Genomic DNA, 217721 nt, shown 5'->3' with positions numbered 1-217721 from the left:
GTCCACCTGTGACTGCAGATCCTATAAAGATGAGGTCCGCGTCCTCCTTCAGGCTAGACTCTACCCTGAGCAACCAGATTTTGGGCTCTGAGTAAAGGATACTCGACATCTTTTAAAGTAAAACAGGCAAATAAGTGCTGTTGTTAAAAAAAATAAATATTCTGCTTTACGGTAAGCTCCTGTACACTATTCTGCCCCCACGTCCCCTGCAAACAGAATAAAACAAGAACCACCTGTGTCCACACTCATGGTTTTCCTGTTCCTATCAGTCTTCTAAAGTTGAAGACAGAGGCGCCTGTACCCCAAATGGTTTTGCCTCCAGGTCCTGAGTTGCACGTTCCCTTTGGCAGCTGTGCTGGTCAGAGGCTGTGCAGCTGCTGCTGCAGCCAAGGAGCTGCGCTCCAGAGACAAAAGGGAGCAGCTGCCGTCATCAGCACCGCGCCCTGCAGGCCACGTGGGCCACCCTGCGTTCCGGGAGGCCTCCTCCAGCCCACCCGGAGCAGCAGGGCGGCCCGTGGCTCACTGTTCACCCTGCCAGGCCTTTGCTGTCCCAGCAGGGCTGTATGAGTGCAGCTTGGAGGCCACAAGGAACCAAAATGACTCTTCCCAGCGGCCAGCGAGCCAGGGCTCAGCCCTCTGAAAAGCATCGGTTTGGAAAGGATCTTGGAGGGAAAGTGGAGATAACGGACTTTCTATTAAACCCGTCTATGGTGCTGTGTGCTCCTTTGAGTGGAGAAGTACAACCAGCCCAGAGAGGGGCTTCCTGTCGGCTGTAATTCTGAACAATTAACATGATTCGTTTAAAATATTAGCAGTAGCTAGTTACCCTTTCCTTGAGAAATCCTTCCTTTTAGCGGTTTCTTGGTTTATGTTTTTTTTTAAGAGAAGTCACCCCTTGCACTTCACCTTGGCGGTGGTGGAGTAATCGAGGCACAGAGGATGGCTGAGACGGCTTCTCAGAGGAATGGGGCTGGCGAGAACAGCGACTGTCTCCTTGGCTGCATTCTGCTTGTAAAGGCAAAGCGTGCCAGCCTGACCAAGCCTTCGTTCCAGAAGAGGGCCCAGCAGAGACACTTATTTGTGTTACTCCACACAACTGGAAGACAGAGTATTCCCGTTCCTTCCAGTTCCACTGAAATGGGTGAACGAGCCAAGGTGAGCACTGAGGTGCTGCTCCCGGGCTGGCGGAGGAAAGCTGCTGCTGGTGCGCGGCAGACTGTCAGCGGCCCGCGAACAAACCAACCAGTTACAGAGCTCGGAATTCACAGTAGGGCTGTGGTAGGACCGGCAGGGAAGTATTGCAAAATAGATCCACTGCGCCTGGCCTGCCGAGCAATCTCCATTTCTTTGGGAAGGGAGAACAACGGATCGTACCTGCAGGGTGGGGGGCAGGGGTGGCAGTGGAACTGAAGGTACCCACAAACAGGAGGGCTTAAAGGGCAAGCTGACACTAAAATACTTAAATAACTTAGAGTTGTTTCAAGCGGTTTTATATTAAAAGCCACCTCTTCCATCCTGACGTTCTGGGGAAATACAGGCTAGATAAAGCAGGAGACATAACTGGAAAAAATTTTAAAGCCAAGTAAACTTAAGTTTAAAACCCAACACACACATACACACAGAAGCAGCTTGGAAAGAAAAGCTACTTAGGATCTTTTATGAAACAACTCAGAGTAAAAATAGAGCCCGTTGGGAGGCCAAGGAAATCCCGTTGCCTGGTGGAGGGCAGGGGATTTGCAGGTGCTTCAGCCTGGCCTGGAAACCATCACTACTGAGCAGAGAGAACAGAGAGGCCTCACGTGTGCTGTCTGCTTGCAGCTCTGAAAACAAAACCATACCCTGAGCCCTTTAGAGACAACAGGCTTCTTCCTACTTAGAGGGGAGGCAGAAGACTCAGATGGATGTACTAGAAAATGAAAACAGTTACCATTTACTATCAGAGTCCCTCCCAGGGAGTAGACTGCACGCCCAGACAGAGGTCGTCTGGTCTGGCCAGCCACCTTGAAGGAAAATGCCTCGGGAAAAGCCTAAAGAGCTCTCTGCTAAACACTATTGTCAGCTAAAAGGAAAAGAAATCCCTTTTAAGGATATTTAACTTCAATAGCTGCTTTTCTGCCAGGATTTCCAGTTCCTCTGAACATAAGGAGAACCACAGCCTGCTGCACGTATGTCTGGGTCATGGCTCCCCCCGCGGAGCTTCAGCACCAGTTGTTGGCCAAAAATAAACACCATTCCTCAACCATATATGTCCACCAGCCCCGCGCCGGGGAGGAGGAGCGGGAGGTAGGTCAGGTCCTGGGCTGCAGGCCGCTCAGTGTGGCCGCCCTCACCATGCACATCACCCAGCTCAACCGGGAGTGCCTGCTGCACCTCTTCTCCTTCCTGGACAAGGACAGCAGGAGGAACCTGGCCAGGACATGCCCCCAGCTCCAGGACGTGTTCGAGGACCCAGCACTCTGGCCCCTGTTGCACTTTCACTCCCTCACAGAACTCAAGAAGGACAATTTCCTCCTGAGCCCGGCGCTCAGGAGCCTCTCCATCTGCTGGCACTCCAGCCGCGTGCAGGTGTGCAGCATTGAGGACTGGCTCAAGAGCGCCTTCCAGAGGAGCATCTGCAGCCGGCACGAGAGCCTGGTCAATGACTTCCTCCTCCAGGTGTGCGACAGGTAGGCCACCGCCTCAGCAGGGCTGGCTTTGCTGGCTCTGTGAGGCTTCTGGGGGGCAGGGAAGAGCAAATTACAAGACCAAGATGGCTCCGCCTCCGGGAGCCGCAGACCAGGCCCAAGGCGGACCCTCCAGGCCTGGCCACAGCACAGTCCCCAGAAGATGGATAAAATCATGGGGAAACAATTGCCAATCCTCCTCTTAGCCTCATAGGTCCTGGAGCTGCTGCTGCTGCAGAGGAAGAACAGGGCTGCAGCTGTCACTGTCCTTTGGGCGGCTGTCCTCCCTGGCAGCCACTAAGTGCTGAATGGGTCCAGCTGGGCCTGGATGGTCAGTCAGGCCCTGGGAAAGGGTTCCTAGGTTCAGTAATCAGCTCAACCATCTCTTCTTTCCCAGCAAGCAAACTGCAAGGCTTGTGAGATGTGCTGCGGAAGGAGAGCTAGGGTGCTCCGGGTTAGCAGGACCAAGCCAGATGCCGGGCTAGGAGTGGTGATAAACAGCAATGGCTTCCTCATTAGAAACTTACTGATCTTCACAGGTCCCTAAGGGGAGGGCGTTTTCGCCTAATTTTTCAAGTGAGCAAACCAAAGCTCTGAGAGGTCATGTGATTTGCCCAGAGTCTAGGATTGCCAGATTTTAGCAAATAAGAATTCAAGACACCTAGTTAAATTTGAATTTCAGATAAATGAAATAATTTTTTGGTATAAGTATGTCCCAAACATATCCTGTATTTGATCTGTCAACCCTGCTGTGGGCACAAAGGATGAACCACAAGCCAGGCTTCCTCCATGGTCACAGCCTCCTGCCTAGAGCAGCTCATGCAAGAACACAGACTTCCTGGGCCAGGCTCCCCCGGGCCTTTACCAGCCCTGTCCTGCCTTTGAGGAAAGGCCCCCCTGGTTACTAAGTAGCCTCAGCCAGTTTGTTGCCACCCAGGTTTAATAGCTGCGGTTTGCTGGCAGCAGGACAGGAATGGAAGGAAATAGTGTAGTGACCCCGACTTTGCTTTCTTTTTTTAAGGCAGTAAGAAGAAAAGAGAAGATGGACTTGGGGCTAGGCCCCAATGGGACCAGGCCATTTTGAGGGGTTTAGCAAGACCCAGAAATCAGGCTGGAGGGAGATACGTATTGGGGGAAGCTTGCCCTAAAGTTGTTCCATTCTTGCTGAAAGAACCAGGTTTAAACTCCTAAACCAGCAAAGTGTGGAGCGACTTCCCAGGCTACTGTCTGGGGTGCAGCAAGAGGCCCCAGCGTCACAAAAAGAGCAAAGGCTTGATGGTCAGGGTTCTGTGCTGAGTCCCTCAGTTCTGCTACTGAACTACCACGTGACCCGAGCCCAAATTTTACACTCTTTCAACCTCATTTCTTCATCGGGAAAATGGGATAAATAGCCTTATCTCACAGGCTCAAAGAATTAAATGACAGGTAGCACCAGCACATAGTAGGGATTGCTAAGTATCCACCGAATCTGGTTCTCCCGGCAATCAGCTGGGTGGGAAGGGAAGAAGAGCTGAGGATGGCTGGGCAGGGCACGAGTCAGCTCTTTCTTCTCTGGTTTCTTCCGGCATCAAGATTATTCTAAAGGTTCTTAGAGGAAGGGATCACTCAACACCCTTGGTGCTTAAACACCTAATCCTCATAACCACCTTCAAGGTAACAAACTCTCCCATTTGACAGATGAGGTGGCCCAACAAAAAATAGGTCACAGGGCAGTCACTTGAGCTCTCTGAGCCAACTTCCTCGTTCCCAAAACGGGGTGCAGAGGGCTGCTGTGAAGACTACGGCAGACATACGAACCTGGGAAGAGGGAATGGATGCAGTGTGTGAAATGAGGCTGTGCCCAGTCTACTTGAGTTCCTTAGCCCCTTCCCCAGGCACAAGGGAACTGATGTGGCCCAGGCAGGTGCAGTCAAGGGCCGAAGGGGAGGCTGATGGGAAAAGAGAATTTCTGGCGTCAGGCAGCCAAGGCCCTCGTGCATGAGACAGGTCCTTCTTGACCTGAAGCAGTCTGGTCCTGTCTGCTCCCAGAAAAGGGGGTTACAATTGCCTATAGAAGGCCCTGTGCAGGCTCTTTACATGGCAAATCTCAACCCTCATAACGAGCCCACTGCTAGGCATTCCCCCCTGGCCCCAGCCTCCCACCCGCCACTTCCCCCACCCCGCGAAACTAAGGTCCAGTGAGTGACTCAGCCAAGGTCACACGGCAAATAAGCCAAGTCAAACTTCGCTCAAGATCTTTTTCTCCAGCCTGCGCCAGTAAGGCTGGAGCAGAGAGGCCTCCAGGCTTTCCAGACAAGTGACCTCTGTGTCCCTGACTGTACCACCCTTGGGCCTGGTTCTAGCTACCTCTGGTTCCTGACCTTTTCCAGGCTGGCGTCCCAGTGGGGATGCTACAACTGCCCCAGTCAGGGGAGCTGAAACCAGGGCCCTAGAACCCAGAGCCAATCCTCGGAGGCCTGCCTCCAGGCCTCAAGAGCTGCACTGGGCCCATCACTAAGCCACCCCACAGGAAACCCGCCCCCGCTTCCTCCCCAGTCCTGCCAGGAGCATCAGGGCCTCAGCTTGAAGCTAGACTGGAGTGGTCACCATGCACCGCTTCCCTTGCCCCGTAGGGTACGAAGACAATTCCTCTACCCTCTGGGTCCTTCTGGCTGGGCTATAAGTTAAACTGACATGAGACAGAATAACAGGAGAAAATCAAACAAAGCTTTATAACATGTATACGTGGGAGAGACTTAGGAAAACTGGGCAACTCACCAGAAGGGCAGAGGTTGTCATCTTAAATACCATCTTCAGCTAAAGACAAAGGCCCATGCTGGGAGTACTGGTTTGGGGCCTCAAAAGGGAGGAAGGTAATTTACATGGAGATGAAAATGCAAATATTTGTTAAACAAGTGTTTGCTGGGCCGGCTACAGACAAGGTTATCTTGAGGTATTAGCTCCTTCCTGGAACAGGCCCTTCTATCCTAAATTCTTTTAGGCAGTGAGGGGGAAGGTCAAGTTTCTTTCAAAGTCTTTCGTTCTTAAAGATAAGCCAAAGAGACACATTTTGAGGTGGCCAACTCTGACCCCCCCCCCCCCCCAAAGCAACAAGTCTGGAAAGAACCAAAGCAACGACAGTTGTCCCTCCGGGAACCAGCATCCCCTCCCTTCACAGCAGGCCCTGGGTCTCTGGCCGACAGGGCTTGGCTTCTCCACCGGGAAGGGCCCACGCAGGGCACGGTGGCGGGGTGCTTGCAGCAGGAGCAGGGAGACGGGACAGGAGCCCAGGGTCCGATCCCGGCGCGTCACCGCAGGCAGGCTCCGCACACTCTCCGGGCCCTTTCCCCCTCTGCCCCCCTCCCAGGGCTGTGGGCCGGACCGGCGGGCCAGGGGCGGGCGGGCGGTCACCGCCTTCTCTCCGCAGGTGCCCCAACCTGGCGTCCGTCACGCTGTCCGGCTGCGGCCACGTCACCGACGACTGCCTGGCGCGCCTGCTGCGCTGCTGTCCGCGCCTGCGCGAGCTGCGCCTGGAGAACTGCGCGCGCGTCACCAACCGCACGCTGGTGGCCGCGGCGGCGCACGGGCGCGCGCTGCAGACGCTGCACGTGGACTTCTGCCGCAACGTGAGCGCGGCCGGCCTGCGCCGCCTGCGCGCCGCGTGCCCGCGCCTGGCCCTGCGCGCCGAGCACAGCGCGGCCATGATCCCCGACCAGCCCCCGCGCGGCGTCCCTGCGCCGGGCTCGGCCCTCCGCAAGCTGCTGCCGCGCTAGGCCGGCCGGGGGCCCTCAGGCGGAAGGAGCGACCTGGCTTCGAACTAGCTCCTCCACCTCCCGCACTGTCGCCACATCTGAGCCTCAGTTTCCCCGTCTGCAAAGCGGGGATACGATGTCTACCTCACATGACGATTTTATACACATGCTGAGCGCGAGATTAAACGACCAGAGGCTCGGCGAGCACTCGGGCGGGGGGCGTCGCTAACCCCCCGCGCCTCTCCCCGGCCGCCTCGCCGTCCTCCGGGCCCTCCGCGGCCGCCCAGAGCTGTCAGGACCTGCCGGGAGGCGCGGGCACGAGCTTCCCCAGAGAGCGGCCTCGGGCCGAGAGGCCCCCGCCGGCCTTCTCGGGGCCCCGCCGGGGGCGCGCCCTTCCCGGGCGGGTGCGTTCCTAGGAGGGGCCGCACGCGCAACTCTAGAAACCCCGCTCGTTGATGTGGTTCTTACATAAACTGCATGGTTATCCTTAATTTCTACCGTTCTCGTAGGAAAAAGAAATCATTTGAAAAACCCAAAGTAAAGATTTCAACGTGAAAGCAGCAGCCCTGACTAAACCCTTTGACGAGGAAACCAGCTAAGCTGATGCAAAGTTCGATTTTACCTGCTGCTGAACGTGGGCACACGCCTGGACGTCAATTTCAGGGCTTTAGTCACTGATGTCCCCCTTTAGCCGCCAAAGTAAAGGCTCTCGGCCACCCAGCGGCCTCCTGGTTCCGGGAACGTGGGGCAAACTCCGGTAAGAGGGGAGGCAGGGAGCCCGTGGAGTGGTGGGCGATGCTCCCGCTCCGGCTCCGCCCACCACCAGCTGTGACCAAGGCCCTTTTCCCACCTGGGGCCAGGTGTTTCTCCTTTGTGAAGGCGGATCTTGATCCCTACTCCCCTCAGGTTCCTTAATTCGTTGCCCAAATATTGGGGCAACAGCAAGGAAAAAGGGACCTTCTATGCTCCTGGAGCTTTCCTTCTTGTAGGGGAAGAGACAGTAAGTAGTGGTTTCTAAGAACGTAAGTACTAGAGGGAAAAGCACAGGGCAAGGGGCTATCTGGGAATTGCTGGCCAGGGTTGGGGGAGGGGAGCAACTTAAAAGGGGTTGACCAATGTAGCCTCATGGAGAAGGTGGCATTTGAGACATGAAGTGAGGGAGGGAGCCGAGCAGCACCTGGGAGGAAAATGTTCCGGGCGGAGGGAACAGCCAATGCAAAGGCCCCAGACTAGGTGCATGGCTGGTGTGTTCCGGGAATAGCAAGGAGGTCAGTATGGCTGGAGCAGAGTGAGCGGGGAGGAAAGGTGAGGAGAGGAGAGAAATAAGGGATGGGGGCGGGCGTTGAGGTCTCCCAGGTAAGTGTGACATGAAATGAGAGCTGGAGATCCCCTCACCCAGCCTACCCGCAGCAGGAGCCAGGGCCCCAAGCAGAGCCGATCTGCAGGGGAAGGCCCAGAGGCGCTGCAATTTCTCCACGCAGAACCCGTGGGCGGGCAAGCAGCAGCGCACCACCCAACGCCTCCCGGTCAGCTGAAGGCCTTAGCGGCTGCCCCTGGGCCCGACTGGGCCAGCGCTTAGTGCAGAAAAGGGGTAACGGCAGTGAGCTCCGGCCGGCATGATTTCTCCTCCTCCCTGTGTGGGGAGAGCCAGCCCCCTCAGGCCACCAGCCGCAGTGGAACGGGGGCCACCACTAGCCTGTGAGACCCACGCCTCCTCTGAGCGATTTTCCAGTTTACCCACCACTGCCCTGGACTCTGGACAGAGGCCTTGCAGGGGTTTTATTTTCTTACTACTGCAAACAATGTTGAAAGCAAGCTCAGGCTTCCAGGGGGTTAAATGTTTGTTTAACACAGAGCCACTTCAACCCCAGGGCTCTGCTTTCGTCATCTCCCACAAGCCCCAACTGCCAGCAGGTCCTGTTTGCCGTGAGCTGATGGTTTACTCTGGGGAACAACAGGATGGTGGTTTCTGGCCTCCTCTGACCGAGGGCAGGTCAGCCCTCTCCAAACCTCAGCTTTCTTACCCGTGTCTTGGGATAGCTAGAGAATCTCGCGCACAGGGTTCTTGTAAGGATTATGAGATTGTGTTTGTAAAGCAGAGGTCACTGCAGGCTCAGCTCGAATGGAGTAACCTGCATCCCGAGGCCCCTTTTCCCAGGCAAGCTCTTTTATAAATGAGCTTTAAGTTCCCTGACTAGCCCTTCCACGCCTAGTGTCACAACTGGAGTGATCAGAGAACTAATGCTGTGCTGACAGCTCTCCGATATTGTTTCTAGGGCTCTAACGCAGTCCTGCCCCCTCCAGAGGAGCTCTGGGTCCCTGAGCCAAGGGCCATCTGAGGTGCTCCCAAAAGATAGGCACTGACAGAGACCCATGGCCCTCCACTCTGCCTTCTGACAGTCATTGTTCACCATCACCAGGCACTAAGCAAAGCGTGTGGCAGAACACAGCAGCCTGCTTAATCTAAAAACAGCTTTCAAGGTCTTCTCTCAGATTTGCATAGAACAAGGGGTACCGCATGCTTAATTAATCCACTGGCCCATTCATCTTGCAAATGTTTACAGGGTATTGGCCAGGGGCTGGGCCAGGCCCTACTTCCAGAGACTCACTCGAGTCAGAAGACACGCAGCTGGGGTTGAGAGGAGTTCCTGGGTGCTCTCCCAGCTCTGCTGTCCATAACTTCTGACAAGTTAAGATCTCTCTGAGCCTCAGTTTGTTCATCTGTAAAATAGGACCAGTACCCTTTCTGTGACACTGCAATGAGACTGTCTAGATGTGCAGTGCCTGGCAGAACCCACGAGGCCCGGGTCCTGGGAGGAAGCAAGCTGGGTCTATAGCGGGGTGATCCAGGAACACCTGATTGAGGGCCGAGCCTAGAAGGAGCCTAGAACGAGCCTAGAAGACTGCCTCCAGCTCCCCCAGGTTCCAGCTGTGGGAGGGTGTTCCAACAGCAGGCACAGCTCAGCAAAGGCAGGGTCAGGAAGCCCAAGGCATGTCCAGAGAAGGACAAGCCAAAGACGATGGGAGCCAGACCTTGTTCCAGAGCCACCTGGAAACGGCTTGGGGGTTATCTGTGCCCTCACAGCCTGTATTAGAAGAGACCACAGACTTCCCCCAGCTTCTGAATGCTAACTCATTCTGCTCTCAGTTTTGGCTAAAGCAGCCAATGGCCACATAGAGGGACAGCTAGGGGGAGGGTGCAGAACCTCAGTACTGGGGCAGGACAGTGCGCCCTGGTGTGAGGCTGACCCGTCACCACATCCTGCTGGCCACTCTGCACAGGAACCTCAGTGCCAGCAGAGACTGAGGCCACATGGCTCTTAGGTCAGGGGCTCCAGGCTGCTCCCTGGGAGGCGGAGCCTGCTGGGGGGAGGCGGTGCTCTGAGGCTTGTCTTACAGGGATACATGGCCCGTTTCTGCACAGGCTGAATGTCTGGAGGGGACTGACAGCCCCCTGGGCTCCACCATCAGCATGCTGACAGGAAGCCAGGGCTTCCAGCTCTAGCCTATATGCAACTGCTATCCGAGCTTTCCCTCTCCTGATCTCAGATTCTTGCTGTGTAAAGGGAGAGATCATCTGAGCCCTTAGCTCGAGGACTCCTCCAGTTCTAGGATTTAATCCCAAAAACTTGCTTTTTGCTAAAAGTTGAGTTCACCAGATGTAGGTTTCATCTAGCTGGCAGTGCTGGGCAAAGACCACAAAGCTGGGAGGCCCAGAACAAAGATGCACCCTGAAGGGCCTCTGGGGAAATCTTAAATTTTAAAGGTTGGGGGTCAAAGTTCTCTCGAGACTGTTTAAGGGTCATAAAAACTGTGGTATTTGTTAGCTGAATGGGTCCAGCAAACAAAAATACTGCCCAACCTCTATAGGGGCTTGAAAGGGAAGTAAAGGAAAATACACCTGTCCTGGGCCCATTTCAGCTCCTCAGATCAGGTACTCACGCCTCCCCCTCTCTCCCAGAGCTTCCACAAGTCAAGAGCATGAAGGAAAGTGAGAGATTTCCAGCAAAGAAACAGCATTTGTTATAAAACAGAGGCATCTCTGCAGATTTTCCTTGCAAAGTCGAACCTCCTGAGAAGCTATCCTTTAGGCCTGAGGGTGGGACCTGAAACCATGAGCGTCAGCCTGCGGGGGGTGCCTCTGCCCCTCAGTCCAGAGCCAACTGTGCAGCAGAGGCCAGAGCCTCACAAAGGTCGAGCCATTATTTTGATTTCAAATAATGTCTGAGACCGCAGATATCCTTCAGCTCAGCACACCCTCAGCCGAGCCCAGCAAGAGGGAAGAGCCACGTGTCAAGAGGAACCAACCCAAAAGGCCCCATGAGACCCCTCTCTTGGCATGGTTCAGGATCTCAGCAGCACACAGCAGCCTAAGAGAAGTTCCCTCCTGGCCCAGAGGCCCAGGCAGTGCCTTCCCACCGCCACAGCGACTGCTTCAAGCCCAGAGCCCCCTACCACTGCTACTGACTGAGCTCTCAGATCAAGTATTAAAGGCTCCTCTTTGCCTGGTATCCCCTGGAGTTCCTCAGAAGCTGCGGTCTCCCTCTGAGACTCAATGCCAACTGAAACCTCTTTCCAATAAAACTAAGATGTCATTCTAAATATTATTAGGCATTCATCACTGGGAAAGATCCATGGCATTAACTTAGCCAACAAAACTCTATTTTTCTTCCAATTTCTCTTTGAAAACACACCTGCCACCTTCCTTGTAGAAAACAACTTGCCTGCAAGGCACTCTGTCTGACACTTCATTGAGCAGGCTGTCAGTCGTGATCTCGCCTGAAGTACACTGGAAGCAGCCTGTGGCAGGAACTTGCTGAAGATGAAGGAGACAAGCCTCCCAAGGGCCTTGCCCTCTTCCTGTTCCCACTCCTGGCAGCTAGAGCCTTCACAGTTGCTCTCAAGATGGCCTTTTCTCTCAGAACCACATGCTCATTCTGACATGCCTGAACAAACCAGCGTGTCGCCCAGGGCCCTCAACGGCTGGGTTTAAGCACCAAGAGTGTAACCCCTTCCTCAGCGCCCTGCACAAGTCCCCACCATCCATCATTCAAGGATATAAAGTAACCCATTAGTTCTCACGTTAATTCGCAAATCCACTCACTTATTCATAGGGTCACTCATTCACATATGCTAAGTGCCTGCGAGCAATTGCTGTCCCTTCTGAACACCTGCCACTCGGCTGCTCTCCCTGCAGAGACAACATGTTACTGTAAACTGCCCTGCTCTTTAATTCCATCACTTGTTCTTCAAGGCTGGGTCAGAACCGTATGACTTTGGTTAGCTTCCTCCGTGCCTAGTAGAGCTGCACCCCATACTAGTATCCTGGGGCTTTTGAAGAAAGGCTCTTATTAACATGTTACACTGTAAGCCAGCTATGGAAAAGGAGGAAGGGTGGTTCTGAGAAGATGGCTGACTTCTGAGAGTGGCTCATGCAAGGGCCCTGGAGAGAGAGAATAAAGCGAGAGACCCAGGATGACAGAACAAATGAAAATAGGGGCTTCATGCCCCCAGGGGCTGCTATACCCACACAGCCCTCTGCTGTGTCATTTCCAAGCAAAGCCTACTCTCAGCGTCAAGGAATATTTCTGATGGGTCAAAAGGTTGTCAGAGTGAGACTAGCCTGAAAGCTCGTTTTTTCTGGCAGAAGCTCCACTGGAGGTCACAAAAGCAGCCCATGCTCTGGTTCCTGAATCGGCTTTATTTCTCTGCATAAGGAACCCTGAACAGGCAATTCAAATTAAAACAAAATAAATATATGAATATTCATGTAAAACTGTCCTTTCTAATGAACAATTATACACAATGTACAATTTCATGTTCACTGGGTGGGTTTACAAAAATGTACCATTCCCAACTAAAAATGCACCAAAATAGTTCCATGCAAACTTATCAAAAGTGACCAAAAATATGGAGGGAAAACCTGACTGAGAGCACTTTGTCTTTTTTTTGTACAATCACAGAAAAATAAAAACATCTAATTTCTTTGTTACATTTAGAGTAACTAAATGTGGCCACTGTTTATAATGTTGGTTTATGTTCCTAAAACATCTATGTAGTTACCATAAAAGTATTATCAACATTAAATTGGAAGTGAGCATTATTGAGAAAAAAGAGGGGGTGTGGCACCCACAGGGGTCAGTAGTCGGTGTCGGAGCCCTCAGCGTTGTCCACGTTTCGTGAGAGCATGTAATTGTCCATGTCGATCGAACGGCAGTTGTTGATGGCATAGCGCAGGCGCTCGGCCATGACCATCTGGCTTGAGTAGGGGGGCAGCCTCAGCTGGAAGAAGCAGGTCTGTGAGGTAGGCAGACTGTCATAAGGCTGTGGAGAGAAGGGCACAGAGCTGTGACTGCAGCAGCAGGGTGTCATGTGGGGACTGGGGCCAGCCATTCCCACCACCCCTAAGTCAGGAAAGCACTTCTCCCTGCATTCAAGATGGACTCCACGGACATGACAGCATGACCGATTCGAGAGGAAGCAGAGACTGGGCCATGGAAGAAAGAGCACAGGCTCTGGTGTCCCACGGCCATCAAGGCTTTTTGTGAAGATGCTTCCTTCTTCTCCTCACTCCTCCAAAAGCTCTCAAGTGCAAAGTGGGTACAAGCCCTGACTGGCAGGATTACTTGAGAGAACACGCTTTGCACGGTGCCTGCACCAGAGTAAGCGTGCAAGAGAGTTCGTTCCCTTTCACCAAGAGTGCAAACTTGAAGCTGCTGCAGGGATCCCGCAACAGAGCTGGGGAAATGGAAGGAAGACCTGTGAGGAAGCCATCGCACTCCTCCTCCCGTCACTGTCCTCTTACAGTGCATTCTGCATCCTTCACCCGCCATGGCCGCCAGCGCACAGCTCAGATGAGGAAGGAGCAGTCAATTAAATCCCAGCCCATCCATTAAACTGATGGTGATGCAGTCACTTGAAATGACGATTATGAGGACTAGCCGCAAAAGAGAAAAGTGCTCGGGAGAGACTGTTAAGTGGAAAAAGCAGACTATACAATTCTAAATACATCACGCAAAAATGTGTATGCTTAAGGCAAAGACTGGGAGGAATTACACAAAGGTGAAGGTGAAAATGGCTACTACCACAGAGATAGATTACATACGTTCTTTGTCACTCCCTGCAAACACAACTATTTTCCAAACTATCTGTAATGATAATAATATTACAATGTTTCTATAAATGTTTTTAAAATTAGCTTTTAAAAAAGAACGTGCTCTCTTTCTTGCTCAGTTCCCTCTTGAAGCTGGCCCCCCTCCCCCTCGGAGCCCCACACCAGGTGAATGCGTTTCAAAGCGCTGGGAGGTGGAGGGCCTAGAAGCCTAACTGTGCCAGAGCGAGTGATGACGCAGACAGCTCAAATGCAAAAAACCAAACCAGCAAAGATCCTAAGGGGAATGTCAACAGGTGGTTCTAATTTGGAAACTGGAGAAATGGTCTAAAAGTCACAAAGAAGAGACACACAGTGGTCAGTTTTCTGAGGCTAAACCCCCCAGGCAGTGGATTAGTGGTAGATTAATTCCTGGAATGGCAGGGGTAGCCCAGGACAGATATAAGGCAAGGGTTTTTTCCAGAACTGAATAGAAGTAAACCATTTCGTCCTCCCCACCTCTCTCTGAAGGAACAAAACAGATTTACAACTTATAGTTTCTGGCAAGTCATGTAGAAAATTTATGGAAAGGCTCTTTTCATAGCCCTTCCTGTGCGTGGCCTCTCCAGCAAGCCGACCCCAGGAGCAGAGCCCAGGCGAGCAGCCTCAGGAGGCAGCGGGGGAGGGATGGCTTTGGCTACAGCAACCTCCAGGAGTTACTGGAAAAACACCAGAAAAGCAGACACTGAAACCTGCTGAAACTGGCAGGAAGGGCCTTTATGTGGAGAAACCCTACTTTACTTACTGTTTCTGGAATAAACACCATGGGCCCTTCTCGGAGGACTGCCGAGCTCATTGTATGTCGGGGGGAGAGGGTATATCGGGGGAACACAGACACTTCTAACTTAATGCTGGGTTCAAGGGGTGTATCTAGTGACCAGGAGGTGGACAGAAGGAAGTCTAAGTCTGCCTTCAGGAATGGTTAAAACACACGAAAACATCCACAGGGCTTCCTAGTGGAGAAGATATTGGTATTGGGCTTAAAGGATGAAAAGGTGCTTGCCAGGCATAGATGGAAAGGAGTGTGAAGGAGAGCTTACTAAAGCAGAGGGAAGAGCTTACACAAAGGCAGGGAAGTTTAAAAACAGCATGGTCTGTTGGGGAGAAAGGCAAGCAGCCCATTATGACCAGTACATAATAAGTGTCAAGAGGTGATATCAGAAAGCGGGGCAGAGGCCAGACTGTGGAGGTGTTTACGGCCACAAAGGGGGTTGGCATTTATTCTGGAGTCAACATGGGGCCCATGAACAGTCTGAAAGGAGACTGACATGGTCAGGTGGGTGCTTGAGAATGATGACTGGCAGCAGAGTGCGTTTAAGCCTCTAAGCCCTTTTATTCCAAAGCCATCTGTCAAAATGGCAGCTGGGCTGGGGCTCTGCAGCTGGGGCCTTTCATCAGGCTGCAGAGAAGCTCCATCGCCTGCTCCTTGAAACAAACACACCACACAACTAGCTGCAGAGCCTGTCACTGCTGTTCCCCACGTCTCGAAGTTCCTTCTGGAGCACGTGCACCAGTTAATGGGTGGTATCTTCGTGAAAACAAACAAACAAGACCACATCCCAGTGCAGGAGTCACACAGTGACAAGGCGCAGGAAACTGGAGGCAGAGGCCACATGACGACTCCCCTGCCGAGCTTAGCTTTCACTCAGGAAGATGCGGGGAGAGTTAGCGAAGGTTAGGGGTCGTAGCATGCTTTTACATCCATGTAGGAGTTTTTTCACTGAAGTTATGTGATGTTTCTGAACAAGTTTTTCTGCTTGATTTTTTTTTAAATCTGGAAATTTCAAGCATTAAGCCCGAACTGGCAGGCCTACTTGAGGGTCGCAGTTTGGTTTTCCCAACATGCAAGCAACACGGAAGCAATAAGGGCAGACATTACTAAGGAAGAACAAATAGCTTACTTACCCTATCAACCTTCATGATTTGAAATCTCTGAGAAATGTCAGCAGTGTTGGCTGGTAGTCGAGATCTTCCCGACACAAACCTCATGAAAAGCACGCGCTCCTCATTGGAGAACTCCTCCAGCGTGCGCCAGAACCACTGCACGAGCTGATGCTGCTCATCCACCTCGCGGTACCGCACCACTTTCTTCAAGACTTCTACAGAGATCTCAGGCATCCCACACACCATCTGCTCCAGTTGCTTGGCTGTGAGAAGGGACAGCAGCGGCACAGGGACAATCCAGGACATCCCTTCTCGGACTGCAGCCACCTGCTCTCAGGAGAGGTTGTTCATTCAACGTGTGTGCATAGACTGGGCACCCACTGTGGACCCACTTGGGCTGGGCACCTCCTGCCTGCTTGTCTGTTCCCCAGACCCTCTACTTGTCCCTCAGAACTCAGCCATAAGTGCCCGTGCACACAGCCCACCTTCCTTGCCTCTGACCCTTTGTTAGAGCTTCTCCCTGCTTGTGGGACTTGTACACTCCTGGTCCCAGTTCAAGTTGATTTAGGAGCTCATCTTCCCTCCCCTACAAAATCCCAGCCTGCTGGCAGGGGCCCTGCCCAACACCAACCCCACTCCCTGAAATTCCTAATTGCACGTGGCCACGCTGGGGAACGGGGCTACCGGGGATGCTCCATCTCCTCATCAAGGTAAGGAGCTCCTGGAGGACATGTCTAGCTTCTATTGTTTTGTAATTTATATTTTTCTTTTGCAAATAGTTATGTCCTTTTTGTAAAAATTACTTGTGCTCATTGTAAAGAAAAGTTAGAAATGTACAGAAGTAAAACTGGGAAGTCCTTTTGTAGGAAGGTAGTAGAAAGGACAGAGAATTTAATCATAGGACTTGGGTTCTGAATCCCAGCTCCACCACTTCTTTTACTTTAATTTTCTCATCTGAAAAATGCGGTAAATAATTCCTGCTCAGGTGACTGCGATGAGGTTAAGTGAGTAAGAACATGACAGTCTGTGATGGGGTAGTTATCCTGCTTCTGTTCTCTTCACCCAGCACTGTGGGGAATGCCAAGGGGTAACTGCCAGGGGCTGCCCACAGGCTTTTTACAAAGACTCCTCCACGGTGCACAGTGGTGCACACCCTACATACAGACTCATCACTGTTCAAGGGGTGTTTCCTAGATATCTCTTCACTCTTGGCCAACTCAAACCATCTATGATAAAAAACAAACAAAACCTGAGACCCTGAACAGGAGCCACACCTTCAGCAAGGCTCTGGGGGGTTATGATTGGTACAAGGCTGTCACATTCAAGGCTAAGGAACAGGACTGCAGTGAGGGCAGTCTCCACCACTATTAAAGGGAACACCCCTGCCAAAGGATGCCACGAAACAAGACGTCATGCCTGGTAGAATGCAAACCAAAAGCTGTCCGGAAAAAAAAAGAGGCTATGGTATGGGGCTGGCTGCTTGGGTGGGGGACAACAGGGGACAGCTATGGGAACATCACTGGATTCTAAGAGGTGAGGAGGAAGTGAAAGAGGAAAGTCTCATTACTGAGAAAGAAACAAAGCCAGGGCAGAGCAGAGCACAGCTGATGGAGAGCGGAGGGTCAATCTGACCGTCCGAGGAAAGGCCAGCAAAAGAGCCTAGATCCCACAGTTAAACCTGGCTTGGGATCCTGGCTCTGCCTCAGGTATATCGCTTCATTTCTCTGGACTCAGTGCTTTCATCTGTGAAATGGTGATAGTAATCCTTACCTCACAGAGTAACTATAGGAAAACTGGACAAGAGAGTGCCTGGCAGCACGCCTGGCATGTAGGAGGTGATCAATAAATTTTTAGTCAGTTATTCACTCTCTGAGAATTAAAAATATTCAAGAACTGGAGACAAATCCTAAGCGCTGGCTGTGTAAACAGCATCGCTGACAGTACCCGCTCTCACTAAGTTAAGGGATCTAGTTTTCTGTGACTGTGATCTAGTGACTTGGCCCAAAGCCAGAGTCAAAGAAAGAACCAGGAGTGAAGGGTGTAGAATATATGCATTCCAAATTACTACCCAGCCTCAGAGTCTGTGTCCCGCTCTTGAGAAGACCCCAACATATTCTGCAAATAAAGCATTATTGAAGTGGCTGTGTAAGATTGCATACCCCCAAAAAATCATTTTTGGACACAATATGCATTTCTATGGTCACTCATCATACTCCCTTCATTTTTAAATGCTTACTACATGTCAGCAAAGAGCAACATACACATACACACACACACATGAAATGCATTCTTCATTTGATGTCTTACAAGCTAAAAGAAGAAAGAAGACCCAAACTCTGTGGCCTGATTCTTAGATGGCAGCATAGAAGTATGTGATATCCTGAGGAATTTCTAAGTAACAAAAAAGGTCTCTGCAGTTTATGGACTTGGAGGAAAGCTGGTCTGTGGAAGAGATGTGCTCTCAGCTGGAGCTTGCAGGACTGCAGGAGGAGGGGGAATCAAGCACTCATGTGGGACTGTAAGACCAGTGTTTAGGGGTTCATTCACATGGGCTCTGACTGACCCATCTGGAGTGGGGACACTAGGTTGGGGAGCAGTAAGAGATAAAGACAAACGGGACTGAGGAGGAGGGAGAAGGCAGGTCTGACAGCCTGGGTGAGAGCTTGGCCTCAATCCAGCCAGTGACCAATTCAGAGCTGACCTAATGCCTTGAGTAAGCAGATAGGAAACCCAGAAACAGGACCTGAAAAGTCTCTGAAATACAGATACAAATTAATCAACACAGTAAATTCATACACCAAAATTCGGTAGTAACTAGTCCCCTCTTGTTTGGAGACAAATGCAAACAATCCCATGAACCTCTCAAAATGTTTCACCTCACCTGTCGGTCCATTTCATGAAGTCGATACTCAATGGCCCTCTCCACATACTCCTTCCTATTGGAAAATGTGAGTGGGATACTATTTCCACCAGGGATTATGGGAACCATTTTGCCATCAGCACTCTGGCCAACAAAAGAATCAAGAGGAATCATCTAAGAATAGAAGAAAAAAGAATTTTCAATATATGGTAGCAACGACAACAAAAAAAGTATGTTACACACAAATATGGCAAAACAGTAACAACATAAAGATTTTTAAAAATAAAAACAAGGGAATTAAGAGAGCTGATCAGGCTACTTGATCAGCAGGGAATGTGCTGACTCATTTGACTATAGTTAAAAATAAGGCTGAATCTCTCTACCCCAAAACCAGATGTGATGAACTCTGGTCCCCACCCCCGGCCTCACTCTCCATCTTTGAGTCCTTCAGTCCTCCATTCTAACAAGCAGAGAATGGATTACAGGGGAAGAAACGAAGCTGGATGTGGGAGCCAGCTCTCTCCTTTAGCAGCTATTTAAACTGCTGGGGTTGAGCTGCTAAGGGCAGCAATGGGACACGGCGTGAGTCAGCCAGACAGCAAGTGGAAGACCCCATCTGAATTTTACAGAGAAAAATTCTAGTTGACACCAGCAGAAACGTGGACTGGCCAGGATTTACCTCATGGAAACTCTCCTCGGTAATCCCACTGTCTTCAATGTGAAGAATGCTGTTGAGGGTCTGCACGTAGAGCAGATCCACCTCCTCCAGGTCTTCCAGGGTGAGCGGGACACAGCACAGCTGCTTCCACACCAGAGGGGCCAAGTGGAGGTCCAAAGGCTTCTTTGTGCGAATGGCAACCCCCATTAAAATTCCCAAGAACTTAAACTGCATTAAATGTTCATCGAGGCAGGCAGAGGGGTTAAAAAGGAACCTGCAGAATTAAAGGAAATATTTCAAACAAAATTGTCCTCATTTCTATTAGAAATAAGTTATCCAATAGCTACAGCATTAGTCTAGACCTGTGCTGTCCAATATAGTAGTAATTAGCCACATGTGGTTATTTAAATTAATTAAATAAAATGTAAAATTCAGTTCTTCAGCTACTCTAGCCACATTTTGAGTGCTCAACAGCCACATGAGGCCTGTGGCTACTGTTCTGAACAGTACAGGGACCATATTTTGAATTATTTTTAGAAGAACCATAAAAGGGCAAGTGAATGGTCTAGTAATCCTTAAGTTACCTGCTCCAGGATGCCCTATTTCCTAAAATCATTTATTATTTACAAGTCCATGAAGCAAGATCCAAAATTCAGTTTGGCAAATGTAGGGATGTTATATAATTGCAAATACTAAGTGCTGTAACTTGATAGCATATCAAAGCTTTTTAATGAATTTTGATGCAGAAAATTCCTTGAAGGGAGGCCATGTGGGCCTTCAGAAACACAAAAGAAGTCAGGTTTCCTTATCAAGTTTGAGTTACCTCTACCTCTCTATATTATCTTTGATGATAATAATAATAATAGTAAGCCCCATAATGAATACCAAGTCATGATGGAAATGCCTCCGTTTCCTTATCTGTGAAGAGGGAATAACAGTAGTTCCTAGCCCGTGGGTCACTGTGAGAATTCAATGGATGATACAGGTAAAGCACTTAGAACAGTGCCTGGCACATAGTGTTTATTCAATAAATGTAAGCTCCCATTATGATGATGATGATGATTGCAGACAATCACTAAATACTTGCTGACTGCCTTACCTGTCCCTATTGTAGCCCACTTCTGCAGTAGCATTAGGAGAGGGTATAAGAAGGTCAACAATACCAGTTTCAAGTTCCTGTAGAAGAAAGAACAACAATTTTTGAGAAATGACAATCAAATGCATCAAGAGAACGAACCAATTACATTAAAGATCACACTGAAAAAAAATATTTTGTGAAATTTATAATACTACGTGACAACCACCAGCCATCTCTAAAATTACTTTTGTGGTTTTAATTTAAAACGAAATTAGGAACTCCCCCATGTAGAAAATATTCTGCAGTACGCAGAACTAAGATGAAAAAGTCAATCCAGGGCAGGAGCTGGGGTACCTGTGAGAAGGGTATGGTGATATTCAAATAGACTCAATTAAATAGCCAAGTGTTATTTTAGTCACAGGATTTATCAGAAAATCCTGATCCTAGGCAAAGCTGAAGGGTCAGAGCTGACCTGGAAGCAAAGCTGCCACTGTAGATCTTAAAATAAGAACTGGTCCAAACTCTTAAGACTTGTTTTCCTAATTCCCCTGGAGTCTGGCAGTTCCGTGTTTTCTAAAAGCACCAGAATAATCAGAGCACATGAGTGGTCCTGGATTTGTCTGTTACATAAATGTAAATATGTATCATTGTTGTTTCCTCTGCTAGTATTATAGCACAACAGATGGTGAGTCACTGGTAGACAGCTAAGCATTGACATTTTATTCAGTAAAGGTATCTTCACAAAGCATTTCACAAACTCTTGCTATAATTCACCCATACATCATTAACAGCATGATTTTATATAAGGCTCACCAATGCACCCTTGCTACATTTATGAAAACATGCCTGACAGAGTAATCACTGGCAACAGTAAAATCGCCACCACCTGAGAGGATGACTCAGCAGGGGACACTGCATGTATATACCTGGCACATCTCTGTGATGGTGTCATCAAACACTCCTCCAGCGTCATCAGCCCCTTCTCCGACCAGCTTAACCTTCCATGCTCGGGAGGGCAGACGGAGGTCTGAAGCATTCAGTTTAACTACTTGTCTCGCTATTTGGACAAAGATGGGCTTACACTTTCGTCCTCTTTAAAAGAAAGGAAAAACAGAATGAAATACAACTCTCACCAACTTCCCCAAATCGCCACAAAGGTCACTTGAAGGTATCTTCCCATCAATGAATGAACAGACCAGTTTAACAACAACTAAACACTGTGCTAGGCCCACTGTAACCACACTGGGTAGTAACGGAAGTACTATTACTACCCTACTTTACAACCGAAGAAGCTAAGGCTCACGGAGATTCGTTAGTAATAACGTTCACCTAAAACAATGCTAGCTAGTTAGTAAAACATACACACATATGCCAACCTGGTTGATATCCTCTTTACTGTAATTTGAGGTCCATAGTTTTTGCCTTGAACCATGGTTTTTCCTATGGAGCGCACCATCGGGAGGGTGTAGACTCTTGGGGCCAACAAAGGCCGAAGCTGTCCCTGTACAATGCCCCATGTTCCAGCATTATAATGAGATGTACTGTTCTGTAACAGAAAGTAAGCTTATCAGAAATGGCACAATTCAAGGCTTAAAAGAAATGACACTTCCCACTTTTAGAATATGATTCTTTTTGAAATGCACTTTAAAAGCATAAACCTGGGTATCAGTAACTATTAATAGCTTTTTAAAAATATTTTTTCTGACAAAACACATAATTATTATTTTTTAAAAACTTGGAAAATATAGAAAAGGGCACACACATGCACACAAATGAAATCACTCAATCCTACCATATGGAGATGGTCCCATCAACACTTTGATCTATTTCCTTCCAGTTTCCTTCCATGTGTGTAGACATACATTTTTCACATTGTTGAGATCATACTGTTTATATAATTTTCTGCTGCTTTTCTCACTTAACTTTGTATCATAAACATTTCTCCCACTAATTACAAATTTTGCTAACTCTGTTTAGTGCCACATAGCACTCTGTTGCCTGGCTGGTTAACTATTTCTAAGAATGATTTGTCAAATCTCTCACATGCCCCTTGACAGGTGACCCAAAGGATTTTTGACCAAAGTTTTACAAACCAATACACATTCTGGCAGGCATGCCTACATATTACAAGTATACATTGCCAGCTTGCTTTCTTCCTAAATTACTGGACTGTTCCATAAAGACAGTCATATTAGCCACATTTACTTTTCTCCCACACCTACCCCTCTATACAACCTGGAACGCTCTTTTGTAAGAAGAGCAAGTTTCCTAAATGTCTCGGACTCATTTATATAACAACCCTGACTGTGGTACTAACAGCTGTGTGTGCTTAAGTTTTAAAATCATATATTGGACTTTGTAGAAAATATATGCTTAGCCATTCATACTTCCTCAGATTCGGACAAACCAAAATACAGGAAGACTGAGTCTAGCAGCACGATTACCAATATCAACTTTCCCTAAACCAGCAATAAAAATGCGAATAGAATTCTTGCCTTTTCTACATCTCTTGGGTGTGGAGAGTAAAAAGTATTAGCCATAGGAGAATTTTCCGAAGGTGAAGAGAAGGGCCCTGGGCCCTGGTGAGCATGTCACAGGCACTGCCTCCCAAGCCAGCACGTTACCTGGTTGTTGGGGCTGAGGTTCAGCAGCCTCCAGGAGGAGTACATGAGGTCCGAGAAGTGGTAAAGCAGCCGCAGCCTGGCCCTCGCAGTGTGAATGCTCACCTCCCTCAGTGCCCCATACTGGGGGGGCACTGCATCAGGCAGGCCCAACTGTAGAGGCACTGATACACCTGCCCAGAAAGCAAATGGACACTAGTAAAGGAAAACACATTGCTTTCATTTTCAGTATTTTGATAAATGTCAAACAGAGAAGCTAAGTGTACAATGAACACCCATTCCCAACACCTAAATTCTGTAATTAATATTTTGCTATATTGCTTTATCACATATTTATCAATTCCTCTGTCCATCAATCCACCTTAATTTTTGATGCACTTATGTTGGTTTTTAAACCATATTTTTTATTTATCATATGGAAACTTAGTTTTTTCTCCTTTAATTTAGTTTCCTATTTAATTATGGGACTTAAAGAGTTCCTTCACAAAACAAAAACAAAAACAAAAAACTCCAAATTCTTCCTTTCGTAGTAAATAATTGTCATCTTCATAATAAAACAAGGTGTGAGCCAGGACCAGGCAAGCAGTTCTGGAAAAGTGGAAATGGGCCACTTAGCAAAGCCCCCTCCCACACTCACTAGGGATCTGACAGAAAGTGACCACAATGGAATAAAACATATAAGTGCAGGACTTATGAAGGTTTTTTACTACAAGAAGAGCCCTGTAGAAGCAAAGACTACAAGGACTATATCCATGGTTATCCTCTTGTAAAAATGCACAAAGGAGTAAAAACAAGATATTCAACTTTCTGAGTTTCCTTTAAATAAAGATTTGTACAGCTCAATTCCCAGAGGTATTTTACTACTAATAATAAAAGCTAACATTTATTGAGTACTTTCAGGTGTGTGGCACTATTCTAAGAGCTTCGCACGAATTGGTTCATTTACTCCCATAGCTCTGTACAATAAGTGCTGTTATTATCTTCATTTTATAGACAAGGAAACTGAGTCCCAAGGTCACTCAGTTCCTAAATGGAGAAGCCAGGATTCAACTCAGGCAATGTGGTTCCAGAGTCTGAACCTTGAACCACCACACTGTATACCTTCTGTGCTGAAGTGGAAGTGAAATCCCTCTGGAAGCTGAAGAGGCCCCTCAGCACCTGGAATGGTCAGTGCATTAGCAGCACTGCTTTTTCTTAACTAGAAACCACCTTCTGCTTATTTAGAATCTACTTGGCAGTCTTGCCCTTCTCTCTTAGCATATCTAAGAGAAAAATCTCTGTGGGGAGTCTTTCCCAAGGACCTGTGGCTAAGAAATAGAAAGGCCAGAAAAGAGAATGCTGAGCTCTCAGGCACAAGGTCTCTTCAGGGAAATTCTAGTGCTTTTGCCAACAGACGATGGGAGAAAGAAAGGGCTCGAAGGCCTGGGAAAGAAACAGCCCAAATATGAAGAAATGCCTAAGAATGAAGAATGCCAACTTAAGGCAAGGGTTACATTTGTGGAGAATGGAAGATGGATCTAACCAGGGGAGTACGCAGTTGGGTGTTATGTACACAAATATGATTTTATTTTCCCTTATATCTTTTTTTAGATCTGTAAGGATCTCATAATAAATTAAAAGCAAAACAAACAACAACAAAGTAGAAAGAGCCCAGCAGTTCTGCTGTGTGCACTGGAGTAAAACAGCAACAATTTTTTTTTGCTGTGCCACTGCATAGATAACATCATGTTTCAAATGGTTAACTGGGTAAAGAATTTGACAAATGGTCTCAGGGCTTTTAATCTTTATTCCTAACAGCAGGCCTTAGAAAGCTACAATTCATCACTTCTTTCATATGTAAAAACATATTTAATGGCTGCCATAAAATTATAAATTTTTGCTTGCCTAAGTGGTACGTTTTCTTTTTTGGGGGTACAGAGAAGGACTGCTTCGTAATGAAATCTTCAGGAGAGTCGCCTGTGGTGAAAGTATTTACTGTGCCGGCAGCACAAAGAGTGCTTTGGTTGTGTAGGGGAAGGTGTGATGGTCTCAGAATGACGCCTGGATACAGTTTGAAACTGGCAAGCAGACAGTGCAGCTGGGTCCTGCTGAAAGAGAAGCTGCGGGAGCAGGGATATTTCCTCCCTCACCTGGTGCTCTTGGAGGGACGGGTGGTGCTGTCCACGCAGCACTGTGGCAACGGCCAGCTGAGATCTGCCGAATGTTTTTCCCTTGCAGAACTGTTACCAGGGTCGGTTCTCGAACATGGTTGGTGTGGCCTAGGCCAAGCTGGGGATAAATTACAAATACACAGAGATTCAATTAGAAAGAGGAAGAGAGGAAGCCTAGATGATGAAATCTTTCTTAGATGGTAGCAAATATAAATAAATTAATATCCGTACCAAGCAAGAGCACCAAAATAATGAAATTAATTGATTTTCTCTATCAGCATGGTCCTCACACCCCGACTGTCGCCTAAACACTAAGGTATAACAAGCCCATTCCAAACCTAGCAGATGAGGTTTTTTTGTGTGTGTGTGTGTGTGGGGGGGGCATTCTTTTCCATTCACTTTTATTTATTTATTTTTATTTATTCATTTTTTTTATTGCAGTAACATTGATTTATAAGGTTATATAAATTTCAGGTATACATCAATATTTTGATTTCTGTATAGATTACATCATGTTCACCACCCAAAGACTAATTACAATTCATCACCATACACATGTGCCTAATCACCCCTTTCACCCTATTCCCTCCCCCATTCCCCTCTGGTAACCACCAATCCAATCTCTGTCTCTATGTGTGTGTTTGTTGTTATTTTTATCTTCTATGTATGAGTGAGATCACACAGTATTTGACTTTCTCCCTCTTATTTCGCTTAGTATAATACCCTCAAGGTCCATCCATGTTGTCAGGAATGGCCAGATTTAATCCTTTTTTATGGCTGAGTAGTATTCCATTGTGTATATATACCACATCCTCTTTATCCACTTGTCCCTTGATGGGCACCTAGGTTGCTTCCAAGTCTTGGCTATTGTGAATAATGCTGCAATGAACATAAGGGTGCATATATCTTTATGCATTGTGTTTTCATGTTCTTTGGATAAAGACCCAACAGTGAGATAGCCGGGTTGTATGGCAGTTCTAGTCTTAAATTTTTGAGGAATCTCCATACTGTTTTCCATAGTGGCTGCATGAGTTTGCACTCCCACCAGCAGTGTATGAGAGTTGCCTTTTCTCCACATCCTCTCCAACACTGTTATTTTCTGTCTTGTTAATTATAGCCATTCTGACAGGTGTAAGGTGATATCTCATGGTAGTTTTGATTTGCATTTCCCTGAAAATTAGTGATGTTGAATATCTTTTCATGTGCCTGTTGGTCATCTGTATATCTTCTTTGGAGAAATTGTCTGTTCAGATCTTTTGCCCATTTTTTTAGTTGGGTTGCTAGTGTTTTTGCTGTTGAGATGTATCAGTTCTTTGTATACTTTGGATATTTACCCCTTATCAGATATATGGTTTGCAAATATCTTCTCCCAATTGTTAGGGTGTTTTTTCATTTTGTTCATGGTTTCCTTTGCTGCGCAGAAGCTTTTTACTTTGATGTAGTTCCATTTGTTTATTTATTTTATTGTTTCCTTTGCCTGGTCAGACATGGTACCTGAAAATATGCCGCTAAGACCAATGTCTTCTAGAAGTTTCACGGTTTCAAGTCTTACATTCAAGTCTTTATTTTGAGTTAATTTTTGTGTATGCTGTAAGATAAGGGTCTACTTTCATTCTTTTGTCTGTGGCTGTCCAGTTTTCCCAACATCATTTATTGAAGAGACTTTCCTTTCTCCATTGTATGCTCTTAGCTCCTCTGTCAAAGATTAACTGTCCATAGATGTGTGGTTTTATTTCTGGGTTCTTAATTCTGTTCCATTGATGTGTGTGTCTGTTTTTGTGCCAGTACCATGCTGTTTTGATTACTGTAGCTTTGTAGTATATTTTGAAATCAGGGAGTGTGGTACCTCCGGCTTTGATCCTTTTTCTCAGGATTCCTTTGGCTGTTTGGGTCTTCTGTGGTTCCATATAAATTTTAGGATTCTTTGTTCTATTTCAGTGAAAAATGTTGTTGGAACTTTGATAGGAATTACATTGAATCTGCAGATTGCTTTAGGAAGTATGGACATTTTAACTATGTTAATTCTTCAAATCCACGAGCATGGAATATCTTTCCATTCTTTGTGTCTTCTACTTCTTTCAACAATGTTTTATAGTTTTCAGTGTACAGGTCTTTCACCTCTTTGGTTAAGTTTATTCCTAGGTATTTTATTCTTTTTATTGCAACTATAAATGGGATAGTATTCTTAATTTCTCTTTCTGCTACTTCATTGTTAGTATATAGAAACACAACTGATTTTTGTATGTTGATTTTGTATCCTGCAACTTTAACCATATTCATTTATTATTTCTAAAAGATTTTTGGTGGATTCTTTAGGGTTTTATATATATATAATCATGTCATCTACAAATAGTGACAGTTTCACTTCTTCCTTTCCAATTTGTATCCCTTTTATTTCTTTTTCTTGCCTGATGGCTCTGTCTAGGACTTCCAATACTATGTTGAATAAAAGTAGTGACAGTGGGCATCCTTGTCTGGTTCCTTTTCTTAGAGGGATAGCTTTCAGTTTTTCTCCATTGACAATGATATTAGCTTTTTATATGGCCTTTATATGTTAAGGTACTTTCCTTCTATACCCATTTGATTCAGAGTTTTTATTATAAATGGATGCTGCATCTTGTCAAATGCTTTCTCTGCATCTATTGAGACAATCATGTGATTTTTATTCTTCATTTTGTTAATGCAGATGAGTCTTAATGAACACATCCTTGATGAACACATCCTTCCACTTCTGGAGATGAAATAAATTCTTGGAAAGTTAAAAAAATAACAATGTTCTATAGAGCTTTTACTTAAAACACATTGATTTGTTGATTTTTAACATGGATTGCCTGTATAACAATACATAGTTATAAAAACATACACAGAAGCAGATTCTCATCTCCAGATCTCTGTTCTTAGGGTCTGACAGGGACACTCAGTGTTTTAGCAGCTAAGCACCTCAACATCACTAGGGAAGATCATGTCAAGGTCCTGTCACGGACCTCCGAAAGGTATCTTCAATATTAACTTCCCTCTCATTAAGACAATATTCAACCACGATGAAGAGCAGCTTCTTCACCTATTAATACAGTGATCAGGAGACCAAAGAGGCAAAATGAGGCTACAACGAATAATATTGGACCTTAACTTGAGGGCCTCTCGCTCTAGGGGCAGCCAGACCCATAGAGGACTTACGGAGGAAGGGAATGTGGCTCTGCATGTGGGGCTGAAAGCCACTGTAGTAGCAGGCATCTCCGACATCTCCCACCAAAGTCTCTCCCTCCTCCATATACAGAGTAGGCTGAACACATCACCACTTGAGTCTTTTCTCAATTCTTAAAGGCTTATATATCATATTATTATTATACAGTTTACTCCTCTGTATAATGGGGGTGACAAGACTTCCTACATGAACACAAATATACTTTGTACACTGTCATATTACAGAAAATAAAAGCATTGTTTCATTCTTTCCATTTTCCAGATCACCTGATACCCTGAGGATCTAATCTCATGTATTACTGTAGTAAAAATGATAGTAGCAAATACTTAATAAAGTACTGCTTACTATGTGCCAGACACACACATATACTCAGTTAATCCCCTTAATCACTTTACTGTACTGTTAGATTTTTTTTTTAAACCATGATATAATATTTACTTGGCCATAATCAAGAGAAAGAGATGCACAACTGGACTCATAACATAATCAGTTCTATGGCAAAGTGAGGTGCTTGAGGCATTGTGGTAAATATCATGAGTTTCCTAGCTTATCCCTGTCCCAAATGAGGAACGTTGTCAGATTTCTAGAATATGAGAGCAGCAAGACAGAGATATATATATTTACCTGTCCTTCTGAATTGCTCCCCCAGGCATATACATCTCCATTTGACGCCAAAGCAAGTGTGTGCTCAGCTCCAACTGCCACGTCCTCAATGACCACTCCAGCCAGGACAGGAATTTGCTGTGGTCGATTGTGATTGCGAGCACGCCCCTCTGGCAAGCCTATCAAGCGATCTGAAAGAATAGCAAGAGGAAATTTATGGATGGCATGCCACAGTCCTTTTAAATTTTCTAATGAGTCATTTAAATTTTATGGTGGAATGGCAATGACATATATAACTCATTAGGACAAAGGCTTCTATTCTGGTAAGGTATACTGGATTCTGAGTGAATAATATGTTTGAAGCTGTTTCTTTGCAAAATGTCAGTCTCCTTATTCATAAAAATAAATATAAAATTAGTAGCTTATTTCAAACCAAGAGGCACCTCCAGTATCCTCATATTTGAAGACTGGCATGTAGTTAACAAAGGCCCTAAAGTTCTTGTATTCTAAGAAAAGACATCATTCAATCTGTCTTGTGCTCAAACTTCCAGCCAACCTCCCCTTCCCTTTGCTGCCAAACTTCTAGAAAGTACGGGCCACTCTGTTTCTCCATGTCTTCTAGGCTTGTTTGACTTGGCCACCTTCTATTGCCTAACATCCACTCTCACCACTGCACTGAAACTGTATTCTCGAAAGCTTTGAGAAGCTCCTGTTTACTGCAACAGCCTCTTAGGCCCCATCCTACAGAACTGCACAAAACTTTCTGATAATATGGCCTCAGCTCCTCCTGCTCCTCAGAGACTCTGCACTATCCTGGTTCACTGGCTACCTCTCTCTCCACTCCTTTCAAAGCGACCTTTCCCAAGTCCTCTTCCTGTGCTCATGTGCCCTTTACTCACATTCCCTAGAGTTCTGTCCTCATGTTTTTTATGTCTATACTCTTTCCCTGGGTGTCGTAGAGGGATTAACATGGCTTTAACTACTATCATTATGAGTTATGCAAACCTACATCCCCATAACCAATCTCTCTGGAGTTTCATATCCAAATCCCCAATAACTTGATGGAAATCTCCATACTAGAGTATACGGCCCCAACTCATTATGACTAAAACTAAGCTCCTTACCTCTTTCCCCCAAATCAGTTGCCTATCCTCAGTCAGTGGCATCAATGTTCTTCCAAGACTAGAAACTTCACTCATGATTTACTGCTTCTTCCTCTCACCTGCCTCACAGACCCCTGTCACTATGACTTGCCAAGAGATTCCACTTAAGGAGGTGAATAATTGCCAGGGAATCCCACTGTGGATGCTTGGATCATGAACCTACTCAAGATTTGAACCCTGAACGCCTATGAATTCCTAAGACCTGAACCTCTAGTCCCTGGAAGGGCTGGAAAGCGAGGTAGAATCCGGAGGCGCTCTGGTGGTCAAGGGAGTGTTCGTGACGGCATGGTGGAGGCAGCGGAAAGGAGGAGGGGAAGGGCTTTGTCAGGGACTCTTTTAGCAAGAGTGAAGGCTTTGGCATGAGCAGCCATCAATGGGGTGAAGTGTTGTCCTTATGACAAAGAGCATAAAGAGGAGCAGAAAAGGAGCTAATGAATGAAGGTTATACTGGACATTCATCACCCAGAACAAAAAATGACTCAATTTGGAGCACTTTTTAAAAAACTGGAAGGCAAACGTTTCTATAACACATGTGTAACCAAAACAAACAATATAATGCCAGGAAAATGCCTTACCTTGACCAAAGGTATACACATGACCATCTTTGGTCAACGCAACAGAAAACTGAGTTCCACAAGCAACTTTTTTAATTCCAATTCCACAAAGGACATCTACTTTCTGCAAAATAAAAACATCAGGCACATAGTTTAAAATGGAAAAAAAGAACTCTTGAATTTGCCTACTGGCATGTATAAACTTAAAGATCATCTTCTAATAAAAATACTAATAGTCACCTACCTGTTTCCACCCAAATCCACACTTCTAAACGTTTTCTCATACTGCTCTGCAAACTAGCTGAATTCGGGGGAGGAAGTAAGCAGGGGTATTTGAATAAAATCCCCAGGACCCCATGTGAAGTGGAAACATTTCCCCTGGGCAACAGAAACCAGAAGAAGCCTGTGGCCTTTTAAAGAACACTGCAAGACCCTGTAAAGCCATGGGCTGCTCCCAGTTACTTTTTCTGCTTTCAGAGGTAAAAATAATTGATTTATATGTTCCTCAGAGAGGATTTCCTGGCTTTGTGTACCCCTAGCTGAATATTCACCAGTCTAGCTGTCAAGAGGTCACAGACTATATATGATGATGAATCTAGAGTTGAAAATAAACTGAATATTTGTCAATCATGCTGCTTGTTAAATGTGTTAGGAAAACTCACATAAAAGAATTACATAAGTGGTCTTCTGCAGAGCCAAGAAACCTTCTATAATTTGAATAATAGCTTCTAATTGATTTGTTTATGCACTCTAATTTCCTATTACTTTTCAAAAGGAGGTGCATATTGTATAATTCAGTGGTATTATTATCAGCTTATTAGCTGAAATGGCAGCTGCAAGCAAAAGGTTACAAAAGATTGTCCATGGTTCCCTCCATAAGACATCCTGGAGATGTTTATAAATTTTTCTCCTCTACACAGGAGGTAGTCCTACAGTGGCCAGCCTGTGTACAGAGACAGAGGCTTATCCTTGCAGAGCTTTTACATCCAATTTAGCTATTAATGGCTTATTTAAAAATCAAGATCTAGTATGCTGAACATTTAAGAATAAGCAACAGAAGCTTCTCAACTTCATTAGGAATTACCAAAAATGTTAAAGGTAAATTATTTCCAACTAAAGAAAGGTACTAACATAGATAAAAACTACGTTGTCTGAAATCCTAGATTAAAGACAATACTGACCTGAGGTGAAGATTTTGCAGTGGAATTTCCTAAGCCTAGTTTTCCATAGTCCCCATCTCCAAAAGCCCACACCATGGAGCCATCTGTTGACACTGCCAAAGTGTGGTTTAAGCCACAAGCAACCTGGAGAAATAACAGGGTGTTCAATAAGGCAAATCATAATACCTAAAACACATATTCCTGTTTCTGAATCCTTTTTCTCTACTTCAGTGAAAAACTTGCCTATGTTTTCAAAGATTTTTATTAATTTCAGGGCCTTCTACATATGTTAACTAAAATGTGTCAACAAGAAATAACTCCTAATGTCCACACACACAAAAATGACTTTTTTCCCCAAGTGAAATCCTTCAAATATCTGTGGCTAACTCAGAATCAGAGAGCATAAAAGACAGAGAAAAAGTACATATGACTCAAAACTACTCATTCATCTCAAGGAGTCTAAGGAATGATACAGAAAAACATAAAAATAGTTTATTTCATCTCCTTGTTAAGAGACAGTCGCAAGGTCTATAGGACAAGGACAGTTACTGCTTAAGAGCAGCAGCTATCAATGATGCAGTTCAGCCGTCTACTTACACGCTACCAGACAGGAGTCACAAAAGTCTGTACTGTTTAAAGGGTCTATATCAAGTTGTATCAGTACTTATGGGGGGGTTTTAAAATATTCAGATCCTGAATTAAGGCTTTCATTTGTTTGTCAAGTCTGACAAACAAACAAATTGACTTAAAATGTGAATTTTCACATAGGGAAAAAATCATGAAAAATGATCAAGTAGGCCAAACAAAATGTACATAAGGTTAAGTACAACTGGTGATTCCTTTCTTCCTGACAGGATAGCGTCTAAGTGCACACAGAGGAAACAAGAAACTGATCAGATAGAACGCATTATTGACTTGTTCCATGCCTGTCCAATCTGATATCCCTCCAGTGCAGTCACTCTCTCTGGAAGTTTTTTGTTCGAGGTGTTTCCAAGACCCAGACGACCGTAGTCTCCATTCCCAAAGGTAAACAGTTTGCCATCTGAAGTCACCACTGCTGAGTGCTTGAAGCCACAAGACATCTACAGACAGAACCAAGGAGAAAAAATTCTCTAAGAGGGCATACTAAGAAAGAAATAAATCAGTCCTTTTTGGCTATTATATAGTAAAAAACTTTAAATAAACTTCACTGACAACTCAGGATCTTCAAGACCGGTGTGTCCTATCTGCCCAAGTGGCCCTCCTGTTGCCCCCAGCCTGATCTACCTCATCATCCTCAGGAAGACCAAGCTCAACAGCACACCTGGGAAGAACTGTTGCTACTCTTCAGCTGTGTAGCAATAACCTAGACCACATGAGATAGTGAATGGGGAAATTCTTTGTAAACTCTAAGGTGCTATGCAATTTTATAATATTATTTTAGATGACTAATTGATTTTCCAGAAAATGTATATGAACTCAGCCTTTGCAACAATAATGATAGGTTGAAAGCAAAGCTTTCCACTTATTCGTGTATCAGGAACTAAATCCCATATTGTTTTTTCCAAGGATCCGCAGCATGCTAGCCTGGGCCAAGCAGCTGGCTCAGGAAAAAAGAGTCCATTCTAACACAAAGCCTATTGAAACTTCTGACAAGCTCAAGAATAAATATGAACAACCAAAAACATTAGCTCTCTTATAATGACTGTGTAATATATTTTTACCATTATTTCCCATTACCTAAATTTGACTCAACAACTAGCATGTTTGAATTCAAAGGCAAAATTATTCATGTCCTGTCTGACCTGTACCACCTCTTCGCCTTGTAAGGCCTCAATCTGCCTGGGCCGCCGCTGCCTGTCGCTGTTCCCATGGCCAAGTTTGCCATAATCACCATCTCCCCAGCTAAAGACCTCACCACTTTCAGTCAGGGCCATTGAGTGCCCATCAGAACCACAGGAAGTCACCAGCTGGGTCACCACAAAGCCTGAAACAGAGCAGAAACCCAGTAAGAGTAACTGGATGTTAAGACTCCCCTCTATACTTGCAGCCGCTACAGAATACTCCCAGAATCAAAAAATACCAGAATGGTATTTCGGCAATAAAAACTTCTTAATTTCAAATCAAATTTTCAGCCATAACCTAGTAAATTGGGAGCAGTCACGTGAAATGATGATGAACAAGAGGAGGGTGATAGGAGCAGTTACAGTCATTAAGGACTATGTTCTAGCCACTCCTATAAGTGCTTTACATGGATTACCTCATTTTCAATTTTATATAGAATCTATGAGACAGATATTATAATCACCACTTTTGCAACTGGTAAAACTGAGTCACAAAGAGGTCTAGTAGCTTGTGCAAGGTCCCAGAGGCAGGATGTAGTGAACAGGATAGGAACCTAGCTCTCCCATCCCCATTGCTGTGCTCTTCACACTTAGATCTCAAGGAAGAGAACTCGGAGCTGCTCAGGAATTGATTCTGAACTCATTGCTACTTGTATGCTTTTACTCAAAAACACCCTCTTTCCTCTTTTTGTAGGCTTCAGAGTCAGTAAAAGTTAACTTAAGGAACAAACCACGGGCTCCTGGCAGTGGCTTTCTTCAGAGGTATTCTTTCTTCAAGTCATAGAGAACTCTGACACAGATGCCCTTTGAAGTCCTAGTACATTTCCATATGAACTGATTTTTAATTTTAATGAAACACATGCATGACCACTATTGCTATTAATAGTTGCCTAATTACAGTTTTGCAATTTTAAAGTTTTTGTTTACAATCCCCAGTGGGTCTTAAAATATTTATATCACTGAATTCTAGCACTCCTATGACAAATAACTTGCAAAATAATATTAGCTTAAAATATGGAAATTAAGGCTTTACATATCTAAACAAGAATCCAAGTATAAGTAAAAACCCTATATGACTTTATCTACAAAGTCAGAGATGAGTTCCAACATAAGCAAACATTCCTACAGTTAGGCCATAGTTTCTGACCAGCTTTTAACTGAGGATAATTTTACCTTGTAAGGCTGAAATAACTGTCAGCACATGAAGGTCATCTGAATTTCCTTGTCCTAATCTGCCATAACTTCCTTCCCCACAAGCCAACACTGTGCCATTGGCCTGGATGACAAATGTGCAATTCTGACCACATATGACCTAGTATAAAAACACACAAATGTATTATCTAATATTATTACATAGCTTTATCATACAAACCTTTAAAATGATTCCACATATACCTATGACACCTTTATTAATTCTTTTATCCTTTCACTATACGGGAAGGGTTGATGTAACTGGGTTCCTACAAGCCTTTGATTATTATAAAACTACTTACTTAACCAAGAGATGTGAGGGGTTCACCTAAGATAGTTTAGAACCATGTTATCTATAGGGATTTCAGCCAATTGTACAGAGATTACAAAAATAACAACAACAAAATAGATAAAAGAAGAAAGAGGAAAGGGTGATGGGGAAATATTACAGACTTGGGCTGGAGGTCAGCAAGAAGCAGAAACTGGAAGGGTATACACAAGAAAGAATAGTTCATCCTGTATTCACTGAGGTATAGAACAACAGAGAAAGCAGTGGCCTCAAGAAGGGTTTGGAAATACAGTACAATTATTAGAAGAGGGGAGAGGTGTCAATGAAATCTGACTAAAGATCCCAGTAAGTTTATGGCCCAAAAGAGAGAATCAATAATTAGGAACATCTTAACTTCTATAAATATGCACCGGACAGGCCTAATGCATCATGACATTAATTCATTATGCTTGAAAGCAAGAAAAACTTAAAAACTTATTAACAAAGTCTGATAAAAACCTTAAAAAGCTTTTATTTGGAAGCTATGCATCATGACTTTCTTTAGTGATTCCTTATAACAGACTATGAAATGGACAAAGTTTTTCCCACAGTAAGTTACTGCCAGCAAGGAAATCAGAATCGTCAGTTCCCAAGTTTCTTCTCCATTTCTTTACCCTGTTAGTTACCTGCTGGGCCTGCGAGAATGAGGGAGCTGCTGCAGGTACCATTACATTTCTTCCAGCTTCTGCCAGCTGTCCATGCCTGCCAGCACCCCATAAGTAGACGTCACATTTACCTCCCAGGTGCCAGTCCTAGAAAACCACAATCATCTCAAGATTAGATTCACCTATTCATTCAAACAAGCATGTACTGGGTACCAGGTGTGTGCCAGCCTCTATGAGAGACACCAGGGCACAAACACACAAGCATTTAGAATCAGAAGATTTACTGAGAACCACCATATAGTCATCTTCATCTTTACTGACCTCAGGTCTGGAAGTTGCCCAAGACATAATCTGTTCATCCATGCCATTAATCCATTTACTGTTATCCTGAAAGACAGGACAAACATCAGGGTCAATCGTGCTTACTGAAGATTTATCTGTTCTTAACTAAACTAAGTCTTCCTCTGACAACTAAGTTTTCTTTCCAAAAAAGAACTTGGTAATATTCTGAGAAATTAAGAGTTTTATAATCATGCCAAACTTGATTTTACACATTGTTATTATTTCTCTTTATTATAAACACTTTCACTATCAACTATCATTATAGCACTGGTGATCCAAAGTTAACCATTTATGTTTTCTAAGCACCCACAGGCACAAGGTCATGCACAAGAACCCCTACTCCCATGAACTTTCTGTAGAGCTTTGGGCAGGCCACTCTATCTTTCTGGGTTTCAGTTTGCTCATCTACAAAATGACAGATTTGGGGAAAATGTGATCAGAAGGAAGCTTCGTAACTGAAATATCCTATGTTTAGATAATTTTCCTCAATTCATATGTCCATTTCACATTGTATCTATAGTTATATATTCAAATGTTTGTATAAATAAATCTTAACTAAGTAAAGGGGTTGTTAGATCAAGTGCTGGCTTGCACATCTACAGAGGCATTTTATCTACATCACAGAGTCTATAGCTAGACACACTCAAATACAATCAGAAGAAATGACAACTGGAATCCTCTTCCATATTCTCATTTTATGATGAGTAAAACATGACTGAAGTGCCAAATAATTTAGAATCTAGGTGTGGGATAAATCTCACAAGATGCCCAGGAAAAGACGCTAAACATATACAAATAAGGTACTAACAGGGTACCTACGGACCAAAAAACCCTGGAAAATATGGGACTATGTCATTGAGAGCCAGCAAGTTTACAAGAGCTCCACAGTTCCCATATAATCAATCCCTGTCACCACCAAAGCCTGCCAACAGATTGAAAATGGCTATCTGAAAGCAAAATATTTTAAGTTTATCTAAGGGTATGCCTCTAGCTATTCAAGCTAGCAAATACTTACTGAGGGTCTGCTGCATGCTAAATACTCATAGTACAATCTCAGCTGCAAATAACAGCAGCTCATATTACACTTACCATTAGGAATATAAGTTCATCCTCTGGAACAGGCTCTAGATCGGGAACAGTAAAAGATTCTGGAAACTGTGCTCCATTGGTCAGGGCTTCAGCAGCTTTTATGGTGGTTGAGAAACATTCTAACCAGGCCCACTCATTGGGATTCCAGGATGCAGGGTCAGGGAGGCAGTTCTGGTGGTGTGGTGGCACTGGAGGGTTACACAACAGCTGATCCAGATGAAGTCCCACAGCAAGGGAAGCCAGACATTGCATATAGGGGCTGTGAACAAGCTGGTCGCCACAAACCACATGAGGCTAAGAGAAAATCCAAGGACGATATGTTGAAGAGCCTATGCCAAATATTCTAAATTAACCTACTACATTTTGAAAGCCTGTAACTGTATTTTTTAAGTTTACTGTTTTTAAGCCTTTTACTTTGAAATAATTTTAGATATACAGAGAGTTGCAGAGATAATACAGAGAATCCCTGTAAACTCTTCACCCAACTTCCTCTAATGTTAACATCTTACATAACCATGGTGCATTTATTAAAACTAAGATATTAACATTGTTACAATACTAACTAAACAACACAACTTTATTTGGTTTTCCCACTAATGTTCCTTTTCTGCTCCAGGATCCAATCCAGGATATCACATTACATTTTTTCTTGAAGTAAAAAAAAGAGAGAGACAGATAACAGCTAATCCATGGAGATCTGCTCCCTCTCACAGTTCCTCCTTTACCAAGAGAACTCTGGTAACCACAAAACGAAAATCCTTCTTTCGTGGTGCTCCCTCGTCATAGTAGAGCAACTCTGGGAGAGGCTGATTCAGAAAAGAAAACCTGGGCAAATGCATCAGTGAAATTAACTGGATGTGGGAACAGCTGATTAGATTCATGTAGCTTGGCAAAAAAAAAAGAAGGAGAAAAAACCTCAGAGCTCTGCCTAGAGGCAGCATACTGTGACTACTGAGGTCTGGAAGGCAGGTTACACAGGATCAGATCCTGGGCAACGGCTCCAAATTTCCTAATTCCTCATTCTAGTATTTAATGACCCTACTCAATTCAACCTTAGCTCTTCCAGTAAACTTTCCACAAGGATTCACCTGATAAGTGAACAGGATATTCACTCTGATACCCATATCTACTCCTACCTCCCACCTTTGGGATGGCAAAACCACACAAAAATATATATGGGTCAGAAAAGGTAAGATGATACTCTGAGGCACAGGTATTTTAAGAAGTTTTGGAGTGAATAAATAATCTGAAAAAGAATGATATAAACATTACACAAATTTAAGAGTTATTTTAAAATTTTAATCTCACTAAAGTAATAGTAGGTTTAGGATTACTGAACAACAGTTTTAGACATGATTTATCTTCATTTTATTCTGCCCAAATAGCCCCACATATTTTCCGCAGACCTCATGAGATTAAGGGATCAATTCAAAGCTGTAATTCAAATTCCAAAGCACCAGGCATCTGTAGATCTGTAGGAGTGAGTACAATCAGTTACCTTTTCATAGGCATACTGCTCCTGAAGCATCATGGGTAGCCGCTCCAGAAATGCTCTCATGCAGGGAGCCATGTTTAATCCCAGAACACCCTGTTGTTTCAGTGCTGTCCTACAGGTTGCTAAAACATGATTGGCAGAAGCCCATTCTGCTGTACAATTCACAACCAAAACATCCTGATGGAAAAAAAAAATCATGCCACACCATATATTTGTTTAAATAAAAGACAAAAGAGAGATAATTATATCCCCATTCATATCTGAGAAATTCCTTCCATGAATTGCATTAAACACTTACTTTCTGGACATTATATGCTGTACTTTTAATGCCCATGAACTTCAAAACATCCTACATTTTGTCTACGTGAAAACAAGTGAATAAGAAATAACCACAAAATTTGTGAACTACCTTGGATTAGCTGATTCTCCTTAAAGAGACAACATCAATTATTTGTTATTACATAGGACTTGCAGGACAAGGTATCTAGTATATTTTAAAGGTCCGACAAGACCTCAGGGATGCTAGAGGAGGTGGTACTCTGTCTGCTGAGGGACACATCTGCAAAAGCTGCAGCACTGCTCTACCTGTGGCTCCACATTTTATTCTACACAGACCATCCGCTGCCTAAGGTCTGATTCTACATGATACTTCCAGGAGGACTAGTCAAGCAAGTTTACAGCTCTATTTTAGTGTCATTTAACCACATAAAAAGTAAACCAAAGCAGCACATTGGCTCTATTCCTTAAGGGTATGAAAGGCAATTCTGCAGGATACAACGTTGTATCATAGAATTACTTCACAGCAAGGGGCAAGTATTTTTTACTAAAATATTAAATTTGAAAGCCAAAATATATTGTCCATACTTGAATTAAACATCTTTGGGATAGTCTTTCTTTTCAGGGAAAGTTCTTTTAAGACAGTTTAGTGCTATCTCAAAAATCATGGCAAAAAGTAAAAACTCACTTTGTGACTTCCAATGGAAATGAAGTCATTGGGTAATTAAGCACTTTCACCAAAGTCTAAGGTGTAGCAGAAAGAGTACTAGATTACAAATCAGGAGACCTGGGTTTTAGTTTTCCTTCTGCCACTAAATAGTTGCATTATAAATTATCTTGGGCAAGTAATAATCCCTCTGTCTATCAGTTTTTTCCTCTTTAAAGTGGGATGCTTGCACTATGATTTCTAAGGTACCTTACAGGCTTATACTCTATGATTAGACATAATAGCAATATTACCTTTGATCTATTTGAGCAAGCAGCTACCCCAACATCTGGAATCCATACTGTGGTCTGGATAGCTCCAGAGCCTATTACAACAGTTTGCAAGACAGAGCCATCCTAAAATGAGATGTATTTATCAATACACATTAGTTGACCTTAGTCACTACTCACATTTTAAACTTACACTTCACATTCACAAAAACATATTATAAAATCTACACTATAGCTAAATTTGGCAATGTCCAATTGCATACCTCCTACTCAATTTTCTAAGGCCTAGATGACTTTAAAAATATTTATCTTCAATAAGAAAAACTAAGGGGTGGAGGATTCTGAAAGGAGTTTCTTCAGTATTCAAAATATTACTACACAAAATATTTTTAGGATTGGTTGGGTTAATTTTTACCACATAAGTTAATGTAAAAACATTTAAGATAAAAATAACATTTATACTCTTACCCTTAAAGACCAAATGTTCATGAGCCCACCTAGTCCACCAGACACCAAGGCCAACCCATCAGAACTGAAGGCAACAGTGCGGACAGGGGTGATGTGTCCCCGCAGCTGATAAACACATTTGACACCGGCTGATTTCCTATATCCATCCTGCAATTCATTTTTAATTTTAGTATATATTAAAATGAAAACAATTTATAGATTCACAATTTACAATTATTCTTAGAAATTTTATATTTCAGCATAAAATTAGGGAAGAGGGAAGGACAACTCTCGAATAAGAGTTACCTGAGAAAATAATAAAATATCAACCTGGCTCTCCTTTGCAGAAGCTGAGTTTCATATTTTTTGATATACTTCTAAGCTAATTTCCTACTTTTCAAACTGGCAGAAATGACTACATTTCTAAGTTCCAACTATCCCTCAGAGATAGGAAAATTCTAACTTCTACTCTTTAATGAGTGTTTTAATTTTTAAATTTAGCTTTATGCAATTTTTATTTTTAGCCCCTAACATCTGTGAATTGCACGTGCTAGCTCTATAGAACAGGTTCGTCTTTTTGTTGCTGATGGTTCCGTCACATAATGTCTAATTTCATGTTTGCTCTGCAAGTTTGAGAAGTGAGATAAGAATGGCCTGTCCAAAGGGCTACTCTCTAGCACAAAAAGCAAAAAAAAAAGACTTACCTTAGGGCTTCCACCTCCACCTCTGTGATATTTTCCTCCCAACATTAGAGAGCTATCTACCCCACTTCCTCACCCCTTTCTCCCTGCTCTTAAGCTCCCTCACCCTTCCAGTTATGACAGAGTGTAATACCAGAGGTACTCATTTACCCAAAGATGACACAAAGCACTACGTCTTCCAGAGATATTTGCATCATGAACAAAAGACAGAGCAACACAAGTTGTAAACTGGTAGCTCAGGGATGCGATTGGCCACTCAGTGTTTTATAGAATTTTAAGTCAGATGCCAATGTTTAATACTGAGAGATTTTGCATAAAACACTGGATTTTGGGCTTCTACTAAAAAATTAGACAATCTGGTAACAATAGGTTCTCATTTGTGGAGGGTAACAGTTAGCTCTGTGGCAACTGTGCCCTTTATATGAAGCATGTGCACTTCTGGGGTTTTTTTACCCTCTCCACACCTTCCAACTCCAATTATGTTACTTGCCTACAGGGCCCTGCACGCATCTATCTGAATTTGTAACTTCTGTTTAAGGTAAAGGAATTGTTCTTCATAGGTGGAATTGTGGTATTAGTTAGGAATTAACTTTAAATAGGTGTACTCCCATGGTGTTTCTATTTCACGGTACCAAAAACTTAACTTAGGACTTGTCCACCTGTAGTGCCAATTATATCCATTACCACAAATGATCACCACTCAATATTTATTGAACATTTCACCTTAACAAGCAATTACAGTATCTCTAACTTATTAAAGATTAAGCTCATTCAGAGAGTACACTTCCCTAATGGATTTTGTCTTTTGGCACACAGTAGTAAGTATGTTAGCAATCAAGGAAGGATTACTTTGGTAACATATACTATCTATGGTTTCAAACAAGGGCTTCAAAAACACCAGAATATTTACCTGGCACTTTGATTCCTGGTCCCACCATCCTTCTGAACTAGTCACACTGGTCTGTGTGGTGTCTTGTGGAATACGCCAAACACATACTAAGCCACTCTGACAGCCACTTTAAAAAAATTGATCACATAAAACAAAAACATGTCAATATGCAGAAGTAAAAATATTTTCACACAGCAATCAATTAAGACCTAACAGAACTACTATAATTTATTTGAAAAATTTATTTGTAGTAGGTACACTATGATCTTTTACAAAAAATACAACTAGGATCAATATTCTAACAACATCACACCCAAATAAGGAGTTTACATACCAAATTTCACATTGGAAAATTGCTCTTTATTTCTCCAAAGTGATCTTATGGTATTACACATTATAAGAATAGTAACTGGCAATAAACTATTTAAGACTACCGAGAAGTCACATTTAATGCAAATAACAGTCTATTCTAATATAAAAATTAAGACACACACATAAATTTACAACATACGTAGCCAGCAGTAAATGCAACTTGGATCCTTTCCCGGGGAGGCTGCACCAAGCAATGCCATTTACAATAGACGGATGGCAGAGTGAGTGCAGACAGCGCCAGCATCCTGAAATAGGCCCCCAGAGTTTCACATTTTCTTCTTTGGCACATGTCATCAGAATATGACCTGTTGGGTCCCACTTCATACTAACAAGAGTATCCTAAAAATGGTAGGGGGAGAAAAAAAATCATAGTAATGCTTCCTTCACAAATACTTTAAACTCAATAATTTATGACCTATACTTCTACTACTCAATTATTTTGACATCAAAATTTTATGCAAATCACAAATACTGTCACAGCATTCCCAATCACCAGACCAACTCATCCTTTAATTAGTGTGCATTATACATATTTACTGTAGTCAAAGCACAATAAGTATTAGTTGAATGAATTAATTATGAAATTCTGATTCAAAAGGGATGTTACCTTTCATTGGCATTTTTAAGAGTTATTTTTACTGATTGGTAATCATTAAAAAGTAAAATAAGAAGAAACTTAAAAAAAAAGCACCCCTTACACCAAAATTCCAAATACTTATGAGAATCTGGGACATGTTTTGTGTTTATATGGTTGTCATCACTGTGCTCTTCTGACTTTCTTTTTTACCCTCCTTCACACCTTCTAACTCCTGGCTTCAGGCATTTGTTACTTGCCTAGGTGGCCCTGTAAGCATATGAACTGGCAACCCCTGTTTAAGGCAAGGGAATCAGTCCTCACAGATGGAATTTCTGGCATTAGTGGGAGGTACTTTGACAGGGGTTACTCCAAGGGTGTTCCTATTTCCCTGTTTTGGTTTTACCTCTTTCCCTGTTTGATGGCTTTCTTACAAAGACTTTTCCATGTATACTCATGGTCCAAAGACTTTATGTAAGAACAGAATATTAAGTCATAAGTGATTGATGAAATTTTTAAAGAAACTAGTACCATGCAATACTACAGTAAAAAACAAGAAAAAAACATCTGGTAAAGATGCTTTACCTTATGTGCATCAATGAGAACAATGCCTCCTTTCTCAAGTGGTTCCTTTGTCCCCAGTAACAATTTGCCATCAAAATATCCCACTGCAAACGGTTTGTCTTCACTGAACCAAGCAATGCAAGTTACAGACACTAACATGATAAAAACAAAATTAAAATTAAAAAAAAGAGAGACTTATTTGTCATTGTCTAACTTAAAAAAGAGACTTTGCAACAAATATTTGCTACTGCAACCACAGCAAGTAAGTTTCCAAACATCTCTTTAATGCATTTAGATAAAATGTAGGCTTACCGAAGGGATTCCATTTAACCCACTTTAAAAGTTTCATTTATAAGTGACAAGGACTACCTCATTTTTAATCTTTCATTCTTTTCAGGTGGTTATTAAAAAAGAAGGACAAAAAATGGGAATTTCCTTGCTGATTTTAAGTGATTGTGCCAAGTCCTTTCCTTTTGGGTCGAATCTACCATGAAACCGAGAAGTGAAAAAACCTTAAGTCATAGAAAGAAAATTACCTGTCCCTTCTTTTGCTTGTTGAATATTCCCTACTCAGGTTATTTCCATATTCTATCAAACATGTTCTATTCTAATAACTTATATTCATATTTGCTTCTTTAAGTATATATAACACTGGAAGGCTATAAAAAAAGTAAAAAACAGTGTTTATCTGTGGGAGTAGAATGGGGACATGGGAACTGAGTTGACAGGAGAAAGATTTTTCACTGTATACCTTTTTAAACTTTAAAATTTTTGCATCCTATAAAGGTATTACCTATTTTAAAAAAACCTAAAAAAACAAACTTGTTCTATTCTGTCAATAGAGTACCATGTAAGTGGGAACTGCGACGTTTGAAATACCCCACTCCCCTAAAACAACTAACAAAAACTATCAAGTAAGATGCCTACGCATCCAAAGGGAATACAATGAGACAATAAATGAAAGCAGACTTCCTGCTATCTCATAAGACCAGGAACTTCCCTCTTCCTCCTTCCTCCATTTCCACAATTTCACTAATCTGTTAACAATTTCATCTCTACCAATGATTATTATTTTTTCTTTTGGACATTCTTAACTTTCAAGGGAGACTTGGAGCCTGTTATAAGTGTTCAGATACTTCCATGAAGGATGAATGGCTAATACATTATAATACTATTAGATCTCATTTTGGCAGAGAGATGTGGTAGGGATTGGGAGAGAAATATCTTTCAATTTAGTAACTAATTAAAATGCAATACCAACTAGACAATTTGGAAAACAAAGCCAAAAGTAATATTTACTCAGCATTTTTAAAAGCAAGTCCCAAAAAACTAAGTCTATTTGAGTGTGGGGAACATTTTCTCAGGTAGACACATAACCAGACATTTACCATCCTTTCGATAGCAATGTTCCAATTCTCGACGGTGCATAGTGGACACATCAGCAACTTCAATAAGTCCTAGAGATCCATCCATCCGTCCCACCAACAATAATTCTGGAGACTCTCCTGACCAGGCTGTAGCTGGACCCTCCTCTGGCCAAGCCAGGGCAGATACCCAATGGGGCTGAATATCTACCAGTCCTTTTCCTCCTAAAGAGGAAGAAAATATTAACTAGTTGTTACTTAATTCTTAAAAATAAAAACAAGAACAAAAAGAAATACTACTTAATTCTAATATACACTTAAAGCAGTCCTCAATTTCATAATAGCGTACTAATGAATGACTGCAAGGCAGGATCCTTCATTTACATACTACATAGGATTACCAAATTAATATGCTTTTCTGTAATAAGCTTTTTTGTTTATTAAAGGGACAAAAATGACAGCTTCATGGAAGAAAAAGTAAAGGAAGATACTCAGTGTACAAATGTCAAATACTTAAGTTCTTTCATAGTAATTACTGAAAAGCAAATGAACATAAGAAATTTACCTAGAGTTAAGCCTAGTAATTCCTTCAAATATGTGAAACAGAACAGCCATTCCTCAAATATGCAAAAACAAACAAAAATACTGATAAATCTGAGATTATAATAATGATTTTTACTTCCCAGAGAGGTATTATTAAAAATTGACAAGATGGAGTAACGTCAGCATCATGGCGGAGTGAGTACTTCCCTTAGTCTCTCCCCACTAAGATACAACAAAAAGGACATTCACAAACCAACAGAGGACATTCACACAACACAACAGACCTCTGACATCCACACAGCCATAAGTCTGAAGACAGGGGTGATGGACCCCCCCCCCCCAGTAGGCAGCGGAAGGAGGTAAGTGGATCTCCCGTTCCTCTTAAGCAGCAGCAATCTAGGGCAAAGGACCTCTTGCGCAGCAGCCAGCATGCAACTCTGAGAGAAGGGGAAGAAGGCAGCCCTCCACGGGAATGCTTGTGCTCTCAGAGTTGCCTCCTAGCCTGTGGGAACGCTCCACAATGAGGCAGATAAGCAACAGCGGAGGTATCCATACCAAGCTGACCAGCTCAGGCAGGCAGTGAGTGAAGGGCAGGAGCGTGCAAGACAGCGCATGGAAACAAAGCACCCCTTCCACCCGGCGCACCAGCTCAGCCAGGTGGCCAGAGCAGGGGATCCCTGCCAGAAAACCTGCACATACATGTTTAAAACAATAGCGGCCAGTGGGAAAACACAGACAAGCCCTGTTGGCACAGCTTCCAATGGACGGGCACATCTGCCAGGGGTTGCAGAGGGCTCAGAAAACACAGCTCCACCACCCCCCAGTGGTGGCAGGTGGAATCTGCAACCAGATACTACCACTATGTGACAGCAAAAGTCCAGCCCATCAAATAGCATTGAAGAAGCATATTAACATTCCAGACCAGAAGGAAAATCACAAGTACCCAGAAACCAATCCTAAAGTCAAAGAAATTCACAATCTAAATGACAGAGCATTCAAAAGTTATCATAAAGAAACTCAATGAGTTACAAGAAAACTCAGAAAGACAGTTCAATGATCTCAGGAATAAAATTAATGAACAGAGGGAATTCTTCACAAAACAGATTGAAACTATTAAAAAAACCCCAATTGGAAATGTTGGAGATGAAAAACAAAATGAATGAGATAAAGAAAAATCTGGAGTCCTTAAAAAAACAGAGCTGATATTATGGAGGACAGAATTAGTAACTTAGGGGACAGAAATATAGAAATGCTGCAGATGAAGGAGAGACAACTTGGACTAAAAAGAAATGAAGACATTCTCTGAGAAACAGCTGACTCAATTAGCCAATGCAATATAAGGATTACAGGTATTCCAGAGGGAGAAGAGGGGGAGAAAGGAGCAGAGAGCTTGTTCAAAGAAATAATAGCAGAGAGCTTGTTCAAAGAAATAATAGCTGAGAACTTCCCAAACCTGAGGAAGAAGCTGGAATTACATGTAAATGAAGCTAATAGAACTTCTAATTATATCAATGTAAAAAGACCTTCTCCGAGGCATATATTAGTAAAACTGGAAAAAGTTAATATTTTTAAAACAAAAAATACTAAGAGCATCAAGGCAGAAGAAAATAACCTACAAAGGAAGCCCTGTCATGCTTTCAGCAGAAACCTTACATGCTAGGAGAAGGTAGAATGACATGTTCAAAATTCTGAAAGACAAAAACTTTCAGCCAAGAATACTCTATCCAGTGAAACTATCCTTCAGATACAATGGAGAAATAAAAACCTTCCCAGATAAACAAAAGCTGAGGGAGTTCATTGCCACAAGATCTCCCTACAAGAAATGATCAAGAAGGCCCTTAAACCTGACAAAAACAAAAAAAAGAAAGGGTTTACAAAGCCATGAGCAAGGAGACAGACAAAATCAGAAAATTGTAGCTCTCTATCAGAACAGGTTAGCAAACAATTATTAAAGATAAAGGGAAGGAAAGCATCAAAAATAACTATAATCACTCCATTTTAATCACAAACTCACAACACAAAATGGAACAAGTAGTGACAACAATAAAGGGATGGAACCTGCATAGATTAAGGAAACACGCTATCAGAAAATGGACTATCTTACCTATGAGATCTTTTATACAAACTTCACAGTAACCACTAAAGAAAAAATCAGAACAGAGACGCAAATGATAAAGAGAAAACAGAAACCATCATAGAGAAACACCAAATTGAACTGGCAGTCAGAAACATACAGGATGAGAAAAAAAAAGAAATACAGAACAACTGGAAAACAAATGATAAAATGGCAGTACTAAGCCCTCATATATCAATAATCATTCTAAATGTAAATGGATTGAATTCTCCAATCAAAAGACACAGAGTGGCAGGATGGATTAAAAAACAAGACTCAAGAATACGCTGCCTCCAGGAAGTATATCTCAGCTCTAAAGACAAACACAGGCTCAGAGTGAAGGGATGGAAGATGATACCATAGGCTAATGGCAAACAAAAGAAAGCAAGTGTTGCCATACTTATATCAGACAAAGTAGACTCCAAGATAAAGGCAATGAGAGACAAAGAGGGGCGATATAAAAATGATAAAACGGACACTCCACCAAGAGGACATAACACTCATAAGATATATGGACCTAACACAGGAGCACCAAAGTACATAAAGCAACAGTTAACAGACCTAAAAGGAGAAATTAACAGCAACACAATAGGAGCAGGGGACCTCAACATCCCACTTACATCAATGGATAGATCATCCGGACAGAAAGTCAACAAGGATATAGTGGAATTAAATGAAAAACTAGGCCAGCAGGAGGAAAATAATAAAAATTACAGCAGAAATAAAGGAAATTGAAACAACAACAACAAAAAAACAGTAGAAAGGATCAATGAAACTAAGAGCTGGTTCTTTGAGAAGATAAACAAAATTGACAAACTCTTAGCCAGACTCACTAAGAAAAAAGAGAGAAGACTCCAATAAATAAAATTAGAAGCGAAAGAGGAGAAATTACAATGGATACCAGAGACATGCAAAGGATTATAGCAGAATGTTAGGAAACACTATATGCCAACAAATTGGACAATCTAGAAGAAATGGATAAATTCTTAGACTCATACAACCTCCCAAAACTGAATCAAGAAGAAAGAGACAATCTGAATAGACCAACCACAAGTAAAGCAATTGAAACGGTAATCAAAAACCTCTCAAAAAATAAAAGCCAAGGACCACATGCCTTCTGAGGAGAATTCTACCAAACATTCAAAGAAGATTTAATACCTATCCTTCTCAAACTATTCCAAAAAATTGAAGAATATAGAACATTTCCTACCTCATTCTATGAGGCCAACATCACCTTGATCCCAAAGCCAAAGACAAGGACAACACAAAGAAGGAAAATTATAGGCCAATATCGCTGATGAACATACATGCAACAATCCTCAACTAAATATTGGCAACCCAAATACAGCAATACATTAAAAGGATCATACACCACGATCAAGTGGGATTTATACCAGGGACAGTTCAACATTTACAAATCAATCAATATGATACACCACATTAAAAAAATGAGGAATAAAAACCACATGATCATCTCAATAGATGCAGAGAAAGCATTTGACAAGATCCAACATCCATTTATGATAAAAACTCTCAATAAAATGGGTATAGAAGGACAGTACCTCAACATAATAAACACCATATATGACAAACCCACAGCCAACATCATACTCAACAGGAAAAACTGAAAGCCATCCCTCTGAGAAAAGGAGCAAGACAAGGGTGCCCACTCTCACCACTCCTATTCTACACAGTACTGGAGGTTCTGGGCAGAGCAATTAAGCAAGAAAAAGAAATAAAAGGAATCCAAATTGACAGGGAAGAAGTGAAACTTTCACTGTTTGCAGACGACCTGATTGTATATATAGAAAACTCAAAAGAATCCATAAGAAATTATTAGAAATAGTCAACAACTACAGCAAAGTTGCAAGATACAAAATCAACTTACAAAAATCAGTTGCATTTCTATGCTCTAATAACAAACTAAGAGAGAACTCAAGAATACAATCCCATTTACAATCACAACAAAAAGACTAAAATATCTAGGAACAAATTTAACCAAGGTGGTGAAAGACCTATACAATGAAAACTACATGGCATTATTTAAAGAAATCGATGATGACGTAAAGGAATGGAATGCACATGGATAGAAAGAATAAACATAGTTAAAATGTCCAGATTACCTAAAGCAATCTACAGATTCAATGCAATCCCAATCAGAATCCCAATGACATTCTTCATGGAAATAGAACAAAGAATACTAAAATTCATATGGGGCAACAAAAGACCCCGAATAGCAAAAGCAATCCTGAGAAAAAAAGAACAAAGCTGGAGGCATCACAATCCCTGACTTCAAAATATACTACAAAGCTATAGTAATCAAAACAGCATATACTGGCACAAAAACAGACACAAAGATCAATTAACAGAATTGAAAGTCCAGAAATAAAACCATACATCTACAGACAGCTAATCTTCAATAAAGGAACTAAGCACATATAATGGAGAAAGGAAAATCTCTTCAATAAATGGTGTTGGGAAAACTGGACAGCCACATGCAAAAGAATGAAAGTAGACTATCTTTCATCACACAAAAAAATTAACTCAATATGGATTAAAGACTTGAAGGTAAGACGTGAAACCATAAAACTCCTAGAAGAAAATATAGCCAGTACACTCTTTGACATCAGTCTTAGAAGCATCTTTTCAAATACCATGCCTACTCAGGCAAGGAAAACAAAAGAAAAAATAAACAAATGGAACTTCATCAGACTAAAAAGCTTCTTCAAGGCAAGGGAAACCATGAACAAAACAAAAAGACAACCCACCAACTGGGAGAAAATATTTGCAAATATTATATCTCACAAGGGGTTAATCTCCAAAATATATAAAGAACTCACACAACTCAACAACAAAAAAACAAACAAGCCGATCAAAAAATGGGCAGAGGATATGAACAGACATTTTTTCCAAAGAAGATATACAGATGGCCAATAGGCACATGAAAAGATGTTCAACATCACTAATCATTAGGGAAATGCAAATCAAAACTACACTAAGATATCACTTTACACCTGTCACAATGGCTATAATTACCAAGACAACAAATAACAAATGTTGGAGAGGATGTGGAGGAAAGGTAACCCTCATACAATGCTGGTGGGAATGTAAACTGGTACAGCCACTATGGAAAACAGTATGGAGATTTCTCAAAAAATTAAAAATAGAAATACGATATGACCCAGCTATCCCACTACTGGAGATTTATCCAAAGATCTTGAAATCAACGATTCAGAGATTTATGCAACCCTATGCTCACTGCAGCATTATTCACAATAGTCAAGATGTGGAAGCAACCCGAGTGCCCATCGACTGATGACTGGATAAAGAAGATGTGGCATATATATAGAAGGGAATACTACTCAGCCATAAAAAAGACAAAATTGTCCCAATTGCAACAAAATGGATGGACTTGAGGGTATTACGTTAAGCAAAACAAGCCAGAGAGAGAAAGACAAACATTACATGACTTCACTCATATGTGGAAGACAAACAAATGCATGGACAAAGAGAACAGATGAGTGGTTACCAGAAGGGAAGGGGGTTGGCGAGTGGGGATATGGGGTAAAGGGACACATATACATGGTGACTGACAAATAATAACGTACAACTGAAATTTCACAATGTTATAAACTATTATGACCTTAATAGAAAAAATTTAATGTCAAACTAAAAATAATTGATAAGAGTTTATACCTGTGAAACAGACAAAATTAATACAGTCATGTACCACATAATGTTTTGGTCAACGACAGACCACATATATAAAGCTGGTCCCATAAGATTAGTACTGTATAGCCTAGGTATGTAGTAGGCTATATCATGTAAGTTTGTGTAAGTATACTCTATGATGTTCGCAGAATGATGAAACCGCCTAATGACGCATTTCTCAGAATGCACCCCTGTCATTAAGTGATGCCTGACTGTAAAAATATTTCAAGTGATTCAAAAGAACTCATGGCTGAAAATTCAGAGGCCATTACTTCTCCTCAAATTCTACTCTTAACACTTAGTGATACATAACAAGAATTTTCATTTTACAACTATCAGGTTAGTTAAAATGCCTCAAAAGGAAAGTCAGGAAATAAGCACTTCCTCTTTAATTTAAACCATACTATGCATAGATTTTCAGAGCTGATGAATAGATTGTGAGTTTCAAGGTGAAGGGAAGCCAATGTTTGGACTCAGAAGGCTAAGAGAAAGGCTTAAAAAGGACCTTCAGAGGTTACTAGTATTTACATGACTCTTACCATTAACTTGCCAGATATTCACCATCTTTTCCAAAGCCCCAGCTAGATATTTGCCACTGATACTCCAGGAAACAGGTGAGAAACTTGGATCACTGGGTGACCCCAGGCTTTCCTCAGCATCCCCTTCCCTGGAATATAACAGATATGTATGGAATTCTAATCCTCATCATCCAAAAGTAAACTAAACCCCAAACCTTAAAACAAGGGTTTCATGTAGACTAGAGCACGTAATAGCAGATTCTTACGTTTCAAAAGGCTGGCTAGGAATATTGGACAACCATATATTTGCTAGTATTTGTCATAATGTGAAAAATGTGGAATTATAAAAGAGTGATGCTTAGACTATTCATCATTTAATGTAGTACATAATTAGTCAACCAAGACATTCTGATTCTGTACGGGTTGTACACATGGTCATTATTCAGAACACATTGGTTCTTGTTTGCCTAATCTCTACAGAAGTTCTCAGAAAAGAATTACCTACAGCTAGTCATAAAGCTATAAAAGATGCTACTATTCTGCTACAGAAGAAATATCAGAACTCTAATTCCTAAATAATCCATGAAGAATGATGGAAAATTAGCCGACTGTTTTACAGAATTGAACATTTATTTTCTAGTATAGTACACCTTGATTTAATTCTGAGTAAGTCCAATATTAGTAGTTAAAAGTTTTTATGTTCTGAATCAGTATCATAGAAATTAAAAAATACACATTGGAGATATAGTAAGACTATTCTAAAAGAAAAATTGTAAAAAATTTCAGTGACAATTTGATTACACTAACACAACCACGACGAGGCGTGTTTAGGATTCTCACATTAAATGTTAGACAAGAGAGATAACGTTAATACTCACAATCTGTTGAACACGCAGGTTTGTTGCAGTGAGTATTGCTTCTTGGTAACATTCCATACTCGGATGGTGCCATCATTGCCACTTGTAGCCAAGAGTCCTTTTTTATTACACCAAACACAAGTCATTACCTAAAAAAGTTGACAAAATCCAGCAAGTTTTGATTTAAATGATTCTATCACTTGAAAAAGTTCTATCAAATTAACAAAAAAAATCTACCATGAAATTGTAAAACACAAAAGCATAAATGTTATACCACAATATGCAGGGTCTCATTCTTTTCTAATTGGCTTGTAAATACACACCTATTTGAAGTGTAGTTTTAAAGTACTATGCCCAAACTAGTTTATCTGAGACTTCATAGTATCTTTACTAAACATGTTTATTTAATTCAATAAAGTAAAATACTTCAACATGTTTATATCTTCTATAAAATAAGTAACATAGATTGAGAAGTGATTTTAAAATTGGTTAAATAATAGAGGAACGTCTTCATTTCCTAAACTGCCCTTGTCACTGCTCAGAGGCCCAGTGGGTTATATTAAAATAGCGAGACCAGTTTCTTCTCCTCTTGCATGTATAAGCCTTCACCTTTTGTAAGGCTATTCCTTTGGTTTTCTTCTCATCCCCAATCTGATTTTCCCATCTCTATACTACTATGTCAAACCAAGCCAGCCCTGGTGGTCTAGTAGTTAAGATTCAGTGCCCTCATCCCCTTTACCCAGGTTCGTTTTCTGGTCGGGGAACCACACCACTCGTCTGTTGAGTGTCATACTGTAGTGGGTGTGTGCTACTGTGATGCTGAAAGCTATGCCACCGGTATTTCAAATAATCAACAGGGTCACCCATGGTGGACAGGTTTCAAGGGAGCTTTCAGACTAAGAGAGACTAGGAAGAAGGACCTGGCCACCCACTTCTGAAAAAAACTGGCCATGAAAACCTTGTGAACAGCAGCAGAGCATTGTCTGATACAGTGCCGGAAGATGAGAGGATGGCGCAAAAAGATCAGGCAGGGTTCTGCTCTGCTGTACACAGGGTCCCTAGGAGTCAGAATCAACTCCATGGCACTAACAATAAATGTCAACACAACATACAGAGAAAGAAGAGTTAATAACTACCAGTTGGATATTGATCATTTTGTGTGTGTGTGTGTGTGTGAGAGAGAGCGAGAGAGAGCGAGAGAGTGCGAGAGAGAGAGACCTAAATTTTGAGCTCTTTGAGAAAGGCAGAAACTATTTTGTCTTACATACAGTGATTAACACACTTGGGGCTCAAAATACATACTCTGTTCTGATGAGCCTCCAACTTGATAAAGGAGCATTTTCTGAGATCTCCTCCCATATCAGCGAGTGTTTGTGGAGTAGTTTGGTTGTCGCGGTCATGTGCAGCAAGAGTGCGCACAAGCTGTTGAGCAGCCCATTGCCTATGCTGTGAGGACAGCCTGGAGGAGAGGCAGCAGGCTGCCAGGGCATTAGCCAGCTCCAGAGGGCCTACAGCAGAAGGATCATAGGAAGGATGGGCATACAATTGGGCAGTTAAACCTGCTTAAACAAAACAATGAAATGATGCCCAGGTAAGAGCCGGTAGTGATGAACAAACAAAAATGGGTTAACCCATATGTCTTAAGAATTAGCACTTTTACAAGCAATCAATTCACTAAGATATGCATACAAGGTATAAAGCATTTATCTCACATCAAATACTATAATAAACTTGATTCATTGCAAATGTAGATTTATATTTATCAATCAATAGTCTTTCCTCTAAGGACACAGACTGAGAATGCAGCAGGAATAATTTTAAGGCCAGGGCAGAAGCAGCATGCCCTAAAGAATAAGAGTTTGGCTTTTGCTGCTCAAAAGTGATCTTAACAGCCAGTCAAGGGTCTGGGCTGATAGATCCAAATGCCCATCTCTCTTGGCCAAATGGCCCTGATGAAGAGAAGGGTAGACAGTAGTAATTAAGTAGTCCCTTCAAAGTATCATCATCTTTAGATGAAGAGAAAAATAGCATTACCTCTATCTAAATTTTATTAAGGAACTCTAATAGGATTATTATCTATGGTGACTCAAAGCATAATCTAATAAAATAATATAATCAAATCAAGACTAATTTGGGACATTTTCTAATATTTGTTTCCATGCACAATGAAAAAGTATCCATGCACTTCTTTTATAATTTAAACTTAAGAAGTATACTTGAAGTTGTGTAATTCATCACATACAACAATGCAAAAACATTTTTTAAAACATAAATCAAACTGATTAGAAGACTATATTTAAATGGTATGAAACTTACCTTTCTTTTCAACTTCTGACTTATCATAGTTAGGTCTCAGCTTGGCCCCTTTGTCTGCTAGTAAGGCCACAAGGGCCTGAGTTACAACAAAGTTTGGGGAGGTTACAAGCTTATTCTCTTCAGCAATTCCTCGGAGAAAGCTGGGTAGAAACTTTCGCTGAATTGGATCATCGACCGTGGTTAGATTTACACCTGTTGCAGCAGAAATCAAGTTCTGAAGAGGCAATTGGAACAAACAGGTTTAATTTTTACACATAATTTTGAACACAAAGATTTCACCTCAAAAGGCTCTTTAAGAATCGGTCAGAAATAAGCAATGCAACAAGAAAAGCACTGAAAACTAGCTTACCTGTGTACACAGCTGCACTAGGAGTTTTGCAGCACTAGGAGTATTTGACGCCAGACATCCTACTGCCGTGCTCAGATAAGCCAGGCAAGAGATGGGCTTGTTCGCCTTGCTGTGCCCACCTCGTGGGCGTTCTGAGGTGCTTGCCATGGCAGAAGGGCTGGTGGAGAGGCCAGCTCTCCCTGCTGCAGCCAAGCACATTAATCGAACCAGCGTTCGGATATCTGTAAGGCCCAGAGATTCAAGACCAGCAGCCAAGCTACAACTGGAACCACTGCCAGGAAAGGAAAACAGTTCAGATGGAGAAAGAAAATAGATTTCTTAAGGAACCATTTGGAGCCCCACATATCATCCATAGCACCAAGAGCCAAAACAAAAGGCAAGCTGCACTATCACTAATTATCCATGTCCTAAGAGACATCCAAAAATATTACATTAACTGGAAATTGTTATTGAAACTTTAAAAAATCTTAGTAAATACTGACATATACTTGAAGTATATCTGAATTACCAAGGTATAACATAGAGGAATGTTCACAAATCATGACTTTTTACAAACTGAACAAACGCCTGTAACCACCTCCCAGATCAAGAAACAGAACATTACCAACACCTCAGAAGCCTGCCTGTGCCCTTCTCAGTCACTAGGCCCTCAAAAGGAACCACTATTCTGACTTCTAAAGCCATAAATCAGTTTTGCCTATTTCTGAACTTTACATAAACAAAAAAATTAAGTACGTAAATGTTTGTGTCTAGCTTCTTTGGCTCAACATTATGCTTGTAAGACTCATCCATGTTGTTGCATTATAGCAGTAGCTATTAATTTTCATTGACATATAAATGAAATCTATCACAATTCATTTATCCAGACAGAAGACAATCAGGTCATGGGGCTATTATGAATAGTACTTCTATGAATGTTCTTGCTTATTCTTTGGGTACACATATGTAAGCATTCCGGTTGGATATACACCCAGAGGTGGAGTTTTGGGTCATAGAATATGTTAATATTCACCTTTACTTGGTATTATTGCACAGTTTTCCAAGTTATTTCCTCACCAGCAGTGTAGGAGGCTTCTAGGTGTTCCATATCCTCACACTTACTTTCTCCCCCAGTCTTTTAAATTTTAGCCATTCTAGTGAGTGTATAGTAGTATCTCATTGGGTTTTCATTTTCATTTCTCTGAAGATCAATGAGGTTAAAGGCTTCATTTTTCATGTTTATTGGCCCTTTGGAGATCCTTTTTTGTATTTTGTATTATTTTGTATTTTGCCCATTTTTCTTTTGGGTTGTCTTTTTCCTCATTGATTTATAGGAATTCTTTACATATTCTGTTGGTTATATGCATTGCTAAGATCTTCTCCCATTCAGTGGCTTGTTTTTTTACTTCCTGACTTTTTATTTTCTTAGTGACTTTTGCTGACAAAAGTTCTTTGTGAACATAGTCCAATTTATCAATCTTTTTCCCTATGGTGAATGCCTTTTGTGACTTGCTTAAGAAATCTCTGCCTGTCCCAAGATCAAGAATAAATTCTTCCTGTGTTACCATATAGAAACTTACATTGATATACCTTTCACATTTAGATCTAAGAGTGACTTGGAAATATTTGTTTTCATACAGTGGGAGGAAAGGGGCAAGACTCCTTTTTTTTCCTACGTGAATAAACCATCTGACCTAGCCCAAATTATTGAAAAGATCATCCTTTCCTCACTGCTGTGTAGTGTAAAGTGTCATAAATCAAATGTTTATCTATATGTGTTAGTCAGTTTCTGAACTCTGTTCTCCACTGTCCAAATTGTCTATTCCTGAGCCAATACTACAGTCTCATCTAAATTTATTTTGAGTTTTTCTCTCAGGGTCCTTCTGTCTTCACTGATTTACTGTTAAACAGCCCCACTTAACCATTTCTTTTTTCTTTTTTTGAGGAAGATTAGCCCTGAGCTAACTACTGCCAATCCTCCTCTTTTTGTTGAGGAAGACTGGCCCTGAGCTAACAGCCATGCCCATCTTCCTCTACTTTATACGTGAGATGCCTACCACAGCATGGCTTTTGCCAAGTGGTGCCATGTCCGCAGCCAGGATCTGAACCAGCAAACCCCAAGAAGCGGAATGTGCGAAAACTGCTGCGCCACAGGGCCAGCCCCTAACCATTTCTTAAATGTATGTCTTTTAGGTATTCTTGGCTCTCTTCCCTCTTTTAACATTATACTCCACAGTATGAACATGGCAAAAGTCTCCATGATAGAATTTGTAGTTGACTTAGCTATACAGTTAGTCAATTCTGCAGAAAACCTCATTTGACCTTTTACTTATTTATTTACTTACTTATCTATTTATTTGCTGGGGAAGATTAGCCCTGAGCTAACATCTGTACCAAACTTCCTCTATTTTTCATGTGGGTTGCTACCACAGCATGGCTGATGAGTGGTGTAGGTCCGTGCCTGGGATCTGAACCCATGAACCCAGGCTGCTGAAGAGAGTGCACCAAACTTAACTGTTACACCATGGGGCCAGCCTCTTGACCTTTTATTTAAACCCTGCACCAAATGGATCAACAGCTTTGGTTTCCCATTTCAGATGATAAAATGTTTGCTGTTTACTCAGTTACTATAATCACATTATTTTCTACTAAAAAGAGCCAAGTATTAATGGAAGGTATGACTGAATGAATGCATAACAATGATGACTATGTCTAACTTCTTTCATTCAACAGTAGATATTCAAGTTTCTAAAAGTTCTATCTCATCCTCCCAAACAATACCAGACTCTAATATATAGTAGAAGCTAACTGAGCATCATTCGACATGAAATACCACTTACCTGACTGAGAGAAGAGATAGAGCTCTCATGACCATGGTTCTGGCCAAAAGAACCTGAGCAGCAGCAGTCACTCTCCTTAAAGCCACCACCCGGTCATGAGGGTTTGCTAAGGCAGCTGCCTGCTCACCTAAAGTTATTCTCCCAGAGGAACTTTTTTCTACAGAGCCATGGCAACCTGAAAAAATAAGATTTTGTTAAGTTCTCAATAAGATAAGAAAAAAATATCAGGACTACTGAAAAATTTTCCCATTTTACCTAGGTTCCAGATTGCAAGGAAATACAGCAAACCAATGTGTTTTGCTCATCTGGAACTCTGTTATACAAAAAATTCCTTAGGAGAAATAGATATTGCTTAGTCAACAATTATAGGAGAAAGATGCCTCAAACTTTTTTGGTTTTATTTACTTTGGTCACGTATCACTTCTACTGTTATTAACAAATATAGGAAAGATATAGTTTTAAAAATATGCTTTGAGTACACATAAAAGGCTGAGTCACCAATACTGCCCCAATTATTTATTTTATATTCCTTATATCCTCTCCCAAATAAAAAGACTGCAAAATAGTTTTTAGTCAGTTCCAGGATTCCCTACTCACAAAGTTAAAAAAATTCTACTCATATTTTATAAATTTTCTTTTTATCACTTCAATACTTCTTAAAAACAGAAAAATCAAAACTTAATACTACATTATACCTTAAACATGTTAAAACAACTGGCTAAAGATACTTGATGTGGTGGGATAATGTTGAATGTTATTATTATTTACCTTTACCTTATTATTATTTACTTATATAAGAAACAAATTAATACAGACTCTATAAAATCTATGCCAATCAGCATTTCAGTTTACCTATTTGCATCAGAGTCTCTTCCATACTGTTGGTGGCTGTTACCATTGCTACTGATGCTCCTAATGGATCACTGTCAGGGAACTGAACTGGTTCTGGTACAATGCGTCGGTCATTTAAACCAAGTGGTCCAGCAAGTAATTCAAATTCTTCTTCACCCGTTAGCTTTTCATCTTCATCAACATCCAACATGTCCCAGTCTTCTAGAATTTAAATAATTAAATGTATGATATATGACTATAAACATGACATAACTCTGCTGGCAATGGTTATTGTGAAATTTATCTAACATGCAGGAGGAGTGAAAGCCCAGAGCCCACAAAATGAACTATAGCACCATCTCCTGGTAACCCAACCAAACTGTACTCCTAAGGCACAGTGAGACTAAGCACAAGGGGGTCAGAGCAGTTAAACGCATTTGAAGCAACAGCAAATATTACAGCTGCTAATGGAGGTTTCAACTAATAAAAAATACTGTTATGGGGCCAACAAAGAGTTCTTCACCCTGCCCATAATCATTAGGGAATGAGTTATTTAAAGTTAATGAATGCTCCAGATACAATGATGCTGACTTCAATTTTTTATTTTTCACTTTCCTCAAATAGAACGGAAATTCAAAATATACTACATATTTTCCTTACTTTGAAAAAAAATATATGCCATGCAGAAATTAACATTCTGTGGTAAAGCTAGTACTTGAACCCAGGACCTTTTCCTTTGACTTTTAAAACTAGGGCTGTTGCTATCAAACTATTTTGAGCTTTTCAGGGAAAGTTTAAGTTAACATGTGCATAAATACAAACACACACACACGAAGGTAAATTTTAGTAACAGTTGTTAAGCAGAAGGTGTATATAAAAATACATGTAAAATAAAGAAACTCTCAAAACAACTACCTTCATACACACTGTCTTGCTTGCCAATTAGATCTGGAGCTTGTCCCTTGTACCTGCACCAAACATGAAGAACACTGTGTTTTTATACAAAAGAGTTAGTACCCCAAAATACAAATTAAGTCACTAGAACATTTTAACAGGTCATTAATAAAGCAACACAAAATAAAAAAGTGTGTTTCATGTTATGGGCTAATGTAACAAAAACTTATATGTTTACAAAATCAATGACTACAAATTACTGGGGATGTTTCTGGGTGACCTACAATAACTCTTTTAATCCAAACCTATTCCAGAATGCCTTAAAGATTTTAATGGTTGATAATAAGGCAAAAACTCTACTCACTAGAGATTAATTGCTATTCAAGAATATAAAGAGGTAATTGATTCATGGAAGTTCATTTAATCTAAACAGTCTAATTTTTCATCAAGAAAAAGATCTTAATTAAGATGTCAAAAATATGGTGAAAAATACCAACACAAAAATTTGACCATAAGCCTCCTGAAGTTTAACTCGCCCGCAACTTGCCAACAAGTCAAAGGTTAACACAGTCAAACTCCAGTGAAGGACCTGCTGCCATGCCACTGTTCCTGGACTACAGGCTCCCAGCTCTGGCAGGAACATGAATTCCTCAACAACTTCCATCCTTCCTGCCCCCTAGTTCAGCAATCAAAGGACTTTAGGAAAGGTTAAAAGTAACTCCTCACAGGAAAAAACCTACAATTCCCATGTCTTAATAAGAGATACCTTATACTCTTCATTCAGAGGGTCTGGATATCGACACAATTTTAAGGTACCTTTCAGAACTTGTTGTCTTAGATTTGGTCTTCAGGGCTAAGTACTTTTCCCTGCAGCTGCCACAGAGCAGGTAGTATGGATTTCCACTCCCACATTCACCACCAAACCAGCCATCCACATAGGAGCCGTTGCTGCGATAGCCCTGGCGGTTTGCACTGCGCCCGCAGCCTGGGTGATTTCTCTTCATGTGCTGATTGAAGCTAACGACACTGCATTCACACAGTTCACACACCACCACTTCTTCCCTGTCTTCAGACTCACAAACATGCTGTACAAAATGATTTCATATCAATTATTAGTCAATTTAACATGAACTTAAGAAGAGGTAAATAGATTACGATATTAACTACTTTGTTTACATATGCTGGAATATTTGAAAGATGTTCATTAATGCTAAAAAACAAATTTCTTTCAAATCAGAATTCAGGTCACACAATCTGAAGGTGTTCTTTGCCCTTCCTCATTCTAACAAGTTACAATAAAAGTAACTGACTATCCTACTGAGAAGAGTTAATAAAAATGACAATCTGCCCCATCTCAAATGATTTTTTTTAAATCCCTCTAATAAAAACTACTTTTTCCCTGGTCATAACATGCGTATTTATTTTCTGAATTTCTAAGAAGTCATTAAGATTCATTTCTCTTATTAACTTAATATAGTAAATGCTCTTTCCTGTAGGACTTATACCTCTGAACTTCTCAGTCTCCCTGCCACAAAAGCATAATGCTAAACAACATAAACATACAAACCCACCATGTACCCTGCCCCTGGATGGAGGTATTTACAAGATTTGGGCGTCACTGTTTCCTAGAATGAGGCAGTACAGTGATTAAATGGAACCTATGAAGGAGAAGAGCATGCATTCAGATAGCAAGGTGAGCAGCGCAGCCACGTTATATACCCAGCAGAGTTGAGTGGGACCTGATGCCTGTTTTGTAATCTATCTTTGATGTTAGAATCAAATATTACCACAATATGGCTCTATTCATCTAGTCTGGGGAGAGAAGCAATAAAATCGCACAGAGCAAGCAACAAGAGAGACTTAGTTGTCTTAGTTTGTAGGTAACAAAGTAACCTCAAGCGTTAGAGCCCCAAACTTTAGGATGAGATGTAAGACTTTAAGAGTGTTACAACTCTAGGCAAGGCTGCTGTTAGTAAGCTGTATGAACAGGAGGGCAGGAAAATAAGTCAGAGCAGCCCCCGCTGCAGTCACACACACCCAGGTAGGCCAATCCAGTACCTCTGGGATCCACATTCCCAGAATATCATTGTCACTGGTCAGGTCTTGTCCAAACATAGCTTCCATCGCTTCATCATCAAGATCAATTTCCAATTCCTCATCTAAATTAAAGTCATACAACGGCCCTGGGTCTTGCTGCAAAGATATTCCTTCTCTCCGACTTTGATTCCTGTGGGCCTGCACAGAGCGGTATAACCCCGCTCAGAACAAAACAAAAAAGGCATTTCATTTGTATGTATAAAATAATTTTGATTATTTCACCAGTTCTTAACTGCCATACATGCAGGTGAGTATCTCAGCTGACTTACTGGATTCCAGACCATAAACATAAAATTTTACCTATCACATGTTTCCTCTTCTATAAAATGAGGATAATAGCACTCATACCTTGAGGGGCTGTTGATAGGTTTAAATGACATAATCATGTAAAATACTTCATAATGTTTGTTATATACTCAAAAAACTAGGGCTGTTACTATTCTTTTAGGCTTATTTTTTAAAAAATCAATTCCTTTCATTGTATATTAAGTATACATTCTATATTTTCTAGGACAGTCTCAATTTCTCTCTGTTCCCATAAATTATTGAATCATTATTTATGTTTTAATATTTTAAGGATCAAACTCTGTTTTGAAAAATCATATATTCTGGTTTTTAGTATGGAAAATATGTTCCCTATAACTTATACTTCACATGCCCAGAATATAATCCTAAAAGTATTTACTAATGTAACAAGGGAATTTATTTTTGCTTATCTAGGGCCTTACCTAGCAGTGAAGCCCTAAGGTCCACAGGGTACATCAGAAAAGCCTATGTCTTTGGCACAGCGCTCTTTTCAGCTCCTTCTCACCACTGACATTAAGTTTTAAATATGCACCTTTAACTTCTTAAATTAAAAGTTGCTTGAGGGCAGAGAGAGCATTTACAAAACTTAACAATACCTACAAGTGACTAGTATAACCTTCTGCACCCAGAGGGAACTTAAAAATAAATCTGTGAATGTATGCTGTGATTTCAATTATGTAAATGTGCAGAAAGTAATACGTAAATAGTTGCTCTGTTAATGTGGAGGAACTGAGTACTTAGTATCATTAGTTTACATCTTCTTTAATGTTGCTTTTACATTGACTCTGAAATATAAAAAAAAATTAACTACATGATACTTTCACCAAGAGAAGGATGTGAAACATATAATTACCTGCTCTTGCGAGCAACGTGCGAGCAGCTAAATCAAACTTGTGCCTTCTTGTTACTGCTGAGCGACCCCTAGCTGGTGGTCCACTTCCAGAAGCTGCATTCTCTGTATGATCCAGATTATCAGGGCTACAAATGCAAGTTTGAAAGCAATACAAATTTTTAAAAACCATCACGAATAGAAAGCATAGGTGCCAGCTTGCTTGTGGTGGTTTTTTCCTCCAAATATTACAAGAATAAAATATGTTTACAATAAAACTTTGAAACATATCTTTTGTTCCTGGTAAAGCTCCTAAGTGATAAATATTTCATATTGCCCTGAGCAATAATTTTATCTCATTTTGAATTATGCCACCAATGAAATGATGCTTAATGCATGTCCAAATTCAAATGAGATCAATGGACTTAACTAAATCCTAAATACTTAAATACTGAAAATTTGAAATGATTGTGAATTCTTGCCTAGGGTAAACATATTTCAAAATAAATTATAAAAATAGTCACTGAGCTTGTCAGAAAAAGTCTGTATATTACATAAGATACAAGCCTTGGTAACCATGTGACTTCATGGGCTAAAATGAAAAAATGAAGGTTAAACTCATAAGAAGTGCTGAAGGGGGAAGATTTTAGCAAGAATTGTAGAATATTTTATTTCATCTCATTTTAGGCTAGGTACTATCATAGAATTCTTTTTACAACTTAAAAAAGAGGCAAATTGTACTAGATAGTGAAAACCACAGAAGAGATGAAAATACAAATCTACATTGAGACAAAAGATTTAAAAACCCATTTCTATCAAACGTATTTTTTTTGAAGAAGAAGATTAGCCCTGAGCTAACATCTGCTGCCAATCCTCCTCTTTTTACTGAGGAAGACTGGCCCTGAGCTAACATCCATGCCCATCTTCCTCTACTTTATATGCGGGATGCCTGCCACAGCATGGCTTGCCAAGTGGTACCATGTCCTCACCCGGGATCCGAACCAGCAAACCCCAGGCTGCCAAAGTGGAATGTGCGCACTTAATCGCTGCGCCACCAGGCCGGCCCCTATCAAATGTATTAATTAAACCAATTTCTAATATTAAAATGAGAATTCTATTTATATCACTAAATGAGATAAAATTATTTTATCAGCATGTTTATTTTAGAACAAACTTGTTTTAATTTTGTTTCCTCTTTTCAGCTCAATTTTATCTAAGAATTATTTCCTTCTTTCCGTGAAAACATCCATTCAAGTCAAAACTTGTCATGTCATTTTTACCCTTCATGGAAACATAAACTTGTAACTGAAATGTCCACCTTTTCACATATGTTTAGTTATTAACTTGACACACCATTAGAAGCATCTACGCAGGCAAATAAATGGGGCTCTTGGGGGATACCATTTAAAACATACGGAACAAAAATATGGAAATTGGAGGTCACCTTTCACTAAAGCCTTCCTCCATTTCAGCAGCATCAGCTGATGGTATGTCTCCTGGTGATTGCAAATAACAGGGATCATTTGACTTCCCACCACTGCCTACAGCTGCTCCATGCCTTGAGTCTGCTGTGCTGCCTGACTGGGGCTCCTCCTCATCCTCATGCCCAGGGTGCTCTATCATCCACATGGCAAGGACAGTGATGTTCTGGGCATCAGCCTCTCCTCGAGCACCTGACGAGGGAAAACAAAAAAGTCTGATACTGACTTCAGGCAAAATAATTAGTTATTCATGCTTTCAGTTTTAAAGAGTGTCTCTATGATGTCACTGTAACTAACTCTGGTGTTAAAAATCTTACCAAGCATTTTATGACCTCTTAAAAAATACATTGTCCTTAACAAGACTGGGCCTCTCATATCTGCATATATTGATATATAAAAACTTATCCTACCTGTGGCTTCCATGGCTTTGGCAATCTGTCGGAGAGAGAACCCCATTTCCAGCAAGGGTACTGCAATTGCTGGAGGAGGAGGAGAAGTTGAAAGTCTACTGCTTGGGTCTGACAAGGCTGAGACAAAAGAAAGAGAAATAAAGACCTATATATCACTAGAAACCATGAGCAAAAAGTGTTCTTATAGTGACCCTAAGTCCTCAATTTCCTAATACTGTCGAAATTTAATGAAATTTTACCCTGCTAAGAATTCACTAAATGTATAACTAAATGTGATTAAATTTGTTACAACTTTTAAAGGTTTTTCATAAAACTGCTAACACAAAATAAGCCTGCTGAAAAATTTTAAAACGTTTTCTCATTTTGAAATAGTTTCCTACTTATAAAAAATTTCAAACTGAAAAGAAATTTGCAAGAATAGTACAAAGAATTCTTCTACCCACAAATCACTGGAGAGTAAGTAGCAGACACGATGCTCCATCTCCCCTGAAGACACTAACGTTAACTCCTACAAATAAGGGCATTCTCCTGCTTAACCACAACACAACCATCAAAGTCAGGAAATGAATAATGTCACCATCTAATCCAGATCCCATTTTAGTTTCACCAAAAGTCTTCATAATATTTTTTACAGCAAAGGATCCAATCCAGGATCATCTTTGCATTTAGTTTTCATGTCTCTTCAGCATCCTTCAATCACTTGGGTACTTTGAAGATTACAGGCCAGTTAGATGGTAGAATGTCCCTCAATTTGAGTTTGTCTGATTGTTTCCTCATGATTAGATTCAGGTTGTGCTTTTTGGCACGAGTACCACAAAACTGATGCTGCCTTCTTCTTGCTGCATTCTATTAGATGGTACATGATTTCAATTTGTCTCATTACTAGTGATATTAACTTTGATTATTTGCGTTAAGCTGGTATCTGCAAGGTTTCTCCACTGTAAAGATACTCTTTTTTTACCTGTGTAATTACTAAGTATTTGTGGGGAGGAACTATGAGAATATGTAAATACCCCATTCCTCATCATAGTTTTACTCACTAGCATCCATTTATGTTTATTGAATTAATTATTATTATGATGGTTGACAAAGATGGTTTTCTAAGTCCATCACCACTTTCAGATTCACCAGCTGGTACTCCACTCTAAAGCAAAGCTTCTCCTTTCTCCATTAGTATGGGTTATAGATTCTTATTGTATTCATGGGTTATTATCTGTTAGCATAATTATGATCGTTTATTTTGATGCCTCAAACCTCCCAGATTTGGCCAGTGGAAGCCCCTTCAATCTGGTTTCTATATCTTTGAGGCATGTGCCCATCATTCTCTGAGCACTTTACCACTTTCTGGCACAAGCTGTTCCAGGCTTTTCTCATACTTCACCCTAAAATTAGCCATTTACCAGGAAACTGGAGTTCTTTTTAGTAGAGAATGCTATTTAGAAAACAGGATCTTGGCACTAGGTGTGTTTATTGCTACTGAAGCATCACTGCTCCCAGACCCTCTCAATAGATAGTGCTAGAAGGGGCCTTCCTCACCCTGCATGACTCTGACACCTTGTGCTGGGCCATGTGGACATTTTCTCACCCCACTTGGACTCCAATACTCTATGCCAGTCCACTCCCACACATATAAGGAGCATTCCTCACCCCAATCTGGCTCTGACAGCCCACTCTGGGCCACCATGCCACCCACCTCCCAAACCCTGCTGGCAGGAATGCCACTCTAGCTTGACTCCACTTAATGACTTTTGATTGAATTAGGTAGTGGGGAAAGAGGGAAAGAAGAAGGGAGGGAGGGAGGACTATAACTCTCATTTTTGCTTAAAAGAGGCCACGACTGCTATGGTAGTAATAGTCTTGTTATGTCTGCTGGACTTCTGCTTCTAGCCATGATGGAGTAACTGAGACTGAATTTACCCTCACCTTAAACAACTGAAAAACAGACAAAATATATCAAACAATAGTCTGCAGACACTGGACAAAAGGCAGTGTAGGAGAATGATCCCTGAGAGAAGAGAATTAAATGAGGCGAGGTGTACAACTGCCTCGTGTATTACCTGGAGAGAATTTCCAAGCTGCAGTTAAGGGAGGTAAATTCAAGCTAAACTCTGTGGTCTCTCTGAACTGAGGAGACAGGGTAGAGAATTCAAAGTGGCTAGAATTAAAAGGTAGAATACCAAAAAGGAGAGAGCTATATAAAAAGAAGGAAGTTGCACAGAAAAAAAACAAAAATGTCCTTCTTGTCACCTCAAGTCTTCAGCTGATGCTAATAAAGCAACTATCCAAAGCTAGGGAAAGAATCACCAAGAAGGGGCAGGCAGAACAATTCTTGGAGCTCACACAGGGTTAAGAAGAGTTTGCGTTACCACAGGCCAGAATGAAAAAACTTCGTAATACATAAGGCATTGAACAGAATACTAAGAAAGGTACTGGTTCAGTGGTGGTGAAAAATTAGCCCCAAACTAAAGCTGTCCTGGTCTCACCTAGCAAAGCCTAAAAAGAAGCCTTGAAAGAATCAAACTCTTTCCAAGTAACTTAATGTATCCTAGAACAAAGGTAAAATATATTTAAAGAAATATAAAATACCCAGCACTCAACAAGGTAAAATTCACAATGTCTAGTATCCAATAAAAAATTACCAAACATGCAAAGAAACAAGAAAATACAACTCAACATGAAGAGAAAAATTAGTCAATAGAAACAGACCCAGAAATGAGATAGATGATAAATTAAGTAGAGAAGGATATCAAAATAGGTATTATAAACAGAGTTGATCCTCCTTATTTGTGAATTCCATATTTACAAATTCATCTACTCAGTAAAATTAATTTGTAAGTCCAAAATCAATACCATGGTGTTTTCACAGTCATTCACATGCACAGTGACAAAAAATTTCAGTGTCCTCATCCATTTGTTCCCAGCTGAGGCTGAACAAGGTGATGCCCCACGTTGTTTCAGGTCTCAGACTGTAAACAAGTGTTCTTTTCACAGTCATTTAGTGACATGTTTTTCTGCATTTTTGTGCTTTTTTGTTGGTGATTTCACTGTTTAAAATGGCCCCTAAGTGTAGTGCTAAAATGCTGTCTAGTGTTTCTAAATACAAGAAGGTTGTAATGTCTTACGGAGAAAATATACATGTCAGATAAGCTTCATTCAGGCATGAGTTATGGTGCTCCTGGCCATGAGTTCAATGCTAATGAGTCAACAATATACATTAAATATGGTGTCTTTAAATAGAAAGACAGACAAAACAAGATTACATATTGATCAGTGGACAAAAGGTGACCAAAAGAGCTCACAGAAACGTAGCCCTGTATTTTCCCTAGGAACAATGGTTCAGTTTTCGCTAATTCAGTGTTCACAGTGACTTTACAGAACATAACTATTCTAATAGTGAGAATTGACTGTTATTCTATCTATTTGATAAGGTAGAGGAAAGACTGAACATGTTAAAAGACGTGAAAGATTTTTTTAAAAGAACTACATTGAACTTCTAGAGGTGAAAACTACAATATCTGAAGGAAAAAATACACTGGATGGGATTAAGAGCACATTAAAAACTGCAGGAGAAAATTAATGACCAGAAGACACAACAAATAAAAACTATCCAAAATGAAACACAAATAGAAAAAAGACTCAAAAAAAAAAAAAAAAAGACAGAGAGAGAGAGCATCAGTGATCTGTGGGACAACCTCAAGTGGCCTAATATGCATGTAACTAGAGACACTGAAATGGAGGACTGGCACAGAAAAACATCTGAAAAAATAACAGACGAAAAATATCTGAATTTAATGACAGCTATAAGCCCAGAGATCCAAGAAGCACAAAAAACCCCAAGCACAAAAAACATGAGAAAATTACACTAGGGCAGATCATAATCAAAGTGCTTAAGCCCAGTGATAAACAGGACAATCTTAAAAGCAGTCATAGAAAAAGGCATACTACATCAAGATTAGAATGACAGAAGACATATCATTAGAAACAACACAAGCCAGAAGACAGTAGAGCAACATCTTGAAGTACTGAAAGAAAAAACTGTAATCTAGAATTCTACACTCAGTGAAAATATTTTTCAAAAGTTAAAGTAAAACAGACTCTTTCAGACACACAAGCACCAAAAGAATTCATCACCAGCAGACCACTGCAAGAAATATTACAGGAAGTCTTTCAAGCAGAAGGAAATAACACAAGATGGAAATCTGGAACTACATAAAGGAACAAAGAATCTCAAAACTGGTAAATATATGGGTAAATATAAAATATACACTTTAGTTTTTAAATCTCTTTAAAAGACAACTGGCTGTTTACGGCAAAAATAATAACAGTGTAGTATGGGGCTTTATAACATATGTAGAAGTTAAATGTTAGAAGTATAGTTAAACAGTTAGTAGAAGTTAAACAATAAAAGTACAAAGGCTGAGAAAGGGGAAATGAAAGCATACTGTTGTTAGATTCTTTTACTATACATGAAGCGTTATAACATTACTTGAAGGTAGACCATGATAATTAAAGATGTATACTATAAACCTGAAAGTAATCTCTAAAAATACAATACAAAGTATAGCTACTAAGCAACAAAGGAGATAAAATAGAAACATAAAAAATACTCATTTAATCCAAAAAAGGTAGAAAAAAGGGAACAAAGGAGAGATGAGATGAAAGAAAGATGGTAGATTTAAATCAAGATACCAATAACCACATTAAACGTAAATGGTCTCCACACCCCAATTAAAAGGCAGAGAATATCAGGTTGAGTTAAGAAAGCAAGACCCAACTATAGGCTGCCTTTAAGAAACCCACTTCAAATATAAAGACACAAATAAATTAAAGATAAAATGTTGGGAGAAGATATACCATCCTAACACTAATTTTTTAAAAAATCAGAAGTGGCTACAGTTACACCAGATAAAGCAGATTTAAGGGCAAAGAATATTACCAGGGATAAAAGAAAGTCATTTCATAATGATAAAGAAGTCAATTCATTAAGAAGATATAAGAATCTTAAATGTTTATGGACCTAAGGAGAGAGAGCTTTAAAATATATGAAACAAAAACTGATAAACGAAAGGGGAAATACAGATTTCAATACCACTCTCTCAATAATTGATAGAATAAATAGACCAAAAATCAGTAAAAGAAAATCAGACAAAGAAGACTTGGACAACATTATCAACCAACTTGATCTAACCAACAATTTATAGAACACTCCACTCAACAATAGCACAATACATATTTTTTCCAAGTGCACATGGAATACTTATCAAAATAGACCATATTATGGGCCATAAGACAAGTCTCAATAAATTTAAATGAATTCAAATTATACAAGATATGTTCTCCGGTGACAATAAAATTAATTAGAAATCAATAATAGAAAGACATCTGGAAAATCTCCAAATATTTGGAAACAAAATAACATACTTCTAAACAACCCATGTCAAAGAAGGTATCAATGCTAAATTAGAAAGTACTTTAAAATGAATGAAAATGAAAACACAGCATTTCAAAATGTGTTGGTTGTAGCAAAAGCAATGTTTACAGGGAAAATTCATAGCACTAAAAATGCCTCTATTAGAAAAGTCTAATATGACTGATGTACAGTACATTATTTCTCTCCCAAATAGTCATAATTCAATCCACAGCTTCAAAATAGAGAAGACAGCTCAGTTTGATGGGGCAGATCCCCCTTAATTAAAATCATGGTTTTACCTGCAATGAAGACAAAACATAATGCCCACATAATAAAGTCCCACACATCTGGAATGCCAAGAGGTTTGGGTGTAGCGCATGATAGCACACGCACCTGTACGGTTAGCTGGCCTTGCTGATTGGGAATCAGGAGAAGTTAAGCTTTGCCTCCTCCCTACTTCATCAGAGGGAGAGGTTGGTAACGATGATATTGGAGGAGTCTGTGCACGACGTGTGGGAAGTACAGTAGTAGTTGGGTAACTAGAGAACATTTGCCTTTAAGAAAATAACAGTGGTTAACATAAAAACCCAATTAGAAAATAATATATACATCACAATTTTCTTATAGAAGAATATGCAATCTGGAAAACTATATAAGTTAGCTATAGTTTACTTGGGGGAAGGGGAGAAAGACTCCACAAGTATTAAAAATCATTATCTCATAGGATGCTTTTACTGTAAAAGTAATAATACCTTATCATTTGTTCAGCAAAATACCAGCAACATAGCAGGTGGATGAAATACACCAATTAACAAAAATATTTTTAAAAGCCCTGCCTTCATGAAGCTTTCCTTCTACTATCATACCAAGATGACAGGAGTATTTTGGTAGGCATATAGTAATTAAGACAATAAAGAAGACTTTTACAGATAGGTAATTTACAGTTACTTCAAATATAAATTGACTAGGTAGCCATGAAATTATTCACATGGATTCAGAGTAAGGTCTATAGGTAAGTTATGGAAAGAAAAGATAACTGCCAGTACAACTAAAAAATAGAATATAAATGGTATGCCAGCTGTTTAGAGGGGGAAAGGTACAGGAGAGGTAGTCCCTCTCAGGCTGAGAAGGCAGACATTGACTAAAGAATAAAGTCCAGGAAGATCCTCACTGACCACTCTTTAGATTTGTCGAAGAGAATTAACAACAACTTTTTAAGCATCAAAAAAGCACTGTCTATTCAGTCAAATAACTATGATATGATGGTAATCACACAGGGGGCAGTTGTTCCCTGATTTTCTCATGTTAAGTGATCTTCAGCCAGGCAGAGACAATTGCAGCTCTAATATAGTCCCAGCCAACAGCAGGGAAACAAAGACTGAGAAGAAAGGAGCAGTTGCAAGTTCTGGTGAATGCCTCTGGGAGTAAAAGAGCATTATTTTACCACTGAATCCCACACCTATGCTACAAACCTTGAAAGGCAACAAGGAGTCACAGAGTTATTGATCCTCTGCGGATGCTTTGAATTCTGTAATTCTCAGAGAAATTAAAAACCGTATTAGAATATCCTATTATTCCTCTCTTCCTCCTTTCTTGAACAGAAGCACCTCCTGGAACTGTGTTACTTAAATGAGAGAGGTAAGAGGCAGGGGATGTTTTTTTGTTTTTTTGTTTTTTTTAAATTTTTTTTAAGGAAGATTAGCCCTGAGCTAACATCCACCATCAATCCTCCTCTTTTTGCTGAGGAAGACTGGCCCTGAGCTAATATCTGTGCCCATCTTCCTCTACTTTATATGTGGGATGCCTGCCACAGCATGGCTTGATAAGCGGTGCATAGGTCCAAACCCGGGATCTCAACCAGCGAACCCTGGGCCACCAAAGCAGAAGGTGCAAACTTAATCGCTACGCCACCAGGCCGGCTCCAAAACCTAAAACATTATTTGGAATTTACAAACCTACTAAAATAAGACTTGGTTGAAGAAGCATCACAAAACAAGCTCTTTCATTTGAAAAGTAGACTACTTTGATCTTATAACAAGAATAAAAGTATAATTAAGGGATTATGCTTAAAAGGGAAATAATCTGAAGGAGAAAATTATTTTCATGGAGATAAGCTCTTTCTTGAGGCTCTAATATTCAAAATACAAAATACTTACTTTGTGAGGAAAAAAATATTCAAAAGTATAGCCCCTTTCTCCCCCTCAAAGAAATCATTATAAGGAGAGAAAAGTGCTGGAGTACCTGAGTCAGTGCAGTGGCACAGCTGATTAGATCTGGGACCACCACTAACTGGCTGTGAGACTTTGGGCAAGTTATTAAACCTATAAGGGACATTTCCAACTTCAGTAAAATAGGTTTGACTATATGATCTCTTAGGTTCCTTCTAGCTCTAGAATGTCTTGATTTAGTTGGGCACGTTCTTCATAAGAGAACAATCATGTGTTGAGAACCACAGGCATCAATATAGCAGACGTTAAAGATCCACTTCCCTACCTGAGAAGACTAAGCGGCATCACTCCTGGGGACTCGGATGCAGGCACCGTCTCCGTGTCAGTGACTGGAGTAGTGGCAGTTGTGGTGTCCTCCAGGGAGCTGCTCATGAAGGAAGTTGTGCTCGAGGCTGATGGGCTAGTGGTAACCGGCGTCTGTGCCTGCTGGGCTTGGTCACTTTCTTCAGCTTGTTGATCGATCTCTGTAAACCAAGGTAAAGGTTAAGAAAGCAGTAAGGAGATTGAGATCCAAGATGGCACCGTGAGTAGTCCTCTTTGTCTCTCCCCCTTCAAGTCTACAATTATTTGGACACTTATCACTTAACAAAGGATATCCAGACAGCATCTGAGGACGTCTGAGAGACCCACGCGACTATACATCGGAAGGCGGACGGACTTTCCTCCGGGAGGATGTGGAAATAGGTGAAAACTCTCCGACCCCGACCGAACAGCCTAGTACCCGCAAGCAGCTTTCTTCCAACGGACGCCCCCAGAAGATCAACACACATCTACGGCAGGAGCGAGCACACAACAGAGGAGCGACGGTGGAAACAGGTGACCAGAACCCTACCTAGACCCCCTGCAATTACTCCTAAACGCAGAGGGAAACTCTAGAGTTACACACCTGAGCCCGCGGGGAGAGTCTCTCCCCGCCATTGGCAGGGAGATCCCACCTAGTGTTCACGGCACCCGGAGGGTCCCAGAGAGAATCGCTGAGGGTACGGAGGTCCCCCGGCTGCCACTGCCTGCACAGTGGGGCTAGGGATTGCCGGAGATCTTGGAGCGGACTGGGGCTGGGTGAAGCTCCAGAGGCTGACTCCGCGCCCCGGAGGGGAAGCGCCAGAGTTCCGCCCGGGCAGCAGACAAAACTCTCTGTCTGCCATTAGCGGAGGGGCCACACCCAGCATCCACAACTCCGGAAAAGTCCCGGAGAGAATCCCAGAGGGTGGGGCGACCCCCAGCTGCCGTTGCCCGCCCCGTGGGGCTAGGGATTGCCGGAGATCTCGGAGATCTCGGAGAGGACTGGGGCTGGGTGAAGCTCCAGAGTTCTGCCCTGCCGCAGACAAAACTCTCTGTCTGCCATTAGCAGAGGGGCCACGCCCAGCATTCACAACTCCGGGAAAGTCCCGGAGAGAATCCCAGAGGGCGAGGTGACCTCCAGCTGCCGTTGCCCGCCCTGTGGGGCTAAGGATTGCCGGAGATCTCGGAGCGGACTGGGGCTGGGTGAAGCTCCAGAGACCGGCTCTGCGCCCCGGAGGGGAAGCTCCAGAGTTCCGCCCGGGCAGCAGACAAAACTCTCTGTCTGCCATTAGCGGAGGGGCCACGCCTAGCATTCACAACTCCGGGAAAGTCCCGGAGAGAACCCCAGAGGGCGGGGTGACCCCCAGCTGCCGTTGCCCGCCCCGTGGGACTAGGGATTGCCGGAGATCTCGGAGAGGGCTGGGTCTGGGTGAAGCTCCAGAGTTCTACCCAGGCCGCAGACAAAACTCTCTGTCTGCCATTAGTGGAGGGGCCACGCCCAGCACTGACAACTCCAGGAAAGTCCCGGAGAGAACCCCAGAGGGGGGGGCGACCCCCAGCTGCCACTGCCCGCCCCGTGGGGCTAGGGATTGCCGGAGATCTTGGAGAGGACTGGGGCTGGGTGAAGCTCCAGAGGCCCGCTCCGCGCCCCGGAGGGGAAGCTCCAGAGTTCCGCCCGGGCAGCAGACAAAACTCTTTGTCTGCCATTAGTGGAGGGGCCACGCCCAGCATTCACAACTCCGGGAAAGTCCCAGAGAGAATCCCAGAGGGCGAGGTGACCCCCAGCTGCCATTGCCCGCCCCGTGGGGCTAGGGATTGCTGGAGATCTCGGAGATCTCAGAGAGGACTGGGGCTGGGTGAAGCTCCAGAGGCCAGCTCTGCAGCCCGGAGGGGAAGCTCCAGAGTTCTGCCTGGGCAGCAGACAAAACTCTCTGTCTGCTATTAGCTGAGGGGCCACTCCCAGCATCCACAACACCAGGAGGGTCCCGGAGAGGAGAATATCAGGCAGGGCAGAAGCTGACCAGCTACCACTGAAATCAGGATCTCTGGCTATCCCCCAAGACAGGGCAAAGGGCTCCCCGAGTTCCTGGGGAACAGGACTGGGGCAGGGTGGAGTTCCAGCGACCCAGCTCCGTAGCCTAGGGGGAAACCCTACAGGCTCACAGCAGCCTCAGGGAAAGCCTCTGCACAGCACTAGTAGAAAGCACCCATCCAGCAGCCACAAGGCTGGAAGACCCCGGGACAAAAGTAGCATAGCTAGGTGAACTAACCACAGACTGTAGAAGATGCCAATAGCTCTCCTGCGACCCATAGTGGACAAGTGAGATTTTGTGGGTGCCGACAGTGACGGAGCAACAAATATAAGTGATCCTACCCCTGGCCGCTGGAAAAGCCCATAACACCGTTGCAGACCCCCAGGAAGGAGCACGTCTAGGTGGGCTGCAACAGTAGGCACCAGCAGCCTGAAGCCCCCCTGTGACGGCCCCCACGGCAGAGGAGGGAATCCAAAGGACCACTGTGACTACGAGGAGGGGCCCAGGCCCAGTTAGCAACTGTGGATAGGGTTCCTGGTTGGTGCAATATAAACAGCTGCTCCCCCACCGCAGCAGCAGAAACAAGTGAAAGGAGCAACTAAACTCTATCTCTATGCAGAGGCACAAATCAACAACATCAAGCAATATGAAAAAATACATTAAATCTCCAGAACAGAAGGAAGATAACAAATACACAGAAAACAATCCCAAAGAAAATGAGATATATAACCTAAATGATGATGACTTCAAAACAGCCATCATTAAAATACTCACTGAGTTAAGAGAGAATTCTGACCGACAACTCAACGAGTTCAGGAGCTATGTCACAAAAGAGTTTGATACGATAAAGAAGAACCAAACAGAAATATTGGAAATGAAGAACACAATAGAGGAGATTAAGAAAAATCTAGATGCACTGAACAGTAGGGCCGATAATATGGAGGGAAGAATTAGCAATTTGGAAGATGGCAATATAGAATTGCTGCAGGCAGAGGAGGAGAGAGAAGTAAGACTAAAAAGAAATGAAGAAACTCTCCGAGAATTATCAGACACAATTAGGAGATGCAACGTAAGGATTATAGGTATACCAGAGGGAGAAGAGAAGGAGAAAGGGGCAGAAAGCCTATTCAAAGAAATAATGGCTGAGAACTTCCCAAATCTGGTGAGAGAGATGGATCTTCAGGTGACAGAAGCCAATAGATCTCCAAACTTTATCAACGCAAGAAGACCAACTCCACGGCATATAGTAGTGAAGCTAGCAAAAGTCAACGACGAGGAGAAAATACTAAGGACAGCCAGGCAAAAGAAACTAACCTACAAAGGAACCCCCATCAGGCTATCAGCAGATTTCTCAGCAGAAACTTTACAGGATAGAAGAGAGTGGAATGATATATTCAAAAATCTGAAGGACAAAAATCTACAGCCGAGAATTCTCTACCCAGCGCAAATATCCTTCAAATACGATGGAGAACTAAAAACTTTCCCAGATAAACAAAAATTAAGGGAGTTCATTGCCACAAAACCTCCTCTTCAGGAAATCCTCAGGAAAACCCTCATTCCTGAAAAATCCAAAAAAGGAAAGGGGCTACAAAACCAAGAGCAGAGGAGATAAGTAGAAGGACAACAACAGAGAGTAGCAGCTCTTCATCAGAACAGATTAAACCATGGGACGAGAAACAAAGGAAATTGAAGAAAACTGGAAAACAAGACACAAAATGGTAGTGGTAGGCCCCCACATCTCAATAATCACTCTAAATGTAAATGGATTGAACTCCCCAATCAAAAGACACAGAGTGGCAGGATGGATCAAAGAACAAGACCCAACAATATGCTGCCTCCAGGAAACACACCTCAGCCCCAAAGACAAACACAGACTCAGAGTGAAGGGATGGAGAACAATACTCCAAGCTAATAATGAACAAAAGAAAGCAGGTGCCACTATACTAATATCAGACAAGGTAGATTTCAAAGCAAAACAGATAAAGAAAGACAAAGAGGGACAGTATATAATGATAAAAGGGACTCTCCACCAAGAAGACATAACACTATAAATATATACGCAACCAACACAGGAGCACCAAAATTTGTAAAGCAACTCTTAATAGAACTAAAAGAAGACATCAACAACAATACAATAATAGTAGGGGACCTCAACACACCATTAACACCAATGGACAGAACATCCAGACAGAAAATCAACAAGGAAATAATAGAATTAAATGAAAAATTAGACCAGATGGACTTAATAGATATATATAGAACACTTCATCCAAAAACAGCAGGTTACACATTCTTCTCAAGTGCACATGGAACATTCTCAAGGATTGACCATATTTTGGGAAACAAAGCAAACATCAATAAATACAAGAGAGTTGAAATAATATCAAGCATCTTTTCTGATCATAATGCTATGAAACTAGAAATCAACTACAAGAAAAAAGCAGAGAAAGGTGCAAAAATGTGGAGACTAAACAACACGCTTCTGAACAAACAATGGATCATTGAGGAAATTAAAGAAGAAATCAAATATTATCTGGAGACAAATGAAAATGAGAACATGACATACCAAATCATTTGGGATGCAGCAAAAGCAGTCCTAAGAGGGAAATTCATCGCAATACAGGCTCACCTCACTAAACAAGAAAAACCTCACATAAGCAACCTCAAACGACACCTAACAGAACTAGAAAAAGAAGAACAAACAAAGCCCAGAGTCAGTAGAAGGAGGGAAAAAATAAAAATAAGAGCAGAAATAAACGATATTGAAACAAAAAAGACAATAGAAAGGCTCAATGAAACAAAGAGTTGGTTCTTCGAAAGAATTAACAAAATTGACAAACCTTTAGCCAGACTCACCAAGAAAAGAAGAGAGAAATCGCAAATAAATAAAATTAGGAACGAGAGAGGAGAAATCACAACAGATACCAATGAAATACAAGAGATCATAAGAGAATACTATGAAAAGCTATATGCCAACAAATTGAAGAACCTGGAAGAAATGGACAAATTCCTAGACTCCTACAATCTCCCCAAACTGAATCAGGAAGAAATGGAGAATCTGAATAGGCCAATAACAAGTAAGGAAATAGAAACGGTAATCAAAAACCTCCCCAAAAATAAGAGTCCAGGACCGGACGGCTTCTCTGGAGAATTCTACCAAACATTCAAAGAAGACTTAATACCTATTCTTCTCAGACTGTTCCAGAAAATTGAGAAAGATGGAGTACTCCCTAACACATTCTATGAAGCCAACATCACTCTGATCCCCAAACCTGACAAGGACAACACAAAGAAGGAGAACTACAGGCCAATATCACTGATGAACATAGATGCAAAAATCCTCAACAAAATTTTGGCAAACCGAATACAGCAATACATCAAAAAGATTATACACCATGATCAAGTGGGATTTATACCAGGGACACAGGGATGGTTCAACATCCGCAAGTCAATCAACGTGATACACTACATCAACAAAATGAAAAACAAAAACCACATGATCATCTCAATAGATGCAGAGAAAGCATTCGACAAGATCCAACACCCATTTATGATAAAAACCCTCAATAAAATGGGTATAGAAGGAAAGTACCTCAACATAATAAAGGCCATATATGACAGACCCACAGCCAACATCATACTCAGTGGACAAAAACTGAAAGCCATCCCTCTGAGGACAGGAACAAGACAAGGGTGCCCACTTTCACCACTCCTATTCAACATAGTACTGGAGGTGCTGGCCAGAGCAATTCGGCAGGAAAAAGAAATAAAAGGAATCCAAATAGGTAACAAAGAAGTAAAACTCTTGCTGTTTGCAGATGACATGATCTTATATATAGAAAACCCCAAAGAATCCATAGAAAAACTATTAGAAATAATCAACAACTACAGCAAAGTAGCAGGGTATAAAATTAACGTGCATAAATCAGTAGCATTTCTATACACTAACAATGAACTAACAGAAAAAGAACTCAAGAACTCAATCCCATTCACAATCGCAACGAAAAGAATAAAATACCTTGGGATAAACTTAACCAAGGAAGTGAAGGATCTATACAATGAAAACTACAAGACTTTCTTGAAAGAAATTGACGATGACATAAAGAGATGGAAAGACATTCCTTGCACATGGATTGGAAGAATAAACATAGTTAAAATGTCCATACTACCTAAAGCAATCTACAGATTCAATGCTATCCCAATCAGAATCCCAAGAACATTCTTCACAGAAATTGAACAAACAATCCTAAAATTCATATGGGGCAACAAAAGACCGCGAATTGCTAAAGCAATCCTGAGCAAGAAAAACAAAGCCGGCGGAATCACAATCCCCGATTTCAAAACATACTACAAAGCTACAGTGACCAAAACAGCATGGTACTGGTACAAAAACAGGTCCACAGATCAATGGAACAGAATTGAAAGCCCAGAGATAAAACCACACATCTATGGACAGCTAATCTTCGACAAAGGAGCAGAGGGCCTACAATGGAGAAAAGAAAGTCTCTTCAACAAATGGTGCTGGGAAAACTGGACAGCCACATGCAAAAGATTGAAAATTGACCATTCTTTTTCACCACACACCAAAATAAACTCAAAATGGATCAAAGACCTAAAGATTAGGCCTGAGACAATAAGTCTTTTGGAAGAGAATATAGGCAGTACACTCTTTGACATCAGTTTCAAAAGAATCTTTTCGGACACTGTAACTCCTCAGTTGAGGGAAACAATAGAAAGAATAAACAAATGGGACTTCATCAGACTAAAGAGCTTCTTCAAGGCAAGGGAAAACAGGATTGAAACAAAAAAACAGCTCACTAATTGGGAAAAAATATTCACAAGCCACTTATCCGACAAAGGGTTAATCTCCATAATATACAAAGAACTCACACTGCTTAACAACAAAAAAACAAACAACCCGATCAAAAAATGGGCAGAGGACATGAACAGACATTTCTCAAAAGAAGATATGAATATGGCCAATAGACACATGAAAAGATGTTCATCATCCCTAATCATCAGGGAAATGCAAATCAAAACTACACTAAGATATCACCTTACACCCGTTAAAACATCCAAAACCAAGAGCGACAAATGTTGGAGAGGTTGTGGAGAAAAAGGAACCCTCATACACTGTTGGTGGGAATGCAAACTGGTACAGCCACTATGGAAAACAGTATGGAGATTTCTCAAAAAGTTAAAAATAGAAATACCCTATGACCCAGCCATCCCATTACTGGGTATCTATCCTAAGAACCTGAAATCAGAAATCTCAAGAGTCCGTTGCACCCCTATGTTCATCGCAGCATTATTTACAATAGCCAAGACGTGGAACCAACCTACATGCCCAGAAACTGATGATTGGATAAAGAAGATGTGGTATATATACACAATGGAATACTACTCAGCCATAAAAAAAGACAAAATTGGCCCATTCACAGCAACGTGGATGGACCTCGAGGGTATTATGTTAAGCGAAATAAGCCAGTCAGAGAAAGACGAACTCTATATGACTCCACTCATAGGTGGAAGTTAGTATATTGATAAGGAGATCTGATCGGTGGTTACCAGGGAAAAGGGGGGGGGGTGGAGGGAGGGCACAATGGGGGAAGTGGTGTACCCACAACATGACTAACAAAAATGTACAACTGAAATCTCACAAGGTTGTAATCTATCATAACATTAATTAAAAAAAAAAAAAAGAAAACAGTAAGGATTTGTTTTTTCAAAAGTGACAAAGTGACACTGGACTGGAAAACTTTCAACTTTTAACTTGGAAAGCTTCTAAATATATTTCATAAGTATCAATTTCTAGGAGAGATTTACAGAAAAAAATGTTCTTAGACATACACATCCTTATATTCACTACTGTACTCGTTACTATAGACTCTACAGACAATAATGTAACAAGTCCCCATTTTTTTAGAGAAGAAAGTTTTCTTGAAAACAAAAGTCTCACATTTGTTTTTAAGATTTGACAAGAGGTTCTCTAAAGATACCTGAGCATTAAAACTGTGTTTCCTTGGCACTTTGATTTTAATGCTTATCTTTAATCTTTAAACATAAAGATGAAGACATGCAAATACAAGAATAACAAAAACATAGAAACTACATGCTCTAAAAAGGACAGTGTCTCACAAAATAAACAACTCCTAAGATTCAAAAGAAAAAAAAATTAGTTACAATGTTGAAGAGCTTACAAAGTATTCATAATTTTTTCTTATCTGTAAGAGAGCCTATGAGTAAACATAATCAAGATAGCAGTAGCTACAAAGATAGCCAACTCTATTAGGTTTGCTAAATGGCCTTCATAATCATCATGATCTTAACACTCCTATTTATATGCACCATGTACCTCTCTCTGCCTATTTACTGTCAAAACTAAGAAAGGACGGAGTTGAGTAAGGGAAAAGGAAAGGAAGGAGGAAGCGGAAGGGAAGGAAGTAAAAAAGAATGGAGGCTCCATGAAGGCAAGGGACTTTGCTTTGTTCACTGCTGACTCCCCAGAACCTAGAAGAGTACCTGGCACGTAGTAGGCACTCAGTAAACATTTACTTAATGAATCTCATTTTTATCTGAGAATTCATATTATCCCCAAAGGTGAGGATAAAAGAGAAAACAAAGTTTTTTACAAAGAATATAGAGTCTATGAAAGTAGTACTTTACAATGTCTCTGAAAAGTTATCAGAATAATATGTATTTTCAATCAGATCAATCAATATTTGAGCAATAAAACAAGACAATGAACAGAAAAAAATACTTGAGTACCTTTCATAGCATGAGTCAAATTTCTGGTTTACAAAATGTAGTAATAATTATTAAGTTCTAATGCTTGTATAGGTTTAAAATAGAAAATTACAGGTAGACAGATGATTATTAATATATATATATAAAAAACTGTTTGCCTTGCAAAGGAAAAACAATCTGAAACTTGCTTTGACCAAAAAACATTTTTATAAATCATTTACAGAATACAGTCATGTGTCTCTTAATGATGGAGACATGTTCTGAGAAATGTGTTGTCAGGCGATTCTCTCACTGTGTGAACATGAGAGTGTATTTACGCAAAGCCAGATGGTATAGCCTATTACACACCTAAGCTATGTGGTACCAATCTTATGGGACCACCGTCATACACGCAGTCCGCCATTGACTGAAACACTGTTATGCGGCACATGACTATATAGAATTTCTGACAATTACAAATAATTTCAAATTATAAATAATTTTAAAATTATTATAAATAATAATTATATAAATAATTTCAGCACAAAAGCAAAAAAATCTGAGAACATACCTTGCTTAATTTTGCTCCCAAACTGGTCTTCCAAAAGCCCGTGGACCACTAATTTATAAATCATGGCTTGAGCTCGTTCCAGATCGGCTAATCCCAATGCTCTCTTTATGGGTGACCGCATGACTGCTCGCTTCACCATGTGTCGCATCAAGAACTGTAGGGCTGCACGCATCTCCACATCTTCATGAACAACTGGAGAGCTTGCACAGTCTGAGTTGTGGCCATTTTCAGCCAGAACTTTTGGTATCAGCAAGAGCTCAGCATATTTACTACAGCCAAGAAGAGCACTAAGTGATTTCATAGCACCGAGGTAGAGATAGGACAGTTGGACTGCTCTCATTTCTGACTGGGCTATGTCATGGTTTTTAGACAAGTGTTCATGATTTTTTCTTTTTCCTTCTGTTATTTGATGTAGCGATTCCACACCTGGCAGTGTTGGATCTACAGAAAACGAAGCTATTTCGTTTTCTGACTTGGAGCTTGTGGTACCCTGACTTTTGACATCATCAGATGTTAAGCCTGTTCGCATATCTAAAGCAGATTCACTCTCGGTTTTCTGCTCAACATCCCCTTTCTCTTCAGACTCATGTCGGTGTTTCTTTTCATGTCGCTTGGTGCTCTGTTTACCCATGTCCTCGTGAATGCCAGTCAGATACGTGAGGTCCAGCAACACAGAAGCCGTCAGGCCTCGGAATCGCGCCACATCAAAAGGCAGTGGTTCACAGGGTTCCAGATTATACAACGGAGTATCACTAGGCGACCAAAAAGTTGGGAAGCTTTAATAAAGATCAGAATGACACAGGAAGAACCAAGTGAGGGATAGACAGGAGGAAAGTACAGAAGATAATGTAGACAAAATAAGATGCATCATGTACAGAGTACAGAGAATAATTTACACAAACTAGAGAAGTCATTGCAAACAGAAAAATGAGTCTATTATGAGAAAATGGGGAGATGTGATGTTAAATGCAAAAGCAATGAGATGTGCATACGCTTTCAAATAAGAATATTCATTATTATATAATGTAAGCTAAGAATTAGCAAAAATTCTGTAAAGAGCCGAATACCAAATATTTTATACCTTGCAGGCCACACGGTCTCTGTTGCAACCTTTCAGCCCTGCCACCAGTGTGAAAGCAGCCATTGATATACTTAAATGAATGGGTGTGGCTGTATGACTTTGTCTACTACAATAGCAGGAGGTGGACAAAATGTAGTTTGCCAATCCCTGATATGAGCTATTTGGAAAGTTCGTACAATAAATCTAGTTTATTATGTGAATAATGGTCATTTATAATCCATTCCAGGGAAGAACTGGTTTCATTAGAAAAACTAGTAGTCTCTAATTAATGCTTCTAATTCATAGTTTAATTAAAACTATGATCATATGTTTCCTGATATTTGGCAAGAACTTCCTTATTAAAAATGTTATAATTATACAAAATGCAACAGAAAGCTTTACCAAGTATACAAAGTTTGGTGGCATACATTTGTTTTACTAACCTAAATCTTGGTTCTAGCTTAACCTTCCTAACCTTATTTTTCCCTTTGCCTCATTTTTCTTATTTGCTTTAATTTATAATATATTTATTTTGCCATATTGTATGCATCTCAATAAGGCATCATAAATCCCTCCTGAAACAAGGCAAAGAATAAAAGAAAACATAGGTATTTCATGTAACACTGTAAAATTTGCATTGGTTTCTTCATTTGATGGAGTAGGGGGAGGTAGAGTCCATTAACTCCTGAAATTGTGGGTAATCTTATGTAGGTGTGTTTTTCAGCTGAGAGGATCCATAGCTACAGTTAGATTCTAAAACAGAACTGCCTCCAAAAAATACTTAAGAACCACTGTTTTAGATATTGCCCCATGTCATATTAACACTATAAAGTAATCACTTTAGGCAATATAATAAAGTTAAATAATATCATCAATAAATCCATATTTTCAAATGATACAATTATGAGGAATCATTAGATAAGTGAATCCTCTTATTGAGGGAGATACTTGACATATTTCCTTTTAAAAATATGAAGTTTCTATTTCACACAAATCCTATCTAATTATAAACACAACTAAATGCTTTTAAGTACAGCTTGTGTCAAATAAATGTAAACTTCACGTCTATCCAAAATGTTGCACACTGAGGGGACAGAAATATGTCCTTAAAAAAAAAAAGCAAGAATACTGAAAATCATAGATAATCCAAAACCTAATTTTTGTCACTCAAATGTTTCTGTCCTACATTCAAAGCCCTCCTACAAGAAAGTAACTGACATCTGCTGGTTGGCATTTTTCTATTCCAGTGTGTAATGGAAATGATCAAAAAGCAGGGAGCCAAATGAAAAATACAAAGAAGGAGCCCAATTAAACCTAAACTAGTGAGCTTACCATTTCTTCACAAAACAAACCAAAAAACTGCATGTTTTACAAACCACTAGAATTCCAAGGAACACAGGTTTGAGAAATATTCCTTTATGAAATCACAGTACTCATACCCAGCTGTATGAAAAACATTATTTTAAAAAGTTAACTGGCAGCTCACGCGAAATACATAATTACTCACTGTCCATAGGCAATGGCCCATTTCACCAATACATACTCGTTTGCTAAAAGTGTAACTCAACAGATCATACCTGATGGTAATTTCTGCTTCATCCCATTGGACTTTGGCAGACGTGCTGCCCTCTTTGACCACTCCCAGCAGCGTGGCATGGCGCCCAGTTTGCTTGTGAACACACCGACCTCCAACTCTAAGACCAGCATCAACTCCTCCTATCACTGCCAGCACAGGCCACACCTCTATGCAAAGGGTCCTCAGCTGCGGCTCTGAGAGGTCAGCAAGGCCATGTCTATTATGTTTACCTTTCTCTTCCTCTTTGCTCTCCTTCTCCTCTCTCATTTCATTTTCCTCTCGGCTTTGAACCGAGCGGCTTTTCTTTAGCTTCTGACCTGACTCTTTAATACATATCTTAATTTTGTGCAGCCTTTCCATCATTTTTTTGTTAATGCAGTAAGTCCAACGGTCTGTTCGGTGAAGGATACGGATAAGCTGAATAGTGGCCTCTGCCAGCACTGCTGCTACTGGACTACAAATGGGGTCTCCCGGAAGTAAGTCTCGTGGTGTGCCACGCATCTGCATATCACAAATTTTCACCTATAAAACAAAAGAGGGTAACAAACTATTTTTAATAGTTCTCAAACTATTAGTCACTATATTCTAGCACATGTAATCTCATGTTGAATTAGTGTCTGGTGTCCTAATACATGTGTATTATACCACCGGTCCCCAGTAAGGAGCGAGCAAATACTACAGATCTACTGAAGTTAGTAGCAGTAGGTCCTCTGAAATAAGCTGCCCTGTCATTTAAACTTCTTGTGGCCTGTGAGTATCAGACCTGCTGTGGCCACTCGACAGATGGATATAGACCAAAGTATATGTGACTGACTCAATTTAGTCCAAAAAGAAGCCTTGAGAATCTATTCACTCTCATCCTCAGGACTCCAGAATAATAATGAGCCCTGGGACCATCTTATACTGCTCAAGGGACACAAGCATAAAATCATAAATCTAGATAATTGAGATATTCCCAATCTGGACACACATTTCAAAAAAGACACAGAGATTAAAAGAAGAGTAAGACTTGGGTTCAAATCTTAACTTTGCATAATCTTGGGAAACTATTTAATCTCACTAAACCTCAGTTCATTCATCTGAAAAAATGGCACTAATATAATAGTATCTGTTTCTTACGGTCATTTTAAAGATTAAATGAGACAATGCATATAAAGTGCTTATTAGCACAGCACCAGACACACAGTAAATGTTCAAAAACTGTTAACTATTATTAGTATTGTTTTTATCAGAGATCCTGAAACTTATCAGAAGAGGCTTCTGGGCAGAATAAATTGATTAACACATAGTCTAAGATTGAATGAACTCCTTCAAGGTTCACAGATCTTGGGGAGCAATAGGCCATCATTCTAACCAGAACAAAGCAGAACCTATTTTGGGCTGCAAGAGTGTCATCAGGGAAAGGGATGACAGCAGCTGCTGCCTCTTTACTTCAGCTCCAGTTCAGTTTCGTTGACCACCTGTTCAAGAAGCAGTTCCCCTCTCTCGTGAACAGCTAGCCTGAAATATACTTCCTTGAAAAATTTTAAAATATACTTAAAAACACAGAATAAAAGGTAACTTTCATGGTTAGGATTTACCAAGTTCAGCAATTCCATTATAGAAATATTATATATGAGATAACATGAAAACTTTCTACTAAAAAATAACTAGCAATTCTGGAGACCAGACCTATGCTGCACTACATCCTCAAGTGAAAGGATGGGGTAGAAAACAAATCCACCCATCTGCACAGGGAGACCACGAAGAAGTCTGTCTCTGCCTGGGTTTTAGATGAGGAGAAAAAAAAAATTTAGTGCGAAGGTATCTCTTTAATCCTGTCCTGCTGAAGGTTTAAGGTTCAAATTTACACCGTCTACAAGGTCTAAGAACCCCTTCAGCTGAATGAATGAAAGACAGCTTCCTTATCACACCTGGAACTTCTATTATTCAGCTAATGGTATCTGATTACATTTAAAGTTATTTCTAGTTTTTTCTCTCATATGCATAATGGCCAACAAATCAGATTATCCCTATTTCCTAGAATTCTCATAATTGTACATATGTTTGAAAAGTGACTATATTCAAATTGACAGAATATCAAATAGCTCCTTCATAAAGAGTCAAGACAATTTCTAAAAGTAATCTAACCTCCTTCTAAAAGAGTCAATTACCTGAGCAGGTACTTTTAGTGACAGAAATAGCTTATTACATTTATAAACTTTGTATGATGCTCACAAATATTAATAAAAAATGACAAATATCCTTTATACTTAAGTATAAAAGCTTGAGGTTTTATTACCTTCTCCCCCGGGTTGCTACTATAGAACATTACACACGGGTACAACTCTGCTGCATCCACATCTTCAAAAGCTAATTTAGGTTCCTATAGTATGGCAGAGGTGATGAAAATAAAAGGAAATGAACATATTTTTAAGAACTGATAATATCCAATCACATTAAAATTCAAAACTCATGATACAGAACAAAAGTTACTAGAGCCAAATCTCAATTAACCTTGCTAACCAAGGAAATTCCATAAAGAATAAACGATGCAAATTTGTTCATCTGTTTCAACAATCTTACTATCTTTCTGTTGCTTGTTTGGCACTGATAAATACTGTAAGAACCAAACATATTAGAGAAAAAGCAGAGAAGAGTGGATAATTTATAAACTGAATGACTAGCACTTGAATAACCGAGTTGAGTGTAAATAAAAACAAAAAAACATGCAGTGCTTGTGAATGAGTTTCAGTACCTCTCCATTTTTCCCAAAGGAAATGGTCCTGGCTTCCATGTCTAACACGCAGGTAATGAAGTCTCCTTGAGTAAAGCTGGACAACGTCAGAGTCTGTTCTCCATTGTGATAAAGGTTACCACTGTAGGCCCGATAGAGCCACATATCCGAGGTAGTACGGTGGTTAAAGTCATGTACTGGCCAGCGAGAAACTCCAACACACGTGCCTTCATTACCTCTGTTTTCCTTCACAATGTAAAACTAAAATGAAAGTGGTAATGTTCACTAATAGTCAAAAGACCTGTTTCTATACTATTAACTGCATAAACCAATACCTGAGAATATGTTTATAAATAATATGTATGCATTTGTGGGAACATGATAAGTTTATTTGCAGCCTAGTGAAAATGACATACAAATGAAATAATTTCATTATTTTGTAAAGATTTTACAACAAATTTAATCTTTACCTTGTAGAACATTTAGAATAACCTCTGAGTACTTACTTAAAAAAATCATTTTAGCTTACATCTTAATTAAGAAGCTGAAGAAGTGAGTCTAGTCCAGAAAACTATTAATAGAAAGCTTCCATTCTTTACATACAAATTTTCTAACTATTCTCTTGTGTATACTTTTGTGCAGAAGAGTTAATATAGCAGGCCTGAGACTGCTATCTTTAAAAAGTCATGCTTGTAATGCTGGCCCTTGAGTAGTATCTGGGAATTTGACTGGTGAACAGTTTCTTACACTGATACAAAACTTTCCCTAAGTGACAAAGGTGGTTCACCAAAGCTAGAATGTTTGAACAAACAAGGTGGTTTACGCTGAACATCTGCTTTCCTTCTGGGGAGCCTAGAATTTTGATACATACCAGGCAAAGCGTACCTTCATGACCAGCCCCCCATAAAAATCTTGGGCACTAAGTCTCTAATGGGCTTCCCTAAAACATCACACACATGTTGCTGCATTTTGTTGCTGAGAAAAGAGTGTGCTCCATGTGACCCCTAGTGGGAGGGAGAGGACATAAGGAAGCCTGCACATGGATTCCTTCAGACTCTGCCTGTGTCTTTTTCCCTTACTATCTGGCTGCATATCCTTACTGCATTGTTATAATAAATCTTAGTCATGAATACAACTATATGATGAGGCCTATGAGTCCTTCAAACAAACCTTTGAATATAGGAGTGATTTTAGGGACCCCCAACATAGTGGTGACAATAATGAGGTTCAACAGAACAACTCTGACTCATTAAAATATAGTTGCAGTGTTATTTGGGGAAAGAGAGAAGTGGAGAAAGACAAAACTCTGGTGCCTGGTGGCTATGGAGTTATAGGTGTTATGAAACAGCAGGTGAGTTGCTATCTGTTCTGAGAGGTAAAAGTTACCCATGGAATTCAAAAATAAAGCTCCAACCACAGGAGAGCTGGCTCGCTGGATCCCCTGGCTGCTTCTGGCCTTGGCAGCTAAAGTGAGGAAAAAAGAGTAGCCAGGGTAAAAACTGTCTTCTCTTCGCAAGAAGGAAAGGGCCAAAACATTCCCACAAATGGGTTGTGGATGGGCCAAAGAATATAAATTAGCTTGCAGTTGCTCTCTCCTCCAGGTGGGAAGGGAAAGAGTTCAAAAATTCCTGAAAGAGGGTTTTGGGTAGACCAAAAATATTAGAAGTGTGTTGCTCTGTCCTCCAAGTGAGAGGAAAAATGGTTAATCAGTTCCCAGGGCTGGAACAAAGCTCTAAACAGACTAGAGGAGAGAGAATGAAAGAAAAAACCACTCCAGCTATTTTCTTTAGCCTAGATGCTGCCTCTGCTGCAGCAGTGCCCCGCCTCAACCAATTAACCCTGTAAATGCTAAATTTACTGCTAGGGGTTTGAGTAAACTTGAGATCTGAGGGGGAAAAGTAAGTTATAAAAAACAGCTTTGTTTTGTGGCCATTGCATCTGGATGTACAAAAATTGATGTAAAATGTTATATGCTTATAACTTCATAAATGCTAAGAGATCATCCTGATCAGTAAAAGCTACAAAGGAAACACATCAGTGGGAGACAGCTTCCTTGCTTTTTTGCCACCCATAGGTAGACTGGAATTTAAACCGAGCATTGGAAACAAAACAAGCCTCCATAACTGACAATTTTTTGCTATGATTTTTGCCTACTAGAGTTCTGGAAAAATGGAGACAAAATAAAAAGAGTGGCAATCTCTAAATAGAGATACACAGATATACTTCTAGAGTTTTAAAAAGTGGTTTTTACTTGCTAATGAGTTCCTGTAAAACCAGATGTCTGACCCTTAGAGGCTGATGATTTCCCCACCCGAACCACATATTTTCAAGTGGGTAAATTTGGACTCTAAGATTGACAAGGCAAAAGAGCTTAGGAAAGCCTTACTTGTCACTTGGACTTAAAACACAGCTGTCTGGTCATATAGCATCTAGGCTTTACTGCTGCCAAAAAAGTTGCTAGTTTTTTAGAATCCTGAACTTGCAGATTCTAATTGCCTGGACCTGAGTCTAAGCTAAATCCTGAAACTATCTACCATGGCCTGTTTCAACCCAGCAAGAGCTGTGCTTGACTAAAACGAGGCACAGGCCCAATGAAAAAAACACAAACTCTGGGACTTTGCAGATTTAGGACTCCATCTATGTGGCCATGGACTACAAAAACATCATGGATTTGGGTTGGACTGTCTAGGTCTCTTGCAGATGCCACTGGGAAAGGGCTTGTTCTTAGATAGAACCATCTAAATTTGAGTTGCTGACTGGCTCTCTATTTCTGACACAGAAACTGATTACATTCCTAACTTGTAATTCCTACCAAAAGCTGGAGGAGGGCACACCACAGGGAGTATAACTCCTCTGTCCACTCTTAACAGACTGGACGCTCAGCCTCCTCTTGGGAATGTCCCACTGCTGTTGACTGATTTTGTTCGGCTTTCTGGATTGCAGCTTGCAACAACAGACTGACAAGCTTGCCTCTACACGTCTCATCACTTAGAGTAAGGCGGTTTATTAAATGAAGCTCTCCACAGAGACTGATCTTTTCTAGGCTGCTCACTGGATAGATGATTACGATAAAAGAGAAAGAAGGTTTTGTTAACCTATTTTGAAAAAAAAATTTAATTGAGATTTTGTCCTGACCAATGCCTAACTTTTCTGGTTAAGTTGTACAAAAATGTTTTTGTGTGAAAATCCTTTTGTCCCTCTTGCACCTAACCTTTCTGGACAAAAGGTCTAGATAAAAATTAAAAAAGACTGGAAAAATCTGAAGTTATAATTACTAAATGAGACACACTCATTTTAGAACAAGGGAGAAAAAACAAAAACCCCGGCCATGGGGAAGTGGGGAGGAGTGGGGAGGCATTAACAATCTTTGTTTTTCAGAACTGTTCCTCCTTCTAGGAGAAAAAAAAAATCCATGTTGTCTTGAAGGCTATTATGAGCACTTATTAAATTCAAACTGACTGCTGAGCCTCCGATCACACCTGATAGACAATAAGAAGCAGGTGGCCCCAGGTCCGGCACTTTCCACAGAACACCTCCAGTTGGCATCCACACTCTTGAGGCAGATAAACTGATGTCACAGACAAGCAAAACCATTTCACTTTTAGGCAGTCCCTCTGCAACCAAGGACTCAACTAAATTATTCAGACTGTACAGGGAACTCAGGGTGGGAGGCTCCCTGGTGGGAGGCCACATTGGGGCCCTGTTAACTTGTTCTATCTGACTACTGTACATCCTGATTAGCAGTGTCCTAACAATTATAAACATTTTCTTTCCAAGAATACCACGTATGCCCTCTGGGATTGTATTTCTTGTGTGTGTACCCTCACATGACATTACCTGAGTCCTGAACTGGCCAGAGTTGTGCTGTGCTTCACCGGTGCCTAAGCCAGTTTTAAAAAGTTAATACAAAAACTTAAAGACAAAGCCACACGGCTTTTTCAGATGGACCTTTATGGTTAATGAGATTTGTTTTAACTGGCTAAGTATAGGACGCCTTAAAGGCATAACTGAAGTCAATGCTACAGATTGGTCTCACCCTGCTGTACGAGGTCCTACTGATAATAATTTTACTGTAAAGACTCTGTGGCGAAGAGCAAAGGGGATGGGCTGCGCAAAAAAGGAGTTAAAATAGCAGAGACTGCTACCCTTAGAAAGGCCTGCTTGCAATGTTGGCCCTTGGCTGGCATCTGGGAACTAGACAGGTAAACAGTTCCTTACACTGATAAAAACTTTCCCTAACTGATAAGAGTGGCTCACTGTGCCTAGACTGTACAATAATATGGTTTATGCTAATCACCTGCTTTGCTTCTGGAAATCTAAAATTTTACTGTATGCCAGGCAGAGAGTACCTATGTGACCACCACCCAATAAAAATCTTGGGCACTGAGTCTCTAATGGGCATTCCTAGGCAGAAACATCACACACATTACTGCATTTTCATTGCTGGGAGCACTGTGTGACACCTCATGGGAAGGATGATCTTGATTTTTTAATGCTCATTTAAAAAATTTTTGACATAATTTTAGAATTACAGAAGAATTAACAAAAATAATATGGAGTTCCTGTATTATCTTTCATTTAGTTTCCCTTTATGTTAACATATCGATAGAAATTTACATACAATGATTTTTTTAAAAGTCTATACATTTTTTTATAAGAACTTGGGGAAAAAGGACTAAAAGACACATGCTAAAAACTGCTTGGAATTCTACGCACCTTCCACTGATAGCACCCAGAAGTTACTCCAGTTGATGCCAATCCATATCCTTTTCCTCCACTGCCATGAGTTAAAATCTGTCCATTTTCCACGAGGCAACACTGAGCTTTCTCTGGGTCAAAGGATACTTCTTGTATCGGAAGATTCTCATCTTCTTCCTCCAACTCTCCTTGCTTCTAACAGAAAGGAAGCTGGGTCAGCATTTTGGAGTAACCCAGATCTCAGTTAATATATATTCTAAGATTCCTTAGTTTGATCCCCCAAATATTTACTAAGTATCTACTATGTACCAGTTACTGTGCAGGCAATGGGAACACAATGATAAACACAGTGTCCTCCCTGCCCATAAAGAGCTTATAGTCAAATTAGGGGACAGAGAGACAAATAAATAACACCAATATCATAGTGAGAGAATAAGAGAAATTATACGACAGGTAAAGCAGAAACATAAAAGTGTGAGTGTCTAACCATGTGTGGGAAAGATAAGGTAAGCAATCAGAAAAGGATGACTTCTGAGCTCAGTCCTGAACAATGAGAAGGCATTAAGCAGGTGGTCAAAGAAGAGAAAGGCATTTAGGGCAGTATGTGCCAAGGCATGAAGGTGCAAGAGAGTTCAGTGATTTAAAGTAATTGCAAGTAGTGGGGAATGTCTGGAGGACGAGAGTGGCAGAAAGGAGCCTAGACAGAAAAGAAGGAAGAAACTCACAGATGGCCTTGAGTCCCATTTTATGATTGAATTTTACCCTATACACAATAGGGAGTGCCTACATAGAATGATTTATATAGAGGATCTCTGATCAGATCTGTGTTTTACAAACATTGTGTTACCAAGAGTATATAGGATGAAGGCAAAGAGACCACTCAGGAGATTACTGCAAGAGTTCAGGTAAGAAATACTGAGTACTTGAATTCATTCATTCATTCAATGAATATTTATTAAGCATCTGCTATGTGGCAGGCCCCATACCAAGTCCCATATATTCACCAATATGTTAGATGATAAGGTCTCTGCTCTCATAGAACTTATATTTTGGAAGATAGAGACATAAAATAAATAAACAAGAAAATATCAGATAATAAACGCTATGTTGAAATTAAAAAAGGGGACGTAACAAAAAGTGTATGGCTACTAACTCTACATTGAGGATCAAGAAAGGACTCTCTGAAGAAGCAATAATTCAGTTGAGACCTGAATAAAAATAAGTTGACTTCTGAGAAATACGTCTGAGGGAAGTATTCTAAGTAGAGAGAATAGCCAGTGAAAAGCTCGAAGGAAGGAACAAGATTAGTATATTCTCGAAAAAGGAAGAAGGCAAGCTGTTTAGAGTGTACTGAGCGAAGGGGAGAGAACAAGAGTTCCAGATTTTATCCCAAGAATGATAAGAAACCACTGGAGGGTTTATCAACATATTTAGCTCTGATTTCTAATTTTAAAAGATCGCTCTGGATCTTGTGTAGAGAATGGACTATAGGAAGTTAACAGTGGAAGCAGAAAGACTAGTTAGGAAGCTAATGCAGAGTCCAGGCCAGAGATGACAGTGGCTTGGAAAAGGGTGATGGCAGGGAAATGATAAGGTGGGCAAATTCAACTTATGTTTTACAGAGGAGTCAATCCAACTTGGAGATTGTATGGATGGAGAAAATGGGGGATGGGTTGTGATAGGAAGGGGAATCAAGGATGACTCCCAGGTTTTTTGGTTGAGTCACTAACTAGGAAGATGGGACAGCCTGGGAAAGGAACAGGATGTGACAGAATTTAGAACTTCTACTAAGTATGAGATGCCTATTAGACTATCATTCAAGTGATCAGGCAAGCCAAAGACAAGTATATAAGTCTGGAATTCAGGAAAATGTCAGAATTGGAATTAAAATTTGGGGATCAATGGCATATGGGTCTCAATAAGGTTTTGCTGAGTACAGGAAAGGGAATAGGGGTGATGGTTGAGGAAAAGAAGGGGTCTGTTTGGGACCAAGCCTTGAGATGCTCCAACACTTAAACAGACAAAGAAGAACAATAAAAGGAAATGAGAAGAAAAGGTCATTATACTGAGATAGAAGGAAAACCAGGGAAGTACAGAATCACAAAAACCAAGAGAAAGATTAAGGTAGCTAAATGGATGGATTCAAGAGCCATGTAGGAGGTAAAATCAATGAGGCCTAGTGACTAAACGGATGGGGATATCAGGAGAGCCTAGAATTCCCAGGAATTCAGGTTTGGAAAGCTAGGTTAGTGGTGTTGCCATCTGTAAACAATGGGACAGCAAGAAAAGAGGCAAAGTTTGAGGGGGAGACACCCAGGCTAGCATTTAAGTTTGGAAGGCACTGCATGTAGGTGAAAATAGTCATGAGTGTGACTGAGACTGCTGGAAAATCTAAGGACAGAACTCTGGGGAACACGAGAGTTTGGGATAAAGGCAAGAAGAGAGTGGCAGCAAAGAAGAGATACCTCCAGAGGAAATCAAGAATTGGCAGAGTATATATGGAGACCTAGGAGAAGGTAGTGTTTTGAAAACAATAGAAGTCTAGAGTTTCCAGAGATCAAGTAAGATGTGGACAAAAAATGTACACTGTATTTAGCAATTAACACTTACCTGTGTCATTTAATTTCAGGGCTTTTATGGAAGATAAATGATTGCGCTGAAGAGATAAGAAGTAGTAAGGAAGTAGCTGAAACATGTATAAGATTTACTCTTCCAAGAAGCTTAGCGATGAAGAACGAGTGAGAAGGTAGGGAAGGCTTCACGGATAAAAAAGGGATTCAGGAAGGTGGGAATGAGAGACATTTATAAGCTGAGGGGAAGGAACCAGTGCAGAGGGAGAAAGAATACAGAGAGGAGATGGGAAAACTGATAGGACAAGGTCTTTCGGAGGAGAAGGGATCCAGAGACAGGTGAAAGGATACTCACTGGTGCTGTCTAAAAATACGTTTTTGGAAAAATCAATTACCTGTAATTTTATTTCTTGTTCTTTTTCCTTTATCTGAATAGCATGTTTGGCCTGAGCAATGGGTGTCTCCCACATACAATCCGAGAGAAGGGAAAACAGGCGTTCAACAACCTATTTATTGAGGGAAAAAAGAATGAGGAAATTTGTAATGGGTGATTTTAAATATTTTTAGAAAAGATAAATCATGTAACTGTAATATCAAGTCACATGTGAAATTTTATTATATACCAATGTCCTACAGCTACTTCGGGTGGTTGTAAGTTAAATATCTTCTTTTTAGAAAGACCATTAACGACTGGAAAGTGGGTTCCATCGCCCTTATGTTGCCTCACTATATGGACCTCAAATTAGGCCATGCAACCTCACACCCTTCTTTCTCTAGAGGCCCGAACCTAGTAAGAAATTTCAGAGCTTTTCCTTTCCTTCTGATCTTGCAAGTATTCACTATCCCCATACTCCTTCCTCACACTGCATAACAATTTCCCTTTCGTCTTGCTTGGAGATGAAATAATAAAGAAAGCAATCTCAGAAGTGGAAGTTTTGCCACTGAATAAATGACACATTTACAACCGTAGAAACTCTAAGTTTAAATTTTGGGTGAATCATCTTGCGGCTGTGAAAAACATCTTCTAATAACTTTAAAAATAGAAACCTGGGCCATTTGATCATCTTCTACACCAGATTCACAAGCTGGTAGCACAGCCTCAAGGACATGAAGTGCAAGCAGCCTCGTTCTTAAGTTGCCAACTAGAGGAATACCTGGTGGGGAGAAAGACATTTTCTTATTATCGGTGTGACTTACATTCAAAGCTTAAATGAATTTCTTAAAAATAAGTCCCTGAAAGATAAACAAACACATGAACAAAGAGAAAAGATTAGGGGTTACCAGTGGGAAGGGAGGTGGTGGGGTAGGCACAAAGGGTGAAGGGGCGCACCTATAAGATGACTGACAAATAATAATGTAAACTGAAATTTCACAATGTTGGAAACTATCATAACCTCAATTAAAAAATAAATTCCCTGAGGCTGCTAAGCATTTATGGGTGGAATGGACTTCACTTTACCCTATTATCATAAGAATTCTAGATTCATCCCAAACCCATGAATGTATATGAATATTCATGTTTATGTCTCAGTTTTTATGTATATATAAACAGAATAGCACTATAATAACTACCTGTGCCAGGTACTGTGCTATGCATTTCATACACATTAACTCCATTGATCCTCACAAACCATACATTACAGCCCCATTTTACTGGTGAGAAAACTGAGGCTCAGAGAAGTTAAGTTACTTGACCAAAGCCACACAGCTCAGCAATGGCAGAGTCTAGCAGAATTTAAACAGGTCTGTTAATCTCTAAAGCTCAGGCTTATCATACCCTTTCATTGCCTCTTCTCCGTCCATGCCCTGACTACCTCACAGAGATTGTTAGGGTTAATGGGGAGTAAGCAGTTTGTACTTTTCTAAAGTAAGCAAAGGTAGAGACAGCATATTCATCCTCTTTTCTCTATCCATTACTACAATAAAACCAGTTAAAATAAATGAATATCTGATTTTTCTTTATGCTCTAAGAACTTAATGTTATATAAGCCTCATCTTATTAAAAGAGAAAAAAGGCTGTTTTAAGTTATACTAGTTAAGAAAAACTAGTGAAGTATAATGGGAATGTATATACATAAAATAACATGTACCATGGAAGACTATGTTACATGTTAGGATATTTTTAAAAGATTAGGGATGATGAAAAAGTTATAGAAATGGGGAGCAGTGATAGCTGAACAACACTGAGAATGTAAAGTCACTTAATTGAACATTTAAATGGTTAAAATGGTAAATTTTATTTTATGTGTATTTTACCTCAATTAAAAAAAAAAACAGACCAGGAAAGGACTGACAGTAATCTATACAAGCAGACTAGACTTCTAGGCTTAGAACCAGGAATAACGCTTGTTATATATAACTCTCATAGACAGTACACAATCAGAAGTTACAATCAAGACAATAGAAATTATATCATGATAAGAGAGAGTGGACAAATTCAGATCTGCATTTTCATAATCTAAGAAGTGATGTCAAAATCTGTGCCAAACTATCGTATTAAACAGGATGTTCTCTGCTTACTTTTATTATTATTGTAATCTAAACAAACAGGGGCAAGTTCTCTAGATTAAATCCAGGATCGTCTTCAGTGCTACTTTCTATTCATTCCTACCAATTTTTACTCCTGAAATTAGAGTTTTCCTTTAATCAAATAAGTACTCAGAAAACAAGAAAAGATTTGAAATCAAAGTCGAGTATCCAATATTGCTAAAGTCTGGCATTATCTGAATAAAACACATGTGATGTATAAAAATACTCTAAAACGAGGCAAAGATCAAATACCTGAAGAACACTTCTGAGATGCTATATTTAGAAGCACCTCTGTCCACTTTGGGGAAGCCATTTTTGATTGAATTGCTTTTGAAGATACAACTCTGCGAAGAAAAACCAAAAAATCCCCCAGGTGCAGTTCGGCTGCGTGTTGTTTCCTAAGAGCAGCTGAGGAGCAAAGAGAAAGTGTACATTACAACCAAAACCCAACAGGAAACAGTCTTATATCAAACAACTCCTATTTAGATTACAGTAAGCACAAATCTAATTTAAAATATAGGTTGTCAGTTTGCTGCTTGATTTTTTTTTTAAAGATTGCCACCTGAGCTAACAACTGTTGCCAATCTTTTTTTTTTTTTTTTTCTGCTTTATCTTCCCACACCCCCCCGTACATAGTTGTATATCTTAGTTGCAGGTCCTTCTAGCTGTGGCATGTGGGACGCCGCCTCAACGTGGCCTGACAAGCAGTGCCATGTCCGCGCCCAGGATCCGAACCCTGGGCCACCGCAGTGGAGCGCGCGAACTTAACCACTCGGCCACGGAGCTAGCCCCTGTTGCTGAATTTTTAAAACTTAAAGAACAGAACGGGGAAAGGTCAGAAAATAAAGCCAAACTTAAAACAACCTCTACATCTGTGTACAATAATACTGAGCTTGCTAGAATAAAGTATATGTACTTGGTTTTATGCATTTTTTTACCGCTATTCTAAAAAACAACAGTTCTCTACTCAAGTCTAGAGTTCTACTGGATAGAATTTGAAGGAGATGGCCTGTAAACTCCCTAAAATAGTATGAAAAATTATGTATATGTGCATATTTGACTAGTAAGAGAGTTCAAAACTTTGATCACATTTTCAAAAAGTCCATGATCCCCTCCATGCCAATCAAACTAAGAATCACATCTCTAAAAAAGGACTTCGTGTTTTCAGATTCTACGAAGAAGCAAATTTCTGGCCTGAGTCTGGTTTGTCTGAGCTCAAACTCTTTGTACAAGATCTTTCACATAAACTTGCCCTAACCAATCTTCCCAGTTTTTCCACCAGTGTATCAGCCACTAGCCTCTCTCTTGTCACGCCTCTCATAGTTTCCCTCCATCCTGTGGATTTGAAACCAGAGAACCACCTGCTCTTTCTGTAACACGCCAGGTTCTCTTATCATCCAACACCTTTCATACCTCTTTAGCCATTTAAAGTCGCACTCAGAGCCGGGGGGAAGAAGTGTCCTAGCGGGACAGCTGCCCAGAATGTCAATCCCTAAGGGGCACTAAAATATGGAAAATCATAATCTGAAGACAGGTATATAGCACTCCTTTCAGGATTCAGGGAGATCCTCGCATGTCTAATTAAGGAATAGACAGACAAGTCACTTGTGATAGAAGGGAGACTCCTTTGCCAAGGTGCATGCTTAATGGCCTGTAATCTATCTTCATAGACGTCTAGTTAACTGGAGGACTTTTCTTTTGCTGAGATGCAAGTCTAGGAGAGAACTAAATTGCTAGGGACAACTAGAGAAAAAGCTAAGAACTCCTCTACATTTCCTCCACACAGTACTCTACCTCTCCTTTGCTTGAAGGCTACTAAGCAAATATATTTCATAATATTAGTTTGAAGAATATAAAATTATTAGCCTGCCCTGAGTACCCACATATCTCACTCCAACCTTGTTCCTACAAATTCCTTCAAAATCCAGTTCAAAAGCTACCTCTTCTATGAAGCCTTCTCTCTTGGGAGAGAACCCTGGGAAAATCCCTTTTATGAGGCTTCCATTCTAACCTCCATCCTCATTCCCAGCAAGTATTTCTGTAACAAGACACTAAATTAATTAAATTAATTAAAGCCTGGAGCCCTTAAATACAAAGCTGGCTGATACAACTTGATGATAGAGTTTGTATTTCAGTATCAATACTACATTTGAAATGAAGGGTACACCTTACTTTCAATTAAGCATTTTAGAGGGTTTGTGGGCTTATTAATACCCGTGCAGCCTGCCTCTGAATGCCTGGCCACTGCTGACTAGAATCAGTCTCACTCCCAGCCATCCTCATAAACAGAGAGAGTGCAATGGCCTTCTCCCTAGGACGACCTGAGGGGAACAGATGTGGATTCAACCTACTGTTACACCTGCTGAGATTCACACACAGAAGAACTATTTCTTTCTTTACTGGATATGGAAGGATCCAGTTTTCTCAGGAACCTATAGGCTGTAACTTATCTGTCTCTTTTCTGCTTTCTGCATGTGCAGTACTCAGCACAGAGCGGTGAAAAACTATTAGCTTAACAACCCTGTATCCCCCTAACCAGATCTCAGGAAAACAGATGGTGGCAGTAAAAGCTTGTTTTTAATTTTGTCACACCTCGTGAGTCTGCCCATATTGTATAAGCACCATATTCTTTATGTAAACAGGGAGAAGGAACCACAGGTTCAGCGTCTCAAACTAAAAGCTAGTCCTTAATCAGACCCATACATCCTCCTAGATTCTGACTTAAGAGATTTAGCTATTTCTTCTGAGCTTCTTTTATTACACTGTAATCATCTGTTTACATGTCTGCCTCCCTCATTACCCTAGAAGGTCGTTGAGGGCAGAGACAACGTTTTATCATTTTTGTATCCCCAGGGTATTTCCTCTATCTACTCACCTATCTACACAATGTTAATATTATTTAAATACTGCTACTTAATTTTAATATTTATTCCAATATTAATATTCACCGAGCTCTCACTTTGTGCCAGATACTGCTTTACATGTATTAAATTATTTAATCCTCATAACAATCTTGAGGTTGGTTCTAGTATGCACATTTTATTAAATGAGGGAATTAGGGCACAGAATGATTAAGTACCTTGTTCTCTCCATCTATCTATCGATCTAATTCTCTCTCTCTCTTTCTGTCTCTCTCTAATCCAGAAAGGATTTAAGGGCTCCCAGAGTTTATTATGATAAGACATGGTAGTTTCACAAAATGTTTTGAATAAATGACCAATTTTAGACCTTTATTCCCTTAATTTGTAACAGACATATGTAGTAGTTTTGCTGTTCAGGGTTTAGTAAGTTCTACTGAAATACAATGCTCACTATAGTTGTTAAAGCTATGAGCAAATGATCATATTGCAGCAACCAAAAATTATGACGGCTAAGTATAATGAAGAAATTTTTTAGTGACTAGGGAAGAGAACAGCCTAGCAAAAAGTTCAGCTCCCAGTTCCCAAATAGTAAAACCCTTGGTCCTACGGGAACACTTAAGCCAAGACTGGTTAGAGATGGGTTGTCAGGATCAAATCCTAAGAAAGCATAATCTGGGGGAGTCAGTCACTTGGAACCTCTAGGTTCTAGAGCCAGAACAGCCAAGGCGAGTCTGAACATAGAGAATAAGCAGTATGGTCACTGCATCAGGGTTAACAGGCTCTAAGGAGAGGAGGTTCAGTCAGAAGCTCATCTAAATCATATATATTTGGAGAGAAAAGGGGTTAAATGAACAAACAAAAATCCTTTCATGCCTCACAACAGAAAGAAGTCTACATTCTAATGATATGCACACAATGGGGACTCAGTGCATGCCTGTACATCATGACAGAGAAAAAGGTTCATGATACCTCTGAAATCTCTCTTCTCAGTTTCTCCACTGGAGTCAACTTTTTTTTCTTCTTCTTCACCCTCTTCTCCTTCCCCTTCTCCAAAAGAGGCCATAAGTAGTACACCAGCTTGGGACAACAAATTCTTCAACTGACTACAGAGTAGATCCAACAAGGACTGAACTACCTTAGGGCTCAGTTTATCAGCATAGGTCCTACATAAAAGAACAGGAAAGAAACAAATAGTAACAACACAAAAGGGCAAACGTTGTGCTTAAACAGATAAAGGAGATGAGGGGGAAATGGAAATTACTAAAATGAAAAGACCAGACCCCACACAATTCTACCAAGTCATCTACAATGCTCACCCTGTAGTGATGGCTAGAATCTGGAGCAATCTTGTACTTGCCACTTTTAAAGCTGTGCTAAGCTGGGAAACACCAGTCTTTGGCAACAGCTGCAGGGGCTGTCCTAGCATAGTGTCCGTGCCACATAACTGTGACAATACATTTAGCAGACCAGTGGAAATTGCTAAAGAAACATCCACTGGTTGATAGTGAACACTCAGGGCGAAAACTGTAACCAAAAGAAGACGCTGCTGGGCCTCTGGAAAAAAAAAAAAGAAACAAAGAAACAAAGACAGTTGAGAATCTTCTCTGAAGTAAACAAAGTATTTACTAAAACAAGTAATATTCCAAAATATAAACAGTTACATGGAACACTATTACATTTAGAAACATTTATTCTTTACCTGTAAGTTGATTTACTGATGTAAAACACAAGGTATAGAACATCTAGCATCTATCTAGCATCACCTCAGCCCAAAACGTACCTTGCATCTTCTACCTACCGGGGCAGTTACTCACCGATGTGATGCTTGTTTGCTTGCAGGGCTCTCTCCAGGGTAGCAGACAATTGTTGATAAATCTTATGCACAGCCACTTGGATTTCAATCTGAATACTTCTCTTAGCTGCTCTGATCCCATCCTAAATTACACACAAAGATTTACCTTTTCTATTAGCAATAATAATACCTCCTATCCAAATAAAAGTAATAGTATTTTATTCCTAGACTATGCAGAGCCCTGTGGTGGTTTTTAATTATTTAGTGTATTTCAGTATAAAAGTTTTATAATAAATTTATTTTTAAATACTTGATAATTATTGATTCTATATAACCTTTCTCCTTTCTCACAAAACAATATTTCCTCTCTAAATACAGAAGACATAAAGGCAATACTTAAAAAAAAAATTCAAGCAATCAGAGAAGCTAGGTAAAATGATCTAGTCTAAAATATAAATTCTTGAAATCCATCCTTCCAAACACCAATCCCTATCCCAGCTTAGATCTCTCTCTACTCAATTCAGCTAAGGGTTAACAAAACTGAGCCAGCAAACAATCTAAAAGTACAACAGTACCATGGCTCACCTAATCCCAATAGTATTATTATTACTCAGGAAACTAAACCAATAAGATATCTTTGAGTCATTTCAAAGTTTTATATTTTTAAACCTCAGTCTTAAATACCAAAAAGTTTAGCATTATTAAACTAGTTTTGTAAAAAACAATGGTTAAAACTAAATATACTGCAAGGTGTCATCCTCACGTGACAGGTCCATTACCTACCTGATAGTGATGCAATCGGCCACTCTCTCCTTTAGCTCCTGTGTGTCCAACAGTGCCCAAACCAAAACAACCTGCTAGAAACTGCAGCCTTACAGACGTGAGTAGTGTGGATGACTGGAAGCCTGAGTTCAATCGGCTTCCTGCCAGAGAGATGCTACCTTTTTCCTCCATCCCAGACAACAGAACGAGGATCTGGTGAAGTGCCTCTAAACGAAGCTTGAGAAAAGTAAAATAAACATATTTTAGAGTTCTTCACTGAACTGAGACACAAAGAACCTCTTCATGTCACAGATAATATATTACCTAGCACATGGAAAATTCTGACATTTCTTAGGAATCTATTCTGTTAACATAAACATTTGCTTTATTATTATGACTTTTTAAAATGAAAATCTCTCTAAAAACTCTCTAAGTATACTTCAGTATAAAAGAGGCTACACAGTACAATGGGAAAAGTAGCAGATTTGGAAGCAGGAGACCTGGTTTCAAGCCAGATCCTTCCACTTACTCTGTGGCCTTGAGAAACTCACTGATGTAAAACACAGTCTCAATGAGTCTCAATGAGGCTAATAGTATTTTACCTAACCTATTCACAGAGCTATTGTGATGCTCTTGAGGAGAAACATGTGAAGGTTTCAAAACTGTAAGGTAGTATGGTTATTGCTTCCCTTACTTATAATAAAGAATATAGAACACAGAATGAGTACTCTTTAGTTCAAGAATCAGAAAAAGGATTTCTGAAAGATTTCTCTGTGGTTCTCTTGAACTTCTGGCTCTATCTTTCACAGGAGGATAATACCCACCACTGCAGTCAATTGTCCTATTCCTCCTATTTTTTTTAATAAACTTTTTATTTTGAAATAATTTTACATTTACAGCAGAGTTGTAAAGGTGGTGCAGAGAGGTCCTGGATACCTTCCCCCAGCCTCCCAATGTTAACATCTTACATAACTGCTACATGTATCAAAACTAAGAAATTAACATTGGGACAACACTACTGATTAAATTGCAGGCTTTATTTGGGTTTCACCATTTTTTCCATAATGTCCCTTTTCAGTTCCAGGACCCAATCCAACATAATACATTGCATTCATTTGTCATGTCTCCTTAAGTCTGTGATAGTATCTGTCTTTCCTTGTTTTCCATGACCATGACACCTTGGAATAGCTGTTCATGTATTTTGTAGAATGCCCCTCAGTTTGGGTTTGCCTGATGCTTTCTCATGATTGGACTAGAGTTATGGATTTTGGAGAAAAATAAACTCTCCTTCTCATCACACTATTTTCAGGAGTACATGATATCACCATAACTTATTGCTGGTGATGCTAATCTTGATTACTCGGTTAATGTGATGTCTGCCAGGTTTTTACAAAGTAAATTACTACTTTTTTCTTTTTTCATACTCTATTTATTAGCCTTGAGTCACTAAGTCCAGTTTACTCTCAAGAGGAGGAGAATTAGGTTCCACTTCCTGGAGGGAAGAATATCAAAGAATTTGTGGGCATGTTAAAACCACAATAATTAATAAATATTTTGAGGGAGATACTTAGAGGCTCTGCAGATATCCTGTGTTTCCTTAAAATTTTGCTCACTAATTTTAGTGTTGGTCATTATTACCATGATGTTCTAATCTAGCCCTTGTTAAATGGGCCAAGTTTGTCAAAAATGGAGGCTGTGAGAAGCAGATTCATATGGTCACCAGCCAGTCTCACTCTAGTTTCTAGGAAACAAGGAAAGACTTATGATTAGAGTATCCTGACAAAATTTTGCACTTTTGTCCACTTCAAACAAAATATTATGCTGTTTTAGTTAAGATAGGGACATCAAAAAGCTCAGGTGGAGAAAATGAGGAGGCAAGGAGTAGGAAAAAAGGAAAAGTTTTTCCTACAATTATACATTCAGTGGTTTGGTTTAAGTTTCCATATACCCTCACGAAGAGTAAATATCGAAGACTTACTTCTGCCCTTAACTGCTGCTGTTCCATTGCAATGATGGAGGCCTGGGGACTTGTAGACATACTTTCCTCTGGCTCTTTAAAACCTGGGGCATTCCCCACATCTCCACTCACAAAACTCACAACATTTTCAATCAAGGTATGAACTCCCAAAGACTTGGTGAGATCAAAATCAGACTCAAAAGAGTAAGAGGAGTTGCATAACCAGTCTCTGCTATGTTTCAGGCGAGCCCAAGAGTCACTCAGGGATTCCAACTGACTGTGCATAGGACCTACATACAAACAGAACAAACACGCATCAATGGCAACCAGGTAAAGCATACATTCCGAAACTAGATGAGGGCTGAGTACTGCTCCCATACCAACTGGTGAGAAATGGATACTCGTGTTTGAATACATGCATGCATTAAGTGAATCTGAGCAAAATGCTTTGGTAAAAAAACAACAAACAAACAAAAACTAGAGCAATGTAAGAAAATAAAGGGAAAGCCCTTTTTGATGTACCAGTGTCTCTGTAAGCGCTTTAGCAACACGCTGCCACAAGAAAAAGAAAGGCAGAAGCCGCTCTCAAAATGCTTAGCTTAAAATGCTCTGCAGTATTAAACGAGACTATCATTTATGAACAAAAAGGAACTAGGCACTTAGGACACGGCGGGTAAGACCTACTAGTAATAGGACTTCATCTGATTTAAGATTATCATTGTGAAGAGTAAGTTAAGATTGCGTGAAGTCTACATATCTGCAATGAAACATTACCTTAAAAAGAATATAGAAGGGCAAGTAAACGTAGACAAAAAGGAGACATAAACATCACCCTTTGGGTTTCATTAATACAAAGAACACTTTCCCTGTGTCATGTGTATATTTATTGCAGGTTGTGAAACTCCTATATAGAGGAAGCAAAGTTTCACAGACAAGAATATGTAAGATTTAGTGTAAAATGATATCTATATAAAATTACCAAGTGGTATCATAACAGTCATTAAATATAATAACATTAGTTTTGCCAGTAGGCATTCTCTAGGCTAAAATCTTTACATTAGACAGTAAAAATGCTAATATGCTTGAACACAACTGTCCAAGCCATATGCCAATATTAGCTTTAAATAAATATAGAAATGTCCAATTCTTACAAGCTTTTATTTTTTAATTTAATTGATCTCATGAATTAATGATAAGCCTCGGCTCATGATATACTCTCATCACTGGTCCATGCATAGGCTGCTTTTGTATTTATACTTATTTGTAATAAATGTGAACACAAGAACTAGAAAACTGACAGTAACTTTTATCTACCTGTCTGTTCTTCCTCCAATCCACTTCTCCCTGTCTCTTCCTACCTAAGGCTTTCATTATCCCGAAGCCTTGGTTTATCATTCTTTTGCTTTTACTGTTGTTAGATATCATTTTATCTTATATGTACTCCCAAGACAAATAATGGTTAGTTTTAGTTGTTTTTGACTTTATAAATAAGTATCATTTTTTATTCAATATAATATTGCTAATATTCATTCACATTATTGCATGTAGCCATGGTTCATTTGTTTGAGTGCTATATGATACCCTATCATGTGAATATACCAAATTTCTCTATTAGGAATGCATCTTAAGGTACCCAATAAAATATGCAAAATTGTATGTTACATAATTAGATGGAAAAGATTTGGGAAGAGAACTACTTAAACACTAATGCCCACAAAGAAAACAAACTAACACAATATTGATTGCATAACTTATTTTTTAATTATTACATTGGTGTCAGTAAAACCCCAGGACTTCAAAGTCAGACACAGAAACTCGTAACAGGCAGCTACCTTTTTAAAGTAACTAGGAAATAATTTATATGCATTCTACTAAAATAATTTAGAATGCCAAAGAATACATGGTTTATTTGCTTTCCATGTTTTACCAAGAATTCTTAAGATTAAAAAATGCAGAATTTTCAGTTTTACTGAATATGAAAAATAAACAACCCGAAAATTGCCCCTAATTGTATAGCTGAGTATCTTTTTACGTAAAATAGAAAAGAGTAAAAATCCAAAGAATAATGTCACGGATGCATAATGTAGTAAATTAAAAGTGATGTTTAAAAGAAGAAAGCTGGGGCTAATGTAAATCAAAAAAAAGAAAAGAAATAATCATTTTCCATTTCTTTAAGCACTCCCAAGCCAGAATCTGGATTTAGCCTTAATTTACAAATGATAGTTTTTGGTTCTTTGTATTGAGCTTGTTTGTTCAATAATAAAATCTCAATAAAAAGTTCTTCTGTTTTCCAATACCTATAAATTACCTTACAAAATGTGCAATGAACTAGAGTTAGAACCACAGAAGTAAAAGAGATCTTAAAGATTATCTAGTCCAGTTTCCTCAATAGAGGAAATAGAGGCTCAAAGAAATTGATCTGCTAAATTAATCCTTAATATTATGGGAGGTGATCTTACATATTTCTGTTATTAATCAACTCACACATCACTGATCCATGGAAATTTCAATTGCCTGCCTATACAAAGGTTCAATTGTGAAAAATCTACAGTGAATTGCCTTAATATACTCCAAAATATTCTATGAAATGGGTGGCCAATCCTAAAATTAAGTCCTTCCTTTCTGCAATTTAAAGCAGGGGTCAGAAAAGTTTTTCTGTAAAGAGCCAGATAGTAAATACTTTAGGTTTTGTGGATTATAAAGGTCTTTGTTGGAACTACTCTGTTGTTGTAGTGTGAAAGCAGCCATAGACAATACATAAACAAATAAGTGTGGCTGTGTTCCAAGAAAACCTTCTTTACAAAAAAAAGGTGGCAGGTCTGATTTGGCCCACTAGCCATGGTTTACCGACCCCTAATTTAAAGGATGCAACTTATTAGGTGTATCCCAAACAAAAATTTGTATGAATAAAATATAAGAACAGGAAAGACACTATTTGAAAGTATTAGGATAAATAAATAAAATAACTAAAATATTTAGGTTGACATCAACAATACTTTGAAACACAAAAACTTACAGTATGGAAATGAGAGATGAAAGAACTCTAATTCTTGGGGAAAAAACTGTAACAATCTGATAACTTTAGTTTGTTCTATACTGTTTTATCTAAATATGGGAAATTCTGTGTCTGAAAAGCATATCTATACAGTAATTGTGAGTAAGTTCAATTCTTACTTAATATTAATTCAGAGTTACTTACTATAAAAAGAAAATATAAAGTCCAACACGAAATTTTTGAGATTGTTTACTTGTCCTTACTACTTTGGCTCTTAAATGGAATTATCAAAATGAACATGGCAGAGCTGCAATACATACTTTATAAACCATAAAATATGTAGGCAAGCTAAAAGGGGAAAAAAATTAAACATGCCATCATGTACTTGCTTGAAGCTCTTCTTTTTTCTGGGGCTCAACTGGCCAAAAAGGAGTAAATACACTACCACACAAGAATCAGAAGACAAAAGGAGAAATTTGATACAGGAGACAACATTTACATTTGCTCTTCTTTATATAATCTAATTTGAAATGCATACATAAAACAGCATTTCACCCATACATGCTACACCACGAAACACACATGTTGATAAATGTTCCCAGAATTATTTTAGTAATAAAACTCAAACACTATATTTAAAGACCTAGGAAAAGAAAAATCAAACCATACAATATTTTAACTAATAAAATTCCTGATGTTGTTTCTTAAATTGTTGCTTTTAGTATCCCCACCATTTTTCACTTGTATCATCTTCAGCCTAAATATGAAAGCTAAAGTTAAGTGTTTGCAAAAGGTATCGTCTTTCAGTAAAGGACAAGCTCAGTTCTGTATAACGATAGCAAATCTTTTAATTATTTATCAAAGTACCAAAATATCAACATATTTAACAGGTTCTGTCAAGAATTTTGACAGGCTTTTACAAGAATTAAATGAGTAAATATGCCTGACATGATTAGAACAATGCCTTGCATATAGGAAGCAGTTTATAAGTGTTTAATGAACACAAATTTCATATTACCTGAGGCGCTAAGCAGAAATATGTTTCAGCTATCTCTCTTTAAAGTAATTTATGACACTTTTGATTTTAGACTTTAGCTTTGATGCCTCTAAAGAGCCGAGCAAAGTGGCTGAGTTAAATTTATTTGCTCACTTTGCTCTAATTCTTCCTACCATATTTGCTCACTTGGACCAAGAGCTTGGACCAACTGTGAAACATTAACTGAAGTGAGGAGAGAGGAAACCATCATGGTTCAACAGCATGGATCCTAGTATTCTCAATGCCAAATACTGAACTTATAGGCACCAGGTCCTCTAAGGGAGGAGTCTTTGGAGGCATAATAAAAGCAGTTGAAATGTGTATACAACCATTGTCATTGATTGACACACCCATTTAGTTTCAGTAAACAGGACACAACTAAGCATTGTTCTCTCTCTATATATAATTTCTCTTATTAGGTTTTTAATAACTCAGGACCACTGAGACTAATAAATGCAAAAGCTATATAAGGGGAAAAAAGTTTGCTCTTCCTCTTCAAAATATTCGAAAGGGGTAAACAAGGACATAGAAGAATTCTCACTTGGCCGGACATCTGCTTGTCCTTCACAGCTCAAGTCAGAATCAGAACACCTGAATGGCCCCAAATAGTTTTCAGACTTGGTAGGTTCATCTGCCCAGTTGAAGACAGGCATATGATGGCTTATGGCATCTGGTCCGTATTGACAATAAATAAGGAAAAAATAGGGTGGTTTATTTTACCATCATTTAAAAGCAAAACAAGACAAAAAACTCACTGCCGTCAGAGGGTAGTTACTAAATATACATGATTTTAAAAACTTCTTTCAAAGTATAATCTCCTAAATGTATTTTCAGTGTTAATTTCTTTTGAAGAAGGAAATCCATTATAATAAAATAAATAAAACCACTAAGTGTACATTTTCATTGTTTAATCCACAAGCTCTAGGACTCATGAGATTGAAAACTATTTTTGCCGCCCTTCCTAAAATGATGATTCTTCTACTTTCTAGTCACTTTTTCCTAGGAATAAAGCCACCAGCAAATATTTTCCTTGGGAACATTAAAATGTAATGATTACTAGAATAAATTGCTACCACCTTAAGTGATATGACGAAAATTTACATAACTAGTTTGCTTCCCTATTATAACTTCCTAATTGGGTAATAAAAAAGAAACACTTTTCCCATGAGGTCCTGTATTTGCTTTTCTATTTTCAACAAAATAAAGTTAAATTCCATCAAGTTAATAGGTTTTGATACTACCTTGAAGAAGGTGGTTTATCCATAAAGAAGATTTGGATCAATGGCTTAATTCATTTCTATCTACTTAGACCTAAAACTACAGGAAATCCCCATCTACTTATAGGATAATTGTTTAAAAATTTGAACAAGTAGTAACTCTAGAACAGTAGTTTTAAAGTGTTACATTAATTGCTCCTAAGTAATTTATACTCAAATTCTAGGTTATTCTTAATTCAAAGATAAAGATCACTTTCTGTTTTATTCCAAAGATTACTTTGCCACATATTGACATGCTAACGTAGGCTGAATCTCAAATTTACATTTCCATAAGCATGATAAAGATTTGAGAGAAAAGAATAATTTTAGCCAATGGACTACCAATTATAAATATAATTAGTATAGTAGGAAGCTCTTAAACTACAGCTTGGATCCCTTATGCTACTCAATAAATTTGGAGCCATTTTCTCTCCAGGACCAAATAATATCCATTCATTAATAAAACATAGAAATTTTAACAACAATATTCACCTGAGCTCACCAAAATTAGGAAGGTAAATCTGTTCCAAAATTTTAATCTTATTCCTAAGTCAACTGGTTAAGGAAAAGGATACTCTGGCTAATTACGGCACATGAATTGCCAGTTTTCAAAGAATTATAAAACAAAATAAATATTGCACATTATACTAAACATCATTAATTTCTTTGATATTACACATACCTTATAATTTTTTTAGAAACCCAACAGCTTTGATATATTATAGTCTCAAAGGACTTTTCAATAAAGTACTAGCCCTAGCCATTATTATTCCTAATATTTCAGAAAAATCATTCTCTGTATTCTAATTATAATTAAAGGATAAAACATTGCCATATTTTATTCTACAGAAGTACCAACATTTCTTATTCTAAGTTATAAACATAAAAATGAAAAAACTGTGTGTGCATTTCTTCCCCTCATTCCTCATTTTCCCTCATTTCTCATTTTTTTTTCCTATGGGGGGAATCTAACATTCTGCCAAGGAAGCTATCAAGAGAAGGGTTTCATTTTGAAATATGAAAGATTTAATACGATGGAAAAAAATTTTTCCCGCAGGCTTTTAGACTAACTGACATTAGCGGTAACTACCATTTCACATTTTCACAACCATAGTATAAATGGGTTTAATAAACATGTCAGTTAATAGAAAATAATACTTAGAGCATTTTTAGTAATCCTTGGATTTATATTATCCAAAACTGCTGTTCTTTCTAAAATGCATTTTACATATAACCAAGAGTTAACTATATTAATCATTAAGACACAGTTTCTAACAAATGAACTTAACGCTTGATGACACTCTATAATTCTTCCTCATGGGAAAATTTTCTTTTTAAGAAATCATCAGCTCATCTCTTACATGCTTTATCTTAAGAGGCAAAGAGGAAAAATAAGCTGGAAACTTTCAGTTTGAAAGCGTGTATGTGTATTTAGGAGGTGATGGGATAAAGAGTTCTCCCTATGACATCATTTAAACTATAGTAACTGTATCAGTGAGCTAATACATGGCAAATTATGTACAAAACCCCCTTACTGTAAAGCACTGCTTCCGGAGTTCCATACGATTTTTAGAAAGTCAAAACACTACATGACAAATGAGAAACAGAACTGATTATTACCTCCCAGACATTCCCAGATTTTAAAAGGGTATATATTTTATAGAAAATTATCTTCCTTTTAACTCTTCTGATAAAACGTTTATAAATTTTTTTTGCAATAATGTTTCAATGACAATCAGATCTAAATATATTAGATATAAAAACAGCTACTTAATTTAACTAGATATTTAATATTTCTTAATACTTACCTCTCTTTCTATGAGATGATGCCAAATCCAAATCAACATTTCGTCTTCCACTCTATTAAGTTAAAAATAAATAAGCCATAAAATTTAGTTGTGAAAAGTATTTTAAGATTAAGATTTATTAGAGTATTAGAATAAAAAATAACCTATATAATTATAGCAATATGCTACTTATTCACCAATCAAGCCAGACTAACAACAAAGTCTCTAAAAACCCAGTGAAAACAACTACAAGAAAACACAGGCACATAACTCTGAGATACACAAACACAAAGTCAGGGTGCACATTAATTAACACTGTAAAATAGCAAAAGTCTTCCTCTGTGTTGTCACTTTTTCTTCTGTGGATTCTTTGTCTTTTATTTTCGCAACACAGTATGATCTTATTAATACCCTCTAGATGCCTAAAGTCCCATTTTCCAAAATTACTACTTGCTCTATCCTCACTTTCCATTCTTTTCAAAACTCCCACTAGCCTTGGCTAAGTGTTTAGAGGAAGAAAATCCGACAAATCCACACTAACAGAAAAATAACAGTTCTAAGCCTTCTGGTAGTGTTTTAAAATGTTTTCAAAAACCTATTAAAATAAGGAAATCTCAAATTGGCGAAATTGCAGACAGCTTAGTAAAACAGTGAGGGCCTTCAGGAAGAAGAGAAGTATGTCTCGGTGTATTTCTGTGTGCACATGGTCAGGGTGGGTAAAGACAACCGTGTACCCTGCTTCTATGCACAGCCAACTAGATTCAAAAGACAGAAGACAAATTTATGTGCAGACTTAACAAGATGGTCTTAGCAATTTCAATTGTACTCTATCACACAATAAAAAAATTGGTGGCAAAGAAGAAAGGCTGCAGAAGTGACAAAATTAGGAAATGTCATTGTACAAAATCTCTACCTGGTCACACATGTACCCACACTGTAGATAAAGACATTTTTGTCTTACGTACACACACCAGAAACAAGCCTATTTTCAGGCCTTTGGTGCTGGACAAAACACCAAACAGCTCTTGAAGACATTCCTGTGTCATTCAATGAAATGTTTTTATCACACAGTACCTTTGCCATGAGGGCTCACAGTAGAAGAAATTTATCTCAGGCCTCAGAACTGGAAATATCTGTGTGGCCCTTGGACAACTGGCTTGTTTTTATCCTTCAGATACTGTGAATGATGTAAGTCATTATGCTTTTCCTGTTTGGTGGCCCACCTCTAGCAGAACAACAATATGTGCTGAGGTGTGCAAATCTTATCCAGGCCTTTACTTTTCCTCTCTCAGCTTCTTTTAGTCCTAATTCATTCACTTAATTTATCCTTTCATAAAGTATTTATTTTTGCATGCTAAATCAAATCCTTTGTGAAATAAGGGAGGGTGGGGAAAAGATTAGGAGAATGCAGTAAGAATAGTAAGAAACATTAAAAGTATGACAACTGTCAATCAAACAATTAAACTTAAAACCTGTTTAACTGCTTACTTAGATTTCTGTTTACTAGGAGAGAAGTTAATAATGGATCACAGAATACTCTTTATGAAAGAAGGTTAAAACAAAGATTTAGCATTAAACTGGTTAACTTCAGTTATTGTAAGAAAGCATTTCACTCACAAACAATTCAGGATAAATGAAGTACTTACAAGAGATCAAGGGTACAAATGGTAATCCTAAATAACCTCAGACAGAAGGGTAATATTTCAGCTGGAAAAATCCAACTGAAAAAACTGCCCCACTGCTTGCTCCTCTACATCTACACCAGGCTCTCTGAAGCTGAAGGCTCAGCCCAGGTCTCCTTTCCTCTGCAACAGAACCTGTTCTCTCTAGTTCTTGACTTTTCTACCTTTTATGACACTGTTTTCCTAAATATTCCATAAGGAAAGATGATCAAGAGTTAATCTTTTTCAAAAATGGGTTTATTAATCTTTAAAAATTCTGTAGAAACTAAATGAACTATCTTGGCAATTAAATCTAGTTTCAACCCAACTCCACTGATCTGTCTTTTCATTATGTTTTGAAATCATAAATTTTCAAAATATTTTAAATTGCATTACCAAACCTGTTCTTCACAACAACTCAGTTGAGGCAAGTGTAACAGACAGTATTACTTCCCATTTCAAAGATAAAGACACTAGGGCTCAGGGCCAGCCCAGTGGCGCAGCAGTTAAGTGCACACATTCTCCTTCTCAGCGGCCCAGGGTTCGCCGGTTCAGATCCTGGGTGTGGACGTGGCACCGCTTGGCACGCCATGCTGTGGTAGGCGTCCCACATATAAAGTAGAGGAGGATGGGCACGGATGTCAGCTCAGGGCCAGGCTTCCTCACCACAAAGAGGAGGACTGGCAGTAGTTAGCTCAGGGCTAATCTTCCTCAAAAAAAATAGAAACTAGAGCTCAGAAGGTTAACTATCCTGCCCCAGGTCAAAATCAAGTGAGTCTTAAGCCTACTGTGACTAAGTCAGATATCACTGTTTGTTTCCAAAAAGTATGCCACTTTAACTACATTTACCCTCCTCTTTTATCTTTTCATTTCAGTTGAAATGAATTATCAATTATTTACAAGATGCAAAGCATATTGTAGGAGTTATCAGGGGCATTAAAAAAAACCCCTGACCTTCTGAAGAGGTCTACTGGAAAGAAATGCTAATAATACATAAATAAGCCTGACATGAAACAAACTCTTAGTGATTTATTAGCGGTACCAACAAACTGCCATGGAAATAACAGAGAGAGTCACTGTGTTTAAAGTAATCTTGGGAAAGCTTTCTGGAAGAGCTGATATTTTAGCCAGTCCTTGAGAGAGACGACTTCACCGACAAAACCCAGGAGAAGGACATTTAAGGCAAACAATGCTTAAGCAGAGGCTCAAGAGGTATGTCTGGGGTCTGGCAGATGACTACTATGGCAAAAATGCAGATTACTGTAGGGGAAAACTGGCTCCAAAAGAAGGCAGGCAAGATTTTCCAGAATCTTTGATCTCTGGGTAGGTAATCCAGGCTCAGAGAGTTTTTTGAATAGGAAGGTAGCATGACTAGCAGGTGTTTTATTATGGTTCTTGTTATTGTGTTTTCAAGGGCTCTAATTTTGGGAGCAGGGTCTAAGGAGAGGGACTGGAAAAAGTAGGAAGATCAGTTTGAAAACTACTAGTCCAGGCAAAGGTAACAAGGGCCTGAATTAAAGAGTGGAAAGGATGGAATGGGCACAGAAATTTCACCAAAGTAGATTAGACAATCATTCAGTCATTCAAAAAATATTTAGTGACTGCCTACTGTGAGGCAGGCACTAAAGGTGCTTGGGATCTTGCAGCAAATAAAACAGCAAGAACTCTTGGGGCTGGCCCCATGGCCGAGTGGTTAAGTTCACGCGCTCTGCTGCAGGCAGCCCAGTGTTTCGTTGGTTCAAATCCTGGGCGTGGACATGGCCCTGCTCATCAGACCACGCTGAGGCAGCGTCCCACATGCCACAACTAGGACCCACAACGAAGAATATACAACTATGCACCGCGAGGCTTTGGGGAGAAAAAGGAAAAAAATAAAATCTTTAAAAAAAAAACAAAACAGCAAGAACTCTTGTCCTTAAGGAGCTTATATTCTAGAGTAGGCTAACAGAAACTGATAAATAAATATAATAAATAAGTAAATTATGTTAGGTGCTGTCAGAAAAAAAGAAAAAACAGAGCAAGGCAAGGTAGTCAGGGAGTGAATATGTGAAAGGGAAGGCAAATTGCAATTTTAAATAGAGTGGTCAGGGTAGGCCTCACTGAAAAAGTAACATCAGAATAAAGACTTCAAGTGAGGGAATTAGCCATGCAGACAGCAGCATTCCAGTGAGAAGAAAGCGTCATGTAAAGGCCCCAGGGGGAAGTCGTGTGGTATGTTTATGGGAAAGTCAAGAGGCCAGTGTGGCACAAGAGTCATCGAGAAGAAGAGAAGCAGAACAGAAGATAAAAGAGGTAGCGGGGCCAGGATATGTAGAGTCCTGTAGGCCCCCGTAAGGACAAGGCTTCTTCTACTCTGAGAAAAAGTGGAGTCATTTGAGTAGAGAAATGATATGATCTATGTTATAAAATTACCACTGGGTTGCAAGACTAGATAACGAGACTGATAAGATTAGAAAAATAAATGGACAGAGAGGGATCTCAGGAGACTGCAAGACTGAGAACACGAACTGGGCGCACAGAGATACTAATGGGAATGAAGACTAAAAGGAGGAAGAACAAACAAAAACATCACGATACAATGAAATTGCTTAAAGACAATATTCAACTGTCCTTAGAGGAAAAATCTTTTAAGCTTAGAAGTTTCTTTTAAACAATAGCTTTTTAAGTTTATGTAGCACTTGATAGTTTTCAAAAACATTTCCATATTCATTATCTCAAGTCACACAACAGAGGAATTTCCAAGCTAAAAAGGAAGCTTGTAGATAACTCAATCCAAAATACTCGGAGTTTCTATTTGAACTGTCACGTGACATGACCAAGGTCTCATAGCTCTTCAGCAGCAGAATTAGGGCCAGAAGCCAAGTCTAATACATTGCTATACACAGAACAGGGACTACTATCCTCATGTCACACAATGGGACACTAAGGCCCAGAAGAGTCAAGCAGGACATACAGATTCACAAATAAGGCAGAGAAATAGCTGAAATGAAAAGCCAGCTATCAACTCCAAGTCCACAGCTACTCAAATAGAAGCAATCTTTTAGATAGTTTTCACTCTATAAATTATTTTACCTGTCACACTATAGCACACCTTATTTCCCACTTCTTATATAAATCAGCATCTCACTTGTTTGATTTTTACCTTAAATGCCTGCATCCTAGGTCCTGAGGCTTTTCTGACAGATAATGAGAGCTCCTAAAAGATTTTAAGTAGAGAACATATAAACAGACTTGTATTTTAAATATATTATTCTAGTGAAATGTGGAAGATGGGCACAAGACAAGAGGTGGGGCAACTCGTTTGGAGGCATCTGTACGTGTCCAGGCTAAAGAGAAGGAAAGTTTGGAAGAGAGTAGTGGCAGGAGGGACAGAGAGGACAAATTAGAAACATATTAAGGGTAAAATTTTCAAGACTTGACTAATTGGATTGTGGAGAGTGAGGGGGTTGCAGAGACCAGGAAATAAGAAAAAGTAGAGTCAAAGGTGAATGCAGGTTTCCAGCCCAGGTAGTTAATAGTACCACCTACTATGGGGAATGTGAGAAAAGAAGGTTTGAGAGAAAGGTGAGTTTATTTTTGGATAGGTTAAGATTGGGTAACCTGACAAGCTCAGGTGGAATGTCCATCAAGAAGCCAGATATATGAATCTGGAGTTTAAGAAGAAGTCAGAGCTAAAGACAGAAATCTGAGAGCCATGAACATATAGGTGGTAAACATCTATGCAATACAGTTATCTCATTTCTCTTAAAAGTTCTTTTAAAAAAGTCTTTATATGTCTAAAACAAATGTATATCACTAACTCTAACCAAAGCCTTATGTATATATACCTCGAAAACGAAAATCCTTCTTTACTGAATCTAGGTATACTTACCAGTGCGTAACCCTCTTCATCTGATTCAGGCTGAGACAAATCAGATTCACTCCTCGATTTGATCAGTCTATAATTTGGACTTGTGTGGACTAGTCGGCTCTCTGCAGTAAGACTTTCACTCCTGTCTCACATGCACAAAGAAAAGTTTTTCGATTTGGGACTGTTAGTGAACATAAAATTGAACAGAACTGGCAGCACAGAGATAATACACACACAGTGAGGAGCAATTATGTCTGTTGATGGGAAATCCTGACTCTTGTCTAAGCACAAAGCCCTTCTCAATTGCATCAAAATAATTTGCATGCCACTAAATTACAGAGAGACACAAATAACTTCATATGTTTCTCAACTACTGTTGTTTATATGTAGAAAAAATTGTGCCTCCTCATTTAATCAGAAATTTATACTTTAGGCTGAATCAGTATTACTCTTTATATTACTTTAAATTCATCCTAGTCAATTTGTATTTCCTCCTCCCTGTCTGTGTTAATTTCAGAAAAACACTGTAACTTTGAGAATAAACCATTTCAATGCATAAAGTAACAAAGGGAGGAGAGGTAGTTTTAAGTTTCTGGTCAGTCCCACCTGGTCATAAGTCCACCCCCTTCAGAGGCACTTGTTGAAGGTTGCTGCAACTGTCCTTCTTCCTTTCGCTTCTGAAGCTCATCAATCACAGGACTTACTCCTAATATTAACAGGGCACACCGATGGATCACGGAGTTGCAGGCAGCAGTGTACACATCCTGACCCTCGGGAAGGTCTGTGCTGACCCTTCGCTCTTGCTGAGACTGAGGAGGTGGATCATCAGCTCGAGCCCCAGACCCTGCCCCACTGTTCATTCTATCTCGATCTCGGCTACGAGCTACTTCACGGGCTGAGAGGAAACACTGAAAGATTTCTGTAACATGCAACACAAAAACAAGGTCTTAACACATGGGGAGAGAAGAGCAAAGAAAATAACAATAAAAATAGTCAAAAAGTTTGGACCAAAAACTTACTGAAAGAGGGAAAAATTATTTTTTAGACATTAAATATAGCATAGTAACTAAGTTAAAATTATATCAAACTATTAAACTTTTCATAAAAATTACAATAGGAAATACTCACGCCTTTATAGAATTTAGATTTGGTTGATTCTATTTCTACTCTTATTAATGAGATAGGTCAGTGGTTTTCAAAGTGGGGTCCCAGACCAGCAGGATCAACATCATCTGGATCCTTGTTAGAAATGCAAATTATCAGCCCATCCCAGACCTCTGAATCAGAAGCTCTAGGCATAGGGCCAGCATCTATGTTTTAACAAACCCTCCAGCTGATACTGAAGTCCACCGAAGGTTGACAAGCACTGGGTTAGATAAAAATAACTGCCTATTTCTGGAATGTTCATGACACTGGTATGAAAAATGTCAGGTTACAAACACAACAAGCAAAATTTAAGCTGCATTAGTTATAATGAACAGCTCCCTTCCCTTTCCAAAGTCCATATAATTCCTAACACCTACAATGTGCTGTATCTTCAACACATTAAAAAAAGCACAACCACTAAAAGTCTTTGCTGAAACAAAATGTGGTTATAATATATGGAAAGACTGCTTCCACAGTCAAATTGCATCACCAGAAATGTCCATCTGATGCCAGCCCTTCCCAATTCACAAGTGTAAAAAGTCAGCGGGTTTGACAAGGTTCTGATGCAGTAGTAGATAGTTCACAATAAGAAAAGAATTCTTTTGCTCAAATTTGGGGTGAAGATGGTATTCTTAAAGGGGAACCTAGATAGAAAAGTTGGTAAAATACTAGATTCATCTGTTAACATGGAAGTACAAACTTCAAAAACGGATCTGTGTATTTTATAGAATTATGACGATAATATTTTCATTATACTGTTACAAGTTCCTTATTTCTATAAAAATCAAAGCAACAAACTCAGAGTCCAGAGCTGGAAATCAGTTAAAGTAATTAAGAGAATGGTCACTGAAATTTCGGGCAGACCTGGTTCTGATTCAAGCTGCAACTAATTGTGGTCCCAGGCACATAATTTTGCCTCCTTAAACCTCAGTTTGCCCATTTTTAGAGTAGGGTAATACTAGAGCACATCTCATAAGACTCTTACAAGGATTATGAGTTAATCTATGTAAAGCATTTGACCCAGTGACCAGCATATAATAGGTGCTCAAAAACCATAGCTAGCTTAAATATTATTACTCCTCAGATGACTATTATGCTTTCTTTTACTATAATTGAGGGTTATACTGTGTTACCATTTTCCCCTTTGTCCTTTGCTTTCAGAAATTTCTAAACTAAGTTTTAAGTTCAACTGCAAAAGTTCCCTCAGCCTAAGTTTTTAAAATATAATTATTCTCCCTTCCTATCTCCAATCCCCTTTTCTCCATTTGGACCTTATCTTTTTCCTCTTGTTTAATGGTTTTTGGTTTTGTTTTGAGCCACCTCAAAAACATTTTTAGAAGTACGCAGAATACAAGTAAATTGATAATAAAGTAAGCGTCAAATTGATTGACATATACAATCATGATACCAAATGCATAGCTCGCCATAATGTTTTAGGCTACAAAGTGAATACACACTTTAACTTGAAATAGCCAAATCACTCAAAGGATACTAATAAATGTTTAAAAAGCTTTGACAGGTCTTTTTAAACATCCAAATGATTACCTTTAAAAACTATCTGTAGCCCTTGTTAGCTCAGGGTCAACCTTCCTCAGCAAAAAGAGGAGGTTTAGTGGTGGATGTTAGCCCAGGGCTAATCTTCCTCAAAAACAACAACAACAACAAAACTAACTATCTGTAGCCTTGATACGAAAAGTGTTGTTCACTCAGCCAGCAGTATTCTCATATATATTCTTGCTCCCTACTGAAAACAGCAGGGTAGTCAGTGGGTAAAATTTATACTTTTAAAAGTTCTATGTATAGAAAATAATAGGCCTCTCCTCATAGGCATAGAAAGGGGCTCTCTTCCTCAACACGCAGAGATTGACCAGGTCAGTGGACAACATGGTACCCCCGCAGAGGACACACTTCGAATGACCTTAACCCGTGACTAATGAGTGTCATTTCACGCATGAGACTCAGTGGAACAGGTAGTGGTTCCAAAAACCTCCTTCCAGAGCTTTTCAGCCCAAAACATGCAGAATGGAACTAGCACAGTTATAAGAGCTGAAATGTCAGCTAATGTAAATTCAGATCACCAGCAGAATATCAGATCCTTTTAGAAAAACTGTGAAGAAACTTTTGCCTTCTCCTCCAGTCAGTTGCCCTACCAAAAAGAATGCCACAGTGTGTTCCGTAAAGTAAGAAGGTTGTACTCACTGCCAGCTGTCATGACTTCATGTTCCCGTTCTTCCTCCTCATCCTCTGGCTCTGGATGCCCCTCTTCCCGGTCTCGCTCAGCCTGTTCTTCCATTTCAGCTTCTTCATCAATGGTCCGGGTAAATGAATGTTCCTGAGGATCAACATCTGCAGAGTCTTGGTTTTCTGATATCTTAAAGAAATGATCAGAGCTATACTCAATATATTTTTCAAAAACTTTGAAAAACTTCATAAAAACATTGACTTTTTTTTTTATCATGGAAAATATTTCTAATATCAATAAAAACACATGAGTTTTACTACTGGATAAATCTGGATATACAGAATAAATCTGAAAAGATTAGAAAGAATGTATATACACTATACACAGAGACACCTATATGCTCTCTCTACCTTAGTATTTTGATCAAGAGGTCATGCTATATAGGGCTGGCCCCATGGCCGAGTGGTTAAGTCCACACGCTTTGCGCTCCACTTCAGCGGCCCAGGGTTCCCCCAGTTCGGATCCTGGGTGCGGACTTGGTGCCTCTCATCAGGCCATGCTGAGGCGGCATCCCACATGCCACAACTAGAAGGACCCACAACTAAAATACACAACTATGTACCAGGGGAGCTTTGGGAGAAAAAGGAAAAATAAAATCTTTAAAAAAAAAAGGTCATGCTATAAATGGATTCATATTTATATTGATATGCAGCCGTAAACTCCTACAGAGCTGCAACTTAAAATGAGCTGAATATGACACCAAGCACAAAAGGTAATTAAAGACCATGAATTTAGATTCCATTCAGTCTCCCTCAAGTTGCATATGTCATTATTACTCTGTATAAATGTTTAATAATTCTTATTTAAAACAGTATTTTTTTTTGGTGAGAACATTTACATTCTACTCTCTTAGCAAATTTCAATTATACAAACAGTATTGTTTCAAATTTCTTTCTTTACTTTGTTTGCCCCTGAAGAAACCAAAAATTAGAAATCTGGTAAGTACAATGTTAATTTTATTTCCCACAGTGGTTATGCTCCTAGTAGTTACCTAGAGGAAAGAGTCCTTACAACAGGTGCTAAGAAAGTCACAAATACTATAAAAGTATATCATTTCCCCCCACAAATTTCAGTATAAAGCACAAAAAAAATATTTTAATGATATCCTCAGATGCACAATAAATGTGATTTTGTGATTCATGGCCAATAAATAACTTGAGTATTTCACAGAGATAGGAATACTGAGCAGTCAGTCAGATTCACATAATACGTAAGTCATTTATCCCCTGATATATGAGTTTCAAATCTGAGCTTCAACAAAAAGGCAAATTAATACATTTTATGGACTTTTAAGGCCACTAACAAATAGCGAGATCCATGAATACTAAATCAGCGTATACCAAAAGAGTGCTATAATACAAATGTAGAGATAGAGTTTGGTTTTAAAATCTAAGATCCAAACAATGGAATACAGAGCATCTAATGTATGAATTTTCAAAGTAAGCACTTCTGAAGGTGATGTATTATCCAGGCTTAGACTTATAATTATAGGATCATGTTATCAGGATTACAAGCACTTTAGAAATCATCTCATTTTTGTTCCAAGAAATACTTCTGAAATATCCTTAATAAAAGGTTTCAATCTTTGCCTCCAGTGGTGGAGAACTCTAATCATTCGAAGGCTTTTTTCCCTATATTCAGTTAACGATGATTCTCCATTCAATTGTTACCCTTTGGTCCTACTTGTGCCCTCTGGAACAATAAGGAACATGTTTATTTCCTCCCCTAGACGGAAGCTCTCTAACTATTTTTAAGCAGCTATTACGCGACTCCCATTTGACACTTTCCAGTTCTTGTATAAAATGGTTTTTGGACCCTTCACCAATCCAAGATAGTTTGTTAACGTCCCTCATAAATTACGGCACCCCCAAATAAGATAATTCAAATGTGGTCTAATTAGCATAAAACAAAGGAATAATATTTCATATGATTTGGACAATTCAATTTCTTGTTTATTATTTACACAGCCTAAAAATATATAAACTTTCTTAGCAGCCATATCACACTTGATAAATGTGGGGTTAAATAAACCCCAAATCTTTCACTCATCCAATTTTTTCACTAGAAAAAGAACTATTAAACATTTATTGAATATCTATAATAATAAAGGTCCATTTTTTTCCCTCACATAAACCAATACGGAGATCTCTCTCAGAGCTTGCAGAAAAACAAAGAAATTAAGTGATTTCCAACTTTACCCATCTGTCTCGTGATGACGACCTGGTCTGAATAAGTTCAAGGTTCTTGCAAGCAAGTAAACGACTTCGAACTTTGTACACACAACGGTACACTTCTGATAAGCTTTTACCAGGCTGATATCTAAATAAAGAACCAAAGTAGAAAAGTTACCTAATTTCTAACATCATAAGAGCAAATACATGTCTGAGGATAGTTTTAAGTTACTTGCCGGCTTTCTCCACATGCTTGACTAAGTAAATTTGTGTGTTTCAGAAGAGCTGCAAGAACAAATCTAGACACAGTGTCCAAGAGTGACTCATTACTTATAGTTGCACTGTCCCAATCTGAAAATAAAAATGATGCATTGACATTTAAAAGGGCTGAGAAAATAGTTCAGAGGTAATTTTAACAGCTTTAGTCGTCTAACACCTGAATTTTATCATTTTCCTAAACAGCTGTTCAACAAACGCATCTACTAGATCCCACATACTGTTCCGTGTGCTAGGGATACAGCAGTGAGCAAAACTAAGTCTCTGATCTCACAGAGCTTAAATTATAGTCGGGAGGTGAGGGAGACAAACAAAAACAATGTGACAGATAAGTGCTATGGAGAAAAATTAAGCAGAGTAAGGAGAACAAGAAGTACTGTACCATATGGGATTACTATTCTATACAGGCTGGTTTAGGAAGGTCTCCGATAAGGCTACAGTTGAGCAGAGATCTAGATGAAGTAGAGGAAGAAGCCACATAGAAACAGTATCCCCTCAGAAAAAACTAGTGTAGAGGCCCTGAGGTAGGTCGAAAGAGGCCAGTGTGGCTGCAGCGAAGTGGGTGTGCACGAGAGTGGTAGGAGACATTAGAAAGCTGCCTGGGGACCAGCTCACAGAGGGCCTTGCAGGCCATCTGAAGTCTTCTAGGTTTTACTCTGTGGGAAATGGGAAGTACCATTAGAAGGCTTTGAACAGAGATACGACGTGATTTGACTTGTGTTTTAAAAGGCTTCCTCTGACTGATGAGTGGAGAATTTACTACAGAGACAGAAACAGCAGAAGTAATTATTGCAGTTAATTCAGGTGAAAAATGATGGTGGCTCAGACCAGAGTAGTAGCCGTGGAGGTAGTGCGAAGTGTCAGATTCCACGTGGATTTTGAAAGCAGAGTTAATAGGATTTGTTGATGGGTCAGATGTGAGAATATGAGAGAAGTCAAGTTTGATACTTCTAAAAACAAATGTATTTAGAATGTGGTTGGCATTTACTGAGAGAGGAAGACCACAGTAAGAACACTTGGGGGACAGGGAGCTGGAATCAGGAGTCTGGTTTTTAATACCATCTATTAGACATCCTAGTGGAGAAAGGTATTAGGTAAACTAGTCAAGTGTGTATATATCTGGTATTTGAAGCCATGAAAGTAGATATGGTGAATACACATACGCTTAAGTGGGTAAGAAATGAAACATTTTGATTGAGTACATGCAAGTGAAAACCCAAATAACAGCATTAGATGATGAGAACTAGTAAGGTGCTTTCTTTAATTCCATGTTAGCAAACCAGTACATACTGTACTTTAAAAATGCAGTACATTCAGTAGATTCCAAATAGGGGTGGGAGGTTTATTACCTACTCCACTCCCAGAATGTCTGCCAGACTCTGTTAATTTCACAGATTTACTGTGCTACTTAAAAACAAAACCAAACAAACAAAAACACCCTTGGAAAATATTAAGCCCTAAGTTAACTTCATTTGTTCTTAATCCCTTCTTAAAATTCCTATTTCAAGAGATAAAATTTTATATCTTGGTTTTCTAGTCATTACTGTATGCCTAGGTAAAACATTAAGCTCAGACTTACCTATTTTACGAGTGAAAAAACTGACAATATAAACATGCCTGATTTTAAGAAAATCTTACAGCCCACAGAGAATCATAAAACGACAGTTTGTATTACATACAAAATTTTTCCACATTAGGTTCTCGAGAGATCATCTGTTCCAAAGAACTGCTTGCTATTCTAAGAACTGCTCTGACTCAAAATCAAACAGGACTCCATTTCAAGGATGCTAATATTCAATTCAAAAAGCAAACTAAAGTAACACTCTTTGCTAGGTTTCAAATTTAGCAGGGATTATCCTCCCATGCAATTTTTAAAGCAATGGGTTCTTTTAAAACACCTTCACTAAAGTTACAGTCATTTTATGCCAAGCACTACAGAGTGTTTCCACTACTCAGTTATAAAGTCCAGGCTACAGTGTATAAGCAATTCAGCAAATGAAGCCATATAATGAGTTTTTATTCATCTTATGTTTTTATCTAGTTTTCACAAGTTCTCACTCTGCAATGTAAGAAATGATAATATGATATAAAAGAAAACCTAACTGCACATTTCAAGCAAATGATGCAAAATACGAGAATACCAGAAAATACAATTTAGAAAGTAAACTTTTTTCCTCCTCCATTACCATACTTTTCTACCTCTGGTGGGAATCAACACAGTAGAACAAATAAACAAATGAATGATAAACTGGAGGAGATCAAACTTTCAAAAGTACCATCTCACTGGTATTATAAAGATCTGAATAATATGTATCTCATTTCATTTTTATCATACAAAATAAAAGAAAATAAAAGGTGAAAATGTATTGACCTTTACCATTTTTATCACAGAAGGAGGAAAATTCAAAGAAATGGGGGGGAAACTAAAGATAGGACAAGAAAAAATAACAGAGAAAGACAACTAGAGATAGGTGACTCTAAACAACCAAGATCACTGTTAAAAGGCAAAACAGGGGAGAGAAAAGGAATCAGGTTTATCCTTTGAAAATTTGTACATAAAATTAATTTTATTCATCAAATAATATTAGAAAAGAAATATTGCTATATACTTGCATAGCACTTCACTAGTGTTCTTATTAATAGCACACCTTATTTCAAATTGATATTTTCATAGCCCTCTGGAGCAGGAAAATGTTTTACAGAGAAGGAAAAGGACCAGGCCTAGAGCTTAGACTCCTACACACACCTCCTTTCAGTTCTTATACTAGGGCTTGTGCAAAGGAAGAGATTCATTAAACAGACTGTTATACCAAATGCATTCACATTGCATGGAATCCTTCAGTAAAATGATTGCCTCTGGATCTATCTTTTGTATAAATCTCAATTTTCCCACAGTGGGTTTGCTTCAAGTGGGATACATGTATACAAAAAAAATACCTAGGGTATTTTCCACAAAGAGGAAAATCGAATTTTTTTTTAATGTTGTTTGTAAAATAATCTTTTTCTATTAAAAAAAATAATCTTTTTCTATTAAAAAATAGGGTGATCCTTGTGATTTTCTATTTATACATATTACATATATATTAGTCAGTATTATGAGCTATCTACATATTTACCTCCTTTATCTTCTTCATCTTACCTTTACTAACAGCATAATCCTGCATGCTGATCCAAAGGCTTCGTGCAGGCTCTTTTGAACAACCCAATGCCAAGTCTACATAGACAGCAATTTCAGGCCGCAATTTGTAATCAAAAGGCTTCTGTTCTTCATTTCCCGAAAGAGCTACTTCTAATAGGCAACTCATACATTTATCTAAAAAAAATCATTCAAGTTATCAATTCTAAACCTCATAAATTTTGGTGCTACAAATAAAATATTACCACATTTATTTAATGCATATGAAATGATACATTTAAAACTTTTATGTAGATGCTACAAAGGTAAAAGTCCTCTAATGTTTCTCAATTGGAGGTATTATCACCCTTTCCACCCCCTCTAGAAGGATGTGCGACCAAACATAACACTCCAGGGAGGAGTTCTGGCATTTTGGTAGGCAGGGACCAGGGAAGCCAAATGTCCTAGACAAGCAGCACAGTCTTGTGTAACAAAGACTCTCTTGTGCAAAAAATGGAATGATATCCTGTTGAGAAACATGGGACCACTGGGAAAGAGACCAGACAGGAATTTCTCCTTTTTTCTAGACTTAAGGGAAAATAATCAGTGAAGTATGCTTCAAGAGAGATCAAAGATGCCATGAACAATTTCCCAATTGATACTTACACTTATTTAGGTGGTTCCTAACTTTTCAATGGGACATTTGGCATTCAGAATCATTTTCCATTTAAAAAACCTAACAACATTCTCTAAATGATAGTCAACTTCTGGGGCTAATACCAAAAGTCAAGTCAACCCATGATATAACTGAATTATCACATATTTACAATTTTGCAAAGGACAATACCCTTTTCCTAATATATGCAAGTATTTAAACATAAAATGTAACATTTTAATAGTTTTATGATTTTATAATTTAAAAACTGAAAAATATTAAAACAAATTGATTTTATTTATACTGAAGGCCAGTTAACTGAGTGAAGTAAATATAACAGAAATATGAGGAAGGTAGAGATATAGACACTTTTGTCCTCAGGAGAACATTTAAGGCTATCACAGAGTTAAAACACTGATAGCATGGAACCATCTCTATGATATTAAATATCCCTTGAAAAACCATAATTTTACTTTTTTGATACAAACATATTATAGGTACCAGTCTAGCATTCATCAACCATGGCCAGAATCACTTTCTGGTTCATAAATGAAGTGATGAATATACACTCCTATGTGGAAAAGGAGAAAAATCTTCAACAGCTTTCCTCATTTCTATTCTCCAACCCTAAAGTAAAACCTTCCTGTGATTTCTATTTTGGTTTCTATCTTTTGTATTCCCTCTTAGTTGAGATTCTCTTAAACTGAGATCTCTTAGATTTTCCTTCCTGGACACTCTCTGAGTCTCTTTTTACTATCATAGAAGTAATGAATTTCAGATTTAATAAGACGATATAGATTATCTAATCTAACTCATCATTTTATGAATCAAAATTAGAAGCCCAGAGATTAAAAGACTAATCCTAGATAAAACAACTAGATCATCTGTTCAGGAACTGGAGAAATCCTCGTCTTCAGTGCGTCGGAAAGCTGGCCTACCAGCAAAGTAGACAAATGAGAGATGAGGCAGGAAAGAGAAACCCCAAAGGCACCATAAGTGAGGAGAAAAAAATGAGAAATCACACAAGGTAACAACAGCATGAAAGCAGGACAAGCTGGGAGGAGAAGGGACTGCCACTCACATCCGAGAGGTGTCTGAAAACTGAGCACTAGTAAGTCGTGGTAAGTAACCTTACAAAGCTTTACATTCTATGAAGAAGTTTCATAACCTCCAAGCCCGAGAACACAAGGAATCAAGTATTTTCCCATTTTTATGAGTTACACGAGTTGCCCAAAATAAGTGATAAATAATGACAGAGTGGGACCAGACATATACTCTCCTAGTTCAGGGGTTCTTTACACTACACAATACTGCAGGATTTAACTGTTTTTCTGAGGGCTTCAAGTTAGTCTCAGATCCCTTACCCTGCTAATGTTGCATTTGTTTTCTATCAGTTCTCTATTTAGCAAACCCAGAATAAGAGAAGTAGAAGTACTATCTCCAACAGAAGTACAAACACAAGCATGTATTTTAAATGTTGCAGAGAAGCACATTACCTAACTGAGGGATGTCCATTTCTACACCGTCACTAAAAAGTGGTGTTTTCATCCAATATGCAGTGTCTTGTTCCTCTGGAGACACAGGGGAGCCCTGAAGCATGCCACCAAGACACCGTCCAATAAGGAGAGCAATTGTTCTTTCCAGATCTACAAGCCACACCCAGGACTGGGCTGGCTGAGGTAATGGCACACCAGCAGGATCGATCAGTTCTGGCCCTCCTGAAGACAAAATCATTAGTAACCGTGTCGTACCTGGTATTCAAGATTCTTCATTTCTATTGCAATGCAATAAGATATTGACACAAAACAACTTTACAATGCGAACAAATTATTCTGTACATATTCTCTTTACTAGGCTAATGTAAAATATATTCAGATAACTTATGCTATCAAAAATTTCCTTTGTAAAGTTACTAATTTTAAGATAAAAATTAAAACAGAATTTGGGAGAATTATCCCAAAGGATTCTATTCCTACTCTTCATTATCCAGATCAGATTTCACCATAAGAATGAGTACTTGAGACAGCTCATCACCCCAAAATCAATACAAGAGCTGATCTAGTACAACGACACTTAGTATTGTTTAATACTTTTTTTTTTTTAAACATTTTATTTTTTTCCTTTTTCTCCCCAAAGCCCCCCAGTACACAGTTGTATACTCTTCGCTGTGGGTCCCCCTAGCTGTGGCATGTGGGACGCCGCCCCAGCGTGGCTCGATGAGCAGTGCCATGTCCACGCCCAGGACTCGAACCAACGAAACACTGGGCCGCCTGCAGCGGAGCGCACGAACTCAACCACTCGCCCACGGGGCCAGCCCCAGTATTGTTTAATACTTTTAAGGCCTGAATTCAGAATTGTCTTTTACTAAGATCTAGACCCATGCTTTCTTATTGTACATTTGTTTTTAAAAGTTCTTCACCTTAAAAAAAAAAAACAAAAAAACAACTACACTTAGCCATAAAGTTAAGAACAGATATCAATGAAACTGCTAAAGAAAAACAGAGAAGATCAACAAATCCAAAAACTGGTTATGTGAAAACCAACAGACAAACCACTAATAAAATTAATCCAAAAAAAAAGATGCCATAAATTCAAAAACTAGGAATAAAAAAAGAGAATGTAACCACAGATACACTAGAGATTTAAAAAAACATGAGTGAATATTATGAACAATTTTATGTCAATAAATTAGAAAAATAACAAAATGGAAAAACATCAATTTCCAAAATGGATTTGAGAAGAAACAAAAAGCTGGAAGAGAATAATAATGACTAAAGAAAGAAAATTAATAGCCAAAGTCTATCTACAAAAAAACACCAGGGCCAGATAGTTTTATAGATAAAGTTTTCTAAAGCTTCAAGAAGAGAGACCTCCTATCTTACATAAATTATTTCAGAGAAAAAGAATAAAAGGGAAGTTCCAAACCGATGCTATGTCAGTATAACTGTGGTAGTAAAAATGATACACGGACAGCATGAAAAGGAAAAATTATAGAAAAATATCACTTATGAACACAGATGCAGAAATCCAAAATAAAATGACACCTAATGTAATACAAACAGAGTGAATCTTAGCAAGTTCTGAGATGCTTTAGAAAAACAAGAATAATCCTAGAATGGCTCCAAAAAAGCCTAATCAACAACCTGCTACAACTGTAACCTTGATGCTCGACTTCATCTGAATCCAACTGTCACAGAACCATACAATGTTAAAGTAGGACAGGCCCTCAGGTCATCTTGTCCAACTCCAATCTTTTCAGGAGAAGAAACCAAGGCTTTCAGAAGTTATAAGGGACTTGCTCAAGATCACACAGCCAAATTACTAGCAGAGCCAAGACTAATAAAATCTAGATCCTTTTATACCTTAGTCCAGGATTCTTTCCAAAAAAACAGTGGCCTCACTTAAACTTGAAAGGTTTTTAAGATTTCAGTATTGAAACTCCTTTGGTAGCCTTAGTGTAGACAAGACGTCAATGGAAAGACACGTTTATGTTTTTTAGACATGGTATTTTAAGCTATATTCAATTGAAAGTAAATTTAAGATAATATTGTATTTCATATTTTGTAACTTTGTATGGTGACAGGGAGAAAGTAGACTTATTGTGGTGATCATTTTGCAGTGTATACAAATATCGAATCATTATATTGTACACCCGAAACTAAGTCAATTATACTTCAATAAAAAAAGAGTAAATTCAACTGTAATGCCTAAAATCAGAATACTATTTTACTATAAAGTAGCTAAAAAAGAAAAACACAGGAAGATAGGTTCCCAACTTCCATCTTTGACATTCAATCAGTTATCTATATATCCAACCAATACAAAATATTTTACTACCAAATAGAAATTTAAAACTAAAAGTTGGGGGGCCGGCCCAGTGGCTCAGCAGTTAAGTGCGTACATTCCACTTCAGTGGCCCAGGGTTCATAGGTTCAGATCCCGGGTGTGGACATGGTACCACTTGGCAAGCCATGCTGTGGTAGGAGTCCCACATATAAAGTAGAGGAAGATGGGCACGGATGTTAGCTCAGGGGCAGTCTTCCTCAGCAAAAAGAGGAGGATTGGCAGCAGTTAGCTCAGGGCTAATCTTCCTCAAAAAACCCAAAAAAAAACACTAAAAGTTGGGGCCGGCCCAGAGGCTCAGCAGTTAAGTGTGCACATTCTGCTTCTTGGCGGCCCGGGGTTCGCCGGTTTGGATCCAGGGTGCACACATGGCACCACTTGGCAAAAGCCATGCTGTGGTAGGCATCCCACGTATAAAGTAGAGGAAGATGGGCACAGATGTTAGCTCAGGGCCAATCTTCCTCAGCAAAAAGAGGACAATTGGCAGTAGTTAGCTCAGGGCCAATCTTCCTCGAAAAAATAAATAAACAAAAGTCTTCGCATTTAAGAAAACTTTTTAATCAAATCAATCCACTGATTGTAAAACGTGTCATTATGCTGCTGGCGGAATTATGAAACAATGCTTTCCTATCATCCATTGTAACATGGCCCAATTTCAACCATGTCAAAATTTGAAAAAAAGTCTCAGAATTAATGAATTACATTAATCACACCTGATGACCATATGAAGACCCTATTCATGACAGTTATGTACGAGCAACTTGGAGTTTTCCCATCTCAGTTGCCCACTTTAGACTGTAAGTTCTCAGAAGATAACAACCTCATCTTTTTGATTACATAGAACACCCAAGTGTCAGATATGATTTACCTGATGCATGCAAGAGGAACAACTTTTCTCCAAAGGATAACCGCTCTTTTACCTTTACTTACCATGAAGAGGCCACTGTAACTCCTGGTCTTCTAAAAGAGCAGCAGCTGGCAGGAGCCTATTAAGGCAATCAAGAGGTGGCAACAAGTCGAGGAGGTAACTCAATAAAGGCCGAGCCACTGACACGGGGAGTAACAGTAGGGAGTTAACAATCTGGCAGAGCATACTGCCTGCAGCTGAGACGTATATCACATCTAGGAAGGGTAAGAAACTCAACATGGATCAATCGTTTCAAACAAACTGAAAAAAAAAAAAACCTAAGAAATACTATAGTAGCCTACACTAATTCAATAACTCTTTTTGAACACCTACCTAGTAGCTGATGTGGTATTAGTATTTACTCACTTTCAGAAAGTGCCACCAACAGACACTGTGGGAAAGTACACATACCCTCATGCCAACAAATTCAAAAGATTACAGATGCTTCCTTTAAAACGTATTATGAATTTCTCATTCACAACTTTATCTTTTTAGACTGACTCAAGAAATATTGAGTATCTACAATATATCAGGCACTGTTCTATGTGAAAGGCATATAGTCATGAACAAGGAGCTAAAAATTCCTGCCCTCATGGTGCTTACATTCTAGTGAGGGAAGCCTTTTAAGTCTTTTAAACTAAATTTACATTTTGAAAAATTACAATTACCTCAAAGCATCTGTCTTTTTATAGATAATAAAATAATAGTGGTCTTACATCAAGTTATTTTTAATATTTCATTGTATTTTGGGGCAGGGAGGCCCATTCAGAGATGAGTTCAGTTTGAACAGATTAAATTTTAAATGCCTGTGGAACAACAAAATGAAGGTAATCTAGTAAGCAATGGTTTTAGTTTCTCAGCTTCTTTCTTTTTTCAGTGGGGGAACTTCAGAGATGAGTTGGTTTTGGATAGATATATTGAATTTTAGTTGCCTTTGGGACCACCAAGAAAAGACACCGAGCAGGTAACTAGAGAAAGTTTCTAGTGCAAAACAGGAGTTCTCAGCTAGATGCAAATATGGGAGTCAACGTGCACGTGGTGGTTAAAGATAATGGGACCAGATAAGATCATTCAGGGAGAAAAGGGGGCTGAGGGCAAAATTCAGAGTATCCTAAACATTAAAGGGCATGTACAAGGAAGAGGAGCTTACAGGAATCGACTGAAAAAGAGTAATCACAGAGACAGGAGTAAAAATAGGACTGTGACTACTGAAGCAAGAAAAAAGAAAGCATTTCAAGAAGGAAAGAACACTGGCAAATACTGAGGAAAGGTAAAGAAACAGCAGATAAAAATCTCACTTCGTGCCATTTAAAATTAATCTTTTTGAGTAGTTATCATCCAATGCCTTTAAATTAGGCCTCTGTCACACCAATTAGCATCTTTTAAGATTAATGGGATCAATCGCTCTTACCATCACCCCCAAACCAAGATCAAAGAGATCTTCAACAGGAAGCAGATTCAAGATCATTTCTCTTCCACTCAGAGGTTTCAGGCCCTCTTAAGGCTTTGGAAAGGCTAAGGACTCTTGCTTTACAACCACTGATTAAATTTGAAATCCAGTACCAAACACACCTCTTAATTTTTCTCCAACGCTGCCATTCCAAGGACTTTCTTTGAGCAAATTTGCAGAACGTGAATAAATATCTGTGGCATGAGGCAACAAGAGCTGAAGATGTTTATGAAGCAATGCCACACTGCTTGAGTTCTGAGGGAAAAAAGTTCCTAAATTACTCTTCAAAAGATTCAAGGTACCAAAAAATATCATGGCTTACCTACATTATCTGAGTTTTGAGGTCAGTGAGAGATTACCAAGAAAGGCAAAGAATCACATACCTCACTAATGTTATTGATATGGCAAAATGCCAGCAGCTGTTTCTGCAGTGAACACAGCAGTTCATGAAGATGAGCAGGCTGACTGTTCTCTGAAGATGATGTTCCAAGTAGAAATTTATCACTATTCTTTTCTAGCTCTCCAAATGCTTGATCCTAAAATGATACATAAATGAAGATTACATTTGAAGTGTTTGAAAATGAAAGTAATGTTCTACCATAATGATTTTGATTTAAGAAGCCAATGTCTTCTTTCTCTCCTTATCAATCTTTAAATCTTTGCTATGTTGTTGTTAGCTACTTAGACTAGATGGTAAGATTTATCAAGCAATTTCAATTTGTCTTTCCATTAAAAAAAAGTAATACATGTTTCACCACAGAAACTTTGAAAATATGAAAAATAGTACAATACTCAAAGACAACATATTTCAACATTTTAATGCTATTGCTTTCTAGACCTCCTGTGTAAAGGCTTTATTTTCACATGCTTGTGAATTTCTAAAAACACAATTCTTAGAAATTAAATTTGTTTCTGATTACAAGAGAAGTGAGTGGACTAAAGAGACATAACAACTAAATACAATGTGTGATCCTGGATTTGGGCAGGGGGGTGGGGGTCACCACAAAGGACATTATTGGGACAACTGTAGAAATCTGAATATGGACTGTATATTAGATAACAGTTCTGTATCAATGTTAAATTTCCTGAATTCGATAATTGTTCTGTTGTTATGTAGGAGAATATTCTTCTTCTTAAGAAAGACAGGCTCAGTGTTTAGGAATAACCAGCATGACATCTGCAACTTATTCTCAAAATTATTTAGAATAAAAGAGAGAGAGAGAAAGCAAATTTGACTGAAGAGTGCAGGGCAGTTCTTTGAATAATTCTTGTAACTCCTGTGTAAGTTTTCAATTATTTCAAGTTACAAATATTTTTTTAAAAAAAAGAAATGCTCAGTATAAAAAATTTAGAAAATCTGATTAAACAAAAGAGGGAACAAATACCAAAATGCCAAAAAAAAAAAAAAAAATTAGAAAATACCAAAACTACATTAAAAAAAAGTTAAGGGGCCAGCCCCGTGGCCAAGTGGTTAAGTTCCCACGCTCTGCTTCATCAGCCCAGGGTTTTGCCAGTTCAGATCCTGGGCGCAGACATGGCACTGCTCATCAAGCCGTGCTGCAGCGGCATCCCACATGCCACAACTAGAAGGACCCACAACTAAAAATATACAACTACGTACCCGGGGGCTTTGGGGAGAAAAAGGAAAAATAAAATCTTTAAAAAAAAAAAGGTAAAATCACCATTTAGCCAACTACCTATAGAAAACTAATAATATTTTTTGGTGTATTTCCTTTCCTGACGTTTTTTCATAATACCGCATATTCTATTTTCAGTCTTCCCTTTTCCAACAGATTCACAAATATCTTCTAGGTTTTCATAAACCATGTGTACATAAAATTTAAGTCATATAATATTCCATTAAGCATATACACTGTAATTTATCTAACCATTCCCCTATTTTTAGATATTGCAGCTATTTCCAATTTTTATTTCTTATAAATGATATGATGAATATATTTATGCATAAAATATGGTCTATGTTTACAATATGCAAGAGAGAGTCTCAGAACATTCTAAGGCCCTTGCTATATGAGTTCCATTATAAGATGCCAAACAAGCACTGCTAGAGATGGAATGTTTCTGTCCCCTCAACATCCTATGTTGAAACCTAATCCTAATGTGGTGGTATGTGGAGGTGGGACCTTTGGGAGGTGATTAGGTCATGAGGGCTCTGCCCTCATGAATGGGATCAGCGCCCTTATAAAAGAGAGCCCAGAGAGCTCCCTTGTGTGAGGACACAGCAAGAAGGCAGCCACCTAAGAACCAGGAAGTGGGCACCACTGAATCTGCCAGCACCTTGATCTCGGACTTCCTGTCCCCATAACTGTGAGAAGTAAATTTGCGTTGTTTATAAGCCACCCAGTCTATAGTATTTTGTTATAATAGCCCAAACAAACTAAGATAAGCACCATTGTTTTAAAATCTTAGAACGTGACAAATTTGGTTTAAACCACATCAGAAACAAACAATATTTATGATTTTGGCCCCAAAGCAGTTAGTATTTTATTTCCATTTCCATAAATATACACATCTACCTCAGCCCTAATAACACAAGAAAGGCACTACTTTAATGCAGCATAAATGTCCCTTACAAGTTTGGAAAAAATTTTCAGTCAATAATAAATGGATATACCGTAACACTGTTCCCATTCCATTTGCAGCCAAATATCAGATCAAATCTACATCCTTAAATCTGAAAGAACATAATTCTATAGAAACAACTGTCACTCTAACTTAGCCAGAACCTTTTAATGTAGGCAGAAAAGAACACTAAGACTCGTATAGAAGAAAAAGAATATACAGATCCGACGCTGAAGAGGTGTAGGAAATAATATGAAATGATACACAAACAATTCAAAGTTAAGTCTCACAGTACACTTTGACTCTAAACATTGCTGAAAGGTGTGCAGTTATAATTACATAGTTAGATGGGGTTATTGGGGCAAAACTTCCCAGAATAGTCAAGTCTTAAAGAAGTCACAGATTGGTAGACAGACAGAGCAAGCAGGAGATAGGTGTGCCATGCGCATGAGCTCAAATGAGAGTGGTATGTAAGCCGAATGACGAAGGGTCTGAGGGGGTTCTAATTTAATACAATGAGGTTATTTAATACAACAAGGTTATTCCAGCAGTAAGATGCTAAGAGACTAGCAACAGTGACAACAGCTACAACATTGCTATTAGCATTGGGTCATGATGGCCTGAGCTAGAACCCCAGAAATGGAAAGAAAAAAAGAGATGAATCTAAGAAACAGCAAAGAATAAGAATTAATGGCATCCTACTACAGGGAAAGCTATTGTGCCCATTGTCTTCTCTCCTACTGACCAGCTTATTCTTAGTCAGTACCAACCACATTCTTTAATTATAAGACTGTATCTGTAAGGTTGATCCCTTCCTCATTATTCTTCTCTTGCAAAATGTTGTTGACTATTTTTATCTGTTTATTCTTGTACATTAACACCAGAAAACTTTGGTAAAATTCTAAAATAAACCTCTGGAAGTGTCAGTTACAAGTCACTTGGCACCCACAATATTTCAGAAGATCTAACATGTTTTCCCCTCTTTGGGGGAGTGGAGTCTAGAGTTTTATTGATTACATTAGTGTTTAAATGTCAAAATATCTTGACCTGAAGCAGTCCCTGCCCTCTTCAAAATAAACTCCTAGCTTTATTCTTTTTTTCACTACAAAGAAAAAGAGGAACTTACTGTATAAAATCCTAAATTTCTTAAGAGAGTCTTCATCAAAATTTCAGCCAGATGGGTGTCTGGATGGCAGCTCTGAGTGCCATAAGGTTGATCAGACAGGTTTCCGTAGCCAGTACACACAGAGGAGAGGTCAGCAGCATCAGAGGGTGCGCTATAGCCAAGTAAGGAAGCTACATGGGTATGATCTTGCAAACTTGTTAGAATGATATCCAGTTGCATTCTCTAAAGAAAAATGTTTCCAGCAATGAAACAGGAACAAATAAATAATTAGCTTAAAGTGCACTAGAAAAGAAAAAAAGGATCCTAGAAAAAAAAAACTGTACTAATAATACTAACCAATCCACTCAATATCCTCATAAACAATAATCTTTTAGGAAATGTGTAATCAAAACAAGAACTATCCTATTATTATTATTATTCGGAAAAATGCAACTTATAGCATTTTATTCCATCCTTTATTATAATACCTAAAACTCTAAGCTAAAATGACATACTCTGCATAACGACTTTAGCACTGCAAGTAAAGAGGAATAGGAAATGTCAACAGATAAATTATGCTATGCATACATTCTTCTAAAAATTATCAATGACACTATTTATTCTAATGTTTAAGATAAATCACTTGAAATCCAAACAATGCAAAATATTTATTGGAAAGCATCTGTGGATATTATATTGCCGGTAAGCACCACTTTTTCCCTCAAATCGATAACTCTACAATTGATTATTCTTACTTGGTTAAGAAAAATGTAATTAATGTATACCAGACATTAAAAATGGAAAGAATAAGCATATGCATATCATCAAATACTTTTTCATAAGAGTAATCTTCTTTTACTTTTTATATAAGCAATTTCAAAGAAAGTTCTGGGCATGGAACCAGCAGTAGCACATGCCCTTTATTTCAACTCAGCATACTACAAATAAACTAAAAGGTCTGTAGTTTGACAGTGTAAGCAACACTGGAAAAATCAGTCATAATTTTAATAATCGGCCCCAAATCATTTAATAAATTATCACTTGCTTCACCTTCATTAGAAATCTGGGAACTCGTCCAGCAGAAAACATTAAATACTAGGATTTACCAGACCCATCAAGTTAAGTATTATTCCATAAACACATAGCAATTGATAAGTTTTATTTCCCACTCAGTCTATTTTTTTGTATGATATTACTGATTTACTTAGATACTACGCAAAGGCTCACCTGTCCTTTAGATAAACTTTCCCACCTATCAGGTCCTTGGGGTAAAAGAGAATGAAGTAATTCCATACGTTCTCTTAATGGAGGTAACAGCATGGTTGCTCCCACTGACAGAGTTTCAATTACCACCTGATATCAAAAAAGAAAAGTAGATTTATTGGCCTGGTTCTTATTTTTTTAATAGAAATATATGAAAAATAAATTCACTATTAGGATCATGGAAGTCTAAAGAAGGCGGATCATAAAAGTCTAAAAGAGGTGGTATGTCAAAAAAGAAAGCGTGCAAGTCCTTCTTTAGATGTCTTTAAGAAAACTAGAATACATATTTTGGATTTGCCATTAAATAGCTAATCACCACCCAACAAAAATTTAGCATTGAGTCTACAATACTGGGCCCGGTAAGGTTCTTTGCAAAGTGCTGTGGATGCAGAAATAAACAAGACAGACACAAGCCCTACTTTCATAAGCATATACTCTAGCAGGAAAGAGAAATCTTGAGCAAGTAATTGTAAATGTGAAAGGAGTCACAAAGGGAAAGTAAAAGGAAGTGCAAACTTCAGTGAGTACACACATACAAAGGCAATTTACATGGCCTATTAGCTCATGGAACATCTCCCTGAGGATTAGGCATTTCAGTTAAGAATTAAAAAATGAGCAGGACTTAGCCAGACAAAGATCCAGGTAGCAAAAACAGCATAAAGAATAGCTGTATTATCTTAGGCCACATAACTTCTCTGGATCATAGCTTCTTTATTAGCAAAATGAGGGTAGTGGACTAGAAGAAAGAAACAAAGATTAAGGACAAGAGCCCTTATAAATTAAAAATATGATAGAAGAAACAAAAAATCTCAATAGAAGGGTTAGAATTTAAGATTAAATTTCTCATAAAGTAGAGGGAAAAAAGATGGCAAACAGGAAAGAAAACAGAAGAAAATTAAGAGGACTGATTCAGGACATCTAGTATCCCTAAAATAAGGAGTTCCAGGGAGACAGAAAACAATGAAGAGGAAATCAACAATATATTTCAAGATAATATCTTAAAACTGAAGTCTAAGAGTTTCCAAATTAAAAGGGTCCAACCAAGTATACACCACAGTAGATAAAATCAGAACCACATTAGTTCATATCATTTTGAAGAGCGAGAACACAAAGGACAAGTAGAACTTGCTACAGAATCTAGACAGAGAAACAGATTTCCATACGAAGAATCAAAAATTTGAACAGCATTGATTTTCTGAGTAACAACATTGAAAGCTAGAAGATGACAACTTTATAATTCATATGGGAAAATGATTTCCCATTAGAATTCTATGCTTCAACTTTTCACGAAGATACTCAATTCGCAAACTATTTCCGTGTGAGTATATTCTCAAAGAATGTATGTTCTATCTACTCTCTATCAGAAGCTACCGATGGATGTAAAAATCCAGAAGACACCATCTTAACCAAGTGTTCAAGGTCAAAGTCTCCAGTAATAAGACACATGAATATCATGAACTGCACAATATGATGTACTGAAAACATATCACCATTTCTGCGGTATTCTTGTCAAAAATGCATAACCTCAGCACAATCATGAGAAAACAATAAAGAGATATTCAATAAGATAAGTGACCAGTACTCATGAAGTGTCCAAGTCATGAAAGATAAGGAAAGAATGAGGAATTGTTCCCGAGTGCAGGAGACTAAGGAGAAAAAACAATTAAAGCAATATGGGATCCCAAATAGAACCTTGGAAAAGAAAAAGGACATTAGTGGAAAACTGATAAAATTTCTTAAAAAGTGTTTAGTTTAACAGTATTAAACCAATGTTAATTTTTGACTTTGATAATTGTACTGTGGTTATGTAAGACATTAACATTAGGGGAAGCTGGTGAGAAATACATGAAAATTCTATTATTTATGCAACCTTTCCTTAAGTTTACAATTGATTCAAAATAAAGCATTAAAAAAGAAACACAAGAAACAACAGCAACAGTGATTGCTGCAAACAAATAAATTACTAGAAGTTTCAGGGATAAGGAAAGAGGATCAGAAATAGCCCTCAACAGAAACAGCCCTATACACATCCTGGGAGAATCCATCTCCTAAGGACTCTCCTAAGATGGAGCAGCTACCAAGGAGAATAAACAATTCTAAAGATAACTTTTTAAAAGTTTACTCTCCTTATCTTATTCCTGTGCTTTTCAACCTTTTTTAAAATATTACACTAGTACACCTACAACTAATATAATATTGTACATCAACTGTACCTCAAGAAAAAGAAATAAATCCAAAATAAAATAAAATATTATACCACCTCATTCCTCATAAATATTAAATCGTCAAAGTTCCCATTCACCACCTGGTTAATATTCCTTCTACCGACATTCCAAGGATATGTCCCTTTAGTTGAAAAATCACTGTATCTTTTTTGCTTTTTTTTATTTACATGTAATTCACAGCATAAAATTCACCTTTTGAAAGTATAAAATTCAGTGGCTTTTAGTATATTCATAGAGTTGTGCAAACATCACCACTAATTTTAGAATATCTTCATCACTCCAAAAAGAAATTCTGTGCCCATTAAGCAGTCACTCCCCATCTCTCCATCCCCCAAAGCCCTGACAACCAACTAATCTGCTTTCTGGCTCTATGGATTGCCTACTCTGCACATTTCATATATATGGAATCATACACTATGTGGGCTTTTGTGTCTGGCTTCTTTCACTTAGCCTGTTTACAAGGTTCAGTCAGGTTGTAGCATGTATTAGTACTTCATTCCTTTTTATGACTGAGTAATATTACACTGATGGGCACACCACACTTTTGTTCATCCATTCATCACTTGACAGACATTGTGTGTTTCCACTTTTTGGCTATTATGAATAATACTGCTATGAACATTCATGTACAAGTTTTTGTAGGGACATATGTTTTTGATTCTCTTGGATATAGAACTAGGTGTGGAATTGCTGCATTATACAGTAACTCATGTTTAACTATTTAAGGAATTATCTGTTTTCCAAAGCAGCTGCATCATTTTACATTGCCACCAACAATGTATGAGGGTTCCAATTTCTTTACATCCTCATCAACACTTCCTGTTCTCAGTCTTTTTGATTACAGCTCTTTAGTGGGCATGAAGCAGTATCCCATTGTGGTTTTGTTTTGCATTTGCCTAATGACTACTGAGGTTGAAGCATTTTTTCATATGCTTATTGGCCATATGTGTATCTTCTTTGGAGATGCATCTACTAAGATTCTTTGCTCATTTTTTAAATTGGGTTGTCTTTTTTATTGTTGAGTTCTAAGGATCCTTTCCATATTCTGGAAACTAGAATCTTACCATATATATAGTTTACATTTATTTCTCCCATCCTGTGAGATGGATTTTCATTTTCTTAATGTCCCTTGAAGCATAAATGTTTTTAATTTTGATGAAGTCAAATTTATCTCTTTTTTCTTTGGCTGTTTGTGCTTTGGGCGTCATATTTAAGAAACCATTACCTGATCCAAGGTCATAAAGATGATGGATGAGGGGATGAGAAAAATATGGTATAAACACACAACAGAAGATTATTCAGTCTTAAAAAGGAAGGAAATTCTGATACGCTACAACATGGATGAACCTTGAACACATTATGCTAAGTGAAATAAGTCAGTCATAAAAAGACAGTGTATGATTCCACTTAAATGACAGACTGTCAAAATCATAAAGACAGAAAGTAGAATGGTGGTTGCCAGGGGCTGGAGGGAGGGGAGAATGAGGAGTTACTGTTTAATGGGTATAGATTTTCAATTTTGTAAGATGAAAAGAGCTACAGAGACAGATGCTGGTGATGGTTGTACATCATGACTGTATTTAATATCACTGAACCATACACTCAAAAATTGTTAAGATGGTAAATCATATATGTATTTTACCATAATAAAAAATAAAACTGGGTCCTTGTGCTCAAAAATTCATCTTCTGGTAGAAAAGACAGATGTGTTTGTAAATAGACAACTATAATACAATGTGATGCAATGAGAACATATACAAGAGAAACCTTACCTAGTAGGAGAGCAGGGAATGAAAGGTTTCTCAGAGATGACATCGGATCTTCGTCTTAAAGGATGAGCTAACCAAAAACATTTACTCCCACCAGGAAGTGGGGGAAAGACAAGGTTTGAGATATAAATTCACGAGTCCTATACTCTTACCTCTTGGATTTCATCTGGGACCGTCGAGTCCATCAGTCTGAAGAGCAAATTTCTAAGTGGACCTGCCTGTCTCCCAAGAATGCTGGTAGCTACCCCTCCCGCAAGTGCAAGAGCAAGGTGATTTGAAAGCAGCTTCAGGCACAGCTTAAGGAAATTGTGGTGTTCCCTGAAACCAAATAAACTGCTGTGAAATTCTGGAACACAAAACAGTATGTACTATCCAGTTTGGATCACATGTTTTCTCTTTAAAAATTTTGTCACATTATGACCAACAATAATTTTTAAAACATGATTCATGAAATTATGGATATCTTTTCCTAAAGGTTATTTTCAATAAGTACCTAAGTTTAGTTCTTTTTTAGATTATCAAGAAGCTTCATATAATTGATGGGGAAATCATACAGGAAAGATCATAAGGCAAAATTCAAAACGAGTAATTAATAGACATATGCACATACACAAACAGACATACATATAACATACCTTGATGAAGGGAAAGGGAGTGGTGGAATTTCACTGTTTATTTTATCACAGTATCTCTCAAGAAAAGAACGCAGGTGTGAGAAGGTACTCTCTTCGAGATCTACACAATAAGGTCGGTGCCATGCAACAACTTGTCTAGAAAAAAGCACACAACGATCATGAAACAGCCTTAACATGAAATTTTTACATGATCAAAAACAAAAATTAAGCCACTACTAAAGGTGAAAGATTCCAAGATACATAGAAGACCTTCTTGATTATGAAGGTGATAAAACTCTTCATTTTAGCAACTGAGGAAAACCAAGAATTCGCCATCCCTAGAATTGTTCAAGAAGAAAATATACAACCACCACCTGTTTTGGAAGGTTTGGATATTCACTCACCTGAGGGCAGAGGGCTGAGCCACAAAATCTGCTGCAGCTCGTTCTGGTTCTAAGGGTCTATAAACTGTATATTTCAAATTAAGAAAAATAGCCTGACTAAATAGAGTGATATACTGAAATCTATTAAAAGAAAACGCTTTTGAAGATTTTCAAGATCTCGGGAACCAACTATCTACATATAAAGTGACAAATTGCAGATTTAACACATAGCAAACTATTTATATACAACTTATTATATTTTTGGCTTTTGTTTTGAAGGGTAATTATCTATAAATGTTTTTAATTGGTTAAAAAGTCATAATAAATCCCATCTGAATCAACGGTCTAGAAAGAAAATACAATACATTCTAAGTTGTAAATTAGCCCACATGTATCTGAAAATATCTGAAACCACCCCAAAATTCCTTAAAATTCAGTCTCCTAATATTGGCTAAAAATCACCTACCTGATTATCTAAGGCAATAAGGTTATTACTTTAGGAAAAAGCTAAATTGCTGCAAAAAGTAAATTCCTTTATTTAAAAGTATGGCCACTGCCTTTTTTCAAAAAACTAACCAGATAAAGGGCATTGAGTTTAGTCAACTGTTCAAATCAATAAAGCTAGTTCTGATTTTGAATAATTTAACTTTTCTGGATATGCAGAAACTTAATTTTTAAAATCAGTATCTGGAGACAGAGAAGAAATTCAAAATGTTTGGAAATATCTTAATACAAGGTCTATCTTCTTGCTTATGAAACATTCCTAACTTCAACAGCCAAATGGAAAGAAATCTAGATGTCATTTCTATGAAAGTAAAAAATCAATACTATAAATATTCAGAAGGGCATTTTATGAACAAAGTAGTTATTTGTGTTTTTATTAGTGTTTCTGCTGTTATTAAAACACAAGATTTTTTTTTTTGGAGGAAGATTAGCCCTGAGCTAACTACTATCAATCCTCCTCTTTTTGCTGAGGAAGACTGGCCCTGAGCTAACATCCGTGCCAATCTTCCTCTACTTTATACGTGGGGTGCCTACCACAGCATGGCTTTTGCCAAGTGGTGCCATGTCTGCACCTGAGATCCAAACCGGCGAACCCCAGGCTGCTGAGAAGTAGAAAGTGCGAACTTAACCGCTGGGCCACTGGGCCGACCCCAAAACACAAGAATTTTTAAACATGGGCACTCTTACCTGTCCCTAGGAAGAGCAGTCCATGCTAGACTATGTGATGTTCCAGCAGAGATCTGCTGAATAGCTATGCCATCTAAGCCACTCACTTTCTTTGGTTTAGTAATAGGACCTGTGGAATTTCCTTGGCCACACTGCCCCATTGAGTTATTGCCCCAGGCATAAACTTCATTGTCTAAAAACAAAACATAAAAAACAAAAGAAAAGCCAAATTTAAATGTAACATATTTATGGAAGGTGATACATATGGAAGGTGATGTCACGTGGCGCATAACAACGTTTCAGTCAATGACCAACTACATATGCAATGGTAGTCCCCTAAGATAGTACCACATAGCCCAGGTGTGTACTAGGCTATACCATCTAGGTTTGTGTAAGTACACTCTGTGATGTTCACACAACGATGAAATCACCTAATGACACATTTCTCAGAACGTATCCCTGTTGTTAACTGGCACATGATGATAATTAATACTATTTCTTTAAAAACAAATCACCTTACCATGAGAAAGAGCCAAACAATGACTGTCTCCAATAGAAATATCAACTATTCTTGTGGCAGCCAGTTCTTCAACAAGCTTGGGTCTCAAAGCAGTAGCTTCGGAAGAACCACAACCCAGACAAGCTCCACAGCCCCAAGCATAGACCTGAAATAAACAGAAATACACTACACATAATATCCTGAGATATGGGTTGATGAATTAAGTTATTTAGAAATAAACATCATCTGTTAAACAACAGTGTGGCTTAACACTAAATAATAACACTCAGTTGTTTAAAATATTTACTGGTTTGATTAAAGACTTCCATAGTGATTCATTTGGTTGTTTTTAAACATTCATTGCACAGGCAGACAAGCAGCTAGCTGAAAAGAAAAATAATTGGTCACAGAAAAAAATGAAGGATCTTCTGAGAGATTCTGCCAAAGCTACTAATCGGCCTGCAGTAAGTTATATTTGCCCAATCTTAGCAGCTTGGAAATACTGTTGCTATCTTAAAACTTCTCCTTTACATGTTTTTCACTCTGAAAGTCTCAACAAATATTTCTTGGCTGATTACACCAAGGTGTGATCACATAAAATAAATTATATAAATCACAAAACTGATGTTTATGATTTAATTAAAAACTACCTCTCTTCATTGTTATAACAACTTTATCATTTACAAAGAGGGCCATGTGAAGCAGTAATCAAGACAATTCTCTTTGAACATCTTCACTTTTGACTAATACTAAAACAATCACTGACTGATTTAAGATGCTTGGGGGAAAGGTGAGGTGAAGAAAAGAGGAAGACAAAAGGATAAATAATGCCAATTTGGCAACCCAAAATCAAAACAATCAGCAAACTGAACGACTTTTTTCCCTTTAATGGGTTTTGGTAATGTAGAGACTCTTATCTGTATGCCACCAAGTTTGGGAATGTTTTTTGTCTTGCAATTATTTCAGGAAAGACAATTGAGAGGTTAAACCTCTTCAACAAAAAATAAAGAGCAAATACTTCTATCAGTTGCTAGAGAACTTACTTAAGACAAGCATAGAATGGAGCAAAATTACAGTATAGTAAAGGCATATGTTAAGAACTAAAGACAAAAATGAAAAAATATACTGTCAAAGAAACTGAAAATCTCCTATATCACTTATCAAGTACAATATAGCACTATCACTAAATAAGACCCACATAGCTAGAGTCTGCACTTGCAGTGTTCCTTTGGTTGAATACCAGATGAAGAAATACGTGGCTTGCATTTAGGGACCTTGTTGTATAAAAAAATACATACTTTTTTTTTTCTTATTCTGTTTAATTATTGGTCATTTCATGTGGATACATTTGCAAATGTCTACTATTTTGACCACAATGCATTTAATTGGTGGGCTATAATGTAACTACCATTTTTAACACTGATGATATAAGACAGTGACTTAAAAATTAAGTATCTCGGTTTTTTGTACTGAAAACAGCAAAGAACTTGTTGGCGTCCTTGTAGGTTAGGAGGATGCAGTCCCGAAGGATTGATGCCTGGTCCTTACCCAGTGGCAAGACAAAAAAAATACACACTATATTTTTAAACATAAGAATCACACTTAACGTGGTGGGAAGTTAGCACTGAAGGGGCCTGCGGAGACTGAAATGGACTGAGGGAAAGCAGATGTTTACCTTCATTTTATGCTCAGCAAGAATAATGGTGACCAGAACCACCCTTACCATTTCAAAGTATTTCCCTCTCTCTCACTTTATTTTTTTCTAAGTATATATATTTGATTTTAGGACACAAGGCATTCCAGTCTCTCAAAAAGTAATTAAATTATATGCTAATTTCAGCTTTGCTGCTCATCTTGTGAATTAGTCAAAAAACATTTTATCTGTTATCTGCCTGGCACATAACAGATTCCTATATGTGAGACAATGAGTGGTCAGCTCACTTTTTCACTGTCATCACTGATGGTTATAAGGGGGAAATTATTGTCAGTCTATCACCATACCTGGACCCTTTCCATCACCAACAAACAGAGGGAAGTTAAAATATGCATGTAGAAGTTCCAAAGTTTATAAAGGGAGTATAAAGTTCTGACTATCCTAAACCTGACTACCCTTTCTCAGAAACACCTAATCCTCTCAGATTATTTTCCATACGGAAATGTTCTCCTTACCATCTCTTTTAATCACCTTCTAGTCTTCTTAGTTCCTATCACTGGTTCCAGCAAAATCTATTCTCACTTTCCCCCACCATCCACAGTTTTTAAGAAAAAGTTTAAGGAGTGCTAAATGCTAAAAGGTTTTATAAAACCATCTTAATACAAAGAACAGGAAGCTGTGGGCAGGTTTTCCTGGGTCATAAAGGCCAGGTCAGAAAATCTAGTTCCTTCTCAGACATTCTACTTCTTCAAATAGGAGAAAATATTTCATTTCAGTAGACTGCCTTTAAAATATATTTTTTAACTTTAAAATTTAAATATGATTACTATTCCTTAGCCATCTAATCCTCTGAAATACTCTAAGCTTTTTATGTTCAACCCTTAGTCCTACCTGCCCTGTTGATGTCAAAGCAAGAGAAGATTGGCTCCCAGCACAAACTTTGCGAATGAACATTCCTTGTAAAGCTTCAATAACTTTAGGTTTATACACTCTGTTAGTATCACCATGGCCAAGTTTGCCTATAAAAACAAACACATTTAAGTTAAACAATTTACTTGTTTTAAAGAACCTCTTATTTTTTTTCTAAGTATTTAAGTAGAAAAATATCACTCATCTTTCCATCTCTACTAGGACAGTTTCTGACAGCAGAGGACATTAACAAATGAGTATTTTTGCTACAAGATAGAAACAACCCACAACCAATAGCGTTCTGAATCATAATTTCAAGCAATTAAAATCACTCTAAGAGAGACATGGAAAATTATCTTCCTGTCTTTCTCCCCTTTTATGTTCATATTTCTAACTTTAAATTTGCTGATATAATAAACAGGTCCTATATAAGAGTAAGCTTTGTTTTTAATTTTTGAAAAAATTCAATAGTTCATGAAACACAAAACTTTGCAAACCACTAAAGAAGAAAAACAAATGACCAATAACATATAAATTCAGTCTCACTAAGAATCAAGGAAACACAAATTAAATGATACCATTTTCATTGTCGAAATTATTTTTAAAATTATCTTAATTTTAATACCCAGTGTTGTTGAGGGATATGGAGAAGTGAGCATTCTCACATTGCTGATAGGAAGGACTAAGTAGAGTGGACAAAGATTTAGTCATTCATTGTGTCATTTTTAATACTGAAAAAAATTAGAAACCGTCTAGGTACTCAACAATAATAAAATGGTTTTATAAGTTGTGTTATAATCACAAGAAAGAATACTTTGAGCCATTTAAAAGAAAATTGTAGAGTCATGTTTGTAAATTTTCTCTACAAAAAATTCTAGAGAAAGATATTTACAAAATACTATTAGATAAAAACCAGCAGGTTATAAAATAATATCTATGATATATGTCTGCTTTGTTTTTTAAAAGAAATCTACATAGAAATATATGTATACACTTGTATAAATGCATATATATTTACATGTCTATCTACCAAAGTTTTAACAATGGTTATAGCAACATTTGTAGGAATAGATCATTTTAATCTTTTAAATTTCTGCTCATCTGTATTTGAGCTTTTCTACAACAGGCAATGTCCTATAGAAATAAAAAATAAATTTTTTTAAAAACTCAAGAAAAAAGGCCAAAGCTACCAATAAGTAATTTTTACATACCATTGTCTCCTCCTCCAAAAGACCATACAGTTCTCCCGTCTTTAGATAAAGCAATAGTATGTGAACTGCCACAAGAAACCTCTCCCACATTGCTAATGTCTTTTACTAAAGTTGGAATGTTACGGCTATTACTGTCACCGTGACCTTGGATAAAACACAAACAACAACAAAGAAATAATGTTAATTCTTCTTCTTTAGGTCATTACTTCACAGGTGGAATAAACATTACAAGTTAATAATAGAATTGAGTTTTTTTTAAGTGCAATTAAATATGAAAAACAGAATCATTTCCACTATGTTCTCATTCAATCTTCTAGGCTGCTTCCAAACTGAGGCATCCAGTTTCTTCAATGAATCATTAGAACATTCTATTTATGCTCCTCTCACAGTACTTACCTAATGCTGTCTAGTATCATGCTCATGGCAACTTGTTTTTACTACCCGTTAAATTATATACTTCAGGATCACGATGGTATCTTTCTTATCCCTGAAATCCCACAGTGCCTGCTCATAATAGGCGCTCAGGAAATACTTGCTAGATGTAATTACATCTTAAATTTCAGCACCAGAATCTAGGTATTCTCTATACAAAATTATCTTTCTCTGAACTTAAAACTAACAAATGATAGTCTTTGGCCTATTAATCCAGTCTCACTGCTTCTCAGTAACCGTCATCATTTCCATTTTTCTGTGAAATAACTTCAATTTTTTAAAAATCTTACCTAATCTTCCAAAGTCTCCTTCGCCCCATGTGTATAATTCCCCATCCTCTGTGACAGCAGCACTATGTCTGTATCCAGCTGACACACAAACAACTACCTGCATTGCACACAAAGCACACAAAGTAAATTTCATGACCACGAAGATGCTAAAACACATAGTTCACATTTGACCCTATACACAGAGACTTAGAGATACTAATATTCATAACTCATCCAGGAATTGCCATGTACAGTTGTGGAGGTTGTGTCCAGGACAAGGGTGCCTGGCTTAAGGGTGCTGAAATATAGCCTATGCTCTGTTTGCCAAGCAATGAATGCTGGCTTCCACCCAAAGGAGAGGATAACTTTTCTTAATTCACACAAAGGCACTGTAAAGGCTAGCAGGGGCCCCCAAAACATCAATCTAGTCACTTGCAAGAATATTATATCACCAACCAAGTCTTTGCTCAAAGAGTTGGAGGGGGCTGAACACTCACGGAGCAATGAAAAATTTTTAAATATAATGTTAACATAAAACCTCCCATCCTGGCTAATCAAGAAAAACTCATTAAACAACAGGGATAACTCTCAAAAACACACTATTATCAATGCAGATATATCTAAGCAGTTTATATAAACTTACATTAATTAAACTCCTGATAGTATCACTTTACTCTCAAGTAGCTGTACAGTTGATGAGCAGAATCAGAGGAATAAGGGTATATATAGCAACATCACTCATACCTTTTAACACTGATCAAAACCACTGACTACTGAAAAAACATAGAAAAATATCTACACTAACAACTCCATGTCTTTTTAATCTACAAAATTTAGAACTCACTTTAGAAAATTCAAAATTTAGATTCAATTAAAAATACTGAGCACTTAATACATTCTAGATAATATGCTAAGAACTTCTGAAATTTTTATGTGTAAACTATTAATTTACTTTACGGGACATTTTTCCTTCATGACATTCATACTAAGTTATTTTTAATTGGCAATGTTTCCATTATAAAATGGAATATTAAAAGGAACATAAGTAAAGGAAATTCAAAAGAATTGGAATTAAGGAAGAAAGAAGGTGCCAGAAAGACTAGGAAAATACAATTTCAAATAGAAATCATATGCAGTTCCTTAAAGCCCCATATTCAACATCTTATCAAGTGTCCCCTGATGTTGTGAAGTGGAATGTTCTAAGGCTCACTGTTTTGGGGTTGATATCGAAGTTAAAATACTGAAAGTTATAATAAAGTAAAATTCATTTGATAGACAACCTTCTCAGACAAATTACTATTAAGGAAAAGTGTCCCACTTGTAATTCTCATATAAAATTAAAATTTAAACTTTAAAAGATTTTTATATGAGAAAATTTTCATGGAAAGAATGCAATCTTATAATAGAGGAACCCATATAATTGCACATAATTTTAAGTTTAGGAAAATATCTTCACTTCTTTAAAGAAAGGTAAAATAAAAATAAGAAGAGGGAATCTAGGTTCAGTTTCTAATGGTGTCAATTATTTGTGTGTGACCTTGGGCAAGTTATTTAACCACTCTAAATGCCTCACTTAGATTTCTGATAATATGCCACCTCCTCTGAGAGAACCCTCTGACTTCATTATCTAATAGCACATCCCACCCAAGTTAGTACCTATTACATTACTCAATTTTTTCTTTACTATTATTCAAAATTATTTTACATGTCTGTTTACTTATTTATTATCTCTATCCCACAGATTAAAGCTCTATGAGAGCAAGGATCTTGTCAGTTTTGTTCACTGCTATATGTCTAATGCCTAAAACAATGCCTGGCAGCTGGAAGTTGCTAAATAAATACTTGTTGAATTGCTGATTCTCAGTTTCCTTATCTGTGAAATGAGAATAATAACTACCTTAACAAGGTTGTTTTAAGAATTAAAATTAAATAATGTATGAGAAAGTGTTTTGTAAACCATAAAGCAAATATACAAAAGATAACCCAAAGGGTTGGATGGGGGCAACTCAGAAAGAATACATCAAAATCTGAAAGATATTGTCAGTTATAGCACCAGTGCATCTAATTATTTTTAAACCCAAAAAAAAGCACATACCTTCCCCTGCAGAGGGCCCTGAATAAGTTTGGGATATTTCTGTGTTGAACTATTTCCATGTCCCAGTTTCCCATAATCACCATCTCCCCAACTGAAGACTTCTCCTTCCGTTGTAAAAGCTAAAGTATGACCATCAGATCCTTTAGAAGACGAAACCTTTTTAATGGATCTATGAGGCTCAAATGTTAACTTCTTCAAAGTAGACTGGTTATTAGAATCTCCAAGGCCCAGTCTCCCATAGCTGCCTTTACCACAAGCTCTGACAGAGCCATCCGTAGAAATGACAAAAGTACAGTATTGTCCAGCTTCAATCTACAAGCAAACAAACAGAATCATAAATATAAAATGGTTCTGTGAGAATCAAAGTATAATATTTAAGGCTGGTTTTATCAAAGAGGCTCAAAGGAAGTCTTTTAAAGCAGAATATGGCATGACCCTCCAAAGAGATTAAGGAGTAAACAGAAAATTAAGAAAACTATAAATGGCCTTTTCAAGTTGACTTTACTGTTGAGCTCAAATTAATGTCTACTCTATCTTTTGAGGTTATCTACCCAGTCGTGGTTCAAAGAAACAACAAAGCAAAATGTGTTAGCCGCCTCTTGTAACTGGTGAAGGGCAAAAATAAAATTTTCCTATAAATTCCTTTAAGTCCATTATGGCAAGAACCATACAAAATATATTCTAGGGGCCAGCCCACGGCCAAGTGGTTAAGTTCACGCGCTCCACTTCAGCGGCCCAGGGTTTCGCTGGTTCAGATCCTGGGCACAGATATGGCACCGCACGTTGGGTCATGCTGGGTGGTATCCCACATACCACAACTAGAAGGACTTACAACTAGAATATACAATTATGTACTGGGGGGCTTGGGGCAGAAGAAGAAGAAAAAGAAATAAAAGAGAGAAGATTGGCAACAGATGTTAGTTCAGGTGCCAATCTTTAAAAAAAAAAGGAGCCAGCCCAGTGGCACAGCGGTTAAGTTTGCACGTTCCACTTCTCGGCAGCCCAGGGTTCGACAATTCGGATCCCGGGTGCGGACATGGCACCACTTGCCAAAAGCCATGCTGTGGTAGGCGTCCCACGTATAAAGTAGAGGAAGATGGGCATGGATGTTAGCTCAGGGCCAGTCTTCCTCAGCAAAAAGAGGAGGATTGGCAGTACTTAGCTCAGGGCTAATCTTCCTCACACACATACACACACACACACAAACTTATTTAAACTTATTTAAAACTTATTTAAAAAAACATTTAATGAAAATAATAAAATAGAAACTTCCACCTGGGCTAAAAGGTAGGTACAAATGTAAAAAGGTGATCATAATAAGAAAATGAAATGCCAATCTGGCAAAGGGAAAATTCCAGTTTTTATTTAATCTTATTTACCATTTGTGTTGAATATAATGGTAAACTTGTTGCCATTCATATCTCTTTTTACAAATCCAGAACCCAATTTAATTTTTGAAACTTGGAAACACTGTTAAGGAAATGCGGGATTAAAAACTTTTTTCTATTAAAAGGAAAAAAACCTGACATAGTACGGTATGGGAACAACATAGATAAGAAACAAGCAAGATTCTTCACTCATTTAAAAAATACTCTTAACATTACTTAAAGCAAACCCTGCCATCTACCAATTTGGAAGGTATGCAGGGAACTCACCGTCTGAGCATCAGAGAAACTAGGAGCCAGTTTGGGCTGTAATATTTTCTCCTGTGTGCCTTCCACCAACTGATGGCTGCTGTTGCTCCCCCAAACATAAACCTCACAGGTTTCGGAGACAATGGGAGCATCACCAGTCTGAATGCTATCTGGGCTAGCACATGTTCTTGAGTAATCAGAAGCCATTCTGCAAACCTATTAAAAATTTAAAACATGCAATAAATAGTCAAGATATTTTTAGTGTAGATATTTTTATAAAAATGCTCTGAAATTACTGACTTTCCTTCTTCTAAAACTCTCAACTGCTCAAATAACCTAAGAACACAACCAATCTTAAACACAGATGGCCAGATCATTTACTCCTGCAGAATAAACCACTAAAAGATACTAATAAAGGTGGCAAAAATGGCGAGGAGGAAACACACAAGCCTTTTTTAACTAAAAATTTATTTTTGCATACAACAGCATTATAGAAAACAAAGCTTAAGATACAAAGTAGAAAAAAAACCATTGATAATCCCATCACCTTAATAAATGTTATCTTTTTTATATATATCCTTCCAGAATTTTGCATATACATGCTATTTAACATAGTTATCACAATGGACATATAAAAGTAATGACACAGAAGAGTCATGCAAAATTTTTCATATGTCTACCTAATCTTCATGATTGAACCAATAATATTCCACCTAATGAAACTTAACAACTTCCCTTTAATAGGACATTTAGATTCTTCCTACTTGTTTGTTATATAAGCCATTTTTAAGAACATAGTAGTTACCTTTTTTATTACTAATCTAGTAGAGAACTACAGAAATAGGACTACTATATCCAAAAAAATGACAATAATCTTATGATTCTTAAAACATACTATACCAAATTGCTTTCCAAAATGGTGCTACAATATTATTATATCACCAGCAACGTACAAAAGGAGGGCTGTCCTAAAAACAGTAAAGGTCCAGAGCAATTCAACACTCACTCATACATACATTATATATATAAAATAAAAATCATGGCTTATTTACCATTTGTGTAGAATATAATGGTAAAGTCTGTTGCCATTCATACCGCTTTTTAAAAATCCAGCTTTCCCCCTCCCCAGCCCTGCCAAAAGCACAGGACCCAGGGTGGCCATCCAATTATGAGAGTACTAGTCTCACTGCATCCATACAATCAGTAAGTATTATGCTTTTAATTTCTTTGTAAACTTAAGTGGGAGAAAAAGAGGATGTAGTATTTTAACTTTACATTTCCTCATTACCAGAAGAACTAAAGTTTTCCCATCTATTTGTTTACCACTAACCTCTGCCCATTTATTAGGGCTTAATGGATTTTTTATTGACTTGTATGAACTCCATACAATAAAGGTATTAATTTGGACTATCCTGTTGTCAGCTTGGTGTCCACCTTTTAGTTTTTTTGCTGAATCAAGCAAAACGATAAGAGAATTTTCAAAAGTCAATACACTGGAATACCAGCCCATTAAGTGGGAGGAGACAGAGTAATTTTAGTCAGAATCTTTAAATAGTATCCAAAACAACAGAAAAATATGTGTGTTAGATAAATTATTTTCCAGTGAACATGAGGACACACAAAATATGCATAAGTGAAGGCTGCCAGCCCCTAATAAAAGATCTGAAATTTTGCAAGGAGGATGGTGGGGCCAAGAGGGTTAGAATTTTTTTCTCTAAAGATCTATTACTATAATAAAGCTTAAAGGAAAAATCATAGTCCTCTTCCCACCCCTGCCCCACCGGAAAAAAAAAAAAAGAGGAGCAAGGCAGGAAAAAAATACAATCTACTCACGCTTAGAAACGTGTTTTTTAAAAACAACTGGTAGGGGAGATTCTGGGAAGATAACAGCAGCAGTAAAAACAGTTTTCTAAACACTCTGAATCACTACAGAGAGCAATGAGAAAGCAAAACTCTAAACCCACATTTACCATTCACAACAAAACTAGGTGACAAAGGTAGCGCTGATAACTCCAAAATATAAGCTGGCATGAACAAATCACCACCAAACTTAAGATCTGCACTGCAGTGACATCTGTGCAGGAGGAAGCAATAGAGTGTCTGCCAGACCTCAGAACAAAAAAAAACCAAAACAACTAATCAGGTACTCACTGGAAAGAACAATAAGCCAATTTAAGAATAGCAATTGCAACTGGGAAGAAACTGCCCTCTCTGATAGCAGGTAAGTACACGGGGTACATGATGGGAAGTTTGAAAGAAGCTAGAGCAACACAGCCCTTGTGAACTCTGGAAATTGACAAGCCAAGACCCTTCCAGGAGAGAACTCCTACACTGAGGAGAAGCTACTGAGAGGGCAACAAAAACTAAGCCAGACAGGGATAACAGAGAAGAAAGACAGAAGATCAAGATAAAAGTTGGGGAGGGGAATATGCTGGGAAACCACCATATTTTTTTTAATATTACACAAAAACAATAAAGGGAGGTAGTCTATGGAGTTAGAAAAGCTATCTTGAATCTCATCCCATTCTAAAAGTTCAGGAAAACAAATTTTACGTAGAAAAGCAACAGAAAAGTATCGAGGTCAAATTCCATATTAAGTTATTATTAGAAAAAAAGGGAAAAGAGGCAGAATAACATCCCTACAATAAAAGCATGGCAGAAGGGAATTGCCCACAAAACAGATCAAATTATAACCTATTTCAAAGCAAGCTAAAGGGATTAAGAAAATGAAACAAGACATGAAAGAACAACATAAATCTGAAATAGAAACACTCAAAAATGAGGTGACAGAACTCAAGAAAGAACTAGAAGTAAAAGAAAAAAATCATTTCAGAAATGAAGACTAGAAGGAATCCAAGAATAAATAAATACAGTAGACAATACCTTAAGAGCAACAAAAGATAAAAAGAAATTTTTAGAAATAAAAAAGATATAAAAAGTATTCAAGAAAAAGTGACAAATACTAAAGTTACGGAAAGATCCAATAAACAGATAATAGGGGTCTTTAAAGAAGAGAACCAAATAAAAAGACTAAAAATAATACTAAAAACTATAATTTAGGGAAACTTTCCTGAAATAAAAAGGTTTGAAACTGCATATTGAAATTCTCACATCTCTTGAGAATATCAACCCAGAATGAATAACATCAAGACATATTCTAGTAAAATTACTGATCTTAAAAAAAAAATCCTATGGGTTTCTCAGCAAAACAAGTACATGACTCATATGGGAAAGAAAATCAGATTACCTTCAAACTTTGACAGCAAAGGTTTATGCCAGAAGAAAATAGATGAATATATTTAAGATGCAGAAGAAAAGAAAATGTGAGCCAAAGATTTCATAATCTCAAAACTGACTGCCAAGTATAAAGAGCACAGCAATTATTAATACATAAGAACTGAGAAAATCCTTTCCTATGAGCCTTTATTGAGGTATCTACGAGAGTATGAGCTTCAGACAACCAAAAAGAATAGACACTGACAGAGACTGGCAGTGAGTATTAAATATGCAGTTACTCACAGAATTAATACTAAGTGAGGGTTAAAAGGTAGAGAGTATGTATGCTCTGACTACGTAGATATAATACAATTATAAAAACCAGGAAAGCATATGTAAAAAATTAATATTTTTCAGTAATCATAGAGTGGTCAGTAATTCTCTTATTTTTAGGATGGCTGCTTGTGTGTGTGTGTAATATGTGATTAAAACAACTAAGTAATTATGGGATATTCTCCTTCTATCATCCCTGCATCCCTACATATCCCTAAGAATCAACATTCTTAGTTTGGAAGAGATGAGATATAAATGTAATATAGAAAAGGTTAAGCAAAAATTTTATAGCTCTGAATTTGAAAGTATCAGTATCAACTCATGAGGTATTTTAGCTCTAAATACACACACACACACACACACACACACACACAACTCCTAGCTTTGGCTACTATAAAAGCCTAGAAGCAATAAAACAACTCGGTAGCAATGAACCTATTTAGCACCCTGACTGTGGTCTGAAACACTATTTCCCACTAAAAGAAACTACAGCTTTTTGGAAAAATAGCTAGCTAATTCCAGATACAGGGCAACAAACATACAACATGAGTCTGGAACAATTTGCTGTCTCAGAGAACAAGGAAACTATCAAAGATTATTAGGCCTATGTCAAAAGAACTTACGAACCACCTTGAAGAGACTACTACCCTGAAAGACTATGGCCAAACATGAAACAATGTGAGCTTCACTACAGATAATAATTCAATGGATTAGGGGCTGGCTCCGGTGCCGAGTGGTTAAGTTTGCGAGCTCCGCTGCGGCGGCCCAGGGTTCAGATCCTGGGCACGGACATGGTACCGCTCGTCAGGCCACGTTGAGGCGGTGGCCCACATCCCACAACTAGAAGGACCTGCAACTAAGATATACAACTATGTACAGGGGGAGTTTGGGGAAATAAAGCAGAAAAAAAAAAAACAAAAAGATTGGCAACAGTTGTTAGCCCAGGTGCCAATCTTAAAAAATAAATAAATAAATAAATAATAATTCAATGGATTGAAACTGGAATAGGTTTAATTCTAGGAGCTCATGATATTTTCCTAATGAAATCAGTTGGTCAACTTTTAAGGATGACAGGAGACCAATTCATTAAACTGAAAACTAGTAAATAAAAATTGGTGTTAAAAAAAAACATCAGGTGGTGGGGGCCGGCCCTGTGGCCGAGTGGTTAAGTTCGTGTGCTCCGCTGCAGGCGGCCCAGTGTTTCGTCAGTTTGAATCCTGGGCGCGGACATGGCACCGCTCATCAAGCCACGCTGAGGCGGCGTCCCACATGCCACAACTAGAGGGACCCACAACTAAGAATATACAACTATGTATGGGGGGCCTTGGGGAGACAAAGGAAAAATAAAATCTAAAAAAAAAAAAAACATCGGGTGGGGCCGGCCTGGTGGCCTAACAGTTAAGTTCACATGCTCCACTTTGGAGGCCAGGGTTCACAGGTTCAGATCCTGGGCACAGACTTACACATCGATCATCAAGCCATGCTGAGGCAGCATCCCACGTAGAAAAATTAGAGGAAGACTGGTAGAGATGTTAGCTCAGGGCCAATCTTCCTCACACATACACACACACAAAAAAACTGGGTAAGGCAAATCAAGCATTTATTCTGCCTTTCCTATATGAATGTAGCAGAGCAACCAAAGAGTCAATAAGGGAATTATCTCTTTATAAAAACATTCCAATTAATCAATGAAAGAGGAATGATATAATTAGAATATCACCATTTTGCAAACAACCATCAATGAATTAATAGATCTAGTCATTAAGCATCAAGGGCTGCTAATACAGCAAAAAGAGTGACGACCAGAGGGAAGCTGATGGAAGATCACCACATGATGAATAGTCTTGCCAAAGGGATCAAACCTGAAGACTGATCAAGCCTCCAGATCCACCTGCCAATTTGTGGGTAATACATAGGACATACTGAACTGCATTATGAGTAAACAATCAGCAAAATCCAGGTTTGAGAAACTCTGCAGCCTAAAAAGCCCAGGTGCCTGAACAAATACATTAAAAGAAAAAAGTGGAGGGGGAACCTATATATTAAGAAATTTCAAAGACTTATCTTTTTTTTAGTGGGCAAGAAAACAACAGCGTCTAGGGCTACACAATTGGGTGACACAACTATAAAAAAATGCAGGGAAGTGATTACTTTAAAAGTCAGGATAGGGGCGGGCCCAGTGGCGCAGCGGTTAAGTGCGCACGTTCCACTTCGGCAGCCCAGGGTTCACCAGTTCGGATCCCGGGTGCGGACATGGCACCGCTTGGCAAGCCATGCTGGGGTAGGCATCCCGCATACAAAAAAAAAGAGGAAGATGGGCTCGGATGTTAGCTCAAGGCCAGTCTTCCTCAGCAGAAAGAGGAGGAATTGGCAGCAGATTCTTTTTAAGGGACAAATACATGCTAGAGCATTTTAAGACAAAGTAATTTTTAATGTAAAAGCCATGATTATTACATACCTCTTCAAAGAGGCATAAGGCTGCCTCATAGAGTGAGCATAAACCATCAGATGTTCTGGTTGGTTCCCTCCACTGACTCCGATCAGCAGATGAACCCTGTAATTAAAACATTGTGGGATATAGTTTGAGAAGAAGAGAGACATATGTATTAAAATCACTTAAACAGTCCACAAAAACATCTGAGGAACTGTTTTTATGATTATGTGCATTAGGATCAAATCCTAAACCAACTTTTACATATAAGTGTTACAAAAGACATGGCTATAGAGTGAAACAGTAAATTAAGTGCCAATCTCTCATTGATTAACTTATTAAACAGTGATTTGTTCTAAGGGTCACAGGGCTTGACTCAGAAACAGTCAAGGAGGCAGAATTTTGCCAATTACACACTCTTTGGGTGGCCAATATCCAGGAAATATTCTACTTCCCTGGGGCTGCCTTGCCCACCTGCCCCCAAGGATACAGGTAAGTAGAATATAGCCAGCTTGAGTGATGACCTTGACTAGAGTAGCAGAAAGTCTGTCCCTCTCTTCTTGGTTCCAGCACAACTAAGGTCCCACAAGTCAGTTCATGTAGCTGCTTTACACTAGCAATAAAGCATCTTTATTCTAATATAGCTGAGGAATCATAGCCCCTCTCTGGGGCTAAATGCCTACTCTCCACAGTAGGGCCCAATCTAAGCCTGCAACCAGAAATCATTCTCTCATTAAAAAATGATAAACCAGAAAGTGAACTTGATCTCTATCACTCCCTCGAATTCCCACATCCTTAAATCTTTAGATCACAAATGTCAAGTTCTTTCTCTTATTTATCAATCCTATAATTGTGAAATTTTCATTGGAAGCTTTATTTCAAAGGATACTGTATGGTAAAAATATTTATATTCTAGATGATCATCTGACAGATATACATAGAAAAATATATCCTCTACTGTAGAGGGCAGGTTGGCCTAGATGCCCTGTAAGAGCCTATCTAACTCTGTTTATATGATTTTACCAATTCAAACTATTTTAATTTACATGATTCCTAAGTAATGAAAGAAATGAATATGTTGGCTATTTAATTTATTGCTGGGTCATCAGGTGCTAACCTGCTGCTACCAAATCAATTTTTTCTTTTTAGTTGTTTAAGGTGGTGCTTCTCAGATTTTAATGTGGACTTGATTTATTTCAAGATTTTGTTAAAATACAACATAAATATTGATGGCTCCATAAATATTGATGGGGCCTGAGATGTGCATTTCTAACAAGCTCCCCATGTGATGCCAATGCTGCTGTCTGAGGCTCACATTTTTAGTGGTAAGGCTTTAAAGAGCCACCTGTAGGTCTAGAGTCATATCAGAAACTGAGTGTTCAAAACTAACATCCCTAGACATACAAGGTATTGCTACACCAGCAAACACTTTGGGACACAGCCTCTCAAATTCCATAATTAGCAAGTAGCACTTCTGGGAAAAACACAACTGTAATCTGTGGCTTCATTATTTAAAGGCCACCTCTAGTGATCATCAAACCAAAAGCAGATGAGGAACAACAGTCTGCTGTACCTTCCTAAGGGCACCAGGGCCATCACAATCCCTTTTATATGCCTTTCTACAGTATGGAGGAAAATGCTGAAAAGAGCACAAAGTTTTCGATGACACACAGAACTAGGTTTAAATCCCGGCCCCATCATTTACTGGCTGTGTGACTGAAGGATACGTTTTCTTATCCATAGACAGCAATAATGCCTATATTATTTAGAGTTATTGGGAAGATTAAGCGAAATCATGTATGAAAAACACGTAGCACAGTTCCTAATACATAGTAAGAACTCAAAACTGGTAGCAGTGGGGCCAGCCCCGTGGCCAAGTGGTTAAGTTTGTGTGTTCTACTTTGGTGGCCCAGGGTTTCACCGATTCAGATCCTGGGCGCAGACATGGCACCACTCATCAGGCCATGCTGAGGCGGCGTCCCGCATAGCACAAGTAGACGGACCTACAACTAGAATATACAACTATGCACTGGGAGGCTTTGGGGAGAAGAAGGAGGAAAAGGAAGAAAAAAAGAAGATTGGCAACAAATGTTAGTTCAGGTGCCAATCTTTAAAAAAAAAACTGGTAGCAGTAATTGTTATTATTTTGCATCATGTACACTGAGAAAGAAGAGAAAATATAGGAAGTCTTTAACAAATTCTTGCTAAATTTAAAAATACCAAACCAATAAAACATCCTTCAAACATTGTCTGCAATGACTGTCATTAATTTCTCTTCCTCCAAAAAAAACAACAGTGAAGGGTGAGACTACTCCAGCCCCAGTCAATTCGGATTAAAGACATCTCTAAAACCCATTCTATACAGAATTCTTTTTTTTTTTCTTTTTGAGGAAGATTAGCCCTGAGTTAACTATTGCCAATCCTCCTCTTTTTGCTGAGGAAGACTGGCCCTGAGCTAATATCCATGCCCATCTTCTTCTACTTTATACATTGGACGCCTACCACAGCATGGCTTTTGCCAAGTGGTGCCATGTCCACACCCGGGATCCGAACTGGTGAAACCTGGGCCACCGAGAAGCAGAAAGTACGAACTTAACCGCTGCACCACCGGGCCGGCCCCTATACAGAATTCTTAATGTGTTTTGTAAACATACTGCATAATTAAAAAAAAAATAGGGCTATATCTAGGCATTTTAAAGAAACTAAACTTTGGAAAATAAAACACATTAAATGTAAAACTTCATACGTTGTTAACATATAGGAAATTCAACGGTTCAAAGATAAAGTGAAAATTAAAAGAACATAAATTTGTGGTTTCGTAGGTCTTCATTTAATTACCTTCCTCTTAAAAACCTACCATCAAAAATAATGTAATATCCTTTATTTTTTTTTCACATTTGTCTATTAAGATATTCAGACAAGGACATAAGACTGGATGGAGTACATTTCCATCCCACTTGATTATGGGATCAAGTTTCAAAACCCTATAGCAAGGGATACGAGGCCCTGCCTAGCTTGGCAGCCTTATCCCGTCCCATTCCACCCCATACAGTCAAGGGCTTGCTCTCCCACACTTCGATCACTTCGTGAATTCTGGTCCTCTCATCTGAAAACTTCTCCAGCTCCCCGTACTCATGCACCTCACATTTGCAGGCAACCTCTTCCTACTTGTCAACTAAGCTCAGGGGTCCTTCCTTCATAAGGCATTTTCTGCCCCTTCCTCTCCAGCCCTCCTCCTGTGTCCCATCACCTGTTCCCAGTGCAGACCTCTACTACAGACTATTATTATTAATTTGAAATGCCTGTGCATCTCTCCTTCCTTAAACTGTCAGCTGGCTGAGGGCATGGACGCTACAAAGTTTATTCATCGTTTTAACCCAGTGACTAACAGTCTGTGGCACACACTGCTGATTAAACACTTAGAGGCATCAAAGGCCAAGGTGTTGTTATTGTTTATTTTCTTAGAATTCAGAGATGTACACTGACACTATTTCCTTTTTATTTAAATGTAAGTTAATGAGTATCTTGTGCACTTCCACAAAAATACAATTATTACACGTGTGTGGGTAGCAGAGGTTAACAATCACACAAATAAATGCAATTTACGGATTGAATTTATTTTTGTTAGGCCTTATGCCAGGTACTCAATTCAATCTAATGTAGGCCTCTGGTGACTCTTGGGAGAGCCAAACTAAATCAAACAAACATACAAGATTCTTCCCCAGAATAGATCTAGAATTCTGAGGAAAGCAATCTCGTTTCTGGGGTAGCCTCATCCCAATAAGGAGCTATATTATAGGGTATAGCCTTGGAGGCTATGGAGGAAGGCCCTTCTGACTAGATCTATTTGACATTTTGTCCAGGAATGAAAGAGGCCAAGTGGAGAGAAAAATGGAAATCCAGCAATAAAATAAATGTATTATATTTTACATCTACCTTAAGGTAGGCCTTTATGGGGGAAAAAAATTAATCATTTTAACATAAACAGGGTAAAAACTGCATACAGTAGTCAGAAAAAAACATGGGCTGTGCAGGCAGACTTAGGGTTCTAAGAATTAGTTAACACAGTGCCTAGCCCTTAAGTGCTTAATCAGGAGTACCCATTATACTTCCAGTTCCTTTGCCAAATAGATATGTAAATTTAGGATAATTGCCACAGTTTCTTCATCCCTAAATTAAGGATGAATAATAGCTACCTTACAGATTAACATGACAAGTGAATGAGACAGTGCATATAAAGCACCTGGTAGGTAGTAGGCACTCAAAGAGGTTAGCCCTCTTCCTCCTCCCTTACTCCAGGTATTGGGGAACAGTAAACAAAAAAAGCCAAAAAAGGAATGAGATGGCTTATTATAGGCTAATTAAATGAAGATTAATACACCTTATATAGGCAGATAAATACATTCACTGTAAAGATATCTTAAGCTTACAGAGCCAATTTAAACTTACAGCCAAATACAAACCTATTTCCAGCATGCTAAAAGACAATGAGACTAAACATACTGAGGAAAGCAATCTCGTTTCCCGGGAGCCCCGCTTCCAGCTAAGGAGCAATACTGTAGGATAAGGCCTTAGAGGGTAAGGGGAGGAAGAGGCCTCTAACTCAGGGTATTTAGCATTTTAAGAAGGAAATATACCATGGGCAAGCATATAATCATGTAACTAGATTGTGAAATAATCTTTTCTTTCTAACGAAGGCAATGCAAAATAGACAGACTGTAAAATGAAGAATTAAGTGACTTCTCACAGAAATATTAACACATGACCATGAATAGAAACAATATTTTAGGTCATCAAATGGCATTACATATTTAAAAACAATGTAAATATAGAGAATGTTACCAGAAAGTATTAAGAATCAGGAAATAAAATTAGAAAAACAGATGCGCAAATGAGTGGGTTTAAATACTGAATAAGAAAACACAAAGGGGCCTAATTGCCTCTCAGAGCTGTTCCCTCAAACCTTTCTCACTTAGATCACTCAATCTCTGGCTCTAGGTTTCCACATCAGGTGAAGATCACAGGGCTCTTGTCAATGTTTCATATCCCGAACAAAGCACTGTATGCTTTTCTTGTCTTAATTTTATTTAACATTAAGAAATCCAAATTTTCATAGATCTTATGATCTAAAATCTCCAAGTACTTATTTACAATAAAATTATTTATAAAAAATGACCCACTATTTACCAGTCAGTTCACAAAGGCAAAATGTAAACCAAGTGAAAATTTAAATGCCCTAGTTTGAAAATAAACTCGACATAATTGTTTTTTATGAAACACTCCTGTCAACTGAAGAGTTTTCCACTTGTTTTGGGAGGGGAAAAAGTCTTAAAATACACATACATAAGTTATAAGTGGCATTTCTAGTTATTTTAACTAAATCAATTTACTAAATGATATTTGGTAATAAAGGATATCAAAAAGACAGATCAATGTAACCAAACGAAATTGTCAGTTTATAAGTATTTCAACCTTTATATTCTAAATTTGTATTCTTAACTGGAATTTTTACTCTTCGTTTTCAGAAAGGTATTACATTTCAGTCTTAGAAATTCTTGAAATTAACCATACTGTACTATATTTTATTGTTTATTCTTCAATATGGTATCCAAGGTTAGTTTCTTTATGACAGTCAACCAATTAACTTCCTCCAGAAAGAAAAACACTTTTTCCATCAATCTTTGCTTAGCTCACTGCTCCCCTTCATTCAGGTCTCTGTTCAAAAGTCACAATTCAGAGTCCTTCCCTGACCACATTAACTAAAATAACACACGTTTCCCCTCCCCAATGTCTGCCCTGAGCTAATCATTTTATAGAATTCCTTTTCCTTACCTTATTTTAATTCTTAGAACTTCTCACTATACTCATGTGTCACTTAATGATGGGGATATGTTATGAGAAATGCATTGTTAGGTGATTTTGTGGTTGTGTGATGATCATAGAGTGTACTTACACAAACCTAGATGGTATGGCCTACTACATATCTAGGCCATATGGTACTAATCTTATGGAACAACAATCGTAAATGTGGGCTGTTGTTGACCGAAACATTGTTATACAGCACGTGACTGTACCTGAAATTATATATTTATTGTCTGATTCCCCTTCTAGAGTGTTAGCTCCATGGTGTAGAAACTGTATTTTTCTCTGCTGTATCCCTAGGGCCTAAAATAATACGTAGCACATAGTAAATGCTTAATAAAAATTGAGAAGAATAAAATTACAGATTTTTTTCAAAAGACGTCCACACTCACTAGCCAAGGCCCCTCATTTTACATATAAGTTTACTAAAACACAGAGAAGTTAGGTGAATTTCCCAAATTCACATAAGAAGCCACAAAACAAAAACTACAATCCTGACTCCTGATCCAGTAGTCTTAACACTATTACCAACTAGCCTGTGCTTGAATTACATATCCACATCAACATGCATAAAAGTCTCTTCACTCAAAGTATATGAAATATTTAACTAACATAACAATCACCAGCAGAACTCTCAAATCATTCAGTATTATCAACAATTCATTAAAAGTTGGGTTGACTTTCCCCAAAATTGTTAGATAAGAATTTTAAAGTTGAGATTTATATAGTACGTACCAAAGAACGCCTCATCTGCATTAATATAGTCATAAAGCAGTCAAAGCTGATCATTCCTTCCTGGCTTGATAGGAGTTTGCTTTTCTCCATGGAATTTACAACTGCTGAAGCCCCCAAAGCCATTTCTATCCATTCAAGAAGATACCGCAAAGAGCCTCGCTGAGCTGCTAAGCCAAGCAGCAACTCAGAAGCTAATCTACGACCTAAAGTGTCTGCCCCAGAATTGGGAATAGTTACTCCTTTAAGAAATGTTGTTACTTGTGATAAGCAGTCCAAGCCCATAGGAGGAATTTTGCTTTCATTTGCTAAAGATAATGGTGGCAAAGAGCTCACAACTTCAATTGCAGTATGGATCACATCATTGCAAAGACTGAGACCAGGTCCCGACACAGGCATCATCCAACTTTGTCTCAGAAGTGCAAATAATAAACTTAGACCAGTTCGAACACCCATTTCTATAAGTGCATCAGTGCTTGACCGGGGTCGTTCACTAACAGAATGGACATCTGCTGAACCAGAGCTGCTTTCAGGAGAATGCTGCTGTTGTTTCACCTTGCCTTTGTCGTGGTATTTATTAGAAAGTGCATAAAAGACACGTTGGAGTACAAGCAGTCGTTTTCGAAGTGCCCCAGCAAATGGGGAATCTGAACATACCATCTTCGCTAGTGCTAGCTGGCTGCTAAGAAGGGCATCCAAATAGTGGTCCTGCTCATCACTTGAAAGGGACTCACGTTCAAAGTCTGGCAACTGTGGTCCTTTGAGGCACAAAACTTGTTGGGGCAAAGGTACTACTTCCTTATTGCTGACCAGTTTAGAATATAGAACAGCAACCCCTTCTCTTGTAGCAATAGACTCGCTGTCCTCTGTAATCCAAGAGCTGTTGAGGTGTTCAAGCCATTTCAGTTTCACTGGTGGAACCATAGTTGCCATGTTGATTTACTCTTCAGCCATTAGTTCTGTAAAGCGAGAAGAAACAGCAGTCAAAAACTTATACAGGTGATTCATAAAATGTTTCTAAACTTTCATCTTATATTACAATTAGTGATTTCAAACTAGTGAAACACCAAGTCTGGACTTTAGTTAACAGTAATGTAACAATGTTAGTATTTCAGCTTTGATAAATGTACTGTAGTTACAGGATATTAATATTAGGTGAAAATGGGTGAAGGGATATGGGAACTCTGTACTATCTTTGTAGCTTTCATATAAATCTAAAACTACCCCAAAAAGAAAAGAGTTATTTTTAAAATTAGTGATTTATGTACCTTTTCTCTTCAGGCTCTGGTCTCACTGTCAGCATAACAGTGGATTCTATATGCTGATGACTCCCAAATTTATCTCCAATCCAGACCTCTTTCCTGAACTCTAAACTCATGTATACAATTGCCCACTTGACCTCTCCATATAGATATTCAGTAGGCATCTGAAACTTAACATATTGAAAACTGAATTCCTAATCCACTACCACCACCCCACAAACCTATTCCTCCTATGGACTTCCTCATCTCAATAAATGGCAACTCTAACCTTTTAGTTCCTTTGGCCAAAAACCTTGGGAGTCCTCACTGATTCCTCCTTCTCTTACACTCCAAATTCAGTGAGTCAGCTCTATTTTTAGAATATTTATGCAGAATCCAAACAGCTTTCACCCTCTCCATTGCTAAAACCCTGGCCCAAGCCATCGGCTCTAGAATCACTGATGAAGCCTTCTTACTGGTCTCCCTGGCTGTACTGAGGAACTACAGTGACTCCAAAAGAGCAGGAATGTTTTTCTATATTTATTTTGCTTACAGCTGTATTGCAGTACATAGTAAGTATTTGTTGAAAAAAGTACTTAAAAGCTAACTCCTCTGGGATAAACTATTCATAATATATATATCCCACAAAGGACTGGCATCCTACATACATAAAGAACTCCTACAACTCATTAATAAAAAGACAACCTAATTTTTTAAATGGGCAAAAGATGTGAATGAAACTTCATATAAGGCACATGAATGGCCAATGAGCACAAGAAAAGTGTTAAAGGTCATTATTCATCAGAAAAATAGAAAAATGCAAATTCAAAACACAAAGAGATACTATCACACATCCACAAGGATGACGAAAATTAGTAAGACTGACAATATCAAATGTTAGCAAGGATGCAGAACAACCATAACTCTCACAAATTGTTTGTGGGAGTGTAAAATGGAACAATCACTTTAGAAAGATGTCTGGTAGTTTCTTATAAAACTAAACATATACCTACTCAATGACCTAACAATTCTTCTCCTAGGGATTTACCCAAAAGAAAACCTATGTCTGTAAAAAGACAAATCAAACCAGTGGTTGCCCCTAGAAGGTGAGGGCAAGAATAGACTGAAAAGGGGCATGAGGGAACTTCCTGAAGTGATGGTAATGTTTGATTACACAGGTGCATGCATTTGTCAAAACACACTGACTATACACTTAAGATTTTTACACTTCATTGCATGTAAATTTTACCTCAATAAATATTGCACTCCAGGTGATATGCATATTGAAGTATTTTTAGGGGGAAGTATACTGATGTCTGTAATTTATTTTGAAATGTATCAAAAAGTAAGATGCATTAATGTATGTGCAAAGATACATACATATGGATAGATATAAAATAAAACAAGTATAGTAAAATATTGATGGTAGAATCTTGGTGATGAGTATACGTCTGTTCATTTTTAAAGCTTTCAACTTTGCTGTATGTTTGAAAATTTTCAACATGACATATTACGGGAGAGGTGGGGACTAAGTCCTGACTTTCCAGCAAGTCCCCAGAACACTAATCAGCAACAGTTAGTCGTAGAGAAAGATCCTCACATGCTGAAGGACATTTTATTTTTATGATATAGTAGATCTTCAAGAAAGAGCTCCAGTGGTAAGAAATTCCAGACTAACTAAAAGGAGTTTCCTATTTCTCAACATGCAGTGGCTTTATAAACGTTCTGATGGCTGGTAAGGAAGTCCCTAACCTTTAAGATTATTTTATTTAATTATACGCTACCTTCCCCAACATGTTATTGATATTCTAATTTGAGTTGCATTAAATTTACATATTTTCAGAAAGTAGACATTTTTATGATAATGTGTCTACCCAAGAACATAGCATGCCTTTCTATTTGATCCAATACTATTAGATTTCCTTCATATAAGTCCTGTGCCTCTCTTGTTAAACTGATTCTTAAATATTTTTTATTTTCTAGCTATTATGAATGGAAGTTCCCCATTTCCTTTTCTAGATAATTTACTGCTATCTAGCCATCTGGGTATATTCATATACTTTTCCAAATTACACAAGGACAAGGGATGAATCAAAGAAACAGACACAATATAACAAAGGACAGAAAACAAAGGAAGAAAGCAAAGAAGTATTAAAAAGATAAAACAGAGAAAAAAGGTCTAAGACTAAGCACATCTACTACATCAATATCTGTAAAACTCACCCATTAAAACCAAAGACAAATACTGATACCAAAAAAACGCTGATATCAAAAAAACATTATATGCTATCTGAACAAAACATAGGTGCAAGTAGATACGGCCCAGTTACTTATAATCTGTTATAAATTAAGTATACATAATAATAAGATCTAATAAGTAAATCTTATTTTAAAAATATATGCATAAGAGAGAGATCTAAAACAAAGTGATCTAGAAAGGTTTATTACCTAATAATAATAGGTTAAAAAAAAAGGGACAAAAAGGGTTACTTGGTAATAAACAGTATAACTGCTACTAAGGTATAACCATCATGAACCTTTATGTACAAGCATAGTAATGAAATATATAAAGCAGAAACCAAAGAAAATGCAGAGACAGAGTAGAAACCACAGTAATAGAGACTTAATTCCTTGACAAATCAAGCAAACAGATACAACAGTATGTACACCGCTAGTTCTGAACCTGTCAGTCCATGGATCCCTATGAGAATCTGATGAACGCTGTGGATCCTGACTCCCCCAAGACTAAAACTCCTATGTACATACTCCTAAAAATATGAGCAAAACTACAAAGGTTTCACTGATGTCCTGAAGTCATCCATGTACTCCAAACTGATAAAATGTTACGGATATTCTAAAATATCTTCTTAGTGTTAGCGGAAAATCTTTGAAAACTAACTGTATTTTAACAATAATTCCAAAATCTAGGTAGAATTTAGACCACATTTCTAACCACAAGCAGTGAAACCAAGAAGCATTTACAGAAACAACTAATATGGAACTATCTCCAAGATATACTTTTAAGTGAAAAAAGAAAAATACGTATTCAGGTATAGTATAATAGTTCATATACAGTCACACATTTATATTCTAAAAAATTAAACATGCATGTATGTTCACAAATGCATAAACTTTGGGAGGATATACCAAAAAATTAGCAACACTAGGTTCCCTCTGTGGGGAGAGGACCTGGGTTACTGGGAAATATGAGTAGGAAAGATATTTACTCTTGACTGCATAACCTTTCGAATCTCATATATGTGCATTTTTTGGTGAGAAAGAGTGGCCCTGAGCTAACAGCTGTGCCAATCCTCCTCTATTTTGTATGTGGAACACCACTGCAACATGGCTTGATGAGTGATGTCCAGGTCCATGCCTAGGATCTGAACCTGTGAACCCTGGGCTGACGAAGTGGAGTGCCCAAACTTAACCACTACACCACTGGGCCAGACCCAAAAAATAGTCCATTTTTAAATAAGGAAAGGAAACCAAAAAGCCAAATTTTTGGAAACTCTCTTCTAAATAGGTTTTTAAGCAAAAAGGGGAAGAAAAAAGGGATTTGACGTTATCTAGAAAAGTATATAAAAACATTATATGTTAAAATCAACAAAATGTAACCAAAGTTGACTCAAAGAAATATACAGAGACTTAAATACTTCATTTCTAAATAAGAATTAAATAATTAGTAATTCAGTTCAGAATCAGAAAAACAAGAGACTCTAAGAGAATAAAAATAATAAAAATTGATGAATAAGAAAGATAAAAAACCACCAGGATTAATATCTAAATTTCAGAAATGACTCTTTAGTGAGAAAAATGAACAAAACAATCAGCTAACTTAATCAAGGAAAAAAGGATAAGATATTCAATTTTACAAGTAAGAATGGAAAGACAGTTGTGGAAAACAGTTTAGCATTTCCTCAAAAAGTTAAACAGAGTTACTATATGACCCAGCAACACCACTCCTAGGTCAATACCTAAGAGAATTGAAAATATACGTTCATAGGAAAACTTGTATAGGAACATTCATAACAATATTACTCATAACAGCTGAAAAGTGGAAACAACCCAAATACCATCAACAGATTAATGAATAAACAAAATGTATTATTATCTACACGATGGAATATTACTCAGCCATACAAAGGAATGAGTTACTAATACATGCTACAATATGACTGAGCTTTGTAAATACCATGCTAAGTGAAAGAAGCCAGACATAAAAGGCCAAATATTGTATTATTCTATTTATATGAAATGTCCAGAAATGGCAAATACATAGAGACAAAAAGAAAGTTGGCAGCTGCTAGGGAGGGGAGAATGGGGAAAACTGCTTAATGGGTTCTACTTTAGAGTAATGAAAATGTTTTGGAACTAGACAGAGATGGTGGTTGCACAATATTGAAAATGTACTAAGTACGAATGAATTATTCACTCTACAATGGTTGTGTTATGTGAATTTCGACTCAATAAATTATTTTTTAAAAAAGAAAAGAGTATGGCAGGAAGGGCTTCCCTAAAATGAACTTACGATATGTTACCAAAAGAAAACAGAATCAGCAGTGGGCAATCAAATATACATCAAATATACAGACAAATATACAGCAAGAATGACTTTTATGGTCAAAAAAAATTACAGAATGCCATCCCAGGTTCATCAAATTGTGAATTCAAAGGAAAGAAAGTCAAGAGCATTTGAAGAATGTAAAGCGGATCAGAGGAGCTAGAAAACATACAGGTGTTCATATAAAATTGTAAGAAAATGAACACTGAGTTCAGAACGTGAAAAAAAATATTTAATGAGCCAACGAGTTTGCTTTTGTTCTGCAATCTATGATGAGTCAAAACCAATAATTTGGGGGGCAAAAATGGTATCTGCACCTAGCACAGTACCTGGTACCTTATACGTCCTCAATGAAAGATACATTTCAAGAAAACCAATTTGATAGTAATATACACTGAACTGGAGAACTGGAATAACCGAGTTTAGGATACCACTGAAATAAGTTAGTACTGAGGTTCAAAGAAACTAACAACAACAAAAATCAAGTTTAAGGAAGAAATCTTTCATGCCTTCAAGAAACAGACAATTCCTAAGCTACTTTAAACATTTCAGGGCATTGAAGAAAGAGTCTCAGCTCTTCTTTAGCTGCCAATAAAGTAACAATAGTAAAACACACAAAGCACAAAAAATACATTTATAATACTGCCCCATCAAGGTGGTCGTAAAAATCCACAACCAAAATATTAGCAAGAAAAGTGCAACAGTACATTAAAAGGTTAACACACAATGTGAGTGGTGATTATTCCAGGAATATAAAGACGGCACAATTTAGGCAAATCTATTAACTTTAACAAAATCCAGTTTATATTGTGAGAAGTTAAAAAAGTATCTGATAAAACCCAATATCCATTCCTAATAAAAATCTACTAATACAGCAAAAACAAAGGTTTTCTCTTTAAAATGATGAAAAATTACATATCACAAATGCAAAGAAAAACACTAGCAGTATTGGCTTTTAGAGTGAAGGTCAAGACTGCTCACTTTCACCACTATTATCAATAATGCAACTGAACAAAAAAAAAGTAGTATATGTTCTAGAAATTGTTATTTACAAGTGATATTACTGAATACCTGGAAAATCCATCAGAAGAATCTGACTAAATATTAGAAACAAGACGACAGTGAGGTAGTTAATTACAGAATAAATAAAAATCAAAACTCAAAAGTATCTTGTTCTAAGTGGTCAGGCTCCCTTTTGAGAGTCAAGATCCAACTTCAAGGTGGTCCCATGCTCTTGTGACCCTGCTGACCAACTGCCACTAAACACAGTTGAAAAAGAAAATAGGAAGATGGCAGCAAACCCTTCAGGACAAGGCTTTCAAAACAAAAACAGAGTTGCAATCTTGGCAGAACTGGACAAAGAGAAAGGAAAATTACTAAAGCAGAAGCAATCTTCAACAAATCATCCTGGAGCTAGCATTATGCTCTGGAGACCCTCACTTAATAAGGACTTCCAGGATCATGCTGAGCAGCAGACTGCAGCCCAACACAAGGTAGCTTCGCAGCATGCAAATGCACATTCATCTGGATACTTCACAATTCAAGACTGCATAAGAATCTTATTTTTCCCATTTTACCTCACTTTGACCCAGAATGAAGAACATATTCGCAATGAAAGTCACTTTCTAATATCAAAGGCCAAAGCTACTAACTCTATGACTTTCAGAATTTTGATGAATTTTCATATTTTTTACTTCTTTAAAAGAAAGGTATATGTACGTGAAAACAAAAAGGAGGGTAACTAGGATGATGAACGCTTTAGAAGCTGTATTATCTAAGGAACTGATTATGCCACCAGTGACTGTAACTTTCTTGCAATGCAATTTAACTTTAACTGTAAATCAGACTCTGAATTTGACGGTCACATAAACTCATCCCCTAGCTCCCAAGAAGTTGGACTCATATCACATCCAGAACAGGATTTTCAAGAAACATTTAAAGAAACAAGGGTGTTTTTTAAAAACGTAAATCAATAGGTTTAAAAAAGCTGCATTCATATTTACTGTTTATAGAATCGATGTCAGCGTATCTTTTGGTTTTACAGTCAATGTAATACCCTAAAATATTCTGTTAACTCATAACTAGTTCCCCTCTTCTAATTTTAAAAGAAAACCCAAGATAAGACTAAACTGCCAACCAGTCCTAAAGATCTTTTATAAACACTTGCCACTATAAATGATCTGACTAAATGCTATTAAAAACAATTATAAGAAAAAAAACCCTCAAAAGTATCTTTAAATAACTACAATAACCAAGAATTATATATAAGGAGAAAAAAATTCCACGTAGAGTTGTTAACAAAGAACATAAAACACCTAGAAACAAACTGAATAAGAAATGTGCAAAAATTTTATTAAAAAATAATTAAAATTCTACCAGAAAATAAAAGAGATTCTTTTAATAAGTGGAGAGCTAAGCAATGCTCTCATTAGAAATAATCCACATTTTAGGAAGTTAATTCTCCTTCAGTTAATGCATAAAATCAATTCAATATTAACCAAAATCACCCTGGGCTTTTCTGAAACTTGATAAAATATTTATTAAGATTATCTGTTAAATGAAATACACAGCTATTGCAAAAAGAGAAAAAAAAATCTGAAAAAAATTACAAACTGCACAGGGTCCTGGCTTACCAGATATTAAAAATTATAATGTTGGCATAACTAAACCAATGTGGTTCTGACACAATAGACAGATTATACTACAAAATATCAATATAAAAAAATTGAGAGTCCAGAACAAGATCCAAGGACATATATTAAGCTAGTATATCATGAATGTTAGCATATGATAAAAACGTTATTCCAAATGAACGTATATACTCTCTATCCCAGTGTGTACAAGGAAACATGTTTAAGGATGTTCAGTGCACTCTCTTTACAATAGGGAAAAACCTAACTATTCATCAATAGGGAAGAGACAACTAAAATGTGGAATATTCAGATGATGCCAAAGTTTAAACTTTATACTATAAAGAAGTTAACACATGCAAATCAACAAAAACAATATAATTTTTTAACATTCAAAACAACATTTAGTATTTAAGGAATATAAAAAACAATACTAGAGGGGTGGCACTACATAAATTAAAAGTAAAAGCCCCAAAGTCGGCAAGACTGGCTAGGTTTGAATCTAGGCTATACAACTTACTGGCTATTAACCAAGGCAAGCTCTTTAATTTCTTCATGGCTCAATCTGCTTACCTGTGAACTGGAGAATAAGAGAACCTCTATGGCTATCATGAGGGTTAAAAGAGACAACACACATAAAGTTCTGAGAATCACCGTCTGGAACATAGTACATACACAATAAATGTAAACTGCTATTGTGATCATTATTATTTTGTTCATTATTGCTATGTCTACTAAATATTGGTTGTAGATATACGTGTAGATGTACATAAAAGTTTTTTTTTTTAAAGATTAGAAGGATAGACCCCCAAAGTCATGATATGATCACCTAGGGGAGTGGCAGGTGTAGAGGAGGACATCAACATCATGTGTTAGGCTTCCATTCCTTTATTTTAAAAATGGTTGCAGAAACATGACAAAATGTTAACACTAGTTAAATGATGATAGAAGAAACATAGGAGGGTCTTTTTTATAATTCTCTGTATTTTTCTTCAGTCTTAAATTTTTCTCAAGAAAAGGAAAAACAAAAAAGTTTGTAATCATATCATTTTCAATTATAATATAATCAAAAGTTATCATCACTATCCCATTATTCTTTTAATTTAGGATATTTACAAATGCAAAGACATCTTTATAATGGGCTTGATTCTGTAAATAGCATTTGAACAATCCTAAAAATTTTTTTAAAAAGATTGATTTTATCTATCCTGTTTCTAACTAACACAGAAGCTTTGTAAAACAAAAATTGAATAACGTAGGTTTAATGGTGTTTGTTCTTTCCTCTGGTATACAGAAATCTGCAAAGTTATGGGACAAATACCCTAGAGATGATACATCCATCAGCCTGCTACTTTAGATACTCTGAGATAACTGTACTTAAAATATGTCGTTCTGCATATGTATTATATATAAATATCACAAATATAACCTCTGGGTGTATTCTGATGATGCATTCTGTAAAAGAGAAAGACGAATCACCAATGCAGCCAGATTTGCCAAAAATTAGGGGATGATGCTTTTCAGAATAATATGATCAGCAGAGAGAGGTTCAAAGAACAAAATACTGCATCAAACTAACATTTTCAATAAAACTTTTGAGCTACCGGATAAGATCTGTTTAGTCCCTTCTTTAACATATTATGTTGTAGGCAAATAGAATAAAAACCAACTCATGAGCTGTTCAAATTACAAACCGTGGTTCCTTCAATGCTAAAACACTTACAATAAACTAAAATCAACTTGAACGTCTAAAGTTTTCAAGCTGTAAGCCTCACTCACATCAGGTACAATCAGCAGACTCTCTCTAAATGTCAAACATTAGAATAAATAATTTTCTCCCTCACTAAGATAGAGAATAAAGTTAGTATTTCTTCAAATATTATATAAAACCTAGTTTTTAGACCAACCATTTCAAAACTAAATTATCTACCAGCTGTAGGATCTCCAGTGTTACTGGCCCACAATTGTTCAAAAATAAAGTAAAATCACTGATTTAATCAACTACTTTTCAGTGTAGTTCTTGTTATTAGCAACTGTCAAGTTGGGGCAAGGTGCAATAATTGATAACTGACAATTTTTTTCATTTTCCATGAAACTCCAAGAAAGTATATAGTAGGTTCACAAAGTATATATCTTTATATCCAATTGACCAACATTTTCAAACCTTAATGCCTTAAGCCAGTTTAATCAAGCTCCTACCTTAGCTACAAAAAGACAAGCATGATTCAATAAATTCTAGAATGGAATCAGGAAATTAAGACACTGATACTTAAGAAATAACCTTGGGCAAAATCACTTACCCTCCCCAGGGCTCATCTAAAAAATAAGGGATTCAAATAAGATAATCTCCAAAGTCCCTTCCAGTTTTAGAATACTATGAGCCTTTATACTTAAAATAAAACCCACACGTTCAATGACATACAAAATTAGACCTTACTACTGTTGGGGCCCAGGGCAGGCCACTCCAAACTATACCACAATAGCATACTGATTATTTTGAATTAAAGTTACTTGAGAAGCAAGACAGGCATTCTGCCCCTCCTGTCTCTGTTCCCCTTGAAAGCAGGAAATGAATCTCCCATGTGAAAGGTGCTCTCCCTGCCATCATTATCCCCAGAACCAGAGATTTCCAGCAGAGAAGTCTATATAAACAAACCTTGCTTATTTACTCCCTCAAGCTAAATTCTGCTTAAATTCCTCCCTAATTATGTACTTCAAATCTAAGGTTCTTTGTCCTGTCATTCCTCACAAATTTATTGTTTCTTTGTGTAAAAGATTTAGATTCTGCCTGCTTTGTTCACTTTCCAAGCACCATTTTCACAATTCTTCCCTGTGCACGTAATTAAATTGGGTTTTTCTCCTGTTAATCTTGACTTGTGTCAATTTTATTATTAGGCCAGCTATAAGAACACAAGAAGGATAGAAAGAGGATTTCCCCCTCCCTGACACCACACTCTACTCACTTCTAGAAAGAATACAAAAAGGACAAATAAATTCAGCAAGTGCAGAAGATATTGCTGACTTCTCAAACCTCTTTCCAGATACAGCCCTGCTGGCAGAGTAGATCGAATGTGTGCTTCCAGGACTTTGGGGTATCCCAAACTAAGTAGTCCATTTTAATCAAGAAATTACTTTAAATTCCTACAATTTGGATGGTGTGCTTTTAATATAAAATAATGTCTCTTGAGGGCAGCCCCGTGGCCTGGTGGTTAAGTTTGGCACACTCCACTTAGGCAGCCTGGGTTCACAAGTTCAGATCCCTGGTACAGACTTATACCACTTGTCAGTCATGCTGTGGCAGTGCCCCACATAGAAAATAGAGGAAGACTGGCACAGATGTTGGCTGAAGGCTAATCTTCCTCAAACAAAAAGAGAGGCAACAGATGTTACGTCAAGGCAAATCTTCCTCAGAAGAAAAAAAAAAAGTAAAATAATGTCTCAAATTACCTACCTAAACTGAGACTAACAGAAGACTCCACACATTTATCCTGTAATAGCTAGGACTTCTCCCTCCCAATTTTCCACTCTCCTAGCCCCACTTCAGTAGTTGGAGGGAAAAAGGTACAGGAATAATCATCCTTTTTCCTACCTTGAAAATTTAAATGATACACTCACAAATTACAACACTTTAAAATGTAGCAACAGAATTCTAAAGCACAAGTTTCTGCTTTACAGATCTTAAACTCTAGAGAAAGTTTTAAAGACTAGGTCAATTTTCTTAGACACTGAAGATTGCATTTTACAGAGGTTTTCTTAAAATTTTGTGTTTACTTCTAAAATTTGGGAAATAAGCAGATAAACAGAGAGTAAGGACAATTTATTTTTTATTTTATTGAGGTCATAATAGTTTATAACATTGTGCAATTTCAGTTGTACATCAGTACTTGTCAGTCACCATATACATGTGCCCCTTTACCCCTTATGCCCACCCCTCAAACCCCCTCCCCCCTGGTAACCACTAATCTGTTCTCTTTGTCCATGTATTTGTTTATCTTCCACATATGAGTGAAATCATACGGTGTTCGTCTTTCTCTGTCTGGCTTATCTCACATAACATAATATCCTTGAATACCATCCATGTTGTTGCAAATGGGACAATTTTGTCTTTTTATGGCTGAGTAATATCCCACTGTAGGTATATACCACATCTTCTTTACCCATTCATCAGTTGATGGGCACTTGGGTTGCTTCCACATCTTGGCTATTGTGAACAGTGCTGCAGTGAACATAGGGATGCATAAGTCTCTTTGAATTGTTGATTTCAAGTTCTTTGGATAAATATCCAGTAGTGGGATAGCTGAGTCATATCGGATTTCTATTTTTAATTTTTTGATAAATCTCCATACTGTTTTCCATAGTGGCTGCACCAGTTTGCATTCCCACCAGCAGTGTATGAGGGTTCCCTTTTCTCCACATCCTCTCCAACATTTATTGTTTTTTGTCATGGTAATTATAGCCGGCCTAACAGGTGTAAGGTGATATCTTAGTGTAGTTTTGATTTGCATTTCCCTAATGATTACTGATGTTGAACATCTTTTCATGTGCCTGTTGGCCTATATCTTCTTTGGAAAACCATCTGTTCATATTCTCTGCCCATTTTTTGATCAGGTTTGCTTTGCTGTTGTTGAGTTGCATGAGTTCTTTATTAATTTTGGAGATTAACCCCTTGTTGGATATATGATTGGCAAATATTTTCTCCCTGTTGGGGAACTGTCTTTTTGTTTTGTTCCTGGTTTCCTTTGCCTTGCAGAAGCTCTTTAGTCTGGCAAAGTCACATTTGTTTACTTTTTCTTTTGTTTCCCTTACCTGAGTAGACACGGTATTCGAAAAGATGCTTCTGAGACTGATGTCAAAGAATGTACTGCCTATATTTTCTTTCTAGGAGTTTTATTGTTTCACATCTTACCTTCAAGTCTTTAATCCATTGTGAGTTAATTTTTGTGTATGGCAAAAGGTAATGGTCTACTTTCATTCTTTTTGCATGTTGCTGTCCAGTTTTCCCAACACCATTTACTGAAGAGAGTTTCCTATCACCATTTTGTTCTTAGCTCCTCTGTCAAAGATTAGCTGTTTGTAGATGTGTGGTTTTATTTCTGGGGCTTTCAATTCTGTCCCTTGATCTGTGTGTCTCTTTCTGTACCAGTACCATGCTGTTTTGATTACTATAGCTTTGTAGTATATTTTGAAGTCAGGGATTGTGATGCCTCTAGCTTTGTTTGTTCTTTTTTCTCAGGATTACTTCAGCTATTTGGAGTCTTTCGTTGCCCCATATGAATTTCAGGATACTTTGTTCTATTTCCAAGAAGAACGTTATTGGGATTCTGAATGGGACTGTATTGAATCTGTAGATTGCTTTAGGGAGTGTGGGCATTTTAACTATGTTTATTCTTCCAATCCATGTGCATGGATTATCTTTCCATTTCTTTATGTCATCATCGATTTCTTTTAATAATGTCTTATAGTTTTCATTGTATAGGTCTTTCACCTCTTTGGTTAAATTTATTCCTAGATATTTTATTCTTTTTGTTGCAGTTGTAAATGGGATTGTAATTGTAAATGCAATTGTAAATGGGATTCTTGAGTTCTCTTTCAGTTAGTTCATTATTAGAATATAGAAATGCAACTGATTTTTGTGAGCTGATTTTGTATCCTGAAACTTTGCTGTAGTTGTTGATTACTTCTAATAGTTTTCCAATGTATAATTTAGGGTTTTCTATATATAGAATCATGTCGTCTGCAAACAGTGAGAATTTCACTTCTTCCTTGCCTATTTGGATTCCTTTTACTTTTTTTCTTGCCTAACTGCTCTGGCCAAAACCTCCAGGACTATGTTGAATGGGCACCCCTGTCTTGTTCCTGTTCTCTGAGGGATGGCTGTCAGTTTTTCCCCATTGAGTATGATGTTGGCTGTGGGTTTGTCATATATGGCCTTTATTATGTTGAGGTACTTTCCTTCTATACCCATTTCATTGAGAGTTTTTTTATCATAAATGGATGTTGGATCTTGTCAAATGCTTTCTCTGCATCTATTGAGATGATCACATGGTTTTTAGTCCTCATTTTGTTAATGTGGTGTATCACACTGATTGACTTGCAGATGTTGAACTATCCCTGTGTCCCTGGTATAAACCCCACTTGATCCTGGTTTACGATCTTTTTCATATATTGTTCTACTCGGTTTGCCAATATTTTGTTGAGGATTTTGCATCTCTGTTCATCAGTGATATTGCCCTATAATATTCCTTCTTTGTGTTATCCTTGTCTGGCTTTGGGGTCAGGGTGATGTTGGCCTTGTAGAATGTCTTAGGAAGTGTTCCGCCTTCCTCAACTTTTTGGAATAGTTTGAGAAGGACAGGTATTAAATCTTTGAATGTTTGGTAGAATTCTCCAGAGAAGCCATCTGGTCCTGGACTTCTATTTTTGGGAGGTTTTTGAATACTGTTTCAATCTCTTTACTTATGATTGGTCTATTCAGATTCTTTATTTCTTATTGATTCAGTTTTGGGAGATTGTATGAGTCTAAGAATTTATCCATTTCTTCTAGATGGGCATATAGTTTTTCATAGTATTCTCTTATAATCTTTTATATTACTGTGGTATCCTTTGTAATTTCTCCTCTTTCATTTCTAATTTTATTTATTGGAGTCTTCTCTCTTTTTTTTTTTCGTGAGTCTGGCTACGGGTTTGTCGATTTTGTTTATCTTCTCAAAGAACTGGCTCTTAGTTTCATCAATCAAGAGTAAACACAATTTTAAAATAAACTATACAATTACAAGCAGCAGCCCAGTGGCATAGTGGTTGAATTCATGCGCTCTGCTTTGGCAGCCCTGGGTTCACAAGTTAGGATCCCAGAACAGATCTAGCACTGCTCGTCAAGCCCTGCTGTGGTAGCATCCCACACAAAATAGAGAAAGATTGGCACAGATGTTAGCTCAGCGACAATCTTCCTCAAGCAAAAGGAGAAAGACTGGCAGCAGATGTTAGCTCAGGGCCAATCTTCCTCACAAAAAAAACAAACAAATAAACAAAAAAACTATATTTAGTCCACTACCAAAGGGTATCATCACGTAAGTCCATTCATCAACTATACATTTTCCAACAGTCACATCTTCTACAATTTTTAACAAATCTGTTTCATTTAATATGTAGATGAGGGTACTGAAATATGACTAAATTCAGTAGTTTCTAACATAAATTTTCTTTAATTTTAAAAATTAGATTAACATTTAAAATTCACAAAACTTTACTGAGCACATACTAGATTTCAGACACTTTAACTTATGTTAAAGATGACATGAGTGGAGCCATATTAAAATAGAGCCAGAGTAGCCATTTGAAAGGAATTGCCTTGCACGTCTTGTTTTCTTTATCTTCCAAACTGGATCAAACAGGCAACATTCCAAGAAGTCAGTAGGGACAAGAATATCCTGTTTGTAAGGAATTGATGAAACTGGACTTTGCTGATGATGGAATTGCTAACCAATCAATGAAGTACAAGTCTAGCCTTTCGCCTGATGACTGAATCTCAACCCAATCTATGAAGTACAAAAGAGCCTCACCTCATCTAGCACCAACAAACTCTTCTTTAATACAACTTACCTTATCTTCCTCCCTTTTCCCTATAAAATCTTGAGCCCCTATCCTGTAATCAGGACACTATATGGGTTTCTATCTGAATCTGTGGTCCCCAAATTGCAATTCTTTGATCCCAAAAGAATGCTTTGCCTCTTAAATTGGTTTCTGTTTTTTGTAGGCTGATATTTAATTATCATAAAAATCCATGAGACAGTAACATGAAACAAATTTTTAAAATTAAATAATAATAACCACAAACTAATACAATGTTGTTATATGTCAATATATCACGATAAAACTGGGGGGGGAGGGGACTTAAATAATTTGACAAGATCACACATAAGGTGAATGTCAGAGTCAAGATATGAACACAAGTCTCTAGACTCTGAAGTCCAGTGCTATTTCCACTGTCCCACAACACCACTCTCTGGAAAAATTATTTCTAAATGGAGTGTGGATATAAGAATCGAGTGTGAGAGCCTGTCAAAATACACATGCCCAACTCCCCACTCCCACCACTTCTTTTGGAGAGGTGTGACACTGCCACCTACTCCCCCTCACCCTTTGAATCAGCCTAAGGATGACATCTGTGATACTCCAATTTATAATAAGAAACATATATAGATTATACAAATGTATTTGTTCCCATTCCTGGCACAAAGCTCCTAAAACCTTTGAAATTTCCTGGATAAGAGGAACAAAGCTATCTTCTGTTTATGTTAATGGAGTGACTTCTGGAAAGCACCTAAAGATAGGGGTTGATTGCCAGTGGAACCAAGCTCCTGATCAGAGTGTTGGAAGTTTCAGTCCCACCCTCTGAGCTCTGGGAAGCGGACAGGGGCTGGAGATTGAGTTCAATGGCCAAAGGCCAACGATACAATCAACAATGCCTATGTAATGAAACCTCCATAAAAACCCAAAAGGACAGGGTTCAGAGAGCTTCCAGGTTGGTGAACACATGGAGATTCAGGAAGAGTGGCACACTCCTAGAGGGCATAGAACTTCCATGCCCCGTGTATCTCTTCCACTTGGCTGTTCCTGAGTTACATCCTTTCAGAATAAACCAGTAATCTGGTAAGTAAAATGCTTTGCTGAGTTCTGTGAGCCAAACCCAAGGAGGAAGTCTATAGCCAGTTGGTCAGAAGCACAGGTGACAATCTGGACTTGCAATTGGCATCTGAAGTATGTATATGGGGGAAAGTCGTACAGGATTGAACCCTTAACCCGTAGGATCTGACACTATCTCCAGGTAGACACTGTCAAATTGAGTTGAATTGTAGGACAACCAGCTGGTATCTGAGAACTGCTTAGTGATGTGGAAAAAACCCACATTCAAAATTGGAGTTGGAATCATAACTGTACATCTAATTGCAAATTCTCTACATGCTGATTCATTAGAGTAGCTTCCTTACTCAACTCCCTGATACCAGGTTCTCCCCCACTCCAATTCATCCTCCATCTTTCTACAAACCTGATGTTACTCTCTTGCTTAAAGCCTCAAATGGCAACTTGGTACTTACTAAGTAAAAGCCAATTGCTTTACACTAGCAACCAACTCCTCACAATCAGGTACTGAAGTACTTTCTCAGTTTATCTTCTTCTACCCTCTCCCACGTACCCCTCACATGCAAGGCCTTTCAGAACTTAAACCTAGGCTTTCTAATTCTCTAACAGGATCTCTCTCACTTTGAACTATAATTATTTAGGATTTCTTTTCTCCCCTAATTGATAATACACTCCTCCTGGATAGGGACTCCATCTTATTCAATTTTAATTCCCTTGCATGCAGCCTAGAACATTATAGTGTTTGTTAAATTAACTGATTACAACTGATGTCTACATTTAAATAATTCTGGCTACCAAAACAGCAACTTTCAGACAAGTTAACTTCATATCAGTCACTCAAAGACTCACTAAAAGTCAATTTAGGAATTGTACAACTAAATAATAAACTCTGTAATTTAACAGAGACGACCTCTTCTACCTACCTCTTTCCTCAGTTCTGTTCTGACACATAATAAGTCTTTAATAAATGGTGTCTATTATCATCATCATCATCATTATTATCCCCAACCATAGATATAGTTATCATTCATCTAATATCCACACCCAGCCCCCAACCTCAAGTGTAAAAGAACTAAAGTCTAGAAGTGTAGAAGAACTTCTAAAAATATAGAAGAACTGGTGTGTCTGAATCATAAGTACAATATTGTTCTTTGCCCCAAATATCCAAAGGAGGCAATGATCTAGAAAACCCCTGGAAGAAAGTTAGGATCTCCATGGGTAGTGGTGGAGGTCAGTTATAGAGAAACTAAGAGCTTTGAAAGCAAAGGAGAATATAGAATTTGAGGGAAGTCAGGAGATGGAAGGTAATGGAACAAGAAAATACTACAAAATCATGGTAAGTAATTAAATTAACATGGATAACTGCAAGCAAGACTAAAAAGTGCAGAGAAGAGGTTAGAGAATTTCTGTGAGTAGGTTTCAGGAGCCACTCCTAAGTCAGGCTCAAGATGCAGTGAAACAAAATGAAGGGAACATAAACCACATGATCATCTGAATCAATTCAGGAAAAACATTCGACAAGATTCAACACCTTTTTCCTTTTTTTTTTTGAGGAAGATTAGCCCTGAGCTAACTACTGCCAGTCCTCCTCTTTTCTGCTGAGGAAGCCTGGTCCTGAGCTTACATCATGCCAATCTTCCTCTACTTTATGTGGGATGCCCACCACAGCATGGCGTGCCAAGCAGTGCCATGTCCGCACCCGGGATCTGACCCAGCAAACCCCAGGCCACTGAGAAGCAGAGCGTGCAAACTTAACCGGTGCGCCACCAGGCCAGCCCCTCAACACCTTTTTCATAGGAAAAACACTCGACAAACTAGGACTGGAAGGAAACTACCTCAACATAATAAAAGCTGCAAATGAAAACCCACCGCCAACGTCATACTCAATGGCAAAAAACTGAAAGCTTTCCCTCTAAGATCAGGAACAAGGAAAGAATGCCCACTTTCGCTGCTTCTCTCCAACAAAGCTAAGGTAATCAAAACAGTGTGGTACTGGCATAAAGACAGACATATAGACCAATGGGACAGAACACAGAGTCCAGAAATAAACTCTCACATATATGGTCAAATGATTTTTGACAAGAGTGCCAAGACATTCAATGGGGAAAAGACAGTCTTTTCAACAAATTGTGCTGGGAAAACTGGATATCCACATGCAAAAGAATGAAGTTGGCCCATACCTAATACTATATATAAAAATTAACTTAAGGGGCCAGCCCCATGGTACAGTGGTTAAGTCCAACATGCTCTGCTTTGGCAGCTCGGGTTCACAGGTTCGAATTCCGGGTGTGGACCTACATCACTGGTCAAGCCACAATGCGGTGGCAACCCACATACAAAATAGAGGAAGACTGGTAGAGACGTTAGCTCAGGGCTAATCTTGCTCAAGCAAAAAAGAAAAAAAATAGAGGAAGACTGGCAACAGATGTTAGCTCAGAGCAAATCTTCCTCATAAAAAAAAACTACAATTAACTCAAAATATATCAAAGACCTAATGTAAGACCTAAAACTATAAAATTCTTAGAAGAAAACATACAGCAAAAGCTTCAGGACACTCGATTTAGTAATGATTTCTTGGATATGACACCAAAGGCAGAGGCAACAAAAGAAAAAATAGAAAAATTACACTTCATGAAAGTTTTTAAATTTTGTGCATCAAAAGACAATATCAAGGGGCTGGCCCCGTGGCCGAGTGGTTAAGTTTGCGAGCTCCGCTGCAGGCGGCCCAGTGTTTCGCTGGTTCGAATCCTGGGCGTGGACATGGCACTACTCATCAAACCACGCTGAGGCAGTGTCCCACATGCCACAACTAGAAGGACCCACAACGAAGAATATACAACTATGTACTGGGGGGCTTTGGGGAGAAAAAGGAAAAAATAAAATCTTAAAAAACAAAAAAGACAATATCAACAGAATAAAGAGGCAACCCACAGAATGGGAGAAAATACTTGCAAACTATATTTTTGATAAGGGATTAATACCAAAATCTAAAGAGAACTCCTAAAACTCAAAAAGAACCCAATTCAAAATGGGCAAAGGACCTGAATAGACATTCCTCCAAAGAACAAATACAAATGGCCAATAAGGACAAGAAAAGATGGTCAATATCACTAATCATTAGAGAAACACAACAAAACTACGATGAGATACCACCTCACACCCATTAAGATGGTTACTATCAAGAAAAAAGTCTTGGCCAAAATGTGGAGAAACTGGCTCCCTTGTGCACTGTTGGTAGGAATGTAAAATGGTACAGTGGCTGTGGAAAATAGTATGGTGGTTCCTCAAAAAATTAAAAATAGAATTACTATATAATCCAGGAATTCCATTTCTCAGTATATACCCAGAAGAACTGAAAGAAGGTTCTTGAAGAGATAGTTGTACACACATGTTCAAAGCAGCATTATTCACCATAGCTAAAAGGTAGAAGCAACCCAAATGTCCACCAGTGGACGAATGGATAAGAAAATGTGGTATATACATACAATGGAATACTTTTCAGCCTCAAAAAGGGAAGAAATTCTGACATATACTACAACATGGATGAACCCTGAGGACATTATACTAAGTGAAATAAACCAATAAACCAATCACAAAAAGACAAATACTGCATTGTAACCATCACAGGCCAATTCATTCTGCCCTCTTATATCCTATTATATCAATAACAATGTTGTATCAAGTTTTTTTGCAGGGGTAACAAGGAAAAACTTCAAGTCATGTAGCTGGAGCATGCCCAAAGGATGGAAACTTTGTCATTAGATGGCCTCGAGCTGTCTAGCAACCAAAAGTTCCCCAACTAGAGAACTCAATGTAAAGAGAAAGTGGAACAGGGAACCTAATACAAGCTAGGGGTCTCTTGATTTGTAACATATTGGGCTTTTAAGACTGTTACACTCCCACCCTCCAATCAGATTCCCGTAAGTTAGCATTTTGTATAAACACTTCCACTCCCAAATCCTTCAAAGTCTGTCCCTCCTTCAGGTCAGGGAGACAGATTTGAGCCTTGCTTCTTGTCCCCTTGCTGATCAGCCACGCAATAAAGCTCTTTCTTTTCTCAAAAGCTGGTGCTCGGGGCAGCCCCGTGGCTGAGTAGTTAAGTTTGTGCGCTCACTTCAGCAGCCCAAGGTTTTGCCAGTTCGGATCCTGGGCACGGACATAGCACTGCTCATCAAGCCACACTGAGGCAGCATCCCACATAGCACAACCAGAAGCACCTACAACTAGAATATACAAGTATGTATTAGGGGGCGAGGAGGAGGAGAAGGAGCAGGAGAAGAAGGAGAAGAAGACTGGCAACAGATGCTAGCTCAGTTGCCAATCTTTAAAAAAAAAAAAGCCAGCGCTACAGTATTGGCTTCTATACGCATTGGGCAGTGAGCCTTCTCTCAGTAACAGCATGATTCCACTCATATGAGGTACCTGGAGTAGTCAAAATTATAGAGACAGAAAGTAGAATGGTGGCTGCCAGGGGCTTCGTGGAGGGAGAGATGGAGAGTTATTGCTTATTGGTAATAGTTTCAGTTTTACAAGAAAAATAGAGTTATGGAGATGAATGATGGTGAAGGTTATACAACATTATGAACGTATTTACTATCACTAAACTGTACACTTAAAAATGCTAAGAAGGTAAATGGCTAAGGTAAATGGTAAAAAAACCAAAATGTTTAAGATGATAAATTTCATGTTATAATGGATTTAACCACACACACAATTTTTTTTTAAAATAAAAGGCCCACTGCGTGGGGGAGGAAGATGCTGTGAAACCAAGGTACAGACCTATGGCCCAGAAAGGTAAAAAGTCAACTTCACAGTAATTAAAAGGACAAAGAAACTGCTCACCCTTAGCCTGGGAGTAGGCCTTAAGAGGCAAGAAGCAAATTATGCAAGTAATACAAAGAAGTAGGAGGTTTCAGGAGGAGGTGGTCATCCCCAGCTTAGGAAAGAATATATCAAAGAGAATTAGCAATGTAGTACTGTAGTCAACAAAGTTTGTTGGGTTGAAACCTTAAGAATGCCCCACCTTTTCCCATAACACCAGCTAATCCATGCTACTTCATGGTTGGTCTGTTTCTCCTATTGTATGCAAGATTTACCCTTTTTCATCTTGGAATTTTCACATATCACAGTATGCATACTTTCCCACAGGTCTATCACCCCCTAAACAGCTCTCAAATCTATCCATATATCTCCATTTTCACTGTCATAACGCTCGTCCAAGCTATAATCAATCATCTCTCATCTGGACCACCAAAATAATCTCCTAAATGACTGCCTGCATCTGAGATACAAAAGGCAAGGAAAGTGGATGGGAACATGTAGTAGGATGAGAAATAGATATTTGGTCTTCGTCTGGTTCAGACACACAGCTCCTAAAACCCTTGGAATCACCGAAGTGGTAAGAGTATCTTCTGTATGCTAACAAGATGACTGGTGGCTGGGGCCCCTAGAGAGCTTCAGGATGGGGGCAGGTCTCCAGAAACACCAAGGCATGATGAGAGAGTTGGAACTTTCAGCCTCCCAACCCCTACCTCTCAGGAGGGGAGAAAGGATGGAGCTTGAGTTAAATCACCAATGGCCAATGCTTTAATCAATCACGCTAAAGTAATGAAACCTCCATGAAAACCTCTAAACGACAGGGTTTGGAGAGCTTCCAATGTGCCCCAGGAGGGCATGAAGCTCTGTGCACCAACCTCCTGCCACCCCATCTCCAACCCCTTCAAACACCATGCCCTATGCATCTCTTCCACTTGGCTGTTCCTGAGTCGTATCCTTTATAATAAATTGGCAAATGCAAGTAAAGTGTTTCCTTGAGTTTTGTGAGCCTTTCTAGCAAATTATCAAACCTGATGAGAGGATATTGAGAACAAACAACTTAAAGCTGGTTGGTCAAAAGTACAGGCGGCAACCTGGGATTTGCAACTGGCATCTGAAGTGGGGGCAGTTCTGTGGGACTGAGCCCTTAACCTGCAGGGTCTGTGCTAATTCCGGGTAGTTAAGTGTCAGAACTGAGCTAAATTGGAGAACACCTTGTTAGTGTCTGGAGAGGTGGAGAATTGGTCGGTGTGAGAAAAAACCCCACACATTTGGCGACAGATGCGTTGTGAGTGAAAGCAATGCACAAAGTATAAATGAAATAAAAGTGACCATGAGTTGATAATTGTTGACACACTGGATGTCGGAAAATATTCTCTCCATTTGTGTTTATGTTTAACATTTTTCTATAATAAAAAGTTAATAAACTCTATTTAAAAGGGAACAAAAGTTAAAAAAAACTTTGAGAATCTTTTCAATAATTTTACTCTAAAGAACAAAATCTTTCCTATGGCCAGGAAGGCCAAGAACTGACCTCTCTCCTTGTTTTCCCTTCTATAACTACACCTGAGATGTTTAATTCCTGGAAGGCACCATGCTCCTTTCTATTGCAGGACCTTTGCACGAGCAGTTCCCTCTACTTGGAGCCTGCCTTTTCCAACTTATCCTCTTTCACTCGGCTAATAACTAGTCACAAGAGCTCAGTTTAAACAGCCCAGTACCAGGGACATATTAGGTACTCAAAGATTACTAGTTGAATTAAATGTCACTTCCTCAGGGAAGTTATCCCTGACTGCACCCATGAGGTCAGGTCCCTCTATTAAAATGCTCACACAGCACCCAGTACTTTACCTTCACAGCATTTTGCATAGTTTGCAGTTATGTACTATTTGTGTGATTATTTGTTTAGTGTCCTCTCATACTACTCTATAAAGGCCATGAGGGCAAAGACAAGTGTCAATTTTGCTTATATACCCAGTGCTTTGCAAAAGTAAAGCACATACAGGGACCTCAATAAATATTTGCTGAATTGAGCTGAGTAATCTGGGTCTATATAGTTCATTATTTACATATAATCTAATTTAAACCCAGATATGTATTATTTTACTCTGAAGTGACATAGTAGAAGCACTTTAAAAGAAATGATTCCAAGTGTGATGGTATCACAGTGGACAGACCTCCTGGATTCTGTCTTCATTCATTTCTGTCTCCTTCTCTCACTGTCCATACATTTCTGGAGTATTTCCAGCTACTCCCAAGGCTTTCACCCAACTCTCATAAGGTAATGAGTCCAGTCCAAATTTCTCTCTCCTGAACTCCAGTGAGTATTCACTGCTAACAAGATATACCAACTTAGATGTCTCAAAGGAATCTTAAATTCAACGTGTTTAAAACTGAACTTATCATTCACCCCATCCCTCTGATATGCTCACATCCACAAATAAATTTATAAAGCTCTGGATTTATGAATTTAGAGATTCATAAAAGAAAGACGTGAATAAGGATACTTATTGGAGCATTTCTGGAAGTGCAGGAGGGACAGCCCACTTGCAGAGTTCTGCAACTGAAAATTAAGTGCCAACTATGATCCAGCTCTCCCCACCCCTGTCCCAAATACTTCCCTTCCGGGGGCTTCGTTAGGCTGACTGACTGATTTTGGTACTCTTACTCATTAAACCATACAAATTATCAATGTTTAGCTGCACAAAATTAAACAGCTGATAAAAAGGAAAAAGCTTTTTTTATCATCCCTATTTAGAAAGTGAGTACATTTAGAAAAGGAAAAGACTTGCTGAGTTTGCTGGCAAATTGTGTTGCCACATCAATAACAAGAACTAGTCAAATAAACCAGGAAGCAGACATGCTTATTCAGCAAGTAAAGAACTATAGACAAAATCGAATCAAACTAATGGGTTTTCACTTGTATTCAAGAAGCACCAATTCACAATTCTGATGAATCAGCTAAATACTGGCAAAGAAAAAAAAACACTGCAGTTGTTTTGTTTTGTTTTAATTTATAGTAATGATTTATACCACTAAAGACCAATTGTTCTTTTTGCCACTCACGGTCCAATACACAAATCCAAATTTAAGTATATATGTACATTACCAAATTCATCAACGAAAAGCGAGGCTGGAAAAACTACCAAAGGACTGGAAAATAAAACAAACAGCACTACCACTCTCTTTCCAAAACTGAAATAAATGACGGAAGCTGAAGGATTTGAACACAAGGGTAGACTTAATAGTTGATACAAGTCAATATAACAAATTTTGAAGCTTTCTAACATTCTCTAGGTGAACAGAACAACAAAAGCAGCTAACATTCACTGAGCACTTTATATATGGCAGGCACTGTGCTAAACCCATTACATGTATTATCTTATTTAATCTCAGAATAACACTATGAAATAGGTACTCTTATTATTCCCATTTGCCAGGAATGGAAATGGAGGCAGAGAGGCTAAATAGTTTACCCAAAGTCACAGAGCCAGTAAGTGATAGAGTAAGGATTCAAACCAGAGCAGACTGACATCCATCCTCTTAACAACTAAATCATACTGCTTCTTATCTCTATCATGGTGGTTTCACATGTTCTATATCACTCAATTTTTAAACACTAAAAACCTCAGAAGGTTTCAATGGCTCAACTGCCAATTCAGTTCATTCTTAAAGTTCTGTTGCTATGATAAAATCCACTCCTCCTAGCCACTCTCTCAAGATCATTAAATGATCCCAATCAAATAACAAAAACAAAACACTTTTCACAGTCCTTATCACAAATTTGCAAGACAGAAATGCAAAGGACTAAGAATAGCAAAATAATTTTGACAGAGAACAAAGCTGAAGAATTTCCATTATCTGACTTTAAGACTTATTAAAAAGCTACAGTAATCAAGACATGTATTGGCATAAAGACAGACCGACAGAACAGAAACGGGAAGTCCAGAAACAGACCCACACATACATATGGCCAACTAATTTTTTTTTTTTTTTTTGAGGAAGATTAGCCCTGAGCTAACATTTGCCGCCAATCGTCCTCTTTTTGCTGAGGAAGACTGGCCCTGAGCTAACACCGTGCCCATCCTCCTCTACTTTATATGTGGGATGCCTGCCACAGCATGGATTGACAAGCAGTGCCATGTCCACACCTGGGATCAGAACCAGTGAACCCCGGGCCACAGAAGTGGAATGTGCGAACTTAACCACTGTACCACCAGGCTGGCCCCTATGGCCAACTGATTTTTAACTAAGGTGCCAAGGCAGTTTAATGGGGAAAGGATAATCTTCAACAAAGTGTGCTGGAACAAATGGATATACATATGAAAAAAATGAACTTAGATCCTAATTTCACACCATATACAAAAATCAACTCAAACTGGTTCTTAGACCTAAATGTTAGAACGAAGACTATAAAAATCTCTAGAAGAAAACACAGGAAAAAATCTTTACAACCCTGGATTAAGTAAAGACTTCTTAAATAGAACTCAAAAACTTGATACATTAAACTTTAACAAAATTAAATACTTTTGCTCTTCAAAAAATACTGTTAGGAAAATGAAAAGGCATGCCCCAGACTTAAAGAAACTATTTGTAAAACATATATCTAACAAAGGACTTGTATCAAGAATAAATAAAAAGAACCTTTACAACTCAGTAATAAGAAAACACAATTTTTTTAAATGGGCAAAATACTTGAACAGACATTTCACCAAAGATATATAAATGGTCAAATAAGCATATTAGAAGATGCTCAACAACATTAGTCATTAGAGGAATGCAAATTAAAACTATGAGATACTATTACAAACCCACTAAAATGGCTAAATTTAAAGAACAGGCAATACCAAGTATTGATGAGCATGTGAAGCAATTAAAGCTCTCATAAAATGGAAAACTGTTCAGTAGCTTATTATAAAATTAAACATATACTGTACTTACTATACATGCAGCAATTCCATTCCTTAGGTGTTTGCCCATAAAAATGAAAACACATGACCACATAAAAACTTGCACACGAATGTCACAGTAGCTTTATTTATAATAGCTGAAAATTGGAAACTCAAATGTCCATCAATCCATGAATGGATAGACAAGTTGTAGTACATGACAATGGCATACTACCCAGTAATAAAAAAGAACTGATACAAGCAACAACATGGATGAATCTCAAAAGCATTATGCTAAATGAAAGAAGCCAGACACAAAAGACTACATGATCATGCGTCTACATATAAAATTCTAGAAGCAGCAAAACTATCATGATAGAAAGTAGATTAGTGGTTGCCAGTAGCTAGGGAATAGGGGGAGCCGATTAACTGCAAAGAAGTACAGGGGAACTTTCTGGGGATGATGAAAATGGACTATACCATGATTGTTGCGGTAGCTACATGACCATATACATTTGTCAAAATCTGTCAAATTGTTCACTTAAAATGGTGAGTTTTATTGCATGTTAATTATACCTCAAAACTGACCAAAAACAAACAAAACAACAAAATAATTTGCAGACCTCTGTCTTTTTCTTCTCAATATTTTTTCCTTTATATCAACCATTTCTGTTCATTGCTAAAGCTTAACCCATCATCACTACACAGATATCTCCCAAATCCATACCTCTGACCAGCACCTCTGCAGAACACCAGTCTTATGTTTCCAAATGCCTGGTGGACATCACCATGTCAATGCTTCCTACCCCCAATTAACAATGTCCAAAATTACTTTCACCATCTCTTGCAGCTTCCCTACCTCTTAATGCTCCCCTACCCTCCCTTCTGCACCCTTACAAAACCAGCTCCTTCTGATACATCACTCAAGTACCCAGAGTCAAAACTGCAGAGTAGTCTTTGACTCAGGCTTTTCCTTTATGCCCCAGCCTCTTTTAACATTCCCACTGACCCCACCCTGCTTCAGCCCTCATAACCTCCCCTCGGAAACTGCAATGGGCTCCCAAAAAGTGTCCCCATTCCAATGCATTCTATCTACTTCTGCTAGATTAATCTTCTTAAAGCTCAGTTCTAACCAATTATATCATTGCCCATCTATAAAGAATTCAATGGCTCTCCATTTCCCATAAAAATTGGATACAAGCCATTGTTGTAGGTTTAAGTCCATCCTGAGGGAGCCAAGTTTGCCTTCTAATTTCATCTTCCACAACTAGCCTAAATACATCCTAATTTTTAACAAACCAAACACTCCCACTTCTGTGCCTCTGTTCATGCTATTCCCTGTAACTGACAAGTCCTCACCTATCTAATCTTTATCTGTCAAAATCCGTACTTCAAAGGCCTATGTCAAAGGTCACTTCCTCCATAAAGCCTTTTATGGTTTAATCACTCTACACTCACCAATACAGATTAGATCACTTCCTCCTCTAAACTCTTATAATACTTTTGCTTACACATATTGTAACATTTGTCATACTCTACCTGATTTCTTATTGTTTATGTATTTGTCTTCATCACCACTGCCCCATCCACTCTACAACCAAACTTAAGCTTTTCAATGCTAGTACTCTGACTGATCCCTCTTGTGCCCCTTTAAGCCACTGGCACTCTACCTTTCTTGCTGCAGGAGATCAGGAACTCTCTATGGTAGATGAATTAATTCTGATCTAAGGAGTCTACAGAGAAATAAAGAGATTATACAGCCCACAGGGGATATAAGGATAAATCAGATACTAGATTGCATCCTGCCTTTTTTGTTATAAGTTGAAACTTTGCCTGAAGAGAGATTTGTTTTGTTTTTGCTGAGGAAGACCCACCCTAAGCTAACATCTGTTGCCAATCTTCCTCTATTTTGTATGGTGGTGTAGGTCCATGCCCACGAACCCCATGAACCCAGGCTGTCAAAGTGGAGCACGCCAAACTAAACTACTACACCAGATGGCCAGCCCCTGAAGAGATTTTTTTTTTAACAAGACCCTCAAAATCCACTAAACCAAATCTTCCTACAAGAGCATTTTTAGTATAACATTCCTCTGCTCACAAACTTAGAATAATTTAAAATAAGTCCTGGGCTAGGCATTCTCTATTTGACCCCAGTAGCCCCAAACAAACTTAATCTCTACTTTCTATGCTCTGCTTTGTAACCTTTGAGGCTGACCTCTAGGACTACACTGCCCAAGCTTCCCTGGTTTCCAGCTGGATTAGGCCAATGAGAGGCATTAGCAGGCAATTAAAGGATGAGAAGAAAAAGAAACTGGGGTCCTCATTGCCCTGACTCCCTCTCCACCACAGAACTTTCTTCTACAACCACAGATCCTATCCACTGGTTTGGCTTCCACTGCTCCAGCTCTCCTCAGGCTTCAGTGATCCTCTTCTTGCTCCCTCTGGCTTAAAAGTATCAATGGCTTCCTGATATTGCTAGGCCTTGGAAGCTTCACAATCCCTTGTTGCTTCCCTTAATCCTACCCAAACCTCTATAACTAGTCCCTTTATTTCCTGCTAGGATCCTAAGATACAGCTCCCTACGCTTAAAATTCCCCACTCTGCTTCCCAAGGCTCATAATCAACTGTTCCCTCCAAACTACTAAATCTTAATCAGCCCAAGCTCCTCAGCAGCTCTCTGCTCTAGTCAGGCATCTCTACTAATCCTTACCATCACTCAGCTGGGATGTGTTCACTCCTACCCCTGCACCTTTACCTATGCTGCTGCCTCCAGAATGCCCATCCCTTCCACTCTACCTAACAAATCCTTCCTTCAGGTATTAATTCAGATGCTACCATTTTCCCCCCCAATTAAATCTGTCCTAATAACCTTATCCCACAATGATCTTTCTCATCTTGGAATTTCCATGTCTCTTTCATAGAAGTACTCTGAAAACTGTAAAAATAAATGATAGGTATTGTACTGTATGGTCTCTAACTGTTCACCATATATCCCCCAAAGAGAAGAAATCTGAAATATTTTAAATTTCTTCTTTTATATTCCATCATGAAAGTTAGTGTAACATTAGAAATAAGTAACTCTTGTTGAGAAAAATAAACAAAATCACATCACTACAATATTCTAGTACAAAAAGTTTCTGATAACTAGCCATAAGGAAATTTACTATGTTTTTAATGATTCTGTTTTCAGCGCAGTAATTCCAAACAATGGCTGCTATCAACCTTGGGGTTTTTGGAACATCGATGCACTTTTTAATGACAGAATCCTTGGGAACAAAAGAGTAAAGCAAGTTATCAATCTGTCAAGTTCAACAACCTGTTATGCAAACAGACGCAATCAGTCTGAAATGCAAATAGAAATGTCAGCACATGCAGGATACCTTAATTTGGAGCTGTCCAGTGGCCATGAACCAGACAACAGACTTCAACAAAAGTAAAAATTCCAGAGGCACAAGAGGCCAATGGTCCTCATCACATACTGTTTGTAGAGAAAATCTCCTCTCCTTTCTTTAGAACCATCAATTTGCTAGCATCTAATGACTAAGTCATGGCAATCATAACATCTTTGGTAAATTTATCTTCACTGACCTCCCAACAATTACCCAATTTACACTTAAAGAACTCATTCTCATGAGCCTCCCTAAAATAAAGAATGGAGAAATAGTAAAAATGTAGTAAGTAAATACTATGGCTAGCTCCTCACACAATCTCAGAATATCAATATGTGAATACGATTTTTTTTTATTTTTTTTTAAAGATCTTATTTTTTTCCTTTTTCTCCCCAAAGCCCCCCAGTACATAGGTGTATACTCTTCGTTGTGGGTCCTTCTAGTGTGGCATGTGGGACGTTGCCTCAGCGTGGTTTGATGAGCAGTGCCATGTCCACGCCCAGGATTCGAACCAACGAAACACTGGGCTGCCTGCAGCGGAGCGTGCGAACTTAACCACTCGGCCACGGGGCCAGCCCCGTGAATACGATTCTGAGGAGAAAAAAATAAAACTTAAAAGACTACCTGAAAGATTTAATGGTATCAAAAAAAACAGGTTGGCCCATGGCCGAGTGGTTAAGTTCGCGCGCTCCACTGCAGGCAGCCCAGCGTTTCGTTGGTTCAAATCCTGGGTGCGGACACGGCATTGCTCATCAGGCCACGCTGAGGCAGCGTCCCACATGCCACAACTAGAAGGACCCACAACTAAGAACATACAACTATGTACTGGGGGGCTTTGGGGAGAAAAAAGGAAAAAAAAATAAAATAAAATCTTTAAAAAAAACAAAAAAAAGAGGGGGTGGGGAGACATAATAATACCAAATACTGACTTCAAAGTAACTCTTTTATCTCTTCATTTTAAAAAAAAATCAAAGGGATGTACCCCTAGTATATTCACTAATGAACTAAGTTCAGTCCTACTTGCATTTTTAAAAAATCTTCTGTACCTGTATGTTAATTTTAACAAAAGCATTCCAATTTGTTACCAGGAACTTGACAAGAATGTGCAAAATTTATCCATATCAAGAAGGTCTACTACATATAAAGCACAAGGCTCCTAAAGGACTCAGAAAGGAGAAGACGATAAAAGATACGTAAGCAATTACAATACAATATGATAACGCTGCATAACAAAGTTACCCAGCAGAAGCTATGGATAATACTAAGGAAACAAGGACAGAAAAGCCAGGACACAAGAGACACCCCAGAAGTTGAGAGATGAGGGCCTAAAATAAAAGAGCAAGAATATATTGAGCTTATGAGAAGACGAATTTTAAGGATATCTGAAAGCATGCTTAATGAGCTTAGGCTTAATCAACATTTCCACACTGCAGTTTTAATCAAGAAACAAAGTATTGCTTAAAGTAAGAAATAGCCTATTCATTGCAGCATTATTTAGAATAGCAATTAAAGAAAAAGGAAAAAAGGGAAATAATCTAAAGTCTACCAATAAGAAACTAATTGAATAAATTATACACATACACCAGGATTCACGGCAATCACTAAAATGAATGAGAAAGATTTATAATTATCTGGAATATATTGAATTGGAATGATAACCATGATATATTAAGTTAAAAATACATTAAGACATAGACCAAGCAATTCCACTCCTAGGTATATATCCAAAGGAATTGAAAGCAAGGAAAGATATTTGTACACCACTGTTCATAGCAGCACTATTAACAATAGCCCAAAGGCAGAAACAACCCGAGTGTCCATCAATAGACAAATGGATAAACAAAATATAGTATATACAATGGAATATGACTCACCTATAAAAGGAAATGAAATTTTGATACATGCTAGAACATGGATGGACCTTGAAAGTATTATGCTTCGTAAAATAAGCCTGACACAGAAGGACAAATATTGTATAAGTCCCCCTATGTGAGGTACTAAGTAAGAACAGGCAAATTCACAGAGAAAGTAAAATAGAGGTTACCAGGGGCTGGGGGTAAAGTGAAGAGGGAATTATTATTTAATGGATTTTTGCTGTTTAATGGTTTTTATCGTTGAAGAGAGTTTTTGTTGTGGATGATGAAAAAGTTTTGGATGTATATAGTAGTAATGGTTATATAACATTGTGAATGCATTTAATGCCAGTGAACTGTACACATCACAAATGGTTTAAATGATAAATACGCTATCTATATTTTACCACAATAAAAAACATCAGATGTAGAACAGTCTGCAGCATTCCACCATTTGCGTAAAGAGAAAAACAGAGAATATATACGCATGCATGACTGGAGGGGTTTAGAATCTCTGAAAGGACTCACAAGAAACTGGTAACAGTTAACTTTGGGAAAAACTAGGAAAGAGGAGATAGGGAACAAGAGGGAGATACACATTTTGCTGTAACCTCCTTTGTACCATGTGGGTTTCTCACCATGTACATATATTCCCTAAGAATATTTTTCATTAAAAAAAAGAAAATTATCCCAACAAGGATAATCTTCGCATGGATACTAAAACCATTGACATTATATAAGACAAATGGCCTAGATTCTTCAATAAAGTTAATGTCATTTAAAAAAAAAGGGCAGGGGATTGTTCTAGATTAAAAGAGACTAAAGAGACATAAAAATCATGTGAATGTAACTGGATCCTGGATCAGGAAAAAAAAAAACACAAAAGTTATAAAAGATATGTGAGAGCCAACTAGAAAAATTTAAATACAGACCCTGCATATTAGACGATAATGAACTAGTTATTTTCCTTAGGTGTAATAAAAGTGTCCTTATTTTCAGGAGATGCACACCTGAAGAACTTGGTGGGCAGCATGACTACAACCTACGTGGGGAGGGTGACTACAACCTTAGTGACTAAAACCTACTTTCACTTAAAGCAAAATGTGTGTGCATTTAAAGAAAAGAAAAAAAGAAACTGCAGTAATGTGTTACAATTTGTGAAACTAGGTGAAAAGTATATGGGTGTTTATTGTACTATTCTTCAACTTTTCTACAGATCTGACAAATTTTCAAAATAAAAATTTGGTGAGAAGGGCAGAAATAGCTGAATCAGACACAGCTGAGCCCCAGTGCTGTAAAGAGGAAAGAAAAAAAAATGATCATCTTTTACAAAAAAGTATACAGAGGAGTTAAATAAGTATGGTTTTTCCATTTTTAACCATGTCCTTCCTGGCGGAGTATATGTAATAAACTCATTTATTCCCAGGAGTACCTGTATCAAGCAAATATCACGTTTCATTTCCTTACAACGTAATGATTTTCCTTTAAGTAATTACAGTGATACCAGCTCTATAAACTCAAGAGTTAGATTTAGAAGGCTTACTTAGAAGGAGCAGGCAGAAAAATATTGTTCCCATAAACACAGACAGTAAGTTTCCCACCCTTCCTAGAAGGAAGATAAAAGACAGATAATAAGACGACAAGTTTACTTAAGCTTGTGTTTAGCACAAACTGTACAGAAGTAAGCTAACGGTGAGGGAACAGCTAGGTTCGACAAAAATGAGAAGGCAGAACTTTCCATCTCTTAAATCTTCAACCCACATCTTCATTGTTTTAAAACAGTATTCATTCCTATATCAGAAAAAACCTAGGTAAACCTCTATTGTAACATGACTGGAGGTAAATTACAGCAGGAAAAATCTAAATGGCAAATTGTTTTGGAAATAAGCTTAACTATCTTGAATATGTCTACTGTCTTGAGAATTCACTTTTAAACCAAACAATGAAATCACACTATGAAGACCTGACTCAGGAGGAAATGGGAAGCTTTTCTTGTTCCCTCATCTTGAATTCTACCTCCCTCCTGAAAATCTCTCAGGTTGACAGAAAATAGCAGAAATTGAAAATAAGTCCATCCATGTGGAACTAATTAATCAAGCTATCCATTTACTATATGTACACTTCTACAAATATATATTATACTTTGATAAAAAGCTTTTAAAACATTTTTTAATGAAATACCTAGATGCAAGTCTAACAAAACACGTACAGGACCTATATGCTGAAAATTATAAGACAGATGAAAGAAATCAAAGGAGATCAAAATAAATGGAGAGAGATGCCATGTTCCTAGGTTGGAAGACTAAATATAAAAATGTCCTTTCTCCCCCAAACTGATCTATAGATTTAATGCAATACCTATCAAAATCCCAGCAAGAATTTTTGTAGATACAGACAAACTTATTTTTAAATTTACATGGAAAGGCAAAGGAACTAACATAAGTAAAATCATAAGCCTTACTATCAATTTAGAAGAAAATATTGAGAGATGTAAATAAAATGTAACCCAATTCTCAAAAAACAAACACTTTTAAAATAAGACTGTTGCAAATCTGCTTGGGCAAAGACAGCGATTAACAAAGTAAATTACTAGATGCAGTCAATAAAACAGAAAGCAAGATTTGCTGAAGCACTGACTTCAAGTACAAAAATCCATTCCACAACCCAACACAAGAGGCTCCATTCCCCTCCCACCACTCCAATAATAATGATAATCAGAGACAGTTACATACACACACACAAACACACTAAAAGAGCCCATAAACAGAGTGCTCCAAAAGAACCATACTTTATTCTTCTTAATGTTTACTTAAAGAAATCTGAGTTACTTATCTTTTAATCCAGTACAGTGTGAAAAAATTTTTTTCTATCAAACTACAAAACAATCAATTATCCCAAATTCTACAGGAAAATGATACAACAAAGCTTTATACTACTCATTGACTCCCTAAATTAACTTAACCTCAAATAAGTTTTTATCTATTCACCTAGACTTTACTCACAGGTCAGCTATTAGAGTGTGTGTGGGTTGGGGGGAGGAGGTGGGGAGGGGACTATACATCCCAGTTTGTCCAGGACATTACCATTTTATGCCTGTTGTCCTTGCAGGTACTTTTTTACTATGGTAGAGGTAAAAGAGGTAGAGTCTCTTTTAAGAATATAGTATTTCAGGTTATAAAACAATACGTATAGAATTTTGAAAAAATTCTCTCTATATAAAATAGACCCAGAAAAAAATCTGGAGAACTACACATTAGAATTTAACAGTGGTTACTCTTTGTGGTGGGACAGTTTTCACTTTTTTCTTTATATTTCCCTATATTGTCTAAAAAATTATTTTACTAGCCTAGCATATATTACTTTTCACACTTAAGAGGGAGTTATTTCCACTTGTTAAAATGCATGGTTTTTTTCTTTCTGACTCAAATCCTCATCGCATTTCAAAAGCAAGCACTACTCTTCTTTAATATATGTTATTCATTAAGAACTGAGGCAATGTGATACAGTGCAGAGAACTTTAGCTTCTAAGATACTGAAAATCTAAATTCAAGAACCAGCTTTGCTGTGGAAAATATGGAGCCTATCTAATTACACCTTTCAGGATTGTTTAGGGAACCAAATGAGAATCCATGTGTAAGTGCTTTAACACAAGAGTATACTAATGTGAGCTACAATTATTACTACAAGCACTTGAACACACCTATGCAACAGCAGATCTCATACATAAAATGAGGGGGTCTTATTAAGTGAGCTTTAATTCTCTTCTAAGTCTGATATTCTGGTAATAACACCGTCCTCTTAACTCAGCCTTCTACCTGCAACTAATCTATCTCTTTGGGAGGTATACCTTTTTTACGGATAATGGTTCCCGCAACTCCAGGTTTTCTATCTTCACTAGGACACAGCCTGCTCTCCACATTCTTCTCTTATGGCCCTGATTGCCTGAAAATTAAAGAAAATATGTCTGTTCTCTCCAAACAGATTTTAAATCCCCTTTTAATCTAATTTATATTTCATGATCTCCATCTGCTATATCCTGCAGTGTAGAGCAGTGGCTATGCACATGGACCCTGGAGCCAGGCTGCCTAGGTTCAGATCCTGCCTCTGCTATGTCACCAATTCTGTAATGCAAACTTGAACAATTTACTTAATGTCTCTGCCTCAATTTCCTCATCTGGAAAACTGATATAATGACAGTGTGTCTACTGCATAACGTTGTTGTGAAGATTAAATGAATTATAAATTATATATAAAGGACTGAAAACAGTGCCTGGTGTGTAGTAAATGTTAAATATGATTGAAATCCTTTTCTAACACTGTTTTTCTAAAAATATAATGCTTGCAGGCTAAAATAACCACCATTATGTGCCTTTTGTTTCTTCTCATTGAAAAATGTCTTATTTACCCTACCAAAAGTTTCTCCACATCACTATAATGAAGTCATACACACTCTTCATCATCAGATATTCTTCTTTATTCTTTGTTCAAACCCTCTAATCCACCATATTCCAAATTTTTTTCCTCTAGAAAATTTGTTCCACTAGTTCTTCAAGATGATGTGGAGGGGAAAAAAGGTTCAGGGATCAAATAAATTTGGAAAATGCTGAGTTAATATTAAACAAGTTTCTTTACTGTAGGTCTTTTAAACATTAATATGTACTATTACACTCCAAGAGAGAATAAAGTACACATTGTTTACCAAGTTTATTTGATCCCAAAACCCTTTTGTCAAGGAGCCACACTGGGAAATACTGCTGCTCCAATTTTTTGACAACCTTTAATACAAAATATGCTATGTTATGTAAACTCAATATTTTTTAAATATGATTCACACACAAGGTCTGATCTAAAATTTATGCTGAGAAATCTAGCTCAAATAACTAATAACTGCTGCCCTGTGCAAAAAACTTTTGAAATTTCTGAATACAAACAGTGACCTCTAAAAAAACAAACACCAATGACCAACTACACACGTCAGGTCACAAGCTGTTATCTCATGATGGGATGTCAGCCTATTTATTGGCCAAACATCCTTTAAACAAAGTTTTGTGATTCCATATTCCCAAGCTTTCTCTGAATTTTCAATAATAAGGACTTTCACTCTTCCCTTAAAGGAATTCTACCACAGAACCTTGTTAAATCATCTCAGAACCAGTTCTGGCATAAATGCAATGCCCTAGAAACACAATTTACACTGTTGAAGAACTATCCAAAAGAATACCACCTAACACATGAAGAAGGAACAACAGAATTTCACTATTTTGCAATCCCTGATGAATTAATAAATCCAAGCAATGATCACCACAGAGAGAGAGAACAAAACCTTATGTACCTCCTGATAGAAACACAAACCACTCCTATGAACTACTCTCACCAAAAAAAAAAAAATCCGACAAATCTATCAATTTACAGGAAATTCACAAGACAGAAGAACATGTTACAAGACATTACGGAGAGGCAATCTGCAAAATGAGACTATGGGAAACTTCTCAGGGCAAACAACTTGCCTTTTTTTTTTTTTTTGAGGAAGATTAGCCCTCTGCTAACATCTGCTGCCAATCCTCCTCTTTTTGCTGAGGAAGACTGGCCCTGAGCTCACATCCGTGCCCATCTTCCTCTACTTTATATGTGGGATGCCTACCACAGCACGGCTTGCCAAGTGGTGCCACATCCGCACCCGGGATCCGAACCAGCAAACCCGAGCCGCCAAAGCAGAATGCGGGAAATTAACCACTACGCCACAGGGCCGGCCCAACCTGCCTTCTTTTAACAAAAAATTTTAAGAAAGAAAAAAAAAAAGATGGAGAGAGAGTCTAAACATTAAAAGTGATTTAATAGGGGCTGGCCCCGCGGCCAAGTGCTTAACTTCGCAAGCTCCGCTGCAGGCGGCCCAGTGTTTCGTCAGTTCAAATCCTGGGTGCCGACATGGCACTGCTCATCGAACCACGCTGTGGTGGCATCCCACATGCCACAACTAGAAGGACCCACAACTAAGAACATACAACTATGTACTGGGGGGCTCTGGGGAGAAAAAGGAAAAAAAAATAAAAATAAAATCTTTAAAAATAAAAAGTGATTTAATAAACATGTCAAATAGTTGTAAAGTATGGGCCTTATTTGGATCCCACTTTAAGCAAACTATGTGTATTACATAGTTTACATATGGAGCAATCAGAAAAATATGAAACATGATTACATATTTGATGATATTAAGTACTTGCTATAACTTGTTTTTGGTACGATAATGGTATTATGCTTATTTTATAAAAAGAGAGACTCTATCTTTTAGAGAATGAAATATCTGAAATTACAAATTAAATATGTCTGGAATTTGGCTCAAAAAAGTCCAGGGACTGGAGGTGGGGTGGTGGTAGATGGAAATATAGAGGAAACAAGACTGCCTACAATTCTTGAAGCTCAATGATGAGTACATAGGAGCTCTTTATACTATCCTCCCTACTTTTATATTAGTATATGTTCCAAATATTTTGCAATAAAAAGATAAAAACAAAAAATCACTGTCCAGGAATTGACTTACCTGCCTAGGAACTGCAAATAGTCTTTGCAGATTCCCATAATAGATTAATACACAGTCAGGCATAAGTGAATGTAAATTTATGATGATCAAATTATATTTATAAAGTACTACAAGAAATCATTTGACATGAATTTCACTAACAATATGATAAACTCCTCTATATAATTACTCTTTTTACAAGCCTGTTAACAATATTTAACCAATTTATGGCTTTCCATGAAAAAATACAGTAAGTAAAAATTTAAGTAAGATTTATTTCTTAATTTTTATTTATTAAATAAAGCAACAGTCACAGAAAAAAAACTTGCAGACAATATTGCAGAGTCATCGCTATCTTTCTAGTCCTATGGGCCTATGGTACTTCTGGAATTTATCATCAGCAGACTTATTGCATAAGCACTCCAGCTCACTGAGGTCCAAACAGGACTCGTTTTATCTGTGTACAAAAACCCTTTCCTGCCTTCCTACTCTGAAATAAAGAGCCAAACCAACAGATGGCAGACCAAGCGGGAGGGGGTGGTGACAAAGAGGAAGTTACAAGAGAGCACCATGGAAAAAGAAAATAACACTGAGAACTGAAAGATACAAGAATTTAAGAATACAAAATATTCAGCAATTTCTTAGATTTTTGAAAAACAAAGTCACATTTTGTCAATCGTCAATTAAAGCGACATGATTCTGTGAATTTGCATGACTTTATTCCCTTATACAGCATACCTTTAAGAGTTATGAAAAGTCCCTCTTAATATCTCAGACCAATTTAAATTAACCAAAACAATTCAAACTATTCTCAAAGTGAATAATGGAAGCAGGGAACATACTAAACTTTTGTCAGTATTTCACTACTACTATATGTTACATCAGCCTTTTCAGAAGCTACCAAACTTTCTTTTTTGACTTCAAAACAGTAAAGCACCCCCCATGTCAATCTACAATATAATCAAAATAGCATCAATATTATTGCAGCCTAACTGGTAAAAGGTTTTAGAATTAAAATATTGGTTTAAAAAAGATTACAACAATGTTGCTATTAGAATTACAGTTTTAATCTAAATTATATTTCTTAAAAATATCTAGGCTTTCAGTATAACAAACATTAAGAACAGGGCATCTCTGCCTATTCACCATGCCAAATATCTTCTGCTTTCAGATTAAGCAACTTTCCACTCACTCATTTAAGAGATCAAATCCATTAACACCACACAATGGAGAAGTCCACTGCAGAAGTCCACCACTCAATCTCTGGCAGTTTTGCAAAAGAATAGCCACTTCCTTTATGAACAGAATCTTCATGAAAGAGGATCTAGCAACTAGGGTTACTCAAGGGCTCATTCCTCGGGCAGCTACCTCTCTCCTCTGTGGGAGCTTGTTAAACGGCAGAATATCTACCCTCCCTACCTCACATAGGTGTTATGAAGATCAACTGAGAAAATGTTTACCAAAGGACTTTGTAAACTAAAAAGCTATATACAAATGTAAATCATTATTATTTCACTACTTGTTTGCCCTCTAGACAGTTTGCAGACCAAACTTGCTCCATAGTATCAGTGGATTTCAAGGTCTACCAAGAAAAATTTCATATTTCAGGGCATAAAGATCCACTAATATTCACCTTGCTATGACAAAGTCCAATCCTTATACGAATTACTGTTCTCTTCTGACATTTATTCCCCCTCTGTGACAGAACAGAATTAGAAATATTCTTTAAGAAGTCAAAGCAACACGGGGCACCTAAAATTTGTCTTATTGTCACCATGAGTTCCTGAACACCTATGAAGAATGGTCCTGCCCACATGACAATACTTGGATTGGATCAGCCAAAAGCATCACACTGGGGCTTGCCATTTCCATGCTCTGCCCACGCCCCCCAACCCCCCCCCCCCCCCCCCCAGATTCCACCAACACCCTCCTTTGTTTCTGAATTCTAATCCAGGCTCCACCACTTACTGTGATCTCGGGTAAATTATTTAACCTCTCTGTGCTTCACTTTCCTTATCTACAAAATAAATGGGTTAAACGTGGTTTAAATAATTAACAGAACCACCAGATTGAATGTGGTTTAAATAACAGATCAAAGTGCTTAGAATAGTGCCTGGTGCAAGGTAAATGCTCAATAAACGTTATCCTTTCTATGTGCAGCTGTCTACTCCATCACACCACCTTCACTAAATCACATAAATCTTCCCATCATTCCTTCTTTTCAAAAGAATGAGCAATTTTGAGACAGCAGAAACTGTGACATTATTGACAAAATTTCATTATACGTGACTGAATACGTGGTTTTATAAGAAAGATCAATGATGACATAATAAAGATACTGGCCCCCACACACTTTTAAATTATATTAACACATAGATAATATAATCTTCCCAGTTCTAGATTAGTTTATCCTATATTTCTAATACTATCAGTTAGCAAAGCTACTTACTTGAATTCTATCACGTAAAATTCTCCAGACAATTTTATGGTACAGTGACTAACAGGAACGGTCTTAAAACAGGCAAAAATTAAAAGGGCATCTATAAATGCTACTATATTAAATTTTAAAACAGCTTGGACAACAGTGTATTCCCCCCAAAATCAAAATCAATAGAGACTTTAAATCAAGCTTAGAGTGAAAAAAAAAAATACCTTCCCAGAGCAAGAGAAATTATGACTATTAACATCACTACCATTATAAATAGAGGATAACCATAGAGTATGTTAAACACTGCAACAAGCACAAGAGCTAAACTCCAAGCTTATCTTTTACATATTACTGAGCACATCCTATGCACAACTATATGCTCTTGATAACGTCATAAATCCTAAATCTTAACACTTCATATGTGAGCACCCAATGCAAAAAATTCACAGCGTTGTTTCTTAAAAGTTAAGAAACTATTTATACTTTCTAAATAGTTCTCCTTTGGCTTAATAGTTCTCCTTTGGCTTAAAACCTTAAAAAAAGTAAAATCACTTAATCTAATTTAAAGACAATTTTACTCCAAAGACAACTTCCTAGAGCTGCATCCCTGACTGACTATGTGCCAGGGACTTTTCTAGGCACTGGAATGAACAAGACATATAAGATTCCTGCTCTCATGAAGTTTACTTTCAGTGAGGAAGAAAAATAAACAAATAGACAAATAACTCATTAAATTTCAGGAAGCATAAGTGCTATAAAAAATAAAGCAAAAGAGACAAAAAGAAGAGGGGGAGGTGATCGCTATTTTCTATAGTGTGATCACTGAAGATCTTTCTAAAGAGAGAGACTCTGAGAACCCCTCTTTAAGCAGGCACCTCAACGGTGTGAGGGAGCAAGCAGTGCAGAGATCTGAAGGAAGAGCACTCCCAGCAGAGCAAGAACAAACATTGAGCCCTGGAATGCACATGGCATGACCAAAGAATATAGGGATGTTCAGTATAGCAGAATTGGAATGAACAGAAAGAGGTAAGCAAGGACTAACTGCATCACAGAGGACCTTGTAGGCAATGGCTGCGAATTTGGCTATTATTTTAATTGTAAAAGGAAGTAATTTTAAAGTATTAGATAGAAAAAAGGAAGTAATTCTAAAGTATTAAATAGAGGAGCGGCCTGATTAACCGTTAAAAAGATCATTCTAGCTATGAAGTGAAGAATAGACTGTAGGAGGTCAAGTGAGAAAGCAGGGAAATCAGTTAAGAAAGTATTGTAATTATTTAAGCAGGAGATGATGGTGGTTTAGACCAGAGTAATAAGGCAGAGATGACGATATGTGATCAGATTAGAAATATATTCAAAAGATGGAGCCAAGAGGATTTGGTGACGGCCTGGTTATAGGGTATAAAGAAAAGAGAAGAATTACAGATGACACCTAGGCTTTCGGCCTGAGTGACTAGTTAAATGATCCTGCCATTTACTAAGAGCAGATTCAGAGGAAACGATGAGGAAGGAATCACACCTTCCGTGCTGTGCAAATTTAGTTTGAGATGCCTATTACACAGCCATTTGAGATGTGGAATAAGCAGATGAACCATGACTCTGGACCTCAGGGAAGAGGTCTGGCCTGAAGATATAAACGTGGATGTCAATCAGCAAATAGATAGTTTTTAAAGCCACAGAAATGGATAAATGTAGATGGGAAAGACTTTTTTGTTTAATCTTCACATCAGACCTACGAGGAAGCAACTATTATTATTCTCACTTTAAAGATCAGGAAACTGAGGCTAAGAGATTAAGACTTGTCCAACATCATGCTGCTAATAAGTGGGAGAGTTAGGGGGAAAACACAAAGATCTAACTGACTACAATGACCATGACCTTTCTCAACTGAGGTTCATCTGAACGACAAATCTTGAAGTGAAAATTGGAGTGAATATTTTTCTCAATTCTCCCAAGGATGATAGATAACTAACGTCATTCTAGATGCACTGGACACAAGTTAATTCTTTACATACAATGAATGTCCAAATGTCCTAGAGCATTGGGGTTTAGTTTTCTCTTGGAACCCCAGTTGAGAAAAAAACTATTATTCTGTTATTACTATTCCACCACCACCACTACTACTACTACTACTACTAGGAATCATTTAAAATGAGACAGAGATTGGTGAACAACTTAAGTAACCACCCTGTGACTTTTCATGGCATTCTCTTTGTAACCAGTAAAATCAAGTGTTATTTGGGGGTTTTATAGCACCAAAGGTGATTTTATCTTAAGACCACACCAGACCTCTACTGCTTCCATTCACAATCAGCACTCAGCATCTGTTTTCCTGAGACATTAGTTCATCAGAAGACCACTAGAAAGTAAGCTTCTCCGGTACAAGAATCTTCGTTTTTTCATTAATGTGTTCCAAGCACCTGGAACAGTGCCCTTTCTGGGAAAGAACCGAAATTTCCAGCCTCACTGGGCAGACCGTTACCTAGTAAAATGCAGACTTTTTCAATGTTGTCTTAGTTAGCTTGGCACCACTAAAATCTGATAGGATTATCCTAATCCAGAACTTACTCTTGATTTCATCTTCCTTAAGATTGGCCTTCTTTCTTATAGAAACATAACAGGTTCCAGATACGGCCATTACTGGTCAAATAACTACCATACTATGGTTTCAATATGTATTGTGTGTACTGTTCAGAATATCTAGCATACAATGTGAACCAATAACACTATATTATACATACTCTACAGGAAAAAATATTCTCCTTACAATTTCAGTTACCCTCTGTTAAACACAAGTATTTCAGAGCACAAGTATTATGAATCAATGCAGCAACTCCATTAAATGCAAAAGGTTTCAAATGAGCAACTCTGGCTAGACCAGAAATTGCATTCCAATTGATTTCACCTGCACATAATAACCTACATGTATCAGTGCAATATTAGTAGACAATCTATTTCATTTTCAAGCTATAAGAACCTGCCAACCATAGGCATTAAGTGCCCTTCCACAACAGGTTTGGTCACCTAAATGACTACAGAGCCTTTTTTAAAATCAGTCATCTCTGGCAAAAAAAAAAAAATTAAAAAGCACACCACCACATTCTGTTGGTGAGGCTGTAGGGAAAACAGGTGCTCTCATACATTACTGGTGGAAATGCAAATTAGTACAACACTTCTTGGGGTAAACTTGGTAATGCCTAACACAACTACACATGCACTTAACTTTTTTTTTTTTTAAGAAAGATTAGGCCTGAGCTAACATCTGCCGCCAATCCTCCTTTTTGCTGAGGAAGACTGGCCCTGAGCTAACATCTATGCCCATCTTCCTCTACTTTAAATGTGGGACGCCTACCACAGCATGGCTTGCCAAGCCATACTATGTCCGCACCAGGGATCTGAACCGGCGAACCCCAGGCTGCCGAAGCGGAACGTGAGAACTTAACCACTGCACCACCAGGCCAGCCCGCACTTAACTTTTGACCCAGCAATCCCACTTACAGGAATATATCTTGAAGATATACGTCTAATAATACAAAAATACATATGCACAGATCATTTATATTGCAACACTGTTTATACTGCAAAATATATGAAACTAACCTAAATGCCCATATATAGAAGAATGGTTGAAAATATTAGGATACATCCACAGAGTGGAGAACTATACAGCTGTAAAAAAAAGAATGCAGAATATCAAAAGAATGAACTGATTTGAAGTGATTTCCAGGATATACTGTTAAGCGAAAAAAGTAAAGTGCAAAAGAGTATCTATAATAAGCCACTCTTCATATAAGAAAGAAGGGAACAAGAAAACGGTTTGGCGGTTCCTCAAGAAGGTAAACATAGAGTTACCATATGACCCAGCAATTCTACTCCTAGGTATACACCCAAGGGAACTGAAAACATTTGTCCACACAACAACTTGTACGGGAATGTTCACAGCAGTATTATTCCTAACAGCCAAAAAATGGAAAATTAAATGTCCATCAATTGTCGCATGAATGAACAAAACATGGGACAGACATGCACCACATAACATTTCGGTCAACCACGGACCACATATACAATGGTGAAGATTTGTACCATATGGCCTATGTGTATAGTAGGCTATACCATCTAGGTTTGTGTAAGTATACTCCATGATGTTCTTGTAAGGATGAAATCACCTAATGATGCATTTTTCAGAACATATGCCCATCGTTATATGACATATGACACTATAATCATATAATGGAATACCATTCAGCCATAAAAAGGAATGAAGTACTGATACATGCCACTACATGGATGAACCTTGAAAAAATTATGCTAAGTGAAAGAAGCCAGGCACAAAAGTCCACATATTATATGCTTCTATTTACATGAAAAGTCCAGAAAAGGAAATTTCATACAAATACAAAGTAGATTACTGGTTACCAGAGACTGGGGAAGGAGGAATGAGGAGTCATTGCCAATGCATACAGGGTTTCTTTTTGGGGTGATGAAAAATGTTCCTGAATTAGATAGCAGTGATGGTTGTACAACCTTGTGAATATACTAAAAACTACTCAACTGTACACTTCAAAAGCGTGAGTTTTGTGGTACATGAACTGTATCTCAATTAAAAACAACCAGGAAAAAAAAAAGAAAGGAATATACACAATCTGTTCATTTGTGTAATAATGGAAGGATAAACCAGAAACGGAAGAGACTGGTTACCAACACGGCATGGAAAACAGGTGGAGGAAACTGGGGGGGATGCGAGTGGGGTAATAGGAATAAGGAGTGACACTTCTCTGAGTATATCTTTTTATGTAGTAATGTTTAGTAATAGTAATGTTTCACATACCAAAGTAAATAAGTAAACAAATAATTAAAATCAACCAAGATTGGAGGAACCCAAAATGGAATACAAAGAGTAAGAAAAGAACCTAACTACATTACAAATGAATAACATAACCACACTAACGGGAGTGAGGAAGAAAAGAACTAACCTAAGTAACTTTGGAAAACAGTATTTTGACTAGATACTGTAAGGTTAAAGACAAAAAAAAAAGGGACACAAATACTGCACTCTAATGAGCAAATACGTTTCTCATAAGGGTATGATTAGCAATCAGGTTCTACCTGATATGCCTTCTAAAAGTGAATAAATTAGTATACTACAGATAATGAGAGCCAGGTTTCCCTCTGTCAGAAAAAAAGGTACAAATAAAAAAAGGGGAAAGGTTGGAATGAACCTTGTAGTGTTGGACTGGAATAGAAGATATCAATATGAGCTCACGGTTTTTAACATACATAGAAATAGATGTGTGTGAGTGTGTGCACGCATGCCTGCTTGCATGCGTGGGTTAGCATATACACATATATTTCCTAGCATTTCTGAGGGCCTAGGAGCAATGACATCCCAATGAGCACACCTAGCACCCAGATCTTGATTTAAATTATTTTCTCCAATAAAAGGAACCAGAGCTCAGAGAAGCAGTTGATTCCAGGACTGGCACAAGGAAAGATACAAGATGAGCATGGAACAGCCTGTGGTGCCAGAATATAAGGAAGTGCCCAAAAAAGGGTGGAGGCCAATCTGAAAGAGCTCCTAATGGCCAAAGTTGAAACAATTTAAGCAACAAAATAACGATACTATTGGATTATAACCCATAGAATAAAATAAATACCCATGAGATCATATTTATATAAATAATGATTGATTGAATAAATAAATGAGGAAGGGACATCTTTTCCTTACAGAAGAATTCCAATAATAAATGTAAAAGGAATGAGGGGAATACAAAATCACCATGAGGTAAATACCACAGTAATAACTGTTGCAGAAAAGATCCACCAATGGATCAGTGAGAGAAAGTTTGAGGAGAAACAGTATATCTGCATAGTCTTAAAGCATTCCCCCAAGATATGTATCAATTACAAAAGGAAGAATAGTAACTTGACAGGGGACAATACAGCAGAGACTACCTTAACAAAGCAATCAAGATTAAAATATTACTAGCAATAAGATATAACAACGCCATGTACCCTCTAATATGATACACTGAGAAGGACACGTCACTTTTTGTGGTTTTCTTGCAAGTATACTTAACCTCAATCTAATCATGAGAAAAACATTAGACAAACCCAAAATGAGAAAAATTTTACAAAGTAACTGACCAGTACTCATCAAAAGTGTCAAGGTCACGAAAAACAAGGAAAAACTGAGGAACTGTCACAGATTGGAGGAGACTAAGAAGATACAACAACTAAATGCAATGTGGGATCCTGGAACAGAAAAAAAAGGCATTGGGGAAAATGTGATGAAATTCAAATGAAGTCTGTCGTTTAGTTAATAGCATTACACCAATTTCCCAGTTTTGATCACTGTGCTATGATTATATAAATCACGAACATTAGGGGATGCTGTGTGAAGAGTATACAGGAATTCTCTGTACTATCTTTGCAACATTTCCGTAAATTTAACATTATTTCAAAATAAATAAATAAAATCCATTAATCGATCATCTTATACAATTGTCGTATTTCCTTGCTCAGGGATCTCATCTGGAATTTAATATTCCCATTAATTTAGAGGGCCCAATAAGTAACAGCAGAACAAACTAAAATCATAAAAATCAGATCTGGCATCTAAAAAGTAAATTATCTACACTATGTTCCCTTATATTTTTTTTAGTTAAAAACATTTGCTAGGTATTGTGACTTTACTGACTTTGCAAACTTCTTTCTAAATAAGTGATCAATGTTTTACGTTTTCAACATCATGATAATCTGCAGTATGTGCCCATACAAGGCATTTCATTTGTCTGGTAAGCCAAAGTTTATTTACATTAAAATTTTATCCTCAATAGATTATAGGAAGTTTGTTACGTATTACTGCAAAGTTGTCCAACTACAAAATTCAAGTTCTGGGGCCAGCCTGGTGGCGCAGCAGTTAAGTTCACATGTTCCACCTTGGCGGCCCGGGGTTCATCGGTTCAGATCCCGGGTGCAGACACGGCACTGCTTGGCAAGCCATGCTGCTGTAGGCGCCCCACATATAAAGTGGAGGAAGATGGGCACGGATGTTAGCTCAGGGCCAGTCTTCCTCAGCAAAAAGAGGAGGATTGGCAGCAGATGTTAGCTCAGGGCTAATCTTCCTCAAAAAAAATAATAATAATAAAATAAAATTCAAGTTCTCTTTCACAAGTCAATTTGCTTTTATCCTAACACAAATTTCTCTCCACACTCCAAACCATAAAGTTCTCATTATTATTATTTTAAGTTCTGAAAGTCTAAATTTTAAAAGATCAGCTGTTCAATGTATCCAGTCCTTTTTTTTATTTCAAACATCAAGATGGAGTAATTTAGTATTTGGGGAGGGCAGGGAACACTTAGGACATCAGAACTGTATTGCTATTTATTATTTGCATCCTCTAATAACCAACCTAGCCCCAATCAACAATACAGTCTTCAAAATTCCTTTAATCAAACAGGATTTTCAGGAGATGTTTATATTAATAAGCAGACTAAGTGCCAAGTTTACATTTGCTTTCTCCTTTATCCACCACCAAGATGCGTGCATTGAGAGTGGAATACATGACCAGCAAATGAATGGGTAAGTGTCACATGTAAACAGCATGACTAGAAATTTAAGAAGCAAAGCGATAAGAACCTTAGGGAAAGCAAAATTCATAAAAGTTTAGAATTACAAGAGGCCTTAATAGACCATTTAATCCATTCTGATGACAACTCCAGACAGATGACAATCTATCCTATTTTTAAAAGCCTCCAGATTTCCAACCTCCCTAGATGTCTCATTCTGCCATATAATTCTGTCATGTGATTCGGGGGAAATATTACAAGACTATCCTTTGCCCTACCTAATGATCTATTTTCTCAAATAATAGAACAATACATTTTAACTCACTCCCAAGATACGCAAACGTGTACAGGTGCATAATACACATGCATGTATATATATATGCACATATATGCACACAGGCACCTAAGACACTCAGTTTTGCTTGTATAAACACACACTATAGAAACCCAGACAAGCAAAGGCACATATCCACCCTATCCCAATCAAAAAAGCACTAACAACATCAAATAACGATTTTGACCTAAAAATAACCAATGGAAATTAATTTTATAAAACCTTTAAGGTAACCAGGTTTCTTCTATGAATAAACAAAGCTTATCTGTTTTCCACAAGTACTGCTTCTTTTCAGTACCCACCACAGGCAGAATTCTAAAAACACATATGTACTGGATCCAAGCAGAAAGTAATTTTTTAATGTTTGATTGTTAAAACCATTTAGCTAACAATCATTTTGGAAAAAGGCCCAATGAAATAGATAGCAATGACAGAGTACAGCCAGTGATAACGAACAAGTAACCAGTTTTAATCAAGCAGGCCAAAGAAGTGACTCAAATAAAACAAATCATTTTTGGAACATATATAGAATGGGGAAGTCCCAATCAACAATGAGCCAAATACTACTTGAAAAAATTAAGCGTTAGGAAATACACTAAAATGTTAACCATGACATGCTATCTCTAGAAATTGAATTACAAGGATGAGTTAGTTTGTTCAGATTCGGTATTCCTATTATTCTGATTATCCATATTTTCTACTGTATTATAGACAATATTTTAAAATTAAGGCAAATTCTGTCCCCGTGTTTCACAGCAATTTAGGACGGAGAGCATGTCTTTTATATAACCTCCAGAGAGAGGTGGTACCAGCTCCGGTCCTCCCCGTGTCTCCCGTGAACCTGCCACCCATCACAGAAAAGGTTTCATCATTTTCCCTGGGACAGCTCCCTGTCATCATCATCCTCATCTCATCCCACAGGCTAAACAATGCATCTCGTCTCCCCTCCAGGTAGCAGAGGCTTTATAAATTATTTTATCGAAGTGGGAGATTTGGAGAAAGGTTTACTAGATGATGAGCTGCCCAAGGCAGAGGAAAGGAGAAAGACACCTCGTCCCAACCTCCACCCCTCAGAAGGCAGACGGCAACAGGGGGCACCGGGGTCACGGCTCTCTCGGATCCCGAAAGAGTCGGGCAGCCGCACCCCCAGCCCGACCCCGGCCAGGACAGCGGCGCTCGTTAGCGAAAAAGGGGTCGGGGAGAAGGTCCGAGACCCGACCCGGAGGGCCGAGAGACATGTGCGGCGAGCGGCGGGAGGGGCGGGTCCTTCCGCCCTCTGGGGCGAGCGGCTCGGCTTCGAACGCGGCTCTGAAGGCGCTCGGGCAGCGGGAGGCCTCCGGGGCTGGAGGGCCGCACCGCGCCGAGGGCTCCCACAGGCCTCGCCCGCCGCCCACCCGGGACCCCGGCGGCCCCGCTCGACAGCGGCCCGGGAACGGTCCCAGCCGGCCCTGCCCGCCGGCGCGGCACAGGCGGCCAGGAGGGCAGAAGATGAGGGGTTACCGTACGCTGCTCCGGAGCTGGCAGGGTTAGGACGCGGCTCCAGCGACCCGAAGCCGGCTCGGCAGCGGCTGCGGCGGCCGCGTCCTTTATTTTTGCTGCAGCAGCGGCGACTTGTCAAAGGGAACGACGTAAGAGGCGGTGGCAGCGGCGGCAGGCGAGTATCGCGGGATTTGGGCGGAACTCTCGCGCAGTCTGGAACCCTCACCCCGCCCCCCAAGCCCCGCGCGGGAGGCGAGAGGGGCTGAGGGTGGAGCGCCGGGGCGAGGTTGTGGGCAGAGGGAAAGAGGGAAAGGGATTCAATGGGAGACGGGAGCCTAGGTTCTGGGGACACCCCGTCCCCGCGCAGCCCTCACCTTTCAGCCCTCGCAGAGTCCGGACAGCCCTGTCCGCCCGCGGAGACCGGCCTCTGCCTATGAGACACAATTGGGGGCGTTTCACAAAGGGCGGTGAGGAGTGGGGGGCCTGCCAGCGCCCCCCGGTATCCTCGTGGTGAGCGGGGAAGACCGCCCGGCGTCCTAGTGCTGCGGGACGCGGCGACGCGTGGAAGCTGACGGCAGGGGCGGGGCGGCCCCACCCCTTTATCTCGGCCGCGCGCCCCGCGCTCTGCGCTCTTTATCTCCCGTCCCGCCCGGCCAAGACCTCTGGCCGGTTGATTTCAGTCTCATGAAAGCGTTTCACTTGACCTACTTCCATCTTATTATTCATGTCTTTGCGCTGCAGGACTGCCAGAACCCTGCAGATGCTGGGGGCTGCCACTCCTCGGTTTTCTTTTCCGCCGAGGAACGCGGAGGTAAATTGTCCTTTGGGTGACACATCCTTGATCATGACCCCGACCCCTGCAATGAAGTCCCATGAGGGGAGGGACCCTGACTGGCTTGGTCATCACTGTATCCCCAGCACCTAATACCGGTGCAGGTGCTCGTTGAGTTGTTGAATGAATAGTCCTTTCCGTCTTCTTTCTGCATCTGTTCTTGCTCCTAGACTCCTGTATTTCTAGCCACCTTCCTGGTGTCCTTCGTTGAAAATATTCTACTGAGCACCAATTATGTGTCACTAACTGAGGATATGGAGCCGGTCTCTGCCCTCCAGAAGTTCACTATCTAATTGGGGACATAAGAGGGATACTCAACAAAGAAGCGATGTCTGTGTCACTAATGTAAAAAATTATGGTATAGGCAGAAAAGGGAGTGCTTGCCCGTGGTCAAATTGGATATTTGTGAGGCAGTTTAGCCCAAGAGTTATTTGACTCGCTTGTTTTCAGTGTCAGACATAGGTGAGAATTCCAGAATCCCACTTACCAGGTGTATGACCATGGGCAAGTTATTTGACCTCTCTGGACCTCAGTTCCTTATCTGTTAACTTAAAATGTTGTTCTTATTATCACAGGGTTCCTGTGAAGAGTAAAATATATATAAAGCTCCTGACACATATTAATTACTCATTAAATGGTAGTCCTATTATGTGTGTAACGTAAGTTTATACATATAAAATGTGTATCTATTTCTGGTAAACTGGATGTGAAGGAGCGGGTAGGTATGGAGTGACGTCATTGTTACTAGTGCTTTATGATCTGGTATTGGGTGTGAAGCTGAGACAAGGCTAACAATCTCCCTTGTCATTCTCATTTTAACTTGCTGCTGATGCAGGCATTTGTGCCACTCACAAGCATTCCATGACGTTCCATTTCTCTTGGATTTGTAAAACTGTACTGCTTTTGCCCATTCTCTTTCAAGAAAAACAAGAAAAAGACTGCTTATTTTATTTTGGGGGTGGGAGATTAGCCCTGAGCTAACATCTGCTGCCGATCCTCCTCTTTTTGCTGAGGAAGCCTGGCCCTGAGCTAACATCTGTGCCCATCTTCCTCTACTTTATACGTGGGACGCCTACCACAGCATGGTGTACCAAGCGGTGCCATGTCCACACCCGGGATCCTAACCAGTGAAACCCCTCTCACCGAAGCAGAACGTGTGCACTTAACTGCTGCACCACTGGGCTGCCCCAAGACTGCTTATTTTAAAGGCAACAGTTAAGTTTGCACGTTCTGCTTTGGCGGCCTGGGGTTCACTGGTTCGGATCTCGGGTGTGGACCTATGTACGCATCGCTTGTCAAGCCATGCTGTGGCAGGTGTCCCACATATAAAAAGGTATAGGAAGATCAGCATGGATGTTAAGTCAGGGCCAGTCTTCCTCAGCAAAAAGAGGAGGATTGGCGGCAGGTGTTAGCTCAGGGCTAATCTTCCTCAAAAAAAAATAAA

General features: G+C 38.6%; 2 protein-coding genes and 1 pseudogene across 54 annotated transcripts; 2 read left to right on the top strand and 1 right to left on the bottom strand.

Annotated features, from left to right (window-relative positions):
• The first annotated feature begins 2075 nt into the window (after positions 1 to 2075).
• On the top strand, positions 2076 to 13591 carry FBXL22 (F-box and leucine rich repeat protein 22). 4 transcript variants are annotated; one of them, XR_011527774.1, is made up of 3 exons: positions 2076 to 2666; positions 6070 to 7151; positions 10356 to 13591. XR_011527774.1 is itself a non-coding variant. In XM_070577996.1 (2 exons), exons 1-2 carry the CDS (start codon positions 2179 to 2181, stop codon positions 6413 to 6415), a joined length of 834 nt encoding a protein of 277 aa, XP_070434097.1. In that variant the 5' UTR covers positions 2076 to 2178; the 3' UTR covers positions 6416 to 13591. The 4 variants fall into 4 exon arrangements, 1 of the variants encoding a protein (XP_070434097.1); XR_011527775.1 differs by having other exon boundaries at positions 6070 to 7394; XR_011527776.1 differs by having other exon boundaries at positions 6070 to 7416.
• Positions 12076 to 216021, bottom strand: HERC1 (HECT and RLD domain containing E3 ubiquitin protein ligase family member 1). 50 transcript variants are annotated; one of them, XM_070577631.1, is made up of 80 exons: positions 215820 to 216021; positions 165104 to 166059; positions 158534 to 158629; positions 152548 to 152742; positions 150893 to 151204; positions 148819 to 148915; positions 148097 to 148240; positions 146868 to 146995; positions 144344 to 144488; positions 143845 to 144016; positions 142292 to 142426; positions 141809 to 141974; positions 137627 to 137752; positions 136421 to 136642; positions 133095 to 133247; positions 132834 to 132966; positions 131285 to 131476; positions 128008 to 128229; positions 125881 to 126054; positions 122702 to 122816; positions 122493 to 122613; positions 120252 to 120423; positions 117513 to 117852; positions 116928 to 117048; positions 111417 to 111468; positions 108894 to 109022; positions 107692 to 107757; positions 104343 to 104611; positions 102386 to 102601; positions 101625 to 101745; positions 101127 to 101364; positions 100780 to 100973; positions 97202 to 97357; positions 95468 to 95574; positions 94816 to 94926; positions 91869 to 92045; positions 87174 to 87413; positions 86718 to 86801; positions 84438 to 84958; positions 81801 to 82576; positions 72454 to 72652; positions 70354 to 70514; positions 64551 to 64667; positions 64104 to 64332; positions 62684 to 62808; positions 61465 to 61685; positions 60244 to 60512; positions 59449 to 59501; positions 58555 to 58755; positions 57703 to 57877; positions 54884 to 55154; positions 54535 to 54748; positions 53521 to 53777; positions 52240 to 52367; positions 51383 to 51510; positions 44501 to 44701; positions 43134 to 43264; positions 42114 to 42313; positions 41624 to 41729; positions 40034 to 40180; positions 39590 to 39691; positions 38357 to 38530; positions 36859 to 37152; positions 35749 to 35814; positions 35449 to 35574; positions 34477 to 34615; positions 33265 to 33446; positions 32407 to 32562; positions 31502 to 31624; positions 30342 to 30444; positions 28625 to 28794; positions 24775 to 24913; positions 22649 to 22818; positions 21401 to 21570; positions 20951 to 21116; positions 20046 to 20122; positions 18968 to 19220; positions 18310 to 18462; positions 15450 to 15755; positions 12076 to 12718 (listed from the first exon to the last, which is right to left on the bottom strand). In XM_070577631.1, the coding sequence occupies exons 2-80, from the start codon at positions 166031 to 166033 to the stop codon at positions 12533 to 12535; spliced, it is 14856 nt and encodes a 4951-aa protein (XP_070433732.1). In that variant the 5' UTR covers positions 166034 to 166059; positions 215820 to 216021; the 3' UTR covers positions 12076 to 12532. The 50 variants fall into 50 exon arrangements, with proteins under 50 accessions (XP_070433732.1, XP_070433769.1, XP_070433760.1 ...); XM_070577668.1 differs by having other exon boundaries at positions 117513 to 117825; XM_070577659.1 differs by lacking the exon at positions 215820 to 216021 and adding an exon at positions 215472 to 215634 and having other exon boundaries at positions 117513 to 117825.
• Positions 172075 to 172502, top strand: LOC139076322 (SOSS complex subunit C pseudogene; annotated as a pseudogene).
• Positions 216022 to 217721: the final 1700 nt, after the last annotated feature.

Source organism: Equus przewalskii, chromosome 1 (assembly GCF_037783145.1).
Source record: "Equus przewalskii isolate Varuska chromosome 1, EquPr2, whole genome shotgun sequence".
NCBI classification, from domain to species: domain Eukaryota; kingdom Metazoa; phylum Chordata; class Mammalia; order Perissodactyla; family Equidae; genus Equus; species Equus przewalskii.
The sequence above is the reverse complement of the archived record's forward strand: the minus strand, read 5'-3'. Positions and strand labels throughout refer to the sequence as shown.

Coding starts and splice junctions, on each gene's coding strand:
- FBXL22 (XM_070577996.1), top strand. CDS start 2,179: ATGGCTCCCCCCGCGGAGCTTCAGCACCAGTTGTTGGCCAAAAATAAA. Junction 2,667..6,069: donor CTCCTCCAGGTGTGCGACAG/GTAGGCCACCGC, acceptor TTCTCTCCGCAG/GTGCCCCAACCTGGCGTCCG.
- HERC1 (XM_070577631.1), bottom strand. CDS start 166,033: ATGGCAACTATGGTTCCACCAGTGAAACTGAAATGGCTTGAACACCTC. Junction 148,241..148,818: donor AGGAGACTTTGGAAGATTAG/GTAAGATTTTTA, acceptor GTTTTATCCAAG/GTCACGGTGACAGTAATAGC. Junction 109,023..111,416: donor ATCATCTCATAGAAAGAGAG/GTAAGTATTAAG, acceptor AATACGGACCAG/ATGCCATAAGCCATCATATG.